The following is a 248,398-nucleotide window of genomic DNA, read 5'->3' on the forward strand; positions in this document are numbered from 1 at the left end:
TTCATGAAAATTGCAACAGCCTCAGCAGCCTCTTGAGCTGCAGACCACAGTGATAATGACCTGGCTTTTAAAGCACAGTCTTAAATGACTGAATATCTCGGTAGTGAGAGAAGCTGCCTGCAGTGTGTGTTTGTGAGATTTAATGTCGGTTATGGGGCTGTTGTGGAATATTTCACTGGACCTCATGGTCAGGCTGAAGGAGAGCAGTGGTCAGAGGGATCAAGACTGAACAGACACTACAGGAACAGCAGACTGTGTGACAACTGATACAGGAAGACTGGTAGGTCAATTTACTATGCTGAGGTATAAAGAAGGCTAGATTCAGTGACAGTAGAAAATGCAGACAAAACTAATCTATTGGAGTATATTTAGGTGAAGTTCAGAAGTAGTAGTAATTTCTTGACCTATGTTTATATAATTTGTCAGTGGAAATGTGTAGAATTTATCACAGTCAGTGACAGCTGTTTGAGAAGGAAAAATGACCTACATCATAAGAGGAAAACATTCAGCATTTTGTGCAGTTTGTGACATTGGATGTTTGAGCTTTACATGAACATATCTCTAGCTTCAGCAAATAGTTTGACTTTCAGAAGAAAAGTGAGTGCTTTGTCTCGTTCTCTGTTTCTGGAAAGCCCTAATCATATTTATTGAAAATGACTTCATTCTGTAGGTAGGAGGAAGAAATCGTGTGCCTTAGTTTCATTGTGGCAACAAAGCTATCGTCTCTTTCCCCCCCTTTCTGTTTGTTGAAGCAGTGGCTGCGAGAGGCTGAGGGTCTGTCTTCGGCAGCTTTTGTTACCACCTCTGGCTATGAGAGAACATACCCACCTCAGCCTCAGGGGAAACGTATTGCATGTTGGACTCTTCGGACAAGCAGGCATGCTTCACAGGACCAAGTACAGCCGTTTCCGCAACGATTCCGTCACCTCCCTGGATGAGGGCACACACGGCACTGCCCTGCCTGTGGGAGCCAAATCTCCCCCTTCGCCTTCTTCTTCTCCCTCTACCTGCCTGGCACCAGTGCCCACTCCGCCTGCTCCACACTCCTCCCTGGACTCCCCTGGGGAAGGCAACACCACACTCTGTGCCTTCATCCCCAAGATGGCGAACATCAAACTCTCCAACCCCGCTGCTCTGCTTGGACTGAAGAGCCTGACTCTGGCCTCCAGAGAGGTGCCCAGAAGCAAAGTGGGCAGTGGAGGCGTGACCCTGGGTGGCCAGGCCGACCCGGAGATCAGGCTGACGAGCTACCTGGCCGCCTCCTCTCCTCTTGGACAGGGCATTGCCGTGGAAAAGGTCAACTCGGAGGTTGGCAGCAGTCCACCCCAAGGGGAAATGGTGCCCAGAATTGAGGGTCTCCCCTCCTTAAGCAGCTCAGTGGTAGGAACAGAGTGTTTGGGGCAGGACATCCTGGAAAGTGGACTGACCTACTACATAAAGGTATTGTTTCACGTTTGTTCAGTTCCTGTGTATTTTCTGTGCTCCTGATGAAGTTGTTTTAAAATAGTGTCTAGTGTCTGAAGGAGTCCGAGTATACCGATGGTGACTTTACATCTTTGTGTGTGGCACCCAGTGTGTGTGACGTTGTTAATTATTCCTCTTTCGTTTGTTGAAGTAAGCAGATTTTGATGGCTCAATATACAACAGTTTTCAAAACTAGGCTAAAGGTTAAGCTTGCCTAAGTTCACTGAAACTTTTAACTGGATTTTAATTTTAATTTTAGGATTTTTGTACTTTTTAGGTGGTGACTTAGGTATTATGCGGCGCAGGGGTTAGCCTTGCTGCCTCGTGGTGCTGGGGCCCTGGGTTCATTCCTGGACCTGGGGTTCCATTTTGTGGAGTTTGCATGTTCTCCCCATGTTCAGTCGGGGGCTCCCACAGTCCAAAAGCATACATAGGTTAATTGGCTTCTGGGAAAATTAGTCCTAGTCTGAGTGTGTGTCTTTGTATGTGTGCCCTGCGATGGACTGGCTTCCCATCCAGGGTGTACCCCGCCTTGTGCCTGTTGCTTGCTGGAACAGGATCCTGCTCCCCTGCGAGCCAGAATTGGATGAAGTGTTTAGAAAATGGATGGATTGATGATGGTAACTTTACCTGTAAATCTTATGAAAGACCATGAGAAAATATCCCCTCACTGAAATCCAAGCCCTCAGTAGAAGCTGACATAGAACAGAGGTGCCCTGTACTTCACAGGGGTCCAGCTTCTTTGCTGTTTTCTTTCCATCATTACTCAAAAATGATGGATAACTGGTGGTCAATATTTGGTTGTGCAGATCTTCTGTTCAGTCTTGGATAGTTAAGATAAGTTACAAATCAAAAGACTTAATTAAATGTTTAGCTGACATGATTTTTTGGGGGGCAAAACCTTCTTCTAATTCATGTGTGTGCTTTCTCCAGCAAGACAATGTTGAATTGTCTGTAGTGAATAATAACTTGATGTTCCACCTGGAGTAAGTTTGATTGGGTTTGAGGGTGGTTGATCACAATTCTAACACTTTCTAGGGTTTATTTAAAGAAAAGCTGAAGTGTATTTAGTTTTGGGTTTGACCTTTTCTTGTCTTTAAGAAGTTCTGCAGTTTTTGTATTGCATTTGACAGCTTTCTCATCTGCTTTTCAGGAGTCTTTAAGACCCTGAAAGTGTTTTTCTATAATGCAGAATATTCACGTCAAACATGCAAACATGGACATTGTTTCAGTAGAACATATGTATGGTCTATTCATATTTATCAATTTACTAACTGGAAATGTAAAAACTGTGCTTGGATATTTTAAAACAATACTGTATGTACTGTATGTTTGGAGGAGTGCACACTTTTACACTGATAGCTGCACGCATACAGTATATCCGTTTTGATATAGTAATAGTATTATATAGTATTATAGAGTAATGTTTTCAATATTCTATTAAGAAAAGCTTGAAGTTCACTCTAGGTAACGTGCTGTGCGCAGTGAGTCATGTTAGTGCTGAATATTTACAATGATCGCTCTGGCATTTTGACAAACCTGTCAGAAAAAAATCCACTTGTGCTTCTCATAGGAAGTGGATTAAGTTCAGTGAGTCTGTGTTTTGTGCCCGACTACATTTTCTTTCACAATAGATACAGGACCGTGAAAAATGTTAAAGACAAGGGGTGTAGCATTTGACCCATCCTATATCTCTGGTGTAAGAGGACCAGGGGAAGGGTCATTTATAACCGGTATTTCCGTAATGAAACGCTGGATATACTAGATATAGACCTAGGCAAGATTGCCGCCAAGGATAACCAGCTGACCCGCTGTTGGAAAAGATCTATGCAGCGAAACAATGAGACACAGGTGAGCTGCGTCAGGAAATACCGGTTATAAATGACCCTTCCCCTGGTCCTCTTACACTGGTTACAGATCATTAATGTTGATTGGTCTTGGAAACTCATGCTTCTTATTTTTAGGGACTGTAATAAAAATGTATAAACAGCACGGTTTAGACGGTGGTTCCACTCACCTAAAACTCCCTGCTTTCAAGAAGTAACTTCTACTGGCAGTCTATTCAAAGCCTTACCTGTCCTGCTTCTGTGACACAGTGGTGATTTGCATTCAGATCTGAACTTCCTTTGAAGATTTTCAAAGCCGTCTTGAAATCCTTCATGAGCCATTTGTGTTCCTGGCCCCAAAGATCCCGTTCTTTTAGACCAGTCTGTGACTTGCACACCAGCTCTGTCTTCAGAGAAGCACCACATGTCTTTGATGAGGTGATTAAACCTGGCACAGTAATTGGAGTGGAATCACACTAGTGTTTTATATGCACTGAATATTACGTTAGTGTCCAGTGCTTAAACACAATGTATTGTGTGGAGGAAACCATGCAAGATACAGACTTAAGGTTGTTTAATTCATAAGAGATACTAAGCTTACAATCAGATTAAAAAAAAGAAAAGCAAAAGCTTTTAAAATGTATATTATACCAAAAGGCTTGGATATCTCATGCATTTTTTGGCTCATTAGTTTTATTTCAATGAAGCCTGTACAATTCACGTGGGGTTTTCTGTGTAAATGAAAAAGGAATCTGATTTAATGATCATAGAGTGAGAAGCCATACTGTTAAAGTCCCCCCTCCTCTCTGCTGCTTCCTGTGCAACCAGAGATGACTCATCCTCACTTAATATTCCAGTTTAGATCTCTGAGATCAAAAGAAAATATGCAGAAAATTGCATCTAGGTAGCCTGTGGTTAAGAGCACAGATTTCGATTTGAGACTCATCAGTTTGTGAAAAGCAAGGCTGGATACAGGAAGAGCAACCCAGCACAGGTCACAGATACAGCCCTAGGGGAGAGAACTGAAATCAACTCTTAGGCTAAGGGACTCAGGTCCTGGTGTCAGAACTGACAGCCGAGCTCCCCGAGGGCAGTGTATCTCTAGAGGCCCACTGGCTTCCCCCTCAGTTTCACACTGATTCACACCTGCCTCAGGTAGCAAGTCTCACAGCAGACAGTGTCCAGCAGTAGAGATCGCAGCCTTGAAAAACACATCCCTCTGGACTGGAATTACATAGGAATATGTGTGCAAGCTCACTGGAATGTCTTTAACTGCTTTATCTTTAACAAATGCAAACTTTTGACGAAGATTATTGATGAATATGGATCATGTTTGATAGCATGGGGAAGAGACGGAAGAGACATAGCATAGTGAGTAAGAGTTCATAACAGTCAGGTTGTGGGTTTGAGTCTGCACTACTTTTGTACTTTGGGTGAGATATTTTATCCCAGTTGCTCCAGCCCACTCACTAAATGGGGACCAGCAAGACTGAGGGGGGTCATCCCTGCAATGGGCCAGCATCCCATCAGGGTGGGAGTTTCATGCTCTCTAGTCCGCTTAGCGCTACAGAAACTAGGACGAGCTCTGGCCCAGAGCTACTGTGCTCTGGAGTGGACTTTGCCTTTGCCTAAATAGCATGGTCTTCTTTTGAAATAACATTTATTCTTAAAACCCAAAGCCATCACCGTAGTTTTTCTCAAGCTTCTTGTACTCCTGAAACCTGTGCCGATCCTGGTGGAGCATTGTCTGAAACTGCCAGAGGGAGTGCTGCTGTCTGAGCTGATTACTGCAGTTGCTGGAATCCATCCAGGTGCTTCATTAGACAAGCAGAGTTGTCCCAGACAGATCATGGTCTTCATGAAGTTCTGATTAATAGATTCAGAGATCTTTAGTTCAGAATCTTTTTATATGTCCCAACACAAATTCTTTGTTGTCTCCTAAAATCCAACAATACCATAATATATTATAACATAAAAAAACAAAGTTCTATTATATTACACACAGGACTTTCAAACAGTACCTTTCAGCCTATGCAATGTGTGTGTAAGCATATTAGACAAAGAGTGTGGAAAGAGAGCTTCCTGTTCTCTGATGATTCCAGATAATTACCAGCTAAAAATTTAGAAATGGTGTAAATTTACTCTGATAAGCCTGTATTTGTTTGTAATTTTACCCTTGAAAACAGAACACTGTATCTGACAAGTTTGAGTCTCTCTCAAAGGCAGGTGACAGTAGAAAGGACAAGATAAGTCCTAATTCTGCTGTTGTGTGGTTGATTAAAGCCCAGAGGTCTCAGGAACCAGCTATACGATTTGTGAAACTGTTGCAAAAAAAACAACAACAACAAAATAAGACAACAACAGCGGAAAAAAAGCCCACTGTATTGATTGTGGAGCTGCGCTTGGTGTAGCCTCCCACACACTGACTCAGGATGCAGGCGCACACTAGCTCATCCTTGTATGATCTCACAGCATGACTCACCGACTCTTGTGAATGCTTCATCCCATCAAGGTTAGAGCAGTAATGGCAGTTTTCCGAATTCCTGCAGTTGAGCTGCCTGAGTGGGCGATTTTAACTCCTTCCACGCTCTCCCACTCCACTCCACACCACCGCATGATTGCGCAGGAGCAGGGAAAGGCGGGCGGAAGTCTCCCACTCCTGTGGGCACCCTCGCCGTGCGTCACAAAGAAGCACACACACTCCACTTGACCCTTGACCTTGCACTTCTAATCCCCTTATTCTAGATTCCTCCTGAATCACTACTGACATACAGTACAGATGCAGTCTGCCTGCAGGTGTTCATGCACAGCTAAAATCTAGATAGAAGTATTTATGCTAATCTCAATGTGCTGCATTTAAAATCATCATCTTAATATGCATGGCTGTGATACTTACAAATATATTTACAAATGGTTATTCGTGCTGGGGGGGGGTATATAGATTTGGAATTCTGTGGGGGGTGTATTTTCAGAACGTACGCTGTTGATGTGACACTGTGTCAGTGCTGTAATGGCTTTCAGACATGCTGTGAGGGCTAATGAGTTGCCAGTGTTGTATTCAGCAGGTAAATGCCCCACACAGTTACTGCATGTGGGTGTAGACGGTCTGTTACAGTGGGTTTCAATGGCAGCTCATATCTGTTTTGTGCTTTGTCTGCAGTACGTTGGCTGTGTGGAAGTGCTGGAGTCAATGAGGATGCTAGACTTTGGAACAAGAACACAGGTCACAAGGTAGGAATAAAAGAACACTTTATTTTGTGATATGTTAAAATATGATATGTCCATGTCGAGTCTTAACAACTGAACTGTAACTCTGCTGTTAATTCCAACTTGACAAATTACAGACATTACTAAATTGAATCTATGATTAACTATATCTGTTATTGCTACTAATGTGATTCATTTGAAGCCATTTTTAATTTTATTAATTTAAATCCTTCTTTCATGGGCTAATACACTCCCTTGCTCCCTTGCTCCCTTGCAAAGCATCTATCATTTAGACAAAAAAGTAGAATTTAACATATGGAAATAAAAACACTGACAAACAAGAGGAGGTCATCTGGCCTACCTAGCCCATATGATAGCTGGTAGCTCATTGATCTGAGGATCTCCTCTAGCTGTTTCTTGAAGGTATCAGTTTCAGCAGTTTATGTCGTGTAACTTAAACCCCCCATCTTTGCAGTAAGGAGAAAAGCTAAATGTGTTTGAGTTTTCATGTGTCTATGTTGACACTGTGTGTACATCTTGCACAGTTTTAGTGGGTCAGAGTTATACACAGCAGATTGTCACTGGTTTTTAGTAACGCATTTACAGTCAGGCTGATGGCTTACAATCTCAAACTGCAGGCACATGTGTATCTAATATATTTTCAGATAAAGATATTAGATGGAAAACTCTTGTCTCTTATTTTGCTGTTGTTTTGCGTGCTTGGGTTCCAGATATTTTGACTAAGACAAGGTACAAGCCAAGGAGTTACTCCTTGGGATCCCAGCCTGCGTTCTCTGGCCGCAGCCCAGAAGGTTTTCCATAAATTTCTCCTTGGATCTCCAGCTGCTGGGGATCCTAGAAAAGCCTTCAGCCTGACCAGAAAGCAAGTTAAACTGGACATAAGTGACACAAGCAGGAAAAAATCCTGCAGCTTTCCAGACCTCCAGGACTCGTGAAGATGTTACAAAAGCGTGTCGCTGCTTTTAGCAGGCATGCAATGAAAGATCTCAAGCGTTAACCACATCGGAAAGAATCAGAAGAAACTCTAGTAAGAGAGATTGTGTGTATTTTCTTAAAGAATCAGGAAACTGTAATAAAAGAGATTGTGTTTATTGCAGTTTTGACTTTTGATTAAGTGCTACAGTATAGATTATGTGATGCCATGGATCACATACTCAATATACCGTGTCTTAAATTGCTGGTGCAGCGTATCCTAGTTACTGAGTATTACAGTATATAAATAACTGGAAAAACCAGTGATAAGAATGACTGTTCAGTCATACTTCACAGGAATTAAATCACTACCAAAGCGCAAAGAATAATATACTAGGAAATTCAATTTGGATGAATTCTCCGCTAATAACATTTTGTAGAATTTGAAAATACAGCAAATTTAATTTGTTTCAGAGAAGAAAAACAGACCCTTGTATTTAGTAGGCTTCGCAAAAATAGGTAGTGATGGGATTCTGGTTGTATTTGGATGAAATAGCAAGTCCATTTGCCACATAAAGGAGAAGGGTGTTGTTACTTTAAACTGATACAAGCTTTGAGGTAAATGATCCAATTAAACTTTCTTTTCATTCCGGTAAACCTAGGAGAAACAGAAAGGACAGGGGGAGAAGTTCATTGTATGTTTTAAAAACCATGCTTATTTTTAAATATGGTTTTGTAAGTGGCTGTTTGTGCTGTGACTTCACAGCAGTTAGGTCCTGAGTTTGATTCTGGGCCTTATACTGTACAGTATGTGGAGTCAGCAAAGACTCTCCAAAGTCCAGGGTGTGTTCCTGCCTTGTGTCCTGTGATGGACTGGTGTCCTGTCCAGGGTGTGTTCCTGCCTTGTGCCCTGTGATGGACTGGTGTCCTGTCCAGGGTGTGTTCCTGCCTTGTGCCCTGATCTTTAAGAATGGGCTTCTGGGTGCCACAATCCTTCTCAGAAATTAGTGGCTGTCTTGATGAATGAACGGATGGTTCTGTAAACACAGACTATACATTTCAAATCTAACTTTAAAATCATTTCCTCTTTCTTGTATTCTTGTGCTGACCTTCTGTAACTTTTTCTCATTAAAGCTGATGAGTAATGTGTGATCTGTTAGCTAGATTTAGAGCGCTTTAATCTTTGTTTGGCAAGAACAGCCAGCAGTGTATGATTCTGTGCTCACAGTTACAAATCTATTTTCGTGAATAGATTCAGAACTTCTCTGATTATAGAATCAGTAGGTTCTAACTTTTTAATGTCTACCGAAGGACACATCACAGAACAACAGAACAGCTATTCATTAACAAAATAAATTTCAAGAACAATTATTTAAAATAATGATAAAATCTTTATATTAAAAATGTTTAGTGAAAGCTAGGTGAATTTGTAGCTGTAAAGTCAAAGGGATCTGCAGAAGAACCTGTTTGAAAATGTAATGGAAAATAATAAGAATTCCTTACTCAGGACACTCCACTCAAAGTGCTTTACAGGAATGGGGACTCCCCTCCACCACCACCCATGTGCAGCCCCCACCTGGATGATGCGACGGCAGCCACAGAGCACCAGTACGCTCCCCACACACCAGATATCAGTGAGGAGGAGAACAGAGTGATGAAGTCAATTCATAGATGGGTATTATTAGGAGGCCATGATTGGTAAAGGCCAGGGGGATGTTTTGCCAGGACACTGGGGTGATACCCCTGCTCTTTTTGGAGAAATGCACTGGGATTTGTAATAACCCCAGAGAGTCATGACCTCAGTTTTACGTCTCATCCAAAAGACAGTGCCTTTTTACAGTATAGTGTTCCTGGTACTATACTGGGGAATTAGGACCCAAACAGACCACAGGGTGAGCGTCCCCTGCTGGCCCCACTAACACCTCTTCCAGCAGCAACCTTAGTTTTTCCCTCTCTCCCATTCAGGTACTGACCAGACTCACAGCTGCTGAGCTTAAGTGGAATGCCAGTTGTGAGTTGCAGGGTGATATGGCTGCTGGCAAACTGTATGAGGATGAACTGACAGTGACACAGTGGGTCACAGAACTCCACATGTGTTGTTTTTAAAAACACCTAATCTTTCTATATGCCCCATGCCTAAACCGTGATCTGGTCCTTTTGGATGGGTCTCTGCTAGGTAATTTTCAGGACTGCAGAGCATTTAGATGAAGAAGATCATGTTTTCCAAGATAAATGGCCCCAATGTCAACGCGACACTTTGATAGAGCATAGTGTTAGCAAATACATGTGTGGCCTGAGAGAGTATAACATGCACATAGATGAGGGGATGGCCGTCAGCTGTGTGCAGTCAGTTTCCCCAGTAAAGAGCTTGTGATCCCGGGTGGCTCAGGGGAGTGAGACCCTCACTACCAGGTGTGGCAGTGAGTAACAGAGTCTCAGGGTAAGGCTTTAGAAGTCAACATGCGCTGCTGCGTACGTATAGTTAAAAACTGAAAGATCAAGCACTGGAAGGAGCTGGTTCTACCAACAATCCAGGAGGGGCTGTCAAAGAGAGTAGCAGCCTTGACTGCTTTTCATCTTGGTTTGCTGGTAAACAGGAGGACTGGGAAAAGAGCACGATAGGCAAAACGAGAAGGACCGTGATGAGGTGCTTGCCACAGTTAGGGACTTGGAACGGAGGGCAGACCTGTGTGGAAAGTCTTCCGCAGTGTGTGGTAGCAACGAAAGCTAGTGCTGCATGAAATTGTGAACGTTGGACCGATTTGTAAACATAGCTCTACTTCAGTCTGGAAGTTGCATGTGTTTCTGTGAAATGGCTTTAATCCCACAAATAAGCACCAGCCAGCCACTCTCACACCACATTGTCCCTGTTTTCTCAGTCTTATACAGTACCACTTACAGTCTGATTTCCTCTGGGTTTATGCACAGGGAAGGGACTCATCCACACTGCGTGTCCTGTCCAGATTGTGTCAGATGGCTCTGGAGTTCTGTATAATTCCCTTCAAAACTTGGACCGGTGTAAACTGATTGATAACAGAAAAAAAATTGTAAAACTACCCATTTATAGCCTGCTTCTGTATATTAGTGAAAGCAAAAGTTACTGTGTGGTCAACCACCCAGCAAATAAAGTGCAGGGTTAAAGGACTGATCACTTCATCAAAGAGTCTAGATTAAAAAAAAACTCAACCAGTTGAAATACTCAATAGTCCCAATAGTCACAGGAGTGATCACTGATTAGTGTAGAAGAGAGGAGTGATGCCAGTGGTGCACCCTCCGGGCTCAGAGAGTGCCTGCCAGCCTGCTGTGCCGCAGCGAAGGAGAGCAGAGCTCCAGGTCACAGCTGCTGTGCTCTTTCCTCGCACCGCAGCCGGAGAGCAGGCGTGGGTGTCAGCTCTCCACTTTCATCAGTGTCCATTAATGAAGGCTGGCTGGATCCCCTGCAACTGACCCCGAGGAGGAGACGCGTACTGTAGAAGGCTGGGGGAGGAAGGAAATGTGCTATCGATTTGGTTCTCCTCTTCCATGCCATTGATATTTCAGCAACCTAGTTACACACCACATCGTCTTTTGTCAGCATATTGGACAGTGCTGTATATTGTCTGGATGATATCTGACTCACTAAAAATGGTCATTATAATTCTTCTTTTCCCTTATTACCCTGCCTGGGAATAACTCTTGATGAAATAGCTGTTAAAATATTCAAAGGCTGTCCATTCACAAAATATGTAAGATGCTAACTATAGGACCTGCACTCTCTTTACTTTAATTACTTTTATCTTTGATGATCTCTTCATTGAGAGACTGTAAATCCAACAGTAATCTAGTACTCCTGACTACAGTGAAGCACCAGTGCTTGAGGGGAAATAAACATAGCCGCTCTGATAACGACAGGGCATGTGTTCTGCTACTTGTGTTTTAGATTAGACAAAGGACTGCCTTGTTCCTGAGTAGTTGTGCCCAGCTGACACTCATGTGCCAAGAGGTCCTGCACTGGTGGACCCCCTCTTGTGCCGGCAGACCCCGCTTTTAGCTCAGCCATCTCCCCGTGCCTCTGGGCATTTCTTTTTCAATGCAGAGGATTCCGTCTGCAGTCGAAGGAAAGGAGACCGCCCTGCAAAACAGGAAATGCAACCTGTGGTTTGTTGCATTATTGCCACCTTTGAGATACCAAAACTTCACATAAAAGCAAGAATGGACCTGTTTAATATAAAGCATGCCATGATGTCATTGTGTCCACTCCAGTCCTACTTGATTGGTTAATTCTTCTCAATGCAGTGGTGGCCTCTCATTAACACGGCTTTTCGGAATGATTAAATTGATCTTCTGCAGGTTGCTATCATTTGTAAATGCTTTTCAAAAGATGAACATTCATTGCCAGCTTATTATACGCGAACAAAAGGCAGATTTGTATCCCAGAAACTGAGGTGCAGGGCATTATTCTCTCGCTTGGTGCGGACATCCATTGTGTCATCAGCCGTCTTCATGTGGCTGCCCTGCACCTAATGTGTTGTGTGTCATTGTGCTGCTGCAGGGAAGCCATCAGCCGGCTGTGTGATGCTGTGCCAGGTGCGAAAGGAGCTGCCAGAAAGAAGAAGGTGAGGAAGCCGCCAATCCACCTTCTTAACGTTCCTGTCAGTGGGGCTCTGGCACCCTTGTTCTTACTGAACTTACTGAACCTCGCCAGCCTCCTTGTTTCTTATTCTTTCATCAGTTTGGCATTCATACTGCAGCTTTGAAAGATTCACAAAGTGACAGAAAGGAAGTGCGCATTTTGCCTTTTAGTACATTCGCTTTCTCTCGCGTGCATGTCTACCAGCTTGTTGTTGAACAGTGTCTTCTTCTTAATGGGAGTTGAAGGAAGTCAGGTTGGTTGTAGGTTTGACATGTGCTGTGTTTTTTTTTAATTTGTTTCTAGCTTCCAAGCAAGGGACTGTCTGCGGTTTTAGGCAAAAGCAATATGCAGTTTTCGGGAATGAATGTTAAACTGACAATCTCAACAAACAGCCTGAGTTTAACTACAGTTGACACTCAGCAGGTAAGAGAAAATGTCTTAGCCTAAGAAAGAGAATACTTTCTTAGCATAAAGAAAGGAAGGAAAAGGCGAATCGGCCTCACGTATAGTGCTATCATTATTTCCTATTTATGGCACTTCTCACCTGAGACAGCTCATTTAAAAATAAAATGTGGTGCTCACCTAATTGAAGATGCTATGTGAGAAAAGTAAAATACGTGGATTCTGGGAAATGCAGATAAAAATTGCTGCTGCGCATTGCTGAGGAATGTGAGTTAAAGATTGAAGCAGACGTTAGTCTAATGCGGTAGAGATGTAATCTGAATCTCATGTTCTTCAGCTATCACAAAGCTTAGCAAAGGATTTTTTTTTTAAAAAAAAGAGAATCTAAAAAAGAAAACAATACAGACAACAAAATACAAGTGCAGGATGTTGTTCTGTGAGTGCAGTAGGTGTCCTGTTATACGGAGGTTCCTGGAGTTTGTGGCGAAAGGCTGTGTGTGGGCAAGCTTGTGAACAGTGCCCACATGTTGTCCTGATACTCGTTCAGCAGAAAACAGTTGCCTCTTCCTCTCTCCCACAGATTGTTGCCTACCACCATATGCAGTCCATTTCGTTTGCCTCCGGAGGAGATCCTGTGAGTGAGCTTTAGGAGGGGAGGGGGTGGAGTTTGTCATGGGGTGCTGTTAAAACAAACACAAAGTAAAGCGCAACAAGGATGCCTTTCCAATTTCCTCTCCTGTGAGCGCTGAGGGCATTTTTATTTCCTGTTCAAAGTGCTCTGGCACTTTGTGTGGGCAGGAGCAAATGAAGAGTCGAATTCATTTAGTGGATTAAAAAAAAAAGTTAATTGACACAGTAATAAAAAAAAATAATCGAAGTCTGAGTGTTTAGTAAATGCAGGGAGGAAAGCAAGGTAATTGATAAGCACACAGTGATTTAATTAATGGAGCTGGTCTCCCCAAGAGCACCCCTTCCTTCCCGATTCCTGTCACGTATTAATCATCATCTCAACTGTGGAAGCAGACGCAACAGAGCCAGAACCCATAGGAGCAACAGCATGTAATTAAATCCTGGCTCTTTGGGCCATTGTAAATGTAGATATTTGTTTCCTGTTGACTGATAAAATTGCTTTTCCACTCTGACACTGATTCCAGGTATAACTCCACTCCCCTGCAGAACATTTTGTGTTTTTGCAATCACTTGATGTGAATAATAATGAGTGCTCAGTTTTCATTTTTTGGAATTTTAAGAATACCTTTAACTCCCTTCTAAAATGATCTAAATTCTCTTTAAAGGAGTGTAGTATAATTCCTTCCCACCCTTTGCCTTAATCATGCCCACAGCTACCACTTAGAGATCAAGGATGTTGCAAATCTTTACCTTTTGGAGTTATTCTTTTGTTAAAAGGCAGTTCCATGTATGTGGTTATTGTTAGAAGTATTGCTTTCTTAAATGGTTTGATACCATACTATCGTAAAATAAATGTTTCAATGATAACTCCTTGTGGATTTTTTTAGGATACAACGGATCACGTTGCTTACGTCGCCAAAGATCCTGTTAATCAACGAGGTATGTGAAAAATATAAAGATGACATCATTCATGCTGACAGAGATGAACACCGCATTTCTTTTTGGTACCCTTGCTTCTTTTTTTGTGAGCGTGAAGCTGATTGGTGTGTCTGCTGCCAGCTGAAGTCACTGTGCTGCACTTGTGAAGTCACAATGTGTCTTCATTGTTTTTCAGCTTGCCATATTCTGGAATGTCCTGAAGGACTGGCGCAGGAGGTTATAAACACTATAGGACAAGCTTTCGAACTTCGCTTCCGGCAATTCCTGAATCATCCATCTTCTCTTATTTCAGCAAGGCAAAGGTGAACTTTTTAACTTTTTCTTGTACATAGACTATGGGGGGGGCAGCATGGTGGCCTCACAGTGCTAAAGCCCTGGCTTCAGTTCCAAGCATGGGTTCTGACATTCTGACCAGAGTGGCTAGTAGGACCAGAGCTCATTCTAGTGTCTGTAGTTTGATGATCAGACAACCTGACAACCTCTTACTAGCCAAATGTACTAGAAAGATTAGACATTAACTGTGTGACAAAAAGGCTGCAGTAACCTGGAAGGTGGCTTGCCCTGTCTGTTTGAAAACTCTTCTAAAATGTTCTCCTTGGGAACTGCTTCAAAGATTGACCTGAAACCTCCCAGATTTGCACAAGAGTTGCTGCAATACCTACTAATCCTAAAATTGCTCATAAACTGCTCTGCAAAATGCTGCCTGCAACACAAACACTCAGAAACTGTTAGACCCATTCATTCCAAACATTGTGTCACTCTAGTGTCAAAATGATGTGAATATGTCCTAATAGACTGCCTACAGTATGTAAACCAAGATATTTGTATGATCCCCATTTCATCTAACAGTAAAGAAAAGTTAACACTAATTTCTCCTGTTCTGCTTGGCTAAGTATTATTCTAGTGAGTGTACAATTAACATAAGGCACACTGGCAACCCAATTACTGTGTGTACGAAGACGTCCACCAGACCACTGTTTCGTGTCACTTAAGAAATCTACCTGTATCTCTGGAACTGCTTCACCAGTTGAATTCAAATTTAGTACATTTCGTTAAACCTGCTTGTGATGTGCAATTTACAAGTTCCCTTGTAAGTAGAAGTTACTGCTCACATCCAGTTGTCAGCTGATTGACAAAATGTGGCCTGCAATGCAAACTGCTCCTATTTAGTGACTGATAGATAGATTTAAATCCAAACTTGGTAAACATCGTTCTAGAGATTGAGTAAAAACTTTCATCAGTCCCCACATCTGCCTTCAGAATTGCCCCTTTTAGACATTTCTTAGTTGTTTGAGCCAAGGATCTCGACCAGCTGTTTCTTGAAAGAAGACCTTGTCAACAACATGGCTGTTGTTCAACATGCTTTGAGGATTTGAATGAGGCCTCTTTGCAACCTCCACTGTTCAAGAGTCTGATCTTCCACTCTGTCAGTGTAGGACATCCTCTCCAGCTTCTGGCTGCTCTTCTCTGGACTGATTCCAGAGCAGTCATATCTTTTTTAACATGGTTACCAAAATGGAAAACAATTTCTAAGCATAACATCCATTAATTTACATTCTATGCTTTTAACTACAAGTCCGGGCATTTTTTACCTTTTTTATTGCTTCCTCACCTTGTTGATGTGTTGAGATAAACACCTAAGTCTATTTCACTAACAACTGCATATTGTTAGTGAATAGCTGGTCGCTTTATCAAGCAGATGCTTTTATTTAATGTGAATAATGTTATGTATCTGTCTCTTCATTTTCGTGGTATTTTAACACTGCAGTGTGGTACAGAGCCAGAAGAGAGTGTCCCTGCTGCGGGCACTGTGCGTAATGCTGGTTTGGCACACCAACATATCGCCACCAACTCCATGACCCGGAACTGAGTCAGAGTAGTGAACTCATCTTTCCATTACTGAAGATATCTCATGGGTTATCCAGCCAAAAGGACAAGTTTCTGCTCAGAACACAAAGAGTAAAAAATGTCTCGATGTAAAATTTAGAATGTTTAGTTTAATAATAAGATGTCACGGTTAGTTGCAGATGCTCAAATCTTCTACAAGTTAACTGACTTGTACTGCAGAGTCACAATCCAGTAAAGTTTCTGGGTCACCTTTAAATGATCTGTTTCTAAGCACTTGGATTAATTCTGTTTCCCCCCATTAAGCAGGCGATACATTAAATTAAGTTGTTTGGATATCATTTGAAATGAAAATTGTTTGGATAGCATTTTGAAATGAAAATTTCATGCTTATCATGTTTTTACATATTGATGATTTAAGGCTGACCTATGAGATGTGCTGGACCTTATGGCTCCCTAAAGTTGGGAATCCCTGGACTAAGACATTTCTTGCTATTCACACACTCACAGCACAAGGGTGAACATGTTTTCAATGACAAAAGACACATACGTTTAACAAGAAGTTTATTAAACTTCATAAATCGGTGGTTAATCTTGTTTTACCCACAGTGCAAGAAATACCCGTCTTTAACTGAATAAAATAAAATCAAAATACTCCAGGTTGGCAGCTCAGCAGACTGGAACCTCAGCTGGCTTATGAAGCATCTGGCTCTCCTCTGAAAGAGACACTAGTCCTTTACAGAGTTATGGCTGTTACAGCTGGGTGGAACTGGAACAGGCAGAGTAGGACATCTTGACACCATGAAAGTATCCACACTGGGGACTTGAACCACTGCCCCATGACCACAACACCAAAAAAATGTCAGGAAGTTTGAAATTACTACTAAACAAATGTGATCTAATGTAATTAATATTATTTCAAGAGAGTCAGACCAACAGGGGCTAAGGCGGATGGGTCATTCTCCTCCAACTCCTGCCCCACAGTGAATGCATATTAAACCAAAACAGGATTGCTGTGTAATAAACTTAAGCAAACTGAAGCAAGGCCACTCTATCTTTTGCATTTTATGCAGTATATCTCACAGAATCAGCAGTAGAGCTCTGGGTTGGCCTGCTTTCATCATTCAGGGTTTTCCTCTCTCATTTCTTGAAGTGCATTAAGTAATTCCCTGACTCTGCTGTGAATGTGAAATTAGTATCCTTGGAAACACACACTGGTACTCAGCTACTTCATCCCTGCTGCCTAAATGTTTTCGGAAGGAGGGGTTCCTAAACCCCTGAATCGGCAGCACTGAGAGCCTCTGTCTGTTGAAAGAGTGAATGTGTTTATTGTTGTGTTTCTTCATGTTCTGTTTTCTGGGAATGTCTGTGCAGTGGCCCAGACTTCAGGACGCAAGTTATTAAACAAAGTTGATTATGTAATTTTCAGCTTCATTGATCTCTTCCTGTGCTCACGGCTGCTTTTCCAGCAGAGCCGAGGAAGCTGACAGCAGTGCCTGGGCTCCGGAGAGTGGCGAGATCCATGAGTATTACAACGAAATCCCAGGAAAAGACCCGCCCCCAGGTGGGATACTGGACATGAGAATTAAAGTGGCAGCAGTCCACAGCCCGCAAGGCCAAAGTCGGGCAGAAAAAGATGAGCTGAAATGGGTAAGACGATCGCTTCCAAGGGCTCATTTCCGCCACCTACCTACAAACCCAGCCTTTTGTTAGTGTATCCATCTTCAAACTGCTCTTCTGCTTCCTGGATGAGTCATCCTGCGTTTGTATTGTCTTTCAGGCTGGCAGCCCACAGCACCTCAATGTGTATGAAAACTGTTCACTGGCACAAAAGCAGCTCTTTCCTGCTGCAGGTAAGTGCCTGCAAGGTGCAATGTCTGAGGCATAAAGCCAAAGGAGAGCATGGAACAGGGCAACTATTTGCGAATATAAAATAAAACTTGAACAAAATGAAACCTTAAAGGTTCAAGATCCCACATTAACTGGAATTCAAGACATGCCTTTCAGAATTTTCTTTTGGAAATTTTGATTTAACATCAGATAATTGCTGCCTCGCAGCGCTGGGGCCCTGGGTTCAAATCCGGACTTGGGGTGCTATCTGTGTGGAGTTTGTATGTTCTCCCTATGTTCTCGTGGGTTTTGTTCTGGGTGCTCTGGTTTCCTTTCACAGTCCAAGAACAAACTAGAAGGTTAATTGGCACCTGGGAAAAATGGCCCAGGTGCGAGTGGGCGCATGTCTGTGTTTGTGTCTACCCTGTGCTGGAGAGGCCTGTTGCTTGCCAGGATAGGATTCAGATCCTCCCCCCGACCCTGAATAGGAAGAAGCAGATAGAAAATTAACGATTGGTTAGTAACGAGAGCTGTTTTGTGCATTAGAAGCAGTTCAGTTGTGTATTCAGTACATAGTGGGGTTTGTGCTCAGTTTCTCCAGTTTGCTGGTTTTGAACAAGGCTTGCCAGGGATAACAGTTATTTTGGTATTTATAAAAGGCAGCAAAGGAACAATTGATGAACCATCTTGACCAGTTTGATGAGTGTTGTGCTTTGTTGTTGGGCGTCCTCTTGCATTTTTGATTTGAACCTTGGATGAGCACAGAAGAATATTAAGGAAACCATTATTAGACTATTAAAGTACATGATACCCTGCAAAGCAATTAGGAGAAAGACATTACCGCTGTGCATTATTAATGGCATGCTGAGCTGTGGGACATCTGTATGCCCAAGAGTGAATAAACGAGAAAGGACACTACATAAAAATAATAACCTCTGTGTCACAGCCAGACACATCTCTCATTCTGTACAGCAAGAGCACAGGCACTGTGTCACGGGCTCCTGAATACAGTTGTGCAGTAGTGCAGAACTGTGAATATTGTTTTTCTTTGTTAACTTCTCCTTTGTTATGGCTAGTTACAAATGCTGAGCTATACATTTTATACTTTACACTTTATACATTAAATAAAAACATTTTTATTGTTGTGCTACAATATTTAAAACTTCTGTTTCTAATTACACAAATAGGTAGTAGATATTGTTTCAGGGGATTTCTGTAGAGCGAAAAAAAAAAGATGGATTTATTGCAACTAGAAAAAAGAAAGCCAATATTCCAAGCAAAGTTTTTGTGTGTCAGCTTAAGAATGCTAAACAAGATGGGGATTTAGAATCAACAAAATATTTTTTCATAAATTGTTCTGGAACAGTGAATTATGGAGGGTATTATTTTTCATGAGATTGCTTCCTCAGTTTTCTGGACACTGAAATCGAACAGCAGCTGCAAGAAAAAGCCGAGATTTCTCAGATATCTCAATGGCCTCTTGAAAGGCAACCAGATACTTTTGTAAAGGACCAGCAAGGGACTCTGCTTCCTAGCTTTTAAGAGTGTAATGCATTACTACTGTAACACTGAAATCAATGAAAGTGGAAAGACGCACAGGAAAACTTGAAAAACTACAAGCGCACGGTGCCTGCTGCCGGCCGGCTCTTTGCTGAGATCCATACCTTCCCGTGATTGCAGTCTGTGTTTTTGCTCCGTCCTGCCAGAGTCCACGGCGCCCGAGTACAGCGGCCCTCTGTCCAGCGTGCTCCAGCACCTGCAGGGCCGGCTGCAGGAGGAGGTGTGGTACCATGGCAGGCTGAGCAGGAGGGAGGCGGAGAGCCTGCTCAGCGACAGCGGCGACTTCCTGGTGCGGGAGAGCAGCTCCTCCCCAGGCCAGTATGTGCTGAGTGGGCTCCAGGGGGACACTGCCAGACACCTGCTCCTGGTGGATCCAGAGGGAATGGTAGGCAGCCCTGACACCAGACAACATCGTTTCTTTTCCTTCGTGCACTGGGCCACTTGGGGCATTGGCTTTGGGGTGTGAACAACACAAATAGTGTGGAAAAAAGCAGGGAAATATTATGAATATAAGAACTGTTACAATTGAAACGGGGCCATTTGCCCCATCTAGGTGAAATATCCATTTTTTTGTTTACTAAATTATTTTGTATCTTTAGTTAACAAATATCAGAACAATGACTTGGGCTTCCTCTCTGAAAGTATACCAATGCTGTTTTGTGCTTCATCTTACACATATAGTAATCTGAAATAGATAAGGCTATTAATGCCTCTTAGCTGGAAACACCCCTGCTGGGTGTGATGGGCAATGAATTTGCCACTAAGTAAATGTAAGTATCATCATCATAAGGTCCACATTTACCAGCTTTCATAGGAAAAGAGTAAGTTAATAGAAGTGACCATTTAAAAACTTTGAAGGAAGCGTTAACCATGAATTAAAAAAACAAATTTTTACAGAGTGTTGCCACAGAGTTGTGGGACATAGTGTTGCTACCACATTGTTCCTGAGGCCTGGCGTTGAGTCTGGCTTGGAGAGCCTTCTGTGTGGAGTCTGCATGTTGTGCATATGGTTTTATCATTCCCACCTCTCAAAGACATGCTGGCTAGGTTATTGGGCGTCTCTAAATTTGTGTCTCTGTGTGTGCCCTGTGAGAGATTGATTGCCTGTTTAGGGTATTGTTCTGTCATGTGCCCCAGTATTCCAAGACAGGCAGTGGTTAGCTGTGAGCCTCATCAGGAATAAGCAGCTGTCTGATACTGGGTGGATAGTTTTTTGCATAACCTCTTTTTTCCCTTTTTTTTTTCTTAATTTCAGGTTAGGACAAAAGATCAAATTTTTAACAGTGTGGGACATCTTATTCGCTACCATATGGACAATCAACAGCCAATTGTCTCTTCCGGAAGTGAGCTCTGCCTGAAGCAGCCCGTTGTACAGAAGCAATAGTGACCATGGACATGGATTCAAAGCAAATGTGAACTAAAACAAAAAACAATGTTGAAGTGTGTTCTCCTTCCTTGCATGGTCACCCTCACCATAGTGGATCCCTCCCATCTCTGGGCACTATGATTATATACATGCTGCACAACCCGGGCTCAATCACTAAAGTGTGACTCGCATACAGACGTCTGAAAGCACAACTTTTTAGCTGTACAGCTTGTTGGCTGACTTTGATTTCAGTGCTGGTGAAATTGTCTTTTACAAATGTGCCTTGATGCATTCATCTGTTAGATTAAAAGGATAGAGTGGAAAAAGTTAATGTTTTACCACATTTTATTAAAAGATGTATTTTGTAGCAGCTCATAATTCTGTTAATTCTTAAAAAAACAGTTGCCAAATTTATATAGTGCTGTATAGGAGGTTAGTCAACTTGATTTAACGGCTTTTTTTTAATTTTCAGTGCACTTTCTTAATACTGTTTTCCTGTATTTAATACACAAATGGAGTATTTTACTTCATTGCTGCATAGCAGGCAATTTATATTTTAATGGCTTGTTTTCCTGTTTGGAGTTTTAGCAGTTAACCTAAACGTAAGTTGTGTCTTTAAATGAGCAAGCATACCAGTCTTGTATACAGATCCAAAAAGCTAAGTTCTAAAGGAAAATTGTAGCTGAGCGTTTCCTTTTTAGAAACAGTTTTTTGTCAGCGTGTGCATTTACCCTTGTTCAGTTAAAATTGATTCTATTTCAAGTGGTGGAAACCACCAAAGGGCAAGGTTGTGGTGCATGAATATTTTGTCATATTTATTAAAAATAATATGTGAATATTTTTTATTACTGCTTGATGAATAGGGCACATACAGTACATTATTTCAATTTTGAGGCCACATTCTTCTTAACGTTAATTTCGTTTTGTGAAAAATAAAAAGACTCCAAAACTAGTTCCATGACTGTGATTAAGAAAGGTTACAAATGAAAGGATGCTTAATTGCCTCGACATTTTTATGCTAAAGTCAAAGAGCTGCTTTGGTATGCATTCATTCATTCATTTTTAGTAATTGCTGTATCATAAACAGGAGTGTTCAGTCTGGGTCCTGGGGGGAAGTGGGTCTCGTGTTTTCTAGTGCTCTAGAAAATTAAATAATTGATTTAAACTAAAACCTGATTTAAAACTGTCACGATTGTAATCCCTCCTCTTAGGGGCGCTCCGGTTCTTTCACATTTTAGTTGATCATGTGCATCTGCCTCCAATCCAGCTGCTCCTTAAAAGCCAGACACTCACTCTATTCTGGGCGGAGGCCCGGAGGCCTGGAGGCCCATCTACCACCAAGTCGCCCTATGCCCGCGGCTTGAGGGCATAGGCCTCCTACAGTATCTGCGTCCTGACCCAGCTGAGTCCGGGACTCAGAGCGCCTGGTCCCATGATTCCCATTTTTATTCCCTCTCCCTGCACTGGATCCCCTTCTGGTTTTTAACTTTGTCTTGTTTTGTCCTGGATGGATCACCCGGCTCTGGACTCTTGCCATTCGCTCTGGATTTCCCTTTGGACTCCCTCGGACTTGTTCGCCTGGACCACGCCCCCCCGAGCACCAGTCCACACCCCTCTGTTCATCTACCAGCCCAGTTCCTCGTCTCCTCCCCGTGTCTGTTTCACCCCGTCTGGATTCTGCTGTGTGCATAAGGTCCTGAAAAGCGCTTTGTAACAGAAACATTGTGTTGAAATGAACCTGATTTAAATCATCAGGACCTGGACTGGGCAGCCCCCCCTGCTAGAGGGTTGTGTTGACTTGGATACTAAACCCAGCAGGCACTGCTCCTGGACTGGTGCCTTCACAGGGTGCACAGTCTGGGGAGAGGGGCAACATAGACAACATGTCACTGGGCTGTGGGAGCAGACCATAGTACAACAGAAAAGCTTCTCCAGACAGAGAGAGAGAACATGCAAACCCCACACAGAAGGCACCTCAGACTGCAGAAATCTGGAACCCAAAAGTATGGACTATTACTGTTAGTCAGCTGCCACGTCACCTTACTGACTACACCTCAGAACAACTGATTATTGTGACCACATTCCCTTACTGTGTGAATTCAGCATGACACTTTTGCTGTGAACACCAGTATTTAATCCCAGCGCATAGGAAAGGTGTAATACTGGTCGCACATTCAGTATTCAGTCATAAGAATTGGTCTTTTGGTCTGTTTTTAAAACAAAGAGCTGAAAATACTAAGCATGGATAATCATCTCCGCAAAGGAGTAAAGCTAGATTTAAGTTTTCACTTTTTTAAGTAGTTTTACTACTAGGTAGTTTTACTACTGTGATTCTGGGTTCTGGGATGCTGCAGGATGTAAAGCACTTTTCACAACAAAGGAGAAAAGGTATAAAAGAAAAGGCAGTGAACAAAAAAAACCCACAAACAATATGTTTCCAGAGGTAATTACAAATTTGAACACAACAAGTTAAAATTTTACATACAACGACTGTATTTATTGCCTTGTTGTTTTTCAAGTTTTTAAAACAGTTAAAGTAATATTGCATTTCCACCTTATAAGTACTAAAGGAGTGAGTTGCATTAGACCATTTTTGTTTTGTGAATGTGATATTTACCTGCTACTATCAACAGATTAATTATAAATGTTCTTTATCTATATTACATCTTGCAAAGAAAAACATAATATCAAACTCAAAAAACATGGCAACCCATTGAAGCTCAGGAGCTGTGACTACTGGCCAGTACCTGGATGGGAGACCTCCTGGAAAGCTAAGGTTGCTTCTGGAAGAGGTGTTAGTGGGGCCAGTAGGGGGCGCTCACCCTGCGGTCTGTGTGGGTCCTAATGCCCCAGTATAGTGACGGGGAGTCTATACTGTAATAAAGGCACCGTCCTTCGGATATGAAGTAAAATTTAAGTCCTGACTGTCTGTGGTCATTAAAAACCCCAGGGAGTTTTTAACTCGAAAAGTGTAGGGGTGTTTACCCTAGTGTCCTGCCCAAATTTCGCCTTGGCCTTTACCAGTCATGGCCTCCTAATAATCCCCATCTGTGAATTCATTTCAGTACTCTGTTCTCCTTCCCACTGATAGCTGGTGTGTGGTAAGTGGACTGGTGCATCATCCAGGTGGGGCTGCACAGTGGTGGTGGTGGAAGCTATCCCCATTACCTGTGAAGCACTTTGAAGTGTCCAGAAAAGCACAACTTAAACTCCTTAAATCTAACATTCATATTTAAATGCTCAAAGATAGTTTTGCGAATCCATTTAAAACAACTTTGTATATAATGTACACAGATAACATAAATGTGTCAGTTTCTTTTGCATTCAGAATGCACATAAACATCTTTGTGTTTAAAAAGAACACAACAGATCAACTGTAAAATCGGGAAAGTCAGTACTGACAGATTTAAGATTAGTTTAGATCAAACTAACACATTTCTTAGGAATAGGATATAAGACTATGACGTATTCCCAAGGGGTAACTGGAATCCCCCAAAATTAGCCCAAGTAAACTATCGACTCTCTTTAACAATTGCCCCACAAACGAAATCGTATTATCGTATTATGTCTGAAGAATATTCATGTATTTGTGTACTTATTGTCTTTCTTATTTCTTATAAAGTATATATAGTAGGTGGTGAAAATTATATTTATATATTAAATTCTAAGATAGTAAGAACTGCCTGTGAAAGTTAGATAACTTCATCGGGATTTTACTCAAAATTACACTTTAACAGAAAGTCGAGATCCTCTACTTTTTAAGACCACTTTTGTAATCAGGTTTCATATATTATGTTTTTTTTAACAATTTCTAATCCAGTTTATTTGAAGGTCATATTTGAGGCATAATAATCAAAAACGTTCAAGCCACCTTGATTTTAAGGTTTAACAAGAAGTTATCATCAAACACTAAGGCTATCTACTGCTGTTACTATGTGTTTTGATATGTGGTTAATTCTTCCATAAAAATCTATGGAGTAATTTGTAAAAAAAAATCACAAATATTTTAGGCATGTCCAGCAAACCTGTAACGTACAAAATTGTATAACCCTTTCCCTAATTAAAGGGGTTAAAATAAAATACGTCATTAAACACGCAATCAAAGAAACGGGGTCCTGGGCAGACTTTACCTTTAAGGAGTGTGGACGCAATCATTCCAACCAATCAGCGGCGGCTATGTCTTCCCGCTGAGCCTGGCGCCTGCTTTCAAACAGCCGGCAACCAGACAACGCTGTTAAATGCATACTAACTATGCGGCAAACGCCCTCCCCTCTTAAGTTCTTTCTTTGCTCTGATTGGTCTATATCGCCTCGCTAATGTTCCTTCAACATTCTGATTTGTTATCTTGCTTGTCGGTTTTACGATTGCGGTAGCAAGTTCATAGTTTACAAGTCTAGTGCTGTTACTATGTGTGTTATGGGTGCGATTCGGGTATTTACATTGCTGTGTAAGACAAGTAGTTGAAATGGATCTTTAGAGCTTCATTTCTTCATTGCGGGAGATAGCCGATCTACTAAATCTGCTTTTTGATTTAGTTTCCCCGGTAAGTGAATGTTGCAATTCGCTATGAATCATACTTGATATTTTTCGTATATAGCTAGATCATTTTGTAATTAATAGTCCTAATATAAACTTAAAAGCTGTATGTAATTAGAATACATCTTATTTTCGTTCATTTTAGGACTTAGTAGGGAGTTATCTTAAGAAACTACGTAGTCTTATTTTCTTATTTACAATTGGCAGCATAGTTTTGCGGATTAGCGAAAATCTATGAACTTCTGCAGTGTGACGTTTCAAGTAGGGTTAAAAATACATCTTTAGTTTAAGCTATCCTGTAAAGTTTTTTACAAGAAGTGTAGAATGTGTAGTGTAGAAGTGTAGAATACATCATAATACTATAGGTTCATCATGAACTTCTCACTTTTAATAGCATTTTCAGAAATAAGCAACACTGACATCACACACGTGAAGAAGAGCAGAAAGGCGATTTGTAATGGTTCTAGGCAGGGCATGGTGTATGAGCATGTCGAGAGAAAGGTGTGAGGCCTTCCCTGCTTGATGATGGGGTTGGCCAAAGCTGACTGTTACTGCAATGGTTATAATGACCCCAACCGGTATAATAGTTTGATTGCATGGTGTGACCAGAATTTAAAAAAAAAGTCTATTTGTTTTCCAGTTCTGTGATACATACTGTAGTGCAGTATAAAATAACTGTTTAGTATAACAATGTCTGTGCAATAAAAACCCAATATGCACAGACTGTTGAGGAAGTGTTCTTAGTGAGGCATTTAAAATTGTGTGATTCCTGTAGGAGTAGTGTGAAATGAATATGTATGAGTAGATGTCTGTTATGTAATGATTACTTTCACCCTTTATATGTTTTGTAAGTTTTTTTTGTGTGTGTGTAAAACATAGCTGCTTTGATGCAAGACTGATTGAGAAATCGGACAATAAAAGATAATGGTGTTGTATCTTGTACATGCAGGGGGGACGTTGCACTATTTCAGCTGAAAGATGTCTATCGACTTTGACAGTGCAGCCCTGCAAACCCAGCACGAAGAGGAGGAGTATGACCGAGAAGATTATGCACGAGAGCAGGAGGTACAGTCCAGGCACTGTCTGACAGGGACATGAGCAATAATTTACTTCTTGATTTTTGGTCTCGGCTTTTCTGTTAAATCCAGCTGGTTTTCTAGGTCTCTTTAAGACGTCTCCGTACTTGGAGTAGAATTCAGTAATTAAGAACAGGAAGTGATGTCCTCAATATAAAAAACCCATAGATTAAAGGATTTAGGATGCTGACAGGTTCCAGCCAACACAGTAGCAGTTCAATTTGCTTAATTTTTGTATAGCATTGGGTAATGATCTCCAGCACCTGGGTCATCCAAAAAAGACAAAATTGCTTCATCCCCCGAAATCAGCATTGATTTTTTAATGTTATATTTAACATCTTACTAGCTTTATCTAACATGAACAGAAATATTTTGTTAAATGTATTGATGGGATTTAGTTAGCTCTGTGTTCTCTGCCTTTCACTGTGTTGTTTCTGTGATGGCTGATCTGTTTCTGAGATTTGGAATTAAAAAATAATTGGGTCCAGTTTGCTCTGTGTGGATAAATTACAGGAAGATGGGGTTTACATGAAAGATCATTTACACTGAACAGAACAAAAAAGAAAGGTTATAAGCGAGAGGAGACTATTGGGCCCATCTAGTAGTTAACTGATGCAAGGATCTCATCCAGCACTTTCTTAAAAGAACCCAGGAACCTGGGGTATCTGCTTTTACAACATAGCTTGGTAGGTTGTCCCGCACTCCCCTCTCTCTGCTGCTCTCTTTTCATCTAACACAATCCCCAAACAGCTTGATTTACCGAGAAAATCCTGCTCCCCAGAGATTTCTGACAGTAATTTAAAGCCAATAGCTTCTTTTTAAACCAGATTATATAATGTAACTTTATAGCTAACATAAGAAGCACTCATGCCAAGTACCAGTTAACTGTATTTTCTAAGTATCTTAGTGATTTTGGTTTCATAGCCCACATAAGTCTTGGCTTGAATTAAAAATCCTCCTCTTATTTTATCTAACAGCTAAAGAAGAGGCTTTTCTATGTGAGCTAATATCCCAGCAGACTGGAAGTCAGCCCTTGTTCTGCTGCTTTTTGAAGGTCATAAAATCTCACACTACACCTACTACAGACCAATAATCCATTTCATCTTGCTTTACTAACATTCTGGAAATGAACATGTTTTTAATATGTTAAAGACACCCTGGTGCTGGAGGCCCATACACCGTGTGTTTTTCATTCCAGCTGAGGATTTTGATTTGGAAACGCTATTTTTAAACCCATGTTTAAGAGCTGTAACAGTTCAAGCTAATCCTATTATTAAATCACTTAAGGGTCCAAGTGCAACTTGCTGGGCAGGAACAAAACCCAGCAGGTGTGTGGACCAACACCACGTCAGGAATGCCTGGTTTAGATGACGTGACTCCTCTTGAAAAAGCTTTAAAACTCTGTTGCAAAACAGAAAATGTAAATTGGAACAAAATGTTGTTGAGTTACAAGGGTAGAGAGGAAAGTGTCAAATCAACCAGTCTTTCTAGTAGAAAACTCATCTAGGTGCTGCGTTCTGTCTCTGGTTCGTTCTGTGCCAAACATCAGGTACGTTTTTTAAATGTTTTCAGCAGAAGTCTAAAAAAAACTTTTAGACTGAATTTGTTTTTGTGGAGCAAATTGTATCACTACTGTGCAGTTTTGCAGTATACATTATTATACAGTGCAACTACAATTTTAATAAACAGCCTTTTTTTAGGTTACCGGTCACCCATTGGTGTCCAAAATGATGGACAGCCTGGATTAGTGCTTTTAGCATGCAGTTTTCTGCTGTAATGTTCAACTTTTAATAAAATCCCAGTAATTTCTGTCGGTACCACTAGATGGCGGTATTGTCTTACTTTAATAGTGGGAGGTCTGACGCATTGTATGTTGTGATGGACACCTCAGGGAATTCCTTCTAGCTTTGCCTTTGTTTTGTCTGACTGAATCAAAATGTGACTACTGTCATTAAAATCCACATGCTTTGGCATGAATTATACAAGATCATGGAGTTCTGTGATTTACCCTCCAACCAGGAGGTATGGCTGGGTAGCACGATCAGATATAACTGGTGTTTCTGTTTTCCTTTCCATATGGGCTGGAATTAGTTTTTCAAAAGTGATTTCAAAGAATAAAATGGATTAGTGCTTAATCCATTATTAAATTAAATCTCAAAAAAGCAACTTGCATACAAAATTAGCTTAGTGTTACAAGAACTGTGATTTGTGTTTGTTCTTCAAATGCTGTGATCTGTTTTAAATTGACTCCATTTATGATGGACTTAATTCATTGTGCATGTGAGGGCGTTTTAAAGTTTCTGCGTGAGTGGGAAAAGGAGTTGGAGTGGAATTGAAATTTCAAGTGTGGGCTCATTAGCTAGACTCGCACCATGCAAGGGGATTGCTGGGAGAGTGACTCACCCACATTTTCAAATTCCTTCCAATAGCTCCGACACAACTGGCACCCCTCAAGTGGATCAGATTGATACTTCCCGATGAGACAAGCTGAAGGCAATAAGTGCCCCAGAGGGCAATGGTGGTACCACTGAACCGTATGGGTACAGTCCCTTCAGCTCCATCTTACTGCAGCTAAGGAAACGGCTGTATCTTTTGCCAACACATAACCAGTTGATAAGAGTGCCTCTCATCAAGACTCGTAGGATTGCTCCTTTTCCACATTTCCTTTATTATTGGAGGTGCTTGTTCCTGGTAAAAGCTCCAGGCAAGAATGATAGCCTGGATGGGCTGCCAGTCCTGTCAGCCTGCACACACACACGCACACACCATGTCCAATGAGCCACAAGCCAGAGCACCTAAAGAACACTCATTTGAACACAAGGAGAGTTTCACTCAGAAGGCACTCAAGTAAAAATAAACCCAGGACCCGAAGAGCTAGACAACATGCCAATGTGATGGCCTCAGTTCACTATGTCGAGGTTCAGTATATATCGTATAACTCTATTGATGTTGTCTGTCCAATAGTATTGTGTGAAATACAGCCTTAGGGGGTTGGGCTACAGGGAGGGGAATGCTCTTTTCTCTTTATGTACAATCAGCCTGGTGTGGTCACTGATTCATTGCTGTGCAATCTGCTCTGGGGGAAAGGCTGGTAGTGCAACTGGTGTAAGTAAAATATGCAGTCAGGTGTGTCACATATTAACCTGAAAGTCACAGCATTCTTTCTCATTTGCTTTGCACTGGAGATGCAGACAGACTTTCTTTTCTTGTTTCAGGGAATTGTAGAGCTACAGTATTGTGCATGCATGACCATATGTCACTTTTTTATGTAGACTGTCTGGTTCCAAAGGCAGAAACATGATACCTGTATTTAAGACAGATTTACAATCTGGTGAATTAACTGAACAAAGTGCACAAAGTTGCGCACTATATGAAGTTTGATTTGACCATTTTCTAAATGATTGATGATTTTGAAGAGTAGTTTTGGAACTGTATTGTTGTCAGTATCTCATGAACCTAGAGAAAAGAGTTTTCTGTGCAACTTTACAAACAAAAACATGTAAAGTCTAAAGAAAGAAGTGACAGGTGGTGAGACTAAGATTGCCTTAAGGAGCAAATTTCTGTTGAGCTTTAGCTGTGCATTTTATAAATGGTTAACTAGTCTGTCATCCATAATAAAACATTTATATTATACCCTGGTAATGGTTCTGCTTCATTTAGCAAAAAGATGGATTTGTTCTTGGTGGCAGGGGGCATTCAAACCAAAGGTTGTAGTGACCAGGATAACTGTCTGTGCTTCTGCGTGATATTATAATAGATCAATACGTAAAACTACCATGCGTTATCTGTGTCAGTGCTTGATATAGCCATTGTGTTGCAACATACTGTACCTTTGTGGTGGTGTAAATATGGACGAATATTCAGGTCTTGAGACAGCTATACTTGAAGACTTGGAAGACGCTGTACAGTACATTCAAAGGTCTTTATTTAATGTAGGTAGAACTGGATAATTGACATGTTGTAAAACTGTACAAGAATTTAGAGACTTGATCAATCTAGTGTTTCAGCAGTTAAGGGAAACGTGCCTTGTGTTTATTCAAGGCTGTCCTCGATTTGTTTTTGTTATGTACATGATTCAGCTTGGTGATGTCTGGAAAATTCTAAGCTCGTACAGCGGCCATCTGCCAGCGGTGGTGTTTGACTGACAGGCCCTTTCATCTGAAAGGCCTGCTCTTTCTTAATCTGTTACCTGAGCTGTGAAGCATATTCAGCAGAAAACGTTTCCCATGTTCTCATACAAAATTCACTCGCACAAAAAAATTGGATCCCGTGATATTGGTTAATGATATGACTCAGCCGTGTGGTTTTTTTTTTCCCGAGAAATTATTAAAACAAGGGATAAATGGCAGTGTTGTTTTGTTTCATCTATTGCTGTAGCTGCACAAGCTGCTGACAGATCTCCCAGATGATATGCTGGAGGACAGCAGGGATGTATCCTCCCCTGAGCTCAATTACTCTGGATGCAGTGCTGGGGACAATAACAGGTAAGGCACTGGAGCTCTGGTTGTGAGGGTTTGCACATTCTGTGAAGGCTCCACAGCGATGCACAGGGGACTTGTTATCTCTCAAGCCTGCAGGTGCCTATGAAGTCTTCACTGGGAGCTAAGAGTTGCTTTCTGATTGAGAGAACATTCTTGAAAAGCTTGAGAACTTCTGGCTGGATCTGTCTTGTTTGAATTCCGCTTATTATTTGCTTGTTTGGATTTCCTATCTTCTAAGTTTATGCTTTAAAAAAAGTTGATGTGTCGTCCCTTCAAACTTGTGAGCCAAAATGGTAAACTTTTTAAGCGGAAGTTTTTTATTCTTGATTTAAGTTAAATTTTGCTCAGACGACAGTGACAGAATAACAGCCCAGCCATTTACCAAGATGATGCACAGGTACGGCTGCTGAAGGGTGAAACGTTTGTGATTTGGCACTGTCATTCTAATTAAATCAGACTTTGAAGCAAGGAAATCTTGAGAAAAAAAAGTAAAATAAACAGTTGATCCGTATTGGAATTTGTTCCTTTTCTCTGTTTAAGTTATCTTTCTTGGTGGAAAGATTGGCTGCAGGGACTTGCTTTCATTTTTATCACAGATCACGGCTATTATGGAGGTACTCCAAGATCACCATCCACATAAATGTGAGGAGATAACATAATTAGCTGATAAATATTAGATACTGAATGGCTTATTTCAGTACATAGGAGAAATCGAACATGTTCCCATAACTGTGGCTTATTTTTTTTGACAAAGAATGTGAAATCAAAGACAAGTCTGATTTTCATAGGCCTCAGCAAGCTTGGAATCAGGCATCAGAGTGGAACGATCCCCAAGGAGTTGTGTCGGCAGAACAAGTGAGTACAAACTGCTGCGTCTGATGGTTTATCTGAACCCTTTATATAGATTGCTGGTGTGTGTTTTCGGTCCAGACTAGAAGCACTCTCACACAGGCAATGGTGTAGGTACAATCTGATTTCTTCAAGATGGGCATAAACGTGCAGGCCGGAAGGTGAAAGGGGTAATATTTTATCTGTAGTTTATTCATGATATTTTATTTCTCCATATGAAACCAAAGCTCCATACACCCCCCTCACCTCTTAAATGCAGGAAAAAGACTATTAATGCCTTTGATTTAGTTCAGCTGTATTATGAATATTGTTGCTGTAATTATTTAAATGTTTTTCAGTGTAGTATAATTTCTCACTGATTGCTACTAATCACTAAGTACTGTTTTCCAAGGAAGTTAAAGTTGATAATAGATCGTATATGTGTGTATACATATGTTTGCCATTTTTATTTGTGTACATAATGTTTGGTTCCAGTAGGTCCAATATAATAACAATAATATTTCATTACATATCATTGCACCAAGAATTGTATATAGAGACACAGGTAAAACCTTTGGAAAAATTTTAAGGTGACATGTATACTTAACATATTTAAAAACACCTAAGAAGTCAGGCCACCAATTTCTTTTGGAAATGCATTGTACAGCCCTAGAAGCAGGGAGCTGTGTCAGTATGTGTAGGCTGTAAAGGAACGGGTCGAGGTGTATTCCGTGCTGAAAAGAGAATTCACACCTGTCGCTTGAAGCAGGACCCACAGCCGAAATAGTGAATCTTTTCTTTTCAGTGTGGAACAAACCTTTACCTAGAAGCAATATGACCAGTTCTGTTATCTACTGTACTGTCTGGTCTTGTGTATGAGTGAACATTAGTGAGTACTGTAATACAAACATCAGATAGAGACAAATCAAGATCTTAGCAGCTGAAATATGAACATTTCTCATCTATCTTTTGCTTTTTGAGGATTATGAGAGTGCGTACAGCGAAGACCAGTTCCATGGAGAGTTTGTGTACAGGCACGGCAGTGAACAGTTTGACGGCCATGTTCATGAGCTCCACGCACCCCACCCCCACGTGTGGAGTGAACAGCGCGAGGAGGGGCATGAGTACTTGTACAGCCACGGGGGCTATTCTTACCCCAGCGTGGGCAACGATGAAGCAGCGGGCAACCAGGAGGGCACCCCTCAAGATGGATATGAACAGGACCCCTATGGCCAAACCAATCCCTTTCACCCTCAGGGAGCATATTATCACTCCAAAGAGCTGAAGGAAGAGTTACGTCAGGGAGAACGCATTAAGGTGTGAACAAGACTAGAATCAAGTTTTAGATGAAGCTGATTTTTATGTGTTTGAATGGGCAGTTTTCTCAGAGCAGCCAGCTTCCCTTTAGCAAAATACCTTCTATTGCTTTTAGTTTAGTTAGCTTAGTTTTGTTAGTGGGTTTTTAACCAATTTGAAAAAGAAATAATCTTTTTTTTTAAGTCAGAACAATGTTTAATTTTGCACACTTTTGAATTGCAGGAGAGTTTTAAACCTGATGGATCAGGTGACCACCCTCCCAGTCAGTTCAAGGTCAAGTATAATCCCTACCGGCCAGCCGCGCACCCAAACGCATTCGGCACAGAAACGGGCAACACGGACGACCAGTACAGCCAGCTGCAGGCAGAGTTTCTGGAATCTGGTCAGAGTACGTTAAACACTATCACAGTACCAGTCATAGTTATAATCTAACAGGCTAGAAGCTAACTTCTACCTGAAACTGTGTGGGTGCTGAAGAGTTGAGTTCTTGCGAGGTCGACACAGATGAATGTACCTAATTAGCGGTGTTTCAGAAGAGACCTTAGCAGGTTGAAACTCAGGTTTGTGTCACTACTCTGTATTTTAAAAGGAGGCTTAAATCTTGTTTAGTACAGTTTTTGCAACTGCAGCTTGTTAAGCTAGGAATGTGACTCCTCAGCAATGGAACTGGGCATCTCCATCCTGCTGTTACATCTGTTTTATTGGAATACTCGTGCTGCTCTTTTTATATCAGACATAAAACCTTGACTGTGAGACTGCCTGGTTCAAGTGCATTTATTTTTGATTTGTGAGTTGGTTTTATGTCTTAGGTCAATATTGTTGGGTTCAGAGAATCATCTTTATGGTAAGTAAGTGTGCAGGAGTTAATTAATTAATCACACCTGAAGAAGGCTCCACGGCCGAAACGTTTTCTTTCTTCTTTTTTTCAGCATGGAATAAACCTATTACTTGTTCCTTTGCAGGAGTTAATTAAGCCACTTAGACTCTTAGATCCATCTGATCTTCTGTTCTGGAGGGCAGGACTGTCTCACTTTGAGTGGGCCTGATCAGTGCAAACTCATTGAAAGTTTAGAGAAAATACATCAGATTTCTTCAGAGCTCCACTGAGTTTTCATGTTTATGTTCCTGTGAAATTTGTATTTGGGAAAAAATGTACTTATGGGTTCTCAGCCGTCTTCCTCCCCACTCTGGTCTACAGGGGATGCTCCTACCCTTGATGACATCTTTGACAATGGCCTGGGCACATCTCAGGGTCTGAGGAAGGCTAATTTGTGTCCTGGGTTTACTGTCCCAGGCTGTTCTGCTAATTTGTGCATACAGGGTGCCAACATGGCACAGCTTCACCTTCCCAATCTGTGGGTCACTGCAAGGCGTCTTGCCTGTTCTCTGTATGACTTTCTTCTCTGACCTAAAATCGGTCTTCTTCCAATTACTTATATGTGGAATAGTAGTTCAGGTGGGTAGCTGCGTCAGCAGGCGTAGGCTGCAAAGGAACAAGTAATAGGTTTATTCCATGCTGGAAAAAAAGAAGAAAGAAAACGCAATGTTTCGGCTGTGGAGCCTTCTTCAGGTGTGACCATATGTGGAATAGACAAGTAGACATGCTGGATAGGAGTTCTGATTGGAATACAGTCTGAGACCGTACTTACTCTTCTTCTAATGTATTGTATTGGTAATCTGTTCAAAGGCTTGCGTGTCCACTGTACACAGATGAAGATTGCTCCTGAGCCTCTCTGTCACTGATGCGCTCAGATTGTGCCATGGACCTACCTAGATTTGTTTTAGGAGTGTCCCGAGATGGTTGTGCTTTTAGATGTGGCCATGAGCCCTCGGCTGCTCCTTCTCAAATCCAAAAATGCACTATTCAGGCAAAGTGTTTGATGGTTGTGGGTCTTACTGCAGCCAAGAACTCTGTTTTAAGGTTGAGTGGAGATTGAAATGCAAATATTGCATAACTAGATTATATTTTTCTAGTGCAAAATGTTTGTGGTTGGATACTGTTTGTCATCTTCAGGGCTTGCTTATATAGCCTAATTTATAGCCTCCATTTCTTGATTTTAGTTGTTTTTTATTTAGTTCTTAAACATGATTTAAATTTATGATTGCGTTTGTCACGGCAGAAATTCAATTGCAAGTATTCCATTGCAGAAGCTCTCCAAGTCTATAACTCTGATGGTAGTCTACCTTTTGTTCATTTACACTTTTTTATTTTCATCTCTTTCTTCGCTTACTTTAGGTGTTGGTAAAAGAAATTCAAGGTTATTAGACATATTGAACCTTGAATAATCTCTAGACAGTGAGATAGAAGTGTGGAATTTTGTGCTGTTGGCTTCCAGCTTGTGTTCTGTGTTTGATTCTGGACTGGGAAACGTTCTGTGTGGACTTCGCATGTCCTCTCTTGTTCTAGGTGTGTGGGCTTTCTACTACTGTAGGAACTCTAGTCTTCTCCCATCTCCCACCTTCCAGAGGCAGGTTTGATTGGCTATACTGAATTATCCCCCCAGCATTAGTCCCTGTTTTTGAAGAATAAAGCATTTCACATGTTATCTCGGTCACATGTGGCACATGCACTAGATCTTCGATAATGAATTTGTTTTGTTCAATCGCTTATGAAGGTTGTATGCAATTTTGGCAATTTGTATAAATATTACAATTTATATAAATATTGTAACAAACTATAATTCTGTAGTGGTTGCAATGCATTCTTTTCAGTGTAATAATATACCATAACAATTTCATCTATAAGCGAAAAAGATTAGCTCTTTTTCATGTGTATCAATTTGGGAGCTTTTGACTTCTCTGTTGTTTTATATGCCTGAAGACTAGTGCTGCTCTGCATCAAAACGGTGTTTTTTAGAATTTGCTGTCAAGTGCAGGAATATAATGGTGTGGAATTGTTTTAATTTGTGTGTGTAGATTCAACAGAACAACAAAAAATTGAACAACTGCAGATTTTTAATAAAGCCCGACTGAGACAGATCAAAAACCTTGAGGAACAGCTGGAAGACTACAGCCGGGAGATGAGATATCTTAATCACCAGCTAGCTATTGTTAGAGGTGAGTTTCACCTCTCTGTTGAGTCTGTTACATTCTCTTCACTTGTGTCTGATGCAGTAAGGTGGATTAATATGGAGTAAAATAAAAAGTGGCTTACCAGAGACAACCCAGGCAGCTGCAGACTTTGAGTTTTGTTGTACTGACACAACTGTACTTGTTAAGCTTGACATCATGCTTGTTTGTTTTCCCACCAGATGAAAAGGAAGGTTTGGCACTAAGTCTGCAGGAATCTGGAAAAGTGATTAAAGATGGGAAAGAACGGGAGATACAGCTGGAGGGCCAGATTAAAGCTTTGGACCTGAAAGTTCAGGCATTGCTTGCAAATGAGGAGGAGGTTAGCAGTCTTTAAAAATACCCAAGTCCCAATTGTTAATACAGATTTGTGAACCATCTTTCTTCCAGATGTGTATCTTAATGCGTTACCATCATTTATACAGTAACCACGTGTTCTTGTTTTTAAGAATGTGCTCAAACATTTTATAACTGGTACAGAAACCAGTAATTAAGAATTGAGAGTGTAGGCATGACAAAACCACTAGCTTTGTGGATTACGTCTCACAACTCAAATGTTGGGTATGGCAGAGGCGTTTCCGTGATGAACGCACTAGAAATGACCTGAACAGCTTTCGTTGATGTCGATTGTGTTGACTCTCGGGGTTTATTTTCAGAATGTGAAGAAACTGAAGGTTGCAGAAGCAGCTGTGGACAGCATGCAGCAGCAGATGGCCGAGCTTTGCCGTTCAGACACCCTGACTCGGGCGCGAGAAGAACACAACCGAGTCCTGGCAGCTCTCAGGGAGAAGCACGACGAGAAAGTGCTGGCTCTCCAGCAAACACTCGATGCCCAGAACCAAGCCCTGGAAGAGCAGGTCAGGGGACGCGCATTCCTTTCGAATGACAGTTTTCCAGGCCAAACATGCTGTAGTATTAGAACTCAGCACTGCAGTTCGTTATTATTGCAGTTAAAGCTGAGGTGTAGTGTAATTAAGTTTAGATAAAATTTCCTAACTCCAACCTGCCTCACAAGCAAATTTCTTAAAGATAACACATGCCACTAAATTGTGGGACTCTCGAGCGTGGTAATGTGGTATCTTTGTTCCCCTGCAGAGCATAGTTTCATAGCAAGTGACAACTTAATAGACAAACATCTTATTTACAATACTAACAAACCAGTTGTGAAACACCTAGATTTGTTATGATATTTACATAGAATGTAAATGTCTGGGGCCCAGTCAAAAAGAAAGCTTAGTCACATGTGCCTCCCAGCGACAGACTGCTTTGCCCACCATCTGAACAAAAGGTAAAATCAGTAAAAGAACGGTTCATATTTTTAAAAGAAATATCCTTACTGTGCACAGCACTGCTTTATAAACCATCAGGGGGGAACCTTTCTCCCTTTTCCAAAGTACCAGAGAGAGTTTCTCTTCATGTGTCGATCCAACAGAAAGTAAATATTGCTGTTAAAATATCCCTAAATTTTAAATTGGTCTCTTCAGATTTCCGAAATCGAGTTTCTGACTAACAAAGAGAAGTCTTAAAGTGTTTGGAAAGTATGTTCTGGAAGAGGTGAGAAAAGCACAGCCTTCCCCTGAAGTACTGAGTGGCTTGCTAGGCCTGGTCCTTCACCTTTGGTTGCCAGTGTGTCAGAATATTAGGGCATTTTTTGGGTTGCATCTCCCACTCAAAGAGTGACCTACTGTATTGTAGGTGCAGGCTTCCCAGAGCCCCCCTCGCCATGTGACCTGCACACCTTGTCTAGATGTCTCATGGCCTGCATGGCAATTAGGTTGTTAGTAGCCATGCAGTAATCCGTATCTTTAATACTCTTGTGGTGCAACACTGTGGTGTTTTTCATTGCATTCAAGTAAGCATTCTTCTGAGATACAGCAAGGAGTATTTTGTAGAAAAGCGTTTCATTTTATTTTGTAAAATGCGAAGCAGTCAACTTTTTGTGCTAGTGGTGGAGAATATCGGCGACAGCATTTGCGCACGTAGCTTATATCTGCATCTTGATTTTGAGAATGACCTGCGATGACACTGTTATCCATTTACTGTCATTAGAAGGACCTTTGCCAGAAGCTTCAGGAGCATGTGAAGCGACTGGAGCGACAGCAAGAGGAGGACAGAGTAGAGAAAGCAGAAGTGATCAACAGACTGACAAAAAGCCTAGAAGAAAGTCAACAGCAGTGCGCTAATCTGCTCCAGACAGGTGAGCATCATTGATGAGTCACGATCACCCCAGGACCATCACTGGATAGTGATGCTTATTTTCCATTTCAAGTACCCCACTTTTTTTTCTCTCATGGTTTCACCTCATGATTGTTTTCTGTTGCTTTAGCGTTCACACCCAGGGAACAGCCTTCACAAAGCTGAAAGCTCAGGGTGCAGATGAGTGGAAGGCATGCATTCCCCCCACATTCCCCATAAGCATGGTGTGGAGGGGTAAAGCTCATGGAGAGCCTAGGCATTCCTGACATTTACATACTTTTGGGAAAACATAGGTTTTCCCACCAGGGTGTTGTTGAGCAATTCTCAGGAATCCTTGAAATGTCAGTTACTCAGAGCAACAGGCTACTAACAGTAAATGCAAGATGGTCCAAATGGCTTCTTCTCCTGTGTTGCTTTCATTATGTTCTTATATAGCCATTGTTCCTTCAGGGTGTGAGAGTGGATAAGTGTATGGCAAATTTTCAGAACTTTTGGGTAATTTCTTATTTAATAATTTATCCCCCTAGGAACTATACAAGAGATCAACCAGCTACGAATCCAGTTACAGCAAGCACAGTCGGTGAAGAATATCAGCGACAACATGAACAGATCTCTGCAGGTTAATGTGCTTTTAATATGTGCTTTCTATAAGTGCCCCTTGCTGTTGTGAAGTAATACAGTACAGAGATATTAAAGAGTGTTGTGTTTGAAGATGTTCTCTGCATCAGTTTCTTACCAATTTAATTTTTTTTCCAATGAAGGAGGAAGTCAGTGACTTGAAGGAACAGATTACACTGTATGAGTCGGCAGCTAAATTTGGGATCATTGCATTGGATCCCAGTGGTGAGCTGGAGAGCCAGTTGTCCGATTCCTATGTGGAACTGGGGATTAAGAAAGTTAACTGGAAAAACAGTAAATTTCACAGGTAATGGTCAAGTGATTTTCTTGGTTCAGATGGTGTTTAATAATCATTCACAGAATTTTTGTTTTATTAAGGTACTTAAGAATATTTTATTTATGTTGTGCAAATATATGTATTTTCCATCAGTGTAGTAAGGGAAGTGTTCAGGCATTCTAGCAGTTCTTCTCTTCTGTTTAAGTGGTGGAACCCCACAGTGAAGGCCCACAGTGTGGTTAGATGACCATGACTGGAGTTATGTCTGCCAAGCTGAACAGGTCTGCAGCTTGTTCAGTCCAAAAGATAGAGACGGTTCCATCATGATTCGCAAACAGTTTTGTTTTGTGAGATTTTAAATGTACATTTACCTTGAAGTTGGGATTTTTTTTTACCAGTTCCCTTCTGCTGAAGAACAGAGTTATAAGATGAAGTGATTAGAATAGAAAATGTCAAAAGCAGAGGTAAAATATCTATTCATTTATTTAGTTTAATATTTGAGTTGAGCGACAGTGGTACAGTGGTTAGCGTGGATGGATGGAAATTGCAGTTGTACTCTTTTCCCTTTGTAATGTATCTGGACCTTGCCTAGGGTAATTGACGTGCTGGTTGCTCTGTTGTTTGGAGGTTGCTGGAGGTGGAGTTTCATTTCAGGTGGCACAGAGCGAATTTGCTTGTGTGGAAGAAACTGAAACAGGGTTCAAAGTCTCATGGACTGGCTTAGGGGGACAGAGTTGTCCAGAGCCATCTGTAATTCAAATTGTGCACCGGTCGTCTTTGCAATTAAAATAACGTCCAGTATCTACGTGTTACGTTATGATGGTGTCATGTAGCAGACAGGATTACACTTGTCTCTAGAATAGAGAGGGGCCATCCCAGTCCTGTTGGGAAGTTTTTCTGCAGGTTTTTTAGGTCTTTTCAAAGCAGCAGCACCTGAAGAGCTGGAGGAAGCTGGTAGGTGGTCCCATTACAGCCGTAATGACCTGTTAAGAGCTGGGTTGACAAAATCTGCTTCCATCCAGGACCGGTCTGACCCATCCCTGACCTAGAACCACATCAGAAAGTAGCTGCACAGTTTTACTCTTCTACAATGGGTGGAGAACTATTACTAAGCCTTGCCTTTTCCTTGAAGGTAGCCGTTAAATTGTCATTTGTTTTTACACCAGTGCTTTGTACAGGGGATTGGTTGTTGCAGTTTTTCTGCTGCACCAGTTGCGTTATTAGTAAATGAGGTGGAGTTGGAGAATATTGAGGGGCAAAGCTGTTATATATGTGGGTTGATTTAAAATCTAAATCATGGTTAAGCACTTCAGTGTTTCAGCAGACATATATGTCAATTAGTGCATGTTAGATCTGAAAATGAATTGGCTAATGGTACTCAATTGGGGTCAGTGTATGGCAGGATTTTGAATATGTAAATCAGGTCATGTTGTACTCTTTTCTTGTTCAAGACTCAAGAGCTTATCCTTTTGGCCTATCAGTGTGGGACAAGCCAGGAAATGTTTCCTGTTATCTTCTCTGGACTAATTCCAGAGCCGCCCTGCTGTATCTTTTTTTAAATGGTGACCAAAATTGTGCGCGATACTTGAGATATGAGATATTACGTGCACATTATACAATTTCAGCATTAACAACCTTTACTCTTATACTCTTAACTATATACCTTAACATTTTTATTGCTTCTTCACATTGTCTATATTTAAATGATTCAGTAACATAAATTCTAGAACATTTTTCATAACAAGCTTCTTTAAGCTCATTGTTTCCCATTTCATATTTATCGTTTGTTTTTGTAACTTGCATGCAGTCGTCTGCACACTTGCTCTACTCTCTCATTTAATTTCCAGCACCTTCATTGCTGCTGGAAAGGATAAGAATATGTCGAAGGATGACATGATTGTGGAGCTGAAGACTGAGCTGGAGCGCTTCCTTGGCAGTTTGAAAGTCAAGAGGCGGACGATTAGCCAGTTACAGGACGAGCTGAAGCTGTCGCAGTCACAAGTGCAAGAGCTAAAAGCCCACCTGGAGAAAGCAGAGAGGGAAGTGAAGGATTCAAAGGTGAGGAGCCGTAGCACTGGAGTCTATTAAATGGGAATTGCGTTCAGACAGAAACCACACTTGTATTTTTGTTTTTCCCTTGCAGGTTAGGGAAAATAACTTGGAAAAATGTTTGGAAATCTCAAGTGCTACAACTTCTGGACAGGAGGGAGTGGAGAAATTTCAGAAGGAATGCAGGTGCCTGCAGGAGCAGCTGGAAGTAAGGATTGCTTTAGGGATTTATAAGGAGAGAAGAGGCACCATGAATTAGTTCTCCAAATAGGACTCGGTTCTTGGTTGTAACATGCTTTTGGTAAAATCATCTTATTTTGTAAGGTCATTGCATTGCAGCAATGCATTGCTGTTTGCATGATGAATTTTGTTTTTAATTTAGATTATTTGTTAAAATATTTTCCTCATCGTATTAAGGACATGAGGAGGAAACTGCCATTATCTAAGGTGGTAGTGTTCTACAGGACTTGGAAGATTATCTGCTGATGCTTTGCAAATTTTCAAAGTGGTGACAACGGCAAATTATACCTGTATCTTATTGTTCTGGAAAATGTGTTAATCATGATCTTTCTGTTATTTATTTTCACCTTTCTAGAAACTTGAAAAACAGAATAAGGAGTTGAAATCTGCAAATCTAGAACTCTGCACTGAAATGAGAAACATGATTCAAGATTTTGACCGGGAAAAGCAGGCTCTTGAGAGGTAACTAGATGTTTGTGAGAGCTTTTTCATATTGCATTGTGTTGGTTTGTACCTGAAATTAAAGTGTGCATGAAAAGTCTTCATCACTGCTTGCTTGTTTAACCTAATACCTGACCTATCAAAATCACTGCTTGTGAACACACCTCTGGTGCTTCGGATTCCTGTTTTCATCACTCTCTCTGTTCAGTCTGATTCAGAACACCTCTCTTGTGTTTTTCCCCATTCAAGCTAAATATTCAAAAACATTGCACACACTTGGATATAGTATCAGTTAATAACTGAAATGTACATTTTCAGTTCATGACGCTGTATCATACAAAGGTTATCTGTTCTTGTTTCTGTCTATCTGCCATATTTTTTTAATTTTAAGACATGACAAAACCCACCAGCAGCACCGGGATGATTTAGTGGCTCACTTACGTACAGAATTATCACGGGAGCATGCGATTGAAATGGAGAAACTGACCAGTGTTTATGAAGACAAGATTCATGTTTTAGAGTAAGTGCTGTCTTTTTTCCCCCTCTGTGAAAAAAATGTTCCGACTTTCTGAAAATAGAACCAAAACATAATGCAAAATTTAAATATTCATATTTATATTTTTCAGCTGCAGTGTTGCAAGCGATCATTTATAGCAACAAAAAAATTGGGAATGTTTTAACACAAAGTTTGTATTTTCTTGTGTTTTCACCACATTGTGCACCAAGCAGCTTTATGAATTATAGTGCTGGAACCTTTGTACTGTTTTGTCTGTAGGACACAGCTATCAGACATCAACAAGGAGATGATTGGAGTACAGGAATGTTATATCACTCTTTGTAAAGAAAAGGACACTTTGGAACAAGATATGAGATGCAGAATGGAAAAGGAAAGAAAATTGAAAGAGGATGAGGTATCAAGTTTTTATACTTTTTAAAGATTAGATTTAACTGAAATGTAAATGTGACTTTTTGTTAATGTATTTTATCAAATCAACGAAACGCCAACATACCGCATTTCGCTGTTTGGGTGGCTTGTTGTCAGTTACGGAAGCAGCTGTGTGAGGAGAAGGAGCAGGCCCTGGGGGAGCTGGAGCGTGAGCTGGAGGGTCAGCATCGTCTGTCTCTGGCCACCTCAAGGGCCCTCTGGGTGAGAGAGAAGGAAGCCGACGTCAAGCAGCAGGTCAACGCTCAGCTAGCACTGGCCAGAATGACCTGGCAGGAGGAGCAGAACAAGGTGTTTCTTTCATCTTGGGATGTTTAAATCAGGGCTTTAGTCCTTTATAGCACCTCCCTTAAACCCTTTTACATCTGTTTTGTACTCCGTGTTACTGTCCTTACTGGTTGATCCACAAAGGAACCTCCAAATTCAAATGTACGGCGCAATATTAAGTGTTTCTAAAGTACCTAGTACAGGATCTGAAAGGGAGTTAAATGCCTGCTGTTGCCTTTGCATTAGCTGTTAGCTACGCAGGTTCGTTACCTCCCTGATTTCTGCGCAGGTGAGGGAGGAGGCCGTTCAGGAAGCTGTGGAGAGGGTGGAGAAGGAGTGGGCCCGGCGGCTGGAGCAGTCTCTGGAGAAGGCCCGGCCCGAGACCGAGTCACACGAGCGGCACTGTCAGACCGAGCCCTGGGAGAGCGAGGGCCTTACTGGAAAGGAGCTGGACTCGCGGCTGGCAGCACTGAGACTGCAGTTACAGCAGGAGGCAGAAGAAGAGCGAGCCAGGGCCGTCGCGGATGCCATTCGAGAGACCCAAAGCAATTTGGAAACGAAACACCGGGAAAAAGTTGCTGAACAGGTAGGGAACTTTTGGTAGGGAAGTTGCTGAACAGGTAGGATTTTGGTTTGTGTCAGGCAGCCACATAATTATACAAAATGTAACATTTTGTATAATATTTCTTGTATTGATATTTGCATCTTTTACTGTTGATAAAATCCAAGTTTCACTGTTGTAATATTGTAAAAATAAAATGCTAGGCAACCTCAGTCCAAATCATGAAAATTCTTCTTGTTTTAAAACTTTCAAATGTTAAATGTTAGAAGACTCAAATTGTAATCACTTTTCTTGACTGAACTCTTCTCTGCAAGGAGGAGGAGATGAGGATTAGCTTGTGAGTGACTGGTCTGCTTCCCACAGGTAGAAAGTGCTGTGTCCAGTGCTTACAGTCGCTGGCTTCAACAATTACACACCCTTCCAGAGTACAAAACCAGCCTTCAAGCAGAGAAAGAAGAGTGGGAGAGACAACGTGACCAGGAAGTCGCAAATCAGGTAAATAAAGCACAGGAATTATAGTAGGCATCATTTGGGTAAGAAGATGTCTTTTGAAATGCTAATCGGCAACTTTGCAACAACATAAACTGTCTGTGTTCTTTGGCAAAAACATACAGATGTTACATATTGTTTGTAAATTCTGTGAGATAAACACTAATGGAAAAGTTCCATAAAGCGGAAGGCAAACTGGAAACATTTATATTGCACTTAGTTTATTTTGCTACTACCATAATGTCTTCTAATTAAAATGTCCTTCTTCAGTTTAACATTGTATACATGCCCCCTTTTGTGAATTTAGTACTCTTTATCTTTTCAGATATCGGCTGTGGTCAAGGCTGCTGAGGAAAGATGGAAGAAGAATCACCTTAAGGAGATGGAGAAACTCGAAGCGAGTTCAAGGAGCGCGGAGCTTCAGGAGAAGGTGCTGTCCCTCCAGAGACAGCTGGAGCACCGTAAGGAGGAGGAAGCGGCGCTGGTAAAGGCTGAGCTGGCCAGGGCCCGCGCAGAGTGGAACAGGGAAAAACAGGAGGAGATCAGCCGAATCCAGGAGCGCAACGAGAAAGATTATCGGTCCTTTCTGGACGAGCACAGAAATAAGTTAAACGAAGCCATCAAATCCGCCAAGGAGGATTCTGAAAGGCACAAGAACGAACTGCTTCTGCAAAAGGAGGCAGAGATTCAGCTGCACCTCGAGGGGAAGGAGAAGGAATGGGCAGCTCAGCAGGAGGAGAAGTGCCGAGTTGTCAGACAGCAATGTGAAGATGACATGTTGGTTGAAACACAGGCCTTGCTTGGGGAAATCCAAGAGCTTCTCATTCGAAGCCCGGATAAACTGCTGGACATCCCGGAGACCCGGTTCAATAATCCAAAGGAAACAGAGCAGTATTTTATTGGTAAATTAAGAGCCTGTCTGCAGGCTGCATGCCAAGGCCTTGTTTCCAAAGCAATCAATGAAGCCAGAAACCATTGGGAAAAGGTAAAGGTTTTATATTTTGTACAATTTCTGTATTATTAATTCCAAGTCTTGTTGACGGTAGTGATTCGTGTGTGTTCTGTAGTTGAAAATAACTAAATACTGATAGACACAGATGCAATGATTTCTCTGATAGTTCCATGTTTTCATCTTTAAAATTGTTTTTTGCTCTCTAATGTGGTCTATCTGAACTCCATTGCAAATATTAGCTAAAGATGTCATATGCAGTCACCCTCTCCTTCCCCATTAGCGATCTTGCTTCACGTTTGTGTCCTGTCTTCCTAGAGCAATGAAGAAAAACTGTGCCATGCTTTAAAGGAAGCAGAGGATCGCCATAAGCAAGAAATAAAACAGCTGAGAAATCAGTGCAACGGTACCAACAGTTAATACTCCCTTATGGTTCTCTCACACTGCTGTAGAGTAAATGTGTGGAGATTATATACTCTCTTAAATTCTGAGTAAAATCAAAAGAATGTAGCATTTGTTTTTTTAAATCAGTAGTCTTTGAATTGGCTGCATTGTTAATACACAAATTAAGATCTGTTATTAATGGAATCCTATCATATTTTGTTAAGGACAGCCAAATCTAAATCCAGTCACCTAGTTTTTATCAGATGTCCAGTAGCAATAAATACAGGTTATGTGTTTAGTATTGATGATTGCTTCACACTAGCAGAAATCCTCAATATTTTCCCCTTAACTATACCTGCTATATAGGCAAATGTATAATTTGAAGGGAGTAGCTTCAATAAAGTGTTTACAGTGACCTGTAAAAAGCCAAGTTACAGTAAAAATGTTTGTGACAGGTAAATACAAGGAAAGTTGTTCAATAGTGAGTGAACAATAATTAATGTCTAATGAAGTTTTGCACACTGAAGTTATAAATCTTTCTTCTCTCGTTTCATTTTTAAATTAAAAAAACCAAAGCAGGTCTGCCATATCTATAAGGAATTCTGCCTATTTTACAGTATGTCAGAGTATTAAATGATCATATAAATATTAGATGCATACATTTATAATGTAGTTGATGTATTTTCTATCGCAGGAAAAATGTTCAACTTGAGAGTCGTAGAGTGCAAACCTTAAACATGCATGATTTCAAAAAGGATATAGAAGTTGTTCATCACTGAGAGATCTCCAGCAAATCCAAAATTATGAGCAGTCTTACAATTCCAGGATTTTGAAAGCAAACTTTATAATTTTTTGCTGCTATAGATTGCAGTGGGCAGCAAAGGTTTAATAACGGTGCCTTCATGCTTCAAGTGAAATAAGCAGATGTACTGAAGGCATTTTTCTAAGTGGACAAGTGTGAGCTAAGTTTATTTTGTGAGTTTCCATATTGGATCCTCTTTCCCCTCTAATGCTATTTTGTTTGCCTTCTCGCATAAATGTATTTAATATAATGTAGGGAATGCTCTTCTGCAGCTTAGCCTAAAGTGCAGATAAAGGTGATGATCAGTTTAAAGGGTCATTTTTATATTTTTATGTTGAACTTTACAGAGAACAGTTTTTCTAACAAAGAAACATCATAGACCATTGTTTAGATCTGGCTCTGAACCTAAAAGGTATTCATGCAAAGGAAAGGATGCAAAAAACATTTGATTTTGTTTCCGTTCATTAGAATACAAAATTAAACCATGCTACATACAGTACTTGACAGACTCTTTATTATTAGTAAATGGCGTATAGCATTTTTCTGTTTAACTGGAAAATTAAAATTTATAGATATCAATGTTTATCTTGTTAAAGTTGTTAAACTTTATAAATTAGGTCCTTGCATGTTGTCTCAATTGTTGTTGAGAGTCCTTGAATTTTGACTCCTCAAATACATTTTAAGCTGCTTGAATATCCATTATACATATAAAAATGTTTACCAAATCTTGTTAAATTATACAATTACCTGTACATTTAAAATTTATTTTAATGTACCTTTCAGTTTCACAGCCAGGAACAAAGGATGACCTGTGCTGTAATAAGTACTGTGCTGAAAAGCTTGAGAAATCCCAGAGACAGTGTCAGGAGCTGCAGAGACACCTGGAAAAAGCCTGTCGTCAGCTCCAGCAGACTGTGAGAGAGAATAAAGCTAACATGCAGCAGCTCAGAGGTATTCATCTGCTTTGTTAGTTTCTGTACACTCTTTTGTTGACATGATCAATAGGAAAATTGTCATTAGCTTGTGTAAGGAGTGGTGCAGTCAGGGTCCTGGGTTCAAATCTGGCTCTGGATGTGTGGAGTTTGCATGTTTCCCCTGTGTTCATGTGGGTTTTCTCCATTTACTCGGATTTCCTCTCCCAGTCCAAGGACATGCTGTCTGGGTTAGTGCTCTAAATTGTTCCATGTGCGTTTGTCTACGCCTTGTGATGGAGGATGCCATCCAGGCTTGTTCCCTGAGCTCTGGGTTTAGGCCCTTGCTCACAGTGACCTTAAAAGAATATGACTCGGAGTACTCAAATGGATGGATGGAAGCAGTAAAATAAGGCTTGTATTTCATATAATAAATAAGCAACAAGTGTGAGTGTGTATGCATGCATATCTAAACATACACTGTTACTTATTTACTTACTGGTACAATCTCAGTGTCCAGTTCTAACCTCTTGGAAACCTTCTGGAAAACAAGGCAGTATTATAGTTAAATTGTACGTTAGTTCATGTTGATACCAGTATGATAAGATTTTTCTTCTCGCCCTTTCCTTTGCAGACAGTTATGAGGAGGCTATCAAAAAGGAAAAAGCAGAAAACATGAGGAGGACTGAAGACCCTGGGAGATGTGAAAGAAGATGCTTTCAGTAACTTTCCTTATTAAAATTTTATGAAAGTGGGTATGAGAACAGCAGCTTTGCTGAGACCTCAGTATTTGCTGCAAAGAAACCTGCAAACAGAAAAATGTATCAAGTTCTTGAATATAAAACATACAATGCAACAACCTATTGATTAAAAACATTAGATGAAAGTTTTTTTAAGCTGCTGTAATACTTAACTTACTAATCTAAATATTAAATGCCACAACCTTGTAATACTTTGTGGGGAAAAAAATGTTTTTAAAATATTCAAGCTAGGAATTTCTTCTCCGTTTAGAACTGCACCTCCTAACAATTAATTTTCTGATAGCTTAAACAATACAGCAGTACAGTACAGTGACACCCAAAAAGTCCTCATGGATGTGAGCTTTGACATCAGAATTCTCATTTGAAGGTCACAAACAGACAGTGTACCCGACAGCAGGACTCAGGCTGCTCTGGAGGAGATGAGGGACCAGTACATGAATGCGGTTGAAAAAATCCGAGGTCGGTGCTTGGATGTTTTTATTAACATTTATACCCATGGGTTTCCAGGTGTCTGTTGCTTCTTTTAAACTTTTTTTGTAAGGTGAACTTTCGTTCTCAGTTGGATTTTTAAAACTTTTGCGCTTGTATTAACTTTCTTACTCTTTAGTGGAGAATTTAAACCTACCTGCATAGGTTTTGTTAAGGTACATTGATTGTATTATCTCTATTTGCCTCTAATAGTATGAGTTTATTGGCAGTGGTAGTAGTTAAATTATCTGGACATTAAGATATATTTTTCTGGTTTCTTAAAACACCTTAGAGAAACATGGTTATCTCACGAATGATCAAATATTAAAGGTGCGATAGGTTTCAAGTTAATCTCAGTGTGCAGGAAAAACTTTTCACACTTGGCTCCTGGGCTTATTTTGGGTTTTGTTCAATTGATAAAATAATTATTTAATCACAGAATTGCAATATTATAAACAGGATCCAAAGTGTTTGTATACACAACTGTACCTCTTACTTTGCCTGTAAAAAAGAAATTAAGACAAATTCTATATATGACTAAGAAAATAAAAGTTTGATGGGATAATTGATTAATTAGGTAGCAGCAAAATCTGTAAGACACTTGCCCTTTAACAGGGAATTATGTCAGCGACCGCTGGGTTAAATAAAGACACATAACTAATATTCACTCCTGCTAGTTTTCCCTTTTATCTTGCTCTTCCGTACAATCACATTTTCTTCACCTGACTCTAAATTAATATAACCGTTGTCTTCCAAGTAGTAATATGGAAGTGTATAAAATGTTCAGTCTATCTAGCCTGTTTGGTCATTTGTTAATTAATCTAAGTTCCTCATCCAGCTGTTTCTAGCAAGAAGCCATGGTACTGGCTTCAACAGTACGGCTAGGTGGCTTGTTCCAAACTCCCACAACCTTTTGTGTAAAGAAGTGACTCCCGTTCTTGGTTTTAAATGCACTTCCACTTTGTTCTCTGGTTTGTGTTTCATTGTTAATTCTGCAGAGATCCACATATCGTATACATGTTCACTGACGGCTGTATCTGTGTAAGCGGCTGTGACACCGCAGGCATCTACTTTTCAGCGAGCGGACACGGCGATGCTTTTTTAAGTGCAGGTGTGCTCTGAATTCCCAGGCGACATGCTGCGCTACATCCAGGAGAGCAAGGAGCGGGCTGCAGAGCTGATCAGAACAGAGGTGTTGCGTGAACGGCAGGACACCGCCAGGAGGATGCGCAAGTACTACCTGTCCTGCCTGCAGGAGCTGCTGGAGGACGGCAGAAGGAAGGAAGGGTAAGAGTCGGCCGTAGGCCGGAGCCGCCCGCTTGAAATGCCAAAAGAAATACAAACTCTTACCCGTTTGTCTCCTCGGCAGTGCTGAGAAGAAAATTATGAACGCTGCCAGCAAACTAGCTGCCATGGCAAAGGTGCTGGAGACTCCTGTGCCCAAGAGGAAAGGCAACAAAACGGATGTAGTTCTGGGTAAAGGCCAAGTAATCTCTCTCGACTGTTGTGTCCTTTCAGCTTTTCCTTGTAGAAGTGTTACTGCCCTCCCACTCTGTTCATTAGTCCGGAATTGGCATTTACCCACCTGACCTTTAACCTCGTATTGACCTTGCTTTAGCAATGTAACTTAAAAGCTCTAGTAAACAAACACTTTTTCTTGTAAAACTTCAAATCTTGACACTAATCACTTTGTTTCCTTGTATGACGTCTGTGCCCATTAAGTTGGTTTATTGTTTTTTGGAGCTCAGGTTTTAATTGTTAAGAAAAATAAAAATGTCAGGTACCTGGAGGGGAAGCTTTTGGGTTGCTCATAGCAGGTTTTGTGCTCATGAAACACTATGGTTACCTGGCAAGCTTTTTTAAACTTTTTTTTCTCCAAGACATTTTGGGTTCTGACACCCAAAGCTTATTCAGTCAGGTGATTAGTTTAATGATGGTTGGTTTGTGACCCAAAATGTTTTTCTCTCATAGTGAGCTTTGAAGACGGGGAAATTGTTTACAGCACCCTGTAAATGATGCGAATCTTTGTGCTTCAGCTGTCGATGAAAGTGTTTTGTTAGTTCTTAATGTAGGATGTATTTTGCCTTTCTATCAATAGGTTCATCAAAGATGGAGGCATCTGCAGCTAACAGCAAACTTGCAGAAGCCTTGTATGTTCCTCTGAGCCAGAAGCAGCCTGCCAGCAGTAGCCTTCTTAAGAGCCAGAATTTCAGTACAGGAAGTGTGGAAAACCAGGCTCCACCTCGTACTGCTCTGAAACTCTCCGAGGACAGAACTCGGGAAGCTGCACTTGAGGGTCCAAGGCATGCCATTCCAAGCATGACCGGAAAATCGGGTGAAGGTCACCATGAGGCTCCACGTGCCACTTTTGCCCATCCAAGGAGTGGAAAGAGAAAAGCCTGCAGTGCCGGTATTGTGCTGGAAAACTCTCGAAAAGAGGACACGATGCCCAAACATGGCTCGGTTCCGATTCCAGAACACACATACTTCGGTCAGGGATATCGGCTTACCCCAGGTTGCGATTTCTCCGAGACAACATTAGCAAACATAACTGTTAGAAATGAAACCAGAGAACCTGCTTCAAAAGGACTCAGCTCCTGCCAAGCTGAGCAGTGCTCTGTTGCTGAATCAGTGAGCAGACCTTGGGTCATCCAAGAAACCCCAGTTAGAGATGAAGGCGGCTCAAGCGATTGGACTTCAGTGAGTTTAGGCACCTGCGTAGACAGTCAGACTGGCTTGTCCTTCTGTGCAGGAGGTGACGCGGAGCCCTCAGGCAAATGTCTATCCCAAGTGCCTTCCTTTGTCTTGCCTCTTTCCGATTCCGATGACGAATCTGTGCGCAGTTTCCGGAGGAATGCAAAACTCCAGGATCTCCAAGCAAATTTTAATGCTTGTAGGGAAATCCCAAGTGTTCATCCCAAGCCCAGACCAAAAATCTGTCCAGACCCTGGGCTCAATGGGGACAAAAACAGAGAACCTATTCCGGGCTCCGAAGATAAAAAGCTGTATAAATTGTGTTCAAAGAGTTTGTTCTCAGAAATCAAGGCCTCTCAGCAGGACAGTGGATTTGATAGTCCACTCTCAGTTTTCCCAAAGTAGGAAAACTGTGTGCAGGTTTACGAGTAAGAATAAAAAGGTTTGTAACATCTGGTATTTGCGAAAAGGTTTACAGGTTTCAAAAAGCTAAAATACGAGAGCAATGAATTTGTGAAATCAAAGTATATTTACAGAGTGCTTGTTTAAGTGCAGCTTGTGTGTGCTTGTTCATGGTGTATAAATTATTTTTTTTATTTTTTAAACTTGTTTCTGTTTGCTTTAATACTTAATTATTTTTTTAATGGCAGTTTAATTTTTTGCCTTAAATAAAGTTTTTCAGAATATTTTCCACATCTTCCAGAAGTTTGGGATTTTTTTGATGGTGGATTACAGCAGAGTGCTGTCTTACTTTGTCACAAAGTAAGATGCCCGAAGTTCCTTTTAATATCTGTGCTGTGTAAAGTATGTCTTATTTAATATCCATATTTTTCAGGTTATTTTTATGATGATGTGAATATGAATGTTGTAACAATGTGGGATTAGAGGAAATTATATTCTGATTAACACACAGAAGCAAACTTTAATATAATATTTAGCTGTTTGAGGATTATGAAAGTTTAATCATCACATTTTGGTGTCGCAAGCAGTACACTTTCTTTCTGGAGTCAGAGTTTGCTTTGAAGTTAAAAACTCCACCAACCACAAAAATACTGGAAACAGATTCATGAGATGGCTTTATCTCCTACAAATAGGGTTTCTACCACTCATATGACATAGTTTCACAATAGATTATTATATATTGTGGAGTATATACATAGAGGTTTATTATAACTGTGGGAGTTTTAATGTTTCTATATGCTGTGAATGTTATTTTTGAAAACCATACCTTTTAAAGAGATAGGGCAGAGCAAGGTGTGCCTGATGGTGTAATTAATAAGGCAGTTTAATGGCTGATTGTGTAATGATTAAGTGTAAAGTAGATGTATTTTACTTAAGTATAGTTCTTCAAAGTTGCTCTTGTCCAACTTTTGTATCGACTGGGTAAGCATAAAATGCTGTGTGGTCACTCTCAAATTAGATAAAGCATGTGCCTACAAAAAATGTTGGTAACAGGTGGTTTTCCCTTCGAGTATCGGTATCTCGTCATAATTAGTATGTCACTGTTTCGGTCTTTCTTTACTAGCCTTTCACATGGCACCACCACAGTTTAAGAAGCAGTTGCGATATTCATATTTTTCATAATGGACTTGACATCTTGTGGTAACCTTGTATTTCTTGGCAGGTTTTTAGAGACTAGATGTTATAATCATGGATGTGATTTAATTTTCAGTTATGTCTGGCTGGCATTGTAGGGTAACTAGAGAAGGTGTCTGCGTCTTTTCCTTGGGTGTAATTAAGACAATCTGTTGCCACTGAGTTGTTGGAAGCGGTGTCAGCTCGCCAGGTGGGCCCGCTCTTCATTAACTGGGCTGCATTGTTCCGCTTGCTGCCTCCCAGATTGTCTGGGAAGGTGCTGGGAACAAGTGGCTTAGCTGGAGTGACAGTATTTCCAGACTCGTAAAAGTGGCACGGAGTTTTGTGGATATTTTTGCCTCTTCTAACATCCTTGTAGTTTAGGCGTTTGGGGCACCTTGGTCATGTCCACCAGCTTCACTTGTTTTCCAGTCGTTTCCTTCATGGCACCATGTGCTTGTGGTACATTAAGAAATAACATTGGTGCTTTACTGGGAGTTTCTCTAAAGACACTCCTGACAGAATCATAAAAGTCTTTACCATCTTAATTTATATGTCCATTACATTTAATGGGGTAATATTTAAAAATAACACAATCTCAAAGATATGTACATTTCTTTATAACTAAAATAAAGTGGCACCCTTACACCTGCTATTAAAGAAATTTAGCACAGTTGAGCCAATATTTTTTGGCTATGAGGCGAACTGTGACAAATGCTGCTGTTTATAATTATTGGTGAAAGTACCGTTTATTCATGCCTAATGTTTTTCATTTCTTATTCATTGTTTTGGTTGATGTTTTTGCAGTTGCTTATATATGAATTAGGCAGTCAACAATTGTTGAATTAGTTCAACGTTAACACAAGGTAAAAGGCTAAAATGGTGCATTTCCCTGCTCCAGGGAACCATTCTACCTGTGTAGAACGGTTCAGTTTTTGTAATGCAGAATTAAGATTTGTGGCCTAGTGTTTTAGTTTCCTGTGTACATTTGAAAAATTTAGTTATAGAGACACAAGAAATGGAAACAAAAACCGGTATAAATTATTATAGCTAAATTAAGGTAAAAGAATACTAGTATTATGGGGATAACTTACAGGGGCAAAACTGAAAAAGTATTCTGCATTTGTGGTGGTGATAACAAATGAAATGTCTAGCCAGTCTCATATTGATCATCTATGATACAGGCAACAATACTTTTCAAATCTTGGGTGTTTTACCTCCTGGAGCAGGGAACAGGCAGAGATCATATCGCCAGGCCTGGCTGGAGGCCTGTCAGGGCCATGCACAAACCACCCAAGCGACGAGCCACCCCCAGAAAAACTTTTCTGCTTTACAGAAGATAGAAACATGGAAACATCTCTGTGCTGTTCAAAAACATTTACTCCATCCATCTAATATGCTAAACTTTCCTTAGTAGTTATGGATGTAGCACGCATGGACTGATGTCCTTTGCAAGCATTAGCATGAACAGGATGATGAACAGCCCTAACACAGAGACAGGATTTGAACATGGTGAGTAAAGCCAGTGAAGCAATGCTTTTATTCATTTGATATTTTGACACATTCAGTTCCCTGTGACTTCTGTTAGTACAGTAATGTTTCCAACACGTAATTAAAGTGGTATTGTGAACTCAGTCCATCCAGCTGTTGGTTTTTATAAGCTTACAAATGGGCACAGTCCTCTCACTCGTGGCATTCAATTATCCCAACATCTGTCTGGGAAATGCGTTACTTTGTGGTCAGACAAAGCCGTAGGTGATGAAAAACAGAGCCCATTTTAATGTATCTCGGACAGTGGGCTGGTGACAAATACCCAGGCCTGTCCAACTCGACTCGACACAAATGTATCAGTAGCTAGATAACCACATTTCTATGCTTAATTCTTCGAGTTTACATGTTAAGAATTGCTAAGAATTCATAGCAATGTATTTTAGAGAACCACTGGCACAGTCGCATTGCAATTAAGTTTTGACTGAAATTCTTAATGACATTTTGACATGCAGAACTGACCGTATCAGAAAATAGCCACAGACCCCTAATGCATTGTTTCCACTGGAACATAGGCAGGCACAGACTAGTATGTCAGATCTACAGCATTAATTTTAAAAACTAGGTCTGATGTTCTAATATTGCCACTAAGGATAAAATGATCAATATTTAACTAGATATGATGCACTGTTATTATTATTTTGTAGATATTAAATGAAAAACTATAGAGATTACATCTGCATTAATTTTAGAGTGCAATAACAGAATTGAACCCATTATGGTTTTAGAGTTCTAGTATAGGTTAAAGTGGTGCCTGGCTTTTCAACAAGCCTTTTATGTCTCCTTAAATTAGAAACAGTTGTGTACCTGGGAGGGTTTTTAAATTGATCCAATTAAGGTTTCACCTACATCAGTTTTTCCCTTTTCCACAGCCTGTCATAGTACTTTAAAGAGCCCAAGAAAAGCTACGGGACTTGCATCCTGCGGTCCTGAGTTCAGAACTCCTGGTTACGTTTGTAGTATTTTTATCAAAGGTTAAACTTGAAAAACAACATGCTGGATTTAATTATTTTATGAGAAATTTAGTTCTACTATAGGAGGGCAAAATAAAATGAGGACATTCAGAAACTATTTACTGTAATACTGAATCACGTATCCATGTAGACTTGTACACTGGTGCCTCCTTGTGGTGAAAATCTAAATATCCTTAATACGTTTTTAAGATAATCAAGCTTCTGGGGTTCAACTTTCATCCCAGTTTTCTCTTTATGATTTGATAAAAAAATTTTAAGATCTGAAAACATCCAAAATTAAGAGCATCAAATTGTTTTTTTTAAATAAGTCAACAGATTTGCACAAGTGGTTTAGAGTGAATGCATTGGTTGATAGTGTGTCTGTATTATGTTCTCAAAGAAACAGGTTTCAACAACATGGCAGGGTAGTTTGCGTCAGACACCTGCCACCCCTTGTGTGAACAGCCACCTCCTGTTGTCAGTCTTTAGTATACAGTACTTCCACTGATGCCCCTGGTTCCAGATTTTTGTTCATGATCTGTAAGTTATGGAATGAGTTGATTTTGTATCTTTTGGGGTTTTGCAGCCTGTTGTTAAGTCAGATTTTAAACTCGTGTGCTCAGAAATAAGACTTTAGACTAATAATTATTGAAGTTGCTCTTCCTTAAATCTTCTCCAATAATTATTGCAGTAATTAACCCTCTCCTTACTGCAATATATATTTTTAAAATTCATGTCCTTAATGTTTAAGGTCTTAATTTCGTTAATGTAACACGTATTTACTGAGCATCAAAAGTGGATGGAATAAATTCCCATAATTGTCAGGAACAGAACTTTTATTGAATAGAGATGAAAGGTTTGTTCATGTTTTGTATTAACTTTTGCAATTAACGTAATTAAAGTTGATCACCATGGGTCTATTGTGGAATTCACAAACTAGTGGAAACATACAAGCATACAGTATGCACATGTTTTGCACCGGGTTCGGAATAACGGATTCAGTCCCATTCCTCCAGTAGAACCCGGACCAGTACAGGGTACGTGCCTGTACACAGGCAGGTGTCTGACCTCTAGATGTCACACATTGTCATCTCCTTCCACAGCTGTTCAATGGGGTTGGAGTCTGGTGAGTAGGACATCCACTTCATATCTCACATTCTCTTCTCGCGAGAAAGCCACTGTGCAGGCGGCATGATGCCTGTTGTCCTGCTGGAACGTTATTGCGTAAGGAAGAGCAGTAAGTGAGGTCCCTGTACTTCATCAATGTAAGGTTGTGCAGTCAGGTTGCCAAACTACCCTACACAACTTCTGTAGCACTAGACACTGCCCAGCCCATTACATGTGGACATCTGCAAAGATTGGTGCACAACACTTAGCAGATAGTTCTGCCTTCCTGTGCCATCTCTCAGGGTGGTCAACACAAACCCTTCGTTCATCACTAGAGAGCAGCTGGCTTTAGAGCGAGTCCATCTAAGGTGTTGCTCCAACATAACGAGGACATGAAGGTGTTGCTGCTTTGACAAGCTGGATCCTTGAGTGTTTCACAGTTGGTCATGAGTGAGCAATTAATTAAAATGTAAAAACTGTTCTCAATCTGCAAAATCCATATGTTATCAATAGAAGTACATGCACACAAGAAAATAATTATCTTATAGCAATAGCAGGAATGATACTTAGTGACATACTGGATAGCCACCTTACAGCCTGATCTCGTCCAATCTCAGGGACTAAGCAAATATGGACCCGGTTAGACCTGGGATGGGAAACCTCAGGAAAATGCTGTACATTGTGATGCTTCACTAGCAGGTGTCAGTCTTCCATCTGGACCAGAGGTTCTAAATCATCTCTCCTATATTGTAATAGAGTACACTGTACATTTGAAGGTGCTGTCCTTTTGACGAGACTTTAATCTCACTACTTGGTCATTAAAAATCCTATGGCACAGTTAACACCATGCTGGGAATTCACTTTTCCACTTCTGGAAGAAGATTTAGGAGTATAAAAGCCTGAACTGTAGGTTCAAAGAAAGCTTCTACCCCACAGCCGTAGGACTCCTACCCCCACTTATACCCCTCTGAACTCAAAATACTGCCATTGCTTGAATTTTGCACACTGCTGCTATCTGAATGCTGCTTAAAATTATAGTTGCTACCATGTTTCCGTCTCCAACAATTTGTGATGTCATTTATGTCATTCTCTATGTCAACGTTGTTTAATCTTTTATGTCATCTGTTATGTCATTTGCAATATGAGGACAGCACGCAAGTAGTTTCATTGTACTCGGGTACAGATGACCGTAAACTTGAACTTACGAGTTGGGGTGTTAACCCTGGTGTCCTAGCAAAATTCCACTGTGTTCTTGAACAATCTGGCTTTTCTAAAAAGTTTCCCATTAATTGAATTGGTGATGTAATTTCTCACTTTAACTGATCTAAAGTCTATTGTAGCTACTGGCAAATAATAGCTGCCAGCTGTCACCCATGTAGGTGCTGCTGCACTGCACTGCTGGATAAAGTTAATGTAAAGCACACTGGGATCACTCAAGATTAAGTGCTATATAAATGTAAGGTATCAAATCTTTCATTCATTAAGAGGCATTTTCCTGTGGAACAGCGTCTTGTTTCTAACTGTCTTTTAATAAGCGTAAATCCCAAAATAATACAAATGAGAACTGTTTTCATGGTTTAAATTTTGTAATGGCTGTCAATACCCTCTGTGTCCATTCCAGCTAAAGATGACTCACTAGTGAAAGTATTTTGTTGTTGGTTTGGTCTGAGACTGTTAATATCCCATAGAGATCCATTTGGATGAGTCTGGGTTTGTTAATCATCTTTTTTCTTTCATGCAACTGTCTGTTGTCAGATTTAGGTCAAAAACAAGACAGGAGAAAACAAGTTTCCCACAGCTGTAAATGTAGCCTTGAAAGGTCAGGATATAGGGTAGACATGATTTTGCAAAAGCTTGTTTACAATGTGTTGTGATTAAAAACCTTGCCGAGGCTGGTTAATGTTTTTGGAGTATTGAAATATATCATTGGAATTGAATTATGAAAAGGCCTTAGAAAGCATCTAAAATAAGAATGTTTATCTTCGTAGGAGGGAATGATGATGTGGTTTGCTTTGGCAATTAAACATTTAGCTATTTAATTAGACTGTATTAGGCCAGGAAAGTATTTTGTTTAAAACAATCACAACTGGTTTCCGAAATAGGTTCACTCACTGATCAGTGATTGAACTGCTTTAATTCTAGTGGGTTATGTCACAAAAGCCTCATAGTCTAATTTTTCATGTATTTTATCATTTGGAATCTGCCTCATTAGTTCACATGCCATTCATCACGCTATGTCCTGCTGGGGCCCCTTTACAGTACAGTTTGTTTTTAGGCCCATTTGGACAGAACAGCTGGTCTGTCTGCTGTTCTCTCTAATTCACATGTGATGTGAGAAAGAGCCCAGGTACAGACAGAGGGTGACTGAGACCTGAGGTTTTCAAATTCCAGACTTACTCCTGGTTCCACCCACATGTGCCCCAGGTTAGTAAACCTCAGCTGATGCCTTTCCTGCAGTCTCTGCTGGTGTGGCATTAAGTCAGAGTGTCTTGAGTCACACAGGACAACTTACCAAGAAAAATAATGACTTACACTATGATGCAATTGAGAGCTTCATATTCCACACATGTTGCTCTTATTTTGCTTCCTTTTAACAAGTTTGTCTTAGAAAATGCTGTTGACGTAACCCTGCTTCCCCCTAGTCACTTCTCCACTTCAGCTCTGTTCCCTAGACAAGGGTGGAACAACCAGGGCCACCCCGACCTGGAGGAGTGCGATTAACTTTTAACTTTTTTAATCTAAAGTAGACGCGGGTCTCAATGCATAATTGCAGAATAAATTGCTGTTTTTTCTTGTGTTCAAATCCACAGCAGTCAAAGCACAGTCAGATTGCTATGGGTTTCTCCCCATTTTCTTTTTATTCGGATTTTCTTATCCCGAAGGAGGGAAAATGGATCCTGGAAGATGCACAGCCCTTGGAAAAAGCCACAGGAATATGATTACTTTGCTCACTGCAGGGACCATGAAATAAGGTTGTTTTGCTCACATCGAATGGATATAAACAAAAATAAAATTCTTGTTGATGACAAGTCAGATCCTTAAGGTCAAATGAAGTAATAAAACTAAAGTGGTCTCTCCCAGCAAGGAACAGAGTGCTTACAGCTGAAAACATACAATTAGTAGAGTAGACTGCTGCCATGTGTTGTGTCTGAGCTGAGGGAAAGCGCTGCAGATAGCCATCACTGTGTCAGCAGTTTACTGCTGTTACTGATTGGAAGGAATGCAAAAATGCCAATTATTGAGCTCAAGTAGGCTGCTAGTTACTAGCTGTGTATCAGAACCCTAGCACAACCTTACAAAGCTCTGCATATACCAACAGTAAGAATAAAGGTGGATTTATCAGAACTGTGTTTGAAAATGAAAAATAAAGCAGTCTCAAGAAGATTAGGTTTAGCACTAACTTCGAGTCCAAGACTGCAGCCTCTTTTTAATTTCCACAAGGAGGAAAATCGTTATGGCAATCTCTTACACAAGAGTTACAAAGTATTTTAATTAAAAAAAAACACCTCGCAATGGTGCAGACCTTGAAACTACCTTGAAAATACATTCACTGCTTTGCATTTCCAATTCAGTTATGCTGAATTGACTTCAAATGTTTACAGAAATAAATAGAGGTCAATGGTGCTCTTTTGTACCAAACACCAAGTGAAACAAACTAGAAGGTCAATTCTCACAGACAGGTGTTTGAATAGCTGGTAATCAGACAGTAATACCATCCAGACTGTTCTGTTTCTTTTTTTGTTTGTGTGGTCTGGGTCTTAAACCCCTAAGCTAGGCCTCAGTCAGAACATGGCTTGTGCGCTGTTGGGTATTTTGTTGAGAGTTGAAGCTGCCCAAGGCAGACTTTATCCTTGCTGTACATGGACAATAGCTGTGGAGTTTTGTTGTTCTAGTATGCTTTCTTTAAATGATTTTGGCTGAAGAAGGAATTTTGATAGCTTCCCTAACTCTCAGCATAATTTTCACTCAAGACGGCTCCCACAGCATGAGATTGACCGAAGAAAACGCCATGTCCTCGTGGGTTTAAATGTGCCCCTACTTTGCCTCTTTTTGGCAAGGGAAAAAGGGGGTCAGTTTCGCCAGTGCACGTACTAGTTAAAAACTTTTCAAACTTTTGCAATGGCTGCATTTGAATTAAAGAATGCTTAAGCTTCTGGATGGACTTCTAAATCTTTTTTATACTCTTCTTTCAAACATTTCTATATCTGACCGCCCCATCATCTCATATCGCCGATCACCTAATCTGCGCAACCTTCTTGTTCACAGCTCCCTTGACCGCCCTCAGCAACCATCCACACCAGGTACTTCCCCTTGCAACAGAGCTCGCTGTATCACCTGCAAGTACACATCCAACAACACACTCATTCGAGGCCCCTCAGGACAATTCAGGATCACCCAGATGGATTCTTGTACCTCCAACAACCTTATTTACTGTATCTCTTGCAGTAAATGCCCAGTTTCTCTCTACATTGGAGAAACAGGAAGGAGACTTGGAGACCGCTTCAGAGAACACGTCAGGGCTGTGAAGATTAAAGATCTCTCCAAGCCCATTGTTTCTCATTTCACCTCTGACGGCCACGACCACTCTTATCTCTCCGTCTGTGTTCTCAAAGATGGTTTTCCGAACTTATACATCAGAAAGACTACCGAAACCAAACTTATCCTGCAGCAAGGATCACACCTTCCCCCTTCTCTTAACGACAGACTACTATTCTACTAAATTTTCTCCATTCTTTGGAAGTTTCATTTCACACCTTTCTACACCTATCCTGACTTCACATCTCTTGATTGGCCTCTCTTTCTGTCCCCTCCTCCCGCCTCTAACCCCTCCTCCCTCCCAGCCTTTGTTCTCCCACTACATTACCTTTACCTACTGCCTTGTCTCTCTCACACCTGAAGAAGGCTCCACAGCCGAAACGTTGTGTTTTTTCTCTCTTCTTTTTTTCAGCATGGAATAAACCTATTACTTGTTCCTTTGCAGCCTACACATGCTGACGCAGCTACCCACCTGAATTTCTATATTTTTCCTCTTTTCATATTCTGACCATGTACAAGTTATTGTTTGCTTTATTTTGGCCTGCATAAGAATCATTTGTGACAAAAAACTCAATCATTTCTGAGGCAGCTATCTTTTCTATGACCTAGAAGACCAATTTCATGAGATGTGCAGGCCTCATTGTATACAGACATGTGAGAGTATTAATGTGATTAATAATGTGGGTTGTGAGGAAAGGGACTTCTGCACTCCTTTGTAGCATTCATAATGTTTATATAGCCACCGTAGTCTACAGTACTCATGCAATAGCTCATTATTTAGTCAAGTGCTCTAATCTGTAATTGAAAAGTAAAATGTGACAATAACTTGACTGTGCTTCCTGTCTCCTGCTGCTTCTGGCATGTTTGAAAATTCTGTTCTGTCATATGTGCTATTCTGGGCCCAATTGCATCAGGACAAAAGGTTTTTTTAAACTGCATTTTTAGAAGGTCAACAGCTATGAGCAATACCTTTTATTGGAAACAAATATATTTTTTCAGAACAAACCTAGGGAACAGCACACAAGCTAATAAAGCCTGGGTTGCTAGCAAATTTTGACTTTGCAATAAAAAATAAACTGAATCCAACTTTTATACATCACATACTGTAGGTTCTTATGTTTCTTTTCTAGAGTTGCATTCTGTCACAAATTCCAAACCTATATAAAGAAAAAGAACTTAAGTGTGTTTCAGGGATCAAAATGCACCCTAAAAATACACAATTCTTGTATTTACATGGTGTCTTTACTACTACAGTCATGCTGGGAAGGCAAAAGCAGTTCAGAATGGTTGTTTGCCTTCAGAGAAAAGAAATGTGACCCTCAGACAAACTTGTGGTCAGTATCTCTTTTGAAAAACCACAGCAGTTCAACTTTGGCAAAAGTGCATGAAATCGTAACCACAGTGCTTGATCACTGATAATACTATAACTGCCTTCGTCATGAAGGAAGTCTGGAATCACCTTACAAAATAAGCATACAGCTGGTGTTTGAAATGATGAATAGGGTACTACATTACATTTTCACTTAAGTCTTTTTCCAGCTTTTTTTCAACTTTCTGCTAATGAAGCAATATAAAGGTCTAAGAATTGTACAGTATGTGTTTTCATGGAGAGCTTCTTAAAAGTTAGTTAGTGCATCCCCATTGGTAAATTCTGATTCTCATTATCGGAACTGTTCAGTGTTGAAAGTAGGCTTGCTTATTGTCTGGAGAATTTCTGTTTGGCCCCGACGGATGAAACCAATTAATAGACAAGCCCGAGAAGAGAGGAATAAAAAAAGCCAGACGGTTCTTGACTCGCCGGTTTGGAACGTCACACAGAAAACTAAGGCGAAGGACTGGTGGGATTCTTGGATCAGCACAAACATCAGACAGGCAGGCAGTGGGAGGGAGACCCAGACATTTCTTGAGGTAAATGTCAAGAAAACACAACTGTTTCTCTTTTTTTCTTATTGCTTTCACTCTTACTTTCTTTTTCTATCACCGCTTATAGGAAAACCCCTTTTCCTTTGATTTATGATAAGGACAGAGAGCCAAACCCTAAGTCTTGGATTTTAATGAACACAATGTGGGCTCCTGGTAGCCTGCAAAATCAATGTGGACAAAAATCCATGGATGCATTTTTTTATGTTTTGTTCTTGTATCGAAAAGAGCAGTTATATATACAGTACAGTATGTGGAATACTTGTGTGAGGACATAAATTAAATGGCAAATGTACAAAACATGACCTACTTTGCCAGCACACAATGTCTTCACCATCTTGTATCTTTCTTAAGGCCTTTTGGCCCTTTATGTATACCCTGGTCTTTTATGAATTACCCCTGGGTTGGCTAACATCTGTAAGATGGAAAATATGCAAAACAAAATACACATGGCTGATAAGTGAAATGGCAAAACATTTGACAAAATTGTCAAAATTTTAAGAAGTCTGGGTGTTCTGCCACTTTTTGCTCGTTATTCTCACAAAATAAATTGTAGGTCTGGCTTAGGTTAAGCAGTGAAAAGCACAAATATCAGGCATCAAAAAGAGGCTAGCACTGTTTGTGGTTGCTTGTGGAAAATATAAATATTTAAAATATGGCCACCCATGATGATCTCTGGAAAAACAAGAAAAGTTAACAAGATTCTGAAAAGCATGATGAAATATTTACTTGCGTTCATACTCTTTATGACTGAACTTGCGTTAACTTTACCACAGCATTGTTGAAATACTAGTGAGATAGATTGTGATGGGCATTTTCTAGTCTTTCCTGTGACAAGTCCTCTGTTCTCAGTTTAAACATTTCCCATATCTTGGCTTTTAGATCTCTGGCTAATACTGCCTCCTTGGCAGTTTTGTATCTTGTCTGTTATGAGCCAAAATCTACTATCTTCAAAATTAACTGTATTGATTACAAAAGTGGAGAGATGCTTCACCACAATGTACTATCAGAATTGGTTTTATGATTTACTTTTAGAAAATGGATGAAGGTATTATGTTGTATTGGGCCCAAATAACTTTTTTTTTAAGCTCAATGTCATGGAGCCCTCTCAGGAAGCCAGTAATATGTAGTTCCTTGCTAGAAGGACACTGCAATAAAAACCATGAGGCCACTATTTAAAACTAAAAGTTGCCTTATTCTATGAAACTGGATTCTCTGTAGTTCCTGGAAAGGCAGTAGAAGATTGGACTTCCAGTTCTGTGCTTTCTGTTGCCCATGTTAAGGGTTTGGGTCATGCACCTGTCCATAGAGACTGTCTAGGAATGCTGAGGCTGCTCCAAGAGGTCTTTACTGTGGTCAGAAAAAACTATCCCACTGCTAACACCACAACAGTGTAAAACACTCTGAAAATACTATGCGGGACTCTCACCACCGGTAAATTACATATTTTCCACATATATTTCTGTTTTAATGTGGTTGTAATCATGTCTGCCTTTGCCAATGTTTGTGGCTTTGAATGCTAAAATACTGAATATGTTTAATGCAAGCTGTCTAACTTCGTTTTTAGTTTATGGTAGAATGTAGACGTGTTCAATTACACATAAAAAGCATAATTATGTCATTTCTGCTGATTGGCCAGTGGATTAACTGTGGAAAGAGTCAACACTATGGTCTGATGCATCTAAGTTATTGATCAAACTTCAGAGATGCCAATATTCTAAATAAATATATATTTTTATTTTCTATAAACCTTGATTAATTTAATGTTAAGTTAATTAGAAGATGCCTTGTTAAAAAAATAAATCAACAGAAATCTGAAATTGATCTTGACTGCAATGAGAGAAAATGGTGATGTCAAAGACCCCTTAAATATCCCTCTGTGTGGCTCAGATGGGTAGGGAGTAGGTCTTTTTGGCAAGTACTGTGCTTTATTTAACTTTACTGTAGAGACAGTGGAAGTCTTGGCAGAATGAAGTCTCTGCATAGTCGCTGTGGCTCAACCAGGATTTAAATACGGAATCTCCCAGCTTAGCTCACCTCAAGTCTCTTTCCACTTCATCACAAACAAAATATCTGATAGGCAGTAAATCAATGTTTCAGCTGGAAAACCGAAGCAGCATATGTCTACCGGGCCTGAGAGACTGGAGAATTTGCTCTGGCCTTCCTGCCTCCCTCTCCCTTGCTGTGCACCTATTACCTTCAGGAGTGCCAGGGAGCAGAGAAGCAGCTTGGCCCCACCCTTTTCTTTCCAGTAAAAACCAATGCTGGAAACCCCAAGTAAGACTATGACTATCTGACAGAGGTCCTCTCACTCTCCACCACTGTCATTTTAACCTCTTTTCTTTGCCAGAAGGCTAGTGATATCTGGTGTTGACAATACTGACAAGTTACATCTACTGCTAACCCCAGCAGTTTGTAGATGAAAGTCCAGACAGATTGAGAAACACAATTTTCTTCAAGTCCCTTGTGTATCCAATTAATTTCTTGCTATGTGAGACTCAATCTTCATGTGCAGTACCTTTTATTTTTGGAGGATACTCACTTTATCTTTCATTTAAGAGCAAATCAGAGCCTATAGCCAAAACACAATTCAAACTAAGTAAGAACAAACAAGTCCCAATAAAGTAAGTAATGTTGGAGAAAAGTCCCATATGCTTAATTCAGACCCCTGGAGGGATACAAGGAGAGTTCTGCCAGCTTCTACAGAAGAGAATGGTTCAGCAGAGACCCCAGCGATGAAGCATATCCACATTTCTGATGTTTCAGGCCAGTGGATTCTCATGATACTATGAACAGCCAGTGATTAAGATGGATTATGGAGTGTTTGGTCCTTTTTCTAGGCCACTCCAGTGCAGAATGTTTCAGATAACTGGATGTGGTATTAAAGAGAATGGAAGGATCATAGTTTTTGAAGAATTACACAATAGCTTCCCATTTTATCCAGGGAAGAATATATCATTCCAAACACTGTAGGCACCACCAATGCAACTTTAAATATCTAAATGCTGGTTTGGTGGACTTGACTACATCAAGAAAAAATGTAAAAGTCTAGCTTAAGTGCTAATATGGGCCAGTTGAAGAATAACTATATTTACATGTGTGTCCCTGTACTTTTAAAGTCATGTACTGTATAGTGTTTTTTTTCTCCTTAAAATAAGTACCAAATATCAATGAGTGTCTCATAAAATGTTTTGCCACATCATATACTAAATGACCAGAAGAACCAACAGCACAAAACAATGTAACTGAGCTGCACAGTACGAAAAGGCCACATGCCTCGATGTGTAGTCTTCTCGGAAGATAGCATAAAATCTTAAAAATCTTCCAGCTGACAGATGATGCACATTGTGTATCAGTACTTTGAGGCTGATCTTTCATTTTCAGCAGAAATCTATTTGACATTGAGCAAGTGAGGGGCACGGCAGCAAGAGAAATGAAGTTATAGTCACATGCTTTTCTGTTCCCTTTTTTCTTAGTGTTTGGCAGCTTTTGAGTTGGTTGGCAATGGTTCTACACCCAGAAAAGACAAAAGGAAATAAAATGAGTCTTTTGGGGCCAAAGAAAACATAAATAATGTGGGAAAGTTTGACTTAAGTGACTAGTTAAAACACAGGGGCATTGATCTGAATCTCTAATGTTAAGCTGTCTTTTCTGTGATATGCCGATTAAGATATTTATTTTAAATATAAATTATGAACAATTTATCTAAAAATATATAAAATGTTAAGACCAAGGATAAAAATACAACTGTTCTTAGGTCAGGTATTTTATGGCCTGGCAAAAACAATCTCCTGTCACTACTACCATACATTTGCATTTATAAAGCAGTTATTGTCCTGCGTTGTGTGTGAATGTGTTGGGTGGATACTGCTTTTATGCTGTATATTTGTGTTGTTTAACTGTATGAGCTCACCAAACCAAATTCCATGCAACTGATTGTCATAGCAATAAAGTATTGAAATTGAACTTGAATTTGAACTTAAAACAACCCAAAATGTATAAAATACATAGAATACATACCTAAACAATTCATTTATTTTTTCTTTCTTTTTCACTTGAATATATACTAAGCATGAAAATAAATGTATAACTGCAAGAAATTTAGTTAACACAAAAATGGTCTTTTTTGAAGCAGGTGTATTGGAGCTCAAGTGTGGTGAGTAGGGCATACACTTTATAACTTGCACATTTTCATCTCTCAAGAAAGTCAGTGTTAGATGGCCAGCTTGAGGGTGTGTTGTCCTGCTGTAATGTTGACACGATAGGTTGAGCCTGCAGGAAGGGCACTAATTGACTTAAAGGACTTCATCAATCACTACAAGGGGAGTTCTGTAGCAACTAGAAGCTCTTGCCCAGACCATCACACTTGGACCACCATGTCGACAGGTCTGTTGTACAGGGCATTTGGCATATTGTTCTGCATGTCTGAGCCAGACTTACTCCTGTCCATCAGGGTGGTCCACACAAGACCTTGATTTGTCACTGCAGAGGACTTGGCTCCACTGCTAGTGAGTGTAACAGAGATGTCGCTCCAGCATACCAATGGTATGAAGGCGTTGTTCTCCTGAGAAGCAGGGCACGTTGGCTCCTTTCTTTGTTTTTTTTGAATGAGTCAGTTACAATCAATTAAACAGAATGATGCCAAACGTGTTTAATCAACAGCCAAAATCCGTATGCTTTATTTGTCTGAAAACATGCATAAATAGAGTGAGACATTTCTTTTGGTGCTCAGTGTATTTGTTTCAGAAGGAAAAGTTGTAACGTTTCCAAGTTTCCTCTGAGCTCTTGTGGATGAGAAACACATTTGAGATACCTGGTTTGCCAGCAGAGACAGGGCACTTTCTTTACTTCTTATTGCCCTTCACCTACAACAGGCCCCTAGGAAAAAACATTTGAACTTCATCTCCCTAACTGCTTTGCCTCGTAAGTAAGAGACTACTGAAGGTGTTCATATTTATAACAATGTTTTGTGAATCTTGGGAAATTCATTTCTGATAATTCTTGTATGTCAAAACAAATACATGTAATAAAATGTAGAAAGTGACAACTAAGGGTGGATGAACTACTTAATTAATGTGTAACTGTCTTAGGAGAACAAAAATCTGGTCCCTTTCTAATCTTTTTAATTTTCCCATTCCTTAGTTGTAATTTTTAAAATAATTCATATAAAAGTTTTCTATTTTGTTTGAATTTGCACCTGTTCGTTAGGTTATATACAGTACTTATACATCACTTTCAATAACCACTTAGCTTTATTGGTGGCATGGAGCACAGGGTACAAGGAGGAATACACCCTGGAAGGGATGCCAGCCCATCGCAGGGCAACACTTACACATGAATATTACTTTTCACTACATATTAAAGACTACTTAGCACATATGCTGTACAGATTATTACAGACAACATTACATGAGGCGTAGCATGTCTAGTTTTTGCTTTGATTGATCTACAGTGCTATGAAAAAGTAAGTAAGACAAAACCTGTCTGGATGTATGTTGGATAAAGTGAACCTGAGTTTATCTAATATTAGATTTTGGTTGAAGACCTGAAAACAATTTGCAATTATAGAGGACATCAGGAAGGGGGCAAATACTTTTTTTCAAGGCACTGTATAGCATCTGCCAGAAGGGAGAAACTAAAATAGATGACAAGCTGAGTAAGAATGTTCAGCAGCAATAGAGTTGCTGTTTTTCCTTTCAGCATATGGTAACGGAAAACGTACTAAATCACCACCTGTGATCTACAGTGTAGTCTCATCAAGTCTGCAGATGGCATTTCCATTTCCATTTTAAACTGAGCAGCCAATATTGCAGATAAATTTATATATACACAACATCTATAGTACTCCTGCAGCAGAAGTGAACATCCAGTGGAAATTGTTCTCATTTGTCTTGCAATCTTACTGTTTACCTCCACCTGTTGGCCCTGGACTGCTCTGCATGGAACTTTAAGACTGACTCTTAATTTGGAATTCAGGTGGCTGCTGTACAGTGCCTTGCGAAAGTATTCGGCCCCCTTGAACTTTTCAACCTTTTGCCACATTTCAGGCTTCAAACATAAAGATATATATTTTTTATTTTATGTGAAGAATCACCAACAAGTGGGACACAATTGTGAAGTGGAACGAAATCTATTGGATTTTTGAAACTTTTTTAACTAATAAAAAAATGAAAAGTGGGGCGTGCAAAATTATTCGGCCCCCTTGCGTTAATACTTTGTAGAGCCACCTTTTGCTGCGATTACAGCTGCAAGTCGCTTGGGGTATGTCTCTATCAGTTTTGCACATCGAGAGACTGAAATTCTTGCCCATTCTTCCTTGCAAAACAGCTCGAGCTCAGTGAGGTTGGATGGAGAGCGTTTGTGAACAGCAGTTTTCAGCTCTTTCCACAGATTCTCGATTGGATTCAGGTCTGGACTTTGACTTGGCCATTCAAACACCTGGATACATTTATTTGTGAACCATTCCTTTGTAGATTTTGCTGTATGTTTGGGATCATTGTCTTGTTGGAAGATAAATCTCCGTCCCAGTTTCAGGTCTTTTGCAGACTCCAACAGGTTTTCATCCAGAATGGTCCTGTATTTGGCTGCATCCATCTTCCCCTCAATTTTAACCATCTTCCCTGTCCCTGCTGAAGAAAAGCAGGCCCAAACCATGATGCTGCCACCACCATGTTTGACAGTGGGGATGGTGTGTTGAGGGTGATGAGCTGTGTTGCTTTTACGCCAAACATATCGTTTTGCATTGTGGCCAAAAAGTTCGATTTTGGTTTCATCTGACCAGAGCACCTTCTTCCACATGTTTGGGGTGTCTCCCAGGTGGCTTGTGGCAAACTTTAGACGAGACTTTTTATGGATATCTTTGAGAAATGGCTTTCTTCTTGCCACTCTTCCATAAAGGCCAGATTTGTGCAGTGTAAGACTGATTGTTGTCCTATGGACAGACTCTCCCACCTCAGCTGTAGTTCTCTGCAGTTCATCCAGAGTGATCATGGGCCTCTTGGCTGCATCTCTGATCAGTCTTCTCCTTGTCTGAGCTGAAAGTTTAGAGGGACGGCCAGGTCTTGGTAGATTTGCAGTGGTCTGATACTCCTTCCATTTCAAGATGATCGCTTGCACAGTGCTCCTTGGGATGTTTGAAGCTTGGGAAATCTTTTTGTATCCAAATCCGGCTTTAAACTTCTCCACAACAGTATTACGGACCTGCCTGGTGTGTTCCTTGGTCTTCATGATGCTCTCTGCGCTTTCAACAGAACCTTGAGACTATCACAGAGCAGGTGCATTTATACAGAGACTTGATTACACACAGGTGGATTCTATTTATCACCATCAGTCATTTAGGACAACATTGGATCATTCAGAGATCCTCGCTGAACTTCTGGAGTGAGTTTGCTGCACTGAAAGTAAAGGGGCCGAATAATTTTGCACGCCCCACTTTTCATTTTTTTATTAGTTAAAAAAGTTTCAAAAATCCAATAGATTTCGTTCCACTTCACAATTGTGTCCCACTTGTTGGTGATTCTTCACATAAAATAAAAAATTTATATCTTTATGTTTGAAGCCTGAAATGTGGCAAAAGGTTGAAAAGTTCAAGGGGGCCGAATACTTTCGCAAGGCACTGTACATACTGTTGGTGGAACCAAAAGATGTCACTCTTCCCATTGGACTAGAGTGCTATTGTCCTTTCTGGCAAACCAGAGATCATGGCTATCCACGCTGTAGTAGGAGTATTAATCCCAGCGTACAGGCTAAATTCCTCTCTGGGATAGTATAACATGACCTTTCTAAAGGGCTTCACCAGCTGAATGGCAGGGGAATTTTCTTACTTCTCCACCTGATCTACTGTGCTGTGCTTTAATGGTGGCTGAAGTGAGTCCCTTTCTATATGTTTTTGTGACCCTTTAAGATGAACAGCAGTTAATGCAATGAATTATAATTAAGTGCCCTGAATAAGGATATCTACTATGGAAATAAAATAATCATCTTTAGTCAAAACATTAAGGTATTGTGGCACATAGGAATTTAAACAGACACAACAAAGTAAAACACAATTACCCAAAACACAAACACATCCATGACTTAATAAGTCATATGAAACGATCTACAGTAGACCAGTCTTTTAGGTGATAATAACTTACCTTTTAAAGTGTGGTTCTGTCTCTCTGTATTTATGGGAGCCAATTTAATTTGAAAAGTTAATGTTTAAAATATTGACTAAGGGTGCCGATTTCCTGTGATTTGTTAAAGGGACTGTGTGTTTTGCCAAGTCACATAATACTTGAACTAAACACTCCAAGGTCTGTTTTAAAATACTCAAATTAATTGATATCAAAGTAAAAGACCATGAAAGTTAACTCCCAGGAACATTCTGTGATAGAAGTATATTGAGGCAGAGACTATGAACAACTTGAGACGAGTTGCTATGGTGAGTTCTTTGGCTCAATTTCATAGTGCAGAAAACACAATAGAGCTACCCATTCACATAATACAGTCATGGGGATTTTCTGTCATGAAGATGGCAATGAAACAGAATAGCAATAACAAATGACTGTGTTCTCTGCTTTTAATTAATATGAAAGAGAAAAGATCACACAACACACATGCCAGAAAGCTACACAACAACCTTTTTTTCCATTTGTAAATACATTCTGTCTCCAAATGACCTCTGTGTTTTCACCTTCCTTCTCAGAACAATGATACCTTACACCCTCCTCTTGAACTGATTAGGATGTGAAGTCTAAAAAACTGAGCTAATCTGTGTGCTTTTCATTGCTTTTCCTCAATTGTCAGGGTTCTTGGCTTTCTAGCACTGCATAGTTGACCAGCCTGGCTGTATGGAACAACTTAACTCACTGGTTAAGCAATTATTCCAGAAAGACCAGGGTGTGGTTCTCAAAGGAAACCATTCTCATGTTTTAGAGGCTGCATTAAATTTTTGGAATCAGCATGTCCAACTTTGGCAAGGGTGTCCGAGTGTTTAACAACACAGTGGGCTCTGTTCTGACAAGAACGAGGGATGTAGACATGGACAACGTTTAAGTCATTAAAGCTCTGCATGCAGACAGCTGCTGCAGCATCCAAGCACACCAGATCAGAAGCTGACATTTCTGCATAAATGTGCATATAAATTTTAACAATGTTATAACGCTAATGATAATGGTGGTAAGAATGATGAGAGTAATTAGCACCAGTTAAACAAAATAATGATAGTTCTTTGCAATTGTACAGGAATCTATAGCCCTTTTCCACATTTGTGGGGGGCACTTCACCCCCCACTGGGTGGACTGGTGACGCACAGCTGCCCTATTACGATGCAGATGAGGTTGAGAAGTGAGTAATTGTTTCACCATTTCAATTAAAGGGGAAATGTAAGGAGTGGAATTTAGCCAGGATGTTGGCATTAACAGCCTAACTCTTATTAACAGTGCCATGATCCATAATCACCCTGTAGTCAGGGCCTTGGTTTCATGTATCGTCTGAAAGACAGAACCTCCTACGGCACCATGTTCCTTTCACCATACCATGTGGCACTGGGTTTGAAAACGCTGCTCCAGAAGAGCACCCCCTGCTGGTCCACTGACACCACTTACAGCTGCAACCTGTTTTTTTAAGAGGCGTCCCAGCGCAGTACTGACCAGAGCCAGCCTTGCTGAGCTTCTGAGATCTGAGATCAGCCTGCAAAGTGGAGACACTGCTGTCACACAGCCCTCCAGAGTCAAATGTCCTTTTGCTTAGCAGCACGAAGGGTGTCTTCCTATTTCTGCTCTTATGTAAAAAAAAAATGAACAGATATCTGGGGGACATTAAATAAATCAAGAGGCTGTGCATATTTAGGATTTGACTAGACAGTCTTGACAGTCGCAAAAATGTGAAAGAGCTGCAAAATTGAAGGCAATGTAAAACCTTCCTTTGTATGTCAATTCCTGCCCCTCTGTCAAGAGGATTAGCAGAGATTTTGAAGTGTCCACTGTGCATTCTCTTGTATGTAATATTAGTTTAAAAATACAGTAAGTCAAAGGCTACAGATCTCCTGCCAGTGCTTAGGCAGACAAGTTACACGTTTTTTAATCAGAACCAATACGGATGATCTATCTTTAAACAAAAGTGCTTTTAGGGAGTGATGGGAAAGTGTCTCGCGTAGTTTCCCTCTGGGAACACAAGACATGCAAAGCTCTAGTTTTAATGGGCAGCTACAATTCCAGACAGTCCAACAACTGAATCATGAAAGTCAACAGAAGCCCCCAGAAATAAAGCAAAGAATTTCCTACTCTTAGGAAGCTGCAGACAAGGGAGAGAATGCTGGTCTGTAATACTCCGTTATAAAGTTACAGTGTTTCTGTTTACTGTGGTACAAGCTCTGATTTTTTATAAAAAAAATACGTTGCGCCTTACAGATCACGTGTTTACAGAACAGTTGTCATACTAAATACCTAATTAAATATTTTGAATCCATTATTACTAGTCTTAATAAATGCCATACTAAATAAAGACGGAAGTGTGCCTGTCCACGCATGCCACGGCCTTTGACTTTTCATTTTCGTTCCACAGGCGTTTAATTCTACGCACAGAATCCATCAAACTCGGTGCTACTACTACTGTATGTGCTTGTGGCGCATTATGATCACAATAATACTAGTTTTTCTGAGACTATGTACGATTGCACGATTAAGAGCAAGTTGCTTCAGATAGTCTGACTCTGAAAAACACTAGAAAGAACACTAGAACGTCGTGTGCGAAGTTCACTTTAAAAGTACCGCAATAACCTTCAGCATTAAGAAACTAACGGCGCGTTGGGAACAAGCATTCAAAAAAGTAAATGCCCGTTCCCACTTGTAGCATCTTCACTGACGCGCAAGACTCGTGAGGACTCAATATTTAGAAAAGCAAGCTATTCCTTTAACAGCAAAATAGAAGAGGATTTTAACTAAAATGTTACTAATGTCGCGCATAAAAACCTTTGCGGCTAGTATTACTTAGCTGAGGTACCAGTTACTTACTCTAACCAAAAGAACTGTGTATTATGTGCATAGGGGCCGCATGACGTTTGTTTCGTCTGAGACAGTCAAGTCCGGAGCATGAGATCGTCCTTGCTCTTAATTAGCCCAATTTATTTCATACTACAAGCAAGAATTAATGCAAGAATGTACTGTTTTCCTCAGCGTGACCCACATTATAAAATTCACCGAGGATTTCTGCCAACTCTGTATCGCGAGAGTAAGCAATTTAATGCGAGATGTGAAGTTTTTGGGAAGAAGGGAGGTAAGATTGAGAGAGGGAGGGAAGGTACAGATCTCATCATTGCTTTTGCACAAGAATGTTCCAACTGCTTTGAATATTATTGAAAGGGGGGAAATCCCTTATCATTTTTCTATTTTTCTTGGAAGAACTAAGCAGGATGCCGGACTTGAGATAGTTTGGATTCTTTTGCTTTTTTGCATAACTGCTTGTTTACATTTTAAGCCTTTTTCTTCTTTTTTTTCTATCTCTCTTGTTTAAATTCTTCATCCAGTACTGTACCAGCCGTATCAGATACATTAGCATAATTTTTCTTGGGCGGGTTTGAAGCTTTTTCTCCTATTGGAGAGGAGGTACTGTAGACTTGGATATGGTATTTTTGTTTTCTCCAAACTTATAGCGAGGATGAATCCATGCGCATGTATTTAATATTTGTATGCATAAGAATGTTGCATTCTGTTTAATGTGTTCCATCAGTTAACGACTGTTCCTGAAAAATAATGTTTATATATATTCACTTTTCAATAATGTAGTTTTTAAGAGGGCAGTGTGATGATTTTGCAGTACATAACTTAGAATTCGCATCTTATTTCAATTTGACGGTAAAACGAAGGCTTGTCTTCTTGTCTCGCAGTATTGTCCTGTGACCGGGAGAGTGGAGAGTCAGATTGCGGTGAGGATTTCTTGCACATCAGAACGGTGTTGTCATCTATTTCTTGAAGAGAAAGAAAAGTGGAGTAAGTTTGCGGAGAAGATCTCAGCGCTATGTGGCCGGGGTGGCTGCTGAAGGTGTCTCTGGGGCTCGCCGCTGTCCTGTCGCTGTCCGTCAGTTCTGCAGAAGGTGCTGCGCAAGACAGCGAGGCTGATAAATACAGCGAGCCGAAGGCAAACAGCAGGACGAAGAGGAGAGGAGGCAGCCAGGATGTGCTCAAGGGGTAATTTTATAACCAATTCTAATTGCAGTAAGGCACTTCATCGGACATAGTTTGAGCTTCCTATTGAGTTTTACATAATGGTCTGAAGTACTACCCCTACTGTCCCCCATTTACATTTGCACCATTTTTAAATAATGTCATAGGCATGGCTGTGCATTCTTCTACAGTGGCATAATAAACATCCTTCTAGTCTCTCGACGTGTTATGCTAGGGCGATAAAAAGTGCTTATTTTAAAGTGTTAGAAGTAACAGGGATTGTGTTCCAGTTTCTGTATGTTGTCTTCTTGAATGTTCTAAGACAAAAAAAAGCTTCGAATATACAGCTCACTGGAAATCACGAAGATGTTGAGAGATGTTACCATTAAGACGAGTGACGCACAAACATCTGTGCAATATCTGCGCTATTTTCTCATTGTAAAGCTTGCCTATGGCCATGGTTGTTGTGGTGCCCCGCTAGTTTTTATCCTTTTTGTGATACAAACGTTTAGATATGTTGGACTCTGTGAGAAAAAAAGTCTCTCTTTTAATTTGAAGAATGCATATCTGTCAGTGGCACAATTACACGGGAAAGTTTGGAACAAAGTTTTGTAATTAAAACACTGGCAAGGGCTTTACATTCCTAAAGCGCTTAAGAAAGACTCCCATTGCATCTGTTTCATTATACTGTATACAGTGTGTACTGTATATATATAAATATTTATAAGCTACGCCTTTTCTCTCGTACACTTAGGACTGTAAGATATTAAAAACGTTGCCTGGTGCAAACCCTATATTTGGAAAATACAAATAGAAATGAATTTGTAAATAGCATTAAAGAGCTTAATGAAATAATAACAAGTACTTCCCTCTAAATATGTTAGATGTTAAGCACTGGGCTGTATGATAGAGCCTCAGCTGAGCTTCTGCCCCCTATTTTAGAGCTCAGGTTTAATGTTAAGAGCGAACAACCTAAGGTGTTTTGTATCATTATTCCTCTATTTACTGTGTTTTAGCTCTAAAGTATTTCATCTAACATCCGAGAAAACCAGCTATCAAATTAGATATTGTTTGTAGATAAGCTGCATGGCGGCAAAGGTAGCTTTGTGTTTTTGCCTCATTATTTGTAATTATTAAGGTGCTTTTATCTACTGTAGTTTATTTTATAGAGGACAAACCTCTTATTGAACTTATATGAAGGATCAATGGAGAATAGACCTTGATATACATCGTATTATTGTAGTTAAAGCCCGGAAATGCCGGCACTGTTTCCCCACTTTCCGTGCTTGCTAAAATGTTGCTCAACACACAAATATGTGAGGTTTATTTAGTCTGCACAGCCATTAGAAATCAAGTAGTAATGACTCAATGTCATACCTCAATCACATCATATGGATTTGAAAATTTTGGTACTGGTATTTTTTTGTTGCTTTTTTGTCCTAATATCTTTAGAAAATATATATTATATTTATATCCAAAAAGAAATTATTTTGTGTTTCCCCGTTGTGTACGGTTGAATTATTTTTTCCTCTGTTATTGCGCCCACCAGGGGGAGCTGTTAGCAATGCAGGAAAGTAACCAAAAGATATTTACAATATGACAGATAATACAATACACGAGGTAGAAATACGACAACAAAAACTCAGGCCCTCTTTTGTTGAAAGCAGGAAAGCATATTTTGCTATGAGTCCAAACTTATTCTTGCGACTTGCCCCCAAAAAAGGATTTCATTACTTGAAGCTGTGCTGTTTTAAATGAATGTTCGTGTGCTGTTTATATTCTTGCATTAGGTATGAGGAGAGAATTTAAGCTCTAATGCAGTTCACCAAACCTAATAAAAGTATGGTCTCTCATAAAAGAACAACACAGGTAGAAATATTTATTATTAATTTGTATTCTGAGGTTCAAAATGAAAACATGCAGCTAATGTCTCAGTTATGACAAGTAAAATTAACTTCATCCTTATTATCCAGCATATATATGTCTTTTTGTTTTAAAAAAATGTGATATTATTATTCATTTTCCATAGTCATTGATTTTGGCTAGTTAAGAGGTGTTGCATCCACCTCTGCAGCCTCTTTTACTGTCCAGGAAGATGAAAATAGTGTTGGTGACAAGACCAAAACCCTTGTTCTCTGAAGGTCTAAACATCACCACATTGTCCTCATGACCCTGCCTCCCTCAACTAAGCAAAGGCAGGTCAGAGAGTCCAGTAAAGCAAGCCACATTTCTCTCTTGCTTTCAGACCCAATGTCTGTGGATCACGATTCAATGCTTACTGCTGCCCAGGATGGAAAACCCTTTCTGGAGGAAACCAGTGCATCGTCCGTAAGTCATGCTGAGGTGTTTGAGGCTTGTAGGCAATCTCTGCCAGGATCCACGCGGCCCGGCATTGCTGCATGTCTCCCCCCCAGTCCACCGCTGACACGCTTTGTCTGTAGATAGGAAAATTAGTTTTACATTGTCTGAGTCCAACATTATATTTGGCTATGGAAACACTATTTTGGAGCCAGAGTATAAAAGTTCCTTTATTCAGCTCTGGCAGGCTTCGTCTTGATGACTAAGTAAAAATTTTTTGGGTGGAAATGATTTTAATTCTGAAAACAATATTGCTGTGACACACCCACACTGGGAAGAGCTCATGCATTCACAGGAACAGATGCAGGTTATTCTTTTTTGTGTCAAAGCTTTTTTCCCCTCCACTTTCCTAGCGAGTCGTCTGCCACCTCCTTTAATTGAAGCTTGCTGCGAGTGGGCATGGATTAACCGTTCAGACTAGAAGCGCAGAACATGGCCTGGATGAGACTTCACGTCCGTCTTTGCTGGGCACCTCATGCACTGGAAAGGCACAGAAATCCAGCTCTAGCTCATGACTTTCTCCTTCAGTTGTGTCCCAGCAAACACAAAACGTTGTAACAACATTACCAATGCTTGAGAGCAGTGGTTAGCAGTGGTTAGGCTGTGTTAGACAAAATCTCTCAGTAAGAATTTAGTACAATTCCTGGAAGGGTGGAGTTTGGTAATATCAGGTATTCAGACATACCCAAATGCTTCAAGTTCTTAACAACCTTGGATGTTTACATTATTGGAGGTGTTCTTATAAGACATTACTTTTCTACATACTATTAGGGTGTCAGAATGTTACAGAATCCCAGACAGACAAGTCAGTATTGTAGCAGCACTGTGTTGACTTTGTGTTAATGTTAATTTGGCTGTGACAGCATCTAGAAGAATATTTCAACAGTGTCTCCCAGAGTCTGCAAATTTCCAAGGTCACAATGTTTCTGTATTAAATGGCCACTTGTCTCTGATTTTGTTATTTTGCATTTGGTTAACTGGGACGGTTAACTGGACAGCTGTATTGCCTCCTCTGCCTTGTAGCCTGATGTCATCAGATCTCAGAAGCTAAGAAAGGCTGAGCTTGATCATTACTGGGATGGGAGATCTCTTAGGAAAGTCAGCTTGCTGCTGTAAGTGGTGCTGTTGACCATTAGTTGAAGTCTTCCTCGTGGAAGAAACAAGATGTTTCAGAGACATTCCCCAGTATAATGACAGGAGACACTGCACTGTAACGGGTGCTGTCCTTTGGATGAGATATTAAACCAATGTTCTGACTACTTGGTCGTTAAAGTGTTCATGGCTTGGGTAAAATGTTGCTTCATGCACAGTCTGACCTACAGTAATTAAAAGTCCCCCCTTTAGTCAACTGGTGAAGCAGTTTCTCACTCCTCCACCTGATCTGTGGGGCTGCTGGTGCAAGATGGCTTCTGTGTGCCACCCAGGTGGGTGGTACACTTCTGGGGTGGATGTAGTGGTTGACACCTTTTCAGTTAAAAAAAAAACTTTGAAGGCAAAAAGTAATCAGTTATTTAATTTGCAACAACTCTGTCAAATATCTGCTGAGGTCAATCAAAACTCAATCCAGATGCCAAAACTGAGGAACACAGATCACAGAATAGCTGGTGTGATGCACGAGGTACTGTATTAACACAGCTGTGCATGTTCTGAGTCACAGTCCACTTGTTTACTTTCAGCAATTTGCAGAAGCTCGTGTGGAGACGGATTCTGCTCCAGACCAAATATGTGCACCTGCCCAAGCGGTCAAATTGCACCTTCTTGTGGCTCGAAATCAGGTACGTTAGCAGAAACCTTTAAACTGCGAGTTCCTCCAGCAATGGCAGAAACTACCTCTTTGGAATTTTGGATGTTACTGTTTTGCGTTATGTTTAAATAAACATGTAGACCATCTGAGACCATCTAAAGCTTACAAATCTGATCATTTTCATCATGTATGTTAGGATGGACCTTGAAATAAACAAACCACAACAAAAAAAAAGAACTTTGGTGGTCTAAAGGAAATATATTTAAGAAATGTTGTGTAGATGAGGGGAAAGATTGAAAAATATTAAACATTTTCTTTCAGTTAGGTTTGATCAAATCTCGGGAGTCAACTGTAATGTCTTTTCTTAAAATGAAACCTTCCGTTTCTTCTTAAAAATCAGCTGTACTGTTTTATTGGTTTACACCTGAATATTGCTACATTGCTTGTCACAGTTTTGGAGGTACGTGATGAATTGACAAGACAAAAACAATTAGTTTTACCAAATTATTGTCTTTAAAGTAAAAGAAAGACTTTAGACTTTGGTTGTTGTGTACTCCTTAACAACAAGTTTAAATGGCTTTGCTGTTTGCTTGGGATGTGAAATTAGCTTTTGGCACAGCTCAGTCTAATTGAAATCAGTTTGCGGTTTTAAGTTCCTACCCTGCTTGACAGATGATATCATTTCCTGTGCCTTGCCTTGTTCATTCTGTTTTTGTTAAATACCACGAAACTGAGCTGAGCTGTGAAGGATTTGTTTCCTTCTTTTTTTCTACACGATTTTATAAAGCGTTTTTAAAAACTCACACTTAAGCCTCAAAAAACCTTTAAAAAGCAGAATTTGATTTGACAAATTTAGTATTTAATTTCAAGATGACTTAAACCACAGAACAGTATTTTGGATGTAGCATATTATATGCACAGCATTGAGATTACACAAAAACCAAAGAAGTAAGAAAGAATGGTCAAAGCGTGTTTTTTTTAAATGAAAAAAATACCATATAACATTTGGATAAGTAGAGAATATTTAATCCAGAGAATTTTTCTTTTACCCTTAGGTAAATTAAATAATGAGTTTAGTTTGTATCATTGATTGTAATTGTAATTGGTAAATTACTCTGCCTTTATCTTTCCTTATATTGGTAAGATATAATCCAGCAAATTCAGTCCATACAGTATATTGGTGAGCTACTCTGGTAATATCATTCCTTATGCTGCTAAGACACTCTGGTAGAATCTGTCCTTACATTGGTAAATTACTCCAGCAGTGTCAGTCCTTATATTGGTAAAATATCCCAACACTATCAGCCCTTAGATTAGTAAGATACTCCGGTATATTGGTTAGATACTCCAGCAGTATCAGTCCCTACATTACATCTGGCAGTATTTGTATATTCAGTTGTTCAGCCTGCTGGGTATATTCAATCATGATATTTAGGACAATATCTTTCTTTTCTTATTTGGTCTGTTTTAAGTTTCACATCAAGGCTGGCTGAGATGGTATAAGTGCAGGTTTTGTAGAGGTCAATCTGGTGTTGTAGAGGTACAAATCTCGAGTATTTTCAGCACATGGTGATGAATGCAATCCACGAATATAAGTAAGTATTAAGTAATGCAAGTAAGTGAAGCTCATGGTGGCTTGAGAAGGATCTTGCTGAAATGCAAACAATAGTACAACAGCAAAAAATAGTGACAAATAAATCTGTTGATTTACGTAAAGTTGCATTTAAAGCTTAATTGTTACTGTATGTTCTTATTTTCTAGTTCAACACTGCAGTATCAGGTGCATGAATGGGGGTTCTTGTGCAGAAGATCAGTGCATGTGTCAGAAGGGTTATGCTGGAGCGCACTGTGGCCAACGTAAGTAGGATTTGCTCTATATAAATACCTTTTCTGTACTTCCTAAAGCTTTAGGCATATAGTTTTTTCACTAAAACATTTGCGAAGTAGTTTTCACTTGTCTCATTGACTCTTATTAATTAACTCAAGAACATTTATTAATTAATTTACCAAAAGGTGTTATGTGCTTACATCTTGTACTATATGTAAACCATGCATGAAGGTTGGATTACCTGTATGTGTTGCCCTTTTTCAGCGGTCTGCGAGAATGGGTGCCTGAATGGGGGAAGGTGTGTGGCTCCAAACCGCTGTGCCTGCACCTATGGCTTTACTGGTGCTCAGTGTGAAAGAGGTAGGCCTTTCTTCTATAAGCTAAATATAATGCTTTCTGTTAAACATCCTGTGGCAGCACAGGGAACAGTGTTGATGAAATGGACCATGACAGATGGTAGTGTAATAGGAGATTAAATGGAATGTTAATATTAAAGAACATAAGACTGTTTGCTAGTGAGAGGAAGCCCTGTGGTCCATTTTGCTAATTTGGAAGATACAGTAGGTGAACCTGAAATCCCATCTTCGCACTTCCTGGTGGATCCCAGTGTTTGGGCCTCAACCCCTGTCTGGGAAGCATGGTCCGTACCCCCACTTCCTGCGTGTGTGAAGAGGTGTTTCCTCTTCACTGACCTAAATAAATTCTGTTTTAGTTTCCAGTTGTGACCTTCTGTTTATTTACTGAGTGTGAAATAGTCACTTGACTCTGTCTGTACCCCCTTAGGATTTGAAATACTTGGATCAGATCTCTTCTTAATTGTCTTTGCTCTAGACTGAAAAGAATTAGTTCCTTTAACCTGTCCATATATGACAGTCCCCTGCTTATGACAATCTTTTTCTGTTGCTCTTTTTTGAGCTCTATAATATCTTTTTTGTTGTGACATAAATGACATTCTTTTGGTCAATTTGAAAGCTCGTTGGTGTGTACGTTCTGTTTGATTTTTGTATTGTTTCCTCATGTTGTCTTCACAAGAACATAGATGAATCCGCATAAACACCCAGATCCCTTTCATATGTTTTTTTCTGCAGCTCCATATCTCCTACAGTATTTGATATGTATCTCAGTCATCTTTCCTCTTTCAACTGAAGGTGTGAAATGGGTTCTAGCCTCTGGTTTAAAATTCTATCTTAAAATGTTGTTTTTATGGAGACCGCTACGTATCATTGTCCTACATAAAGAAAAAATAGTGTCAAGTTGGAAATTATTCCATAATGATTTTTTGACACGAAGTATTACTTTGTTAGATACTAACTGCAGTGTGTGCACCACATGGATGTTGTTTCAATCCTTGTAAAAAAAAGACAAGACAAAACATCATGGAAGGAATATTATTTTCCACATCTGTTTCCAACATTGGTTTGGGAAGCTGTAATTGACGATTTGGTGTTCTCAAGGAATTCCACACAATTCCTTTGTTTGTGATCCATGTACTTGTAAGTGGAACCAAGCACTCAGGGAAGTTTGTGATCCTGTTTGTTTCCTAACCCATCATTTTGTCTAGGTTGATCAAAGGACAGGGAGAGTAGTTTGAAGGCAAAATGGCTTATGTACAGTCAACAATAGTGTCTGTACTCTGTTGTAGCAATATCATCAAATTGACAATTTCAGTTGAGTAATTTTAGCTAGTTTTATACTTGCCATAGACTTTGCATATATTTTGTATTTAGTGTCAAAAAATCATTTTCTCGGCTAGTGATCACCATAAAGAAAGCAAGGGGTTGAGTCCTCAATCTGATCTGAGATATTATATGAGGTGCTGTGCTCAAGCCAGGCTCCTCAGACATGTGTGTTTGATTCTAACAAGTATGTTCTTGCAAATAACTTGCTTTTATAAAGCCATGTAAGTCAGCTTAATAAAGGCAAAACAGATTTTAAATAAGGCAAAAAAAATGCAACCTTGCGAACTGGCTTGAAAGGGCTTGGCTTTATCAGCAGGTCACCTGTTATTTTAATTAATAAAAGAATAGAGCAAACAACAGTTTGGTTTTGACCTACCCTGAGACAAACTTAGATATAGCATTCCTGTTTTAATAGGACTTTATTATGAATTTAGTTTGATCCCCCAGGGCTCCTGTATCTCAGAAATAAGGCCTTGATTTATTTAAAGCAACTTTTTGTAAAAAACATGTTTTGACTTTATGTCTCTGAAATCACAAGCAGGGATTAATTCTGTGTTCTGTATTGTGTGTGTGGCAATGGACGTCAGTGATTCACATTTCGTTTTCACATTCTTGGTGATCCTGTTGCTTGGCATTTACCAATAATAGACTCATCCTTTCATGCAAAACATGATTAATACAAATGTTTGAAGTTTTATGCCTTTTTATAAGACAGGAATAGAATTAGTGTTAGTGCTTAAAGAATCCCAATATGCATAAATATCACATGGACATCTTGAGTGTTCAACAACAAAGGTAAAATATTTAAGCCTTTCTTAAGTGCACTTACAGTCTCTCAGACTGTTGCCTTTCTCTTTCAAAAACACAATATGAACTGTACAGATCCATATTATTATATGACTTTTAAACCTGGAGAAAATTGTTAACTTTTCTGAAAGGCTTAGGAACCATTAATCAAGTTCCACTGTACGTGGATTATCCACAGCATTAAAAAAATAGTTCATAAAAAATGGTGGTTTCGTGTTCAACATAATAATCACAAAGGTGTTATTAATGGGTCAGTGGATAAAATGTGGTATTTAATGAGAGAAACCTGGAAGGCTTTTCCCAAACTTTTTCCAACCAAATCTTGTAACGTGGATTGATTTTTAGGAGCTTGAAGTTATGTAGCATGTCATCCATAGAAATGTTATCATTGGACCCTTCCTGGTTAAAAGCCCTACAGTAAGGCTATAGGAATTGCTTAAGAGAGATTGCATAACAAAACTAATGATCATTAACCACCGTTAGTACAAAGGTTTTCACTTGTCCAAGCTCAGTCTTTCAATGGGGATGTTAATATGTCCCTAATAAAATTATTAATGTAAATACCTCACTGGTGCCCTCCCTGTGCATTTTCAGTCTGACTCATGCCAGTATTGTGTTTAATGGCTTCCTTCAGCACAAAGCTATAAGAAATGGAAATGGAAAACGTCCTATCTCATTTCCTGAGCAGTTAGGACAAGTCGTTGTTTTTGTCATGGAGTATTACATGGGAGCTCCAGAGATGTCTGTTGCTGTTTGCCTTGGCTATCCTGAGGGTTGCTTTCATGATTCTAAAGTCACAAAGCACCTGTATTTATGTCACCATTGCTATCGTTGTACTAGCAACCAAGAAGATATTACGTTTTAAAAGGGCAACACATGTTCCTTGACTGAATAATCAGTTAGTATTTCAGGGCAGGGAAGAAGATAGAAAACACAGACCTTAGCCTAGGTTCATGATCTTACACTTTTCATAACAGATCCTATTATTGTTTAGGTTTCGGCGTGAGCTGAATGTGAGCTCTTCTAAATTAGTTCAAGTAGGTAGCTGCGTCAGCATGCGTGCTGTAGGTTGCAAAGGATCCAGTAAATGCTGCATAGAATAAACCTTTACTTGTTCTCTTCTAACTTATACCATCAGAAGTGGATATCTGTTAGGATTGTGGTCTGAGCATTCTTCCCGCTACATGAACTGATTTAATTTCTGCTTCATTCTTCCTCAGCAAAATCTGCTTAGAACCCTATCCCTAGGGGATGTTTTTCCTTTTTGCATAGTAATTAACCTCATGTGTCTTTCAGGAAACTCTTCATTGTGATGCTAGTAATAATAATAATAATAATAATAATAATAATAATAATAATAATAATAATAATTGCTTACACTTATATAGAGCTTTTCTGGACACTCCACTCAAAGCGCTTTACAGGTAATGGGGATTCCCCTCCACCACCACCAATGTGCAGCATCCACCTGGATGATGCGATGGCAGCCATAGTGCGCCAGAACGCTCACCACACATCAGCTATCAGTGGGGAGGAGAGCAGAGTAATGAAGCCAGTTCATAAATGGGGATTATTAGGAGGGCATGATTGATGAAAGATAGATTGGATTAAGTCCCTGTCTAAAGGGTTCAGGTCTGATTCATTGTAGAATGTGAAATTAACTAGATCCATAAAGCAACCAACAAATTAAAAATTAAACTTTATATACAATTCATATATATATATTTATTATTGTAGTTCAATTGTGGTGTTCTTTGGCTGGTATCATTGGTTGGTAGTAAATGAGCTTAAGTGCATTTTAATTATAAACTGTCTTAAACTTGGAGTAGACTTCACAGAGCAAGTAGTGCTCTTCCTAGAGGTTGAGGCATTCTTACCAGTGGTTTATATTAGTCTGCTGCGTACTTTATTAAGAAAGGGTAGAAGATTGGTAATACCAGTCAGCTATTACAGTATGAAATAATAATATAGCTGATGTAGCTCATCAACTTTTGAAGTGCTTAGTTGTCAGTTGGTCTTTGGAATATCAGCCCATACAAAAGTCGGGCTTGTTCACTTGGTGATTGCTGTAATTATCTGATGTAACTTAACTGATGACAAGATATGAGGAAGGAGAGTGGTGAAAGAGTTAATTCTAAGGCCATTGCATTCTTGGGTATAAAAGTTTGTAACACACTTTATGGGTTTCAGCCAAGGGTAAAATGACTTCAGTCATACTGGGCTCTCGTTTTGTATACCATAAGCCTTTGCTGCAGAATAAGCAAACAGAAAGCAGGATAAAGATATTGCAGATCTAGCGTGAATACCAGTAAGGCTACAAAAATGAATTCTTTTCAAGACACAATATTTACAGTGGGATGAAACATAATCAAGGAGCAATTCCTTTCTTTCTAAAACAACAGTCTGGATAATTACGTAAGCACTCACAGAGAGAGACACCCACGCATCTCTGGATAGACACCCAGCACATGTGTTAAAAAATGTAGATGAGCTCACTGGAATGTATTTGAGATCATATGTTTACTAAGGTAATCCTGTATCGTAAAGCAATAAACCTTCTAAAATGTGTCAACAACCCTGATTGCTGGGAGGAGTAAGTGCTGAAGCTGTATCATTGACAATAAATGTGAGTTAAAAAAACTGTATGTATTGCATTTAATACAACAGTGTATTGCATTGCATGAAATACAGAATTCAACATCCCAAACGAACCATAAGTACTTTACGGAAAGGAGGGCAGCATGATGCATGGCAGCCATTCTGCCCTTGATGTCCCACAACCCAGTAAATCAGGCAGTGATATGAGAGAAATTACTCTCTAGGTGTGATTGAGTCTGGATTCGTTGGTTGACATTATTAATCTAAAGAAGAAGGACAATACATCCTTAACACAGTGATCTATTGGGGCTTTAGATATGTAATTAATGAAATGTGATTTAAAAAAAAATGTAGATTATTTTTCAAAAGGTGGATATTTCCATTATTTCAACCGTCGTCTGTCCTTTTATCCTGGTGAGGGTTGCAGTAGGAGCATGTTGAGTAGGGAGAACCAGTCATCATTTGCAGCTGCTTCTTGGGGATTCCCAAGTGTTTCCAGGTCAGCTGAGGAAAGCTCCGAGGCTGGGTAACCTTCCTAGATATCTAAGTCATCTTAACTGTTTCCTCCTGATGTGCAGAGACTCTATCAGGTAGGCCAGGGTAAGCCCAAGTGCCCTGAGAAAAAAACAAGTTTCCATTTTACCCATGATTTGGTTCTTCTCAGTTATTTCCCAAAGTTCATTACCAAAAGTGAAGCTGAGGACATAGATCAACCTGCATACCAGGAGCTTTGTCCAAGAACTCTGCCCCTGCTTCACTGCCACAGACCTTTCACTTACTCTGTGTCTATCTGTCTCATCAGATTCAGTACATCACCAAGTGGTAATCAAGTGCTCTTTTCACCTGTTCAACCTGAATTTTTAAACAAGTGGCCGTGGGTCCAACAATCGGACTGAAGTTGATAATTAACCTTCAGCCAAAGCTACAAAGTTACAAGGTATGCTGATGGGCAGCCTTGTGTTCGATCCTTATGGACATTCCGTGATTGGCACAGAAACTCAATAACTCACTACTCTGTTTCAGATAGGGAGGCTGACCCACCTGGTCATACTCCCTCAGGTATCTCCATTGTTTCTCAAGGGTGTTGAAGTCCCCCTGTAGAACTACAGAGTCAGTTGGTGGGACTCTGTTGAGCACCAAATCCAGGGTCCTAGAGAAGGCGGAATGCTCTAGGACAAAGTTTCCTTTCTGAGGTCGTACAAGTACAAGTTCTTAGAAACAAGACCTTGCCAAGGCCAACACTAGACTTAGATGAGATATAGTACACCTGATAGGACAATTGCACTTGAAAGTGTCCCCATACCCACCTGGGGCAGCTCTCATGGGGCCATTTTGGAATAGGAGTGTCTACTTCCACTCAAGCAGTGTGAAATCAATATTATGTTTACAGGCACTTTTCTACCTCTTCCACCAGCCCTTGAGGGACATATACGCCTCTGTCACTACGTAGTAAAGACTCCCAGTGAGGAACATGGAAATGTATCTGACAGAGTCCACTATCATACCAACAGTGTCCATTTTAATTCACCCTTATAGCCTGTGAATCTAGGATGCTACAGCCTATTGTTTAAGTGGTTACAAGCTGTGCACTTAAGATCATTTCCAGATGTTTGGAGACAAAGGGCGTATCCCACAGTTCCCTTTGGATGTAGTGTGCTAGTGAGTTTTGGAATGATGCTGCCCTAGAGAAAAAGGGCACTCCTGTTCAGACTAAATGTCTGTGTCATGATTAGCTTCCTGTACTTTTTTTTGCATAGTTTGTTCAGTTACAAGATACTCTTTGGTCTAACCTATGGATAAATGAAAGAATACATATACAGTGTACTGTACATCATATAGGAATAAGAATATTTAATCTTTTTTTAATTCTTTTAATAAGGTTTTAAGTAAATGTATAAAAAGAGAAAAAACACCTGAACTTAAACTTTGTACCCAAATGATTGATGAAGATGACTTTTCAGTCTTTCTTTACCTGGGTGACTGTTACTCAAATATACTGAAAGCTCCACAAGAACGTAAGGAAAATGTATGTTATATAGAGAAAACTATGTGAACACAGTCCTCTAAATCAGAATTCATTTTTTCTCTCTTTGATGCTATGCCCATTAAAAGTAAATTCTTCAGTTTGGTATCCATTATGAGTCATTGCTATGCACAGCTGATAAAATTGAAGTGGTTTAATATGATGAAGACAGTCCTTTATATTAAAAAATGAAGTCTCAAAGTGGCCATTCATTATCGTAATCTCAATAGGTAAACATCTGAGAGGCTCTTTAATAGGGGCTTGCTTTTTAAAATAAAACAGAGCCTGGATTCAGCTGGAGCCGGCATGTCTCTTCAGTGAAACTTTCAGTCTCATTTAAAATGAACACAGGCTGCTTGGTAATCATCTATACTCAACACTAAATCTACGCCTCCTGATGCGTGGTGGTTAGTAACTGGAAAAATACTTCCAATGTGCTTTAGGGATGAGGGAAATCCAGTTATGTTTCAATTTCTTTTTCATGCCAACACACAAAAAAAACTTGCAGAACACAAAATTGTTAATGATTAGCTATGCGTGGCTCTTTGCACTTTGAAAAACAAGAATTAAAAGAGCTTTTTCTGGAAATTAGGATCTTTTAATTGTGACTTATAAAACTCCCCCCCCCCCCTCCATTTCTTCGTATTGTCTTTTGAGAAATGTGAAAGCAATTTTTGAATTTGGACTTGTGAGCTATGTGAATTTGGACTGTTGCTGTAAGTTATTAGGAACAGTAAAGCCAATACACCACAGCTGATGTCTGTTTATATATATATATCAGTTTATATAACATCTGAATAATGGACCATACTGTAGAATCTCCAAATTCTAAAAGAACTGGCTATTTAAAAAAAAATGTTTTTTTAATTTTATTTTCATCTTAACCCCGCTCAGCAAAATAGGTGGTGGAACACTATCAACAATGCATACCTCCTGGAATGTGTTTTTCAGAACATCAGGAAGGCCTCAAATGAGAGCATGCAGTTTAGCCCACCATGCCCATTTGGTTCTCCTTCTCTATAGTCATATGACCCATACTCGTGCTGGTACTGAGAGGAAACCCTCCAGACGCGAAACCAGTCCCGGTAGGGAATAGTTTTGAGTAGCCAATGACACCTGCCCAGGAACCTCTCAAAAAGACCAAAATTGACATGAAATGAGAAGAACGTGCAAACTCTACACAGACAGGTTCCCCAAGCTGAAATAGGACTTGGAGCTATTAGACAGCAGTGTCACCACCTTGCATGCCACCATCATTTAAAAGAAATTTAGTTATTCTTAATTTTTTTAGATACAGCTACAACTCTTAACTGCTTAACTGCTTAACTGCTCCAGTGGTAGTTGAAGTGGCCCCCCACCCCCCATGTGTGAAGCACTGAGGGGTAAAGAGTTGTGTGCAAGGATTAGTATGTGTTAGAGTTAAATTAACCTACCCCAGTGGTTACTGGAACACTGACTTATAAAGGGAAAATTTGCCAGGCTAGGAGAAAAAAGAATAGTTAACCCTGGCTTGTTTACAGTTGTAATTTCTCCTTTTGTCTTCAATGTCGTCTTCTACTTCTTCCCAGATTACAGGACTGGGCCGTGCTTCACATCTGTAAGCAACCAGATGTGCCAAGGGCAGCTGACTGGCATCGTGTGCACCAAGACTCTGTGCTGCGCCACGGTGGGCAGGGCCTGGGGGCACCCCTGCGAGATGTGCCCTGCGCAGCCTCATCCCTGCCGCAGGGGGTTCATTCCAAACATCCGAACGGGAGCTTGTCAAGGTACTGCAGGCTGGTGGCAAGCCTGGAATCCGGGCTGACTCCAAGTAACAGGGGATTAATCTTAATTGAGTTAAATTGCCTTTGGTCTCCTTGTCTAAAGGGATTCTGTGATATGCGCAAAAAGAGTGGAAAGGGACTGTCGGATGTCTTCACTCACGCCTCGCTGGCTTTTATAAGAAAAAGTGCATTTATACAGTAATAAATGAGCTATTCTATAGCATTCCTCCTCACTGAGACTTTTTTGCATTTTGTTTATTTTATTGTTGTTGTTTTGGCCTGGTGATCACAAAACATTACACTGTGATGGTGTTTTCCTGAAAATATTAAACTCTGGGAAACAAATGACCTTAGAGTTACATAATGTTTGGTCAGTTATAAAATCTACTAAGCAGATTAAAAAAAAATGCAAACAATATTGAGAGGGACTATAAGTTGATTGGGAAGAATTTTGCCTCACAGGTGGGACAAAAAGGAATCTTCTTGTGATATGTTATAAATATATATTCCAGGGCTGTGCCTTTTTTCTATTCATACTGTAATTTCAAAGTGTTCTTTTAGTCAATAAAGTCTTACATGAAGAAGAAGGTTACTTCCTGTTGTTTTATATAAGCCATCTGTTTTCCTTTACTGTGGAAATAGCAAGTGTCTGTATGGCTTTCGTAGACGCACTGCTGGAAGCAGAAATAAACATTCATAAATTGAATAACCTCACAGTGACTTATTTGTCTGTACAGTATGCGAAGTTGAGTCTATGTTGTTAATCATGTGCCTCTCATTATAGGAGATTGCATCTGAAGAACGAAAAGAGTTAGGTTGCTCTTTTTTGCGAAAGTCTGTTTGTGGTTTGGACATTTTGTTAGTTAAATGTCTTGCACTAATGTTACATACCAGATTGATAAACTGTTTACGGAGATTTCAGCATTAATGTTGGCAATTGGCCAGGCATGAGTACAGCTATGCAGTATAGTACCAATAGCACTATTTATTCTAGACTGTTGTTTTTGGCCACTGTGTTCTTTGGAATGTACTGAACTGTTACAATGGTACATTTGCAATGTAAATGCTCTGCTGCAAAGATACATACCTAAATAAGGAGCAATTAGCTCATTCACCCTGGCTTTTGTAACTCCAGTTTTAGGATTGTTGACCTTTACCTTCTTTTTGCCTTCGGTTTTTCATTCTGGCTCCATATTTGTTTTGCAATGTCCTGGCAGAATTCTGACAGTCTGGGGGTTTTAGATAATATATTATTATGGCGCTTTTTAATAAAAAAAAAAGGTGAAAGACACACATCACTCCGGATACTGTGCGGCAGTGCTGTTGTCCTTTTCAGTTGTCAACAGCTTGACCTAAAATACCAAGAGAGAATAATGTCTCTTTTGTTCTGTTTGTAACAGGGGAGGGGAGGGGGCATCATTAATGTTAACAAGAAATTGTTTAGGTGGCATAATTTTTAGATAAAGTTTCTTTGTACTGCCCTCTCAACAATCCCACCACGCTGAGGGTCTACTAAGAGGTCCTCCCAGATGTGGATTATGGCTTCCCCCAGCGTGTTTGGAAAGTCCTGCTGCTGTACTTGGCTTATATTCTAATTCTTCCAGCTGTATAAATTCTTTTATCGTCTGGCTGTCTGTAGGACATAGGAGAAAGTTAGCAGGGGTGGCTCTGCACGGCACAGCCCAGAATGTCTTTTTCAGTGCTGTGATTTACTGTTTCATGGGTACAAGCATGGGACACATTCCTCTCTTTCCTCTGTCTCTGTGTTTATTGCCTCGTCTCATCCTCTGGCGTCGTCTGCTTGTTCAGGGCCCACGGAGGAGGTACATCCGGCAGCCCGTCTACTCTTGTCGCAGTCGCCTCTCTCGACTTCCTGCACAGTGCCTCGCCATCGCTGTGTGGTGGCCTTATAAGGGTGTATCACTCTGCAGCGCCACAGCTTAAATTTGCAGGAAAATTGCTTATCTGACCACGGTGAAAGTACAGTGCCAGCTCTTCCAGCTGCCAGTCTAGACCTGAGAAATGTGCACTGTAATCCAAACGAGTATAACCAGACCCAGCCTTTTTCATCCATGTTTTTTTTTCAATCACGGTTGGTTTGGAACTGTTGATGAAAGTGAGTCATTTACCATCACATGGTCATGCAGAAAGAGCATGTGGAGGAGTGGTTAGGACTCTGGCCTCCTGCCTTGAGGGTTGTGGGTTCAAATCCTAAATGGGATGTTGCAGTCATCCTCTTGAGCAAGGTGCTGTACTTCCCTTGTTGTTTTGCTCCAGTGAATGCTCTGATGTACTATATAAATAGGTCTTTAGGTCATTATTGTAAATAAGAAATTGTTCTCAATTGCTTTAAAAAAGAATACAAGAAATAAATCCTTGAGAAGCCACCTCTACCACTTATTTCAATTTGCTGTCCTTAATACTGATTTGCATGTCCTTTACGTTTACAGAGCTACTTTCTTATTTGTGGTTACTTTTAGGATGCAGACTTCTGCATATCAGAAATTGTTCTTCATAACAGCTCTAAAGTAATGAAGTGAGACAGGAAGCTTCTTGATGGTGTCTTTAGCAAGGTTTTCTAAGCCCGGTTGGTTTTCGTACAACTTTCCATATGAAAGCAATATTCTTTTGTAGACGAGCGCTTAGGTGGAAAACAAATTAAATGTGATTTTTTTAATAAAGGTTTTTTCTTTTGCAGATGTGGACGAATGCCAGGCCATTCCTGGGCTCTGTCAGGGAGGAAATTGCATTAACACTGTCGGGTCCTTTGAGTGCAAGTGTCCCGCTGGTCACAGGTTCAACGAAGCCACACAGAAATGTGAAGGTAAGGCTTTGTGTGAACCAGTGTGTTCCCCCTTAGTCCGGTAAAAACAGAATGATTTTAACTGTTGCCTTTTCTCTCCAACCATCTGTGAAGCTACACAAACCGGCAGTGAGGAAACACAGACAAAAAAAATCACTGAGGGCAAACGGACCCTCCCATTATTTAACATAATTAACCTAATTAATTATCTTTTCGTATAAAAGGTTTTGAAATTTTCTAAGCTTTTTTCTAAGCTTCAACACCTTCTAAAGAGGTGAAATAATTGCATGTCAAGATACTTTACCTTTCAGAAGAAGAATGAATTACGGTCCTTTTTGATTGTAAATAATACTATTGGGCTTAATTTAAAGTGCTACTATTCTGTCTCCCTAAATATGCAAAAGAAAAATGTCGCAGGGAAGCCACAGCAGTGTTTTCATTCATTTCCCGTGAGCATTTGCTTTAACCTGGCACTCTTGCGGAGCCACAGAAAGACAAAGAAGTGTAGGAACTGTCTGACCTGTGATGGAGACCAGTTCTTGGGTGCATAGGCTGCCTTTAGTCTAAATGAAATAAACTGATTGAGACTAAGGGCACAATTCCACCAGCCATAGCAGGTGTGACAACATAAAAACGTCAGCACAGTGACGAGTCCACAGCACTGGACAAAGACTGTGAAGGAGGCCAGATGGAGACCCCTGGAGCCAAATTTCATCTTTGTAGTTTCAGGAGTTTGGCAGCAACCACTGCTTGGGTCTGTGAGGTGATAATCAGAATTGCATACGCAAAGAGGTCAGACTCCATTCAGCTGTTAATCATGACTCAAGTGTGAGAGGGGGAGTTTTTGAATGTGAGATCCAATCTATGGGAGGAATAACTGGAGAGAGATTTTGACGCACCACAGTCCATCAAAGTCATAAATAACCAGAAGCATGCATCAAGGAATAGAGTTTAACCAAATCAATGGAGAATTTCTCTTGTGAATGATAAGACTGTGAGAGGCCCAAATGAACACAGCAGAATACAGAGCAGAACTGGCAGAGATGTGCAGTTTGGTTTTGTGTTTAAAGACACTGAGAATTGGAAAGTTATTTTAAGAAAGTTTTTTTGGCTTGTAAAATAACAAGGGTTTTTATAAAAATCTAGTCTCAGCAACTCTTACGTACTAAAATAAATAAAAGCCCTGTTCTCGCAGATATTAAAACTGCAAAGAGCACTGGCTTATTAACAAAGTTTGGTGATGATTTCCAGATGAGCCATAACTCTGCAGAATTTGATTTACTAAAATGGTAAAAGATGTATTTGTGGTGATAATTTGCAGAATGGAGTCTGTGCAGCATTGTGCCCAGAAATAATAATCGGGTTCTTATTTTTTAACTTTAAACCAGAAGTTTCAAATTTGGCTTAGTGTTAACATTTTCTAAGTCATATTAATGTAATTTGCATTTTCTTTGTAAGAAAAGGTGTTAAGTGTTATCCTGAAACAGTATCAAAAGAGCTGTATGGAAAATGATACTGAAATACCAATGTGATAACAGGATTTTTAATTTGGTATTTTTGCATGGGATCCCAAGCACACATTAGTTAAATTTAATTTGACCAACTCTGTTCTTCAAATGAATGTATGAAGCCATTATTCAAAATGTCTGTATACTACAGTTTTTAATTTGATAAAACCAGTAGTTTATCTGATTGGATTTTGTATTTTGTTTTTCCTTGAAGACATTGATGAGTGTGCGACTCTCCCTGGTATTTGCAGTGGAGGTGAATGTTCGAACACAGCTGGAAGTTACTTTTGCAGGTGTCTCCAAGGGTACTACGCTTCAGTTGATGGCTCCAGGTGTATAGGTAAGAATCAGCTGAAAGAAACAATTACAAATAAATTATAGAGTGGAGAGCTGATTAAAACAATTGTTTCACATTTTTCCTCATAAAACAGTTGTTTTACATTTTTTCCTCATTTGTGAATTCAGTATGCTTATTGAAATACAGTCCATAAACAGTGGACCCCAGCAACAGGAAATGCCCGAAGAAACTAATAGTAACTGTATGAAATTATTTTAGTGGCTGGTCAATTTTTATTCTGACATTTTGGAAAATGTAGGATTTCAATTAATAAAACAGAGCGTGATTTAAGAATATTGAAAGTTAGCCTATATAATATCAGCTTTGAATTGACAGTATAGACTTAGGCAGAAATAATGTACAGTGAATATGGTAACGGACCTCTGTTATTCACATTGATGACTAAGGATTGTTTTTCAAACCACAAAAAGTTTAGCTTTTGGTTAGATGGCAAAAGACAATTTGTTAATGCAAAAATCTGCGAAAATGTGCAATTAAATTTTTGTAGTAACTACAAACAAATTGCATAAAAGAGCAGGTCTTTTGATAATGAGCACTGTTAGAGAAATTTCAGGGAGCCAATGTTTTACCATATTTAAGAGATGTCTACAAAGGAAGGACTTCTGTAATTATAAGGATGCACTATCCATATACAATAATTTCAATTAGAGGTTAACCATGCATTTTTACTTTCGGGATATCTGAAGAAACAGTTGTGCTAAACTAACAATTTTTAACAATCCAGGAAAAAGTAAAAATTCACCAGGCATAATCTGTTTTATCTGCCATCAAACACTAGCTCAGGAGTGCTTTTCAATAATATGTTGCCTTAATGCACTGTATGTAAATTGCTGTCTAATTATCTCTTTCCACTGCCTCTGCTTAGTTCCTTCCTTTTAAGACTTTGTGTTTGGTAAGTGCTGGTTATGAGTTTAGCAAACCCATTTTGATGTAACTCCAAATGATTCATTGTCATAGGCATTTGCAGGGAAAATTATGCTTTGAGGATTTCATGAATAAAAAGATGACGGAAACGTCTGTAAGGTATTTTCAGAGCAATAAAGGTTGAATTACTGAATTAAACTTGGGATGAAATCAAAATGAGTTCCAGCACATCTGAGATTTTAGCATTAAAGCAGTCTTATAAATTACCACCTAGTTCCTTAACTGCAAAAACTATCCTCAAGTGAGCTCCTCTCATACAGTCCCGCACTCTGGGCTAGGAGACCATGCAGAAAAATTACTGTAACCTTTCCAAAAGCCCAACATCAAGAATTTAGGTCATTAGTCTGCTGTTTCTAATACTATAAGAATGAACTATTGTGCTTCACTAACATGCATAGAATTCACACAGTGTTTCATGTCACACCCTACAGGCTGCTGTCACACTGCGTTTTTAAAATGTTTTCTATTTATCCCTTGAAAGAAAAAGATACATTTTTTAAATGTCTTAGCACATAAAATATTAAGGTATTATTTTGGCATTTAAGCAAAAACTGGTGGAGTACAGGTGGAAAAATACTGTCAGCATAATGCAGTGAAGGGAGGTTAGTGTCAACAGCATGAAGCCAGTTCCTTACGGTGTCACTGATGGCTGCCCAGTTTTTGGAGATGCCATCACTGAAATGTTTTCGTTTCCCTGCTTGGGCCCCAACAAATCTCTAATGGCTCCACCTGTACACATGTGCTCTGTCAACGCTTTGTCAGTTTCGTGGTGGTTGGAGTCGGTGTTGATGCATAACCTGTGGAGATCCTTTGGCCTTATTTTAGGAGCAGCTGCTCCAGCTACTCTGAGCTCTGAGCCCTGATGTGCAGTTGAGATAGCAGCTGCAGGTTATTAATAAGGTGAAGTGCCCTCTCATGCAGTCATGCAGGCTGTACCACAACAATCTGGCATTGGTGGGTTGTTAAACTCTGAATATTCAAGCAACTTCGTACCGGCAATTTTTTTGTTGCTCTTTCGTTGAGCTGTGGCATTTAGGCAGTGTGAAACAGCTTAATTAAAACCGGCGAACTTGTTTTTTTCAAATTCAGACTCGTAATCATCTTAATACTTACCTTACACTTATGCAGTCACACCTTTTCCTCTTCTTTTTCACTTCAAACAGGAACTAGGAGACTAGGAGTTCTAGGAGAGAACATGAGCATTTTCTGTAGGCAAATCACAATCTCTCATAATGCCAAATTTAATTAAAACAAGCTGTTGTATTATTTATATAATAATATAAAGTGAATCTGTTGTTGTACAGTAGAAAATAGTTAACCTTATAAAATAAGGTTATCCTTATTTTGGGTAACAATTTAATAGACGTGGAAAGGCATGCCGCCTACACTACCTGATTAATGAGAAACAAAAATGCTGTTTTTCAATAAGTTTAATAAAATAAGTTTTTTTAAGTCAAGAAAACATGGGGGCTATGCAGGAAACTTTTAAAAAACTGCTGCCTCTTGAATATTTTTTGGAGAATATTTGTAAATATGTACATTTGTGACAATGTATTCATATGTAATGTGAATAAGTCCTGGTGAAAAAAAAAGTTGAGAGCTGTGCTGGGTAACTATAGAGTAATTTCCCTGGTGCTTGTATTCTGAAACACAGCCAGGAACGAGGGGCTGATAGATATGGAAATTAGGACAGACATTTGAAAGGTGAGGATTGATGGCTTTTCTTAGTGACGTGCAGAAAAATTCAAACCTCCTCTCCCCAAAAAAGGTATCAGTTGGAATTCATTCCCACCCAGTTTTTGACAGTACCAAGGGGGATTCGGGTCATGTAACATCAGCAGATCCACGCTGGCTCCAGCTCCCAAGAGGATGTTTATTTGGAAAGAATGTCCGCTATGAAGTTGTTCTTTCCAAAAACATGTACGGCCAAAAGTTCTGTTGGCTTTTCTTAGCCCCTCATGTGAATGTCCACTACTCGCTCTGTTAGGATTTTAGCATGTTTTACTGTTCTGAGCTTAAGACAGTTTTGGCACTGAACGGACCCTTAAAAGCAGTTAGTCACACCCCAGATACCTCAGCAGTCTGCAAAGTTAATTCAAATATGATGACACAGCTCTGTGTACTCAAAGCCATATTTTCCTTCAAATACAGTTAATTGCCTGTCTGAAGCTGTAAAGAATTTCAGCTTATAAAATGACGGACTTCTGTTTTCAGATGGTCGAAGTGGATACTGCTTCGCAAGTTTAGTGAACGGTCGCTGTGGCAACCAGCTCTCCCAGCACATGACCAAGATGCAGTGCTGCTGTGACAGTGGGCGTTGCTGGTCAGATGGATCTGCTCCAGAAATGTGTCCCATGCGTGGAACAGGTATGTTTTATTTTTCTTCACTTGTTTTTCCATCAATCTGTTTTCTTACTGCTTTATCCAAATCAGGGTTGTGGGGAGCCGGAGCCAATTTCAGCAAGCAACGGGTGCAAGGTGGGGGTACACCTTAGACAGGACTCCAGCCTATTGCAAGAAAGACACACACACTCGCACCAGGGCCAATCTTCCCAAAAGCCAATTAACCTACAAGTATGTTTTTGGGCTGTGGGAGGAAACCAGAGCACCTGGAGCAAAGCCATGTGAACACCAGGAGAACATACAAACTCCATGCAGATAGCACCCCAGAACAGGCATTGAACCCAGGGCTCTAGTGTTGCAAGGCAGCAGTGCTAGGCAGCAGTGCTAACCACCGTGCCACCCTTCACTTGTTCTTAACTTCCAACAAACATCTCAGGCTTTTTAATCTTTATATTCATACAAGGACTTTGCACCGGCTTTGAAAAATGTAAAGATCTTGTTTGTTCAGTTTCATGTTTTACAGTTTCTCTTGTATAAGGTAAAAAAAGGAGAGGGAAGCTGAGTCAGGATGCAGAGGAACAAGTACCGTTCCTTTCATGCTGAGAAGTAGAAAGCAGAAACGCTGTGTTTCAGCTGTTGAGCGGGAGGCTGCCTAGTGTGTGAAGTGACAGTAAACTGAGACAGGAAGTGTTCCATATTGAGCCTGTGTATTAATTTTGTCTTTCTTGTTTTTCCAGATGAGTACAGAAAACTCTGCGCTATGCCGTTTCCACCAGATCAACCTATTCCCAGAATTCCTGAGCTTCCACCAGCTGTGCCTGATGTACCCCGCCCTGGTCAGCCAGGTGTTGATATTCCTGTTCAGCCTGGTGTGCCCATAATCCCTGGGATCCCACCAGGTAGGGTAATTAGCTCAGGAACAAATGGAATATATTTTTGACGGGATTCCCAAGTGACTCCACCTGCAGAAGGGCCCGCCTAGGACACAGGTTGACTACTTGTCTAGGACTCCTGTTGTCCAGACATTGTCGGTCTGAATCTGGTCTGTTTCATTAGCTGATTGTGGCTTGGGTTCCTCAGGCTGCACTGTTATTGGCTGGGCAGTTCCAGCCTCAGTCAGCCTGGAAATCCTCAGCCTCCGTCCCAGACACCCTGGGACATGCCGAGTGCCCTCCCAGTGACACTATTGCCCCCGCAACGTGACAGATGGGGCACTCCTCTGACAGAGAGGTGTGTCAGAGGAGTGCAGGGCCATCTGCGTTTCCTTCCTGCAGGCTGCCGATTCAAATTCGGGAGGGCTCAAGAGAGAATAAATAATCAGCAACTCCAGCACACAACAATGTTTTAATATTTCTTAAAAACATTAAATGTATAGAATCTGAGGATTGAAAAGACAGGATATATTGGGCTGTATTTGTGACTTACGTAAGCGTGCATCTAAATATTTTTGTGAACACAGATATTTAATTTCCATCACTTATTATGGTGTAATGCTCCAATTTCAGAAGCAGTCTCATTTTTATTCTGAAATCCTTTGTTTGGCAGTTATCCTTCCTCAAAATATCACAAACATTTGTCTCCGGTACCGAAACCTCTGCATCAACGGAGTCTGTGTCCCGACGCCGGGAAGCTATCGCTGTGAGTGCAACACAGGATATAGGCTGGATGTCCGGGGAGAATGCATTGGTAAGCAGAACTGTTAGACTAAACAGCCGCGATTGTTATTTCTAAACCTCAACCATGATTCAGCCACATGTGACTCTCAAACAATTTGTGACTTAAACATAATCAGTACTGAGGAGTTCATAGGAACAGTAAAATTACAAAACCAGGAGAAGTTTACATTTCACAATTTTTAAAAGAAAAAGATTTCATGCAGATAATTAAGGTGGGCATTCTTCAGATCTGTAACTTTTGTACAATGAAGATTTACTAAGATACTGTACTTTCATGATATGCTCGGCTTCCTAAAATACAAAATGTTTCATAACACCAGAAGTAAAAGAGAAAATGGAATGTTCATGCATTTAAAAATATGAGTGACCAGTGAATGGTGGACAATACAAAGAATTAAGCAAAAGTATACCTGAATCTAAAGAAAGGAAAAGCAACTAAACCACTTTAATCCATCCATCTATTTCATAACCACTTCTTCCAGTTCAGGGACATGAAGGAAAAAAAGGTCTGTCCCGCCAAGCAACAGACACAAGGCTGGGTACACCATGGGTGGAACGCCAGTTCATCGCAGGGCAGACAGACACTAACCCTCACGTTACTCACATCATGGCCAGTTTTACCAGAATCCAGCTAACCTACCGGTATGTCTTTGGACGGTGAGAGGAAACTGGAACACTGGGAGAAACCCCTGCAAGCACTGGGAGAGCACACAGACTCCAAGCAGTTAGCACCCCAGGTCTGGAATTGAAGCCAGGACCCCAGCACTGCGAGGCAGCAGTGCTAAGCCACCACACCACCCTAAACCTCTTTAATGTATGTTTCTGTTTTACCACAGATGATGATGAATGTGATCGAAATCCCTGTGTCAATGGAATCTGCGTGAACAGCCAGGGGTCCTATTTCTGCCAGTGTTCCACGGGGTTCCAGAGTACAGCCGGTAGAACTGAGTGTCGAGGTGAGTGCTGTGTATAAGGAGAATTTCCCCGTTTGTGAGTGGGCTCCGTGAAATTCCTTCTTTCAACACTGCTGGGAATGTCAGTGCTTTGAAGAAGAGTGGGTGGTTTTGCCAGTGCTATCAATCTCCCCTGTGCTCTACAGATGTGGATGAGTGTGTCGCGAATGGAAGAATCTGTAACAATGGCCGATGTGTGAACACAGAAGGCAGCTTCCACTGTGTTTGCAATGCGGGCTTCGAGATTTCGTCCGACGGGAAAAATTGTCAAGGTATTTTTTTGTGGTTTCGCTTCAAAACAAGTTTTTGTTCAAGTCCACTTTCAGGTTAGTTGTGTTTGCTTAAACACAAAGGGGTAGCCTGTGTCTGAATAGGTTGATCTCAATGCAATTATTTTTACTATTGTAGTGTATTTCCTTGAAAATGACTTGAGCATAACTTACTGAAAAAAACAGTAATAAGATTTTTTCTTATTAGGTAATTAGTATTAGGAAAAACAGTCAGCTCTTGCAATCGTACAGTACTAAAACACTGGCTGCACTGTTCTGACATGTGGTCTTTCTTTATACATTCATAGCTGATTCATAGACTTTAAAATGGCTGTAGCTGACATGAAAAGGGAAAGGCAGCAATTAAAAAAAGAGAGACAACCATACTAATAATCTACTCTCTAATAATCTAATAAAGGCTGTTATAATTGTGTGAGAAATAGGGTGATAGATGTGAAAACAATGCTATTTTACAATTTGCTGTAAATAAAAAGAAATAGATAAGAAACAGTTGCTTCCTGTTGAATAAATGCATTTAAAATCAAGTCCCACCTGTGGCTTATCATGTCTTAGGAGGAGAATGAAGTGGCTTCTCCTGATGTCATTAAAGCTGTTTTGCTGCTGACAGGAATATGCATGAACATTTGCTTTCAGACCAAGATGAATGCCTCATCAGAAACATGTGCCTTAATGGGATGTGTATAAATGAAGACGGGAGTTTCAAATGCATTTGCAAGCCTGGTTTCCTGCTAGATCCAACGGGCCGATTCTGTACAGGTGCTGTTCCTTTTTAAAATTTAATTAAAATTATTAAAATTGCAACCATACTGAAAGTCTTAATAATGTTAGATTAACTACAGTGCATAGCTATTAAAAAGGATAAGCTTTTGCCTCTCTTAATATAATGAAACACGGATCATTACCTTCTGCATGCGTTTATAGTACCAAATATCTAGCCAGAGTGCATACTTTATATTTTATACTCGGCTGGAGCCCTTTATTTTCAGTTCTAGAACTTTAAAGCCCACTTCTACCTCAGCTTTCTCTTCAAAGATCAAGATGCATTGCAATGCCTGTTTCCGAAAAGCTAATGTACAAAGATGTAATGACTGCATCGTTTTGGACAGACATTTCTACACTATGTGCCAAACAATATACCAGCTGAAAGGCATTTACAGTTGGATATTTCCTTTTAAGGTAGCAGATTTTGTTAGTACAATAAATGCTATGTTGCTATTTGAATAAATAATGCTGAGTTTCTATTAATTTTATGTTAACAGTTATGGACATATATAGTATATCAATGTTATTTTTAATACTTTAACAAAAATCATTGGCTACAAAAAATAAATAAAAGAATGAGAATACACTGGGAGGTTTAATTCTGGAAAAAGAGAAAATTGCAAAGGGAGTTTGATGTAATGCAAGATAAAACAGCATTTAAAATGTCTCTAGGGGCCTTGTGTAAACTTTCGGATTGTGTTCGATGTAAAATGTAAAAAAAAAGTGTGAAATTGTTTCTCATTTCTTAAGGTTAGATACCTCTCTTATTCTTTTATGGACATACTCAGACAGAGGTGTCCATTCCTTTATCTGAATGGCCAGTGTGTCTGCTGGTTTTCATTCCAACTCAATTCTTAATTATCTAAAGCAGCTGGTTACTGGTTTAACTGGACCAGCTGAATAGCTTCTCCCAGCTCTTCAGGTGCTGCTACTTTACAGACACCAGAAAATATGCACAAATAGCAGTCCTCTGGGTTCTGGTTTGAACACCTCTGGTCTAACTAACCCGCCTGCTCTATGTTTGCTGTTGCAGATATCGATGAGTGTGAGACGCAGGGCATGTGCATGAACGGACACTGTGTCAACACAGAGGGCTCCTTCAGGTGTGACTGCCTCCCTGGCCTGGCAGTGGGGCTGGATGGGCGTGTCTGTGTGGGTGAGTGACACCTTTCAATCAGGAGAGCGTGAGCAGAGCATTTTTCCCACACCGTTAAAGAACGGTGTTTCCACTTCTAAAACATCCATCCATTTTCTAATCACTTCCTCAGTGGCTACAAGGCAGGACACATCCTGGACAGGATGGCAGTCCATCACAGGAGGGCAGACACACACACACACAACACAACACACCAGGTCCAATTTTCCCAGAGGCCTATCAATCTTCCAGTATGTCTTTGGACTGTGGGAGAAAACCAGAGCACCCGGAGGAAACCCACATTAACAAGGGGAAAAAATACAAATTGTCTGGAATTGAATGCAGGGCCCCAGCTCTGTGAGAAAACAGTTCTAACCACTGTGCCACTGTGCCGCCCATTTCTAAAACATACCATTTTAAAATATGTGGGGGTGCAATCTGCAGAACATCCATTGACATTTTCAGGTTAGCGTGGATGCACTTTCTCTAGCAATTTATTCGTTACTGCATCGTGTGAATTGAAATTGTGCCATGTTAAGTGCCTTTTCCTGTTGTTTGCAAAAAGGGTGGAAATTTTTATCTGTTAATGGCTTGAATGCACAAATGGCACTATATACTAGTTTTAACAGTAATGGAACGTTTTATTTACTGTTGCAAGGGGATTTCTTTTAAAAGGATGCCAGAAGCTTGTTTGTTGTGCATTCTTTATTTGCTTTTTCTTTTTTTAATTTCAACACAGACACGCATATGCGGAGTACATGTTACGGGGGTTACAAGAGGGGACAGTGTGTAAGACCTTTCTTTGGAGCAGTTACCAAGTCTGAGTGTTGCTGCGCTAATATTGAGTATGCTTTCGGAGAACCTTGTCAGCCTTGTCCGCCTCTGAATTCAGGTATGTAAGCTGCCTTGTCAGGCTGCGAAGATGCAATATTTATTTAACTGTCTTTGCAGACATCTGGCAAAAGGTGTTTCCCTCTAGATGTACAATGTACTGTAGTGGAAAATGTGTGGTATTGCGGTATTAGAATTATGCTTCTTGTCAGCAACAAGATGCCATTGTCAGCAAAAAGATGCTAAAAAAACGAGATGCCATTGAGTGTCATTTGGCAACACAATGCCATTGAATATCATAATTCTGAGTGAGGAAGTACAGGAATTCAGACACTTCACTGAGTATGAGAGCAGTGGCCTCAACAGCTAGTTTTCAGTCAAATGAAAAGACTTGGCAAACAGCTGCTCACAAATACCACAAAATGTTTAAAGCTAAAGCTGGCTTAGTCTTGCTAGGAAACTCCCAGCAACATTTTTTCTAAGAAATCAGGCTTTCAGGAGTAGTTGAGGTGAGTTTAATATTAACCACATGCTTTTGGTACCCTGGCCTGCTTTTTAGGTTAGATTGCTTGGCCTATTGACCTGATTCATTCAGTATGGATCTGAGTCCAGAACTCGGTGTCAGCTAAAAACTGAAAGACATTTATTGAAGCACACTTAACCTCTGAATGAGCTCTCTGGTGTCAGGTCTAACATTTAAGGACAGAACTACTTTGGGATTATCAGCCTGTGTTAATACTACAGTGTTTCTGTTAGGAAAGTATTACCTTTCCCATCAGCATGCAGCGTAATTTCAGCCAAAGAAAATAAAAGTTTATTTTGCTTAGGACTTTTCAAAAGACGGTTTGCTTTTACATTGTTTTTTTCATATCACAAATATTTTAAAACGTTAAAAATGAAAAAACATTAAAAATAATATTTTAAAATCAGGTATTTCTCAAATGATATAAGTCTGCAATTATGAGCAAAATGGTATATTGAAACAAAGCCTAGAGGTTGTTTTTAGCTTTTTGCAAAGTTCTACAGGATGTGTGGAGCTGGAGTCTGAGAGGTTAAAAGACCACACCATTATATTATGGTTACCAATATGCTAATGTATATATCATGGGCATGACTGCTGTTACTATAAATAAAGAGTAATGAGAGGAGACGGTTAGTTTTAGTGCTTTTGTTATCTCTCAGTCATTTAAACTAAGAGGGTGACTGAGAGACCTGTCCACTGTTCACTCTCCTAAGTCTCCATTCTCATGCTGCACTGTAGTGAATGGAAGGAAACTGGTAACAGAAATGGTCTTCAGTATACGTTGTCATAATGTGTAATATCTAGAGCTAATATCTAAGAGCTGATGTACATGTTCTCTCCTTGTTTATGTTCTAGCTGAATTCTCAGCATTGTGCAGTAAAGGTATTGGCACCACCTCAGATGGGAGAGGTATGTACAGTACCATCATATCAAATCAACATCCCTTAAATCAGTAATATAAATTCACTTTGAGTGTCTGATTGTAACTGAAGTAAAGGTTCTCAATCGTTTGTATTACAGATATAAATGAGTGCGCACTGGATCCTGATACTTGTCAGAACGGAGTTTGTGAGAACATGCTGAGGACTTATAAATGTAACTGCAATCTTGGATTTGAAGTAGATTCCACAGGCAAAAACTGTATTGGTATGTTTTTGTCTTCCCTTATTGTTTAATGGATGTTCTACATGTAGTTTATCTCAGTTTTAAAAGTAAAAAAGTTTATAGTTAATTTAAAAGGTTTCAAATGTGTAATTTCTTCGTAGACATCGATGAATGTGCACGGAGCCCACACCTGTGTGACAATGGGCAATGCCGAAACACCCCTGGGAGTTTCACCTGTTTGTGTGAAAAGGGCTATGTTTTTAATCCTGAAACTGATGTTTGTGAAGGTAATTTCAATTGAGGTTTGAATTTCTTTTCGAATTTCAAAGTCAGACATTTTATTTGTATACAGTATTGTGATGGGGTTACCACCATCTCACAGGGATTTAAAACGAGAAATTGTTGCAATATTGGTAGAATTATCACAGTGTTAAATACTGTACATTGCGTGAAGTATTGTATGAATTCATTCATTCCCTTGATACTTCCGCCTTTAGTTTTACTTGGCCAGGAGAACATGCTGCAGATTCTGTGACAGTTTCAGGGCCTTCCTAGCTCCTTGTCTTTTTTTTTTTTAAATCAAAGTTTATCCTATGTCCTCTGCTCTTGCGGTTCATATTAAAGAGGGATTCGTATTCAGTCTTTCTGGGAAACCAACAACAGAAACCATTGTTCTCTAAGTGGCTCCCAATAATGTTCTGAGAAGGGTGTGATATATCTCCTTACAGATATCGACGAATGTGAGTCCAACCCCTGTGTAAATGGAGACTGTAAGAACATCAAGGCCTCCTTCGTTTGTGAGTGCCCTCCAGGGAGCGTCCTGGACAGCTCTGGGACGACGTGCATTGGTAGGTGGGAGTTTTTCAGTTCTGTGCTTAGCTCTCATGAGAGACGTACTGTACAGCCCACCCCGATATGTGAATCAGTCTTCAGCCACAAGGTGACCAGCTCATTTTCTATGTACTGTAGTATGTCTTTCTGTTCACATTGGGAATTGCCTATTATCTGCGTTTCAGACAACCCCAGACACAATTTGTGAGTTTTTCTCATACTCACTCCTGCTGGGGCACTGGAAAACACCATGGCAACTGTCAGATCCTCAACTGGTTGCTCTGGCAGGAGCTTGGTTCCACCTATGTGTGATTGATCACTGCACTTACCTCTTTGGGAGCTGACTGTTTAAGATCAGTCTTTGCATCTCTAAGTGTGGGCATCCTCTGCTTTGCTCTAGCTCTTGGATTTATGACCCCTACATACTGTAGCTTCGACCTCGCTGGTTGGGTTCCCCTGCCTTTCCAGGGGAATGTTACTAATATAATAGACTGTAAAGCAGAGGAGTGAGGCTCACTAGCTCTCTGCAAGTCATTGGAGTTGGTGCTGTTTGTCAAGAAGAGGAGACCCAGGCTGGCTCAGGCTCCTCACCGAGCCCAAATGACACTTGGAGAGCAAGCAGATTGGATCAGAGCACAATGTAGCTATTGAACACCCCCTGCAGCCTGGGGAGCTGCCTCACTGGACATGTCTGTGAACTGAGGGAGGCACTGGGTCTGCGGAGGTGGCTCAAATCTTAAACTACCTTATGCAGTAAATCCTTGGTGTCTATTATTGACGAATGTCTGTTAAATCATGAATGACATTCTTTCAGCCTAAAAATGATATTATAGGAGAAAAATATATGTATACAATATATACATATGTATTCTGATGTTTTGATTCATTTTTTAACTATAATCAACACAGTCAATGAAAACTATTCCTGTGCCTGTTTTATCATAAATATATAAGTGTGGTAAATATACCATTTAAAATATGCTAAAATATACAAAACACAGACAACAAACATCATAGGCAATTGTCTTACCCATACAGGGCACCATTGATATTCCTGAATTTTAAACCTATGTAGTATGTGTTTTTTACCTTGCTATGTTATTTATAGATTTCCCTGTTATTGCGAGGAAGGTCTGGTATTTCTGACTTCGCAGACAAAATTCCCCTTCAGCAGATTTTGTCTGTTAAATCCTAAGTCTGTTAAACTGAGGGTTTACTGTAATCTTATTTTAATGTATCTTGTTATATCTAAGCATTTTAATTACTGCACTGCTTCTGTCAGATATGCACCTTAATTTTTAAGAAATCCTTCATAAATAGCTTCTGCAATTCTTTAAGCACTGTCTGAAATGCACTTCTCTAAATGCATTCAAGATGGCTAACTCCAGTCTTGCAGTAACAGAGCCTTCTGCTTATTGAATGTACCAGTATTGTGCACTGCTGTGTAGGGAGTCCAGGTCACAGCTGACTAATGATAGAGTCTAGATTAGATAGAGCTGACTAATGATAATGCCAAGACCTATGCTCTGAACAGGTGACAGTGGTGAATAATTTAATAATGTATTTTATTTGATCAAAATGAAATAAGCTGCAAAATAAAATATAGAGGAATCCTTCACTGAGTAACAAAAGCCATCATTTATTTCTCTCTGGATTACAGAAACAGGAACAGGAAATTGCTGGCTGACAATTATTAATGATAGATGTGAAATTAATATCAATGGAGCAACGCTCAAGTCCCACTGCTGCGCTACACTGGGTGTTGCCTGGGGAAGCCCATGTACAAAGTGTGTACCAGGTAAGGCCATCTGCCAGGAGTCATGACCCCTATTCTTTGGGAGAATGTTTTCCATCTGAAACATGGAAACTCTTGTGCTTTTGTTTCAGATACAGTTTGTTCTAAAGGCTTTGCACGAGTTAGAGGGACGACTTGTGAAGGTAAGACTTTCCCTGAACTTACAAAGGAACCTAGCATCACTGCCTTATCTTGAGATACCCATGTTGCTTTCAGCGTAATTGAAAGACAGTTTTTGTGATTTTTCGCTTTGAAATTTCCTTAATTTTGTAATTATATTGCCAACGACATCATGTAATGGAAGTATTTTTCTTTATTGTTTATCTTGCTAGTTATTCCAGAGCAACAAAGAACATCTGTTTCTTTATTCAATCAATTGCTTTACTATATGCTGCATTTTCGCTTTTTTTTCATTAAAGAGCTTCATTGATTGTTTATCGTATTAATAGTTAATAGTGAATTGAATTGGTAGGAGCTCTGTCTGATATCACTGTTGAGCAAAACTGCCTTGTGCTAACGCTTTATTAGAAATAGGTTTTAGGGTATATTGTTAATTGTCTTTTCCGGCAATAGATGTGAATGAGTGTGAAGTGTTTCCTGGGGTTTGCATCAACGGGAAGTGTGTAAATACAGTGGGATCTTTTATTTGCCAGTGCCCCAGTGGAAAGACTGTGGATGCCACTGGTAGAACCTGCATTGGTACGTAGTCTTCTTCTTCACGGTCGAAGTAACAAAATGATCATGATGAAACTCATAGCACTGACAGTCATTTGGCATATGTACTGTAAATGTTTTTTAAGTCTTTAATTGCAAAAAAAAACTGCTATTGCCACAGATTCATCTAAAAAGACAGTACCTAACAGGTGTTACTGCACTGTAGTAGGGGTAAAGGTTTATTAAAGCAATATGGCTGATGGTGAGATATCAATGAAAGTGACAGTGCAGGACACCTCGCTCAGCAGAAGACATCTGTTTAAAATCGTGGTGGTGCCTTGTAGTGAAGCATATCCTTGACGGAGCGGTGCCTGTTAATTCCCACAGACCTGCGCACAGAATTCTGTTATCTAACGCACGAAGATGAGCGGTGTGTCTCTCCGATTCCGGGGAAACACCGCGTCGATGCCTGCTGTTGCTCGGTCGGGGCTGCCTGGGGCCCGGAGTGTGATGAGTGTCCAGAGAAAGGCACTCCTGAGTACGCCCAGCTCTGTCCCAGAGGCCCAGGCTTTTCCCACAGGGGTGACTTCATCAACGGAAAACCTTTACTCAAAGGTAATGCCAGAGGCTATTGCTGTAAAGGCCTCATCCTCCTGTCGAACAAAGAATAGCCCAACAGTGCAGCTTTATAGCCAAGTCTTGTTTCTCTAGTGACACACACTTCCAGCAGGTTGCTGTACGTTCAAGTTTTGAATTATATAGTTTCCATTTCCCTGACTCTTGTAGTGCCTGATTTCCAAACTTTGGGAAATCTGCCTAATTGTTACTTGTGGTTTTTCCCATAGTGGAAAAACAGGGCTTCTTGTAATAGAAAATCTGATGCCAGTATTGAATTAATTGAATTGTTGACTGTAGCATGAAGGAATCCTGTGGTGTGGGAATTGGGTTGCTGTGTATTCCAGTAAGCGCCCGCTGGTCTTGACATCTAAGAAAACATCATGGAAGTTACATATTTGAAACATGAATTTAATTTGGAACCTTCCAACTTTTCTGTTTCTCTCCCATCTTCTCTTATACAGACATCAACGAGTGCAAAATGATTCACAGCCTATGCACCAATGGAAAATGCCGAAACACTTTTGGCAGTTTCAGATGCAAGTGCGATAGTGGCTTTGCCCTTGACTCAGAGGAGAGGAACTGCACTGGTGAGTCACCATTTATAATTGTAAATATAATTATGCAAAGGCATGCAAAGCAATTCCTGAATGGTAATAACTTTCTAATGAAATCCAGACCCCTTTCTTTTTTCTTGTTTAGTGTATTTAAAAAGATTTGCTTTAGACCTGATTTCAGCACTAAGCTAAGCTAAACGTTCAGTGTTTTCCCGTGAATGTTTGTGTTCAAGGGTTGACCGTATGTGTTCCGATTACAGATATCGATGAGTGCCGCATATCTCCTGATCTCTGTGGACAAGGGACTTGTGTCAACACTCAGGGGGACTTTGAGTGTGAATGCTTTGAGGGTTACGAGAGTGGCTTCATGATGATGAAAAACTGCATGGGTAAGGTGCACATGCACAGACATAGCTCAGGCATTGCTTAATTCTAATAAACTTTATTTTATATAGCCCCTTTAAAGATGGCTTCTAAAAGCACTTTACAAAATAACAACAATAAAAAATACACAAGATATGTACAGTAAAAATACACAATGAGAGGAGACAGTAGATGGGGGTACTGAATATAGTTGGAACAGAGGGGTAAATGACAGAACTAGTTAAATAAAGACCCTTCAAAGAAGAAGGTTTTGATTAATATTACTGTGTGTATTGTCATTAGCATTCAGAGACCTTTGTTGAACAAAAAGATAAAATCATCATTTGCTTCAGATAGCACACATATCCCTAAATGTGGATTGGACACATTTTGCATGCTTTGATGAGAAGTGATTGTGGTTTTTTAAACGGTTCAGCTACAAAATGATTGTTAGTATGTTAGCTGAATTACTTATTCTGTGCAAGTTTGTTTTTCTAAGCAGCAGATTCAAAACTTACAAGGTTACTGACAAGAGACAGGCTTCAGAGAGACTCGTGGATAAGAACTTTTATTGTCCATTTCTACTGAGAACAGTTTACTAATCTGTTCTCAATGCTACATCATACCATAAGAAGTTGTTATAATACGAGTAGTGTGTGTTGTCTTGTTTTAATCATTACTGTCTGCTTGCTATAGTCATTTTTTTGAGTGAAAAATTACCCATATGGATTATGGAGTTTCCTTTTGAAGAATATTAGGTTTTGCTCATATGGGGACTCAGCTTGGATGGCTGTTAAGGCAATTTCCTTTCAAAGGGCTGTGTAGCATGTTGGATAGGCTTTATGGGAAACACAGCAGTGTGTGCTTAAAATACACGGTTGTATTCCCAGCTGCAGTGGCAGAGCCCTTCTGCTTCTGGTGCCAGTATTCCTTCCCATTAAAGAAACAATCATTTCTTTGCCCCCTGGAAGTTTTGTTTGCAATTTATTTTAGACCTCACCATTGAGAAAATGTTTTTCTTGCTCAGACATCGACGAGTGCGAGAGGAATCCGCTGCTGTGCCGGGGTGGCGAATGTCTGAACACGGAGGGAAGTTTCCGGTGTGCGTGTCCCGAAGGCCATGAGGTGGCGTCCGATGGCTCCGCTTGCTTAGGTGAGAGATGGTGGTAGTGGTGATGGGAACGAGGGGGGGTTGCCCCCAGAGCTGGAAAAGCTGGGTAACTGTGATGGAAAAGCCGGCCTTCTGCGGGCTGGCCCAGCTCACTGCTGACTGTAAAAAGAGTCTGCCTGCTTTCACTGGACGGACAGCTCGGATTCTGCAGCTCTACTCCTGGAACCTCGGCTTCCTGATCTGCAGATGCAAACCACTCATTTCCACCCATATAAAGTTAAGGTTTCTGCCATGCAGCTCCCACACTAAAAATAAATACATGGTTAGTGAAAAGTCCTGCAGATGGATGCCATTGTACAGATGGCTTAAACAATATATTTTCTGGCTCTGGTATATCATCTCTACAGTTCTTTCTACACAGACATTTAAATATATACCTGGTATAGTGTAGGATGTACTGTATACTAGACTGGCTAGAGTACATATATATTTACTCTGTATATATCTCATTCTATTTTGTATACATTATATGTACATAAACATTTCAGGCTGCACTAGAACTGCACTAGTGTTTAGTGGTAGAAGTGGTGTTTAATTAAGGAGAAATTTGCAACCTGCCCCTTTATGGTATCTTTTGATTAAGTAGCCAACTAGGTATTGAAAATGTAAATTAAAAGTGTAATTTAATTTATCTTGCTTTGCTTTACAGATATTAATGAGTGTGAATTAAGTGATAAGCTTTGCAAAAATGGACGTTGTGTGAATATGATTGGGCACTACCAGTGCACCTGTAACACAGGATACAAATCTACAGAGGACAAGCTGTCATGTGTTGGTAAGGAAACACAATTACACACTTCAGCTGCAAACATTTAGATGGATACCATACTGAAGTGCATTAATTACTGTAGGTGTGCATACTATTTAAATTACTGCAAACCAGTCAAACTGCAGTAAACAATGCGAGAGCTGTGTGTTGAACCTTTCCTGGTATTTAATCTGTTGTAGGAAGGACTTCACTGTCTTTGCTTGTTTGCAGTATGTAAAATGTATGCTACACGTGTGGAGGTGAGTATTAGTTAGGTCATATATAGCTTACACAGGAGTCTGAATTGACATGTTTCATTACATTTTAACTAATTAATGCTTCACCTGTGGAGGTGAGTATTAGTTAGGTCATATATAGCTTACACAGGAGTCTGAATTAACATGTTTAATTGCATTTTAACTAAACAATGCCTAAACAAGGTGTCCTGTTTTTAATGATTGTGAGCCCTTGTATTGCATTGACACACCTTATTATACACCACTAAGCGGTGCAGTTTTGGACCTCTGCAGTCCTTGTCTTAAGGTTTATAGTCCGTCTTTGCTCCTTCAGATATCGACGAGTGTACCATCCAGAATGGGCAGTGTGAAACGTACTGCACGAACTCGGAAGGCAGCTACGAGTGCAGCTGCAGGACTGGCTACGCCCTGATGCCGGATCAGAGGAGCTGCACAGGTGCCACCTGAATGATATTCTGGGTGACAAACACATCAGACTTTATGATGAGCTAAAGTGTTCCCAGTCTGACAGATCCCATTCTCTTGCCATAGAGGCTAAATTAATCTCTCAGCCTATTTTGAGTTTTCTCCATAAGAATCCTGTTGTGCTCCATACAGATATGGTAAATTACAAGCCAGAAGGGGATAAAAGAGGATATAATTTGAACAAAGGCGTCGGTCTTCATGCACAGGCTTGTAGAGCTTTTTTTTCCCTTCACTAATCCTTTGAGAGGAAGGCTCTAACAATGCCTTCCTGACTTCCTCCTCAGGTCCACTGACAAACAGCCTTGAAAGGAGGTCAGTCAAGCAGTGCCACTGCCCTCACATACCCAGCATGAATAAATAAACCTTCCACAACTAGCGTGAGGTCTTTTAGTTTCTGTGCAGAATAGGATCACTGGTGCAGGAGTTTATGACAGAGGAGAAGCTGTGCACTTATGCCAGCCTAGATGAGCAGATTCCTATGAAGAAATGCAGTGGTTACACTAGTGGATGCTAAAGGCCAAAAGAAAAGAATTCCTGGACTTTAATAGGACATTTTGAAAAATTTCCGAGCATGATTAAAATGCGATGAGTGATAAGATTCCTCCGATTCCCCTACGAAATAGGTATGACTTTTGTTACCCTTGACAGAGATGGCTGATACTGTATCTCTCTGGGGAGGGTGGGAGGCCAGATTCGGACTCCATTGAGAGAGAAACACCACTTCATTGTCACAGATGTCTTTACTACCCGCCTATTCAATGAAGATTTAATCTCTCAAAATTCCTTGGCAAAGCACTAAGAGACTAAACCCTTACGGAGAGCTTTCCAGTATAAGGTGCTCATGTATTCTTGACCTGTTTCCTCCATCCCCTGCAGATATTGACGAGTGTGAAGACAATCCAGACATCTGTGATGGTGGTCAGTGCACAAACATCCCTGGCGAATACCAGTGTCTGTGCTACGATGGGTTTATGTCCTCTGAGGATATGAAGACATGCCTAGGTACTTTGCCTTACATTGCTTCTAATTGAGCGTCTGTGGTTAGGACAAAATGGAAAAGGTGAAATATTTTTTGTGCATCACAATAATACAAATTGAAGAATAATAGAAAATCCACAGACCCAAAGATGAGTCTGATGAAATGTGGTCAGATTTTAACCAGAATCTAACATGTGGTGTTAAAGTGAAAGGTTCCTTTTTAGGGCTGAATAAATAGTTTTTATTTTTAGACTTACAAATATTTTCTCTCTTGCTTTAAAGATGTCGATGAGTGTGAACTGAATCCAAATATCTGCCTGAGTGGGAACTGTGAGAACACAAAGGGATCTTTCATCTGCCACTGTGACATGGGGTATTCAGTGAGGAAAGGAACTACTGGCTGTACAGGTAAGGCTTTGCAAATAGCCCTGAGACATTCCATGAATTTATAAACCCTGCTCTTCAGGGTCTTTTCACTGTTGGGCAAAATAAGTGCAATAAGTGCAATGCTAACTAGGTCTGTGAGAAATAACAACAACAGAAAAATCAGGAGACGTTTTTAACTAGTAATTCAAGCAATCATATGGACATGAATGATGTTTTGCATGTATCGCCTAACCATATGTAAGGGTAGACCATAGGATTCCAACAAAACACTAGTTCTAAATAAGTACAACAATATAGTTGTTTGAATGACTTAGTCATTTGGATGTCACATGTTCAAATCAAGAAGTTATGATTGCTTGTTCTACTACAAAAAACAAACAGTGGTGTCTCTGTTTTGAGTCTCTGTCAAAGGAGTCTGTATTGGTAGATGAGCAGGATGTTTTGAAATATTGGCAAGAGTGATGACTCATGGAGAATCATCTTGTAATCATTACAGCTACACTTAATCAGTTAGCAGCTCTATTGTACACATTTTGAATTTCAAGAACCTCTTCAAGATCTTGAAGGTTTTGTGGTATGTACACAGCATCTGAGCCAAGGAGGCAGAAGTTTGACATAATGGATCACATTTATGGTAGAATGCAAGTCAAAACTTCAGATGGTCATTTGAGAATGTTTTCTGCGAGCTGTGAATGAAAACCAGCTGTTTCTTAGTTTAATTTGAACAACACTTGTTTTCTCTGATCAATGAGGCAGTGGTTCCTCAATATCTAGTTTTGGTTTTACCAGTTTAGAGTCCTTTTGATTTGCTATTAAAGAGAATTAAACCTTCATCTGTGTCAGAGGCCTGTTAGGGGTTAGTTTGTTTGCAGTGAGACAAAAGGCACGTGCCACTGTGAAGAAACAGAACTGTTCCTCTCCACAATGTGTCAAGACTAAAAAACTATGATCTGAATTTCTTGGTTGACTTACTGAAGACCTAAGTAGGAATTCTGGATGAGCCTCATCTGACTTCATTGAAATGTTAGGCTTGTGTAATAGACATTTCCTTTTTGAGATAACAGAGTTTATAAAAGGACAGAGGAATCTGCAAAAGAGTAAAATATAGCTGTCAAAGAACGAGGTTAGAGCTTTCTGAAATGTTGTGTATTTTACATTACTTTTCCTTTAGCCAACAGCATTGAGGGGGTTGCCAAAAAGTCCATATGACACTGATCGTTAGGCGCCAAAAAACTTTTCAAGGTGTATTTTAATGCAGATTGTGATTACTTGTTTTCTGTTTACATATTGGTGACCATTAACACCATCATCTTCTACATCAGAAGGCTAAGAAGTGTGTGAATTATTATCCTTTCATGAACTGGAGTTCAGCATGAATCGAGTTTGATATATTTTAATATTTACAAAATACATGGCAGTGCTCACTTCACTGTTCACTGTTCACATGTTCACTTCAAAACAGCAAAATGTGTTAATTGATGAAGCAAGAAATCACAAGATGGTGAAGTAGAAAATAAAATGGACATTCTGTCTTAATTAGCCGTAATAGGTGTTGACCACAGGTTTTGCAGACAAATACAAGAAGCCAAGGAAATAAGGCCAGCTGTTTCAAGATACAGCTGGGCGTGTACAGATTCTTTTACAGTCATTTAATCACTCATCATGCTTGTTAGTCTTTTCACATCTTCCAGATGTTTTCCTATAGATTATAATGTATGTTTTATAGGCTACAGACAGATGTGTACTGTCAGATGCTAAAGGGATATGAGAAGCTTGTGGTGTATTGTATGATGTCATTTTGGTAACATAAAAATGTTTGTAAAAACAGTTTTGGTGGTTTAGTTATTGGGGCCATGGTTTACACAGGGAAAGCCCTTCGAATTTCAGGCTTGTAATGTATGTGAAATGGATTGTTTAAGTAACAGTACTTTTAAAAGGTTAAAGAACATCTCTTATGGAAGCGTGTTTGGGAAAATGAGAACAGCCAGAACGATCTCTTCTGGGTTTTATTGAGGTTCAGTCTGCATTGCTCAGCTCTCCTGTCATCACCAATTGTTTCCAGTTTTATAAATAAACAAATCATTCCAAATCATGAAACAGTTTTTAGAATCAGCCTTTTGCATCTCCCTCCCCCCCTACTGCATCTCTGTACACATTCCTATCCCACACAGATGTTTAGAATTTTCCTTGTTTTTAAAAACCCTCTTGCTGGGGACAAGACGAGTAGAATAAGTGCACTTTGTTCAAACCCAGCATATTAGAATTTACTCACTCAAAACCTATTAATTCTGATTTCTGATGAACAGTGCAAAAAACAATAACAACAGGATAACACAAATCTAAATGTATTATTAGCATTAGACATTCAGAAGCTTCTGTGACCCTTGCAAACCACTGAATCTCTCCAACATGGTTCTTTCCCATAAGATACTGCACTGGGTCCAATTAAAGGATCTGACATGAACTTCATGGAGCAGTGGTTTCGTTTACAGCTTAGCTAGGAATATTTCTGTGGGGAAGTTGTGAAAACCCCTTTGATGAGAGATATAAAAGTTCAAGTCTTCTTACCACCCTAATTCATCTGCTGTCCTCCATCATTCTACCACACCACACACATCCTGAACTGCTGGCAGGGGATCGATAAAACATGCCTCCTAAGTGCCGTGACCATCATGCCCTTTATGAGTATTGTAGACTCCAGCCCTGGAACAGTGCAGAGCTCAGCAAGGCAAGCCTTCCTCCTGAGCTTAATAACAATGGTCCTCGCTGTTGTTTTCCACTCTCGCCGTCACGTTTATCTTGGAATGAAATGGCTGATTTTACAGTCGCTGTGTGCTTCACCCAGCCTTTGGACACAGTGGAATATTAATCACGAGTCCTCCATGCATCTCTTGGATTGCCTCATGCTCAGCATCACAGACTAGTAAAAGATCTCGGTGGTTGTCTTGGAGTCATGTGTATTATTTATCATAGCATTTTTTTTTACGTTTGTTTCTGCATGATTTTCTCTACTGGGATTTGAAGCGTGGGTTTATACGCCTCCTTAACCCCATTTCCATCTCTTTCATGGTTTTATTTCTTTGGGACAAACTGCAATGTTTACAAAGCGAATAAAGAGAGGGTTCACTTGACTAATTCTTAGCATTGTGCAGTAAAACACACACACATATATATATTGCTTGTGCAGCTGCCTGTGATCAGTCATTGGATATGCATATTCGAAGAAATAAAGAGCCTTTATCCTCACCGCAGGAATGAAACAAAACCACATCACTGTGAATTCAATATTATTTTCATTTGTTACATTAAACACGAAGCCACAACAGAGAACCAGTGACTGTGTTAAGGATTTGCATTGGAGCAATTTAAATAAAAAAAACTGCTTTGGTTGTAATGATGTGGACAGGACATTTTCCGCATTGATGAAATTCGTTCTGCTTTTGCCTTTTGGTCTCAAGATAGTGATCCATTCGGGTCTTCTTGCCCAAGGAAACCATCAATAAAGTTGTAGGTCAGGAATCTGCTCTGTGAGAAGATTGATTAATGATAGGTTGACTGAAATTCTAAATGGTGTATTTTACATGTAAATGTTTCATGCCATGAAATTATCCAAAACCTTGTTCTAAGAAAATTCTTTAACTTCTCTATTGGTCCTATTGATCTAATCAGCTCTCCATCATTTTTGGCTGTTTTTATAATTATTGCTAAAGGCATGAGTTTATTTTGTTGATATCATTTTTTTTTGCTTGGGATGCTTGCAGTATTTAAAAGATCAGAACACTTTTCTTATGTGTAAGGGAGAAGACAAAACAGATAATTAAACAACCCATCCATGCATTTTATAAATGCTTCATCCAATTCAGGATTTGCAGGGGAACTGGAGCCTATCCTGGCAAGCAGTGAGCAAAGGGCATGAGGCAAGATACACACTGGACTCAACTCCAGTTCATCATAGGCACAAACACACCCACTCACACCAGGGCCAATTTTCCCAGAAACCAGTATGTGTTTAGACTGTGGGAGGAAACCCAGAGAAACACAGGGAGTACAGTACATACAAACTCCACTCAGATAGCACCCCAGGTCAGGAATTGAACCTAGGGCCACAGCGCTGCGAGGCAGCAATGCTAACCACTGCACTACCACACCACCCCATAAACAATCCAAAAGATTCATAATAGCTTCCTTTACAACTAAAATGCATTCAGATGCTGTTTTTTTCTTGCCTGCAGAGGATTGTTTCACATTACTGAACACTTAAAGACAGGGTGGAAACAATGTTGTGCAACAGAAAGGTTTACAAGGTTAGGAGTGGCGCTGTGTACATTAAGTCATTCACATAGAGCCCTCTTTGTAGTTCACTGGGGACGTCCACTGCCAAAAGGAAGAATGTTCTCAATCATGAAATTTTCTATAACATCTTAAGTCATGGCTGTTCGTCTCTATTTAGATACACGCACCTTCATTTGCAGTGTGTCATGTTGTCTTTCAGCACTTCAGGTCTCTGATGATTATTACAAGGCTTCAACAGTGTGTGACCATAATAGCTCCTTTTTAATTTGCATGTTTCCTGGTGGTTTGTGAAACCACCATCTGAACCATTGGCATCTCAAAGTTGTTTTCGTGTTGTTTTTGTTTTGGCTTCAAAGTTTAGTAGGAAGTATGTAATCATACTGAGTGCCTCTGAAAGCCATCCTATAATAAGATAGCATGCTCATTTCTTAATTCCTCATATTAAAAGACATTCTCAGGCTATTTTGTAGGATAAAAAAGTAGTTTCCTCCACAACTTTTTTGCTGGTGGAACACTTCTTTAATCTTTTCCCAAAGATGAAAAATGGGCGTTAAGAGTATCTTCGAGCCTCTGCATTAATATTTAAGGGGAGAGGTATTAAGTAAAATGTCTCACATGCAGATCCTGGCCACTAGTTTTCTTATTATTGGAACAAAACAATGAAAATACAATAAAACACATAACAACACTGTTGAAATTATTAGTTAAGGACATGTTGGGGAATTGTGATCTTGGCGTGGCAGAATTTATGGCTTCCTGCTATTCTATGCTGTATACTCAGAGTTTGTAATTTTTTTAAACTTGGCTCTGTGCTCGATATTGTTTTTGATAAGAATCGTTGTATACTTTGTGGGTTGTATGAATGATTTTCTAATTTAAAAACTGGTGGAAAAAGCATACCATAGTTCAAACTAAGATCTTTCAAAGCTGGCTATTGAATGTAAAATACTAAGGTTTGTTTATGCTTTCTGAAAGCTACTGCTCAAGGTTCACTATAAAATATAATACAATTTGTCTTGCTGAGAGAGGAACATCTAATAAAGAAGAAAAAAGTTCAATATGGGCTGCTGTTTTTTAAAGGCACACATTTATTGAGATCTGTTTTATTTCACAGTAGCTGTATGGAATTCAGGGTTGGCCAACTGTTTTAGATTTAAAGGATTTGTTCTAGGAACCAAGAAAAAGCAAAATACCAGCTTTGTTTTCCCAGCCTTCTGCCTATACACAGTACCTGAACTTATTTAGGATGAAGCTTTGACTGTTTTGTGTGATCGTTTGCGGAACAGCTAAATATTTAATTCCCATTACTTTCTGTGCAACACACTGTACTTCGTCTTTCTCTACCCTGCAGCTGGTAAAGCTGTTGTAAACTTGATTTTGAGTTGCAAGAAGGGAAGTCAGGAAACAAACACATTTGTTTTTTCCAAAAAATAAAGCAACACATGAGCACATGACTTGGATCATGATTTGACTTCTTGACATCCAAGCTATAGTTCTGATCAGGTCAATGTGAGAAAAACATAAACATGTTGCAGTTTGCCACAGAAACGCAGCATTTTATCATGACCTTAGGAAATACCCCCTATATTTCAAATATGTATATCACAGTTTAAATTGCATTTGTTACATACCTAGAGGATTAGCTTAGCTCTCATAAATACTCTAACGGCAAGCATTCTTGAAGTCTTGCCCAGTGAAACATCACAGCTTGAAATTAGTTCAGTGCTGAGGCATTTGTTATGATGATGTTATAGGGCTGGCCATTTTTGTCTGAATCTTTATCAAAGTTTCTAGTGTGGTGACAGTACCTGCTGAGCACATGTACAGAAAAAACTTGCAGCTTCTCAAAGCAACAGCAATGTGAAAACATTTCAAGTATGCTTAAGCTGCCATCAGTTATCAATTTAGTCATAATCTGTTTGTTGATTTAATTTCTTAAACTAAAACAACTACAAGTAAGTTCTGCAAAGTTCTAATACCACAGAACGGTTTTAGTGAAGACATATGATGTATAGTAAAGTTACCATTACTTGTAAATTGAGTTTAAAAAACAAAAATATTTAGAACTTTATTTTAAGGGAGATAAAGGAGACTAATTACTGTAAATGAAATATGCAAGTTAAAATAATTTCTATTTTTTCTGTCTGTTAACCAAGCTTCCGTCTGACAGTTTTGGCCTTTTGCGTGTCTGGAATGTGTCGGTTCCATAGAATGTCTGAGCAGTTCTAGAAACAGCTGGACCATCTTCCCCACAGCTGAATGCTGTCACTCTATGTTCATATTTCTGGAAATGTTCTCTTTCAGATATAAATGAATGCGAGATTGGAGCTCATAACTGTGACAGGCACGCCACCTGTACAAACACAGCAGGCAGCTTTAAATGTAGCTGCAGTCCTGGCTGGATAGGAAATGGAATCAAATGCAAAGGTGAGTATAGACCAGAAACAATTCCACCTACTTAGATTCAAGAAAATACTCAAGTCTTACTGAGTGTAGGAGCTCACTGTTTTAGGATGATCAAGACTTTTGCACAAATTTAGATGGGAGTTTCATGCTTAAATTATAGCACATGCACACATACATCCTTTATAAATAGGTCACAACAATAAAAACATTGTAGACAATAGATTTAAAAAGGGGTGTAATTGGAAACTGAAAATAAGAGGCACGTTTAAACACAAGGTTATAGTGGGAGTCCAGGACACACTTCAGTCCTTCCAGAAGTGATGAAACATTTATACTGCTTGGCTACTAGATATAAAATAACCACAATGGGCTGAATAGCCTCCTAATTAAAATGAATCCTTCTTATGTTCTTCTGATATTGGTATGGCAATCCATGTGCCTCTATTTCCTTTCGCCAGTGTTGTAATGTAATTGGAGGCTGTTGTGTGATGCAGATTTGGATGAGTGCTCCAATGGAACCCACATGTGCAGCAGCCATGCGGATTGCAAGAACACCATGGGGTCCTACCGGTGCATCTGCAAGGAGGGCTTCTCCGGAGATGGCTTCTTTTGTACAGGTGACAACTGCGAGCCCAGTAATGACACCCTGACAGCATTTGTTCACTCATTTCACCTGTTCAGTGAAATCAGACGATTTAACAAAGTAAGAAGTCATTAGATAAGTAAATTAATGCATCATAAACCTCAGCGCTGAAAGCCAAACTGCAATGGCTGCTGCTCATGGATATAAGCAGTGGTCCGAGGTTCGAGGGAAGAACCCAAGTGTAGGGTGAAATGAGCAGCTGAGCAGGCAATGAAAAACAGGCAAAACACAGTCAGAGTCGTAGTGCCAGAACAAGGTAGCAGGTTCAAAACTGAGGATCACACTACACAGCACCAAGCGGCTATTCCAGGAGAAGAGGTCAAGATGAAGAAGGGTCACAGCAAGAGGCTTTGATTAAACTCTGTGACAAAGCCCAGAGCACTGTCAGAACAGACCTCAAATAGCCCACCTGTGATGGGAGTGGTAGTAAATTTTGCACAGGTGGTCTAGGCTTCCTGTCTGTTCATGTAACCATGGCAACCAACACCGATTGACCAGTGAGTAGAGACGTGGCCTGCTGCTGTGGTAACATTAGCCATACTATCATTGCAAAATGGATGTTGATTGTGTAACTAAATGCTAGAGGTTATTTTAATTGCAATTATGTCTTGTTACAGACAGCGACGAGTGTGCAGAAAATGTAAACCTGTGTGAGAATGGACATTGCTTGAATGTTCCTGGTGGATATCGCTGTGAGTGCGACATGGGGTTCATACCCACTTTGGATGGGAAGGCCTGTGAAGGTAACTAACTCGTTTGCCTTACTGTTTCTAGCTTTGCAGTGGCTCTAAATATTTATGGCAGTATCACAATTAATATTCCAGTCACAGCAGTACCAGCACCTATTAGTCATATCATCCAACTCTTGCAGAATCATTTTGCACAGTGTAGCATTCCTTGTCTTTCAACAGATATTGATGAGTGTTCATTCCCTGACATCTGTGTCAATGGGAGGTGTCGGAATATCCCAGGCCTCTTCCGATGTGAGTGTCACACTGGGTATGAGCTAGATAGAAGCGGAGGAAACTGTACAGGTAAGAAAAAATAAATACCTTTGATCAGACAGAAACAAATTATGTTTCTGTGGCTTCAGCTGTCTTGAAGAACTGAGTAACAAGCTAACATGGACGTTAGTTGGAACTGCCAGTTGTGTGTTTCTAATGTTAATTTGCAATTGTTACCTATGTGACCCACAACCACACACAGGGGAGAATAAAGAAATGCAGTCAGTCTCCTCCAGCCAACCCAACATCTCACAGGTGTCACAGCCTTGTACAGCAGGTTCAGCGCCATTGAAAGGAGAGAGAGGCACATCCCTCATTGACAGGGCTGCAGGCTTATGAGCATCCGTGTGGCCACAGGGGGTGCTGCATCGCAGCGAAGACCCCCACCCATATAATCCTATCCAGCACTGAGGCAGTTGCTCACAGAGACTCAGGGAATCCCAGCCAGCTGGTGACATGACTTGGCCCAAACACAGAATGAGTGACTCATAAGGCCTGTCATATCCCCTTTCCAGTGCATGTCGTATTAGAATGGGCCACATATGAATCTACCATCTACAGTGTTTCTTTCACGTTGGCTCTGTGGCTAAGGATCTGCCTGTGGCTATAAGGTTATCAGTTCCTACTCCGTTGGGCCCCTGGGCAAGGCCCTTAACCCCAATTGCTCCAGGGGCATCGTATAAATGGCTGACCCTGTGCTCTTACCCCAAGCTTCTTTTCTTATAATATAACTCAAAGCAAATCATGTCATTGACTCAGCTGAAATAAAAATGTGTGGGTTGGCAGTGCATGGACTGGTGTGGTTTACTAAGATTAGACACTATGGGCAATGAAGAACATTACAACTGTATGGGAACAAGTACAGGTTTATTCCATGTTGAAAAGAGAAGAAAAGAAACACAACATTATGGCTATGGAGCCTTCTTCAGGTGTCCCTTCAGGTGGAGGGGGCTCCACAGCCTAAACGTTGTGTTTCTTTTCTTCTCTTTTCAGCATGGAATAAACCTTTACTTGTTCCTTTTCAGCCTACAAATGCTGACACAGCTACCTACTTGAACTTCTTCATTACACCTGTATGTTTCCTACCAAGCAAAGCACAGCTTTTTTTCCTTGAAGTGAGCAGACAGGTTGTGTCTCTGCGAGAGCTCTTTCTCTGGAGATGACAGCCATCCCTCCAATCGCCTGTCTTTGCCTTACAAGACCCTTGCTGGAAAAAATAACCTCATCATGGTTACTGTGCTTCCCCACCCTGGATATGTTGTCATTCTGAATTAGTCACTGCTCCCATCAGTGACGATAGTCGCTGCAGTCCAGCACAAAGACTTACCATTGATTGGGACCCTCCCTCTCCTGCAGATCTCGGAGAAAGCACCACAGGGTTTTAAAGGATGTGTTCTTTCTCATACAGTATGTGTCACATGTCTGTGTTCTCCAGATATCAACGAGTGTGCTGACCCAACCACTTGCATCAGTGGAATTTGTGTGAACACTCCTGGTAGCTACGTCTGCAACTGTCCTCCAGATTTTGAGCTCAACCCGACCCGTGTCGGGTGTGTTGGTAAGACCTTACAGCACCTATTTACTGCATGTTCCGTGACATTGCAGTGCCCTGAGAGTTCCAGAAGATCAGATTGTAAAGGGAATTTAAATTTAATTTTAACACAAAGATCCAGATTTTTTGTAAAGCAAACAAAACATACAGACCAAGTCCTCCTTTCCTGAAATCACTACAAAAGTATAATTTTTCCATGAGAGTTTTATAGTAGTTCTTACTTTCTTCTTGCTGTGCGTTCTTGTTATTAATTGTTGGCACAAAACAACATACAGAATGAATTAACAGTCGACCAAAGTCAACAAAAAATGAGCTGTAATTTATAACTAAATATTAAACCCAGTACATCAGGAACTTACCCACTTAAGGATTGTATAGTATTTTGTATGCATACTATGGAACTGTAACGTAACGTGACTCCTTTAAATCCACATTGGCTTAAGCATGGTAATTTTATTACCTCTGCTAGACACGCGTTCTGGCAATTGCTACCTGGATGTGCGGGCCCGTGGAGATGCATCTTTGAGCCTGGAGTGTTCCAATGAGATCGGTGTGGGTGTCTCCAAGGCCTCCTGCTGCTGCTCCCTGGGCCGAGCCTGGGGCAACCCCTGTGAGGCCTGTCCTGCCATCAACTCCTGTAAGTGTAATATAGTCCGTCGTTTCACTGGGGGACAGCGGAGAGAATACTTCATAAGCAGTGGTAAACCTGAGAGAAGACAAGGACAACTGCATGGTGAAGTGCAGTGAGATACAAACCGTTGGAGAGGCATAGAAAATTCAAGTAAAGTAACTGATACAAGCATGGTAAAAGCACTGGAGAGCTGCAAACATGCTGTACACGAATGTACTGTGGTAAGCTTTCACTGGGGGGCTTGGTGGTGCAGTAGTTAGCATTGTTGCCCTGCAGCAAGCACTGGGGCTCTGGGTTACAATCCGGACCTGGGGTGCTATTTGCGTTAGAGTTGTTATGTTCTCCCTGTGATCATGTGGGTTTCCTCCAGGTGCTCTGGTTCCTCTCATAGTCCAAACACATACTTCTAGGTTATTTGTCTCTAGGAAAACTGGCCCTGGTTTCAGTGTGTTTGTGTCTGTGTGCCCCGTCCAGAGTGGACCCCACTTTGTGCTTTTTGCTTGCCGGGATAGGCTCCGGCTCCCCAGTGACCCTGAATTAGAAAATGGATGGATTTTAGACCTTCACAAGGGTTCCTGTGGAGGAGCCTTTGGTTTTGATCTGGAAAATACACCTCATTTAATTCTTCCAGAAAAGGATGTGTGTTCTTAGTGCTAATCAGACGCATTTGTCTTGTTAAGAGTTCAGAAGTTTTGTATTTGTTTTTATGATGCCCTTTGCACTAATAGCATTGTGGTTCAGTGGCCCAAAAAGTTTTGTTTTTAGAATGATTTCAAATCAGCAGTTAAATCCTAATGAATGATGGATGTTTAAGGAGCTGTATAACTAGGATGGGAGACCAGTTTGCTTGTCTGAGTGTTTTGCTGGGCCAGTAGGTGGCACTCTTCTCTCTGGTCCAGAATTTCCACTCCAGTGCCCCCATTGTGGTGACTGGAAACACTGTACGTTAAACCAGAGGGGCTGCTGGGGGAGAATGACACTCACATGTCCCCCAGGTGCACTTCAGTGGTGGAGGGAATAGATTCCCTCCTATATGCAAAAATCTTTGGGATCCCTTGGGATGAAAGTACTGTACATCTATACAAATTCAAAGAATGCTAGAGGATACAAAGCAAAACTTTTACATCTATTGAAGCCATCAAAGCTGCTCTGAGAATGTAATAGATATTTTTTTCATTTTAGCTGAGTATAAGACCTTGTGCCCAGGAGGAGAAGGATTCCGACCTAATCCCATCACAGTTATTTTGGAAGGTGAGGTCTGACACATATTGTTACTGCAATTGCAGTAGTATAATATGTGTGTACAGTGCAGTATATGAATCATAAGGATTCTTTGTAGGATTTTTGTAGCCGTAGTTTAATTATTTTAATAAATATTGCATTTTGGGAATCTACATGTTATAGAATTTGGGAGTTAATACTTTAAATGATTTCTCACTGTAAATGTTAGAATTTATCTTAACCTGGGATATCAAGTGGAGTTCTGAAAAATATTTCCTCACATGTTTGAAATTGCTTTTACATTTGTCTTTGTTACTTCTAAATTACTTCAATATGAAATAATCATTATAGGTTTTGTTGTACATATTATTAGTATAATGCATGATTATATTATTATAATGCAAGAACCTTCTGTGAAGCAGTTGTGTTTGGAGCCTCCCCAGGGCCAGCACAGAGCTGCAGCGAAGTATTATTACAAATGACACAAGTTTTTTACCCTTCTTTTATTGCCTCTGGCAGATATCAATGAATGTCAGGAGCTACCAGGTCTTTGCCAAGGAGGAAATTGTATTAACACATTTGGTAGCTTTCATTGTGAGTGCCCAAGGGGCTTCGAGCTAAATGAGGAGACAAGAATCTGTGAAGGTATGGAGAAAGACTTGAACATTTGGCTTGTTTACTGAATCACTGTGTGTGAAAGGGTGTTTTTATTATACTTTTCTGTAGTGCTTAATTTGGAACTAGAAAACAAATTTTTTATTTAGCATCCATCACATCAACAAAACTTCACTGCAGACTTGGGTTCTTAGTGCTGACGTGCACAAGTTATTGCTGTGAGTCTTCACCCTTCCTTTTAATACAACGCTGGAAACACAGGGCCCTCCTAAGGGCTCTCTCTGTCTTGTCCTTGCAGCAGAACTGCATTCTCTGGCATGCTGTGCACATCACACAATCTTTTGAAGTCAGGAGACAAATGTTATTAGAACTGCTGGTTAATGGTTTATGGGTTTCATCTCCTTGAGAGTACAGCTGTTCCTCTGTATTACAACACACTGTAAAACGCCACTCCTGCTTACTGCCAGTTCCAAAGCTTTTCAGGACCTGGGAAACTGTGAGTATTGTGGGTCCTTCTCTGCTGTCATTAATGGACTATGTGACAGCTTCACAACAGTTCTAAAATACTGTAGCTCCTGTGGGATTAGCTTCTAGCAAAGATAATCAATGCAAAAGGAGTAGATTAAATTTTCTCATATTTCACTCATTTTGTTTCAGGTTTCAGACAAAAACGTGAAAGAGTATAAGGTTAAATAATTTGCTTTATACAGTACACCTCCAGTTCTGCATCTGTGACTGACGTGTTTGCATCACAATTGTTTGAAAGACGTTTATCTTGAAATGTCTTTTTCCATTTCCAGATGTTAACGAATGTGAGAGGCCTGGTATCTGTGGCCCTGGACAGTGTTATAACACAGTAGGGAATTACACCTGTATATGTCCCCCAGACTACATGCAGGTCAATGGTGGTAACAACTGCATGGGTAGGTTTGTGTGCCTGTATATATACTGTATATACTGTAGTTTGCTCTCTTTTATCATGGGTCACTTTTCTGAAGACACAGAAAGGCCCTTATGAAGGTTTTGTCTGTTGTATGTCATCGTAAAAGTAGGATATTCTGTAATAGCACGGGAAAGCCACTACTTTCCCGGCAAACATATTAAAAACCATAGCAGACCATGACAAGGTTATGTCATTCAAAGTTAGTGCAACGTAGGAGATTTTAAAGCAAAATACCATACAGATTTCTCATTGTGGGTAGTGAGCAGTCATAAGGCAGAGACAGACAGATTGAGTGTGGCTGACCTGAGCTGAATCATTAGCCCAGTGTGCAAAGCATCTGCATTCCTCCATTACTCCATCACTTCCAATAGTATATTTGTGTGTGACTGAGTCCTGTCCAACATGCTGGGGGTTTGGCAGACAGTGCCTCGAATGCTCTGCTCAGTTTTGCACTTCAAGTGCAACACACTTTCTTCTTAGGTAGTGTGTTTGAAATTGTGAAGCAGAATCACATGTTATTGGAATATGGACAGTTGTATTTTGTGTGTTTTTTTAACTGCAGATATGAGGCGGAGTCTGTGCTACAGGAACTTTTATTCTGACAATGGAACCTGTGATGGAGAGCTGGCTTTCAACATGACCAAGAAGATGTGCTGCTGCTCCTACAATATCGGCCGGGCCTGGAATAAGCCATGCGAGCAATGTCCCATACCCAGCACCAGTGAGTACCAGCACAGCACTTCAGCACAGATTTCTGACTTAATGTTCCTGCTTTAATGATCTGTTCCTTAATTCATTCCTAGATGAGTTTGCCATCCTGTGTGGAAGTGAAAGACCAGGATACATCATTGATATCATCAGTGGAAAACCTATTGGTGAGATGCCTGTCACATCCAGTTTGTTATTCTTGCCTTTCCTACCTGAACAGGTGCTGCAGAAGGGTATAGAGCTGGGATTGACATCTTTGACTCTCAGAGGCCACAGGGTCCTCTGCTCATTGAATGGACTTAATTGACCAATGTAAATGATTAAGAAGTCAAACCTTCAAAGTCAATCCTGTTTGTTTAAGTCTTAATCAGGTGTAATTAAAAAGTATCTGTAAAACCTGTAGACTCCTGGCCCTCAGGACTGGATTTTCCCATGCTGGGTTTAGAATATCTCAAATAAATGAATTAATGAAGTATATAATACATGAGCTTATTAGCAGTACCTCTTGGCATAGCAGTTAGTATTGCCGCTTCACACCTCTTGGGTCTGGATTCGATTCCGACCCATGTCTTTTTTTCTGTGTGGAAGTGTCATGTTCTCATTGGATCTGTGTGGGTCTTCTCTAGGAACTCTGGTTTCCTCTTGCCTCCCAGAGATATGCTGGCTAGGTTAATTGGTGACTCAGAAGTCCATGAGTGTGCATGGACTGGCATCCTATTAAGGGCGTATCCTGCCTTGTACCCTGTGATGGAGTGACGTCCTGTCCAGGGTGTAGTCCTACCTTAATCTTAAACTCTTCCAAGATAAGCTTTATGGTGGCATAACCCTTAACAGAATAAGCAGCTTTATTGACAGACTCAAACATAAAATTGTTCAAAATGTTACGTCATTCAACTCATATACTTTTACTGCTGCTTTTATTTGTTAATCCTTGCATTTTAGACTAATGAAAAGGAAGAAAATATATAAATTTCACATCTGCTTGTAAAATCACAAGCTAAAGTATTTACATAAAAGCTTTGAAACTGTGGTACTTACAGAGAATGAGGCCTTTAACTCTTCAAAAATACATTTAAAAAGGAAGTTAAATGTGACGCTGATTTCCTGCTCCTTGCTAAAAGCCAGAATCCAAGAGTTCTTTGCTTTTCAACAGACATCGATGAATGCAGAGACATCCCGGGAGTCTGTGAGAATGGAGTGTGTATCAATATGATCGGCAGCTTCAGGTGTGAGTGTCCCATGGGCTTTGTGTACAACGACAAGCTGTTGATCTGCGAAGGTGAGGCAGCTCTCTGCATTAGATCCTCTGTCACTGTGTTTCCTGCAAACTGGTAAAAAATGTGAAATTCTATTTTAGTTCCCTGTCTCTGTTCCTTCTTACAAAAGATATGACATCTTTTGAAAGTTTTTAGAGGTGTTTTATTTGCGGCCACCACACTAATAAAACTTACTGTTATTGAAAACCATTTCTAAGTAAAAGCAGTTTCCAAAACTTTGAAAATGGAAGTCTGATGTTTTGCTCATCTTAACTCATAATACTAAAAACATTCATACAAGCTCAGGTGAAAATTCATCTTGGTACAAGAATATGAAGATAAATCTGTTTTCTTCATGTTCTGTAGTATCATTTTAATTTTTTAAATGCACTATTGTTCCCATCCCACCAGAAAATGACATTGTGTACGTTCTGAACTCTAATATGTAAAAGCAATAGTCAGGGACTGAAAAAATAACTTTGCTTTTATTTTGGCTGAAATACAAATAATTTAAATGGTTTTAACATTTTCATGAATATACTGTAAATGTCAAGTCACTGATCATGCTACCACATGCATCGGTGTTTTAAAAAGATGTTATTTTGCTCTGTTCTTGAGTCAGACATTTTATGATTATCTCCCTGAAAACTGAAGAGAATTCTGGAATTGCCAGCTATAATCTTGGCTTTTTTACCCACCAGACCAGTGACAGTCATTTTTAACAGTGCTGATTTAAAAGCGATATTAGATTGCATGCTTTTTTGCTGTAATGACTGCAGACATTGATGAATGCCAGAACGGACCCGTTTGTCAACGAAATGCGGAGTGTCTGAACCTGCCCGGGAGCTACCGCTGCGAATGCAAACCAGGCTACCGATTCACGCCCACTGGCCAGTGTCTCGGTGAGTCTTCACCACAAAACAGAAAAACCTTGTTGGCCTTATTTCTGCATCATCCCATTAGACTTAAAAGCTTCATGAGATCTTTGCATAAATATGAATGACTTGATGGTGTTTGAAGGTCAAAAAGGTTGTGTTTACTGTCAATGTGATGTCATTTGGAGGTCATTGTGATGTCAGTGTGAAAGTCGTTTACAGGTCTATGTGATGTCATTTTGAGGTCATTGTGATGTCTTTTCGAGGTTAGTGTGATGTCATTACACCTTTTGGAGGTCAGAGTATGGTGCATAGCAAACCAGAGATAAACTTTATTATGCCAGAAGATATTCAGTAAAAAAAAACAGAAAACACTTTATTAAAATTTCTTTTCAGGTCTGTATGAAATGACAGAGAAAATGAATGGAAAATGTTTGAAACCTAAAGGCACATTGCTTGGTCTTTAATAAACATTTCTGTGTAGTCAGTTATTAAAGGGACTGCAAGTCTTTTGTTTCAGTACCCTTATAAAAACACCACTACAATTTCACAGGAAAGGGTCAACACTGGCCTGGGACAATGGAGAGAACGGTTTCAGTTTAATATGAGGCATGTTTGGTTCCTGTTATTCTTCCTTCTTTTATATGCATGGAAAATACAATCAAGAAGGGAGCCAATATAAGAAGCAAGTATAGTTTATGACACAGGCTGATAAGACTTTGAAAGCAAACCTAAAGAGAATAGTGTCTGAACAATGAACAAACCTCAACTGTAACTGTGTGAAAGTTCATGCAAAACAAGTGCATAAACAAAGGCGATATATGCAGGTTGATCTTTTTTTCATAATTCAACAGATCGCAACGAATGTGCTGAGATTCCCAATATCTGTAGCCATGGGCAATGTATTGACACAGTGGGAAGCTATCGCTGCATCTGTCAGAATGGATTCAAGCCAACTGCAGATGCATCCATGTGTATAGGTAGGTGATGTAGCTTTCTACACACCCATTGCAGTGGTCTCTAATACAGTTTGTGTGTAACGAAATAAAGTCAATTGGGGGACATTTTATGAAAGAAGACGTATGTGTGACTGAAACACAGCACTACACGTTGCAGGTTGGCCTGAGAGCAGAAGGCTCTGATAAGAGCGTTGTTGTTTGTTGCAGATGTTGACGAGTGCGAAAGGCAGCCGTGTGGAAATGGCACCTGTAAAAACACAGTTGGCTCCTACAACTGCCTGTGTTATCCCGGGTTCCAGCTCTCTCACAATAATGACTGTATTGGTGAGTATGTGCCTGCGGAATCGTGGGAACTAAACACAAAGATGTCTCAATTGTTCCTTTTCTGATTTTTAACATTATACTGACCTTAAACCATTTAAAGAATTTTATTTAATATTTCAGATCGACTAAATGTGGCCTCTCCAGTTTATTTTGTTTTTGAAGGAAAAGGTTCTTGAAGACTAAAATGAATGTCTTTAAATATTGTAAAGTGCACCCAATTTGTATGTTTTTTCCTAAAAGGCAAGCTGTATCTATTTGTTCTCTAAAAGACAAAGTATAAACATTGTCAGTCTTGCACTGAGGCAGTTACAGTGGGATTTCTGGTACAAGTACTCTACATCCTGCAACACACTAACAGAGTGAACCCAATGGATTACTTTATGCTCAGGAATTAAACAGCCAGTGAAGGATGCAAGTGGACATTATGAAGAAGTGTGTTTAGAGCTGAGAACAGGAGGCCGTTCTTTATACAAATGGAAGAGGATATCTGGCATGAATTGCCGAATCGTGTTGTTGAGGATAAAATCCCTGAAGATCCTCAGAGAACATCTGAATGAAATCCTTGGATCATTGAGGACTGAGCAACCATGCAAGCACAGTGTGCTGAATGGCCTCCTCTCTTAAAGTAGAAGTATATGAACCTCATGTTCGTTTCTCTTTTAGATACGGACGAGTGCTCAACTCAGAGGGGCCTCTGCAGGAATGGCAACTGTATTAACACCATAGGATCATTCCAGTGTGTGTGTCGTGATGGCTATGAGCTCACAGCCGACCGCAGGATTTGTATAGGTAATGGGAAAGGAGATCTTCTCCATCACTATCACAATATTAATCGTAGAGTTTGAATATGTTATTTCTTCAAAGGAAAAATCTGTTCGTAAATTCAGGGCTAAAAGTCACCCACAGGGTTATTTTTGTTTCCTATGAAAAAAAAAGCAAAGGGTTTTATAACGTTTCATTTGCCAGCAGCATTTAATTTACATGAGCTAAAAACACAAAAAGTAATTCATTGTTCTCAATTTGAGCTTAGATTTTGGTGACATGATGCTTTCTATTTCCCGTACAACTATTTAGAAGCAATACCATATAAAACTGTGAAGTCAGCAGAAGAAATATACAGGAGAATCATAGCTTTCGTGATAATGGCTCTGCCTCTGAATCTGTTTTAAACAGTGTATGATTGGATGTGAATATACTGTACTAATGTGAATAACTTGTTCAGGTGTTTCCCTATACCAAAGGGTATTATGAAGACCTTGGTTTTAGCAAGTGCTAATTCACACACTATGCTCTCTGAAGTCTTATTCTATAGTTAGATTAGTATGTGAAAGCTCCTCTGTTTCTCTGGGTGGATTCTAGATCCAACAAAAACCCCAATTCTTGGTTTGCATAACCTCTGCAGTGCTGTACTGTTTGTGCAAACTTGAAACAACTTTGCTTGAGCAAATACCTGCACAAACCACAGGAATACCATGTGCCTCAGTTTTAAAAATGTCTTAGAGGTGATGGAATATACATCTTGAAACAATAAACAGATTTTCCTCGCTGGCCTAATCCCCACACTACTGTGGACTCATTAAGTTTAGAAACAGAAGTGTGTTTTTGGCATTAAAAACTCAAACCAGACATGGAGATGCAGTAAATGTTTTCTATTTTCTAGATATCAACGAATGTCTCGTCAATCCTGGAACCTGTGGCCCTGGTATCTGTCAGAATTTAGACGGCAGCTACAGGTGTATTTGCCCACCTGGATACTACTTAAAAGATGAGAAGTGTGAAGGTATAACAGACATTAAGACATTTAGTGTACATACCGAAGTGTAAAAATACCAAACAATTCTTATTTGTAGTAAAAGAAGCCATTGGTACACAGTATACAGGATGTCAAGTCTGACTTGACTGTAAATGTGCAAAGCAGCTGTGGTTTGTAAAGATCCTTGTATAAGAGGAGTCAGTGAGGATAAGTGGTGAATACATTCATCCCTGGAATCTCTGTGGTGTGATTTATCTGTGATAAAAGACATGAGAATCCCAAGGGAGTAAATAAATTTTAGGAAAGGGAAAGATTATTCCAAGCTTTAGTTTAGACCTTCACTGTATACCACAAATTAGAGAAAAAACGTTTATGCAACCAATTCAAATAGCAAGAATTTCCCTCTTAGATAAATGTGTTTACACGAGCCCCGACAGAATAAATTATCTGTAAAAGAAAGTGTGTTCTACAGGGAGCTGTCTGTGAATACTACACCTGATTCTACAAAATTACAATAAAATATAATCTGTGGTTTGTCCTACCAAAACCGCAACCAATTCAAAAGTTAGAATGTTTGTGGATATACTGCAATGATGAAACCTAGAACCTACAAGTTTTTTGTGAGTTATTTGAGTAAATGTATACAGCTTTATTGTAATTAAATTACATCATCACTTCTGTGAGCTGTTTTTTTAGCTTTTTAGTTTCAATGGATGTGTGGCAAATAACATCAGAAGGGTAGTCTACAACTTGCTTTGGTTTAATAACATCAGTTAAGTAATTAGACTGATAAACAGCTCTTTAGTCTCCATGGCCATTATTTTTCTGTTGCGTTTGAGTAAAAGGTAGCAGCTATTTCTTCCTCTACAACGGATTATTTTACGTAGATACACTACAGTTACTCTAGAAGAAAATAGTAAAGGCACTGGCATGATGGACGTTTTTTTTGTAGACATTGATGAATGCGCTCAAAGCCCAGATATCTGCGTGTTTGGTACCTGTTCCAATACCGAAGGCAGTTTCAAGTGCCTGTGTCCCAGTGGTTTCGTGTTGTCTTCTTCAGGAAGGAGATGCATTGGTGAGTTAATTCTATCTCTTCATAACTGCACGCAAAAAGATGTGCTAATTTTACTTAGTTTTCAGGGCTTTTTTAAGTGTTGAGACTTTTTCAGGTGTGTATGTGTGTGAGAGAGATAGTTCTGTGAAAAATACAAGAATCTTCTTCCCTAAAATAAATCTAATCCCAGAATTACCAAACCTGCCAGAGAAGCTTCCAATCCTACTGGGGGAGGAAGCTCAGCAGAGCTGCAGCCCAGTATTTGATCTCCTGTCACACCAACAGCCAATGGGCCTGTCTCACAATAATGATTTATGGGATGTCTATGAATGTCCAGTAACCTTTTACTGTAAATGTCTGGAAATGTTCTGTTAATCGTTTCGGCTTTGGTAGTATTGTAATTGGACAGTCATGCTGATAAAGCTCTTTGAATTCGAAAATTTGAATTTAAGGTGGTTGGAATAAAAAGCACAGCAGAACAAAGGACAGGGTAGATGAGAATGGACACACAGTGGAGAAGATCTTACACCGTCCCCCTTCTGTCAGTGATAGACTACTTTCTTTTTTAAACCTCTCCATTCATTTATAGCTTTCAGCTTCTAACAGGTTCCCCTTCATATGGACTCTTTCTCACCTGTGTGCCCATTGTCACTTACTCTGTCCCTTCTTTTCCTTTACTGATACAATGGACAGAAATGCTTTTCATGACGCACAATTACACTTGTGCACGCACTAAGTGTAGCAGTTGAGACTGCCAGCCACTGTTATGTGCAGACAGGTGTAGAAATTTGAGCGGGGACCTGTGCCAGCCTAGGTTGAGGGTGGTCTTCAAAGGAGCTAGTGGATTCCCAGTGAAATGGAAAAAAAGATTTTGTTTAATGTGGCTGTTTCACCATCCCACAGATGAGCGGCGCCACTACTGCTTCAGCAAGTTTGAGGATGGGAGGTGCCAGGCCCCCAGGCCCCTCAATTTCACCAAGAGCGAGTGCTGCTGCAGTGCAATGCCAGGGCAGGGATGGGGAGACCCCTGTGACTTGTGCCCCGGAAGGAACGACAGTGCGTGGAAAGCAGTCAATATCCTGAAAGTGACACTGCAGTGTTAGATACATGTGATTGTGGGACTGTTGCAAACGGTTTTCTGCTGTGGCATTGCTGGATTTGTAAAGCGAATAACTGTGCTCTTGCTATTGCTACTGTAACTACTACTGCTATGGCATAGATTGATCTACTGTATAACCATGCTTTCATAAATATCCTTTTACATACTATAGTTACAGTAGAAGGCTGTCACGGCCTATTTTCAGCTATAAATCCATGTGTCCGTTAATTAAGGCTTATAAAATGTTTTGCTGATGCATAAGTAATTTATCACCAACACCATGTTCCTGTTAGACAGTAAAGAGCCAAATAGTTTGGGTTTAAACAAAGCAAAACAGGATATACAGGTGCTTTACATGGTCAACAAATGTCACTGATTATAATAATATATTTCAAATGTGAACTGTGTTCTACTGTATTCTAGCGCTCTTTGCGTTACTGTGTGCCGGTGTTGGCCTTCATGTGGACAGATACGACAATCGAGTAGGTAAGACTGGCACATTCAGAAGTCTGATTCAGACATTTAACATTTTGAATACATTTGAATAGTTTTGAATAGGAATTCTGTCTTGTTCTTCTCAGTTTTCTAATGATAGTGCTAAAAAAAATTTAATTTGAGTAATACTCTCAACATACCACAACCCCCGTAGATATAGCTACACAGAATTGTTTAATTTCTAACAGCCGGTAAAAAGATTTGTTGAACATTTGTGTTTGTTGGAAACAGATCTGGATGAATGCTCGGCAGATCCAAACACCTGTAAAAACGGGCAGTGCATTAACACAGACGGCTCGTTTAGATGCGAATGTCCCCTGGGTTTCCGGCTGGATTTCAGTGGTGTGAATTGTGAGGGTGAGTTCTGGTAAATTGTCTCGCCTCATCGCCTCTTCCCTTAGCTGTTGAAGTAAGAAATCATTGTCTTTTAAAGGGACAGCTTTTTTTTTAATGAACTCTTCTCTCCACTCTTTGTCCAGAGCCCAGTTGTTCAACTCGTTAATTTAAGCCTCTTTCTAGTTCAAAGGCCGTTGCATTGATTAAAGTCTTCGGCCATTGTGTTTTTCAAATTTGCAAACGCTGCCACTTCGATAATTAATTTGCATCGTAAAAAAGGGCAGCACAACTTCTGCACTCTACATTTTCCATTTTAACTCCACCTTGATTTGTCTCTGTGATCTCTCATGTCTGTCTTAATGAATGAGCAGTGTAGATGAGTTTCCTAATTGACTTGGTTTTCTTAGACACCAATGAGTGCGAATTAGGAAGCCCCTGTGGCAATGGCACATGCACAAACCTCATTGGCGCGTTCGAGTGTACATGTGACGAGGGATTTGAGCCTGGGCCTATGATGACTTGTGAAGGTATAGTCACAATGTTTCTTCTATTTTCAGTAAAATATTATCTGTATGCTTTTAGAAAATGTTGTTTTTTTATATTCTTGAAATTTGTGTCTATGTGGATGTTATGGATAATTTTCATTTGAATGATGACCAGTGAACTAGCGCCATTGAAACTGAGTTAGTTAAAAAAACAACTCAGATGATTCTATGAATTTTAATTTATACAGTAGCATTCCATTGTGGCGAAATCGATCAACAAACCTACTGATTTCTTTTCTGTTAGATGTGAACGAATGTGCTCAGAATCCTCTGCTGTGTGCTTTCCGTTGTGTCAATACTGTGGGATCATATGAGTGCAAGTGTCCCAAAGGGTATGTGCTCCGAGAAGATGGGAGAATGTGCAGAGGTAATTTGTTTTTTTAATTTTGAGCTAAGATGTTGGTAGTTCTGCTATTCCATTCAAACCAAATCTCTTCACGCAGGGTGTGAAAACCGGACATACAGTAACTGAAACATAGAATTGTGGTTAGTGGTGCAAAGTAGTGGTCAAAGCTCTGGACTCCCCTAGCAGTCATTCCAGTTATTCCAGTTTTTACTGGGTTGAACTGGTATTTATTGGTATGATCTGGTTTAAACCGCTTGCTAGTTAAATTCTAATAGTAGTCTAACAATTACCATTGTTATTACCAGTAGAATGTCAGATGTCTCTTTAGGAGTGACACTGTAATAAACTGGACTCAGGGTATTGAAAGGGTGTGAAGCAGAAGTTACTGTTTTGGTAACAGAAGTTGACCACTTCTATTAAGAGGGACACCTGTAGAAACCAGTTGAACGTTTTTGACTGGAACTCATAATCTTACTAAAAACACAACTTGGGCCTGTACAGAAAAAAAAACCCACTATAAGCGAAATCAACAAAATGTTTTCCATTTTTTTTCCATATACAACAAACACTTTAACAAATAAAATTCCCTTTGATGAGTACTTCTCGTCCTTGGTGAAGGGAAGGTTCCCAGTAACAGGATATAATATCCAGTGTGAAATCAAATTGATGGAGCGTGGGAATTAAATGTTAACATTGCAGAGCTCTACCAGGTTGAATTATTCACGCTGTCTCGGCTATAAGATCGTATTTACATCACAGTATAAACAGAATATAAATTATCTTAATTTTTAAACAGATGTCGTAGTCCAGGACATTTTGTTTGGGGAATGGATTCAGTTTCACTTGGTCTGCTTTTCAGTCCAGCTTTAGATAATGCTTTTAAATCCATTACATTGTTAAAGTGTTAACAGGCTCGCCCTAAAAGCCAACATCCGAAATTCCTACATCTAGGCGTGTTTTAGGTTTGTGTACATCATAATATCTCCTTTGTATTAAAGACCAAGACGAATGTGAAGATGGTATTGATGACTGCGAAACAAGAGGAATGACCTGTAAAAACCTGATAGGCACCTACATGTGTATCTGTGCACCTGGATATGTTCGCCAGCCTAATGGAGATGGATGCATTGGTAAGACAGATACCTTTTATAGATGGAATGGTCCAGCTAGCCTTGATCCCTGACCGTCTTTTTGCTTTTCAGCCAAAAACTGACCTTTCCAATGACCTGTCCAGAAACCCTGTAAGTTTAGACTGAATAGAAAATCGACTTTTCCTTAAAAATCAAATTGTTATTCTCCCCAGTCTAGGGAAAGGTTTGTCATAAACAAAGCCTGTAATTTCCCCTTGTTCTCACTGTGCTGGATTATAATTCTTTTGTTCATGAAAGGTCTGTGCAGCAATATCAACTGCTGCTGCTAAACTCCCTCTTCATAGAACATAAAGCACGCATTGCATCTGAGTGGAAAAGTCTGGAAGATTTATGTCATACGTTTTCCTAATTTATGGCATTTTTTTAACTGATTCAAAATGTCTTAAATTGTTTAAGGAAGCTGAAGTTATTTTTAGGTAGTGGTTGACAAAGGATTGTAAACCACACAGACTAGTACATCATGTAATACTGACAAAATGATTTTAACGATAGCAGGACCGTAGCTTATACAGTTCTTGTATTTTCATAATGTTGTACATCTGTTTTCTATTCCGAGGTATTTCTGACTAGTTCTGTGTATCCTGTGTTTTCGGTCAGATATGAATGAATGTTCTGCCAAACCAGGCATCTGTGAGAACGGACGCTGTGTGAACACAGTTGGCAGCTACAGATGTGTTTGCAATGAAGGATTTTCTCCAAGCTCCACACTGACAGAATGCATAGGTAACCATCTTATCTTAGTAACCCATGGATTCTGAACAGGAGCACATGTGCACATGCCAAATCATTTTTAGCAGCGTGCTGGCTTAAACCGGGGCTGAAACACCTGGTCTTCTGGTTTTGGTCCGATTGGGCCCTTAATCACTGGTGCTAATCGGTGCTTGTACCTCATGTGTTTGCTTGGTTTCAAAAATAACTTAGCACCCTATTTCCAACAACTTCAGCACAAAGAAACACATTTCCCCTCTCCTCATCTTGCTGATTAAGTATTTGCTCCACTATTTCTGAATAAAAGCTGACTGTAGTGTGATCACTTTAGGATGGCCTGACCCAGTTGGAAATGGCAGTCTTTATTTTTTTTCCTGAAATGTGCCAAAGTCCACTTCTTAATGAAGCCTGTTCTGATGATTAGTACAGGTTTGATACCTATGTAACCTTTTAAGATCTGAAAGCAGATTTAATAAATAGGTCTCAAATAAATAATTGAAGTCAATGAGCATGTGAATAAGTACTTGGCTGAAGCAAAATCCAGAAGAGACTGGAGTCCCCCAGGACAGGATACTTAGAGCTCTAATGCAAACCATTCGACTTGGTGTTTTTCCCTTCAGTTTTATCATTGCTTTGAACAGATTTAAACTCTTTTATTTCATCTAGTGAGGTGGAAACAAGCCTTTGTGGTCACTTCTATAGCTGTAATAACAGCAGTACTGGGGTTTTTCAAAGTTGTTAGATTTCTTTTCCCTGGCGTTCCAATTTTGATCCTCATTTGTAAGTGCGGAGGAAGACAGAATGTTGACATTTTTGGCAGGCCCCCTAGTATTTCTTGCTTGTGACCAATTTTGCATGAAGCTGTGTGTAACAAATTCCTCTCCTTGCTCCAGACAACCGCCAGGGATTCTGTTTCACGGAGGTGCTCCAGAGCCTGTGCCAGATGACCTCCACCAGCAGGAACCCGGTGACCAAGTCTGAGTGTTGCTGTGATGGGGGCCGAGGCTGGGGGTCTAGCTGTGAGCTCTGTCCTCTGCCTGGCACTACCCAGTACAAGAAAATGTGTCCGCTTGGTCCTGGCTACACCACGGATGGGAAAGGTAACATAATCAAGGAAGCACATCCTGATGGAATTGCTTCGGCATATACTGTGTATTATTATTGTGACGATAATTCAGTTCAGGGCAATTTTTATTTGGTGCAGTGCCCTTTGCAATGGATTGATTGTCACAGAGTGCTTTCAGAACTGTTAATCAGGGCCTCATGGAAGGGGAGTAGACAGAGCAAGCATTAAGCATGGAGAAGCAAATAATAAAAAAAACTCTCCAAAGACAAAAATAAATTTACCAGGACACTTTACCTCCCCTCCGAGACTGCAGACTGATTTATAGGGTTCAAGTGCTATTGTCCCAGCATGAGGTCCCTAGCTGTGTCTGATCAACCTGTGGTCTGCCATAATGGGTCTAACAGTGCCTTGGCTTTATCATCCTTGGTCCAGCATCACTTATTAATTGGATGGGATTGTTCATCTCCAGACAGAGGTTCAAGAGAGGGCCAAGGCGTGTGTCAGTACAGATAGGCAAGGGATATGTTGTGAACATTAACAAGATGACAGTAGGCTTAAATCCTCACATACTGTAACTACCTAGAGTACCGACAATGTTAAGGACGCGGCTATTCAAGAATAGGAGGAACAAATATATCTTCAGCCTTGATTTAAATGGGGCTTCCTCTACATTCACTGCTAAATTGTTCCACAGTTAGGGGGGCTACAGTATAGCTTAATGCTCTGTCCCCTCTGATCTTTCCAGAAATACTGAAAATGAACATAAATCTTGGTTTTGTTCTAGTTGCAGAAAATGGTAATATGACAAAAATCTCTTTTGCTGTAGATATTGATGAATGCCGTGTCATCGGGGGGCTGTGTCGGAATGGGCAGTGTGTCAATAGCATTGGCTCCTACAGCTGCATCTGCAAACCCGGGTATACCACTGACATCAGTGGGACATCATGTGTGGGTAAGTGCGTAGTGGAGAAACTCAGCTGTGAAATGTAGTCACTTTTCCCCCTGTGATACGTTTAATAGAATTAAACCTTTTAATTTACAAATAAAAGAGTGAAAATTTATACAGAGCTTTTTTTCGGATTGTAGATGTCGACGAATGTGTCCAGTCACCGAAGCCTTGCAATTTCATCTGCAAAAACACTGAGGGGGCATACCTGTGCTCCTGTCCAAGGGGCTATATTCTACAGGAAGATGGCAAGAGTTGCAGAGGTAAGCAGTGCAGCACTGACATGACTGTGACTTGAACACAGCTTTTGATATTAGCTATGTGTAGCTCTCTCTAGCTGGAAGGAGGTTGAAATCTACCCTGCCATCAGATAGAACAACTTAGTGTCCCATTAAAGATAATTTTCCTCTGTGGTGAGGAGTCTCTTTCTAGATGTGGTTTTTTTTTTAATTTGGGGGAATTTTTAAGAGACACTTGCCCCAACCCCACCTCCCGGCACTAAGGAGGAAAACAAATGTAAAGTGGAAACACTCAGTAAAATTGAAGGGGAGACCCAGATTCTGATTTATTTATTACACCCCCAAGCAGTCTTGTACTTGTAACAGAATGAAAAATCCACTATGAAATGACTGGGGTGGGTGTTTGTTTCCTCTGGGTGCTCCAGCTTCCTCCCACAGTCCAAAAACATACTGTTAGGTTAACTTTCTTCTGAGAACACTGGCCCTGTGTGAGTGTGTGTGTTTGTGCATGCGTCTGTGTCCAATCCAGAGTGTATTCTCCCTTCTGCCCACTGATTGTTGTGATAGGCTCCAGCCCCCTCTTGACCCTGGATTGCATTAATCAATTTGAAGATGGATGGACGGATGAAATGGCTTAACACAGTGGGAAGAAGGGAAAGAGATCCCCCAAACGCACACTTTGCCCTCCTTATCCCAAAAATATTGTGCAAAATGACGCCTCTGATTGTACTGCATTTTCAGCTGACCTAATTTCAAGGTTAGCTCTTAGCTGGGAGGATGCTGGGCAGATTGCCCAATCTTCTGCTCTGCTCTCCAGTCGCTCTGCTTCGAATTCTCCTCATACCTCTCTTGGCCTGAGTGTATGTTTGGTACACACAATTTGGGACTTCCTGCATCCGATGAAAAACAGTTATTATTCCAGTGCTGCAATTAAATACCATAGTAAAGAAAAATGTTACTCAGTGGCTCTCGAGACTGGAGTCTGGTCTATTTATTTGTTTCCAGATATGGAAAAAACAAAATGACTGCTTTCTTGTTGCCTGTAAGGCTTAATAAATCTTTGCAGTATGATTCATTTGTTAGCACACCTTTTTTTTTAAACTGGCAGAGGCCTTTGCGCTTGCTGAAACAGTTTTCTTTCCTCTCTCTCTGAGTTAGCAAGTGAATCGTCTCCACTGTCTCCAGAGCAGATTCAGGTTGCTTTGTATGTCATTTGGTTAGCCATCAGCACGCTTGATGACTTGAGTAATAAGGTTGGACATTATTTTGATCTCGTCATCAGTTATTCTTGCAGGTTGCTATTATTTGTTGCACTGGATTTGCTGAACTGGCTTTACAATTGTGTGAGTCAAGTTGCTGTGTGAAGTGTTGATCAGAAGGGCTTGTATTACATTTGTTTTAGGTGTTTGTGGACATGCCCGAAGGTGTAACATGTACAGTAAATCTAACTCTTTTTATTTGCTTTCTCACAGACCTTGATGAATGCTCAACCAAGCAGCACAACTGCCAGTTTCTATGTGTCAACACGATTGGGGGGTTCACCTGCAAATGTCCCCCCGGCTTCACACAACACCACACTGCCTGCATTGGTAAGGATGGCAGGACCCAAAATGTCACTGGAGGTCAGGCATCCACGTGTGAACTTGACCTTTTTGTTTTCTGCCTGTCTACCAAAATTAAGACGGAACGAATGTCTGTTGATTTTTTTTTATTCAGGACAATTATCTCAGTTTGATCTCTATAAATCAAAATTGAACTCAACTCCTCTGTAGTTATGGCAACTTAACTACTGCTTGTTATGGAGAAGAGAGCTGTCTGTTGCTATGGATATGCAGACTACTGCCAAGCAGCTCTACAGATTGCATGACCTAAGTCTTCAACACTTGAAATTGGATAAACATCAATGAAGTGACTGAGAGGCTTTTAGAGAGTGCAGTTAAACAACTAGTATTTTTTCAGTGGTTTCAATGCTTTGCTCGGTTTATGAGATATACATTTACAGTATGTTAATAATTATTTTTGGTAATTAATATGTACTGTATTGAGTAAAGCACTGTTTCTGTTTCCTAATAAGGCTAAAAAAGATGTCAATATTAAAGAGAATCCTGAACAAAAGACCAAATGACAAATTTTTAGCCTAAAATCTAATCAAACATGGGTCTTATTAACAATATTTTTTAGCCTAAGATCTAATCAAACATGGGTTTTATTAACAATCTTTTTTTTTCCAAGATAACAATGAGTGTGCCACAGACCCAGGGCTGTGTGGAGCAAAGGGGGTGTGTCAGAACACTCCGGGGAGCTTCAGCTGCGAGTGTCAGCGTGGATATTTACTGGATCAGAATGGACAGAACTGCGAAGGTAAGTCTGCTGGGAGCCCACTTGTGGTCTTCGAAGCCATACTTTATTCCTTCACTCATAAGCAAAAAGAAAAGCAAGAAAAATGCATAAAACCCCCCAAAATGCTGAATATACCAGTAAGTAAACAACAACAGATAAATGACAAAACTGGACGATTCTTGCACATCATTGCACATCACAGCACATGGACAGCTCCATTGAAACACAATTTAAATACAAATGGGAAGGGAAATCCAGAGTGAGATGTAAAATTGAACCATGCCACCATTTTCAAAATTAAATGGGGGTCACAGACCACAAGTAGAACAGAAGTTCAGGTTCTGTAAAAGCTTTAAACAAGAAGCACTTTGATTCTTTCTTGAACGAGCAGCCCAGCCATGTTGTTGAGGTGTTCTCTCTCGGGTTCCTGAGAAATAGCTGGGTGAGGGTTTGATTAGCTGGTAGCAACCAAGTGAGCAAGATACAGTAGGTCAAATGGCCTCCTCTTGTTTGTGACAATCTTTCTCATCAGCTGACCTCAGTAATTAGATTTTAATAAGGTGTTGCAATTACCGTACAAAAATATTAAATTCAGATTTAATCAGGAAACAGCGTGTCACAGCAGTTTAACTCGGACATGTGGCTACTCTTCAAAAAAGTTCAACTTTCTAATTCATTAGAAAAATATTTTACACTTCCATGGTTTTCACTCATTTGACGGAAAAAAAATAAGAAGGGGTCAGAAAAAAATCGTAAAATCAAAAGAATGTGGAACAAAAATGCCATGTTAGGAGGCAAAAATGAAATATTTTGTTAAAAGAGAAAAAAACGTCTTAAGTACAGTATGTAGGGTTCATTAAATACGGTTAACCCTACATTTCTTTTCAGGACCACCTATATATAATACAGAACTAGACATAGAAACCAATACTAAAAAGTACATTTAGTACTCAGCATGTCATCGGCCAAAGATGTACTGTAAGGCATTTGACATTTTTAACAACTCAGTACAAGTTACCTGTATTATGAGTGACAAACCTGGATTTCTTTTCATAAGGCTGTAAATAAAACATTGCTTTGACTTTCAAGTAGTTCCGAAATTGTTAGAAACATTTAATAATTTGGAATTGTATGTAGGTTTTGGCAGATTCTGTTGTGTAATGTGTGTTGTGAAAGATTTTAAAATAGCATTGCACATGCACAGTGGTAACGTGTGAACAATGAAAAACGCAGAAATATTTCCAAATCTGTCACTGAAGCTGTCGGAATGAAACCAGAACTGATGTCAGGACTTTCCCACTGTCCTCCTTTATCTCTTACTAAAAATAAAAGGTTGTTTAGTTGAAAACGCAGTGATTGAGGATGTTCTGTCAGCAAGTCTGCAGACGATAAATCTCCTAAACAAATCATATCCAAAGTCATGTCCATGGAAAGCTTTTTTTTGTTATTCTGAGTCTGGAGGATGAAGATGAGTGGACAGGGTGTTGTCTTTTAGAGTTTTGATCATGCTGACCATTTGTTTGTGTCGCGTCCCAGATGTGGATGAGTGTGATGGGAACCACAGATGTCAGTATGGTTGCCAGAACCTAATTGGAGGATACAGGTGCAGTTGTCCCCAAGGCTACCTTCAGCATTACCAGTGGAACCAGTGTGTAGGTAAGCAACTCTGGCTGTGTTCACATCTCACTGAATGGACAATAAAAAATAAAATTCAGAAGACATTTTTTCTTCTCTGGATTCAATATTAAAAAAGCGAAAGACTAAAAAGCATTAGATCCACGGTTCCCAAACATTTCGGACTAATTTCACCAGCAAATGTTCTTTATTGACCGGAACCGTTGAATATTCATTGTGTGAGGGAAAAATGTTTTGACTCCTCGTGTGTTTTTTTTAAACTCAGCTTGCAATATTGTTAAATTAAAGTCACGCTTTCTTCATGAAGTGCGTGATTAGATTTCCTTCTTCTGGAAATCTTTGCTCTTTTATGGTTAAGACACACAATAATAATGGGTCAAAAATAATGTAGGCTGATAGTTTTATTTTAAAAAGTATTAATAAAAGACAACCCTCATTTAGGTTTTAGGAATGAATAAACAGAGCATCAGACGTAGATTAAGCCAGACAAAATTTGTCTTTCCTTGGCATGCCAGGTTTTCTTTAATCAGTAAAACGAGAAATTAGTTCTTTATTAACGAGCACATTCCAGACCATAATTTGTAATTGCATTAAAAGACCAATTAGGGATCATCAATTTTAAGGGTGTTATTTTACACATTGTGGAGTTATAAAACACAAGTTATTAGAACTCTGGCAAAGGTTTTGTTATTATTATGTGACCAGTTAAAATAACAATGAAGTGACTGATTTTGGACAAGAAAATAGTGGAATTTGTACTGAAAAGAGAATGTAGCCTAAACTTTTGTTCTTATGCTGTGGGGAAAAATGTGTTTTTCATTAGCTATTTTTGAAACATTTGACATATGAAACAAGTCCAAGCTGACTGTCAAGACATAACCATTCCTTTACATAATACATTTGTGAATTGGTCGGTTTTGTCAGATGAGCGCTCACATGTTTTCCTCTATGCGTCAAGATGAGTACCAATTGGAAAAATGGAAAGCATGCACGAAAAGCACAGTACTCCCATCTCTCCTTATTTTAATTAGATATGTTCCTGAACTGTCTGCAGATACCAAAAAATAAGGTATACTGGGAAAAACCTCTCCTACATAATATATTGTATACAGTGTATATCGGGGCTAAACTATGGAAATAAACATAAATATGACAAATAACAAAAGAACACGATGAGAACTAAAGTAGTACAGCACAGTTTTCTATTATAAAAAATGCAAACATGAACAATACACGTAAATTTTCGGTTATTGGCCACAGTAATCTTCAGGAAAATGTGATGAAGCAAGAGATGTGCTCTCTTCTGCGTTACTGATTTCATAACTATTGCGTTGAGCCTCAGAATTCTTCTGATAAGCTTTATGCCCCAGAGAATGTTCTAGAATCTTCAGGCCACCAAGAATGTTCTAGAAGCTTCAAGATGGCCTGGCTTGTCCTGACAGCAGGAGTGTGAGAAACCTTGAATGGAGAAACCACAATTGAGGAGGAAGGGGTGTACCTACCTAGCTTTTCCACTTATAGATGAGGTGTTTTACATGTTTAAAACATGGTGTTTGAAGACCAAGATGATGGATTAATTATCCTTGACAGGTGCTGATTTTTTTCTCAAATGGTCCCCTCAGTGGGCGCCCCTGTAAGACCTCAATCTCTGCCCCTTGTCTGTGCACAGATGAGAACGAGTGCCTCAACAGCCAGGTCTGTGGAGGGGCCTCCTGCCACAACACCCTGGGCAGTTTCCGGTGCATCTGCCCCACGGGGTTCCAGTACGAGCAGTTCAGCGGCGGGTGTCAGGATATCAACGAATGTGTCTCCCCTCAGAACCCCTGCAACTACGGCTGCTCCAACACTGATGGGGGCTACACCTGCGGCTGCCCCACTGGCTACTACAGAGCAGGACAAGGGTGGGCTCTTCTTCCTTCTCCTCATTGAGTTGATCGAGTGTCGTTCCCTTCCACTCCACTGAGCAATTTTGTTACCTATCAAATTCTTCATTTTGTAGAGGATACATACAGTATCCTGTACTGGTGTAGTGGTTATGTTAAAACATGTGCCATGGTGTATTAGAACTCCTGCACACTTTATCAACCACAGGTGAAGAAGGGTAAAGAGACCTCTAGTGCAGGAATACTCGAATGATTTATTGAACCGATTTAGCAACAGTTGGGGTTTAGTGGGTGGCACCAGAGCAAATCTGCTCCTTTGCTGAGTCAGACATCCGACATAAGCTTGCTTAAATGATGAAAGTCCATTAGAAACTATATTTTCTGACATTGGTTTACAAGCTTGAAAAATGTTAGTCATTTTTTCTAAATGGCTAAATGTTGCTAGGTTTTGTCAGTGCAGTCCTGTGGCCATTATGTGAGCGCTGTGTTTATGTGATGTGTTTTTGATGTGTTGCTTCCTGGCATCAGGCACTGTGTATCAGGAGTGGGATTTGGACAGGGGCTGCCGATAGGGGGAGACACTGATGACAACTCCCTCTCGCCTGAGGCTTGCTACGAGTGCAAGATCAACGGATACCCCAAGAAAGGCAGGAGACGTAGAAGCGCCAATGGAATAGGAGACGAAGAGGTAACATCTTTCAGCCCTGAGAGACGCACAAAGTGACAGCACACATTAACAACTATTAAACGTGTTAATCAGCGTAATAAACATGTCCCTCTTCTAGATTGATCAGTGATCACACACAACTCTCTGGTAACACTCTGGCTGTGTTGAATGGGAAAACAAGGAGCTCATCTGACCTTCAGTGCTAGTTCTGACTGAGCTGTGCTTGAATTGCAGAATGATACCATCTTCATAAATTCTTATTTCTAATCATAATGATACACATATAAAGATGGGCAGTAAATTTCCTTACCGGTGCTTGAGTGCATTTTCCTGCAGAGTGAGCACATTGCTGTAGAGTGACAGCATTTCAAAAAGTGTAAATGTGTTATATTACTATTTTAATAACAAAGATTAACTGTGAATTTTACAGAATGAACAAGAAGCAATGAGCCTTGACAGTGTGGATACTGAAGACACCCTTGCTTTCAGCTTCAACATCACAGATCTGAGCAACAAAGATCATATCCTGGAGTTTGTTCCTGCGCTCAGCACCCTTAACAACCACATCCGCTATGTCATTGACTTTGGAAACGATGAGGGCTTCTTCAAAATCAACCAGAAGAATGGAATAAGCTACCTTCGTTTAACCAAGAAGCAACAGCTTCCTGGAGCCTACTTTTTACAAATCAGCAGTGTCCCACTGTACAAAAAGAAAGAACTGGCTCACCTGGAAGACAAGTATGACAAAGACTACCTCACAGGGGAGCTGGGAGACACATTAAAAATGAAGGTGCAAATTATTCTCCATTAACTGCACAAGAAGACTAAGTGAAACCGCAGACGCCAAAGAAAAGGAATGGACTGCTTTGTCGATTCCCAAGCAGATTCTACATATCACTGATACAATCTCTTATTCTTATTTTCAAAAGTATGAAAAAGCACTGCTCAATGTTAAGAAAAGGCATGGGAGGCCAATTCTTCCCCCCAAATCAACCACTTCCTCAGGCTTTTGTATAAATAAAGCTCATCTTCTCAATAAGGGTTTTGTATGCTGATATGTTGAATCTTACAAACAATAACTGGGGACACATAAGAGGCAAGGAGGCACTAATGCTGAGACTTCATCATTCAGCAGAAGTTGAAGATTATGTTCTGGCTTGAAGGACTTTTTTCTTAACCATGCTTCTCCAATTGTTTTTGTTTTTTCAACTGAATAGATCAGCAGTTTATTATATTAACTGGTGCTAGTTACAAGACATCATAGATTTATGAATGCACTGTAATATTTTACAAACTCGGTAACCAAAATGCAATTTCTACTCAGTCTAAAGATTTCAAGTTACTTTGCAACCAACCAAAGTTAAGCTCAATAGCTTTTTTTCAGTTATACCTATACAACATGTAAATTAAGTGTGTGTATACTGTAATCATGCTACTTTTTTAATCATGGAAGCATTTGTTAACTAGATTTTTAAGCCCTGTATGGAAGGGTTTTGTAATGGTGCTTATAAAGACCAACTACTTCTTTTTAATTGTACACACCGTTCTGATGATGCAATATCTGTGACTTCATAACAGTGCACTGAGGCCAGTAAGGCCACTCATGTTCTCCAAAATCATACAACAACCAGTGCTCTCATCCCAGATAACGTTAATGGCATCATCTTCAGTACCAGTGTCTGTTCACACCAATGAGGTTTTAGTTTAAGTAAATTCACAATAAAAAAAACATATTTTTGGTTTAAATTGGGTTGCATATCTATTTTCTCCCCCATTTCTTGAACCATAGCTGCAGACTTTTTTGGAGAACATCAGAAAGGCCTCAAATGAGAGGAAGCCATTCGGCCCCTTGATCTCATGTGATTGTTTTGCTATAGTCGCTTAGTCTCAGTACTTGCTGTACCTGGAGCACACCTCCAAAGGGCGCTAATATGACACATGATCCCATTTTTACAGACTCAGAAATGCCACAATGAAGATAGCTATTGAGTGGGCATCAGCTGAAATTCAATGTCATTTTCAGTCTAAAGCTAAAGAGAAGTTTGAATGACACTGAAAACGTGTGACTAAACCCCACCCCAACCTTTACTAAATTAAGAATCATCACACGGCTGTGGTTTATAGTGGCTATCCCAGGGCAATAACTCCAATTTAATTTGTGTCTGTTTTCATAAGTGGCCACCATTCAGACTTTCCCATCCATATCTCTCTCGGACGTTGTCTGCTTCTCTAACTCTGATTGAGAACCCTGAAGCAGTCAGTGAACTATGGCTTCACAAATCATTCTGTAGAGCTGTTTTAAATTCTGTACCACTATATATTTTCATATATACTGATAGTTTATCAGTGTGCTGATATACTGATGATAACTTCAGCACTTCTGACATGTCAACTTCTGAGTGCACTGAGAAATGGCAGAATGTTGCTCACTTAAGCAGTGGCTGACTTCTCGAGTAAGACAGCCAGGTGGAGGCCCTCACAGTGTCCATTTTAACAATGCTTTGGGAGGTGAAGCACGATGTCGAGAGCTTATTTATTTACTTATTTTCAAGAAGTTATTTACTCTCCTCTGATTCCTTCAACCATGTCAGAGGAGGTGACTTCCCAAAGATGAGTCTGCACATATATTTCTTATCAGCTCTTTGTAAATGTGCTCCTTAGGCTTTTGTACACCCTAGGAGAAAACTGAGTTGTTGAAGAATCTACTGATCACCCCAGGACTGTGTGAGAGCTTCCATTTTTCTCTCCAGTGAAACCAGTGGATCAGGAGAGGCGAAACAAGGTAAGAAATTAATCTTATTTGAAAACAAATGTTTTTTTGTTGTACCTCACATTGCATTTACATTTTTTTTCAATGGAAAATCCTGGATCTTAAATTATCTACTGGGTGGTATAACTGAGCCATAAATGGGAGATATGGCTTGTCACAGAGTAGCTGAGTAATTTCTATTAGTTAAAGATCCACGAATCACAGAGTGATTTTCATTATGGTGTATGTAACCATCAAGGCTGACCTACATAGCAGTGCTGGTTATTAGCAGTCCAAGACAAAGACAGGAGAGTTATTGTTAAAGCTGCACATGGCTTCAATTTTAAAATCTTTTGTCTGAATAAGGTTTGGCATTGACAAAAATATCTGTTCCTTTTTGGAATGCCTTGTAATAGATCTTCACAAAGTGGCCTTAAAGCTTTAAGTTCAGTTTAAATGATGTCACAGAAAATTAACTTTGAATGCCTTGAGATTTGAACATACTGTGGGATTTTAATTTTAAGACTGAATTTAATTTGTTGTGATCTTTTGAAAGGCAAAGGATGAAGGGCAAAGATCAGGGCAAAGTTGATCAATACCACCTAACTTCACATTAACCTACTGTATATTGTTCTAATACTGGAGATCCAACACAGACCAAAATAGATTTAATCTACGGTATGGGGCAGATTTAATTTATCCTTGTTCATTAAATAAATTAGACAAACCTAAAACTGATTTTGAGTACCCAGACATTTAAATGCAATTAAGCAAACATTTGTAATTCTCACAAAACAAATTATCCGCAGTTTTCTTATTTCCAGATGAATTGTGTTAAATATTGTAGTGTCAAACAAATGACAAAGTTCAGGTGTCTGTGAAGCAGAAGTCCCTTTATTCATATGCATATGGAAGTCCGGCTTGCAACCACCAGACTTAAAAAATAAGTAGCTGAAGATGGTCCTTTATACCTTAAAACACAAAAAGTTACTATGGCATATTCTAAACAAATGATAAAACAGCAACACCTGCCAATTAATTATATCTAAGTTGCAGACTAGACAACAGTTAGTTCTTTTCATATTCTGGGCGTACAGCCAGCTTACCAAATACATGCCCTTATCTTACTGATCAAGGACAGGCAGCATCTTTATATATATTTGAGCATAAAGCCTATGTCAAGCCACTAGACTGCATAGTTTGCAAAAACATACAAAAACAAGAAAATGATATTATTATCTCACTTCCTGGGCATCTCTCTTATCTCTTCATTCTTCAATATCCTCCCAGATTTGGCTACATTAATCATTAAAAATGGGTATAACTGCACATATATGCTTAAAAAAACTCAATTGAGTTTTACATCTGTTGGAATTTTCTTGTAACAGATATCAAGTGCAGGCTCCTCTAAAAGTAAATTTGCAATGCTTGCTTCCATGTGCATATCCTTATACCTCAACCATAACTAGGAACAACACAGTGTTTGTTATTCTGAATTCTGCTGTAGTAATATGAAATGTAGAAAAGCTTCATTGCAGCAGCTGCACTGACATTGTTCTGAAAATGAAAATACAGGAGTCATATTTCTTGTGAGCTGAAATGTCTTTGACTAAAATCAGATTTCATGTGGAGGTCATCTCGTCGTCTTCAGCATCTGCTTCTCTGATCGTGTTATGTGATCAACATTACTTGCTGTGGCTGTCTCCTGTAATATAATGCACACCTGACATTCAGTCGATACTAGGCATTTATTTCTTCATATGCTTTGAGAGTCATAACCATTACAGCTGCCCTCCTTGTCATGGTCATAAAATATAACCCACTTTAGAATTCTATCTGCAACAGCAGTGTTTCAATACAGGTTACATACACATGAGATTTATTATGGCCTGGTAGTTTTATTCATATTCAGACTATTAAGAACTGGATGACTTTTTAAAATTAAAATCCACATTGGCAGCAAACAGCAACTGAATATCCTTCTAATATACTAAGCATCAAAATAACCCTGTCACTTAAAAATACAACAAACTCACAAAGTTGTTTTCTGGAAAGTAAGATTGTTTTTAGTATTGGGCGCACTATTTTATCTACGTAAGACTGGACACGTAGGGCATTCTCTTGATCCGACCACCACACTGGACCTCCCCATAGATTGTTTTATTATACACAATTAATGCACATCTCTGTGCCACATTCACAGGTGTCCATAGGCTGATCGACACAAAACCTTGCCTCATCAGTAGAGGACTTACTGTAGCTGTACAGTTGGCAGTTGGCAGGTTTTTCTCCAGCACACCATTAACACAGAAAAGCGAGGCAGATTGGTTCCCGAGTATTTCCTTCTTGCTTTCCACAAGGCTCGACCCTCAACAGGTTGAATGACCCCATCACCTGTTCCCTGTCGAGTTTCTCACTAATGAGGTCATTTGGTGGTTGTGCAACTAAGTCACTTGCATATATTGTGGTCAGTCACGAATGATGTCAAAAACATTTATTTTGTACCAAACTCTCTATATTATTTCTAAAAAACACTGTGTAGTTTTGTTTTATTAATTTTGAAGTGCAAGAAATGTTACACAATTCTTAAGTTTCTAAACACTTGGCATTGTTACATGCAGGTTTTCAGGAAATGCATGTAATTTTGTCTTTTAATACTGTTAAATGTAATATTTTTGTTTTCAGAAACAACCCATACTCAATCAAAAGCAAGCTCTGAAACCAAGTATTAGCACCACACCGTGGAGTAAAACTTTTTACACTGATGAGAGAAATTCAGAATTGTGGTTATCCAAATTCTCTGAAGTACCTGAGAAAATACATCTCTGTGTTCTTAAGGTGTTAACACACCAGATACCTTACCCAGGTGACCCAGCTGAAGCTCAACTGCTGGTTTTCCCAGCACTCTCAGCTCCAGCCTGACGTTGTTTGTCATCTCCAAAACCAACGTATTCTACATCAGATTTTTCTTATGCTGTACTTTTGATTTGCGGTTACATAGTGGGGGTGTGGTTAGCATTGCTGGCTTGCAGCACTGGGGTCCTAGGTTCAATTCTGGACCTGCTATCTGCATGGAGTTCCCATGTTCTCTTTGTGTTCATGTGGGTTTCCTCCCACAGTCCCAAGACAAGGTGGCTTCTGAGAAAATTGGCCCTGAAGTGAGTGTGTGCGTCCCTGTAGGGGCCCTATGATGAACTGGTACCCTGCCTTGTCCCAGTGGCTGGTCAGGATAGGCTCCAGCTCCCCTGTAACCCTGAATTGAAGTGGTTAGTAATTGGATGGATGCACTTGAATGTTAATTGATGTTAATTCAAGAATGTTCATGGAAAGAGACTCCAAAAAGTAGGGGATCACAACAGGACCAATTATCCTACACACTTACCTTCACTAAACTGCATGTGCAAGGAAGTTCAGCCCTTACTATTACTGTAGCAAGGAGCTTTTCCAGATCTCAATTAAACTGGAATAAATACTGCTTCATTTTATTATTGATTGTGGGAAAGAGCTGGGCATACACAAGAGCTCCTCACAAAAGTTAAATACTTCCCACTTCAAAAACTCAGATAGGGCTTTCTTTTCGAATTGTGTAGATTTGTATCAAATTATCGACACTCCATTTTAATTGTGCTGTACCCTGCTGGGCCAAGACCATTATTTGGAAGTAGAATAAATATCACACCACAGAACACAATGTTCTGCCAGCTTATCATCAGTACTGTGGGCTAATGAGTACTCCTTTAACAGTCACAGCTTTCTTTGAAAATACACCCTGTGATGTTAAGGAGCAAAGCCTGTAGCAGTCTTGAGCCTTCACTGTGCCATTTTTCTGATGTCCGCAAGGATTATCTTCATTTACACTGTATCGAAATGAAAACAAATGGCTAGTGTGCACAGAAATAAAACGCTTCATCATTTGTCACTTGTGCAAAATTCTCCAGGTCATGAAGGGGACGTCTAAACATCTAAAATACAATACCAAACAAAGTAAAATATTAAATACAAAACTTTCTTTATTTGGAAAATTCACTTCCATTTAAAACTGAACTAGTGCTTTGCAAGAACAAGACAACAAAAACTTCATGAAATATGAAGCAAGAACACAACACTGTCATTCTTCAACACATCTTTTCAGACACCGATATACAGCAAGTATAAGCTTGTCCATCTTTGAGGGTTTAAATCCGGCAGCTTTCACAAGCACTTTTCAATTAGCAACTCAGACCCAAGAACCAGTGATAGGACTTCTAAACTGAAAATTGGAGGAGTCTGCTACCCACAAGGCTTTAAACTTGCCTACACCAGGAAAAAAAAAACACTCAGTTTTAATTGCGTCCAGTTGACCCAAAACCATCTGCTCCACGTTCCGTCTCGTCTAGAGTCTGAAATGGAAATGTTACATTTATTAACCAAAGAATACAAGACCCAATACTATATTATAACAATCAAAATGACTAGTTACCTCATGCTGCTCAATATCTGGGTAGCAGATCCTCTCACAGATCAGCTGTGCAACACGATCGCCTTTTTTTACTAAAGAAAAGGGTGGTAAACATTCTGCATTATTATCCCAGCTTTTTGATGGTCAGCTTTTATGCAAGGTATACATGAGATGCACCCTGTTCAGATCTGACAGCAAGTTGCTGAATGTGCCTCTCTACTACATAAGACCAGTAGAGAGACAAATTGACTCCCTATTAGATAAAACTATTTAGGATGAAGGATAAATTAAGATATTTTAAAAGCTAACAATTTTATTACAACATTAATTGAAAACACAACGGATCTTACCTTCAAAGGTTTCTTTGCTGAAGTTGAAAAGCACAACCCCAACGTTTCCTCTATAATCTTCGTCCACTACGCCCGCTGTTGGGAGAATTGTGAATAGCTTGTCAAGCACTGCGGGGACAGTGACAGTGAAGAAACAACACCAGCAGGTGGCGCTAACTGAAATCCATTTCAACAAGCATGAAAGACCTTCACCATGCAGATTGTACAATTTCTAAAACACCTATGCAGGATAAGGTTAAAGATTTAAGGAAACCGAAGTTAAGCGTCGTATGTTTTCCTCACTTCACAAAACATGCAAACAAAATATTGCGAAACCGCATAAGAAATACCTTGATCGTGCAGCCAAACGTGCTTTTTAGTAAAAAAACAACAACAATTACCTCCAACATCTATGAAGTGCTTTGCAGCCAACCCGGACCTTGGAGCTAAAAGAGAAAAAAACGGGTAAAAGCTAGGAAAAGAATATCAGAACTAAGATGCGGGAAAGGGTTCTCGTTCATAAGTAAAAAATAGCACGTCACCTGAAAGTGGAGCTAAGCGCACAAAAACGGCAGGGATATTTATTTATTTCTGTTACAAGACGAGGCTTCAAACGGGCCCGCTATAGCTGCCCTGTTAATGCCTGGGCTTGGGGGAACACAACTCACCCACTCTGCCGTAGCAGCCCGGAGGAACAGCGATCTGAATGTCCGTCTTCACCACCGTCTTCTCCAGCGGGGGAATGGAGTAATCGTACGCGCTGGAAACGGAAGAATGAGATGTGACACCACCCCGGGAATTTTCTTTGAGGTGCTCAAAGATTTTTTTTTTTTTTGCACAGTATAGTGAAGATCTTTTTTTATTCCCTAGTCCTTTTCTAGTCATTGCAAGACGGATGAGTAGTAATAAAATAAAAGCACTTTTCGGGGCACGGTCTCACGCGGGCTTGATAGAAAAGCTGAATCCCTGCAACCTTAAAAACAAGAGGATATCAAGGAAGAGGCAGATCAATACGCGTCCATAAAAAAAGATACACACCTATAAAGATCATATCCCGCAGCCTTCGAAGATCCTTTTGTTGGGGTAGTAGCGTTTTCTGAAAGCTTGGCAAATTTCAGCACCACTTTAATTTCAGGGATCGTGTTCGTCCTCTGTCGCTTGGCCGGAGAGCTGGCCGTAACAGCTTCAGTAACTTCCGAGCAAGGCATTTTTGTTTTCAAAAGAGAAAACGATAAAAAAAATCAAATGGAGGATATAGTATATAAAAACAGCTGCAAATAAGTGTCCCTGATTACAGAACAAAAATGCAAGTGTCCTTAAAGTTTTAGTCACTTACACAATGTAAACTCAACTCTGCAATACTGTAGCAGAAAAACTACACCGCCGCACTCCCGCCAAAGTTTTTAAACAACGGACTCCCGCCAATAGGCGAGTTTCAGCTGACGTCACGCCCAGCCGCTTCCGGGGGTACGTGGACAACAAGGCGAGAACGTCAAGTTTTTTTTGGGGTGGGGTTTAACCAAGTAAGCGAAACGGCGAAAGAGAATTAAATAATATTCTTTTGTGAGCTCGATTAAAATGCAGAAAAGTTAAAGACCTGTGTAACAGACTGGTGCACTAGTCCAGGCGTACAGCGCTTTGTTCTTATTCTGTCTGCGCACAAGAAGTTAAACACAAGATACCTGCAGTTCCCTCCAGCCTTGAGATAGGCATTCGTCCGTAGTGAGGTTTTATCTGTCCTTTGTACAAAAACGATGCCGTCCTGGAAGCTTCAAGACACGAAAAGCTATTTATACAAGAACGGAAAAAGCTTGTCGAAGAAAGACGAGCCATTTTGCTCGCACTGATGGAGAGCTAGTTGAATGCTGGGTATTTGAAATGGCTGATTCAAGCGAGGCAGAGGTGCTCCGTTTCCAATATATACTGAGTTTTTCTTTTGAAAAATGTGTAAATGAGACGCGTCATTTTTTAAAAAAAATCTTTACGAATGTTTTGTGCTTTTATTATGTGTCCCCTTATTGTTTTTAAAATATTGAACAGACAGCTATCTTGGCTGCACACATAAGTCCTCTGTTGTTCCAGATATATCCGACTAGCGGTTAAACAAGAAATGCAGTTTTCACATTTTCAGCCTCGATTTGAATACACCAACAAATAACACTTTAATAGCTCATAAGGTTATTTAAAATGGTTTATGACTAGAAAATAACAGTTACTTGATTAACATTACGTAACATCTCGAAATTACATTGATTCCGTGTGGGGAGGTGGGCTGACTTCACCCAAATATTGTAGCAGGTAACAGATTTACTTATTATTCCCTTCTAAGAGATACTGTAACAGTGTATAGGTCCCATAAACAGATATCAACTGTAAGTAAAATGCTACCTGTTATAATCGATTTCCTGATATCACAGTGCGTTGTTTTACCCCGTCAGCCGATTAACATGGTCAGAACAGAAAAGTCCTGTTCAGTGAGGTTACTTGCATAATATAGACACAAAATACTGTACCCATGTGACTCAGGAACAAGAATGTGTATGGGCGAAGACCGTCTTTCACGCGTTATCCAAGTTCAGTGGATACAGTAGAGGCACCCCTCACATCCAGCGCCTGGAGCTTGTGCAGTGAGCGCAAAGCGCCAGGATACCTGTGCGATGTCCACCGAGACATGACGTATAGTTGGAACATCCGATCAATTAAACATCTTTAAATAGCCGTGCATTCAGATAATGAAAGGTCAATCTTCAAATGTTTTCTGTATTTTTATATCGTAATATATTTTATAGTGATGGGTATTACTGGGACTTGCTTCAGAATGTTTTTTTCCAACAAAGTACCTAGGAAAACCAATAATACTCAGATTCAAGAATAACTCAACAATTGCTCAATAAAAATGGATAATAATCGGAAGCAGTATGTGAAGTTAAATGGTTTAGTATTTTATTTTAACAGCAAATAAAAGAGTACAGCGCTGCAGAAGAATCTTTGAAACTTTATTTCCCGGGAAAAACTAATATGGAACGAGAACCATATGCTTAGGATTTATTAAACTTGCCATTCATTTCAACGAAGCATTTGTTTTAGATGGGATGCAGTACAGAGTGAAAATAACAAGCCAATAAGAACGGTCAAGTAGAAATAAAAGTAAAAACATTAATAACAGAAAGGATCTATAAGCACCTTGTCTTAGTGTCTGTGTTTAATGTTTTTTATTGTTGTAGGTACGAGGTTCATAGACTGATTAAGAAATGATGGAGCTTCATGGTTACCGTTTGAAATAAACTATATATTATCTCTATACCATCATGGCATTAGCAACAGAAGGAGTGTAGTCAGGTAATAATAACTACTAACTTTTAGAAAGTTTTCAAACTATTTTTATCAACATATTTAATCTTAGTATTAAACAAAGTAAGAATGATCACAGTTTTATTCAAGTCTAATTTAAAATATAAAAGTGATCAACTATACGGAGATGTAGTTCATAACCCAATACGACTTTAGCTAGATTTCAGATTATTTTACACACACAAGCTCGTATGCAAAAGGATTCCCTAAAAATGGAAGGAACATTGATTAGATGCACATGATTTCTCAGTTTGTCTAAGCTAGGTGACATTTGTACGTTTAAACATTTTTCAAGAACTTTAAATTCTCATTGAAATTCAACGTCCACTAGAGGGCAGTAGTATCCACGTATTCCATCTGCTGCCAGGATTGTGCCAGCTGTAGACTGTGCTGTGACAGGGATGTATTTATCTTCCCGGAGTGGAGTTGAAGAGGCCGTGTCACTGTTAGGAGTAGAAGGTCAGCACGTTCTTGTGGTTTCCTCTGATCAGCACGACAGGAGGAAGGTTCTTTGTGAGAATGTCCAGCCAGGCCATGTACAGGTGATTGGACACAGCCCCTTTCCTGGCAATGGGCAAGCTCCTGCACAGCACAAGAACGGCGAGAGAATCTTTTTGTTTATTTTGTCAAATTCTTTTAAAATCTTTGATTTTTTGTAGGTTTATTTTTGAAAGTGCTGAAAGAGATTATGGCCTTTACAACAGAATTGTTTACCAAAGGTGTAAAGACCAGCTTCCCTCCACACACACACACACCTGTACACACTATTAACTGCCTTATGAGCAGCAGGCATGCCCTCCGGCAGGAACTGTACTTACAGAATAATAAGATTAGCCGCCCTCGAGTTCTCCTGCAGCAGTTCATTGAGACGGACCTGTCGATATGTCTGTGTAGAAGAAGGAAGGTAAACCATCAGTTCCTGTGCATAAGAACTCCAGACCATACCTCCGGCGTCTCTCCCGGTATCCCACCTTTTCTTTGAACAATTCCAGCTCTGAATCAGTGATTTTCCAAGGGCTTTCCTTTCTCAGCGTGTCAGCAGTCGCACCGTCTTTGGAGCATTCATGCAGACGGTACGGTTCGATGGTTTCCTCAAAAGATTTCCAGCTGTAGAAGTAAATCACATGTAAGCTGATTTCATACCTGATCTGATCCCGCAGATAGTTCACTTTTTCTTATTGATTGATTTGGAAATAATCTTACAGTTGTAAATTTAGAAGGATGTTAGACGCATCCAGAAATAGACACACCTGGATTCCTTTATTTTTTCCTTTCACTATATTAAGGTGCATCCATTAAAGCAGAAGTAAAAATGGTTACTTAGTGAAAGACAAATGCAAATAAATTATCCACGATCTTTTTCATTTGCTAAATTAACATACTCTGCACAAGCAGTTCTCATTCATACATTCATTGAAAGGATTCTTCACTGAAGAAGCCAAAGGAAGAAATCAGAGGTGAAACTCAAAGGAAAACACTTTTCTTTATACACAAATGATTACTGGGACAGCAAGGGTCTGATTTCATTAAGTTCTTCATTCCTTACCTTTCCTTGTTTGGGCTGGTGTTGATGTCAGGAACAATGTGGATGTCAGCAAATTTGATTCTGAATTTGCTCAGGAGCGAGGCAATCCTTAATTAAAATATGTACATATTATTTTTTTTTAATATATGATTTTTAATATTCAGATTACAATCCACATTGTGAAGGTCTGAGAGGGTGTTCAAGATCTTCTCTAATCATTAGGAGCTCCACTCATGCACTCAGACAGACTACCAATTGCAAATATTCAAGACCCGGGATTGGCCATTCTGCCAAGAATTCACCAACAGTAATCTGGAAACCCCATCCTACGGGGTGCTCTGTCTTTTTCTCAGCAGTGCATGTATAAATATTCCGCTTCTTGCTTCCTTGCTGCTTCGTTTCACCTCCCTCTTTAAAGGGGGAGCTCCTACAGCCCTAAGCCCTAAGCCCTAAGGACAGATTGTTGTTCTCTTCAGCCAGGTGCGATGAGCTAATAAAACTATTTTATTTATTTTGCTTTAGGGGGACCTGTACCTTTTAGGGGGGAATTCTGATTTAAGAGGTGTACAATCTCAGATAGTAATCTTGTACAGACAGTATCCCACAGATAATAGCTTTAAGCCATTGGCTCCACAGCCAAGCACAGACAAACAGATATTTGAACTTGCAGTTCCTCTCGTACTGAGCTGGATTACTGTTACAACATCTCACGCCTATTTGAATAGAGAATAGAGAAACTATTCAAATCATGCCTCCTCTCTGCTTTTCTTAGGGTTTGACTGGATTACTGAAATGGTTTCTGCTAGGAATCCCTAGGAGGCACTGTGCACTTCTCTCAGGGCACCCCAAAGGCCACACGCACACACATTGCCCGTTCCTGGCTGAACTAGCATTTAACTTTCACGAGTATCTTTTATTTATTTTTTTTGCCCTTACGCTGCTTTGTCTTGGTCAATACTGTTGGCCTTTCCGCCAATGAAGACCCTCATTTTGCAGTCCTTCCACTTCTTTCGGGTTGTCAGGATATAGGGGATCAAGAGAGTCAGCCCTGGAACGGGGAGAATGTTCACACTGACTACCTGATTAAAGCCAAGAGAGCTCTTCCTGGATATTTCTTTCAAGCAGATATAATTCAAGGAATTATATTGTATAAGGAATCTTGCTGAAGAGGCATTTGGAAAAAAAATCCTGCCAAGGAAATTTAAAAACCTTGTAATTTAAGAAGTCAGTTTCTTTGACTAGGAAGTAATTTGTATATGTCTATAGACAGTCTAATGTCCATTATATCACCAGTGATGGATCTTTTTTTCATATCTAGCCTTGTCTAAGTGTACAACCGTGTAATCCACAAATCATTTTAGTAATCAGACAATTTATTATGACAGTACATTTGGCTGAGCTATCTACAGAATTAAAGTCCCCACAGCCGGGTCTCCTTTTGCAAAGGAAAATGCTCTGCAAGTCAATCAGTAGGTAGATATTTGACTATCACAGCCCTGTAAGCATGAAAAGTACTGTTACACATTGTTTAGTGTATTATTTCTGTGATCATTCAAAATGTTGACTCTAAACAATTTTTTTCTTCTATGTCTGAGTGTCTGTTTGCAGACACCTACACCTTCCAGTTTTTAATTCTGCATTGGACGTAAACTGGCTGTGTGTTAGTTTGCAGAAACAGCGGTAATATCAGGAATTCTGCATAGTGCAGAAAATATCATCAAGAGCATTGCAAATACTAAACCATTACTGTTTTTTTTTAACCAAAACCATTTTTTAATTCTTGGTATCATGACAGCATGTGACTATTAGAACTGTACGAGCGGGTCAGCTCTTACTGTACCTCCATCGTCGAAGAGCCACCACACATCAATGGTACCTTTGCCCTGCTTCTTTTTGAACTGAGCACTGGCTTCCACTAGCCTCTGGTTGAATTCACCCCCGCGCATTGATTGGTCCAGGTTAACTGAGCTTGCTGGAATTTAAACAGAAAATATCCTAAATTTGCTCTCCAGGAGCCAGAATTATACAGTCAAATCATTAGTGCTTGACACGTTTCAAGATAACATGTATTTATCGGTTTTCTGATAGGCTTTGTAAATATCCTGTGCCTTATCAGGTTATTGAAAGTACAGATGAAAAATGACCATGATGGCTCTATGTGGAACCCTGCTGTATCTGTTGCTATGGCCCACAGTTTGAGTCAAATATACCTCATACTTGTCATTCCAAGTCTCATCACATTATATTTCTCATTATAAAGCATATGTTCATTTTTTGTAATAAAAACGAATATATAAAATATTCATATATTTAAATCTTACTTTTTACATCTTTCTGAAAATGCATGATTTCACATTATTGTGCATTAAATTTTGTAGGTAATAGGTAAATTTGATAAATGGACAAACTGTAGCAATAATTTAACTGTGTGCAGGCTGCATCTCAAGCACCTCAGACGATGCAACCTGCACAGCCCAGACAAGTGTTAAATCCAGGCCTAAAGCTCTGTCTGTTGTGGTAGGGAGTTTGAACACTGGGAATGATATCATGGAGAATCCTCCCTTATGAGACTTGTTGCGTATAAAAAGAATCTTTCCTTCACAAGGCAGCTATTGTTGGAAAAGGAAGCAAAATGAGAGAAATAGCTGCATTGCAACAAATAATTTGCAGAAAACTACATTAATTCTATCATTAGAGCTCTCCATCAACCCTGAATTGGATGAAGCAGTTAAAAATGGATTTCCTTTTCAGGGTTTGTAGCCATGTAATGAGATGTATAAAAATTTTAAAAGGTAATAAACGTAACCTTCAATTTAATGAAGTGTTTCAATGAGGATATTCTAAATTCTCAATATTCTACTGTTCTCATTTGTCAGACATGTTGGTATCATTATTTTAATTTTTTAGTTGCTTTCTAGACCATTTCCAGGGTGATTTACTACATAGAAAATTTACGTTTATTGGAATCGGATGTGGGCTACAATAGGGAGCCAGTGCAGGGACTGCAGTAATAAAGCAGCCAGAGCTGGGTTCTGGATTATGGATTGGCTGAAGTAGGAGGTTACTGCGGCATTTCCAGGGAGTTTAGTCCAGATGAAGTTCCAGTACTGTGGGGGGGAGAGCACCAGGGCCTGTACTGGGAGGTGTGTCAGACAGTTGCTAAGGGGGGGGATTCCATGGGTGTCACTGAAGAAGAAGAGGCAGGAGCATGCCTGGGATTCAGTGTGGAGAGGGAGGCAGGAGGCGGGGGAGAGAGTGGTGGTGGAGTCAAAAGGAAAGGAGATGAAAGGAAGGTACTGCATAAAGGAGGTCAGACTTTGAGGGGCTGAGTTTAAGATGACAGGAGCACATCTGTGAGGGAAGATGAGAGACAGGGAGAGAAGTACTGAAAAGAGGAGGTCTCAAGGGTGTTTTTTTAAAGAGAAATGTAATACAGGTTTAAAAACAGAGGGAAAGAAACAAATATAGGAAAATAAATCAGGGGCAGCAGACTGGAAGAGGTGTGTGTGGTTGAATGTAAGCAATGGGCTTATGGCCCTGGAGGACACAGGTGATGTCTGACACATAACAACCTGCCTGGTCACATAAGGGCTTCTGTATTCTTCAGACCCTCACTGAGCAGGAGAAGCAAGATAAGAGCAATATTAACAGGGGAGCATGGACAGCTCTCACTCCAGGGAGTCTTTTGAAAAGACCATGGCGAACCTGGCATTAGAGCACAAACACTAAGAGAAAATACTTCCCTAACAGTGACCAGTGAATCTGTGAAATAGCACACATCACTCAGATAAAAAGCCAACTCATGTTAAAGAATAGGCCTTCATTTGCACTCCCATTTGAATTGATAGCAGCTTCAGTTCTTGTTAACAGATCTAATAGTATTTGACTGAGAATACAAACAATTGCCATCCAGTGGTGCTAAAGTTAAATTAAGCTGTCTATGAAACTGCAGCCTATATTGTTGCCACTAGAAGAACTGATTGAAAATTGGTTTGCGATTGGAAAAGTAAAATATACACGTGCTGAATTAACGTACCTTTTGTTGCCGGTTTTGACATTTTAAACTTATTCGCTTTCTTGAAGAACCCCCGGATTCCACCTCCTCCTTCTTGCAGCTCCTCGTTCCTAATGGCCGCCTCGAGCGCCTGCCGTTCAATCTCCAGCCTTTCAATTTCCTCTGCAGGTTCAAGTGAAAGGACAGTGTTTTCACAAATGAAACCCATATAAATCACAATTCACCACAAAGTACAATTTTACATAACTGGAAAAGAATGAAATATCTAACTAAATTAAGCGAAGAGACCCCCCATTGAGAACTGGTTAAGAAGACAAACATTAACCATCCTGAGATTTTGAAACAGTATATTTAAAAGGTCACTGTTGAAAATTCAAGGAGTTTGCTTTCCCCAAGTCCTCTCTGTCTATTCCAATGTACAGTATATAATGTAAGTAAAGGCATCTGGTTATTTCTTTGTTCATTTCCCTACTGGAGATTTCAGGAGACATCCCTGACTTGGATTCTTGCTTTTTCTAATTTTCAAATCCTGAACAGTACTTTCATTCTCCAAAAGATTGCATTTCACATCTGGGAAGCTTAACTATAATCTTACTACACTGCAAACCTTTTTGGAAAAGGGGATCATTAATTAGACGAAGACTTGGGCTTGTGTCCAGGGTAATTCAGACAAATCACTGTTGTCCCTTTCATTTAAATTGGAAAATGTCAGTCTCTAAGCATCTGCTGTGAATGCAGATCCTGAGGGAAATGCCGCCTGCTTTCATATTTATGATCTATCTGAAGTAAGTTTCAGAATATAGAAAAGTACACACAAATATGGAAATTTAGACCTGCTAGGGTGTCTGATCTGTAAACAGAGACATTTTAAAAACCTGAAAGTCTCTCTGGCCTCTAGTGATATTTCCCAGCCAGTATTTCCAACAGAAGGCCCCTATTTCACACCAGCAGCCATATCACCCTGCCAATCACAACTGACAACCCCCTGAAGCTCAGCAGGTGTGGACCTAGCCAGTACCTGGATGGGAGACCTCCTGGGAAAGCTAAGGTTGCTGCTGGAAGAGGTGTTAGTGGGGCCAGAAGGGGGTGCTCACCCTGCTGTGTGGGTCCTTATTATGCCCCAGTGATGGGGAGACTATATTGTAAAAAGGCGCAATCCTTTGAATGAGACATCAAACTGAGGTCCTGACTCTCATCAAAAATCCCTGGGCCTTCCTTGAAAAGAGTAGAGGTGTTTACCCAGGTGATCTAGCCAATATTCCCCTGTCCTTTACCAATCTTGGCTTCATCTATGAATTGGCTTCATTACTGTGCTCTCCTCCCCACTGATAGCTGATGTATGGGGAGCATACTGGCACATTATGGCTGCCGTTGCATCATCCAGGTGGATGCTGCACGCTGGTGGTGGTGGAGGGGAGTCCCCGTTACCTGTAAAGCACTTTGAGTGGAGTATCCAGAAAAGCACTATATAAGTGTAAGGACTATAATTATTATTACCTTGAACCTGTAGAATGTGTGAGATGTCTAAGCCTTGGCTAATCCTCACAATCACTACCCCATATTCAAAGTCAAAGGCATCACTGCAGAAAAAAACAACAATAAGCAGAATGAGAAGAAAAGCCTTCATTAAGCCTGACCCCCCATATATTGAAGTGTCTGGGTAAAGAGGAACTTACTGTAGTACACCAACATAGCTTTGGACATCTGTATGGGATACTTGTCGCCAGTCTCTCTTAAATCCGATCACCAAGGTGTTGGGTTTCATACGACCAAGACCTGAAGCCTAATTAGCAACACTTCATTAAAAACAGTTAGTCAATTAGTTTTCAGTTCTGCCGTGGTCACTGCACAGGCAAGAGAGCTGTGAAAACTTGACTTTAATCCAGAGCTGTTAAACATGCAGCACCTCCAGTCTGTTTGATTGCAGGGCTTCATTACAGGCAACGCCTTACTAATTCAATTCAACTTGGTATTTAGTTAATCAATAATCCGCTAGATGTAGCAAAACAACAAAATGGCCGCAAAGTAAATTGGGAGGCTGAGACGTATAAGGTACAAAAATAAGTACATTTCAGAACTTTTGATTTTTTTTTGTTAATTTTATGATTAACAAGGTAAGAGTAAGGTTAAATTAGTTTATTACACAATTTGGTCAATTGTATTTGTTTTTCTGACAGCACTGGATCACCTGACACCTGGACCTGTGGTTTAAAATAAAATCCTCTACTCTATCATGGATTTGTCATGGCAAAGGTGATTTGCGTCAGTTAAACAGAATAAATATGTGAGAGAAAGAGAGCCTCTTTCTGAGCAGTCCCTTTCCAAGCCAGTCTGTTCAAGGTTTACCTGTAGGAGGCTCCGGACTCCATCGCGGAAGGTGTCACTGGCCACCGCTGCGTAGAAGGCTTTCCTCTTGTTCTTATTCAGCCACATCTGGTTCTTCTCCATACACCTGTTCATCTCCTTAACCATCAGCTTCCGTGGCCCCTGGGGAAAGAGCAGTCATTGGCAGCAATTTCAGAAGAACGTTCCTCCGTTTTATAATTTGCCATCTTACTACAGCAAGTCCAGTTTCTATTATGACAACCCACGGAATAGATTGAATTGTTGCGAAACATCATATCATTAGGTTTCAAAGAATTGAAACCTCTTTCTCAGTGGAAAGGTTTCCTTGCTAAACACTTATTCATCCGTCCATTTCCTAACTGCTTCTTCCAAGAAAGGGTCATAAGGGGAAGCCAGTGCTTCACCCAGCAAGCAACAGGTCCAAGGCAGGGTACACCCTGGACAAGACAACAGTCTATTGTAGGATAGACACAAACACTCCCACAAGGGCCAAATTTCCCAAACTGAACAGAGATGCACCCCATGTCTGGAATTGAACCCAGGACCCCAGTGCTAAGAGGCAGCAGTGCTAACCACTGTGTCACCATGCCACTCTAAACACTTATTAATCCACCATTTTCATAACACCCTTTTCTAAGAGCTCTTAGTAATGTTCTTAGTTTCACTCACACCCCCTCTGTATGAGGAAAGAAGAAAGTGTTGAATTGGCAAAATAGGACAGCCAGAAATTCTCCATCTTTGACTTTGGGTGTTCTTCAAACTATTGTTTCTGTGTATTTCAGGCAATACTGTTGAGAATATGTGTCATAAAGCACACTTACAGCAAACACTTGGCTGGTAAGGCAGAGCCCATAATTCTTGGTGAATGAATGCGCTAGATCAAGAAGTGCAGGTCTTGTCATTGGAGCTGCTGTCAATACTATACACTGCGGTCTGAAAGCAAGAATGAAAAATAGAGCTACTAAATGTTATGTAGATCTTTAAAAACATTAACCAACAGTACAACAGTAAGTCCTGGGACCTCCTGAAATTCCCCAAGTGTCAGTTTCCTGAGTAACTCGCTGTCTTAACCGATATTCTCATTTTGTTTTACTACAGATCTAGTCTTTCTCCCACTTTGTGATGTGAATTTGAACCTCAGCTGTTGGCATTGCTGTAAATGACAGGCCATTCTGTAAGGACCTACCTGAAGTTCTTCACATGCTCATCTATTCCGGATAATACAAGCGCGTCATTCAGGGCGTTAACAAACGTTACAGCTTGGGTAGAGGAGCCCCAGTTCACCTCTGGTGAAAAAGAAAGGAAGATACAGAAGCTGATTCCTCAATGTGAATCAATTTGCAATTAATTAAAAAGCAATTATGAACTTGCTATATTACAGGAATTACCCGAATATCCATCCATCTATTTCCTAACTGCCTTATCCAATACAGTGTCACAGGGAGCTGAAGCCTATCATGGTAAGCAATAGGTGTAAGGTGGGATACACCTGGATGGGATGCCAGTCCATCACAGGGCGTATGCAGACACATGCACACACTCACACCAGGGTCAGTTTTTCCAGCAGTCAACCAACCAGTATGTCTTTGGACTGTGGAAGGGAAATTGAGCACCTGGAGGAAACTCATACAAATACCTGGGGAAAATGCAAACTCCACACAGATAGAACCCCAGGTCCAGGATTGAACCCAGGGCCCCAGCACTACAAGGCAGAATTGCTAATTGCTAATGACCGTGCCACTGTGTGCCCCTATGTATTAATATGGCAAACATATTTACTGAAAATGCATTGATATATATGTTATACTGTAGATGCAAAACTTTTAAATCTATGATCAAATCAGAATTAATTGCCTTAAGGATAAAACAGTTAAAAATATCTCACCTCATATTTCATATGTAAAGGGCAGAAGATGTATTGTCCCTATACCATAAAATCCTTGTTCATTAATCACATTTTATTGAGGTTTTATAAAATAGGCAAGCTTGCATGAAGCTTTCTCTGAAGAGTCTTCTAATCCACAAGCTTGTTATTTAAAAAGGCACTGGGGCTTTACCTGGCTTCTTCACGGTGACGTAAATGTACAGGAAGAGCTCAATGGCGTATGTGATCAGTGCAGCCCACCAGTTGATGACAAACATCACACCACAGCACAGCACTGCTCCGAACAGAGACACCCACATGTTGTAGTATTTATAAGCAGGCCTCCATCCTGTGGAATGGAGGCAATGAAATACCATCAAGCAACTTGGTTTAATTGAAAATGTATGGAAATTATACCTATACCTTATACTATTTGTGTTCCAGTATGAGTTGTCAAAGAAAGTTTCTAAATGGTTCGAAATGGTTTTAACTGTTAACAAAAGGATTTGTTATTAGGACAGTGTGTACCATAAATACAGTGCTTCATTCAATTAAAGAAGAATGCATATGTTTACTATAATTGTGCCTGGATATAAGGTGTTGCTACACCTTGGTAGATACGGTAGCTGTTACATTAACAGGACACAGCCTGCTGACTTTCTGGTCTCATGAGTAAATATGAGTCCATTCTAAATCTGTTGAGAAGGATAACAATTTTAAAAAGGAGACTAAAACAAGAAAACATATTACCTGGTGATTTTGCATAGGAGGCATGGAAACAGGAGAAGTTGATAAGGGCGTATGAAGCCAGGAAAAAGTTGGAAATGACAGGTGCAATGGTGTTCAGTTCCGCTGGGAAAAACAATGAAAAACATTACGATGGTTCTGACCATTTTTTATTATATTATGACAAATTCATGTTGCGCTGCTCAACTTCCTTCAAGAGGTTTTCAAGAGCAATCTACTTAATTGTCTGGTTATATTGGTCAGATTTTCAATATCGTCAGGTAGAGCGCACAGCGAGGACAGTGCGATTGAAAGCATACCTATCAGGATAAATGCAACTGCGATGATGAAAGTGAGGACGTATCCTCGGATCGGCTCATTGTTTTTCCCATGACCTTTGGCAAAGAAGTACAGAGCTTTGTAGATGTTGTCTTTGCAAAGTGCCTGTTTTCGGAACAGAAACGCAAGAGATTTGGATTTATGTTGTCATGCATGTATTATAAACATATATTCTTTATAACAAACCTCGAAAATGCTACAATATGTTTAATATATTTTTTTCTAAAATGAGCTGTTGTTGTTGTTAATAACAGTAGTATAATATGTTTTTCTGACTTTTATTACTGAGTTCCAAGAATTAATTCAGACATTTTCTGATCAAACAATAGAATAGATTTTTGGATCTACAATAGATCCTGTTTTCAAGTTAGAATTGTTAATACAGTACTGGGAAGATGGAAATGTAATTTCTGTTCTTTTTTCCCATTGCAGTGTCTGACTCACCTGAAAAACCTTAGGCGCACTGACGAGTGAGGCCAGAGCAGAGGACAGAGTAGCTGAAAATATCCCTGCAGTTATCAGAGGGCCGAATCCTGAGACCATTGTCATCACCTGCAGAGAACCCGAAACAGATCAGGTGAACAGGAACCACCTTACTAAGTATTCCGAATAGTGTGCTTTAAACATCAGACATTAAGATCAAGGGAAGGCACTGTTATTAAAATAAATTTAAAAATGTTATTAGATTTCAAGGGTGGCATGGTGACGCAGTGGTTAGCATTGCTGCCTTGCTGAGTTAAATTCCTGGGATACTGTCTTTCGTGGAGTTTGTACTGTATGTGCTCGTCATGTTTACTTGGGTTTCCTCCTGGTGCTCCGTTTTCCTCCTACAGTCCAATGTCATACTAAAAGGTTAATTGGCCTCTGGGAAAATTGGCCCCGGTGTGAGTGGGCACGTGTCTGGGTCTCTGCACTGTGATGGACTGGTGTCCCATCCAGCTCCCCCGCACCCTTGAATTGGATAGAGCAGTTAGAGGAAACGACGATTTTGTGTTTTGGGAACTTGAAAACAGCGTCTGAGAGGGGATAGCTGGGGGAAATGGTGTTTCACTTATTGTATGTGAAATCCAAAGTACCGTTGCAGAGGCCTGCGTACCTGGAAGTTATTCATCAGGCCGAATGAGCAGCGCTGGGTCCTACAGGAAGAGAAGTCATAGCCCAGGTAGCAGGCAGCTGAGCCGTTGCAGCTGGTACCGGCTGCGACTGTGTGGTTCACGTTTCCTGTTGCGTCTCGCACAACCGTGGAAGCTGCCAAACGACAAAGTCAGAATTTAGTAGAAAACACGCATGTTGGTGTGCTGATCACTGGGATCCTGTTTGACGTGACCTCCTGCCCAGAATGCACTGCTGCTTTCTTTGTATCACACTGGCGGCTGTGATAACTCTGCTGCCCAGAGCAATGAGCTCAGAATCGTCTTCGACGAGACTCACGGGCACAGGCATCTCTTTGAAGTTTTAAGAGCTGTTTTAATTCTTGGCCCAGTTGTGTGTTTGTTGCTGCATTGAGTCTGACAGTGGAAGAGAAGATGAAGTGATTAAGGGGGAGGGGTTGAGAGTGAGGTCAGGTCTGAAGTGTAAATGAGCTGATCAATCTTTATATTCCAGCACGCTGTCTGGCAGATCCATCAGCTGCAGGGACGCGTGTCTCTAAATGTGCTGTTGTCTCAATTCTGATTTTATGGCTGTGACTGTATCAGCTGCTAGAGATTTATGTTGACTCTTGAAAATGCACAGCTGGCTTTTGCCTTTCAAGGTGTGTCATTGATTTTGGATAGGAATCCAGCAGCAAAGTACTGAGATTCAGGAGGCACCAGGCCAGCTTTTTGATGAAACTGCCTTTTTGTGTGTCTTGGTGTTTATTGATTTCTAACCGTACCTTTGTATTTTAGGCCCTTTATGAAGATCTTACCAATGGTGTAATAAATGTTCTCAGATCAATTTGTCCAGACAGTAAAGGCAAATTAGTTTTTTTTTAAAGAAAAGCATATATAGTTTTCTACAGCAGTGTCTGCCAGACTTCAAAATGTTGCAGGGGACATTAAAAATGATCAAAACATATACAACATTTCTGTATAATTTTTATTATATTCATGGCATTTGATTTGCATCCTAAATTCTCTTAGTGAAATTAAGGCTAGACAAAAGGAATGGGCACAATTCTGTTTGACCAATTATTTAAATTAGTACTGTAGCTAACAGTATAATTAATGTAGATTGGAATATTTTCAAGTAAATTATTTTTTACCACAAGAACAGTTTTACAATGAGTCTTTTCATAAATCACAAGAACAGAGCTTTTTTTTGGAATTAAATTATTTGTGAACAGAAATTATCTAAGCTATCTGCATATCGGATAGCAATCCGTTTTTAATTGTTCTGGGTTCTTGGTTTCATTAGTATGAAATGTTTTGTGATATTGTTAGTCTCAGACAAATATTTTCCATAGGTAGTTTTAAATTTGTTGGCACTTTGGCTCCCAAGACTACAGCTATCATAGTATATTCCAATTAATGTGTACTTACCTACACAGACTGCAACACCCAGATAGGTAACGGTTGTTATGAATATAGCAAGCATTGTGCCTTTGGGAATTGCTGCTTGTGGATCCTTAAATTAACAATACACAGTTTATTACAATCCAATTATATGGACAAACATCTAATCATCTCAAAAAGAAAAAAAACAGTGTTTTGATAATTCATGTCCTGCAGCTGTTGCTTCCTTCCTTTCTTTGTTTTAAAGCTGCAGGATTAAATGAAAAGACAGAAGCCAAAAAGCACCTGTAGCTGAAGGAACTGCACACTGCAGAAGCTTACCTTCAAATCTCCTGAGATGTTGGCACCAGCTAGAATCCCTGTAGCTGCAGGGAAAAAGATGGCAAAGACAGAGAAGAACCCTTCTCCATCTTGAAAGTCTGGGCCAAAGTTCTCAGCAAATATAGATGCTGAAAGAAAACCGTTTGCAGAAATTCAGAAGTGTGGACACCCTACCTCTCTGAGCAGACACAAAAACGAAATCCCTGAATGGGTTTGTGCACAACATTATCAGCTGTTCAGTAACAACACATTGCTTATTTTAGTTTAGAAATAGTATCAGTAATAATTTATAGGAAGCATTCTGCTTGATATTCTCTTGCAGGGCCAGTGTCAAAACAGTTTATTTTTCTACTGTCTGAGCTGTTGAGGGGATTTTAGTGATCAGAATCCCTAGATGTGAAGGAGCTTACTGTAGTGGTATTTTAAGTTATTTTTCTTGGATATCTGAACCCAGCACCTGTGTCCTGGAAATGATCACTTCCTTTCAGTGCTTGGTAAAACTCAGTGAAACTACAGTATAATAACTCAGGTGCCATTGTCTGTAATCAATTGCAAAACCTAGAGTACATTCATCATTCTTTTCATTGTCCTGAGATTCTTCATTGCATTAACATCTTTTAAAGATTAGCTACTCTAAGACACAATTATGTCAGCTCAGTTGAAGATACTGTATATACCTTATATTATTTGATTCTTTAAGACAGCAGTGGAATCAGAAATCACCACATTTGTTGGAATATGAAATGCTTGCTACACTGCTAAATAATCATTCAAATGCACAGAATACTGCACCAAATGCACCTCAGTATAATAACCACATATCTGTAATAGAAATCTCCTACTCATACACACCTTGATAATTAAAAAAGCCCTGCGCTCTTTTCTCGTTGTTGGTTGGGATGACCGTTCCGATGAGGAAGTTAGCAATAGCCACCAGCAAAATGATCAGCAGTAGGACCTGAGCCTGGAATTTAAAACACAACACTTTAGCTATCCTTCTTGTGCATTACTGAACAAGGGAACAAAAGACATAAGAGCGGACTCTTAAAACTGAAAGCTAATCATTAATTTATTTGGTTAACACTTATATCCAAAGTGATTTCGATTTATATAGTTTCATCTGTGAGTGGGACTGAAGACCCTTGCTCAAGGATATAACAGCAGTGTCCCACCTGGGATCTGAACCCACAGCCTTCTGAGTGATAGCATTTAATCCCCTAGGGTCTCAAACCCCAGTCTTTGTACCTTTAATCCATTGGAAGGCCACAATGAAGAGTCCAGATTCTAATTCCTAATGGGCAGGTGGACGTGCCAGCTGGCTCAGTATCAACCAGACACTTTGAGATAGGATAGGATTTTCACTTTGTCTCTACACTTCAGCATTTTAAACTTTTTAGCTGTTTTTAGTGAACCCAGGCCAGAATGTCCACATCTCTAAGTACCATTAAATGTTTGGAAAAAGTGAATCAACACACATCTGAGAGAAAAGAAAACTTTCCATTCAGAAGCCCTTATAAAAGTTTACCTTAGTAGACTTACCATAGGATTTCCATACTTTTGCCACAGTTTACTGTGATTTGATCATGGATTTTCTGTGGTTTCCTATGGTTTCAGATTGTACCTTCACCATAGTACCATAGTACCATGTACCATAGTAAACTTGGTATTCCCACAATGCAGTGCTGTAAAGCACGGTGAAAGCAACTGTGTAAATCCTGCGGTAAATTTACCTAAGTAAACTTTCATAATGGAGGCTCCGAGGTAAATGGAGGATGAGAAGTAAATGTCAGTAAAAACAGGGTAAAACTGGAAGTCCAGGGTACATGAACAAGTCACAGAACTCAGAAGAGATCATACAGCTCCTAATGGGCATATATTCAAACGCATTGTTTGGAAATTCCAGCAAGAGGTAAAAATATAAAAGTGATTACTACATTATAATAAAGACTGACTGTGAATCAAGTAATGAAAAGCAAGTCTATAACAATTTCTGTTTACCTTTGCTTCCCACTCCATCCCAGCCACAGAAATTCCCAGAAGCAAAACCACCGTAATGCATCCAACGATCCGGATGTCATTAACTGGGTCGACCATTATTGCATTGTTGTCCTGCAGAGCACCACAACATGACAAGAGAATGAGGAGCATTATAGTGATGAATGGCTAAGAATGTCTCACCTGTAAGATTCTCACTTCATTTCAAGGCTATGCGTTATAAAGACAATGCAGGCACCTTTCCCTTGTTGCTTTCGCTATCTATTCTGATTAAACCTTTCTTAAATTCCACAACATGTTTTAGTTCTGTTCATTGAAGCAGTTCAGTGAACACTACATGCATTAACCCCTGCTCTTTGTTCAGGTCACTTTTCACATAAGGCAACTTTGCAGGCTTTGAAGATGATAAGTGATTTAAAAGGTATGAGACCTACCTTAAGAAGATCCACCACTGTCTCAGAAAACCCCACAACATACATGGCTACAGCTACAGCGTTGGCAAAGGCAAAAATCAGGCCAATTGACCCACCGAACTCTGGCCCCAGACTCCGGGAAATCAGGTAATAAGCACCACCTGGAAGACAAAGGGCATGTCTGGTGTTTAGTTGAACTGAAAAACACATCAAATAAAAATAAAAGCAGTTCAGAAACTGTTTAACTGGGGAATCCTGTGTTGATGGATATTCAACAACTGTGGTGTTCCCCACATTACACATTACAGCTAAATATATAGACTCAAATGCTTGAAAACAGGGAAACAAGATGAAGTGTACTCCATGCCAGTTCACATTAGTTCAGTATATGGATCATCTCAAACTCTGTGGTCACTGGGGAGCCTGTTGACTTTGCAACTAATTGAAGTAAGAAAATTAAGATTTGAGAATTTTAAAGTTGAGAAATCTCCTGGAAATAGTAAAATTCAGTTCTGCATTAAAATTGTTGAAAACAAGTGTTTTGTTATACCTTTGTGCTTCATATGCTTCATGTGCTATTGCTTATGTTTTGGTGATGCTGTAATTCATTTCAAATGATCTGGGAAGATGTTTTTCTTTTTCTTTATTAGATGCTTGACACACAGTTTTGTCAATCAGTTTCCACTATTCACAGTGTTGCTGTCTTTCCTTTGTTATTGACCACAGTGTGTTGTAACTTTAATAGACATTGAGTATTTGTATAAAGGTAGATATAGTTAGATGTATGCAGAGTATATACAGTAGCAGTACTTCTTCTTCTTCAACTGTACTGTATATACAGTTGAGCAGTGAGAATTTAAGAGATGCGTTACCTCCTCTGACAACACCATTGGTACAAATTGCAGACATGGAAATCCCTGTCAGGGTTGTTACAACAACACTCAGGCAAATAACCACAATACCAAGACCTGCAAAAGTAAAACATATATAAGTTTTTAAACTCTTTACTCCTAAAACATTGCCCACACATTCAATTGGACTAACATCATTTACATTGAAATGCACTGCTAAGTAGGTTTTTGCAGAGCTGAATTTTCATTAGGACTAAAGTCTCAAATGATGTCTGGCTCTATACTGATAATGTTGTTATACATTTGAAAAGACAAATTACGAATTAGCTACATTTATTACAGAAGTCTGAGTGATAGAGATAACTCTTCGCCATGCACAGCTAAGTATAAATACAGGTATACAGGTAGTACAATTTTTTCCCCCAAAGTTCATGTCTTTCTGCCCCATTACTGCTTTGCAACTGCTTGGTGATTCCAGCTGAAGGGGGTTCCAGTGTCCTCATCCTTATAGCCAGGCAACTGTTCCCTCAGCCAAGAGGATTGCAGCTAAATCTTTGTCTCACTTTTCTGTTAAAATACATTATTTTCCAAATCTGTCATTACTGATGTATTTCACTTGAATTTGCTTAGTCTCAGTGATATTCGTTGCAGTGACATTATGCGCCATTGTTTGTTAATCTGATATCTAATAAGTGGTTAAGAAACGAAGTGGAAAATATCACAAATGCAAAAATGGTTCGATTTAGACACCTTTTCTTAGTGCATAAAACTCAAATGAGTTCATGCTAAAGTCGTTTTCTATCGCCTTGAGCCACCAATCACACCTAAAAAGCAAAGCAATACTTCTTTGAAACTTCAATGACTCACAAACAGCCCATTTGGAGGCCTAATTGTGCTTAGAGGCCTGGAGCAATAGCTTTGCAATACAGAAATTCAACGTTTCCAATTCTGTCCTGAACCCACGGGCATGTTCACAGTCATTAGGTATGCATCATAAAAAGGTTTAGTGCCAGTTTGTCAGGCACAGAACTTGTGCCGAATTAAGAACATGCATAAATAATCTACAGCTTTTCAAAGCCCACATGCATCAGTTATGATATCAACAATAGTGTCATGATAGTTTCCCACCTACAATGGTTTAGATTAATAATATATTTGTCTTGCTGTCCTCATTGTTTCTGTATTTATTTGGAAGTTCTTTAAATTTTCTTTTTAAGGTGAAGGGCAAAGGGAACACTTAATAATTAGTTGGATTTAAATATTTTCTAGCTGGAGCTCGGGATACCCTAGCCATTCTTTTCTAGGACTCTGTAATTTTCTGCTGTTTCATTCTCTCTAAATTATGGAAAGAATTGATTCACCTTACTTCTCAGCACCCTAATCTCTCTCACAAAATCTTGAGCAGTAAGAACATTAGCTTAAATCCGTTGTCTGAAAATCTAATAAGAAAAGATATATCAGTGCCTTAAAAATAAATTCCCTTACAAATTCTGCCTGCTGCAAATCACATTTTTTTTAATCATGCACAGCATTAAGGGTGTACAGTGTGAAAGAAAAGAAGACATTAAGTTTCTTTACCTTGTATGATGGATCAAAACGCCTTAATTAAAAAAAGAAACACAAATGTAAACTACAAAGGCAAATTATCGTTTAATCACCTACCTATACCAGCCTGACCGAAAACCCAGGAGAGTCGAATGAAAAGCATCACCCCCCAGATGTTTAACATGCATCTTACCTAAACAGACAAAAGTAGCACAAGACACACAAGTAATGTTAAAAATGATATGGAGGGTTGGAAGATTCAAGCTGTAGGAAGAAAGAAAAACTACAGAGACAATGGTAATATTCAGAGTATTGCAAGCAACTGCTCAGACACCTAGAAATAATTATTTACCAACTGCAGACATGGCCATGCACTTCAGGGACAACATTCTCTTGATCTGATCCAAAAGCCTGCTTAGAGTTAACATGTCCAAGTAAGACTCCTTGTATTTTCCATCTCTGATCTAAAAGGCAGGGGCAGCACAGTGGGGCAGTGGTTGCCATTGCTGAGTAACAGGGCTGGGGACTTAGGTTCAGTTTGGATCTGGGGTGCTGTCTGCATGGAGTTTGGATGTTCTCCCCGTGTTCCTGTGAGTTTCCTCTGGGTGCTCCTGTTTCCTATCATACTTCTTAGACATACTAGGCCAGGGGTGCCCAACCAGTCGATCGATCGCAAGAATGTTGGGCAAAAAATAAATGGGGCTATTTGACTATTTACTTTTTTCGATAGCCTTCATCCAGATCTGTGCATGTAATGTCATACATTTTACTGCCCTTGTGTGTGTTTAACCCTTGTCGAATGGGTTGTAAAAGTCTCTTCCCTAAGTGCTGGCTGACACTGAGAAAAAGGATACAGGGAACCCATAAATAGAGTGTTGTGTTTGCTACCCAAGAACGTTCTCTTGGTTATTGTCGCCTGAACCCCACATTCATTACAGTGCGTACTGGAGCAGACTGGCTGTGACAAATTCGCCAAGAGTTCGATAAGTTTGATTGCCTATTTGATAGTTGTAGTGTATCGGCGAAAAATGATGAAGCAAAGAGACCGAAAACATACCATGATTATTTTTTTTACTCTCGCGTTCAAATCTGCAATGCCAACGTCTACGCGAAAAAAGGGAAATATAGAACAATATTTCAAAACTTCACACAAAAAGTATGATGTGGACTTTCCTTGTTAAAAGTGAGTTACGTAAAAGAAAAGTGGAAAAAATTAAAATCTCAACTAGCAGCAGTCGGTTTTCATGAGGCCTAATACAAGAGGGAAAGCGGCAATCATCGTATTGTTGCGTGTGAGCCACGTCCTGGCTGAACATAAAAAATCATTCAGGGATCGAGAAGTAATTAAAAAAGCATTTTCTAAAGGCTGCTGACTTGCTGTTTGGAGATTTCAAAAACAAACATTTTTGGCGAGGTTCAGACAGCTGTTGCCTGAAATCAAAGAGTTTCTCAAGTCATCTAAACATGGTGAATATGCCCAATTAGAGGATGACCAGTGGCTTCTGGATTTAGCATTCCTCACAGACCTTACTGAACTACTGAATGAGCTGAATGTCGAGCTGCAGGGCCAAAATAAAAATGTCATCGACACTTATGCACTTAAGTGTCAACATGTTCAAAAATTACAAGCTTCTCAGTGCCAATGCTCACATTAAGGTAGGATACTCTTTTTTGGGGGAATATTATTTGTTCACTGCAGCATGAGCCACTTGCTTTTATTTGCTGTCAATTTAGTGATGGGTATCGTTATTGTACTGATTTGTGCCCACAGTCTGTTTTTTCCTATGTCAGAGCTTCAAATTCACACTGGTAGATCGCACTAGACTGGCAAATGAGAAAATAGATCTTACATTAAAAAAGGTTGGGCAGCCTTGTACTAGACGTATTGGCTTCTGTAAAACTGGCCCCGATGTGAGTGAGTGCATGTCCGTATTTGTATGTGTGTGTCTGCCCTGCGATGGACTGTCAAGGGTGTATCCTGCCTTGCGCTTATTGCTTGCCGGGATAGTCTATGGCTCCCCTAGGAACCTGTTTTAAATGAAGTGGTTAGAAAATGGATGTGATGATCTGAAAGGCCTGTTTAGAGTAAACTCATCTTAAATACTGTACATGCTAAAATACAGTTTTTTTGTTCTATTGTATTGATATCCTATTTATGGTATGGCACCATGAAGGCTGAATATGTAAATCAAACCTATGATCTCTACATCTCACAGTATTGTAAAAAATTGATTTGGCAGCACCCACAATTACTTTCTGAGCGCAGCAATCTACTCATTAAGTGGACCAATTAGCTACCCCACTTAATTATTGTAATTTGTGAAAAGCCAAAGCAAAGGATCTCATTTCTAGTAATGGAGAAACATTCCTTAGATGACATGAAGGAGGACATGAGGAAATGCTTTAATATTTCCCAGTGTAGAGGATGTTAGAAGTCACAGCGGAGTTCAGCAAATATTTGAAATGAGTTTTAATTTGTGATGAAAAAGTCAATTTCCGTAGAACACCAAAGAAGACACAAAAAAAAGTTTATCCTCCATGGTTCTCTGAATGCTAGTTTTGCAAGAAGTTTTATAGTCTGAGTACAGCTCAAGTCACCCTCTGTTACTACTATGAATGGATGTTTAGAAGTAACCATTGCATATGTATTAGATCTATATAAAACGCCTCCACATATGGAACAATAACAATTTCTGACATGTCACACACAGCAGGTGTCCGCTATTTAAGATGCACTCAATGCAGGTCAGAGCAGTTTCTATACGAGGGACTCACCAACACGCCCTTGATCCAGCCAAACTTTACAAATCCTGATTGGTTCTGATCTGGGATTCCTTCCTCTTCATCTGTGGGTGACCCATCCCCAGCTGCTGCCCCTGCTCCTGGTCCAGCTGCCTCTAGATTCTGCAACGACAAAAGGTGTGAGGAATATTACCTTCTTAAATAATGGCTATGCAAATTGCAGAAGGTTCATACAGTGTTTATATATATAATCTCTTTAATCAAAGCATTAAAAAATGAAATAACATCATGTGAAGCTCTGTTTCATGAATGGAATATAGAGTAGGTTTGATTGAATAGATCTAAATTGGACATGAAAAGTAAACCTCTAAAAATTAGGAACTTAACCATCAGGCCAAGAGGGGATCATCCTAAGTGAAGTGTGATCTTTCACTTGCCTGATGAGAAGGCATGAGCCCTTAACTCAGGTACCTTAATGAATTTCTTTAATTTAACTGTTGCATATGAACTGTTCTTTATTAGTGTCTTCTAGTTCAGTGGACACAGTTTAATAGTGGAGCATTTTATTTATAATGGGCATTCGTAAATACTGAAAAACCTGGTTCGGGGTTGTCTCTTATCTCGTGGTGGAAACAAAAGGAAAGTTAGGAGAATAAACTGAATTTCAGTGAGGAAGACAACTACTGAATTACTGCAAAGGAACAGGTAACGGGTTTATTCCATGCTGAAAAGAAAGGAAACACAATGTTTTGGCTGTGGAGCCTTCTTCAGGTGTGAATTACTGGGCAGCAAATGAGCTGAGACCCCTTGGGCCTTCGAGTCATCTGCTGTCTATCCTTACTGAATTATTGCAGGTTTTCACACCCTATTTGCATAAATTACTCCATTAAAAAAAAGAAAAGAGTCAATGAACTTGCTTAAAGGAATGATTATACCTGTACTAAGTGCTTCTCTAAATCAAGACACATTAGTATTGCAAGGAAATCAGAGCTTATTGATCTGTTCTTATAAGACTGCTCACCGCAACTCATTTGAGAGTATCACATTCAATTTATGAGGCTAGGAGTCATTAAAAAATTCAAAGTTTTCTTACATAGCACAATTCTGCATTAAAGTATTAAATGTTTTGATGTTTATAAGTTTTCTTAATATTTTATTATTATTCCAATAATAAAAGGGAAGCTGTAAGGGAAGTTCGGAAATTATTTTTAAAGATCAGCTTATTCTAGTGCCACGAATGTCAATTAGCTAAGAGGGTAATTAGATAATTTCACATCTAGTTTTATTTCCTACCTTTTTTATAATTGATATGCACTTAAAATTAAGTAGTAAAGCCGTTTCTGCTCTGAGAAATAGACAAACTATTCTCTGTTGTAAAAGGACAGGGACAGTGGCATTGTTATACTGTTTAAAGGCTTACTAAGAAAATATGTGGTATAACAAGTCTGCTGGGCATAATTAATAACAACTGCTTCGTTCTGAACACATTGCAACATTTGGCTTTGTAGTCAACTTTCTAGGCTCCCGGTCTTTCAAAAACTCGGGACTTCAGACATTTCTTCAGTGTTTTGGTTGGTAAATTAATGAACGCTTATGCTCGTGCATGATTAATAAAACATAACATAAACTTCAATTACAGCAACAGGAGAAATTGAAAGTACACATTTTGACCTAGTTTCTTTCTGCTGGAATAGAAAGGTCTAGTGCAATGTAGATGTAATGGTTTAGAGGATGTCTATCCCCCTAGTGAAAATTTAATGATGTTTTTTAAATCAAATGGTATAACTAAAAAGGTAAAAAGGAAAACAATCACCTGCATCTGGAGATTTTATTTTAAAATTACAAGGTGTGCATCTAGGCTAAAATTGTGTGTTGCAGAAATACCTGTTCAGGAGAAAAGCTCCGTGTCTTAGAGAAAGTCTGTGAAGGGCAGGGTTCCTTGCCATATTTTCTGTTACCATAACTATAATGCGCGTTTACTTTGCTTTACCAAGGCTTCCTCTATGCTGCTTTATCATACCTCCCTATATTTTACCATGCATTTACCAGTTGCTTTCTTGGTATGTTTCTCAACATGTACTCACCTTCTTGAACTCCTCGTGCAGCTCTTCCAGGGAGGGCCTGTTGATTTTAACTCCACTAACGCTGCCCGTGTTGCGATAGAAGTCAATCCTGGGCACTGGGTCCATGGTGTTGTGCCCAAATGTTTGCAGATAGTAGGCAGGGGAGTGGCTGTCATATGGCTGGAAGCCCCCATCTGCAGACTTCACCTCCCTGTTATTGGAAACATGGCTGTACAAGGCTCTGTCCCCGTTTCTGAAACTTCTTCTGCACTCATTTCCACCTGTGAAGGATGTTTCTTCATAATGTGGAGGCTCGTCTTCATTCACCGTGTAAACTGCACTTGAGTTTAGATTGTCCTGCACTCTCTTCACCTGAAAGCGTGTCGGGCTCTGTCTTTGACCATCCAGAGTTGAGCTATAATCTTCCATTGATGGACCCTGATAATTTCTTTGTTTAGAATATTGAACACTAGAGGACAACTCGTTTTACAGTTCAGCAACTTGAAGGTGTAATATAATTAAAGTTGATACCTCAGATTGGAATTCATTTGAATAGTGCCACCTTAGTTTTATTCCTATTTTTTAACTGGACAGTTGACTGCGATGAACTGGTGTCCTGTCCCGGGTGTATCCTGCCTTGTGCCCGTTGCTTGGTGGGATAGGCTCCTGTTCCCCTGCGACCCTGAATTGGATGAGATGTTTAGAGAATGGATGGATAGAATTTCTTGTTGCCTGTCTTCTAAACTTCTGCTTTAATGTGCAATTCTTGGGCTCAGCTGAATATGCTATTGAGTAGAACTCACCAGCTCTATTTATACCATCCATGTGTCGGGACAAAAGATTTTTAAGAAGCCCATTGGCTCAATCTTTCATTAAAAAAGTCAGACATGGTTTGGCCAGAGTAACCAAGCTGCATTAAAAGGGGCATTTAGGGGTTGCTTAATGATTAACGAAATCATAAATACCAAGGAAAAACTAGCATTTTACCAGGAATCTGAGCTTACTGTTACTTGTCCAAACTGTATGTTGTTACACGTTTCATACTGTGTAGAAAATTACCCGTCAGGGTGTAATATGTTCAGGCACTTTTAAAGATGTCTGTGGGTTTAGGAACTAACACCTCTCTGGTATTAGTTTCTAAGCCCCCAGTCAGGAAGGATACAGATTTACTGAGCTATTTTCGATCTGATCAGTATAATATACTGTCTCCAACCCTGGTCCTAGAGACCCTCCACCCAGTAAATGCTATACTGTAGGTCACCCATTTATAAATACTGGCAACATACAGTATATCAACTACTGATGAATCCAGCAAGTAATCTGTTCAATTAAGAGAACGCTGGTCCTTGATGGCTGAACAGTATTCAGATTTACATCCTAAATAATCCATAAATTATTGAATTTAACAAATCACCTGTTGAATTTAATATAGAAAGTTCCATGTCTTAAGAAACTGGTGTTCTAATGGTGACCTATAGAACTGGTTGCTGGATTTCGACTCTTCAGGACTAGGGTTTGGAGACCCCTGGTATGCAGCAGTTCTGTAAGAGCTCTGTTATTTTCAGATTATGAACATATACATGTATAGAACAAAGAAAGGAAATATACATTTTCAGAGTTCTGTCAGTTTTTATCTTGGGTATGAAAAGTTGTCATTTTTGTCTAATATGTAGTGCATGTCCGAGAGTGCTTTATTTTACAAGTGTCTCGTTTTACTACTGTTGTTATTGCTCTGCCAGGCTTTCTTTTGAGCAATGTTTTTGCCGACTCAAATGTTGTAAAAACTCGGAATTTAAATGACTTTAACCGTCCTGTAAACTCCTTTCATGTGAGGTATTTGTGAAAGTTAATATGATACCGCGATTAATGGTGAGAACATGCCCTAGAGGATTTGTTTTTAAGACACATGACTTTTTTAAAAAGGTCATTGACTGAATGCTTCTGTATTCTGCAATAAATTACTTCGCTTTAACACTTCCTTGTTAAAAAAGGATAATCCTTAGATGCATATATAAGTGTTAAAAACAACTTACCGGATGACCTTCAAAGCCTTTTCAAAAGAATTGTTACAACACAGACAAATTCTGTCATTTATCTATGAATTACTGCCTGGATAGAATGGAATTTTCAGCAAGATGTGATGCTGAAAGAATCCTTCCAGGGTCTCTGTGAATAAATGTTTCGCCAGACTTCATCTGTGAGACTCCAAATATCTGTCCATCCATTTTCTAACCACTTCTTCCAATGAAAGGTTGTGGGGAGCTGGAGCCTATCCTGGCAAGCAACAGGTACAGGACAGAGTACGTCCTGGACAGGATGCCCGTCCATCACAAGGCAGACACACAGACACAAACACAGACATGCACTCATGGGCCAATTTTTCCAGAAGCCAATTAAACTACCAGCACATCTTTGGACTTTGGAAAGAAACCAGAGCACCTGGAGGAAACCCACACAAACAAAGGGAAAACATACAAACTCAACGCAGACAGAACCCCACGAATTAAACCCAGGGCCCCAGCACTGAGAGGCAGCAATGTTAACCACTGCGACTTTTGTTGCCAAAGTTAAAGGCTTTCTATGCAAGTGCTGCAGATAGAGACCAAAGGCTTTTCTCTACCTCTCCAAATTGTGCATTATCGGCTTACATCCTCGTCATCATTTATCCCCTAATGACTAATAATACTGGAGATTAGCTTAATTTCTGGAGTTCCAAAGAATGTCTTGTAGATAATTTTTTAATAGTACATTTGTCAAGAATCAAACAGATAAAAGCACAAGGAGGGAGACTTTTTATTAGACAACATGTATACAAGTTCACAGTGACTGTTGTCTCCTCCTGCACTGTTCAAGGACAAGGGGAAGAGATAGGGATCCTAGATTAGACGTCGCACATACAGCACACTTTTAACAGAGCAGTCCGTGAAAACGGTTTTGTAACATTTCTATATAAAGGCACATTTATCAATTCTGGTTTACAGTAAGGCAAATCCACACCCTTTCAAAGTAGTTGCATACTTGCTTTATAATGATACACTTTCTCAACCCTTTTTTCAGGCTAAATTGGAGGAAAATGAGTCAACACGAAAGCTGATGGATTTTCTGCTATTATTAGCATTCGGGCCTTTATTTCTGCCAATACAGCAGAGACAAATCCCTTTCTTAACTCTGTGAACCAGCTTTGTAGAGTTGAAAGAGCATCTTCGTGTTTGTTTTTTTTGTGGTAGTTTAGTCTCTGTTTGTAAATTAACATTCATAAAGGGCTGTTTTGTCAGACTGAAGAGTGCTGCCTCGGATCAGTCTCTGTAAATGAGTTTAACCCCTGGAGGCCTTCTCCATCTGCAAAGAGTCTCTCCAGGGCATAAACTCTTGCTATCAGATGGATAAAACAAGACAACGGAATTATATTAATCTTTGTTTTTTTGTACCTTAACTATTATTTAGATCGATGTGTGGGGTTTTCCTATCCATCTTAGCTGTTTGTAGAAATACACGGAAAAAATGAAGAGCTTATGTAGCTTCTGTCAAAGATTCACAGAAAGATTGATGCCCTAAAGAAAACTTTTGCAGCTGAATTTAACTGGAAATTAAGTGCCTTTGGCAATGCTGTAGAATACAATGCTTCTACATATATGTATATTTTAAATAAGTGAATGAATATACATAAAAAACTGTTCTAATCCTTTGTTCTTTGTTATATAACACAGAGCAAAACATTTTTTATAGTGATTATATAGACTATATATTATAGTCTAGTGAAGTTTTCCAAGCTTGAAATCATCTAGTGATTGTAATGGATTTTTCTATTTATTTCTTCCAAAACTTCAAATTTCACATTGGCCCCGATCTAAACCTGTGTTGCCAAAAGTGCTTGAAGCTTTCCAGGTATAGTGGCACAGGAAAAGACAATTGTTACTTGACAAAAAAACCAGAGTACATCATCAATCACAACAGCAGCTTCTCCTGCAATTAAAAAAAAAACTATCAAAATCTTATTTGGAACCACTTTTTATGGTTATGTATTGTTATGTATGGTAATGTTATGTTTCAAAACGCCTTTTTTGATAAATGTCCATTGTTGAAAAATTTGGCAACTTAGACATTTTTCAGATCTTAACATTGTACGGTAGGATTCAGCATTTCAATACTTGTGCTCCTGAGTAATTAATGGCTGTATTAAGATTAACCAAAATCAGTGTGTTTAAGGTAGTAGTACTATAGCAGTTATACACTAGTGCACGTCTTCTGTTTGTTGTCATATGGGCTCAGTTAATATCCTTGGCATTAAGCAGATGCAGGTTGATCATTAAAAATCCTGAGGTTGAAACCAACTAGATTAGTATGAATGAATCACATTTCAGAGATTCTTACTGTAGTCACAGATATGTCATTCTCAATGACACATCTGTTGCTTAACTGCAGTATTTTATAACAGTGACTTTTGTTAGTGCATCACATATTTGAGTTTTCACATGAGTGAAGACATAAATAATTCTAATATGGTCTTGTTGATACTAATATCAACTTCATAAATACCTTTGTGCCACATTACTTTACTATGGTTCATTACATCAAATGTGCTTTAGAGTTTCTTTAAATTTTATATATTCAGTGTTCTTTGATATAATAGCGGTGCTGTTTTAAGTGTTCTTAAAGACCCTTGTTTGTGATGTAATTGTACAGTTTATCCCTTTTTCAATTAGTGGGTGACTTTAGGAACTCGTTTGGAGTAATGTTTTAGTCTATCTGTGGGGGAGCTCAGCCTGATAGCACACTGTGTGTTGTGCAAAAAGCATGCTGGAATCTCCTATTGTATCACATACTTTGAAAGCTTTTTGGCTTAAAACAACATACACTACAGTATTACCGTAACACTGTAAAAGCTTAAATTGAAAAAGTACCAAGTGGCAATGTAAATATGTTTTAAATATAAGCAAAGAGTTTTGCAAAACTATGTGGCATTTATTTGGATTATGAAAAAGTAAAGTAAATTCTGAACTGAAGAAAAACATTTCGAGGCTTGTTCTAACAGTGATAGAATACCTTCTTTTTTGTCAAGCTGAGTAAGAAAAACATTGTGAATGGCTTGCTCGTAGTTCTTAATGATTCTGAATGACCAAGCAATTTTGTAGATATTCATTAGGTTCAGGGATAGTTTTTTATCTCTCTGCCGGATGCTTTCTAACACTAATAGTGAGCACCTCATTAACCTCTTAAATACACATTACTTGTTCTGCAGAGAAAAGAACTGTAAATAAATGTACAGTATGTAGATGGTTATTTTAGAGGCCAAGTCAAGCAGAAGCATTGAGAGAACATTAAATCCCATTTGACATTGTTTAGATTACGATGAGATTATGATGTTATAAGTACACAGCGCATTCAGCAGGTAACAAACAACAGTTAACTCTTTTTAAAGCAATTACAGTTTTGGCTCCATTGACTCTAGATGATCCTTAAAAAAACACAGTGAACAAGAAGATTTGGTGAGCACAATAGCAAACGTAAAGAACTCTCAGAATATTCCTACACCATTCTTTAGTTCAATCAATTCTTTTCCGACATTCTTTCTTTGATATAAAGCCATCGTTTTCCCTGAGACTATAACTTCTCCCTTGGTTCAATGCATATCAAGTTACATTTCTACAGAATAATTACTGTAATCTCCCTGGACTTAAAGCAGTAATAAAGGACATACATCACACTGATTGTATTTATATAGATAAACGGGTAGAGAGGACGCTCTAGTAGGACGCTTACAGTGCATAATAAGCCATAATGAATCTTCAGCAAGTGAAAGTACTGGAAAATACATAAATCCGTGGGCCACTTTTTGAGTCTGGTGGGGTCAGGCTAGGGCATATTCGAATGTCCCTTTTTCTATTCCCTCAACACCGTCTGCCCATGTAGAAGATGGCATGCTGCTGTAAGGATCTAACAAAATCCTGAAACACCTCACAATCAGCAATCCCAGGAATATGAGCAACATTCCCACAAATGCGAAAGCTGTTTTCTGTTCCAGGGTCAAAGAATACGTCATTAACTCATTTTCATTCGATGCAGCCAGGGAGTGGTTGAAATGGATGTTACACATGGTGAGAGCAGAGCTTCTTCATTCTGCAGATACTGGGCACAGCTGTGGTTTACTTGCAGAAATCTGAAAGAGAAAGACAGGACCGTATTTCAGCTCTCATTGATAATGACGTTCTGATGAGACAAATGTTACTTAAAGCCATAGAATTATACTTCAACCTGGAGGATCTACAAATCCAGCCTCTTTGCATCTTTCAAAATGTAACTTTTTATAAGTTTTTATTTATTTTATTAAAAATGCTATGTTAGAGAATGAGCTGAGAAATGCTTGGTGCTACTTTTTATGATTCTGTAGAGAAAGAAATTGCAATATACTTTTATTTGTGTATGAGCTATAAAAATACTAAAACAAATCAAAGCTTGGTTAACTTGTAATTTCATCTTGTAGCTCTTGCTCTAAAGCTGCCTACTTCCAACAACGTCTCAAATGAGTTAATTGAAGAGACTTCAATAGAACAGACAGAATAAATGGCTTAATTGTCACAAGATGAAGAAAGGAAAAGAAAGCAATTTTGAAACATATACATCTACTATCACTCGTTTAAAACAGATTTTTTGATACTCCGTGTAAATAATTACTTTTTACATATGGAAATAATCAGTTTCTTGTGATTATTTACATTTGGAGGTCACATTTCTTTTTAAATTGCTGATTATTTCAACGCTATGTGCAACATAAATATAATGTATCAGTTAAAAAATGTAATTGAAAACATGTGTTAAACATGACAAATTTTGAATCCATGGATGTTTAAAAACAGCTTATCCCTAACTTTAACACACTATAACCCAATACTAATGTCATAACGTACAAGCTTATTATAATACCTCCCCCAAACTGCAAAATAGTAAGAACTACTACATATTTAATTTCACCTTTACCCTGAAGCTTTATTTTGATGTTTCTGACTGCTTATGCAGGATGCAAAAGCCCTGATAAAAGAAATGTTACCTGTTGCTTTCAGAGTACAGTTGAATGAATTAACAAGAAAGTGAAAGGATGATCATTTCAATCATATAGTAAAGAAATACAATATGTGGCAGGAATGTAGCTACAGCATTATTGTTGCAGTTTAAATCGGAGGAAATAGTTCCCTGTCTTTGGTTATGACCTGACCGTATCAAGCTGTACCAGCTACACTTTTACACCCAAAACAAAGACGCAGTGTTTGCAAGTGTCCAGACTGCTGTGTGTCGTTTGGCATGCAGCTTACCTTCATTTCAGCTTCATCCTCTCAGACTTGTTGCAAAGAATTCTACTTGAGAGGAGCCTATTCCTCTGCAGGAAAAGCGGTCAGCTTTTATATTGATTCTTCCACAGCCCTTTCATTAATTGTAGAAGAGCAGCCCCAATCCAGTCTTGTGGCACTTTGGCTCCCACTGGCTCAGCTTCACACATGTTCAAAGGCAGAAAGCCTGATCTGTGCCCCCAGAAGACCACAGCTCCCTGGCCTTGGTTTTCCCACACAGGGCAGAAAATCCTCTTGAAAGATGCTTTCTGCTTTTCACTGGCTGCTGGCATCCATTATGATTCAGCCTTCACATCTACCCCCTCAGAAAGTGTGCACACACTGTATAACTCGGAAGTCTCGACCATCCTGTCTGTCTTCTGTACTCTGTAGCATTCACACATGCTGCAAGAGGCTAGAGAGGCAGTGCATTGCTTCAGAGCACTGGCCCTCCCTTGCCTTGTTTATTTGGCTATTTTCAAAACATCTCATCCCAGATGTTAAAGAAGTGCTGTGAGTTTGCCAGCGGGGCAGGCTCCCTGTGTCACTTCTGTCAATTAGTGCTCGCATGCAGTGAGCGAGCTTTGTGCACTTAAGCTAATATAAATCCACTTGTATTGTTTAATTGATGTTTTAATTGCTACAAGCTGCTTTTTAAAATTACATTAAAATCTCTGCTTACAGGCTTATCACCAAGTGTCCTCCTGATGATATAATATTGATGATCTGGCATGAGCGCAAGTGCTTTTCTACGTTTGTCTCTAAGCAAAAACTCATGTTGCAGATAATTGTTTTCCTACAATGAAGAATGGAGTCTCTTATTTGACATTCAGGATTCTGACTTTTGAGAAAGAAGCCAAATTAAAGTTAAAAATAAAGCTAAAGGATAATAGTCATTCTGAAACACTTCAATTTTTCTTGTAACTAATTTTTTAGTAATATGAATTTCCTTTCACTTGCACAAATAAAAGGATCCAAATAAATCTATAGCATACTGTACCTTCAGCATATAAAATTACAAACATAACTTAAGGGTTTTGTTTGCTTGATGTTACAGGTGTTTTCATTGTACGTGAACCCTTTGACCTATAGTCAAATTTTCTGTGAAAAAAAATCACATTTTAAAAAATTTTAACATTAAAAAGCAACAGAAATCAATGTGACAATCCTCACGCTAATGTGGATATTTATTCTTATTATTGTCAATGTTAAGGTGAACTTACCATCTGAGATAGTGTTTAATATTCTAGAAGAGTTTCAGACACCTTGCATACCCACCCTGTGATTTGCTCACCTCTAAGCAGGCATTAGAGACCATGCAGAATTGGTGTGTTGGGATTTAGGCCCCTTGGCTCTTTTCCCATTTTAACAAATGACCCTATTAGAGGAATATGTGACTGTTGTTCAGGGATGCTTATATCAAGGTGACTGTGACATCTAAACAAACCAGATCTAATTTTCAGAATAGCTGGATTTATTGTCAGAAATGGTTAGCTCAAGCTAACTGAGAAACATACAGTATGAGCAACAGTTTTTAATATGTCTTGTTTTTAATGAAGCCCATGTGCAGCAGCTGAAAACATGAATAAAGACTTAATTCGATCTTCAGATTATTGTGCCATTTGTAGAGATAAGAGTTTAAGTTAAATGAAATTGAAAATGAATTTCATTATGTTAAAGTATAAACCATTTAGAAACATTTAAACTAGAATGAGAGAAAGGAGACAGCAAGGAAAACCTACAAAGGAGATAAGAACATAAGCCAGGGTATCGACTTCAACATCAAGGCTGGGCAGATTGTTCACAACCCCTTTGTGCAACCTAAGGTCCTCCTGCTCTCAGTTTTCCACTGCCCTTCCATGTAGTGATCATAGAGATACACACAGAGTAGTGTCGAAAACAGAAAACAAAGGACCAAGTAACTAAATGTTTATTCCAGAATACAGGAGATGTAAGCTACCGCATTAGCATGTTATTATGATGGAATTGATGTATTAATATTTAGTATTATGATTGTAATTAATGTGGAATAAGTAACAACAACAATGGATGCAATCAGAGCACATGGTACTCTATATGATGATTTTCAGAAAGCTTAGTTCCTCATAAAAGATAAATTATCAAACTGCAGGCAGCTGGCAATGTGTATATTTGGACAGAACTGGTAAATGGACAGAAACTACAGAGTACAGATAAATAATGAAGGTTCAGATTGGGGTGGTGTGATTAGTTAAGTGCCTCTTGGATCTGTTTTAGGACCTAATATCAATACATACTGTACATGTATATTGATACATATATTTCTAGTGTATATCTGTACATACTGTACATAGATAAATCATATACAGTATATATATATTGGATTTTTCTTAAATTCTTTTGCAGTTAAATGCACACAATATTTGTTTCATTAAAGGTAAATAACTTAAAAAAAACTCTGAAGCCTGGTTAGAAGTATTACTATTAGCAATTATTAATTAGTAATTGTATTATTATTAAAATAAGCTAATTAAAAATGTAATTGGAACAAAAACCAGAAGACACTAGGTGCTCCAGGATTTGAGTTTGAGACCACTGCTCTAGTTTCTGGTGTAGGTAGTAAACTTTAAGCTGGCAGGTGACACCATGATAGGAGGAGTAGTGAACCCTGTTGAAGCTGCAAAATAAATTTAACAATATTTAGGCAGAATTCAAGACTAGGCAAACACCTGGCAAATGACACTTAATGTAGAGAAAGGCACAATATTGAATGCAGGTAGCAAAAACATACACTATAAATCAACTGTTGTTTCCATTATTCATTTCTTGCATTTTGATGTTTCTCTGTGTATAAGATAGGAAGTACTGAATTTGAAGAAGCTGCTTCTGAAAATGATTTAGGTGTTTGCCTTGGTACATCACTTAGAGCTTCTAGTGGGCAATAAAAAAGGTAAATAGAATATTATGATTTATAGTTGAAAGTACAGAATTTAAAACAAGGGATGTTGTGTACGAAAGAGTGGTGGCATGGTGGTTAGCAATGCTGGGGCCCTGGGTTTGTTTCCAAACCAGTTCACTGTGGAGTTTATATGTTCTCCCTATGATTGTGTGGTTTTTTCTGAGTGCTCTAGTTTTCTTCCAGAGTACAGAAAGATATTTGTTAATTGGCTTCTGTGAGTGTGTACATGTGTGTGTTTGTGTGTGAGTGCCCTGCGACGGACCAGTGTCCCTTCCAGGCTTTATCTTGCCTTACGCCCATTGCCTGACAGGATAGGCTCTGGCTCTCCTGTGACCTGTACTGGATGAAGCAGTAGGAAAACGGACAGGTGAGTTTTTAGTTAAACGTGTATTATACATTGGTAAAACCTCATTTAGAATATTGTGTACAAATTTGGTCACCATGTTACAAAAAATATATTGCTGAAAATAATACAGGGAAGCGCTTCCAGATTCCCAGGCTTATGTCGTACACCAACAGAGCCAAATCTTTTTAGTCTAGAAGAGAGCAGAATATGAAGGTACCTGATTCAAGTAATCAACAAATCAACTCAAAGGCATTAGCAAAGTCATTGGAGTCAATGAGCTGCTAACACCCAATCAAGCTTGATGGGCCAATTGGCCTTCTCTCGTTTGGAACCTTTCTTATTGTTCTTATAGAAACTGTAGTGTCTTGGACTACCACGGGTTACATCTGTGGTTTTCACTCCTGGTTTTGGAGGGATGCAGTCCACCAAGCTGTATAGGTAATGTATTATTATCAACATCTTCAATGAGTAAAGATGCCAAACTGTGGTTATAGAGACCAATTATGTGAACAACTGATTCAAATTAAGTCATTAAGAGTCCTAGATGAAATGAAACCAAGCAGTCACTGCATCCCTCCCGGACCATGAGTGAATATTAGTGGACTAGATTATTCTAATTCTTATGCCTTTAGAGTAGGGGGGGTCTTGACCTTGGCCCAGGGGAGCTCCAATCCAGTTATTCTTAGAGGTCATTCTAAATCACCTAGTTAAAGATTAGGAACACGGATTTAAGCCATTGATCTATTAAGCAAGTTATGTTCTGTGAAAGGAACACTGGTTCTTGAGGGCTGAAGTTACTTGATTGAGCACACCACCTGTTTAACTGATCATAGTTCAATTGTTGAAAACCTGTAGAAATGATTATTTAAAGACTGTATATAAAACCTGTTGGAGAGCGGCTCTCCAGAACCAGTTTTGGAGACACCTTCAGAAGAGAATTATGGAGTCTGACATAAGTTCAATTACTTTATTGCATATTTCAGAAACTCTATATCATGACTCCAAAGCCTACAGTCATGAACTTGATATCAACACACCAAATCACTCAGTCTAACAACTCTCCTAAAATTGCCAATATGATCTCTCCTCTGATGTCACTTCCCTTACAAACCCAAAATATCCCAACACAACCAGCAACATCTAGTGCCATCTATTACATTACATGAGTCGCTCAGGATACCACACAAGTGCAACACAGAGTGCTGAAGCAGAAACATTTGTGGAAGAAAAAAGCTATTAAGACAGGATTTTTTTTTTAAAACGTGTCTTTTCAGGAACCAGTTTAATCCACATTTGTGAACTTTACCTCATTAATTAATCTAAGACAGGTGGTGAATGAAAAGTCCAAATATACATTACATTAATGTTATTTTTTAAATATTAGATCATGCATATATAGCAAGTTTTACTGCTTATGGAATTAATAAATTGTCAGTGAGCCAAGCCCTCAGCTCTTTTTTCCTTTTAATTTGTAATTAGCTACTGTGCATTTTCTTCTCATACATTTCTGACTGTCTGACATTGTAGACAGTGTTTGATGAAGAAGCAATAAAAAAAGAATAAGAAAAGCCTTGTTTATTTGTAAATACATGTATGTCAGCTTGCTGAAAAGTAACAGCTTTGTAACCAACATAACTCTAAAGACTGTGAGGAAAAGTTGCACTCTGAATTTGAGACCTGTCTGTTTCATTCTCCGGTGTGCACTGCAATGTCTTCTCCAGCTCTGCCCAGAGACACCCTTATGGGATCCTTCAGAAATTAAATAACATTTTGCTGGAATGCTTCCCAGTGTACCATTACAGAAATGCTTCAAGTAATAGTTATTGACTCAGAGAGGAATTAGATTCATAAAAGCTCAGCCGGCAGGGTGTCCAATTAGAACCATGCTGAGGCATCATTATTATTCAATCTTTCAAAGTGCTGCTGGTTTGTCATGGTGGCCCAGTTTGGCCATTTGCATTTGATATTTGCATAAATTCAGTTTTTGATCTGACTTCTTTTTTTTAATAGAATTCATGAGTGCTGCAATATACAACAAATACAGCCAAAATTCTCCAAAAACATTTCAGATATGAACAGATTGTCACTCATCCAAATTTTCCCTTGGGACCCAAAATCCAGTGCTGTGCTCAAAAATTGTCTAAGTAGTAAGTGAATGCTAACCCCAACCTTAGCTGGGGTGTCAAATGAGCTGTTCTGCAGTCTATATCTAAACCTCACCAGGCATCGGATTTTGACATGTTCCTCAAACCTAAAAGTATGTGTGTGAAACAATCAGAACCATTGCTAAACGCTCTTGTAAATGTATTAGAATCAATAATGCTTGGTTACAACTTTTGATCTGTCTGACAGTTTTGGGATATAAGTACAGAACTGAGCGGTGCACTGCGCCATTCAAGCACCAGAAAGTCTCCAAAAAACAAATTTCAGATAGCAGCAAAAAATCACTTATCCTATAACTGACTTGGGTACCAAAATCCAGTGCTGAGCGTAAATATTGTCTAAGTAGTAAGTGAATGCTAACCCTAACCCTAGTTGGGTTGTAAACTGAGCTGGTCCGCTATCTGTATCTGAACCTCACCAGGTATCGGATTTGACATGCTCCCCAAACCAAAAAGTCTAAGTAGAAAACAATCAAGACTATTAAAAAAAGCTCTTCCAAGTGAATGAGATTCTGTAACGCTTGGATAAAACTTTTGATCAGACCAAATCAGTTGTGGGATACAATTATCACGCAGTGTACCGTGCCAACCAGACCCCAGAGAGTTTCCGAAAACAAAAATTAAGAAAGGAGCAAAAAAATCACTTGTCCTTAACTTCACTTGGGCCCCAAAATACAGCCCTGAGCTTAAAAAATTCTTTAAGTAGTAAGTCAATGCTAACCCTAATCCTAGCTGAGGTGTCAACTGAGCAGTTCCGCAGTCTATATCTGATCCTCACCAAGCATCGGATATTTACTTGTTTTCCAATGCAAAACGTGTGAGTGTGAAACAATCAAACCCTTTGATAAAAGGTGTTGCAAATGTATTAGATTCAATGATGCTTGGTTACAAGTTTTGATCTGACTGACTCAGTTTTGGGATATAATTACCAAGCTGTGCATCGCGCCTTCCAAGCACCAGAAAGTCTCAAAAAAAAAGTTCAGATAGGAGCGAAAAATTACTCGTTCTAAAGCTGACGTGGGCCTCAAAATCTAGCGCTGTGCTTAAAAATTGTCTAAGTAGTGAGGGAATGCTAACCCTAACCATAGCTGTGGTTTTAGATGAGCAGTTCTGCATTGAATATCTGAAGCCCTCCAGTCAATATTGACATTTTCCCCAAACCATAAAACTAATATTAAAACTAAAACAATCAAAACTATTGAAAGAAGCTCTTGGAAATTGATTGTCTTCAATAGACTGACTCCATTTTAAAATACAATTAATCAGCGCTGCAATATACAACAAAGGCAGCCAAAAGTCTCCAACAGAAAAGTTTCAGATAGGATCAAATTATCATTCGTCTTAATCTTCCCTTGGAATCCAAAATCCAGCACTGAGCGTACAAAATGTCTAAGCATTGTGGGAATACTAAACCTAACAGTAGCTGGGGATTTCACAGAGCAATCCTGCAGTCTGTGTCTGTGCCCTCCAGTCATCAGATTTGCACATTTTTCTCAAACCAAAAAATATGAGACTAAAACAATCAAAACCATTTAAAGAATCTCTTGGAATTTCATGTTCTTCATTAGAACAAGCTTTCGAATGCAATTCCTGAGTGCTGTAATATATATAACAACGGAAGCCAAAAGTCTCCAACAAAAACAAATTTAGATAGGAGCAAATTATCACTCATCCTAATGTTTCCTTTGGACCCAAAATCCAGCACTGAGTGTAAAAACTGTCTACATGGTGTGGGAAAACAAACCTAACCCTACCTGGGGATTCAACAGAGCAATCCTGCCAGTCAGTCAGTCTCTGAAGACCTCCAGGCATCAGATGTGAACCAAAAAGTATAAGTCTAAAACAATAAAAAGCTTTGAAAATGCTCTTGGAAACTGATTAGCAATAATGTTTCTTCTTTAGACAAATTTTCAATTAGTTGAAAAATGCTGTTGTAATAGTATTGAAATTAGTGAATATTTCAGGCCAATGTTGGGTTACAATGTGTTACAAGAACCTTTAAATATGACTCTAGTTGTATATCTAGTTGCAAGTTGAATGATACTATCAAGAGAGTTTACCTAGTAGAACGGGTTTTCTTTTGATCTGAAACAGTTTTGGAAGACATTTATGGAACGCTGCAATAGACTACAGAAACTAAAATTATCCTGCAGCTAGGATCACACCTTTCCCCTTCTCTCAACGACAGACTCAGTTTCTTCTAAATTCTCTCTATTCATTGTAGGTTTCATTTCACACCTCTCTACACCTATTCTGACTTCACACCTCCTGATTGGCCTCTCTTTCTGTCCCCTGCTGCCGCCTCTCACTCCTCCTCCCTCCCAGCCTTGGTTCTCCTGCTACATTACCTTTACCTACTGCCTTGTCTCTCTCACACCTGAAGAAGGCTCCACGGCTGAAACATTGTGTTCTCTTTCTTTTTTTTTTCAGCATTGAATAAACCTATTACTTGTTCCTTTGCAGCCTACGCATGCTGACGCAGCTACCCACCTGAACTACTGTAATGCTCTACTTGCTGGGGTATCTAAATCTACTTTGAACAAACTGGAGTATGTCCAAAATTCAGCAGCCAGAATCCTGACCAGGTCTAATGCAAGTGATTACATTACTCCTATCCTGGAGTCCTTGCACTGGCTTCCAGTCAAATTCCGTGTGGACTTTAAAATCCTCATGCTCACCTATAAGGTTCTGCATGGCTTGGCACCTAAGTACCTGTCTGAACTATTATCGCCCTACTCCCCACCTCGCAACCTGGACCAAAAATGTCTTGTCAGAAGGAGCAAACCAATATATAACACTGTGCAAATCACGTATGTGCCTTTCTCAACACTTACTTTTAATAACATGCATATACAGTTCTTTTAATAGCATTATTTGAAACAGATACCACCTTAATTACCATTAAAGAAAACTTTTTCCCCACTGTTAATGAAAGTCACCACCACAGAGCCATTAAAAATGCATTAGGCTTCCCAAAGTGTGTACTGTATGTAAACCGAGGAAGTTAAGATGAGTTATTGTTTCTTGGAACATCTGCTCCTGGGTTTGATTTGTGTTCATTTGACACATTCAGTGTTGTAAACTGGTACTTGGCCTGTTAACTCAGTACCTTCATGGTAAAGAAATGTATAACAGCAACATAATGATTAATGTCAGACAACATTTCTGTCATGTGTATTTGAATAGATATGAATCTGTCAAGAATTTCACTAGGAAACTAAGATGATGCTACTAAGATGCAGTCTGTCAGTGAACAATTCTCCTAAGCCAGTCCTGAAGTCGATGACATTTGTAATACTGCTATTAGCTACAATTGCAATGTATTTGTAGTTTTTAACCAAAGGATCGATGCATAATTGTAATATTAATTATACCATGCTCAATTCATCCATTACAGTAAAATACAAGATATTTTTGTCAGACATATGTTTTCAGAATTTCATATCCTGATACATATTATCTACAGTAAATCCAAATGTGTTTACACAATTGAAAGGCAGCTTCTGTAATACTGTTTAGATGCAAAGGGACAATTCCCAGTGAATTGTTCATGAATTAGGAGTGAATTGTTACTTACGAATTCAGTAAGAGGACACAATCATGCTTTTTCATTTGCAAGATGTGTTATGAGGGATTTCACTGACCCTGATTAGCAATGTCTCCAGACTTGCTTATTTAAAATGGTTATACAGTGGTGTGAAAAAGTGTTTGCCCCCTTCCTGATTTCTTATTTTTTTGCATGTTTGTCACACTGAAATGTTTCAGATCATCAAACAAATTGAAATATTAGACAAATATAACACAAGTAAACACAAAATGCAGTTTTTAAATGAAGGTTTTTATTATTAAGGGAAAAAAAAAATCCAAACCTACATGGCCCTGTGTGAAAAAGTGATTGCCCCCCCTGTTAAAACATAAATCAACTGTGGTTTATCACATCTTTGGGAAGCTGAGTTCAATTTCTCTAGCCACACCCAGGCCTGATTACTGCCACACCTGTTCTCAATCAAGAAATCACTTAAATAGGACCTGCCTGACAAAGTGAAGTAGACCAAAAGATCCTCAAAAGCTAGACATCATGCTGCGATCCAAACAAATTCAGGAACAAATGAGAAACAGAGTAATTGAGATTTATCAGTCTGGAAAAGGTTATAAAGCCATTTCTAAAGCTTTGGGACTCCAGCGAACCACAGTGAGAGCCATTATCCACAAATGGCGAAAACATGGAACAGTGGTGAACCTTCCCAGGAGTGGCTGGCCGACCAAAATTACCCCAAGAGCGCAACGACGACTCATCCAAGAGGTCAGAAAAAAACCCACAACAACATCCAAAGAACTGCAGGCTTCACTTGCCTCAGTTAAGGTCAGTGTTCATAACTCCACCATAAGAAAGAGACTGGGCAAAAATGGCCTGCATGGCAGAGTTCCAAGATGAAAACCACTGCTGAGGTAAAAGAACATAAAGGCTCGTCTCAGTTTTGCCAGAAAACATCTTGATGATCCCCAAGACTTTTGGGGAAAATACTCTGTGGACTGACGAGACAAAAGTTGAACTTTTTGGAAGGTGTGTGTCCCATTACATCTGGCGTAAAAGTAACACAGCATTTCAGAAAAGGAACATCATACAAACAGTAAAATATGGTGGTGGTATTGTGATGGTCTGGGGCTGTTTTGCTGCTTCAGGACCTGGAAGACTTGCTGTGGTAAATGGAACCATGAATTCTGCTGTCTACCAAAAAATCCTGAAGGAGAATGTCCAGCCATCTGTTCGTGACCTCAAGCTGAAGCGCACTTGGGTTCTGCAGCAGGACAATGATCCAAAACACACCAGCAAGTCCACCTCTGAATGGCTTAAGAAAAACAAAATGAAGACTTTGGAGTGGCCTAGTCAAAGTCCTGACCTGAATCCGATTGAGATGTTGTGGCATGACCTTAAAAAAGCGGTTAAGGCTCGAAAACCCTCCAATGTGGCTGAATTACAACAATTCTGCAAAGATAAGTGGGCCAAAATTCCTCCACAGCGCTGTAAAAGACTCATTGCCAGTTATCGCAAACACTTGATTGCAGTTGTTGCTGCTAAGGGTGGCCCAACCAGTTATTAGGTTTAGGGGGCAATCACTTTTTCACACAGGGCCATGTAGGTTTGGATTTTTTTTTTCCCCTTAATAATAAAAACCTTCATTTAAAAACTGCATTTTGTGTTTACTTGTATTTTCTTTGTCTAATATTTCAATTTGTTTGATGATCTGAAACATTTCAGTGTGACAAACATGCAAATAAATAAGAAATCAGGAAGGGGGCAAACACTTTTTCACACCACTGTATATAGTTCTGGATTAGTGCTTATTAGCATCAGAAGCCAGAGGATTGAATTCATGTTGAATAAAGATTGCACCTGCAGACAAAAATTCTGACTCCCATCATTTAACACAATACCTCTTAGTAAATTGTTTATTAAATATTGATTATGAACTCATTCATCAATGATATATCTTCTGACTTTATAGACTGACTGATGTCAGCCAATAGTCTCCAAAATGAGTTTCAGAAAGGACTGAAATGACTGATTCTTTCTAACAAGAAGTAGTAAACATTTGACTTAACATAGCTGGATTCATTCATATGGATGCCAACACTTATGTAGTAAATAGCCATATCCTACAATGCAACAAACCTGACAGTGTTAATCAATATTTAGGCTCACTTATAGTGCTTCCCTTATTAACCCAGAAGTTTAATCCAGGGTTTGCAATTTAACATCTCTGTAAATAGCTTTTTGTCCAGGAATAACTGCATGCTTGACCATAGCACTTGATGGAGAGGCCAAAAGGTTCTACTGTTTTAATCTAGAGTGTACAGTATTAGGATTGTGTTATGGTAATAAGCTGAAAAACACATGATGAAATCCATCCAATTTCTGTCTGCTTCTTTCAGTTCTGGGTTGCAGGGGAACCGGAGCCTATCCCAGCAAGCAACAGACACAAGGCAGGTGTCACCCCTGGATGGGAAAGCCAGTCCATCAACAGCAAGAAATCCATGAATATGAGTTTAGTTTTTTAAAGAGAGTCATAATGATCTGTCCAGTTTTCCAGCCAAAGGTTTATGGATATATGTCATCAACCAAATCAACTGAGAAGAAGAATTGACACTTTAAATAGTGGATCTGTCCTGACATTGCCTGTAGGAAACCTGTTGATCTGAACTGAATTCATTTTGAGCATTATTATTTCTAGGGGAAAATTTGTGTTGTGGCAGAGTCCATCACAACAATATTTCTCTCTCTCTGCTCTGCTTTTTTGTAAAATTACATCACCAAATAAAATAGCAGGAGCACCCTGAGAATACTAAATAAGATTAAGAATGTGTACGAATTACCAAAAACTTCGGTTTATAATCCAATTTGTCACAACCATGCCTTAACTCACAAAACGGTGATAAATATTAGATATTACATTGAGTAAAACTATGGGTGATGTCAGGGTTGCACAGTACGATATTGAATCCATGGTCCAATTTGAATTGAATTTGTCTGTTCAGTATGGAGGAGCAATGCTTATGTTTTACTGTTGTTAAATAATATAGATATCCAACTGCTGGCGACAGACAAATATATTTTATGCCCAGTCTGACCATTTTCAGACCTAAAATCTGTGATGAGTTATTTCGTTTTCAAAACATTTACCTGCAAAGAGTGCATTGCACCATTCAATAAAATCATTTAGAAATTATATATTTGGATTGGCCGGGGGTTGTGTCATCAGGAAAATTAACGTGTTTGCTCTTACAATCGTTAGTGTAAAAATGTACAAAGTGACCAGACACAGCCCTGTGGTGATCCAACAGAAGTGCAGCGTGTATGAGAAAACCATGTCCCCGTTTTGACCTGTTGTTTCCTTTCTGTTAAAAATCCCATCTAATATCATTCAATTTGAGTTCCTGTTTCAGTTAAGAGTGGCAGAATCATATTAAAAACAAAGAAAACATCAATAAAGCTGTAAGCAATAACGTTGCTGTGTCAAGAAGTGGATAAACCATGTGGGTATTGGCTCCTCCCATCCTTTCTGAAAAAGAAGACTAAAATGGTACATGTGGGATCTGCACAAGACTTGGCAACTCTGCCGTAAACAGTATTTGAGCCTGCGATCTTTCGTGATCGTCCAGAACGTTCTACGCACCTCTGCTGTGTCTATCTTTAATAATCTCCTGAAATTTAGAAAACTCAACACTCTTACCCTTGGTAGTTGTAATTTGTCATTCAGAACGGGTATAAAATATATTTGTCAGTCGCCAGCAGTTGGATATCTATATTATTTAACAACAGTAAAACATAAGCATTGCTCCTCCATACTGAACAGACAAATTCAGTTCAAATTGGACCATGGATTCAATATCGTACAGTACTATGCAACCCTGATATCACCCATAGTTTTACTCAATGTAATATCTAAGATTTACCAATTATGATAATACCCCTCAATTTAAATATATAGACACGAGGAATATTTAAATTAGTGGGTCCTTATGATTTCTTGATAATCCATATCCACAAAAAAATTCAAACTTTTCTGTCATGATGCACATCCGTCTTTAGGTATCTATGGTCATAGCACGACACCTTCCGGTCCGCTTAGCCCTTTGTTTGTCTGCAGTTCTCGCGATAAACCTTGGGATTGGAATCAAAGACCTTTGAGTCGAAGTACGCAGTGAGGGACTCGTTGGAGGAAGATCTAGGAGTCGTGTGATTCTCTTTTACAAACTTAGCGATCATGGCCGATGTTCAGCAGGAAGGAGATGCGAGCAAGCAAGAAGAAACAACAGTTCCGTCCGAAGCTGAAAACGAGCAGCAGTTAGAAAACACCAATGGCATAAAACCGTAATTATCCTTTCCCTTGTTAATTGTTGTGTTCTATGCAGGGGGTCCAGTATTTCTCAAGATGGAGGCTATACATACGGTTGGCTGAGGCCTAGTTTACACTCGGTAGTCGTAGGCTTTTTCGCGATTGATAATAGGAGATGCTTATATATATTTGTTTTTGTGTAATACCTCTTAAGAAAATTATGAATACAGTATGAAAATGTTAGCGATCGAAGAGATGGGCCAACCTTGTATTTATTGATAATCGCCTTTTGTGGTGGTTGTAGCTGAGGTCTGTTGGCACAAATAGCAGTTTTACCAGTGAGCTCAATATTTACGAAATTGGACGAATGTATTCAGCATTTATATCAACGCCTTTATTTTGCGGTTCTTTTCAAGAAAACGCAACTTGTTTGTTGTGGAGCTGTAGTATTATAGTATATATCCCACGTTTATTCAAAAGTCGTAATAAATTCGAAAAGTCCACATGACTTGTGAATTGAGAAAATCAATCTAATAAGGGGGGGGTCTATACAATAAAAAACACCACCGACGTCAAGCCAGAAATGGTTATTTCAGTCGCGGAAAACTCATAAAATGTTTCTTTGCAAATATTTTTGTGATTACAATATAAGTATCCTGGGCTGCTACCCTTAAGATTTATGGGCCTTTGATAGGTAGTGTAAAATGTTGTTGATTGATGCACAATGTTCTTAATATTTGTGGTGGTTGCAGTAGCACTTAAGCACATTTTCCATTTTTGCCCGTTTTCTCTTGTGTAGTGAAGCTGATGAACCTCCGAAGGAGAAGTCCGAAATGAAAGAGAAGTCTGTGAATAAGAGATCAAACCGATTTCACCCGTATTCCAAAGACAAAAACGCGGGAGCTGGAGACAAGAAGGGGCCTCATCGAAACCGAGTGTTTATTAGCAATATCCCATACGACATGAAGTGGCAGGCAATTAAAGATCTGATGAGAGAGAAAGGTAACTTGTCAGGGTCAAGGAATCACAAGTTCTGTAGCTACCTCATGCTGTGCCTTCATGATGTTTGTTCTGTGAAAAAACAATCACTGGACTGTCTCACAAGACAATAAGCAGTGACGATTTGGATTCGATGTTGCTTATCGTAAATTGGTCTGTTATAACAACTTCTAGTTGCTCAAAAGTCCAATATGTTTGCTTAATCAGTTTCTGTTTCTGGAATAAATAACTTCTTCAATGCGTGTTACAGCTCAGGGGATATTTCTTAGATTGCAAAACCAATATACTGTTTGGACTGAAACTTTTTTTGTGTACATAAGTTTGTCAATGATGCTTTGAGTTCTTTTGTCAAGGGTTTTGTTAAGAGAGCTCCAAATCATGTAACCTCTAATGCTTTTTTCTCAAATGAGAACTCGTTCTCGTTGTATCTGTTGTAAGGTGACGCATATGTATTTTACTGAAAAATAGGCTGGTGTGCCTTGATGTGCACTGCTCCTTTTATTTAACTATTGGAAGTTTGCAATTCAAAAGTAGAAATCTTTTTGAAAGCTGTTAAAGGTGTAAAGTCACCTTAAAACAGTTAAGGGTTAACATTTGTTTTATTTGAATATCAGGTTGGTTATAGTTTTGGTATTTTGTTCACCAACTATGATCACGCTAGCCCCATTGAGACGTTCATGCTTAAGGTTGAATGTAGCTGTTTTTTCCCCTTTAGTCCATGGCTGCTGATTATTTCAGAAACTGACCCGAGTGGCATGGTTTGTCAGGTGGAATGTTGGTCTGGATCGATCATTGGTGAATAACAGGTTTTGCATATGTAGTGTTGTGCCAAGGGCAACAGTGAAGTGAAGACTGGTGTTTTAAATGCATTGTCTTTTTGGTATTTTCCCTTTGTATGTCTCATGTAGTTGGTGAGGTTACATACGTGGAGCTCTTTAAGGATGCTGAAGGAAAGTCAAGGGTAAGTGATGTGGACAACTTGCTGCAAGAGGTTTTAAATATCCTCAGCAGTCTTCATTCTATCAAGTGTTCGACCAGGTAATGAAACTTAAGGTTATTTTCTGTGAATTGCTGATAAATTGGAAAGGTATTGTGGCTAGAGCCTGTTCCAGTTGGCTGTAGTTTGTGACATTTTTGTCAGAAGGGATTGGTTGGTTGATGCTGTATAATTGGATGCACTTATCAGTTTTTTTTTCCTTTAAGTACATCAAGTTTTTGTTGTTGAAGCTTTCAATTGGTGGTTCAGCTTGCTGTTTATTTTTTTATTTGGTAAAAAGGATCATGTGCTTTTTGTCAGCACTTGTTGTGCAATTTAGTTGCATTATAGTGACTATCAATCCTACATTCATATTCTAAGAATTTAAAGGTGATGAATGGCGCAGTGCATTCTGCTTTGAAAATGTCCCTACCCAATTTAGAAAAAATAATGTTTATGAAAAGTATGAGCATGCCTCTTTATTGATGTGCATTTTAATTTTTTAAACAGTCAAGTCTGTGATGTAGTGAGTGACACATGTATGGATATTGAAGGCTTGATTTTTTTTTTTGCTCCAAACACTTTCAGGTTAAACCCATCTTTACTCATGTTACCACCAGAAGAAATTGTTAAAAAAGGCTGTGGTATATAAATTTGCAACATTAATAGATATTATGCTGGTAATATGAAAAAAGCAGGTGATCCTGAATATGGAATGGGGACAGGGCTGGAAATTAACTCTTGCCCACTCACCATTGGTGAGTAAAACATTTTGGGGCGACAGAAGATCTTGTCTAAATGGCAGGTAACTATCTGGAGGTGTGCAGAATGTTTTGCCGAGTACTGAACCACTTTGTCCTCAGTATTTAAAAGTTCATTTGTGACCTGTTGTCATGGACTCAGTACATGTTGCTGTGTCCCGCAAACTAAACAAAATGAGAGGCAGCAGCACCACTGAAATATTTGGTGTATTTCTAAAATTAGATTTGTCATAAAAATGATTAAAATGATTGCAGTGAGAGTTGTATTAATGACATTTACACACAGGCTAGTCCCTCACCTAGAGTAAATGGTAGCAGACCAGTGTTAAAAGGGTGGTGAGAGAGAGGTTTTCTTTTAATGTGCCAATGCAGTTCATATGTGCTGGCAGTTCATATGTGCTGGCACTTTAAAACATTTTAAAACAACATCTGTAAAATTTCAAAAAGATCTAGATGTAAGGTATATATAAATCCAGTGATGAAATAGCCCTGTCCAAACAGAACAAATAGTCCGAATTCATTAAGTGTAAAAATTAAACATGGCCTTCAAAGAACAGTAACAGTATTATGAATGCAAAATTCTATATGCTGAAGCCTTTACTGAAATACAATATGCAATTGCACATCTAGAGTTTTTGTGAGTGAAAGGAAGTCCCAGTCCACTAAATTAGTACACATCCTAGTATGTACAGTTAAGACATTTTAATATATGATGGGCCAGATGCTCTGCAAATATTATTGGCTTGTGTCCTAAAAAGTTAATTTCCAGCTCTGGTGGGTATTATTTCACCCCACCATATAAAATAGTGTTAAGATTTCACTGACCTTTTAAAATCCTGTCCTGTAATTCCTTTTGCCCTTATTTTAATTACCTTTACTACTTCCTCTAGAAGGGGCAGTAAGAACATGCAGATTTCATGTTTGGCATGCATTCTGCGAGTACACTTCTGTGCACATCTGGAAAACCAGAAAATATATGTATAAAAATCATATTCTTCAAAGACCTTATTAAAGCTGGTTAAGGTTAAATTTTGTACACCTCTTGCGAGGTTTCGCATTACATTAACTTGTTTTTTTCCCCCCTTCTCTTGATGCGTGCTCTTGAACACTACTGTGTTGCTGCTACAGGGATGTGGGTATGTACAATTTTTCTGCTTCCGTTTTTACTTTTTTTGGTCTATGAAATTAATTGTAATTAATCTGCATTTTTTCATAACTTGTATCTTGCTTTGTCAAATAATTTCGATCCAGAGTTGTAGAGTTCAAGGATGAAGAATTTGTCAAGAAGGCGATTGAAGTTATGAACAAGCATGATCTGAATGGCAGGCCACTCAACATCAAAGAGGTATGGAGAAATCTCAAGATATTGAACTATTTTAAAACTGACTGAGGATTGTGAAATGAATATTAGTGCTAAAGGCTTAATGTGGGTCTGCATTAAAGTCATCCATCTGGAATTTTTCAGGATCCTGATGGGGAGCATGCTCGGAGGGTGCTGCAGCGGACTGGAGGAATGTTCCCTGGAGGCCGTGGCTCGGATGGGGGTCCTGGAATAATGAACTTGCCTCCTTCTATTGCCAACAATCCAAATATCCCCCCTGAGGTCATTAATGCTTTACAGGCTGGGAGGCTGGGTTCAACGGTGTTTGTTGCCAATGTAAGATGTAGTCATTTTTTGCATATTAATCTCATGTTTAATTTATACGTCGGTATTAAATTTGCACTTTCCTCTCTTTTTATAAAGCTTGATTTCAAAGTGGGGTGGAAGAAGCTGAAGGAAGTGTTCAGCATGGCTGGAACAGTGAAAAGAGCTGATGTGAAAGAAGACAAAGATGGCAAGAGCCGTGGGATGGGGACTGTCACCTTTGAGCAGCCGCTGGAGGCGGTTCAGGCCATCTGTATCCTTTATAATATTGCTTGGGCACAAAAGCTATACGGGTTCATGTAGGCGACAGCTTAGTAACGAGTACTTAAGTGTTTTAGCTTATCTCTGGTTTGGAATAAATTATAGTTCTGTTATGAAGGATTGAAATTGTGAATATTTTCCTTAACCTCTTGATGCTTAGCCATGTTCAATGGACAGTTCTTGTTTGACAGGCCTATGCATGTGAAAATGGTGAGTTTTTCTTTCCTCACTGATCCCTATATGTGGGTGGCATGGCAGCCTTTAGCACTGCGTTTGTCCATTGTTCAACCCTGTCCTGGAGTGTCTCCTGTGTGTCAATTCCCCGTGTCTGATTTTTCCTCCCACCTCCCAAAGATGTGCTAACCAAAGGTTTTTAAATTGTCCCTTGATAATTAGACAGCTACACTTGTTTAGGCTGTAGTTTACTCCTGTAATATTACTCTGGATTGCAGTGAATAAAAAGCTTTCTAATAAAATATTGTTGAAAAGGAAATTAACATTTGTTTTCCGTTTCAGGATGACAAGTCTGTTCCCCCAGATGATTTCCGTCCAGTAGAAAAGTCACCTCAGTTGCCACGTGAGTATCTTGTCTCCATTTTGTATAGGGCTTGTTTGTAGAAGGATGAAACTTCTTTGGTGATTAAAGCTGCATGTGCTGACTTTGCTTTTAGGAGGTCTTGGTGGTATTGGAATGGGACTTGGGCCTGGAGGTCAGCCAATCAATGCTAACCGATTGAGTGGAGGAGGAATGGGAAATCCTAGTCCTGGAGGTTAGTGTGTCTAAAAAGAGCATATTTTTCCTGTTTGTGAGGAGTTAGTCCCTGTTCATTTTTGGAGAGCCTGAGCAATTGCAGAGTGCTGAAGAGCTGGCCTGTTCCTGTTCATATTGCAGCAAGATACTGGGTATCTTGCAAAGACTAACGCCGTGATGTCTTATATCCAGGAAGGGAAAAGTCTAACAGTATTGTTATGGTTCCCTTTTTACTGCTGATTACAGGCTGTAAAAGTTGAATCTAGTTTTCTGAATTGTCTAGGCTTTTGTTGGCACAACAAAATGATAAACTAGGCTTGTACATTTTTGCCATGAGATACACAAACTAAGAAGGTGAAATGTCATCTTGTGTTCCAGGTATGGAAGGACCTGGTTTTGGAGGCATGAATCGAATGGGAGGTGTGTTCTGTTAAATACTTTTACAAAGGAAAATGATATGCAGTTATATTATAAATCCAGTTTAAATACTGGATGACAGCAATGACTGAAATCTGTTTTTGCTATAGATCGTTTTGTTGAATTGTTTGATTTCAATATGCGTGTTTTTAAAATTGCATTCAGTTATTAAGGAACTCGCTTGGCTTTTTAATTCCTAAAAATCGGTTGTGTACGATTTCACAAAGTGTGGGTTTTTAATTGATTTACCATCTAAACTTAATGAGGGTTCCCTTGCATCCTAAACAGTGTGGTATATTTTTTAGAGATCATTTGCTTCAGAGAGTAATGAAAAAGAGTTTGGAGGATTGCAGTACAGACTTTAATATTGCTAGGTAGTGGCTATTCTCAAGAGTTTGCCGACAGTTGAATCTGGTAGTTTGCTTAGGAACTGCTCTGGTACTCTTTAGTAGTGGAACATTTTCTCCATCTTCTCTTATCTCCATCCATCAATATATAATTTTCTATGTAAATCAGTCTGTTTTATTTCTGTAGGCCCAGTGTTATTTTGTTAAATGCCAAATGCAAATTTTCTAGAAATGCAGAAAAACTGTTTCCCACAAGATATGCTAGTTTCTTCGAGTTGGTTATAGCAGCCCTCCTTTAAAAAAACCCTTCAACAAAGCTCAGGATCAGTATCTCCTAAAATGAAGGGAAATCTTGGAGGCTGAATCTTAAAAACACGTTGAACTGTTCATTTTGATTTTGGATTTTTCTGTTTCCTAAACTGGAATCTGCCAGATCCCCAACTAAAAACAAAAATGAAACTACAGACCATTGAAACTAGATTCCAAAACCATTATCTTCCTGATGCAAGAAATGCTCAAAGCATATTCATGTTTTTGGTGTTGCTGTATAATGTAGTTTCCTCTGTGTTCCTCTCTCAGGAATGGGTGGAGGCAGCTATGGAGGAATGGACGGGATGGGCAACATGGGAGGCTACAGTGGTAGAGACATGGCACCCATGGGAAGATTGGGAGGTAGTGCGATTTATTCTCAGTTATCCAAGACGTAAAAGCTTGAAACATGCTGTGTACTCAATGTATGTTCTCCAAATAGGAATGGATGATTACAGGGGTGGTCTTGGAGCTGGAATGGGCGGACTTGGCAGTGGCATGGGAGGAATGGGTTCTGGGATGGGCAGCAACATGGGTGGTAAGTTTTTGGGAAAACAAATCTTTATTGATAGGCTTTTTCTGGCACAAATATTTTTCTCTAAATCTACAGGTTTTAATGTTAACTGACTTTAGCACTCATGGATGGGACTATGTCATGAAAGGTGGTTACGGGCTTAAATTGCAAACGTCATTATTTTTTCAAAGAGTCTATGAGTAGTGCAGGTCATTAAATTGAACATTATGGTTTTGGTTCTTTTCTAACTCTTTTTAAGCTTGATCTTGGTCTTTTTTTGTTAAATATACCATTCCTTTCAGATATGTTCCGTTCTGGAATGGGTGGCATGGACCGTGATTTTGGCAGGAATGATATGCCAATGAATCGAGGCTATGGGGATTCGTTTGGAGGAATGGGTAAGGCTGTTTATGCCAGTGGTAGTGGTTTATTCTTGATCTGAAGAGCCTGTTCAGAATCTGCTTTGCGTATTGCTGTGTTGTAATGAAATCTTTTGGCATCATCTTTCATCTTCATATTTCAGAAATTTGAAAAACATTTTTTATCATTTTTAATATCCATTCATATGTTGTACATAGCTCTGAACAAATGGGGCCTCTTGCTTCCTGAGACTCAACTTAAATTGTATTATGGAACGTTTTCTATTCAGCTGTATAAGGTACTCTTGGTCCTTTATTGACTGTTAGTAAATTTTCTTTGTCAGGAGGAGGAATGGGAGGATTTGGCGGAGGCATGGGTAATGCTGGCATGGGTCCAATGGGATCTGGATTAGGTATTTTTTAATTAATGTTTTTCATTGCTTAAACTCGGCTAACATCTGCAGCTTTTTTTTTGTTATGCTGTATTTCAGCCATTATTTTTTAGATGTAAAGATTGTCTGATTTCATCAAAAAATGTGTTTCTGGGAGGGTGCTGACTAGGTGTTGCAGAATTTCTTTTCTAGATTTGGAAGAGACTGATCTTAAGTGAAGTCAGTTCACTGAAGTTCAGCACATTTACTGCTGGGTGATGTTTCTGCACCTTGAGTCAGAAGGTGTTGTATGCATTGTTTTCCAAGAAATACTTTTAAATGGTTAATGGAGAACAATGCACTATTAGAAGTATTAGTATTACAAGTATGGGTTGATAGTTTGCAAACTGAAATGTCCTGTTTAATGAATGATGCCTCTTTCCTTATAGGAAGTGGAATGGGCAACATGGGAATGGGTGTGGACCGCATGAGCTCCAGCTATGACCGAATGGGAGGTGGTATGGACATGAATCGTGGATTTGCGGGATTTGGAAGTGGCTCTGGCCCAATGGGAGGTGGAATGTCTGACAGAGGGTCGGGGCCCAAGGGATGCCAAATCTTTGTGCGCAATGTAAGTGAATAAAAACATCACTATTTGGTTTTTCAAGTGTTTTTATTGCTTTCCTTTTAAATTTACCTTTTTTATTGTAGCTTTCCTATGACCTAACCTGGCAGAAGTTAAAGGAAAAATTCAGTCACTGTGGTGAGTACTTTTGAGTGTGTGAAAGTTTGAACATACCAACACTGTTTATTTGCTCAAATAGATCTTTCAATATGTCTGTCATAAAGTTCTGATTTTTGTGTGGTGTTCTTAAAGGAGTCTTTTTTTTAGTTTAGGTCATGTACTCGTGTTACTTCCACTTCACTGTGAAATTAATGCTTTTATTCCGTTTGCCTTTTAGGTCAAGTTGTATTTGCAGAAATAAAAATGGAAAATGGCAAATCCAAAGGGTGCGGAACAGTTCGCTTCGATTCCCCAGAAAGTGCTGAAAAGGCTTGCAGGATGATGAACGGCACAAAGATTAACGGGAGAGAAGTTGATGTCCGTATTGATCGAAATGCTTAAACCTTTAGTGATGTTTACACCCATGTCCCCTGTAGCTTTTGTTTTGTTTTAAAAACATTTCTTGGAAGTCCCTACTGTTACCTGAAGCTGTCGGTCATCACCAGCCTTTGTAACTGGATGTTTATAGGGTTGTTTATATACAGTGATCTTTTTTTTTAAACCCCTCTTTAATTTGTCAGCCATCAGTATGTTTGAACAAATAAACTTTTTAATTTTTTAACATTGTTTTGTGACTTTTCTTGAAGGTGAGTGGAAGGTGCCGAATCTTGGTCCCATGTTTAAGTCTTCTAATCACAGTTAGGGGGCTAAACATTTCTTATTATTTTCTCTTGACTCTCATCCACTAATTTCTATCTATATCTATTGTATGGAATATTCTGCCTGTTCTCAAGTGTCAAAAACTACTGCTGGTTGACCTGTGTTAAGTGAACCCAGGAACTATTTAACTCCCTTCTTAGATGCATATTATGTTTTAAAATATATCCAAAAACTGGATAAATGAAAAAAGACTATTTATTGCATTTAAAACATTTTTGTGGTGTTCCAAAGCCTTTCAGTTCAATCATTGCATGCTCTTACTGGGCTACTGCCAATAATGCCAAGTTCATACAAAATAGACAAAGTTGCAAAGAGGAGGTAGAAAACAAAACATATAGCACCTAGCTTCCTGTCCAGCTTCCACCCATTAATGTGTACAGCCATGAATAACACAATGATTGAGAGGAGGAGGGTAAAAGCTGTATATAACAAGCCAGAACTGTTAATTTGCACAGGTGAGGAGTTGTCCACAAAAACAGTTTTTATAAACCATGGTAAGCCCAGGCACAGCATATCAAACACATTGGATCCCACAATATTGGACATTGCCATGTCTCCCTTTCCTGCAAGAGAGGAGAGCAAAAAGATTGGTTCCTGTAAAGCAAGTGTACAAATTGCGCACAGTATCAATCTCTGTCTCATGCTCAAATTGCTACCTTAAAGGTTGGCTGACTTCCATTATCTTATAAGACAAATGTGTTCAGTTAGGAAGCTAAATGTATAAACGTGCTGTTTGGAAGCTACACTAATAACATCCACAATTTATCATACCAGTATTCACTCTGAAATGTAGTTGTGTGTGATGGATTACCTTCTCTAGCAACCAAGACGCTTGCAACTGTGTCAGGAATGCTTGTTCCGGCTGCCAAAAGAGTGAGACCCATTACCGTGTCTGGAACCCCCAGCGTTTCTCCTGCAATACAGTCAAATAGAATGATACAGTCCTCTTCATCGGAATTACAACTAAAGTCTACTACTGCAGTAAGCTTTGGGCTTTTTTGTATGTAGCTATGGTCCAGACCAGCGGCTTTGACTGTTTTTATGCATTATACTTGACATTTCCTAAACTGTGATAGTTTACAGAACCTTTAAGCATTTTATATTGTGAAGAAAGACATGGACATACTTAATCCCCTTCTATCAAAATTATATTGGCTTTAATAAAGCTTGGGTCAGGTAGTATGGAGAAATAATGTGAGATGCCATAACTGTGTCTCTTTTAGCTACTTAAGCGGAAGAGATCCTTATATAACTGTTTCACTATTGCTATGGCATGTGATGGAAAGTCAGTGACGATGGATCAGGTGTCCTCTCCAGAAGGGCTGCAAGCTCACATCATGTGGCAAAGGGTGCTCGTTGACATGCATAGGGCTGTGTTGTGTTCTACCTGGGCGGTTCTGTGTAGTGTAAGGTCTGTGCAGTGCTAAATTCTGTCATGTGAGGCTTTTAGAGTTCTGGGTGGATAATAATCCTCTTATACTCCACAAAGTCAGTTGGCATCACATGGTTTCTCACAGTATCCCACGGGGCAAAGAAGCCCTTAATCCTGCTGTTTAAGAGTGCTCTGACTTCAGATGAGGGGCTACAGTAATCCCCCAGGATACTACAAAGGCATTTCAGCTATTACCATGTGATTCAGCTCTCGTGCACAGCAAAACTATTTTAGGTTTTCTCCATTCAAATAACACTGTGAGCAGAAGACTTTTTAATAAGATTAGGGAATTGATGCTGCTATTCAGATTTTAAAGCAAAATGTAAAAAGCACATGCATATTCATAATCATGGCACCCACTGGCTTTAGCTGATTGAAGCAATATCACTGGAAACAGTTATTTACTTAAATTGCCAGATGGAATTTAACTAGAGAGGTAAAAAGCTTATTTACCTACAATGGTGACCATCCACACCAGGACATATGTGAATGCAGAGATCCACACCGCAGCCATGAGGAAGGTCAGTGGAAACCATCTTTTCCAGAACCGCCTTCTGCAGTCTGGAGTGGTCAAGAACAGCAGCGTGATTATGGGTAAGCACAGCACCCACAGGATTCTCTTGAGGTCAGCCTCAGGAATTGTGAAGACACTTCGATGATCTGGAAAATATAGCATTTTGGATTTTGTTAATACAGCTATCAGAATAATTTACTTGCTACCATTCCATCAGTGTTGCCAGCAGTATCTTGCAGGCTGGACTATCACCTTATGTGGACTGGCCAGCAGTGGAGGCAAATCTCCTTCAGTGATTAATCAAGGTCCTGTGTTGAGCACCCTGTCTAAAATCAGTGAGTGTGAGCAGATGTACACAGCAACACATGGATCACACCAGACCAACTGAAAGGGAGGTCCAAGTGTGATGATTTGGGCAGGTGTGTCAGGCTGCAGCAGAACTCCTCTTGTACAGATTGATGTCAATCTGACTGTATGGCACACACCTCATGTCTAGGGACCTTATCTGCTGCCCCTTTTACACTTACATCCTGATGTGAAAACATTCCAGCAGGACAACACAACCTCATACTGCTTAGTAACAATGGCTTAGTTACAAGATGGGTATATGATAACTATACCGTGGATGCCCCAGCTGCTAAACATCATCCCTATTGAACATTTAATGGACTAGAATGACATTTAGCTCCTAGGGCTCTGAGACCAGTGAGCAGACACATGCTGTTTTAAGGTCTGTGAGAGGACAGGGACTGAATCCCACATGACAGCATCGGCAACCTGGTCCAAAGTATTGGATGCAAATGAACAGCTTGTATTGCTTCCAGCTGTGGTCACTTTTTATTAGCCCATGTTTTCAGTGATAGAACCTCTGTTGATGGTAATATTAATCATGATGAAAATATCTATATCATGTCTATTCAATCAACCATTAGTGCATCTGCTATGAAAAAGTACAAACTTCCTGATAACTTTGACTTTTTTGCAGTTATAAGTGATACACTTATTTTGTTGCTCCTTAAATATAATAATAATAATATGTTTTCCCAATAACTCTGAGATTAGCTGGTTTCTCACTGTGGGTTTTTGGGTTTTCCACCTCTTATCCTGGAAAGCTACATTAACTTTCGTAGGTCTTCCTTTCAGCTGTGCTCTTAGGTAGAGAGGTAAAATGTTACCTTAACTACGTTAATACATTACATAATTACTTAACTATGCCAGTGATAATCAATGTCGAGCTGTGATCTTTAGCCAGGGACTGAAGACAGCTGTGTCTCTCTGTGGACTAAGGCGTAGGCTCTTTGCCTACTAGGTTTCTGTGGTACACAAACGTTTTACACATCAAACTTACCATTAGAAACATCTCCAAGTCCATGCAAACTTAGAGAAAGTTGTGAGTATCCTGAGTCCTCCTGAAATATCCCACTGTCAGTTCTGGAATGTCTGTGTACCAGCAGGCCATTGTCATCGTTCCAGCCAAGCAATGAATGCTGCTCATTAGTCTCCTCCATTGCTTTAGTCAGGCAGGTACAGCAGGGACTAAACTTCTTCATCATGTACTGGTTGATGCGAATGTCAAAGCAAAGCACCAAAATATACACTCCGTAAACCAGCAGTAATGAAGCAGCCTCATACCTTCAAAAAGAAAACACTAATTGTGTAAAGGCGTCAGTCCAAACTGCAAATCGAGTGTTCCTGAAATGCTAAGAGACAATTGCAAGATTGTTTTGTTTGCCTTTTTTACAAGTCAATGAATTACTTCTCAGTTACTGGCACTACGCTTCAAAATACACCACCGAGTTACCACCAGCACTGATTTAAAACAATTAACCAACCAAAATTCTCACCAGTATATCGTGTTATCAGAAATAATCGCAATTACAGCCGATACACTTATGGCGTATGCCACACAGTCTCTAAACAAAGGCCAGCAAGTCAGCTTGGAGACCTGGAAAAAGTCAAAGCAACATTATTTTATAAATACACTTATGAAATTTACAGTATTAATCATGGACATACAACAAGATAAGAGAATGGAAAATACAACATAAAGGACTGAGCCAGCCAAACAATACAAAGCAAGGTATAGCACTTGACAGTGTACAGACAGCAATAACCCGCACAGAGAACAGGCTGACTACCTTGTGAATTTAAGACTCAACGGATAGCCCGAAGACATGGTTCATAACTTGAAGCTGTTGTGCCAGTTTTAATGTTCCAGACCCAGGGGATCTATCAACCACTTTATCCAATATAGGTATAAGGGGGAACTGAAACCTATCCAAGCAAGCAACAAGCACAAGACAGAATACACACACAGGATGCTAGTCCGTCACTAGACACATACACTCACATGAGGACCAATTTTCCCAGGAGACAATTAACCCACTAATATATCTTAGGACTCTGAGAGGAAACCAGAGCACTAGTAACTCAGAACTACCCACGCAAACTCGAGGAAGAACACACAGATAGCATCCCAGGAATTGAACCCGGGGCCCCACTGTTGTGGAGCAGCAAGGATAACCACTACGCCACCATGTCGTGCTTGTCTAGAGGATTTCATTCAAATAAAAAAATGCTTACGTCATTTGTTACATGAATGAAATTACAAGTGCATTACACATCAAAGAATGCACTGAAGAGAATCAAAAAACAGCAAAGGCATTGCAGTCTGCCAACAGCAAATTGCATTCATTGCGTTTTCAATATTTTCCCCTATTAGACCAAAAAAAAGTAACACCATCTTTTTTTCGTAAAGCACAATTTGTTTAAAAATATTACAAAACGGCAAGCTAGCCGAAACCTACAGTAGATCCTGTGGAAATCTTTGAATACATAAGGTGCTGTATTCAAAACATTTAAGTTCTTAAATCCCTATTGGGAGCACTGGGGATTACAGTGCCTGGTGTTGTGAATATGCTCATAAGCTTTAATGAAATACCACATTCCATTCAACAAACCCTTTACATCGTCAAGGAAAGCTAAATGCTGAGGCATCTTAATTGGCCGGCTCAGCGTGTGGTTTTAAATTCAGACAAAAATGTGGGACTCACATGTAGAGCTGATAACGCCTATGGTTGCCGAGAGATTGACGAAGGCGTCAGTGAATTTCTGTCGGTCACATACACTTTTCCTTAACGTATCAGTGGTTCACATCCTACTGTACACAGACATTCGGACCTCTGTATCTCAAGGTCTAAATTCAATGTTGTTGTGACAAAAAGAACAAAAAAAAATACATACTGAAGAGGAAAGAAGTCCGCATGCTGCACATATCGCTAGGAGGTTGTAGACCGCTGATCCAACTATAGTACTAACACCGATATCTCCTTTAGTGACAAACACACCTGGAGAAACAGTCACACCACATGCCAACAAAAAAAAACAAAACATACCTTTTAGACTGCAGTTTAGGAACTAAACGTATGCATTAGAATTAATTAATTCATTAACTGAATCGTGTTACAGATTACAGACTCGTATCAGCATTTTATTTGTGACCTTTAATTACTACGAAACAAAAAGGCTACGTTGCGTAAATCCTGCGCGAATATTTGAAAAGTACTAAATGAGTTGATTGACAAGCCAAGACCATCAGAAACAGTACCTAGGAAAACAGTTACTAGTTCTGGGGCCGAGCTACCAGCGGCCATGAAAGTTGCTCCAGCAACATCATGAGAAAGACCGAGACCTGCAAACAAGAACAGGGGAGACATGTAGTAATTTATTATCAGCACAGCGGTGAAAGTCAAACTACCTGGAACATCCGCACGCTGTCTACGGTTTTATACAGCTAGATTTCTGCAACTTACGTTCACTGATGGCTTCCAGAGAAGGTAAGAAGTAGTCATCACAGACAACAGAAACGGCTAACAGCATATAAAAAATAATCATGAAATAAATTACAATCCCGCCTGCTTTTCTTTCTTGTTCTGTGAAAAATCCCTCTGGGAATTCTGAGGAAGGAGGGGGGACACACCGAGTATCATTCTCTGAAACGAAAACGCAATTGTAAAGTAACTAAAGGTGTGAAAGGCAGAAGTCACATCTCGATATAGTTCCTGTTACTAACACTAGACCTGCTAATATAACGTATTAAATTGCCGTTACCGTGTCTAGTATTAATAACGTAGCACTGTAAAGTGTGAAAATTCGTTACAATTGTCATAATCATTTGATCCATGACGAACCGTTAAATAAGCAGTTTAAATAGATTAACACCACATTTTATTCGAATTGTACTGAATGAAAATCGCATTGATAGCTAAAAAACAGCCATGCCCAAACGCCCAGATTAATTAACACTAACCAACATCCCGTCGGACCCGTGAAGAACTGTACTGTGTTGAAATCACTGCTACTTTGTAAATTAGGTGAACCGTTCCGTAAAGTACGAGAAATATCCCTGTAATGCAAAATAAGACTTCTCTTCTTTTCTGTCTCTTGTCCAGAAATGTGGTTTTATCCATTGTTCTCATAGTCCGAGAGTCCCAAAGTGTGACAGCCAGCTATAACCTTCTTAAATGGATTCGTCAGAATGTCGTTCTACTAGAGCAGTCCCAAAGCTTGGTGCAGTTCAGTGGAAACGAATTCCAGGCAGATCTATCTACGACTGACTGGATTTCAGATAGCTGCAGTTTCACTCCAAGACAGATATTTCACAGAAAAGTTCACCGCTGTTTCACCCAGATGCTGGGGATCACGGGATGAACCTATTCCCACTTCATAATGCTCCTCGATCGCCCTGGGCCAGTGAGGTAACCAATCAAACTGAAGAATGTAAAACACATAACTGCTGCCATGGATCAAGAAATTATTCGTATTAATACGGTGTCTTTTCAAAATGTTTATATTCTTATACATTGTACAGAACCAAAATATATAGGAATTGCGTTCCTCTTTTACAGCTGAAAAAAGATTCATGCGTTTCCGACTTTGGGCCGTTACAAAAGTACATATACAGTAAATGAAGTACAGGCGGAACTTCCAAGGTCCTCGTTTACAAGGAAAATTGAACCTTTTGACGTCTGTATGCACCAAAATTAAATGATTCATCTTTAATATTAATATTGCACCAAATCTCAAAGCTTTTGTACTTGAGTTTCTGTATCAATAAAGCGAAACACACAGAACGGTACAAGAAAAACCTTAGCATAGAAAAGAGCCTCTATTCATATATATAGTAAGCTATACTGTATTTTACCTTTACTGTATTATTTTTGCTTTAAAAATTGTAAGGTCTTTATTAACAGCAAAAAAAAAATAGCATGTCAGCACAAATGAACTACTACTTCCAACCGCTTACAAGAAAACACAACTTCTGTAAAGAAAGGTGTTGCTAGACATATTACACTTTGATTCATTGAGGATTTCTTTATATGAGAACATGTTACAAGTATTAATAATGCTCAATGGTACTGACAAAGTGAACCCAGAGGATTTTTTCAGAATGAACAAAGAAACATGAACGAGACGGCACAAGTGGAGACCATGTGGAAATGCATTTAAAATCGAACAGGAGGCAGGTCTTCACACAAAGGGTTGTAGGAGTCTGGGACAGCTACCCAACTATCCTGCTGAAGCGGATACCCTGGCTTATTTTTAGGGTTACTCGTATCAATTAATTATTATCTACCGATTGCACTAGATGTCTGCAATGACCTCCTCTCTGTATGAACGTCCATGTGTTCTTATGAATAATATTCCATCAGGGATCATTCTTTCTCAGCATTCAGTCATTTGTCTTTTATAGCATTGATTACTGCAACGACCTACTCCCCCTACTCCCTTCTAAATCCACACTGAACAAACTAATGTGGCCAGAATTCAGCAGCCAGAATGCTCACTGGGTCACATGAAACCAATCACATTACTCCTGTCTTGGAGCCCTTGCACTGGCTTCCTGTCAGGTTTAGAGTCAACTTAACGATCCTCATGCTCACCTATAAGGCTCTGCATGGCTGGGCACCTCAGTACCTATCTGACTTATTATCACTCTACTCCCCACCTTGTAACCTTGTTGATCTGACTCTGGTCCCCTGTCTGTCCCCCAAGCTCGTTTACATTCTATGAGTGACAGGACCTTCCCTTGCCACGCCCCAAAGCTCTGGAGTTCTGTCCCCAAGGATATCAGAGACACCTACACTGAGTACATTAAAACCTAGACTCAAAATCTTTCTTATCAGAAAAGCTTTTATTTAGTGTCAGTGTCTGATCCATTTTCTGATGACCATGTATCTTCTGCTGCCTATTTTGTCATTTGCTATCCTTATAAAAACATTTAAACCAAGTGAAAATATCAGGGAAGTCACAACACAAGCCAGCACGTCTGACCTCTCATCGCACATGAAGGTATTTAATTTTATTTTAGATATAACATATATAGTAATAAGCAACTGTCAAACAGAAAACAACACTAAGCTACAGAAAAAAAACAATGGAAAATTGGAAATGGAAAATTTGTTTTAAGAAACTTAAGACCCCTGTCTTTGATTTGCTTACTCATATCAAGTTTCTAACCAAATGTCGGTTCGTATTTTCTAATGTAATCAATATGTTGACAGCAATGGCGAGGTATGGGCCATTCCTCCCAAATGTGTCTGTCGCTCCTGACAAAGTTATGGGTCATGTTGTGACCAATCTGTATGATCATTTTAATCACGTTAACTAGCGTCTCTCATGTAAAATAGTTGATCCAATTCATTTGAACAAATCTAGCACTTGTTTTGGAATAATGAAAAAAGATCTCTTTTTATTTATTTTATAAAACTTTTTAATCGCTCTCCAACAGCTGGCACGTAATAGTTGACCATCAGCAATGCTTAAACAGCGGAGAGGTGTTAGTTGCGTTTTAGATGTGTGTAGTCTGACAACTCTCTGAGACACCTTTCAGCCTTTTCCAAAAGCCTTCTGCACTCCAGAGAATCGTCTTACAACATTTGATTAATGTATTAGTGTATTTTCAAATGGCTGATTTATATACAATTGTTTTTAGGACTACAATATAACAAAAAATAAAGTTTAGCTCACTCTTCTTAGTCCAACTGTTCATGCTTTTGTAAACCATTGATTTACATAGCTCAGACGTGTGCCGATTTATTTGCGTGATGTCAGACAACAGTGATATACAAACGCAAATTTGCACTAGAAAAGCGCTGTCATTTACGTCCACTGCCTTATTACTAATCATTTTTACCGTTCATATTATATCACTCATTGATAAAACATTGATATTGTACAATAAATGATCTAATGCGCTAGATATGAACAAAAATATACTAGCCAATTTATTTAGTAGGTTGTTTTTGGAAGCGCATGAACAAAAACTATGAGTCACATTTAACTAATCTAATTAAGACTATACTTTGTTTTTGGCCTTTTATTTAGGAAATGTATAGTTTGGTTGAATGAACTGAAGGACACAAATCTTACTAGAAGGCATTGTATTTTTCATCTCCCGGGTCATGCTGGGACATGTCCAGAGCCACTGTCTTCTCAGTTTAAGGTTAACCGCTATTGGAAAGGTAGTGTAGAAACGACGTTGGCGTTTGCGTCGTATTTATTGTATTTCTTTTTATATTCACGTTTTATAACATCGTAAAAGTTGCAAGAAAACTTCACGAATTTAACCGATAAAGGGTTAAAGGTAAGTTTATTTGCTTCCTTTTGGTTTCACTGCGTGATAATTTCGTTTGTTCTGTATTTTTCTTAACTACCCAAAATGGTTAAGTTAGTTCTCGCATTCGGATAAAACACTAGACTTACCACCCCGTTACATTTAATTTATTTGAAAGAAGCTGTCGGTTTCTGCTTGTATAATCAACATAAATGGAGAAAGGCCGATAGGATTGCTTTGTTGCATGTGAGACATTTTTTTAAAGTTTTACTTTTATTCATTATACAATTAAATAACATTTGACTAGATTAATTGTTAATAAAACATTTACCTCGGAATATCCTAAATATTAATTGGATTGCACGTTTTCTATCACATTGCGGGTAATTCACTTGCGCCCTGATAGTGATTATTATTTGTCCCAGTGATAATCCAAACGTGTAATTTTTATTAAGAAGATAAAATCCACGCTTGTCTTATTTTTTAGCAATGGCAGGATTTGATTTATTTTAAGTTAGTTATCGGACGCACTAAAAGGAGTAGCAGACAAGTTGAGTACATGTAATTTATTTGTAGTGTATTTGGGTGTAGCGACACCTTGTGTTTCTTTCATGAATGGCAATGTGGGAAAATTAGTCGTTTTCCGTGATAATCGTATTTCTAGTGTGAGAGTTACAGCTTGAGCAATGGTCAGACCCGGTGATTTTGAAAATTTTCGTGTACCGTTCAGTGGTATTATCTGCTTCTTGTTCGATTTCAAAAGCGTTCATATTTTTCTCTCATTAAATGTTGTATTGTACCTTTTTAACATTCAGTGAGACTACATAGCATAGTGCCAAACTAAGCTCTTCTGAATTTGTTCGTAATTAGTTCAGTGCTCTCTGAAGAGTAGGTAAAGTGCATTGATAATTGTAATGTATGAAGTGCCATCTGAGCTTTTATAGAGCACTCTAGACTTGGCTTAACCAACCAGCAATCCACTTCACTGCTCAAGGCCTGTATCTAAACTCAGGGTTCATCAGGTTAATGACATAATACACTTGCATTTAATTCTGCATAGATTACTAAAAAGAACACGTAGTCTCTATCTGAGGGCAAGACAATCCTGAATGCTTTAGTTTTTCTGCCTTTGCTGCATGGTTTATGCACCATGTTTTACTATTAATAATGCATTTTGTATCACCTTGTTTAACATAAGCTTGAGAAGCAAGGGCTTCTGTTGAAATGCATATCTGAGGCCATTCTCTACAGTATATATTATTGTAGGACTATTGTAGGAAACAAAGGGAAACTTGAGCTGTTCTTGGAGGCTGACAAAAAAAAACCACTGCCAAAAGCCCCTAATGGTGAGACGTTAATTTTGATCCTTTTTTAGTGTCAGTCACAGTTATATGCAACTGTCAGACAAGTATGTATTGCATTTTCCAGGTGCCTGATTTTACATACGCATCTTCATAGCACTTTTCACGCTGGTAGTTGAAGTCCTCAATAGATTCTAACCCTGTGTTTGTATTGTCGTACAGCAGTCTCAGTTGTAACCGACAGGTGGCGGCAACATCCCGCTTTTTTGTTTATTGTTTCTTCTTTTTCCTTGACTTTCGTGTAACCTACCGAGAGCATGAAACTTAGATTTGAACGTTTATCTCTTAAAGGATTACCCCTATTTTCCTAACCCTTCTGGTCTGAAAGTTTTCTCACTTTGCATCTAGGCGATCTGTCAATTTAAAGGTTCCTTTCACAGATCACAGTTCACAGTTCAGTTGATTTACTTTGCTATGTACACAGGTCAGGTAGAACTCTTAGTGTATTGCTGTGAATAAGACAAAACGACAGAATTTGAAACTTCAAGGTCTGTAACTTAAAAAAAAAGATTGAATAAAATGGCAATGAGCAACCACCGTTTGTCTGTACTATTTGGAATTTTGTTGTAACCTCTGTATGTACCTTTTTTGATTAGTTAATTATTCTTATTAAGAGAGCCATGTGATCTCTTAATTACTTTATTTAACAAATCACCCCTGTAATTGATCGCAATTTAATTCATCCTAGTCTTCAGAACTCGATTTAACAGTTGGGCACATTGTTGTGCAGTGTTGAGCTTTGCTGCCTTGAGGACACACACACACCCACACTAGGGCCAGTTCTCTAGCTGGGGTGCTATCTGCTTGGAGTTTGTATCTTCTTCCTGTGTTCATGTGAGTTTCCTCTGAGTGTTGCAGTTTCCTCTCACAGTACAAAGACATACTGGCAGGTTAATTGGCTTCTAGGAAAACTGGCCCTGGTGTGTGTTTGTCTGTATGCGTGCCCTGCGATGGACTGGTGGCATGTCCAGGGTGTACTCCGCCTTGCGCCTGTTGCTTGCCGACTCCCTTTCCCCTATGACCCTGAATTGGAAACAGCAGTTTCAAAATGGATGCATGGATTTTAATGCTGACCCACACATCCTGTGGTTGGAGAACTTTGGGCTGTACTATCTTTACTATACCATTACAATGGATTGATTGTGAAAGAATGCCACAAAGAAGCTTCAGAACACATTTCCTGCGGAAAAGGCATAATGTGTTTACAAAAATTATTGTGCCAAGCAAAGCATGCTAATGGGGTTAGAACCTCTTAGAGAGAAGTAAGCACTCACTCACTGAAAACAACAAAAACCCTTCTAATGGGAATTGGAAGTGGAGAGAATGACACAGAGATGTGTGAAAAACCAGTGATCAGTTTTCAGGGTGCTGTGCACTCACTCAGAGCCTCTCACCTGTGACCTTGCACAGAGGTTGAACCCCAGAACGTCTTAAGAAGGTCTGTGATGCGAGGGTTTTGTATTGAAGCCTAGAAGAATTCATTTAAAAAGAACAGGTTGAAAGGTTTAATTGTTGAAATATTGAATATATATATATATTACATATTTTATATCCACACCTGAAGAAGGCTTCATAGTCTAAATGTTTGTTTTCTTCTCTTTTCAGCATGGAATAAAACTTTACTTGTTCCTTTGTACCCTACGCCTGCTGATGCAGTTACCTACTTGATATATTGTATTAGTTGTATAACATAATATATAAAAAGCAGATGAAAAAGAACACACATGCTGTATAGGAGGAAATTAGGGCTTACCTTTTATTTTCACTTCCAAAACTTTTATTTTTTGGGAACCTAGTTAGTTGTATTCCACTTGTCTGTGTCACTGCAGGCAGCAGGGAGGTGTCTAGAGCAACTGAAGTTGGATGAAAGTTGTCATGTCAACTGCTCTTCCTCTGAAGGCCAAGCATTAAATTCATTTTATTCTCGTTCAAAACCAGTGGGTCTAAGCTGCCAGCGTTTTGAGCCCTCCAAGCTTAGTGCTGGCTTTAACTAGGGGCCCACAAGGAGGAACAGGGATGGATTAGTCTGCATTTCTTCTTGACATAACTTCTTTTGTGATTGCAGTTGCAGCCCTGCTTGAAAAAAAAAAGTTATGAGGAGCGAAAAAATTGCCACTGGAAAACAATTGCATGAAATCAATTGGTTTCTAATAAACAGCTTTAAGTAAGAAAAAAAACTAAGGTTCAATTTTCATCCAAAGCTATTACTTGAGAGGGCTTTTTTAGAAAGGTAGTACATTTCCTGAAGGACAAAGTGGCTGCTTTAAGAACTAAGTGAAATTAAAGCTTTACACATTAACGTCTACTCACCAAAATGGGTTTTCTTTAAATAAAGCTTGTTTTTATGATGACTGGTTTTTTTAATGCAGTCTCGGCTTGGCAAGTCCTTTGATGAATTAACGCATTACAGTGCGTCTTTGAGGAGAAATGCATCCATTTACTAACTGCTTTATCCAGTACAGGGTCACAGGGGAGACAGAGCTGACAGAGCCTACCCTGGCAAGCAATGGGCACAAGGCAGATACCCCATGACACTAGTCCGAGAAGGGCACACACTCACACTAGGGCCAGTTTTTTCAGAAGGCAGAGTTTTCCAGTATGTCTTTGGACGATGTGAGGATACCTTAGCTCATGGAGGAATCTCACCCAGAAGTGAGAAGGACATAGGAACTCCACGCATACAGAACCCCTGGTCACGAATTGAACCCAATGGCCCCAGTGTTGCAAGGCAGCAATGCAGCAAAGCACTGCGCCACTGTGTCATCAGAAGAGCAATAACGCATATATTCTGAATAAAAGTAGTTAGCCATTTAGGAGATGTCTTTACCTGAAGCAGTTGGCAAAGATCAGGGAACTCAGTTGCTTGGAGCAGGACAGACTGTTGGTTTCTAGCCTCATTTGAAAGATGGAAAGTGAGTACGCTGAATGACTTAATGTGTGCTACAGGCAGTGAGTGGCAGCTCTGTGACTTGTACCCCTCTGGTAACAGACCCCTCAGACGTGGTCTGTTTTGAAAATTGGGGATCCACTAGTGGATTAGGATGGGTGATCTAGCCTGACCTGTTTTTTTGTCCCTGTGTTGCTGTTCATAAACATCTTTGGCAGGGGTGGGTGAGATTTTTTCTTTTGACATATTTAGATTATGTGTACTCTAAATGTATAAGACTGATAGAAAATATTCTGAATATTATGAAATGCATTAATAATGCTCTTTAAAAATACATTTGTTACTTATGAAACAAACTTAAATGTGAAATACTTACATCTCCTCATCAATGTAGGGGAAGCAACTAAAAAGGCCAACTAATCTAAGGATATATGGTTGAAAGTGTAGAACTGATCATAAGGGATGTTATAATTGTTTAAGGTGCTAGTAATGCCTTTAGATTTAGAATATGTATACAATTTGGTAACCATACTGTAGAAAAGTCTCAAATGTCTCTCAGTGCAGAGATGAGCAACCAGATACATTCTGGGGCATAAAGACAACTATAACTTATAAGCTCAAAGATCTGAACCTCCTTAACCTTGAAAGACTGAGGGGACCAGATACAAGTATTCAGAATCCTCGAAGACACAGTCAACCCAACAGATTTCTTTGTAATGAACAGTGAAATGCAAACTGTATGGAGTATGGTTATGGAAGTGCATTTATAACTGAGAACAGGAGGCACTTAAAGGTTTGTGGGAGTGTGGAACAAACTGCCCAGCCATGTTGTTAAAGCCAGTGCCCTGGCTTTGTTCAATAAATGACTGGTTGAGATCCTCAAATCGATTAACTATTAACTACTGAAAAGACAGGAGGGTGCAAATGGCCTCTCTTCTTAATGTTCTTAATGTTTCTCTAGCAATGTGTACAGCTGAAGACATATTGCGACCAGAGGGCTAAAGTAAAGTCTCTCATCATGTATGTGGTACTTTTGGATGCCTGGGTATTGCACAGGGAGGAATGTGAATTATCGGTTTTGTATGTGCTTGGTGATCAATATGAAGCTAGTGATTAAGTACTTAGAGAAATCTGGAAAGTGTCTGGAGAGAGAGGATCCATCATCAGAAAGCCACTTATTCCTGGTAAGGGTGATGGCCACCAGTATGGAGCACAAGGTGGGACTGCACCCTGGATGGCAAGCAGGAAACACACTCAAGTGCAGAAGCACATTACAGGGACACCAATTAACCCAGTCAAGTCGGAAGTGGAGAACAGAGACCTAGCCTGGAATTACAAGAATCCTGAAGGGCCCTGTTCAAAAAATGTTCATCAGGTGCCAAAAACCCATTGACTTTACATTAAGCATACCTGCAACTTGGGCAAAGGAGACTGCATTGGGTCACTACGTTTGTTTCTGGCTTGAATTCAAAAGGAACAAAGCTCGGGCTCAGCTGGCAGAGGGACTCTTTACAAGATGTTATTATTGACAGACTGATGATACACACACAAAGACCAAATTATGTGCTGTGTTGACCTTTTGAAAGACAAAGCTGTTAAAATGGCATCCAATCTTAAAGACGTGTTTCATTTGGAGGTTTCTTTCCTGCAGAGGGGAGGGTGGAAAAAAAATGATAAATTTGTCCATTTGTCTTTAAAGCCTTGAAACTTGACTATGGACATTCTGATTCTTATTGTTTGTAAAATTAAGATTAAAAACAAATACAAATGCCATTTAATGATGGGGGGACAGCCACATCAATTTTCTCTGTAACAACAGATCTCTTTTAGCTGAATCTTCTTTTGGAAGTGAAGAATTGGAAAGCCAGTGATTATTTCTCAATGGAGGATCAGAGTTCTCAGCACTCTGGTAGTCATGCTCCGTTTTGTTGTTCATTAGTCAAACGTCCTTGGAGTTAGGGTCTAGATATTCTGTGCATGCCCTGTGAAAGTTGTTCCCTTAAATGTTTAATTTAGCCATAATATTTATAGTAAAAACCCCGCAGTGAATTGAAGTCTGTCCACTCAAGTTTTTCTCTCCCTACAAGGAAACATGTTAGGTCCTGGGACCTCAAGGCTGAATACAGTGTAGTCTGAAGGGAGTCAGGCTATGTTTGAGATTAAGATAAACGCTCTAACCTTGAAATCTACATGTGATTTCACTACATAAGTAATTGGCGGACATGAAAGGTCTATGCAGGCTGAGAAAAGCTGCTTTTGATTTTAAGTGCACATCAGAGAGATCGGTGACTAATTAAGCAGTGTCAAAACCTTTCATTTTTCATATTTCAACAGGAAGTGGAAGTGCAAATGCTGTTTTTTTTCCATTGGCTGCATTCATCCATTCATCTGTCCGTTTTCTATGTGCTTCATCCCATTCTGGGTTGCAGGGGAGCAGGAGCCTATCCCGGCAAGCAAAAGGAACAAGGCAGGATACACTCTGGACAGCACTCCAGTCACACACACACAGACACACACACTCACACCCGGGCCACTTTTTGTCCCCAGAAATCAATTACCCTACCACTAATCCTTTAGGCTCTGGGAGGGAATGCACACGAACACAAAGAGAACATACAAACTCCACACAGATAGCTCCCCAGGTTCAGAATTAAACCCAGGGCCCTGGCGCTGCAAGGCAGCACTGTGCCACACTGCATAAGTTGGGTTTTTGTTAGTTCATAACAGTTAAGTCATTGTGAATCTTAAAGAAAAGTCCTTATTTTTGATGACACTATATGTTGTAACGTAGTCAGTAAGAAAATCTGAAGCTGAGTTTTGTTTCATCCTTTTTTTTCTGTAAAAGGTATCTCAAGCAATGAGTTCTTGTTCATTTAACATTCATTTAATGTTCGAGTGGAGAGCTGCATCAGCTGTGTTGGATGCAAAGGAACAAGTGAGGATTCATTCATTTCACTCTGGAAAAATAGAAAGAGGAAATATGGTGTTTCAGCTTTCTTCCTCCTTCAGCAGCTTAAAAATTAAATCTTCTTTCTACTTCTCAGCATGGAAGTAATCTTTACATGTTTCTTAGTGTAAAACTTCACTTGTTATAGATCATGAGGTGTCCAGTGCAGTGAGGGTGCTGAGTCTTGAACATCTGATGACTTCCACTTTTACTAGTTTTTGTAACAATAATATAACTTCCTGCGATCTCATTGAAAAAGCTTAAAGGTGGGTGAAATGCCTTATATTCTGCTTAGGAAGACAATGCCATAGTCTGCAGCACAAAGATATATTATTGACCTGGAGCTATTAATCATGCTGCTCAAGATATCACATCAGTGTGGAAATTACTGAGTTCCTTATTGCTGGGGCAGTGTGTTTCTTTTGTATTCTAAGACCTTAAGTGTTCTGAAATGGAATGACTTCAAACACTGGATTTAGAATGCAGCATTTACATTCTGAATGCACAAGCCTGTTTCTTTGTGGAATTCCGAATACTGATGGTAAGTAAATGGGAGGTGCTGTGTACTCACTGTCATGTTAACCTATTGACTGTAACACTGTGACAATGCACAACCGGCAACACTCGAGTAAGCCCATTATTTTGCAGTCTCTGCCCACGTCTATAATTGTGTTCTTTCTATGTCATTCCATAGCTCATTTTGTCTCTTACCTTGCTTGAGAAGAAAGGCCGTTTTAGTGGGAGTGATTGTGTGCCTATAGGCATTACTTGAGTTAATGCAAAGTCGATTCTCTCTTTCGAATGGGATTGGGTCAGGACTTGATTTTAAAATCCTAAAGTGCATTACCAGTTAACTGATGTTGACAGTGTTTAAGGAAAGTGATTAAAGGTCCTTTTCTTAATTGGTAGATAGCTATGTCCCAGAGGAGTATGAATGTATATAGCAGAGTGAAAAATCATGCAGCAAGCAAAAGCCCTCATATTTAGAATTTAATTTATGCTTCCAATAACCCTACATTAGGTCTGTTTTTGCCACTGTGCTAAAGGGGTTTGCAGTGTAAAATTCATTTAACATCACAAACCACACATGGCAGTCTGCATCTGAGTTGTGCCAGCTTAGACAATTTTTTAAATGTGCTGGCTGCTTCATGTTTTATTGTTTGCTTTCAAGACTTATTCTTTTTTATTGTTATAAATGCTTAAGGAAAAATGAGACAGAAATATGCCTTTTATTACTTCATAAGTCTTCGCAGAATTGCAAAATGCCATTGCTGCCTTTTAGTGGAGCCTCTGATGTTTCCATTTTACTGTCATGAACGTAATTGCACTAACCAAACACAAAAAATGATTTCCTGTAAAAGAGAAATTAAAACACTGTGGCTTTAGGTAAACAGTGTTTGGGGGGGGGCTTGATTCAGGGTAGGGAAAGGAAAACCAAAGTCATTTGGGCTGCAGTTGATAGGAGTTGCCACATCTGTTTACCCCCCAGTCTCTCAGCTCCTTATTGTGGCAGGAGTGTTTTTTTTTAGTGTTTTTATGTTAGTTTATTTAAGAGATCAAAATCTATGTTTGGGTGAGCAGACCCTGTCTGAAGAGCTAAAAAAAATAGTGAGTTACAGCTCCCAGTCCTGCTCAAAATGTCAACCTAGGGGCTCTGAGCTTTGGCACACATACATTGCTGCAGCTCCAAGAGCCAGGATGAGTAGCAGGTTTGTGGAAACCCTCTTCACATTGTATTCAACACACCCAGACAGCATGGACAAGGGGGGTCCCAGCCTGTCGTACTACATGGATTCTTTCTAGGATGGTGGGTTTTCCACTTTTAGAGCCATGATCTAGACTCTGGTACATGAAACATACTCGTCAGATTTGCAGATTACACAAAGTAGGTTGAGCTGCAATAAAAAAGGCTAATAAAATATTTGGATATATTTTTAAATGTTAAATCAAGGGAAGTCATGTCAAAATCATACAACTATAGTTCAGTTGGAGTTTGTGCCCTGTTTTGATCAACGTGCACAAGAAATAAACTACTATAGTGAGAGTCAAAGAAGAGCAGCCAGACTACTTCTTGGTCTGAAGGGAATGTCATACTCCTAACGTTCTAAGGAGACTGAATTGTTTTTGCCTGGAACAGAGAAGACTATGTGGGGGTTTAATTCAGGTATATAAAATCCTGAAAGGCAGTGGCAACATCAGCTCTGGGGACTTTCAGATCTGCAGGAGCACAAGGTCCCAGAGACATAAGTAGAAATTAAGCATAATACCATTCCAAACAGAAAATGCTTAGGATTATTGGAACCAATTCTGTAGTCATGCATTTGATTTAAACTGAGTCAGTATTAACAACCAAATAAGCAAAACTGTCTGAATGGCATCTTCTCATTTGCAACCTTTGTTATATTATTGTAAGTATATACATACTGTAAGAATGAAGTATGTTTCACTGTATATTGTTTATTTTTAAGCTGTCTCAACAGATTCATAAACTATTTGAAATCCCAAGATTATGTAAACAATCATGCATGTCTCCTGATCACTATGTTTCCACTCCTGTTCCAGCAAGTGTTAAGTGTAATGTAAATATTCTGGGATGGGTATAAGTATTCATGTCAATTTAAGTTTATAAAAATGATTATCTTTGAATTTCACAAGCATTACTTTGAAGGAGTGAAGGCTGCATAAACCGAAGGTAGACTCAAAGGAGAATGTAAGTGTTTTGAGCGTGATGAAAGGCGGGAGATGAAGTTCTTTTTTCATTTGGATGGATAGAACAGCTATCCACAAGGGCAGCTGAATGGAGAAACAAAACTGAATGTGAAATAATATTTTTTTAAAGTTCAGTGTTTTGTGATCTCTGTAAGAGTTTAAACATTTAGTCATTGCATTAAGTTTTAATTTAGAGCTTGATGTCAGACTGTGTTTAAGCTAATGAGCATGATCCGTCCTCCTTGCATGCTGAGCTGTGCAGTTTTAATACAGCCTGAGACTGATGGCTGTCACAGAACTGCAGCTTTAGTGAGAAGCTTTCTAATTAAATCTGCAATCGTCAGCTTAGTTTTTATCCTTTAAATAATTAGGCTAATGTAGAATAAATGTATTTGATTAAAACCCCCTTGACAAAAGTGAAGGGGGGTTTAAAATTAATTGGTGGTGAAGACAGACATTAAGATGTCTTCATTTGCATTTAACTCTCTCCTCCTAACCCTACCTTTGACAAGACCTCTGCTGTCTTGAGTGTCAGAATTTCCAAAACAGAAAGAAACATGCCATCATCTTTTGTCAGCTGGTAATGGAATCCACTGTGGGACAGAGGAGAATGTTTCAAATTCGTAGGTATTTGTGGTTTTGCTTTCATTTTGAAAAAGAAGTATTTACAAACTGTCTGCAGTTGGAATGGTGAAATAACTGGATTTTAGGTACTGTTGCAATTTCTCAACCACCCTTTCCATTAGGGTGATGGATTTCTGTCAGCCAGCACATTTCCAGCAGAGACACTGTGCTGTGCGTTGGCAGAGGGTGCAGCTGTCTTATTAACATTCAGCGTAGGTAGATTGGAAATGATTCAGTAGGACTTTCACTTCCTACTGTAAGACAAAAACTGCAACAGTCATCCACTGCTATCCTGCCTGAGGTCCACAGTCAAACTGCTTTCTTTGAGGTGCATATAAATATAACTATGGTATAGATGTTGAAAAATGTGATTTGGCTTCCAATAATTCTTAAAGTACTTTTATTAATATCAGTCTGAGTTTTATCACACATGCCTCTGTGTCTTATGGTTACTGTATTTCATTTTGCTTTCCTCCTTGACATTGGTCAGTGAGAACAAACCATTTATTAACCTTACTTCGGTTACTCGTATCGCTATACTGCGACCCCTCCCCCCCCCCCAAAAGAACTGTTGTTCCTTAAAAAACTATTCTTGGACACTAATCTTTACAGCAACATATCATTCCCTCATTTTTTTTCCTTCATCTCTTGAAACTTTTTTTCTTTTAAGCACCTTCAGAAGATGTTGCCCTGAGTTTAAACAGCAGCACAGGCTCAGTCTGCTGTTGTCACAGTTGGTATAGCATTATTTTAAAGAGATTATCTTGGCGAAATCCACCCCCTCCCTGCACTGTCCGTGTTTTGTGTGTAGAGTATTCTGTCAGAGGTGCCACTGACTCTTGCTGTGCCACCAGGACTTTGTTCGCAAGAACACCCGCTTAGTTCCTTGTGTCTCTGATCCTTGATGCTCTTTGTATAGTCCCATGTTTTCAATTCCTTCTTGACAGCTGGCATTAGAATCTGTCAACAGAATCCTTAGATGTGCAGAAGGAGTTGTTTTGACTTTCTTTATATTATTTTCAGACCAGTCAATGAAGCGTGTACTAGTAGTAGTCTTTCAGCATATGAATAAAAGAAAAACATGCTTGTGTGGCAGAGAGCACCATTTCTCTGACAGCCCTGGGGTGAGAATGAGCACAACTAAAAATAACTTTTTCAGGGCTGATTTATATTTATTACTTGATTTCGCACCACTTGGGTACCGTGCGTCGGAAGATGTCATTGTGTCATGAAAAAGGCTGCTGTTACACCTGTTTATACAACATTGAAACACTTTCTGTATCAAAATGGAAAAAAAACTGTGCTTTTGTTCAGATCATTCTGTTGATGTTGCCTTTTTTTGTCTAAAACTGTTCTTGGTTATGATGGACTCAGCACTTCACACAGGTCAGGCTTCTCTGCACAGGCTTTCAAAGTGTAAGTTTTTAGATATTATAACACATCTGAAAGAAAAGAGAATGCTCTCAAGAAGAATGGATGAAAACATTGTAAGCTTTGATATTTTTTCTTACCAGGCTTTATTGTGGCTTCATTGTTAATGTCTAATGTATAGTACATGCATACACACCTGACAAAGCTTCACAGCTGTTTCTTCTTTGATTCTGGTTCTTGGAGAAGGAAACTCTCCTTGTTCCTTTGCAATTCGCTTGCTGACAGTTTTCTACTACACTCTAGCGTCCTCGTAGAGTTTGCCTGTCTTCTGTTGATCTACAAACCGTACTTTGCTCAACGTTTATTTTTTATTGTGTACAAAGATGCATGTAAGATGACAGAGATGGATGGGCATCCTGCCCATGGTGTGCCCTGCCTTATCCCAGCAAGCAACGGGCAAAGGTTCCGTCTCCTCACGATCCTAAGTGAAGCTTTTAGGTGGAGAATGGTTAATGCTGAAACTGTATAACAGCAATTTGATGTGTAGCACAAAACATAAGCTTGCCAAATGATGAATCACTTATTTGGTGATTCTGTAAGTAGTGTTTTAATCAACTGAAACCTCTGCCTGTGTTCTTGGCAGTGGGAAAACTTGTAATTTTTTCTTCTCAACCCACTCATGCTTTTCCTTCTAGAGAGTCAACCCATGTAATACATACAGTGCAGAATACTGAATAGAGGAAGAGGCCTGTGTAGCTGCCAGTGTTTGAGAGTGGGAGTTTCTAATTGGAGGAAAACCACAAATCCTGTTGGGTCTTTTTCTGTAGCTCACAACATGCAAGGAAATCTCTTTTGGAAGTTAATATTTAATATTAAAACATTGTCTGTTGGACTTGTAGAGATCTCATTCTGTACGTTGTTTACCTGTGGTCTGATTCTCACCTTGCTAAATCTGCCTATGGAAGGTCCCCCTTGCCTGGCAGTGTGGTGTTGGAGGTTCATGTACTGTACATGAACCCCCTGTTTAAGGATGACCCTGTTTGCTGTAAGCTTTAAAAAAGCTGTCACAATGAACGGGTGCAGAATTACAAAAGTGGGACTGATGCCGCACCAACCCTAGCGTAAAAATCTTTCAACTCCGACTTGGCCCGTAACCTATTTTCCCTCCCCCACCGGATTCCCATGTAAACCTTTTAAATGAGAGGAGAGCAGGGCTGTTAACCAGTATGGGAAAGTTAACCTGCTTTTCCCTTTGTAACCAACTGGAGGGCACCCTTCTCCCTTTAACCCTATGGAAAATATAACCTTTGCTCCGGAGTAACCAAATATCCAAAACTAGTCTTTCTTCACAGCTACCTCATGAGACTCTTGTATCTGTGCTCTGAACCTTTCTTTAGAAGCTATAGAGGTATAAATGATTGAACACAGATGCAGCAGCTCTTGCTCTATTTAGTGTGAACGCGTGTGCATTTTTTCTCTCTGACTGGTCACTAAGCCACACATCCACAGTGCAAATCTATACAGGTGGCTTAGAGAAACAGTTGCTCCATTACAGAGAACCAACTCTTTAAATATGTGCTATTCAGAGAAAAACTCTCTTAAATATGTGCTATAAAAGTAATTTCAGCTTGATTTTTCTTTTTAAAATGATCCGTTGGAAATTTCTGTCCTGAAGGTATTCTGCCCTTGGCAATGTCAATACTGTCTGAAGCAAGGATCTGCTCACCTCCTCTTCCAGTGCTAGTGTTTTCTAGCCAAATAAAATTACTGTGTGTACATTTCACATTAGGATGACAGTTCGTTCTGTTGTTCATCAAGAATCGCATAGCTAAACCAAAGTTTAAATAAATGTAAAGGAAACAAAGACAATATTGGAAAATACAAAGTCTGGGGGAAATGGGGAGGAAAAACAAAATTTGAAGGTCAAGACAGGGAAAAAAAGTGTTATTCCCAAACACGCAGATTTTATGTCAAGCAAGATAACTATTGAATCTCCCTCCATTTGTTTTCAAATGTATCTTTCAGTTTGGAAAATCTGGCATTTGAATTCTTTTAGCAATAACATCTTTCTTAGATCTCTGCTCCTCAACAGCAGTGTGACACCTAAAAAGTCAAAAGGTGGCATTAGAAATCAGACCCTTAAAATTCCCCTCCAATGCAGCTGAATGAGTGATTCACAGTTAAACAGGGTCTTCAGCACATTGCTGCACAATAGGACGCAGAGAGCTGTTCATGGCACAGTCACCCCTCTCCCCCCCTTATTCAGCAATGCAGCATTTTACAACATCTGAGACATAAATTACATCTCTATTGAATCAATTATTTTGTACCCTTACAGAATGTTCCTTAGACTCACAAGTGCAGGAGGCACACGGTCTTGGAAGAAAAGCACAATATGAAATCTGCCTCCGAAAGCACTTCTTTAATAGTACACAAGCAGCTGGTATTATAGAAATGAATCGATTCCACCCACTGTTACTCATGACACTTCAGATGACAAACAAAACTTTCCCTGACGTATTTGATTTATTATTCCTTTTAAGCATGCAGCTACACTTTCCTTAGTTCTGCCCCTCTTTGACGTCTTAAGTAATTGCCTCTGACAGGGTTAACATTGGACAGAAGCAACCTGCACCTCGGTGATCCTTGGGGTCATGAACAGGGAAGGGGGCCCATTTGTTTTGTATGTGGTTTAGCAGCCTGAAGCTGCGCAGGCGTGAGTGACCACAGGCAGTGGGGTATCTCTGACCTGCCAGAGTTATGGGGTACTGTTTGCGATGAGCAGCAACTTCATGGGAGAGGGGAGGGGAGTTGCTCACTAGATTCTCTGCATAGTAAATGGCTTTTTTTGTCCTGCAGTGGGCATCCTGTCTCTTCGGCGAGAGAAAGCTGCCCCAGTGTGATACTCAAGCCGCTCGACATTTTGCCGAGTCGGATGTCTAACCAAATGTGAACCGAGGACCCCCTATAAAGAGGGGCCATCTGTCAGTAGGGGTTGTTGTGGATGGCATGCTTTGTGTTAATCGTAAAAATTAGATTATATTGGAAAGTTGTCCAAGTAGCATTTCGATTCCTTTCAACTCTGAGTTTCGGGTGGACTTCAGGAGGTTGTTTGCCTCCCTCCTGCCCTCACTGCCCTGATGGCACTTTCACTGAGTCATAGGATTTTCAAGGGGAGGAGAATTGAAACACCTTAAAAGCTTCAGCCAATACATCAAAGCCATTTCACTTTTTGTTCATTTCTTAATCTATCTAAACCCATGCAGCCCACAGCAAGGCTCTCTGAAGCCTTTAGGAGAGGTAAACAGACTAGTAAAACAGAATAAGTAACCCAAATTCAGTGTCCTTTCTCCAACACCTTCTTATTTGAGAAATAGCTCAGCAGAAATTTGGAGACTCAAGTGACATTTTAATGAATTGGGATGTGCCAATCTTGCCTTATAAAGTTGTACTTAAAAAAGAGTGCAGTAATTTTAAGCACCATTAAACTGAGCCTTTTTTAGCTACTTAAATCTACTCCTTTAAAGTCACTGCCTCATATAATGGCCAACATGCTGTGTACACAGGACCAGGCAACTAAAGAGGCACCTGAAGATTAGATCAGCAGCGAGTTTTAAGCTCTTGTGCTGTCATTTGATTCTTAAAGGGCTGTGTTGTCAGGGCTATTGTACTGATATTGTCAAGATGCATTTTTGATTGCTCTTTTCTCATGTTGCCGTTAACAGGCACCCATTTTATGCCAGCTGGCTGGGGAATCATAAGTGACTTGTGCCAGTCTCCGTTCCCACTGCTTTTTGCTATGCCAGGATAGCAAGACAGTGCATTTTCTAATCCCCAGTTAGCCACTATTGTATTCAAGTTTCTATCCCATATGGTGTACTGTTGTTTCCCTCGATATGCAGGTCACTACCTTCTCTGCAGTTCTCCTCACCTGGCACTGCCTTACTCCTGTTGCAAGGATTCCTTCCTGAGAACAATAATATTATTTTGCCTTCTCTCCCCAGGCTGTCCTCAGTATTGACCTGCAGACACACACACAGAACCCTCCCACGAGAACAGTAAGTGTTAAATTTGTTTTTGCTTTCCAAACTCGTCTCGTCCAAATAGGTTGTTATAGTGCTGACACAAACTGGGCGCAATTTTTTACAAGCCTTTCTTAGTACATATAAAAAGAGAAGCTGTCTCCATCTCTTTTTCATTAACCAATGACTGCACGCTACACATTGTGCCTTTTGTACCGAGAGACAATGAAAGTTTTTGTTACAAGCAAAGAATGATGCGTATTGTTTTCAGGTTATATCTACAGAGCATGGATTATGTGTCAGAGAATGTTTCTTTTGTTGTGATGCGTTTTGTGGGATGTGGAATGGAAGAGGATATGTTTGGGCTGGGATTTTGAGCGTTGTAATTTAGAGCAGCCTGCCTTATCATGCCAGAAAAGGGCATCACCGCCTTTGGTAATTTTCTTATAATTTAAAATGATAAGAAAATCTTATAGGAAGGAATAAGGAAATCTGTTTTTAAATGTCCTGTTGCTTCATAACAAAACAAAAAAGCTCCTAAGATTTAAAAAAGGAAAGTATGCTTTAGCATACAAAGTTTCAGAAGTTGGTGGAAGCATATCCCTATGTGATGGCCTAAATTCTGAAATTGAACAAGAAAGCAGCCCTGTTTTATTTCTGGCTGAAGAATACCTAAACGAGTAACATCATGAAGGGGAGGACACCCCACCTCACCTATCAGGACAAAGATTCAGTTAGGCTGCAGAAGAATTCAGAGCCTCTGCTGAACTACGACAGTTCCCGTAACATAGCTACAGAACTGGCCAGTGAAGTGCTTCAGGGAGCAGAGACTGAATCCAGAGCAAATAGTGAAGCTGCCTCCTCTCCAAGACATTGGAGATCTCCAACCAGGCCAGCCTTCATGAAAGCTGCAGATGGCTCTGTAAAGCCTGCCACAAGGTTTGGCATGTATGGAGTTTGGCCAAAAGAAATCCAAACAAGTCAAAAGCCTGAAAAAATAAATGTATTATTGACAATACAGTTCCAGAGGCAAAAGCTACAAGTCTTTGGCGTTTAAAGAAAGAAAACCAGCCGACGATTATTTCATCCTCATAAAATACCCTTCTTTACTTAAAGGGTGAAACAGTCTTTGTCTGCGCCTTTACTCTTAGCAATAACCAGGAATAATATCCTTACATTTGCTCCCTTTGGCGGGCCTGTAAGAGTCTCCTGCTGTGTTTCCACTTGGCTGGGCTGAAGTCGGGCTCAGTCCTTCTCAGTGATCAAAGAGCTGCTGTTCAGACCCATGACCTTTTTGAACACAAGGCTGACACACAATAGCATAAATGTGTTGAGTTTTTTAACAGGCTCTTATGGTTTGTTTGTTTTTTGAACAAGGCATACTAGTCCTAATGTGTGGATCATTTTTCCTACTTGATGATATGCACTTGTCAAATGTTTTTCTAAATCCTTTATTTCAATTGCATATACCAGAATGTGAAAGCCTTGATAAGAATACTTATCTTCCTCCTTTACTTTTTGTGTTCATTCCAACTGAAACCTGTTTTAAAACATGAAGGCTCTTGCAAAGTATAGAGACACCTATATGGAGCAGTGAAGCTTCATCATATTATATGAAATTTCTCAAAAATCCACTAAAGGTTTCTACAGTGTTGTAGGATAGAGCAGGAAATGTTATCAAAATGACATAAAATTTTCAAGCACAGTAAGTGCCAAAATTCATAGACGGGGTCAAAGAAATGTCATTTGAAACAGCACATTAGGCTTGGATAAAGATCTGTAAACCCAGGGTGAAAACGGGGACAGTATCGCTTCCAGATAAACGTAAGACACCAGAGAATCCGTATAGTCCAGGACTTTGTGTGTACTGCTCCTCTCCTTGTGTGTGTAAAGCAACTGGAACATCAGCAGTGACAAATCCAGTGAGTATATATAGTCATTACCTTGCAGAACTGTTTGTGAAGCTGCACTGTTGAGTTTTTGGCAGATCAGGGGAGCAGGGACTGCCTATCTTCTGAACCAGGAGTTATTTTTTATTTAGCGTTTTGTCTGGGCATGTGAATTCATCAGGAATGCTGCAACTGAAAGGGGACATTCCCCATCAGCAAGTTTGTGTTCAGTCTCTAGATGCAGGCATATCTGCAGTAAGCCCTTCTGGCCAGAAGGGGTCTCTGTATCTCCTCACCTTTATTTGACAGACCTAGGCAATGAACTGTATACACTGCTCATGTTATTGGGATGTCCTTTATTATGGATTAGCCAGGATATGTACTGCAGTAGAGACCTGCAATATGTACCGTGTATCAGAGACAGGATGGGTGACAATGAGAAGACTGAAATATTTCTCATTCAAGGTGGTGAACTGATAACTAACAAGTTGCTTGCAATTTGGATTTACTTTGCTTCTGCTGTGGAAGAAGTTAACCGCTGGAGGATGAAAACTTTCTTCATATGCAGTCATGATATAGAGCTCTCTGGACGGCAGGTGTTTCCATTACATTAAGGTCTGCACAAAGGTACTCGGAAAAACCCTCATAGGAAGTAGCCAGGGTTCAAGCATCTACTCTAGGTGCTCTGAATATAGGGCCCTAAGAGTTTGGACTGATGGCAATAATGCCACACACAGACATGGCAAATCCGAGCCAATAAAGGAATCTCCTGAAGCAATATGATCAATTGTTGCACAAGTGGTTCTACTTGAGCAAGAAGAAAACCTGACCTACACATAAAGCTGTAATTATTTATCATTCTGTAAGATGTTTATCTTCATACCCAATATGCGCTCCCTCCAGTAGTTTTTTTAATCAAAAGCTTCCACAAACATTTCTTTTTCCAAGGCCTGTGTGGTGTTTATCATAAATCAACAAAATGCAAATATAGTATAAACAGGATTAACCAATCTAAGCCTTTAGTTTTGTCATAGAAATTAGTTTTTGTCTGTGGCTGTGCAAGAGATGTCATCATTGGCATTTTCCCTAGGTCAGCATTAGCCTCAGAGTACTTGTTGTTATGAGCATTATATATTTAAATTTCAGACTGTGTAGATGTGATTCTTTTAATAAAATCAAAAGAGAAGCAATCTGGAGAAAATAAGGTGCCATGCATCACTGATGTGTGTTTTAATGTGCCTGTGCTTTGTGAAAACTTAAGGGTGGAAATCTATGACTATCCTTCCTAGTACCAGCTGTGCAGCTAATTGTTTTGCTTAATCTCATTGTTGATTGGGCTGGCTTTCAATTTTGTGTGACGGTTGAAGGATTGTACGCATTCGCTTTTTGTAACAGTTATCAGTGACTTTCTGTCCTCATTATGTACTGTATTCTGCTTTGCATGCAATCAAAAAACAACAGCCAGTTCTTTCTCTAGGCGCAGTATCTAATATGGCAGAGAAATATAATGTAGTTAATTATGCCTGGTGGAATGACAGTTCTCCTTTGAGAATTGGAGCTGCTCCACACAATGGCTGATGGATCCAGAGTGACCCCTGTGGTTTCCCCAGTGAATGAGTACTTTTCAGGGCAGCCTTTAATAAGTTCCATCCCAATCTGCCCCCTGCCCCCGACATTGTGCAGTGTCACTTCTGCTATGGTTGAAGTCTAGCAGGTGGTTTTTAAACTTGTCATTATGGTGTAGCAAAATTCAACGTAGCCATGCTTGCACATGTATCGGTAGGTTCACCGCCTGTGAGTAACAACATTTGTAAATTGAAACTTTTTTTCTTGTTTTTGGTACTCAACTATGTTTTGCTACTTGTGTGTATTTAAACTTTGGTTCTGGCTTCTTCCTGTTTCTTGGATGAATTGTCAATACCATTTCACCCAGTGAAGTTAATATCATGCAATGTTTTGGCACAAAGACATTCTTCATCAGGCCTCATCACTAATGATGTGACATCAGACAGCACAAAAGGACTGTTGAGTGACATCTCTTTTCTGGGTCAGGTATTTCACATTGATGTGGACGTTGCAAGTCAGTGGAGAAGGGCCAGTGTGCTTTTATTTCAGTGAGCTGAAAATAAACTTAAAACTCAGGTATGCCACTGGTATGTCTATGTGTAAATATAAAAAATGAGTTTCCAATAAACAAATATTACATAATGTTCGTTAACTCAGTTGCTAAACATTTGCCAACAAACATTGTTTTGAAGACATGCAATCAAATTTACTTCTTTGATGCAATCAAATATTTGACTTGTCTTGATATCAAATGTAGAACAGTAAACCAACAGGTACAGGGTTACATAATAAGATTTGTTGGTGCTTTAGAAAAATAATTGTAATTAAAAAATCAAATCCTAGCTCTCGATTATAAGGTTGTTGGAGGTATGAAAAAAGTTAACTACAGACGCTTATCCTTTTTAAATGATGCTTTTAGGGCTGGCTGTTCCTGATTTTTCCATATACCTCATGCTGCTTACCAAATGAAACTGCGTTAGACTATTTCTGTATTATATTCTATGAAAAGTACCTCCAGCACTTTGAATGCAAAGCTTTTATCACTGCAGTACACTATTAGATTGACATGCATGGTGTTTTGTGATGGAAAATCTCAATCCACTCTAAAGATTTTAAACATCTAGAGCATGAGAGCATGAGCAATAATAATAAAAAGTACATGTACTGTAGTTCAGACTACAGTGGGTTAGCTGAAGTAAGTGCTCTAATTTGTCTCTTCTTTTGCCTGCAGGTAAGACTGTTTTGTAGAAGTGCTCATACTGAAAAACAGCGAGGGAATTGCAGAGCCTAGGAGAAACACAGAGCGTGCGAGTCAGGAAGTGACTAACACAGCTCTGTCTGCTGTCGAAAGGAGGGAATTTAATTGGGAAACCCGAGCCCATTCAGTTCCTAAGATCCTGGGCTGCTGGCTGCTGTAATAACAAGGTGTGCGTGCTGAGTAATCTTAGCCCTCTCCTCCCGCACGTCTGAGCTCCCGCCCTGGACTCCTCCCCTGCAGAAAGGTTGATGAGTGCATACATCAGGTAGAGGCTTGTGTGGTGCTGGTATTAGTCTACTTTCAGACTGTATTAGTCAGTGCTTGTTAGTTTACACACCAGCAGCACCAGTTGCTTGAGGAGATACGATGTGTAAGTGCTTCTTCCTGGAAATGGTCTTGTAATCGGGTTGCGGGAGTGGGTTTTCAATGATTTGTACTCCCTGTTATGACATACCTCTTTACGCTGTATGACTGGGTTATTAGCCACAAAAAACCTGTCCCACACTACCTTACTTACCAACCGTTTTGTTTGTACGTTTTTCTTCGTCTACTGCAGATGGACATTTTTTTCAGAATAATCATTTTAAATCTGGGAAAAAGGATCTCACACAAATTGGATTTTATTTTTTGGGGGCTTTTGGGCTTTTGATTGACAGCTTTTAAGTTGATAAATGTAGTTGGCATACAAGTTCATAACTTCATGTCTTTTACGGCTTAGCAAACTTTAATTTAGAGAGGATTTAATGAATATTTTCATTTTAAAACATTGACTGTCCTTGTCATCTTGAGAAATATTATCCCTAAGAAACTGCAATGAAAGTTCCTTCTAATCTCTTGATTTGCGACAGTGTGCTTTTCCAAATTGAAACTTAATTCCATTTAGGTATTTTCATTGCTTGACATCCATGCAGCAGAATATAATCAATTTTGTGTGCTTAAACAAAAATAAGTCATCTGGACGTTTTGTTTACCCAATAATCAACATTCAAGCAGTACAGTAATCAGTTGCAGTTTACATTTTCAAATTCTTTCTGAAAACTTCTTTTTAAAGAGCAAACTAGCATCAGGGAACATTTTTATAACAGTGCACTTTGCCTGGAATGAATTGCTTATAGGTGAATGGTATTGGCATTGGGATGTCGCATCTTAAAATTAAAAAGGAGGAAAAGTAGATATATATAAAGTAGATATAGAAAATAATTTCCCACCATTCATTTGTCGACAGATTAGGAATCTTTCGCATTGTGTTTACATGATTGAGAAGGTAATGTGAGCTATTTCCCTTACTTCCTTTACTATGAAGAAATCATTAAAGACCAGCTCAATCCCCAGAACCCTGTGGGTGATTACACTGAGCTTCAGACCAGTTCAATTTGAAAAGAGAAGAAAGAAAACAACGTTTCAGCTGTGGAGCCTTCTTCGGGTGTAAGCTTATAGAAGAAAGATGTTTTCTTTCTTCTCTTTTCAGTATGGAATAAACCTATTACTTGCTCCTTTGCAGCCTGCGCATGCTGACACAGCTACCCACCTGAACCAGTTCAATTTCTCTGTCAATCTTACATCCGTCAGCATTTCCTGCATCTGAAAAGAAAACATTTGCATTATTACAAATGCACTATTACAAATTAATTTGATGCGAAAATCAAAGTCTTCTGTGTACAAACTGCAACACTTGTGTCCTTTTTCGTGGGTGTGATGGGGAGGGGGATTGTAACAGCAGAGCGTTGTGGCAGGAGACATATGCATAGACACTGCTGCGGAGACAGTGTGTGCAGGAGCAATCTGACAATATGGGTTTAGTGATGCGGTTTAAGACAATCAGTCCCAACCGTTAATGCCTCTGACAAACATTAGTGATAAAAACACAATGTAAAAACAGCCACAAGTGAGAGGAGGATGTTTGGTCTGTCTAGCCCATAATTGATGGGGAAACATACTGAGCCGTCAGAAAGCAAGGAGCAAAATAGACCCATCTACTGCAGCACTTAAGACCCCAAGACAGAACCTTATACCACTCGGCCACCATGCTGTAAATAATCACACTAATGAATCTCAAGCGTTTTAATGATTGTCTTATTAATCTCCGATTTAGTTTTTCCTGAGTTGATCTCTTTATTTGTTCTTACTGTAGCTTTTCAGGCAGTCTAGAGTTGTGAAATGACACTGACCTGATACCATGAGTTGCACACTTTACTGTAGCAGCTGGGGGAGGGATCCTAATGTAGTAAAAGGTAAAAATGACTTTCTGGTGAAAGACCTCAACTTTGGTAAAGCTTTAAAACCGGGAATATTGAGGAGCTGAAGGAGGAATAGGTTAAGGTGTGCAGCATTTATCAAATCTGAGCAACACAGTATATCTTTTTCTGGTGTCATTCTGATGCTTTTTCAGAAAGATAAAATACAATATTTAGTTACTTTATAATTTTATTTTACTCCTAAGTGGAATTTAAGCAGATTCACTAAATCAGTCTTGATGGGAACACTTCTGAAGATGTATTCTATTCCAGTGATTAGTACAAAGTGCTCTTCAGACACCTTTTTATAATTAACATGTCAAATTATAATTAAAGGTTTTAGATTCAAAGGGCTTAAAAAGAAAAGAACTTGTATGGCACAGTTTTCAGTATAATTGCTACCCTTTAATCTCCTGAAAGAAAGCCATTGAAACTGATTTTCAAAGACAGATCAAGCTGAGTGCAGTGGGAGTCAGACCTCAAAATTAGTGCTGCAAACCTTCACAGTTTCATCTTTTTTTTTGCCATTCCATATTGTACAGAAAGGGCATCCATCCAGCTAGACAGCAGTAGAGAGTAGTAGATATACTTCTGGACTACTGCTACTGCTGTTGTACCCTTCAATATGGCACTACTCACATTGCTCCAGTACAATTCCCAAGTCTTGGCTTGGGATAGAAAACAATGACTATAGACTGTAATATTATCTAGTCTGTATATTATTGCTTTACTGTTTGTATTTTTGACATTTTTGTAAAGCAGTCTAATTCCAATTCTCAACAGTAGTTCGGTAATTTCCTGTGAAAATGTAAGCTTTATGCATTCTATCACTTTCTTTCTTGGACTATCTGTACACATGTACCAAAAGTTAAACAGCAGGTTTTACGCAGCATTTAAGTGACTAAAAAGTCAGCCAATTCCAAGACGGCTGAACTGGCTGATACAGACCTGGAAGGAGCGGGAGTTGATTTGTTCGCTCCGCACTGTTATTTTTCTCTCAGATGGATGCTGGCGTAATGATGCACGAGAATCAGAACACTTCTCTCGCTCTGCCTCTGTGATCTCCAGCCTCCGCTGTAGTGGACTGTCGAACATTGAGAATGTAACACAGAGGTGTCAGAGCTGTTTTTTTAAAAAACACCTTCAGCTGCTATGAGGTGTTATTTTTGAAACCTCTCTGTTAAAGTTAATTTAAGAGGCCCTTTCCTTGCAGTAGAAAAGGAGGTGACAACACAGAAATGTTTCTGTGTACATGAAGAAGAAGTTACCATTCCCCTCAGAGACACCAGTGTTCAGTTAAAATACCCACATAAAGATAACCAATATGTAGATATTTCTTTTGTATTGGTTCGTTTTGTAGAATTTTAATTTTGATCTGAACTGCACTCAGGTCTTCTGTGTTCCTCAAGACAGATATTATATCACACTGCTGCAATAGACAAAGCTACACTGGAATTATGGTGATACTATATGTTAATATTTTAGGTGTTACAAATTCTATTAATAATTTAGAACATGTAATTATACATACCATTAATACTCTCACAAATGATTCACTGTATGTTTATTATATAGCAATTACCATATATATACTGTATGGTAAATCTCTTGTATTCATCTAGCTGTTATCTTAGATTAATAAAATTGTGTCCTGTCGGTTGTCTTAGTTGACTAGGATATGGTGTGTCTGTTCAATATTGTAATCTGGAACAGCTGACTTGTTGTAAGAGTAATTGGTTAACTGCTTTATAAGGGTAAAATCTTGGCTCATCTGAGAGATCATCTGATAAAGTGAACATAGAAAACCACCTGAGAGAATCAAGAAAGCAAGCATCTAGACAGTGCTCAGCCAAGCATTAAGTCCTAAAATAAATCAGTCTGAAAGATCTTGTAACTACTGAGCCTTTGTAGAAATGTATTATAGAAGTGTAGAACAGATCACTAGTATGTTCTTTTACTAGTATCGCTATTATTAACTCAGTTCTGCCTTTAAAATTTAATTCCTTTTGTAACATTTAATAAATACTCCAATGAAAGAAGGAAAAGGCTACAACTGAAAGAAGTTCAATGTATTTTCTGGACAAAAATGTTTTGGGCTTGAATCATATCCGTTGAATATAACTTTAAACTTCACTAACTTCCGAATACTTCTTTGGAGAGGATTTCTTCAGACTACTTCACAGCAACCAAAAGGCAGGGACACCTATTGATAGACTGTAGATTGAATCATTTTTATACATGTATTTCTTCAGGCGGAAATGTTTAATATTTATGTGCTTAGTTGAAATGCCTTATTATTCATCGTTTCTGTAAATGTGATTTTTCAAAAGACTGAACCTATAAATATTTCTGAATTTGCTGACCCTTCCCCTTGTTTCCTATTTTAATGTAGCACCAAACTTGGCATTTGTATAGATGGATTGTTACAGTGTGGTGGCCGTGACAGAGAAAGTCTTGAATGGAATTTCTATGAGTATTTGAAAGGACAAATGCAGCATCATCATCCAAGCAGAGGAATTATTAACATGTCTACCAATAACCAGTATGATAATGTTCTTCGTGAGGAGGTTAGTCCTAATTCTGGCCAGTTGAACACTTAACATGAACCAGTAGAAGACATATCATGCTTATTGAGTGGGTTATTAGTAACTGCGAATGATGACTTAGATGATTTATCAGAACCAAACTTTTAACTGACAAGAAAAAAAAGTTGAACTTTTTGAAACTTTCAGTAGCCTTTTTAACAGATAGATGCCCGAAATGATTCAGCTAAGAGTGATTTTAGGATTGCAGTACAATGAATACAAGATTTTTAGAAGTGTAGATATAAAGTTTTGAAGTCAGGAAACATCTAAAAAGCCTGCTATTGGTCTGCTCGAAAAAAAAAGAGTAACCGAATGTTTCAGATGTCTCAAATGTGTAAAGCTCAAGTGAAGTAGACTCTTAAATATTCTTATACTCCAAGTTTGTTTGTTTGTTTTTTTGGTGGTAAGGATGCAGACCAAAGATACTTTGAGAAAGAGAACTCTCTTTTCAAGGAGTGACCTCCTGTGCATCTGCTGCAAAGCCCCCAAATCAATCTAGTGTTCCCAGAGACTGGAGAGCCCAGAAAAACAGATGTGATAAATTTCTTGGAGCTGTGTGAAAATTACCAAGATATCGTGGGTACACTTTCTTTTCTTTTTTAAAAATGGGTGGAGGGCTGAAGAGAAGAAAAATATTAATAGTGGGGCTCAGTTGCACAAGGTGTTTTTGTCAGCATTTTGACCTAGCTCTTTTATAGTAGAGTTAAGCAACGATTCAGATACCAGAGTGATATCAGCCAGATTTTGCTTAGAAGTATCTGGGCTCTGTCTGGAATGGAAATTTAACGTGTATCAAATGGAGATAGTTTGTCACATTTTGAATAACTGTAACCTAAAGATGGCTAGTTCAGAAATTAGTTTTGTAGAAATTTGGTTACAGTTGGTATTATAGCAGAGAAGGATTGGGCTTCTTGGAATGATTATTGGGCTAAAGTAAACCATGGCAGACTTGAGAAACAGAGGGAATATCTAAGAGTACCTACTAAGCCCTCTGCTAAAAATAATTCAGTGCTGCAGAGTACTCATTAAAGGTAAAAGGCAGCGTGTGGTCAGAATTCGAGTCTTTTGGTAGTCCCCACGGAACTGAGGAATTTAAAGGGAGAAGCCGTTTTGGTATTGCACTGGTTGTACATATAACCTGATACAACAGTGGTTGTGGCACAGAGTTTTCCACTTTAAGGAGAAGTTATTAATGCCTATTTGAGTGAACTTTTCCTATGCATTTCAGGAGTGATTTGCAACCCTTTAAACTAGTACAAGTAGAAGAATCCCATTTTCTGTTTTTTTTTATTCTGAAATTTGAATGTAGTGGCAACAGGGAAATATGTCTTCATTAATAAAGGATGCAGTTTAGGCTGCCTGTACTTTCGACACTTTTGAGCTTTCTGAATAATGCATATTTTATTAGAAGTGTTTAACTGGGAACAGTGTGGCCTTGTTGGCCACCCTTGAGTAATTAGCAGAGTTACCTCTCATTCATGTATTTCTTTTGAGTTGTGATAGTTTGCTTTCCAAAAACTTTAGATCTACAAACTCTGGACACAGGGATGTGTAGCCTTGTCAGACACTGCGGTGATGACAACCATGGTCTCGGGGAAAGGTGAGAGTTGCAGGACTAGAGAAGCCAAGTGGTATGAATGGATACATTCTCAGTGATGCTTGTCTGTTTTAATCTGCATTTTACTAATACACTCATTTGTTTCCCCTATTTCATATCTTATAAATATTCTGTTTTGTTGTACTTTGTAACGCAGGGGTGCCTGGAGGGACAGTGTTTCTAATTTTCCTTTTACCTGAGCCTTTAATTATCTAATTGAAATTTTATTTTTCTAACTGCACAAGTTTAAGCCTTTCCTTATTGTTGGGAAGCTGAAGACTTAACCTGACCTATAAACTAACCAGTTTTAATGCCACAGTAGTGAACTTGGTAGTGAAGATTGTACTTTCCCCACTATGTACTGAATGTTTCCAAATGACAATACCGTATTTTTAAACACTTCAATTCACTGGAGAACAACTGGAAAAATTATATCATTGTTCCGCTTAGCAATGAGCTAAGTGAAGGTAGCCACAAATGAAAAAATAAAAAATTATTTTACCTTAGGCTAAGGAGCACTATCTGTATATACAGGTTTGGAGGAGACAAAGACCTAAACAATGCTCTGCCTACAAGGCAAAACCTATGCAGTGAATCAGAGCAGACAAGCTGACGAGGTTTGGAAATTCATTTTTCAGT

General features: G+C 39.5%; 8 protein-coding genes across 14 annotated transcripts; 4 read left to right on the forward strand and 4 right to left on the reverse strand.

The window, feature by feature from the left end:
- The first annotated feature begins 879 nt into the window (after window positions 1–879).
- LOC148831176 (SHC-transforming protein 4-like) lies at window positions 880–21,564 on the forward strand. The gene is made up of 11 exons (XM_088920017.1): window positions 880–1,440; window positions 6,406–6,521; window positions 11,962–12,025; window positions 12,346–12,465; window positions 13,025–13,078; window positions 13,962–14,013; window positions 14,189–14,315; window positions 17,328–17,508; window positions 17,639–17,711; window positions 19,395–19,633; window positions 20,504–21,564. The coding sequence occupies exons 1-11, from the start codon at window positions 880–882 to the stop codon at window positions 20,630–20,632; spliced, it is 1,716 nt and encodes a 571-aa protein (XP_088776143.1). The 3' UTR covers window positions 20,633–21,564.
- Window positions 21,565–25,134: 3,570 nt separating this feature from the next.
- On the forward strand, window positions 25,135–51,530 carry cep152 (centrosomal protein 152). Its single transcript, XM_088921301.1, has 28 exons — window positions 25,135–25,157; window positions 26,100–26,215; window positions 30,604–30,710; window positions 31,496–31,562; window positions 32,517–32,852; window positions 33,075–33,240; window positions 35,769–35,909; window positions 36,104–36,243; window positions 36,578–36,778; window positions 37,971–38,118; window positions 38,645–38,736; window positions 38,879–39,042; window positions 40,860–41,070; window positions 41,156–41,269; window positions 41,657–41,763; window positions 42,134–42,262; window positions 42,518–42,653; window positions 42,785–42,976; window positions 43,242–43,538; window positions 43,878–44,009; window positions 44,329–44,988; window positions 45,271–45,358; window positions 46,922–47,089; window positions 47,684–47,771; window positions 48,178–48,269; window positions 49,409–49,565; window positions 49,648–49,754; window positions 50,377–51,530. Exons 2-28 carry the CDS (start codon window positions 26,129–26,131, stop codon window positions 51,375–51,377), a joined length of 5,328 nt encoding a protein of 1,775 aa, XP_088777427.1. The 5' UTR covers window positions 25,135–25,157; window positions 26,100–26,128; the 3' UTR covers window positions 51,378–51,530.
- Window positions 51,531–73,923: 22,393 nt separating this feature from the next.
- Window positions 73,924–149,024, forward strand: fbn1 (fibrillin 1). 2 transcript variants are annotated; one of them, XM_088920986.1, is made up of 66 exons: window positions 73,924–74,196; window positions 74,478–74,778; window positions 77,000–77,082; window positions 78,789–78,887; window positions 80,618–80,713; window positions 80,949–81,044; window positions 89,360–89,557; window positions 92,253–92,378; window positions 94,080–94,205; window positions 97,362–97,514; window positions 98,228–98,389; window positions 99,036–99,176; window positions 100,003–100,122; window positions 100,266–100,391; window positions 101,043–101,165; window positions 102,205–102,327; window positions 103,046–103,198; window positions 104,516–104,569; window positions 104,681–104,806; window positions 104,926–105,051; window positions 105,493–105,612; window positions 107,256–107,393; window positions 107,483–107,533; window positions 107,964–108,089; window positions 108,432–108,659; window positions 109,124–109,249; window positions 109,477–109,605; window positions 110,607–110,732; window positions 111,400–111,525; window positions 112,069–112,191; window positions 113,097–113,222; window positions 113,481–113,606; window positions 120,183–120,305; window positions 120,779–120,901; window positions 121,545–121,670; window positions 121,839–121,961; window positions 123,367–123,489; window positions 123,953–124,120; window positions 125,297–125,365; window positions 125,855–125,980; window positions 126,751–126,873; window positions 127,456–127,614; window positions 127,697–127,768; window positions 128,755–128,880; window positions 129,637–129,759; window positions 130,587–130,712; window positions 130,899–131,015; window positions 131,679–131,804; window positions 132,676–132,795; window positions 133,721–133,846; window positions 134,729–134,881; window positions 135,348–135,410; window positions 135,651–135,776; window positions 136,163–136,282; window positions 136,545–136,667; window positions 137,645–137,776; window positions 138,395–138,520; window positions 139,399–139,605; window positions 140,398–140,523; window positions 140,658–140,780; window positions 142,229–142,345; window positions 142,989–143,117; window positions 144,633–144,752; window positions 146,401–146,632; window positions 147,143–147,302; window positions 147,712–149,024. In XM_088920986.1, exons 2-66 carry the CDS (start codon window positions 74,609–74,611, stop codon window positions 148,090–148,092), a joined length of 8,583 nt encoding a protein of 2,860 aa, XP_088777112.1. In that variant the 5' UTR covers window positions 73,924–74,196; window positions 74,478–74,608; the 3' UTR covers window positions 148,093–149,024. The 2 variants fall into 2 exon arrangements, with proteins under 2 accessions (XP_088777112.1, XP_088777113.1); XM_088920987.1 differs by lacking the exon at window positions 73,924–74,196 and having other exon boundaries at window positions 74,256–74,778.
- Window positions 149,025–154,063: 5,039 nt separating this feature from the next.
- On the reverse strand, window positions 154,064–157,245 carry dut (deoxyuridine triphosphatase). 3 transcript variants are annotated; one of them, XM_088921392.1, is made up of 8 exons: window positions 157,186–157,245; window positions 156,480–156,566; window positions 155,836–155,989; window positions 155,466–155,557; window positions 155,199–155,243; window positions 154,819–154,893; window positions 154,490–154,560; window positions 154,064–154,409 (listed from the first exon to the last, which is right to left on the reverse strand). In XM_088921392.1, exons 2-8 carry the CDS (start codon window positions 156,508–156,510, stop codon window positions 154,353–154,355), a joined length of 525 nt encoding a protein of 174 aa, XP_088777518.1. In that variant the 5' UTR covers window positions 156,511–156,566; window positions 157,186–157,245; the 3' UTR covers window positions 154,064–154,352. The 3 variants fall into 3 exon arrangements, with proteins under 3 accessions (XP_088777518.1, XP_088777517.1, XP_088777519.1); XM_088921391.1 differs by lacking the exon at window positions 157,186–157,245 and having other exon boundaries at window positions 156,480–157,168; XM_088921393.1 differs by lacking the exon at window positions 157,186–157,245 and having other exon boundaries at window positions 155,836–156,014; window positions 156,480–157,168.
- A 1,349-nt stretch (window positions 157,246–158,594) lies between these two features.
- Window positions 158,595–181,817, reverse strand: slc12a1 (solute carrier family 12 member 1). Of its 3 annotated transcripts, XM_088920665.1 has the most exons (26): window positions 181,410–181,817; window positions 179,359–179,487; window positions 176,701–176,776; window positions 175,060–175,155; window positions 174,209–174,348; window positions 173,778–173,888; window positions 172,632–172,743; window positions 171,780–171,907; window positions 171,486–171,570; window positions 170,060–170,211; window positions 169,408–169,515; window positions 168,945–169,068; window positions 168,649–168,750; window positions 168,092–168,247; window positions 167,221–167,320; window positions 166,856–166,967; window positions 166,035–166,175; window positions 165,365–165,471; window positions 165,186–165,268; window positions 163,710–163,850; window positions 161,514–161,645; window positions 160,610–160,721; window positions 159,695–159,781; window positions 159,120–159,255; window positions 158,967–159,034; window positions 158,595–158,730 (listed from the first exon to the last, which is right to left on the reverse strand). In XM_088920665.1, the coding sequence occupies exons 1-26, from the start codon at window positions 181,815–181,817 to the stop codon at window positions 158,595–158,597; spliced, it is 3,282 nt and encodes a 1,093-aa protein (XP_088776791.1). The 3 variants fall into 3 exon arrangements, with proteins under 3 accessions (XP_088776791.1, XP_088776793.1, XP_088776792.1); XM_088920667.1 differs by lacking the exons at window positions 175,060–175,155; window positions 176,701–176,776; window positions 179,359–179,487; window positions 181,410–181,817 and having other exon boundaries at window positions 161,514–161,636; window positions 174,209–174,268; XM_088920666.1 differs by lacking the exons at window positions 175,060–175,155; window positions 176,701–176,776; window positions 179,359–179,487; window positions 181,410–181,817 and having other exon boundaries at window positions 161,514–161,641; window positions 163,706–163,850; window positions 174,209–174,268.
- Window positions 181,818–187,236: 5,419 nt separating this feature from the next.
- On the reverse strand, window positions 187,237–187,482 carry ctxn2 (cortexin 2). Its single transcript, XM_088922386.1, has one exon. The coding sequence runs from the start codon at window positions 187,480–187,482 to the stop codon at window positions 187,237–187,239; it is 246 nt and encodes an 81-aa protein (XP_088778512.1).
- A 14,362-nt stretch (window positions 187,483–201,844) lies between these two features.
- Window positions 201,845–211,050, forward strand: myef2 (myelin expression factor 2). Of its 2 annotated transcripts, XM_088919878.1 has the most exons (17): window positions 201,845–202,029; window positions 202,794–202,996; window positions 203,902–203,954; window positions 205,859–205,866; window positions 205,982–206,075; window positions 206,196–206,387; window positions 206,475–206,628; window positions 206,797–206,846; window positions 207,153–207,213; window positions 207,308–207,406; window positions 207,766–207,807; window positions 208,731–208,823; window positions 209,277–209,372; window positions 209,678–209,746; window positions 210,154–210,335; window positions 210,416–210,467; window positions 210,667–211,050. In XM_088919878.1, exons 1-17 carry the CDS (start codon window positions 201,923–201,925, stop codon window positions 210,828–210,830), a joined length of 1,719 nt encoding a protein of 572 aa, XP_088776004.1. In that variant the 5' UTR covers window positions 201,845–201,922; the 3' UTR covers window positions 210,831–211,050. The 2 variants fall into 2 exon arrangements, with proteins under 2 accessions (XP_088776004.1, XP_088776003.1); XM_088919877.1 differs by lacking the exons at window positions 201,845–202,029; window positions 202,794–202,996 and adding an exon at window positions 208,903–208,998 and having other exon boundaries at window positions 203,902–205,866.
- A 338-nt stretch (window positions 211,051–211,388) lies between these two features.
- On the reverse strand, window positions 211,389–217,572 carry slc24a5 (solute carrier family 24 member 5). The gene is made up of 9 exons (XM_088922070.1): window positions 217,404–217,572; window positions 216,907–217,086; window positions 216,702–216,785; window positions 216,338–216,441; window positions 214,939–215,039; window positions 214,443–214,726; window positions 213,034–213,240; window positions 211,960–212,061; window positions 211,389–211,711 (listed from the first exon to the last, which is right to left on the reverse strand). Exons 1-9 carry the CDS (start codon window positions 217,570–217,572, stop codon window positions 211,389–211,391), a joined length of 1,554 nt encoding a protein of 517 aa, XP_088778196.1.
- Window positions 217,573–248,398: the final 30,826 nt, after the last annotated feature.

Source organism: Atractosteus spatula, chromosome 7 (genome assembly GCF_055471065.1).
Source record: "Atractosteus spatula isolate fAtrSpa1 chromosome 7, fAtrSpa1.hap1, whole genome shotgun sequence".
Taxonomy (NCBI): domain Eukaryota; kingdom Metazoa; phylum Chordata; class Actinopteri; order Semionotiformes; family Lepisosteidae; genus Atractosteus; species Atractosteus spatula.

What these genes read in the sequence shown, in the direction of transcription:
- slc12a1 (XM_088920665.1), bottom strand. Translation starts at nt 181,817, where the DNA reads ATGGAAGATTATAGCTCAACTCTGGATGGTCAAAGACAGAGCCCGACA. An exon ending in ACATCTCAGGAGATTTGAAG is followed by an intron (nt 171,571 to 171,779) that starts GTAAGCTTCTGC and finishes TGTTAATTTAAG; the next exon opens with GATCCACAAGCAGCAATTCC. An exon ending in ACCAGCCCAAACAAGGAAAG is followed by an intron (nt 159,256 to 159,694) that starts GTAAGGAATGAA and finishes TTACTTCTACAG; the next exon opens with CTGGAAATCTTTTGAGGAAA.
- ctxn2 (XM_088922386.1), bottom strand. Translation starts at nt 187,482, where the DNA reads ATGTGTAACATCCATTTCAACCACTCCCTGGCTGCATCGAATGAAAAT.
- fbn1 (XM_088920986.1), top strand. Translation starts at nt 74,609, where the DNA reads ATGTGGCCGGGGTGGCTGCTGAAGGTGTCTCTGGGGCTCGCCGCTGTC. An exon ending in GGATATGAAGACATGCCTAG is followed by an intron (nt 113,223 to 113,480) that starts GTACTTTGCCTT and finishes CTTGCTTTAAAG; the next exon opens with ATGTCGATGAGTGTGAACTG. An exon ending in ATGGAATAGGAGACGAAGAG is followed by an intron (nt 147,303 to 147,711) that starts GTAACATCTTTC and finishes TGAATTTTACAG; the next exon opens with AATGAACAAGAAGCAATGAG.
- cep152 (XM_088921301.1), top strand. Translation starts at nt 26,129, where the DNA reads ATGTCTATCGACTTTGACAGTGCAGCCCTGCAAACCCAGCACGAAGAG. An exon ending in GAAAAGCAGGCTCTTGAGAG is followed by an intron (nt 41,764 to 42,133) that starts GTAACTAGATGT and finishes TTTAATTTTAAG; the next exon opens with ACATGACAAAACCCACCAGC. An exon ending in GAAAATTGAAAGAGGATGAG is followed by an intron (nt 42,654 to 42,784) that starts GTATCAAGTTTT and finishes GCTTGTTGTCAG; the next exon opens with TTACGGAAGCAGCTGTGTGA.
- LOC148831176 (XM_088920017.1), top strand. Translation starts at nt 880, where the DNA reads ATGCTTCACAGGACCAAGTACAGCCGTTTCCGCAACGATTCCGTCACC. An exon ending in CTACAGTTGACACTCAGCAG is followed by an intron (nt 12,466 to 13,024) that starts GTAAGAGAAAAT and finishes TCTCTCCCACAG; the next exon opens with ATTGTTGCCTACCACCATAT. An exon ending in TTGCCTCCGGAGGAGATCCT is followed by an intron (nt 13,079 to 13,961) that starts GTGAGTGAGCTT and finishes GGATTTTTTTAG; the next exon opens with GATACAACGGATCACGTTGC.
- dut (XM_088921391.1), bottom strand. Translation starts at nt 156,630, where the DNA reads ATGGCTCGTCTTTCTTCGACAAGCTTTTTCCGTTCTTGTATAAATAGC. An exon ending in AAGGCTGGAGGGAACTGCAG is followed by an intron (nt 155,990 to 156,479) that starts GTATCTTGTGTT and finishes CTTGCTCGGAAG; the next exon opens with TTACTGAAGCTGTTACGGCC. An exon ending in CAGCAAAGAAACCTTTGAAG is followed by an intron (nt 154,561 to 154,818) that starts GTAAGATCCGTT and finishes CCTTTTCTTTAG; the next exon opens with TAAAAAAAGGCGATCGTGTT.
- slc24a5 (XM_088922070.1), bottom strand. Translation starts at nt 217,572, where the DNA reads ATGAGAACAATGGATAAAACCACATTTCTGGACAAGAGACAGAAAAGA. An exon ending in TCTGGAAGCCATCAGTGAAC is followed by an intron (nt 216,786 to 216,906) that starts GTAAGTTGCAGA and finishes TCTTGTTTGCAG; the next exon opens with GTCTCGGTCTTTCTCATGAT. An exon ending in TCTGATAACACGATATACTG is followed by an intron (nt 214,727 to 214,938) that starts GTGAGAATTTTG and finishes TTCTTTTTGAAG; the next exon opens with GTATGAGGCTGCTTCATTAC.
- myef2 (XM_088919878.1), top strand. Translation starts at nt 201,923, where the DNA reads ATGGCCGATGTTCAGCAGGAAGGAGATGCGAGCAAGCAAGAAGAAACA. An exon ending in AGATCTGATGAGAGAGAAAG is followed by an intron (nt 202,997 to 203,901) that starts GTAACTTGTCAG and finishes TGTCTCATGTAG; the next exon opens with TTGGTGAGGTTACATACGTG. An exon ending in AGGCATGAATCGAATGGGAG is followed by an intron (nt 207,808 to 208,730) that starts GTGTGTTCTGTT and finishes TTCCTCTCTCAG; the next exon opens with GAATGGGTGGAGGCAGCTAT.